This window comes from Argopecten irradians, chromosome 5 (assembly GCF_041381155.1).
Source record: "Argopecten irradians isolate NY chromosome 5, Ai_NY, whole genome shotgun sequence".
Classification (NCBI taxonomy): domain Eukaryota; kingdom Metazoa; phylum Mollusca; class Bivalvia; order Pectinida; family Pectinidae; genus Argopecten; species Argopecten irradians.
In genome coordinates this window covers 574,571-862,928 of record NC_091138.1, presented here as the reverse complement: position 1 = coordinate 862,928, position 288,358 = coordinate 574,571, and the positions used below count along the sequence as shown (strand labels likewise).

Sequence of the window (288,358 nt, the reverse complement as noted above, 5' to 3'; positions counted from 1 at the left end):
ATGTTATGCTATCATATATTAAAAGTCATATAGGCAAACACATGGATCTTCAAATATAGTTTCAATAATTTATTAGTTTATGCTCCCGATAACTATTAAATCGACATTATATTGTACTCGCATTTTTGAAAAGGGAGAGATACCAGTATAACTCCGACTTATGTGCAATGTTTTTCATGATTAAGTTCCTATAATTTTACACGAGTTAAATATGTTATATTTCAAAGCAATATCTTAAGTGTGTGTGTTAAGATGAATTTAAGGCAAAGCCTTACAAGAGTGCAGCTACATGTAAATACAGGATAGTAAACTAAACATTTTACACGTATACATTTTTCACATGACTGAAAATTATTTAAACTTTTGATTAAATTCTTATCGCTATCAAATACAATTTAAATGCAATTATACTCTAAAGCACTATTGACGGATATCGATAATCAGTCAATCTTATACACGACAGAAATAAATAATGTATTGAACTGGAATATTTCAATCTTGTCGAAAACTTGCCACATGTATCAGAAATATGTGGTGTCATCTTTGGCTGTAGTTTTCATGACTCACGTTGACAACACACAGATTACCTATTTACAATATCATTTTGACTGCTACATTTATTAAACATGGCTGGCTTGATGGAGGCTCGAGACTTTTCCTGCGGGACACAATTTCAATGTCTAGGGTTCCTTGAATCTTGCCTGTACATACGTATTATGGTTACTAGACTGCATTGTTGTAATGTGAAACTTGTATATTATTGACATAATGTCAGTCGACTACTATGAAATCTCGTAACTATATATTTTTTACCATCAGGCACGATTAACATGCCAAATGAGTCTTCACTAACCACGGCTTTGTCACATGAACCTTCCAAGTTTTGTGTCAAAATGAACTTTGGTTCAGTTCACCAAGCAAGTGAAATATTTCCAACAGTTTCAAGAGGAATGCAGTGTACTTGCAACAGTTTAGTTTCACTGATCTCTGTAAAAACTGACCATTACCAAACATCAAAACATCAAAACGTTGATGATATTCTCTTAGCTGGTGATGAGTTATTCAGAATAAGAATGGCAGAATTAAAATCAACTAACACCTTTGTTTCAAAAATGCTTCAGTTTAAAGAGCTGCCTTTGATTGTTTCCCTGTCAGGTAAAAACTTTGAAGTTCAGTACCATGATCAGATATATGGCTGTGTTACACATTCTGATTGGAATGATTCACAAGATAGCTTGAACCTACAGGAAGGTGTTGACAGATTATTTTCTAATCACAATGAAGGTCTTATTATTGTTGGAGGGATTTGCTCAGCTTTGTATCTAGATAGCAACAAAAACCCGTCAATATTTGATTCACACTCCCACGGTTCAGATGGCCTATCATGTGTTGACGGAAGAGCAGTTGAAATGAATTTTCAAAATACACAACATTTGGTCGATTTCATGTTTTCATACTATCGAAGTGCAAATATCTCCATGAACAGTCACTGCCAGTTTGAAATTCAACCAGTTACTATTTCCAAACAGACTTCAGGGAGAAAATCATTGCTTGACAAATACTTTGACTTTCAAAGTGATAAGGCATTATCGAAAGAGGAACAATCATCAGCAAAATGTATATGAAACACTATATGCAGAAAAGAAGGGAATGTTTAAGTTTTAGGGAAAGACAAAATCGCTGTTGTGTAGAGAGCAAGCAAAAAGCTAGAGAAAACCCAGAATATAAATTAAAAGATCGAGAAAGCAACCACAAAAGAATTAAGAAGGCTAGACAATGTGAGGAGTTTAGAGAATCTGAACTTAAAGGAAAACAGAGATCCAGAGAAGAAATAGAAACAAAACAGAAAGACAGAAAAAACACACTTAAAGCTAAGACAAAGGCCAGACAAAACAAGGAATTTAGAGAGTCTGAACTAAAAGCAAAACAGAGATCCAGAGAACAAATAGAAACAAATCAAAAAGAAAGAAAAAACACACTTAAAGCTATGACAAAGGCCAGACAAAACAAGGAGTTTAGAGAGTCTGAACTTAAAGGAAAACAGAGATCCAGAGAACAAAAAGAAACAAAACAAAAAGAAAGAAAAAGCACACTTAAAGCTAAGACAAAGGCCAGACAAAACAAGGAATTTAGAGAGTCTGAACTTAAAACAAAACAGAGATCCAGAGAACAAATAGAAACAAAACAAAAAGAACGAAAAAGCACACTTAAAGCCATGATAAAGGCCAGACAAAACAAGGAATTAAGAGAGTCTGAACTTAAAGCAGCAAAACAGAGATCCAGAGAACAAAAAGAAAGAAAAAGCACACTTAAAGCAATGATAAAGGCTAGACAAAACAAGGAACTTAGAGAGTCTGAACTTAAAGCAAAACAGAGATCCAGAGAACAAATGGAAACAAAACAAAAAGAAAGAAAAAACACACTTAAAGCCATGATAAAGGCTAGACAAAACAAGGAATTTAGAGAGTCTGAACTTAAAGCAAAACAGAGATCCAGAGAACAAATAGAAACAAAACAAAAAGAACGAAAAAGCACACTTAAAGCCATGATAAAGGCCAGACAAAACAAGGAATTTAGAGAGTCTGAACTTAAAGCAAAACAGAGATCCAGAGAACAAAAAGAAAGAAAAAGCACACTTAAAGCAATGATAAAGGCTAGACAAAACAAGGAACTTAGAGAGTCTGAACTTAAAGCAAAACAGAGATCCAGAGAACAAATGGAAACAAAACAAAAAGAAAGAAAAAAACACACTTAAAGCCATGATAAAGGCTAGACAAAACAAGGAATTTAGAGAGTCTGAACTTAAAGCAAAACAGAGATCCAGAGAACAAATAGAAACAAAACAAAAAGAAAGAAAAAGCACACTTAAAGCTAAGACAAAGGCCAGACAAAACAAGGAATTTAGAGAGTCTGAACTTAAAGCAAAACAGAGATCCAGAGAACAAATAGAAACAAAACAAAAAGAAAGAAAAAGCACACTTAAAGCCATGATAAAGGCTAGACAAAACAAGGAATATTATGATCTTGAAATAGAAATGAAAAGGCTTTTAAGGAAGAATACTTTGCAGTTGGAAAAAGAAAGATTAAAAAAGCAAGAAAATAGGAAAGTTCACCGACAAATGGAAAGGTGTAGAGACAAACTCTCTAAAGCCATAAAAAGAAAAACGTTTGCATAATTTAGTAGACCATGAAAGATTACTCAACAAAAAAAGACACATAGGTTGTACAATTGATGAATCGATAGTAAAGTTTCATGCTCGAGTAGCAAATGGCCCAATATATGCTTGCTCCTGTTGTCATCAAACATGGTTTCGCAAAAGTGTTGTCCAACTTGACAAAGCCCACATTACATTGGAGAGCAGACAACTATGTACTGATCTTACATCTGTTGATGGAAAACAATGGCTTTGTTCCACTTGTCTGGCATCATTAAAAGAAGAGAAGGTACCAAAATTGTCAGTAAAAAATGGGATGTTGTGGCCCAAAAAACCTGAGGTTCTGAATTTGCATCCACTAGAAGAAAGGTTGATATCACAACGGATACCTTTTATGCAAATACGTGAACTTCCCAGAGGAGGTCAGTTATCTGCGAAAGGAAATATTGTTAATGTACCTGTTGACATACAACCTACTATTAACGCACTTCCGAGGCAAGTGGATGAGCATGTAACAATTGCAGTGAAATTAAAGAAACGGTTATCTCACAAGTCATCATGTTTTTCTGAAAACATTCGCCCCAAGGTTGTGCTCCAAGCTCTAAAATGGTTGATGGAAAACAGTGAATTATACAAAAATGAAAACATCAAAATTGATGAAACATGGGAGAAAAGAATCACAGAAGCCAATGATGAGCTTATCACAGAATTAACAGGAAGTTCTCGTTCAAAAGATGACAGAGACTCGGAGGAGGCATCTGATGATTTTTGTGAAATTTCTGCAGATGATGGAACTCAGGGCAACACAGATACATTAGTGGATGACACAGATTTTGACACAAACAAAATATATGTATTTGCCCCGGGAGAAAACCAGAAACTTATTAGCTTATATGAAGACAAGGATGCAGAGTACCTTTGCTTTCCTTCAATTTTCTGTGGACAGCGAAGATTGGACAATGAAAAGAGACACAAAAATGTGCATTACAGTGACATTGCAAAATGGGAATTGAGAAGTATTGACAGAAAAGCTGCTCAGTCCGTTCCAAATATCTTTTTCAAATTGAAGAAAATCCAGATCGAGCAAGTTAGTGACAAGGTCAATCTTACTGTTAGAAGATGTAAATCAGAGGGAAAAAAGATAACTGCTGGACAAGTTAGAAATCAATCATCTGCACATGAAATTGTCAGACTAAATGAAGGCTACTACATTTTTAGAACATTGAGAAACTCCCCTGCATACCTGTCATCTAAGAAAAAAGATGCATTTGCCATGATACGACAGCTTGGTTTACCTACGTGGTTCATGTCATTGTCATCAGCTGACACAAGATGGCCAGACCTTTTGAGAACACTGGCAACACTAGATGGTACTATTCTGTCAGATGAAAACCTTGAATCGATGGACTGGAACAGAAAAACCAACTTGGTCAAAAAGGATCCTGTGACCTGTGCCAGATATTTTGACAACAGAGTACGCGAATTCATCACATCTTTCTTGAAAAGTGATCACAACCCTATTGGAACTGTAACGGATGTTTCACCACACATACATATGCTTCTGTGGACAAAAGATGCACCAAAGTATCCTAACGATGATGATAGTTCAATAGTAGAATATGTTGACAAATATGTCACTTGTTCACTACAAACGGATGATCCTGAACTTCAAAATCTTATTGACCTCCAAGTACACAAACATTCAAAAACCTGTAAAAAAAGGTGGGAAGTCAGTGTGCAGGTTTGGTTTTCCTCTACCACCATTACCACAAACTATGCTTCTTGAGCCTCTAGAAACTGACATTGACGAGTATAGAAAGAAGTACAAGGCTCTGCAACAAAGGTTGAATGATTACAAAGATGGCTGTGACTTGGAATTTGAAACTTTTCTCCGTGATATTGCCCACATGCCACTTGAAGAATACATCAAGTGTATAAGAGCGTCACTGAAGGGTCCAAAAGTTTTCCTCAAAAGACGTCCATCAGAAATGAGAGTGAACTATTATAATCCAGCTGTTCTCAAAGCTTGGACTGCAAATTTGGACATCCAGTTTGTGCTTGATCCATATGCCTGTGCAACGTACATTGTGTCATATATCAGTAAATCACAGAGAGGCATAAGTGCTATGCTAGACAAGGCATCAAAAGAAGCAACAGAAGGAAATATGGATTTGAAACACCAAGTGAGGCATATTGGTAACAAATTTCTTAATTTTGTTGAGGTCAGTGCACAAGAGGCTAGTTACCTGATACTACAGATGCCTTTGACACAAGCTTCTCGAGAGGTAGCGTTTATCAACACCTCCACACCTGATGCAAGGGTCTTCCTTCTCAAAACAGAAAATGAACTGAATGAACTTCCAGAACATTCAACAGATATCCATGCAACAAGTATGATTGAGAGGTATTCAAAACGTCCAAAACAGTTAGAACTATGGTGTTTGGCTGATTATGTCTCTCAACTAGAAGTGACATTTCCTAAAGACCTGGAAAAGCCAGTTCCAAAAGAAGACAAAAATGATGATGATGATGAAGAAGAAATAACATGTGATGATCAGTTTGACAAACAAGAAACATCACATAGTGAAATGGATGCTGAGGAATTCAGAGCAGCAGATGTTCTTGTAACATTGAAAAATGGAATTAAAATTAGAAAAAGTAAAAATGACCGCGTTATCAGATTTGTTGGATTTAGCAAAAAAAAACAATGCTGAAAACTATTACAGAGATAAACTCCTTTTGTATCTGCCATGGAGAAATGAGCAAAAAGATGTTCTTGGTAACTATGACACCTACGAGGAACATTACAGAAACAAAGCTGATATAGTTCAAGTAAAGCAAAAGGTTTATGAACACTTCATGGAAGAGTTAGAACAAGCTATACAACAGGCAGAAGACGACTCGTGTGACTTTGATGAAGTTGCCCCAAATACCGAACACATTGAGGCTGAAGATGCAGATGTTGGTAGTACACCTTCTGAGGATTTTATCCATTTTGACCCTGATTCTGTTCAGCATAAACATGTTGACATTGGACCTGAACTTGGCCTAGGGTCAAAACCATCAGATGTGGAAACTAGTGCAGTTCGCTTGCCTGATAATGAGTACCACACACTGTTACAGTCTCTAAACCCCAAACAAAGAGAGTTTCACAATCATGTCACAAAATTCATAAGAGATGAAGATGAACCATTGTTTGCCTTTCTCACTGGAGGAGCAGGAACAGGGAAATCTGTAGTAATTGATGCAGTGTATCAGACATTACATAGATTATTGTGCTCTGAAGAAGGGGAAGACCCTGAGGATGTCAGAATTATGTTATGTGCATACACAGGAAAGGCTGCATACAACATTGGTGGCACTACCATTGCTTCAGCGTTTCACAAAAAATGTATCAAACACAGCAACATATGCATGCTGACGAATTGAACTCTCTCAGAACAAAATTCAGATATCTGTCAGTTGTTATCATAGATGAGATTTCTATGGTTGGCAATAAGCTGCTAACATTTATCAATGAAAGGCTCCAACAAGTGAAAGGCAAAAAGACAGACTTTGGAGGAATCAGTGTTATAGCTGTAGGTGACTTGAATCAGCTACATATCCTTGATTTCAATGAGCTAAGCTTGGCCAAAGATCAGTTGATTCAGAAATGCAAAGACTCAGAGAACATGTGTTAAAACTTTGCTTCAGACCACTGTATGACATTGAAGCAGAAATAAAATGTCTGTTCAACAATGCACGATCTCTTCACAAACATTTTGCCGACATTAAATCTGACCCGAATGTCTGTGCTGCAGACATAATTGGAATAGCTGAGTCCAGACTTTGCAACAGAGATACTGATGACACTTTTGCTTTAAGTGATTACCAAATTTACAGGAATGATTCTCACTGTTCAGGTACAAGGCCACACCATGGACTTGTTGTGTATGTCAAAAGAAACCTTGAAGTGCTTACATCTTTGTCATTTTCTTCTGAAAATGTAGAGCTATCTTTTCTGGTAGTGAAATTGTCTTCCACAATTCTACAGTATGTAGCTGTCTACAAAAAGCCTTCATGTTCATTCTCTATGTTCTCAGGTTTTGTTGAGGCAAACTTGCTGCCTCATATTGATCCCCAAAAGACGATTATGATAATGGGAGATTTCAATGTTGATCTGCAAAAGCCAGCAAAGTCCTTTCTTGACTTTATGGAAAACACATTCAGATGCAAACAGGTTCTTGATGATCACACCACAAAGTCCCACACACAAATAGATCATATCTACACAAATGCATTATTCATACAAAATGGTGTCCTAGAGGCATACTGGTCAGATCATAATATGATTTACAGTGCCATTAACTTACAGTAAAGAATAAAACCCGCCAATACTATAATCTCTATCAGGCATGCTTTGCTCCATTCACATTGAGTGAATGGTGCAAAACATACTTGGTAGAGAACAGAGTGGTTTAAATAAGAGAGGGTTTCCACTCAATTTATTAGAAGCCTGTGTAATCATCTTAAAATTATAAGGTAGCCTATCCATTAACTCTCAAAATGGATTACATAGGTTTCTGTAATTGTGAAATGTTCATAATTTATCAAATTCTTCTAGTATTTTTTTGTACTTATTACTGTTTGATATATGAACCATATTTTTGATATGATTGGTAAGAACTCAAATATGGGGGTCTCAATGTTTTAGAGTTGAAAAAGTATTCGAAAATTACTTCCATTCTAAAACGAAGATGAAACCTTAGGAAATATGTCGCTGTGTTGAGTGACAGTGGCACAAAAGGATGGCTTAACATGCATCAAAAATTTAGAATACAGTTATTGATGTTCAACTACATTTGTAAGTGAAATGTTTTTCATCTAAAAGAAGAAAAAGTTAGAGAAAAAGTGCTGTTGAAATTTTATCTTCTGCACTGCTGTTGCACTATATTAATTTGTTTTGTTGATGAATAGAAATTAATGTTTGCATTATTCTTGTGTGTACAATTTACATGCTACAGTAATTGGATAGTTTATATTCATTGATTAAGGTTGTATATTTATACACATGCATGTCCCTAAAAACTTTCATATTATTTGATGTAATTTTTAAAATGCATCACTGATATACATACTTCCAATCAATTATAAGTTAATTAATTTATCTGAAACTTCATACCACCAAATGCTATAATGTACAATATACATACAACGCCTCTAATTATTAAATGAAAGTTGTTTAACTGATTATGGTTGTACTTAGAATTTTTTATCATGTTTATCATTTGCAGAACTTAACATTTTTATGTCATTATTATATAATAATGTTCAGTATAATGAGTCTTGTAAAATGGAATGATGTATAATAGTACATCATCATTGAAATTGAAATGTATTAATTTACAAATCGATATATTTCTGAATAGTACAATTGACAAATAGCCTTGATATATTTTAAAGTGTATATTTATACATATAAAAGTTATCGAATATCTGTGTGATTGCACTCACATTATTGAAATATTTTTTTCATTTACCAATTGACATATTACATGATGATAATACTATCTACAGATTAACTAGTCTGATCCATAAAACAAAGTACCACCAAGGTAAGTATACATGGAGGGTGTCACTGGCCTGTCCGTAAAGGACGGTAAACTTCCCTCCATAAAACAAGCTGATCCGGGTGGAACTATAGCTGAAAGCAATCAAAATTTGCCAAAACCGAATGTTTGGACAGACATATGTGATCATCATGTTTCGTGCTTACAATATACCTCCGATATGAAGGAAATAGTATGTGGTGCATAAACAAGGTATTCAAGGCTTTTTATGGAAAAATACATTCTTATTTTGCTTGGAATGTTTGTGATTTAATTTCGCTTAAGTCGATACACATGTTTATGGTTTGTGTTTAACAAAGACAATGTATACATAATAAAATGTTTAAAAAACTACATTATTTATCATTCTTTTCCAATTAGTACATTAGTCTTGCATCGAATCAAAAGATATCATCTGTAAGCATGTTTGAATATGCATTCTTGAACTAATATAAGGCAATCAAATAATAAAAAGTATCTACTACTTGTAATATATGTTACTTTAGTTTGTTTTGTGAGTTTTAACATCCTGTCAATCAGTCATTTAAGGACATGTGAGATTTTAATAGTTGAGACAACCGGATTACCTTGAGGATATATCCTACAATCTACCACATTGTCATGATTTTTCCAAAAAATACGAGATTTGAAAAATTATTTTAAAATCCAGATATTTATTAATAAAAGGTTTTATTAGTAAATATCACCATTTTTTTCAATAATATTTCAAATCTCGTATTTTCTGGAAAAAAATTCACATGATTGTTAGGTATATTCACCAGTCCATCCACCAAACACAAAAAATGTATGACAACATCCATTGACCGATCGCCAGGTGTAATATAGCCACGCCTCGTGCTCACAAACGCACATGTTTCTTTTCAATGTCGGAGCAAACATCGTAGCACACACAATACAAAATACAAAGTCACGTGCGGTTTGATTGACAGCTGGCAATCCGTCAATTTTCATTGAGTTGGCCCCTTTTGCAATCTATAGCTAGTACTGCTTTACATAGAATTGGAGCTCATGCAATCATTACACGGAGCTTATCAAGTTCACATTTGTCCAGAAATATACTGTAATGAAAAATAGTCTAAGGACCTTTGATGTTTATTTGATTTTGATATACTTTTGTTGCCAGATGAGCCTGATTAATGTAACCTACGCTATCTATAAATGTATTCAAATTAAAGCAATATCCATGAGTACACATCCTGTCAACTCAGGTGACCGTTAAGGCCCATGGGCCTCTTGTTAAAGAAAAATGGTGTTGAAAATTCAGATACATATAGGGTATCAATTTTGAACAAAATTGAACTTCACTACGGTGATAAAGTGGTTATTTTTCTCAGTTAGGGCGTAAATCAGACTTCATGTGTTCGGCAGATGTATCTGTAGGCGATGTTCTAGCCAGATTAAAATCTGTACATCAAAATGACGAGGACATTTTTAAAATGGAAAACTGTTAACTGCGGCACAATTTTGCGAGATCGCGAAAAGGCATGTCAATCTGACCTGTAACACGGCAGCGAGAAAAATGTTCCACAAACAATAAGGAATTTTTCATGTCAACTGCTGTCTGACACACAACTGAAACGTGATGGTGCCGAAGTGGACTGCAGTATTGTTACCTAGGACAAAGCTCTAATTCTCTCACAGCAACTTCTCTACAGTACCTTTACACTGAAAACGCCGTTGAGTGTGGGCTTAACTTTTGACATTAACAATACCACACGCAGTAAAACTCACAATTAATTTAATGAACATGCTTAATCAAAGTGTAGCTATGATACATTCCATTGACATCTGACATCTGTATACAAAACCCAGGATGGATAGATTTTCCATGCGACCAGTGCTACCAAGAAACAGACTCCTGTTGGCAAGGCCAAAAAATTCACAACAGCTGAGGTGATAGGTGCTACATCATCTGGAAGCAATAATGAGGCTGCCAATATATCTGTTCAGTCACCTGATAAGGGGGAAATCTTGTCAAGGGATAGGACAATTTCAGAAGTTTCATCAGTAGATGTTTCAAGATGTCGCCTTACCCCCTTCTGAAAGAAAGGTACCACTTGCGTCAATTAATTAGCGACTATTGTATATCACGTTTAGACTTAGTGCTGTTTACATGTTTGTTCCTGTATATTTTGTATATTATCATTTTGTATTACTTGTATATTCACTTTAGGCCCAGGTTTGGAAGTGTAGAGTTGGATATTTCTCCGCTCCGCACCCGACTGTAATAAATCAGTATATAGAAAATATCATCTTTGGATTATCCTTTTTCACAGACTACATAATTAGAGCTATTTCCCCAATACACTAGCTATAGCGCTGTGAAAGTTGGTGTGAGAATCTCCGGGCAAGTCCACTTTTTAGCTGGACTACGATACGGTCGCTCATTACTAAGACTTGATAAGTGCAAGGAACATATAATTTTTACAAATGGAGAACTGGATATTTCACCAGGGTAACATGCACATGTTAAACCCTTGCCATAGACTTTGCCAGCGTTTTGGGACACTACCTCAGATTAACTATAGAGGACCAGTTTTAAGTGAGTGTAGAAAATGTGGAAGAGGTGAAATTCTTTATTCAGACCATCGCTTTTCTTGTCCCGCTAAAAATGTGTCGTGTTTAAAGTGCGGAAATCTTGGACATTTCTCAAGAATGTGCTTCAAAAAAGTGATACGAGAGAAGTCAACGCCTCGGAAATGTCCGGCAGTGAAAAGTAGCAATAAAACAAAGTCCCGCGCTAAGAAGATAAGAGATCAACAGAGAATTAAAACTTTCAGATTAAAAAGGGAATTGTTCGCCTCTGCACCCTTTGCATCTGTTTCCAATGATGAGCTGGTCAAGATTCAAATTAAACCATGTAGGGGACAGACAAGTGAAACATCCAAACGGCAGGTAAAGCAGATCAACGTTATTAGTGACAGGTGCCATGTGTTTAATAACGAAAAGGAAAAATTACTGAAATTGGTCACATCTCTCGAAACAAAGTGTGAACGATTTCAAACCAGCGCAGAACGTGAAAGAAAACTTTCGGACCAAATTGAAACATTGCAAGCAACAAACAGGCAACTACTGCAAGCAATAAGGAAACATTTAAAGACGTCAACGGAACAAGGAATTATAGACACAAACAAACGCAGAAAATATCTAAATTCGCGAATAGAATATTTGGAGCAGGAGAACAACAAATACTATCAACTTGACAAAGAACAGAAAATAAAAATTGAACATCTCGAGAGAGAACTGGACATTGGGCGACATAAAAAGGTCGCTGTGACAAAAAGTGGTACCCAGGACTGTAGGATTTTTAGACCACAGTGTCGTCGTCGGTGTCTTATCAAAGGAGGGAGCAAACTGTCACGCGGTTTATGACAGGTTCCTATTCGGACAATTGTGACGTTATTTATTTGTTTTAATCTACTCGAACATACTTAATATTCTATGTTTAGAAGTAAAATACAAAGCTTCATTTTGAAAATAATAGCCGTTTCTTTATTGTGATATATTGCCTTAACGTATTTAACTGTGTTTCTTTTAGCTAATCCTTCTTAGCAGTTCTCAATACCGGTACCACTTGCGTCAATTAATTAGCGACTATATTGTATATCACGTTTAGACTTAGTGCTGTTTACATGTTTGTTCCTGTATATTTTGTATATTATCATTTTGTATTACTTGTATATTCACTTTAGGCCCAGGTTTGGAAGTGTAGAGTTGGATATTTCTCCGCTCCGCACCCGACTGTAATAAATCAGTATATAGAAAATATCATCTTTGGATTATCCTTTTTCACAGACTACATCATTAGAGCTATTTCCCAAATACATTAGCTGTAGCGCTGTGAAAGAACCATAAAATAATTTATAAGCTTTACATTATAATCGGTAATGTCTAGTTGACTATGTTACGGAATTCTTCCAAAAGCCAGAATTTAGTTTTTATCCGGAAATCTTATTCCTTTTTGGTTCCAATTTTATAATTGCTTTGAAGATTTCCGGTTAAGTTTTGAAGACCTTGCAGAAGAGAACAAAACAACATTTTCTACATCAATTCAACTTAAATTACAGTCTAAAACATTTATAAGGGAGTATACGATCACTGATAATTTAATTGCCTGCACTTATTGTATAGTTTCTACCCCGAGAAATTGTCGGGGAAAGGCAATCCATTTTGACGGAGCGTTATCAATTTAAATTTAGCGCGCTGTTAGGATAGGATGTATATATACAATGTAACACAAGAACTGTCATGTATTCCCTCAAACACGATTCTTTAAATGTATTGTTTATTAATGTCTAAGCGTTACGCATTGTGTATGTTTATTTTGATTTCATATCTAAGCGTTAAGCACTATGTATGTCCAACTATCTTTAATTAACACTCTCTATACTGTAATAAATGAACATTATGATTTAATTGTCACTCTTGAAACAATTCGCCGAGCAATAAAGATCACGAAAAACTTAAAAAGGATTTCTTGTACACTTCAGCAATCCAGGTACAACCCCACAATAACACCTTGACAATATATCATTTTCACAGATAAGAGTGTTATGTATGACACTAAATACATGTAGTTATGAGATAAGGGAGATAACTCCTATAGCTTTATTATCAATACATCCTATAAAGGTCATATCATGTGATCATTGATTTAGGTTATAGAATTCGAACTTTCTAGAATATAATCATGTATAGACAAATATGTTTGTAAACATGTTGATTTTAAGTAGAGATCTAGAATGATCTATTTCCAGAAAGTTATGTGTGTTTATTTGTTTACTGCTTTTAGTTAGATATTTCTAGAAGTAGAAGATTCTCCAATATTCTTGAATTAGGGTTTAGCTATATATACTCCAGCTGTCCAAGGCTAATCAGAACTGTAATGAGACCTGTAATGAGACATATCAAGAATTGTACAGTGCCATATTAGATTCTATTGGGAGAGCTATTGTGACTTTATCTGTGGATTATTACAACACTTTGTGTGGATTTATTCATATTGCCTGGAACTTTACAAATCATCTGTGGACATTCATTTTCCTCGTGGATTTTTGATTATTGTTAATTTGAAACCTGGAAGGATCAAGGATTATACCAGGACATTCGCATACAGATAAGTAACACTTTAAATCATCGTATTACTCTTGTACCACCACCAATTACTCTAGATATTGTAAACCATCTCTGTATAATATTGTATATATAAGTAAATTGTGTTTTGAATTTAGCTGCTGGTTTCTCATTTCTGTTATTCTGGGTCATAACAGAATTGGGGGCTCGTGTCCGAGATCGATATTTTATTTGTGGAATCTAACTTTGAAAAATTAATTAAGAAATTTTCAAAATTTGTGTAAAAACTTGGAGTTTACATTTGAAACCAACAGCTAGATAAACATGACTACTATGCAGGTAGAACAGTTTGTTAAAGCGCCATCCCTGGATGTTCTTTTGCAAGTTAGTAAGAAGGATTTACTGTTATTGGGTAAACATTTAGGCCTTACTATCAAAACTAATTTGAGGAAAGCTGAAATTAGGAATGTAATTATAAGATATTTTGTTGACAATGACAAATTTGACTCTAGTGCATTAGATAGTATAGAGGAAACAGTCAGTTCAGAAATTCAAATTAGACAAATGGAACTTGAACATGAAATGAAACTAAGACAAATGGAAATAGACAAAGAAAAGGAAATGAGAGAAAGAAAATAGAAAAGGAGTTAAGAGAAAAAGAAATAGACAAAGAAAGAGAGTTAAGAGAAAAAGAAATTGAAAGAGAATTAAAAGAAAAAGAGATTAAGAGAGATCAGATGTTAGAGCTAGAGAAGCAAAAAATTCAAGCTGAAACAGAACTTAGAATGAAAGAATTAGAACTAGCTTCTCAAGACGGTTCAAGTAATTCAACTTTTAGGGGTTTACAAGGAAACAGAGGTTTTGATGTTAGTAGAAACATAAGGTTAGTTCGACCTTTTCAACTTCTTTAGCTCTTTCTGTTAATGGCACCTGCCAATATCCTTTCAACAGGTCAAACTTGCTTACATATTTGGCTTTGCCAACTTTGTCAATACACGAGTCAATCCTTGTCTGACATGATGAGTAAATCATCTTTGTCTAGAGAGGAGCTTATAGTAGAACAGGAGAAAGATCCTGAAGTCTCCTTATTGTGTAATCGGGCTTTGAGTGAAGAAGAGGCTGAGAAAGTCCCAGTTTGTTACTTCCGTAAGTCAGGTGTGTTGATGCGCAAGTGGCGCCCCCCTGATGTGTCTCCCGAGGAAGACTGGAAGGTTGTCAATCAAATAGTTGTCCCACCGAGGTATAGGCAAGATATTCTGAGTTTGTCTCATGATGGACCTATGGCAGGGCATTTAGGTGTGACCAAGACTTATAACAGGATCTTAGATCACTTCTTTTGGCCCAAGTTGAAACGGGATGTGGCTGCTTTTTGTAGGTCTTGTCATACTTGTCAGGTGGTAGAGAAACCTAATCAGAAAATCCCTGTTGCACCTTTGCATCCCATTCCAGCATTTGAGGAACCATTTAGTAGAGTCATTATAGACTGTGTAGGTCCTCTACCCAAAACTAAGTCTGGGAATGAGTATCTTTTAACTATTATGTTTGCTTCCACACGCTTTCCTGAAGCCATTCCACTCAGAAATATTAAGGCCCCTAACATAGTCAAGGCTTTGGTTAAATTCTTTACATTGGTTGGTCTTCCAAAAGCTGTCCAGTCGGACCAAGGTTCGAATTTCATGTCTGGTATTTTTCAACAAGTCATGTACCAGCTCCAGATCAAGCAGTATAAGTCTAGTGCTTATCATCCAGAGTCTCAGGGTGCTTTAGAACGTTTTCATCAGACATTGAAGAATATGATGAGATCTTATTGTTTTGAAAACAAAAGAGATTTGGATGAAGGTATACACATGTTGTTGTTTGGCGTTAGAGAATCTGTACAATAATCTCTTAGCTTCAGTCCCTTTGAACTTGTGTTTGGACACACTGTACTTGGTCCTTTAAAAATTTTGAACGACAAAATTCTGGACGAAGATTCTAAAATGAATCTCATAGAGTATGTGTCTAACTTTAAACAAAGGTTGACAAGGGCATGTGAATTGGCAAAAGAAAATTTGGCCGTTTCTCAAACCAAAATGAAAACATGGTATGATAAAGATGCCCGTGCAAGAAGTTTTGATCCAGGTGACAAAATTTTGGCTCTATTACCAATACCGAGTCGGCCTTTGCAAGCTAGATATTTTGGTCCTTATGTTGTTGAGAAAAAGGTCGATGATGTTAACTATATTGTACAAACTCCAGGGAGGCGCAAGAAAACTCAATTATGTCATGTTAATATGCTTAAGAAATATGTAGATAGAGAAGAGAGCAAGACCTCTCAACCTATTGCTACTTTGGCCTCTGCACCATCACAAAGTGAAAGTACAGCTGATATTTGTAAATTAGACTTAGATGGTGGTGTACAAGATGTAGGTTTAGACTGTGGTGTTAAGTTACGGAACTCAGATGTGCTCGCAAACTTGGACAAGAAACTGTGTCATCTATCAGAAAAGGAACGCAATGAACTGAAAGATTTGATACTTGAGTTTAAACATTTGTTTCCGAATACACCAGGCAAAACAGATGCTATCTATCACGACGTGGATGTGGGCGATGCGCCACCTGTCAAGCAACATCCTTACCGTGTCAATCCTTTGAAAGAAGAACATTTAAAGAAAGAAATTCAATACATGTTGGACAATGATATTATTGAACCAAGCAAAAGTGAATGGAGCTCTCCATGTGTTCTGGTACCAAAGCCAGATAAGACATACCGGTTCTGTACTGACTTCAGAAAAGTAAACTCTGTCAGTAAAACAGACTCTTATCCAATTCCAAGGATTGACTCGTGTATTGACAAAGTTGGCAAAGCCAAATATGTAAGCAAGTTTGACCTGTTGAAAGGATATTGGCAGGTGCCATTAACAGAAAGAGCTAAAGAAGTGTCGGCATTTGTAGCCTCACAAGGTTTGTACCAGTACAAAGTTATGCCGTTTGGTATGAAGAATGCCCCGGCAACATTTCAACGTCTTCTTAACAGCGTGGTATCAGACCTGGAAGGCTGTGATGGATACATTGATGACGTCATCAACTACCACGACACGTGGGAAGACCATCTACGCGGGATTCGCAAATTCTTCGAGAGACTCACTACCATGAAATTGACTGTAAACTTATTGAAATGTAAATTTTGTCATGCAACTGTTGAATTTTTAGGCCATGTTGTAGGACAGGGGCAGGTTAAACCTGTTCAAGCCAAAGTAGAATCAATTATAGATTTTCCAACTCCTGGAGGCAAGAGAGAGCTGATGATATTTCTTGGTATGGCTGGATATTACAGAAAATTTTGTCAAAATTTCTCTGTTATAGCAGCTCCACTTACTGCTTTGTTAAAGAAAAATGTCAAATTTGTCTGGTCAGACGAATGTAAGTCTGCCTTTGAGAAATTAAAGCCATATTATCAAACTCACCAGTTCTGACTGCTCCAGATTTTAATAAACAGTTTAAACTGTTTGTTGACGCCAGCGATGTAGGTGTTGGTGCTGTTTTGATGCAAGAAGGTACTGAACAAATTGACCATCCAATTTGTTATTTCTCGAAAAAGTTTGACAAACACCAGAGAAATTATTCCGCCATTGAGAAAGAATGTTTAGCGTTGATTTTGGCCTTGAACCAATTTGATGTGTATTTCTGCACTACAGTTGTGCCTGTGTTGGTCTTCACCGACCACAACCCTTTAACATTCATTGGGAAAATGAAAAACAAAAATCAAAGAATACTCAGGTGGAGTTTGACTTTGCAAGAGTACAATCTTGACATCAAACATATCAAAGGGAAAGACAATATTCTGGCTGATGCTTTATCAAGGATTTAAATATGACTTAATATTTGAAGAAAGTTTCCTTTTCAAGAAAACTTTCTTTTCTTTAAGCGGGTGTGTTATGTATGACACTAAATGCATGTAGTTTTGAGATAAGGGAGATAACTCCTATCGCTTTATTATCAATACATCCTATAAAGGTCATATCATTGATTTAGGTTATAGAACTTTCTAGAATATAATCATGTATAAACAAATATGTTTGTAAACATGTTGATTTTAAGTAGAGATCTAGAATGATCTATTTCCAGAAAGTTATGTGTGTTTATTTGTTTACTGCTTTTAATTAGATATTTCTAGAAGTAGAAGATTCTCCAATATTCTTGAATTAGGGTTTAGCTATATATACTCCAGCTGTCCAAGGCTAATCAGAACTGTAATGAGACCTGTAATGAGACATATCAAGAATTGTACAGTGCCATATTAGATTCTATTGGGAGAGCTATTGTGACTTTATCTGTGGATTATTACAACACTTTGTGTGGATTTATTCATATTGCCTGGAACTTTACAAATCATCTGTGGACATTCATTTTCCTCGTGGACTTTTTATTATTGTTAATTTGAAACCTGGAAGGATCAAGGATTATACCAGGACATTCGCATACAGATAAGTAACACTTTAAATCATCGTATTACTCTTGTACCACCACCAATTACTCTAGATATTGTAAACCATCTCTGTATAATATTGTATATATAATTAAATTGTGTTTTGAATTTAGCTGCTGGTTTCTCATTTCTGTTATTCTGGGTCATAACAAGAGTAATCCATATATTATTTATTAAAAAAATGGTATTTCAGCAAATTTTATTGTCTTCAAACAATACCAAATGTCTGTTACAGTAGTGACACTTACATGAAATTGTACCAGCATGGACAGTTTTATAGCAGATGGAAAGTGTTTTGATAAATAAATAACAATATTCAGTCTCTTTTAGAGCCCAGGGCTTGGTGGTTTTATAAAATACAGTCAGTAACACACGTTTACATTGTAGTAGTTTAGTCGTCTCTTTTAGAGCCCAGGGCTTGGTGGTTTTATAAAATACAGTCAGTAACACACGTTTACATTGTAGTAGTTTAGTCATCTCTTTTAGAGCCCAGGGCTTGGTGGTTTTATAAAATACAGTCAGTAACACACGTTTACATTGTAGTAGTTTAGTCGTCTCTTTTAGAGCCCAGGGCTTGGTGGTTTTATAAAATACAGTCAGTAACACACGTTTACATTGTAGTAGTTTAGTCATCTCTTTTAGAGCCCAGGGCTTGGTGGTTTTATAAAATACAGTCAGTAACACACGTTTACATTGTAGTAGTTTAGTCATCTCTTTTAGAGCCCAGGGCTTGGTGGTTTTATAAAATACAGTCAGTAACACACGTTTACATTGTAGTAGTTTAGTCGTCTCTTTTAGAGCCCAGGGCTTGGTGGTTTTATAAAATACAGTCAGTAACACACGTTTACATTGTAGTTTAGTCGGCTCTTTTAGAGTCCAGGGCTTGGTGGTTTTATAAAATACAGTCAGTAACACACGTTTACATTGTAGTAGTTTAGTCATCTCTTTTAGAGTCCAGGGCTTGGTGGTTTTATAAAATACAGTCAGTAACACACGTTTACATTGTAGTAGTTAGTCGGCTCTTTTTTAGAGCCCAGGGCTTGGTGGTTTTATAAAATACAGTCAGTAACACACGTTTACATTGTAGTAGTTTAGTCATCTCTTTTAGAGCCCAGGGCTTGGTGGTTTTATAAAATACAGTCAGTAACACACGTTTACATTGTAGTAGTTTAGTCGTCTCTTTTAGAGCCCAGGGCTTGGTGGTTTTATAAAATACAGTCAGTAACACACGTTTACATTGTAGTAGTAGTCGTCTCTTTTAGAGTCCAGGGCTTGGTGGTTTTATAAAATACAGTCAGTAACACACGTTTACATTGTAGTAGTTTAGTCATCTCTTTTAGAGCCCAGGGCTTGGTGGTTTTATAAAATACAGTCAGTAACACACGTTTACGTTGTAGTAGTTTAGTCATCATTTTTAGAGCCCAGGGCTTGGTGTTTTTATAAAATACAGTCAGTAACACACGTTTACATTGTGTAGTTAGTCTCTCTTTTAGAGCCAGGGCTTGGTGGTTTTATAAAATACAGTCAGTAACACACGTTTACATTGTAGTAGTTAGTCTCTCTTTTAGAGCTTGGTGGTTTTATAAAATACAGTCAGTAACACACGTTTACATTGTAGTAGTTTAGTCGTCTCTTTTTTAGAGCCCAGGGCTTGGTGGTTTTATAAAATACAGTCAGTAACACACGTTTACATTGTAGTAGTTTAGTCGTCTCTTTGAGAGCCCAGGGCTTGGTGGTTTTATAAAATACAGTCAGTAACACACGTTTACATTGTAGTAGTTTAGTCATCTCTTTTAGAGTCGGCTTTTTAGAGGGCTTGGTGGTTTTATAAATAGTCAGTAAACACGTCAGTTACACATTGTTGTAGTATATAGTCATCTCTTTTAGAGCCCAGGGCTTGGTGGTTTTATAAAATACAGTCAGTAACACACGTTTACGTTGTAGTAGTTTAGTCATCACTTTTAGAGCCCAGGGCTTGGTGGTTTTATAAAATACAGTCAGGATCACACGTTTACATTGTAGTAGTTTAGTCATCTGTTTTAGAGCCCAGGGCTTGGTGGTTTTATAAAATACAGTCAGGAACACACGTTTACATTGTAGTAGTTTAGTCGTCTCTTTTAGAGCCCAGGGCTTGGTGGTTTTATAAAATACAGTCAGTAACACACGTTTACATTGTAGTAGTTTAGTCGTCTCTTTTAGAGCCCAGGGCTTGGTGGTTTTATAAAATACAGTCAGTAACACACGTTTACATTGTAGTAGTTTAGTCGTCTCTTTTAGAGCCCAGGGCTTGGTGGTTTTATAAAATACAGTCAGTAACACACGCTTACATTGTAGTAGTTTAATAGTCTATTTTAGAGCCCGGGGCTTGGTGGTTTTATAAAATACAGTCAGTAACACACGTTTACATTGTAGTAGTTTAGTCGTCTCTTTTAGAGCCCAGGGCTTGGTGGTTTTATAAAATACAGTCAGTAACACACGTTTACATTGTAGTAGTTTAGTCATCACTTTTAGAGCCCAGGGCTTGGTGTTTTTATAAAAAATACAGTCAGTAACACACGTTTACATTGTAGTAGTTTAGTCATCACTTTTAGAGCCCAGGGCTTGGTGGTTTTATAAAATACAGTCAGTAACACACGTTTACATTGTAGTAGTTTAGTCATCACTTTTAGAGCCCAGGGCTTGGTGGTTTTATAAAATACAGTCAGTAACACACGTTTACATTGTAGTAGTTTAGTCATCTCTTTTAGAGCCCAGGGCTTGGTGGTTTTATAAAATACAGTCAGTAACACACGTTTACATTGTAGTAGTTTAGTCATCTCTTTTAGAGCCCAGGGCTTGGTGGTTTTATAAAATACAGTCAGTAACACACGTTTACATTGTAGTAGTTTAGTCTCTCTTTTAGAGCCCAGGGCTTGGTGGTTTTATAAAATACAGTCAGTAACACACGTTTACATTGTAGTAGTTTAGTCGTCTCTTTTAGAGCCCAGGGCTTGGTGGTTTTATAAAATACAGTCAGTAACACACGTTTACATTGTAGTAGTTTAGTCGTCTCTTTTAGAGCCCAGGGCTTGGTGGTTTTATAAAATACAGTCAGTAACACACGTTTACATTGTAGTAGTTTAGTCGTCTCTTTTAGAGCCCAGGGCTTGGTGGTTTTATAAAATACAGTCAGTAACACACGTTTACATTGTAGTAGTTTAGTCATCACTTTTAGAGCCCAGGGCTTGGTGGTTTTATAAAATACAGTCAGTAACACACGTTTACATTGTAGTAGTTTAGTCATTCTCTTTTAGAGCCCAGGGCTTGGTGGTTTTATAAAATACAGTCAGTAACACACGTTTACATTGTAGTAGTTTAGTCGTCTCTTTTAGAGCCCAGGGCTTGGTGGTTTTATAAAATACAGTCAGTAACACACGTTTACATTGTGTAGTTTTAGTCATCTCTTTTAGAGCCAAGGCTTGGTGATTTTATAAAATACGTCAGTAACACACGCTTACATTGTAGTAGTTTAGCCGTCTCTTTTTTAGAGCCCAGGGCTTGGTGGTTTTATAAAATACAGTCAGTAACACACGTTTACATTGTAGTAGTTTAGTCGTCTCTTTTTAGAGCCAGGGCTTGGTGGTTTTATAAAATACAGTCAGTAACACACGTTTACATTGTAGTAGTTTAGTCGTCTCTTTTAGAGCCAGGGCTTGGTGGTTTTATAAAATACAGTCAGTAACACACGTTTACATTGTAGTAGTTAGTCGCTCTTTTAGAGCCAGGGCTTGGTGGTTTTATAAATACAGTCAGTAACACACGTTTACATTGTAGTAGTATAGTCGTCTCTTTTAGAGCCCAGGGCTTGGTGGTTTTATAAAATACAGTCAGTAACACACGTTTACATTGTAGTAGTTAGTCGTCTCTTTTAGAGTCCAGGGCTTGGTGGTTTTATAAAATACAGTCAGTAACACACGTTTACATTGTAGTAGTTTAGTCATCTCTTTTAGAGTCCAGGGCTTGGTGGTTTTATAAAATACAGTCAGTAACACACACGCTTACATTGTAGTAGTTTAGTCATCTCTTTTAGAGCCCAGGGCTTGGTGGTTTTATAAAATACAGTCAGTAACACACGTTTACATTGTAGTAGTTTAGTCATCTCTTTTAGAGTCCAGGGCTTGGTGGTTTTATAAAATACAGTCAGTAACACACGTTTACATTGTAGTAGTTTAGTCATCTCTTTTAGAGCCCAGGGCTTGGTGGTTTTATAAAATACAGTCAGTAACACACGTTTACATTGTAGTAGTTTAGTCGTCTCTTTTAGAGCCCAGGGCTTGGTGGTTTTATAAAATACAGTCAGTAACACACGTTTACATTGTAGTAGTTTAGTCATCTCTTTTAGAGCCCAGGGCTTGGTGGTTTTATAAAATACAGTCAGTAACACACGCTTACATTGTAGTAGTTTAGTCGTCTCTTTTTTTAGAGCCCAGGGCTTAGTGGTTTTATAAAATACAGTCATGAACACATTTTTACATTGTAGTTTAGTTTAGTCGTCTCTTTTAGAGCCCAGGGCTTGGTGGTTTTATAAAATACAGTCAGTAACACACGTTTACATTGTAGTAGTTTAGTCGTCTCTTTTAGAGCCCAGGGCTTGGTGGTTTTATAAAAATACAGTCAGTAACACACGTTTACATTGTAGTAGTTTAGTCGTCTCTTTTAGAGTCCAGGGCTTGGTGGTTTTATAAAATACAGTCAGTAACACACGTTTACATTGTAGTTTAGTCGGCTCTTTTAGAGTCCAGGGCTTGGTGGTTTTATAAAATACAGTCAGTAACACACGCTTACATTTGTAGTAGTTTAGTCATCTTTTAGAGCCCAGGGCTTGGTGGTTTTATAAAATACAGTCAGTAACACACGTTTACATTGTAGTAGTTTAGTCTCTCTTTTAGAGCCCAGGGCTTGGTGGTTTTATAAAATACAGTCAGTAACACACGTTTACATTGTAGTAGTTTAGTCGTCTCTTTTAGAGTCCCAGGGCTTGGTGGTTTTATAAAATACAGTCAGTAACACACGTTTACATTGTAGTAGTTTAGTCTCTCTTTTAGAGCCCAGGGCTTGGTGGTTTTATAAAATACAGTCAGTAACACACGTTTACATTGTATAGTAGTTTAGTCGTCTCTTTTAGAGCCCAGGGCTTGGTGGTTTTATAAAATACAGTCAGTAACACACGTTTACATTGTAGTAGTTTAGTCATCTCTTTTAGAGCCCAGGGCTTGGTGGTTTTATAAAATACAGTCAGTAACACACGTTTACATTGTAGTAGTTTAGTCGTCTCTTTTAGAGCCCAGGGCTTGGTGGTTTTATAAAATACAGTCAGTAACACACGTTTACATTGTAGTTTAGTCGTCTCTTTTAGAGTCCAGGGCTTGGTGGTTTTATAAAATACAGTCAGTAACACACGTTTACATTGTAGTAGTTTAGTCGTCTCTTTTAGAGCCCAGGGCTTGGTGGTTTTATAAAATACAGTCAGTAACACACGTTTACATTGTAGTAGTTTAGTCATCTCTTTTAGAGCCCAGGGCTTGGTGGTTTTATAAAATACTGTCAGTAACACACGATTTCATTGTAGTAGTTTAGTCATCACTTTTAGAGCCCAGGGCTTGGTGGTTTTATAAAATACAGTCAGTAACACACGTTTACATTGTAGTTTAGTCGTCTCTTTTAGAGTCCAGGGCTTGGTGGTTTTATAAAATACAGTCAGTAACACACGTTTACATTGTAGTAGTTTAGTCATCTCTTTTAGAGCCCAGGGCTTGGTGGTTTTATAAAATACAGTCAGTAACACACGTTTACATTGTAGTAGTTTAGTCATCTCTTTTAGAGCCCAGGGCTTGGTGGTTTTATAAAATACAGTCAGTAACACACGTTTACATTGTAGTAGTTTAGTCATCATTTTTAGAGCCCAGGGCTTGGTGGTTTTATAAAATACAGTCAGTAACACACGTTTACATTGTAGTAGTTTAGTCATCTCTTTTAGAGCCCAGGGCTTGGTGGTTTTATAAAATACAGTCAGTAACACACGTTTACATTGTAGTAGTTTAGTCATCTCTTTTAGAGCCCAGGGCTTGGTGGTTTTATAAAAATACAGTCAGTAACACACGTTTACATTGTAGTAGTTTAGTCATCTCTTTTAGAGCCCAGGGCTTGGTGGTTTTATAAAATACAGTCAGTAACACACGTTTACATTGTAGTAGTTTAGTCGTCTCTTTTAGAGCCCAGGGCTTGGTGGTTTTATAAAATACAGTCAGTAACACACGTTTACATTGTAGTAGTTTAGTCATCTCTTTTAGAGCCCAGGGCTTGGTGGTTTTATAAAATACAGTCAGTAACACACGTTTACATTGTAGTAGTTTAGTCATCTCTTTTAGAGCCCAGGGCTTGGTGGTTTTATAAAATACAGTCAGTAACACACGTTTACATTGTAGTAGTTTAGTCGTCTCTTTTAGAGCCCAGGGCTTGGTGGTTTTATAAAATACAGTCAGTAACACACGTTTACGTTGTAGTAGTTTAGTCATCACTTTTAGAGCCCAGGGCTTGGTGGTTTTATAAAATACAGTCAGTAACACACGTTTACATTGTAGTAGTTTAGTCATCACTTTTAGAGCCCAGGGCTTGGTGGTTTTATAAAATACAGTCAGTAACACACGTTTACATTGTAGTAGTTTAGTCATCACTTTTAGAGCCCAGGGCTTGGTGGTTTTATAAAATACAGTCAGTAACACACGTTTACGTTGTAGTAGTTTAGTCATCATTTTTAGAGCCCAGGGCTTGGTGGTTTTATAAAATACAGTCAGTAACACACGTTTACATTGTAGTAGTTTAGTCGTCTCTTTTAGAGCCCAGGGCTTGGTGGTTTTATAAAATACAGTCAGTAACACACGTTTACATTGTAGTAGTATAGTCGTCTCTTTTAGAGTCCAGGGCTTGGTGGTTTTATAAAATACAGTCAGTAACACACGTTTACGTTATAGTAGTTTAGTCATCTCTTTTAGAGCCCAGGGCTTGGTGGTTTTATAAAATACAGTCAGTAACACACGTTTACATTGTAGTAGTTTAGTCATCTCTTTTAGAGCCCAGGGCTTGGTGGTTTTATAAAATACAGTCAGTAACACACGTTTACATTGTAGTAGTTTAGTCGTCTCTTTTAGAGCCCAGGGCTTGGTGGTTTTATAAAATACAGTCAGTAACACACGTTTACATTGTAGTAGTTTAGTCATCTCTTTTAGAGCCCAGGGCTTGGTGGTTTTATAAAATACAGTCAGTAACACACGTTTACATTGTAGTAGTTTAGTCATCTCTTTTAGAGCCCAGGGCTTGGTGGTTTTATAAAATACAGTCAGTAACACACGTTTACATTGTAGTAGTATAGTCGTCTCTTTTAGAGCCCAGGGCTTGGTGGTTTTATAAAATACAGTCAGTAACACACGTTTACATTGTAGTTTAGTCGGCTCTTTTAGAGTCCAGGGCTTGGTGGTTTTATAAAATACAGTCAGTAACACACGTTTACATTGTAGTAGTTTAGTCGTCTCTTTTAGAGCCCAGGGCTTGGTGGTTTTATAAAATACAGTCAGTAACACACGCTTACATTGTAGTAGTTTAGTCGTCTCTTTTAGAGCCCAGGGCTTGGTGGTTTTATAAAATACAGTCAGTAACACACGTTTACATTGTAGTAGTTTAGTCATCTCTTTTAGAGCCCAGGGCTTGGTGGTTTTATAAAATACAGTCAGTAACACACGTTTACATTGTAGTAGTTTAGTCGTCTCTTTTAGAGCCCAGGGCTTGGTGGTTTTATAAAATACAGTCAGTAACACACGTTTACATTGTAGTAGTTTAGTCGTCTCTTTTAGAGCCCAGGGCTTGGTGGTTTTATAAAATACAGTCAGTAACACACGTTTACATTGTAGTAGTTTAGTCATCACTTTTAGAGCCCAGGGCTTGGTGGTTTTATAAAATACAGTCAGTAACACACGTTTACATTGTAGTAGTTTAGTCATCACTTTTAGAGCCCAGGGCTTGGTGGTTTTATAAAATACAGTCAGTAACACACGTTTACATTGTAGTAGTTTAGTCGTCTCTTTTAGAGCCCAGGGCTTGGTGGTTTTATAAAATACAGTCAGTAACACACGTTTACATTGTAGTAGTTTAGTGTCTCTTTTAGAGCCCAGGGCTTGGTGGTTTTATAAAATACAGTCAGTAACACACGTTTACATTGTAGTAGTTTAGTCGTCTCTTTTAGAGCCCAGGGCTTGGTGGTTTTATAAAATACAGTCAGTAACACACGTTTACATTGTAGTAGTTTAGTCGTCTCTTTTAGAGCCCAGGGCTTGGTGGTTTTATAAAATACAGTCAGTAACACACGTTTACATTGTAGTTTAGTTTAGTCGTCTCTTTTTAGAGTCCAGGGCTTGGTGGTTTTATAAAATACAGTCAGTAACACACGTTTACATTGTAGTAGTTTAGTCGCTCTTTTAGAGCCCAGGGCTTGGTGGTTTTATAAAATACAGTCAGTAACACACGTTTACATTGTAGTAGTTTAGTCGTCTCTTTTAGAGCCCAGGGCTTGGTGGTTTTATAAAATACAGTCAGTAACACACGTTTACATTGTAGTAGTTTAGTCGTCTCTTTTAGAGTCCAGGGCTTGGTGGTTTTATAAAATACAGTCAGTAACACACGTTTACATTGTAGTAGTTTAGTCGTCTCTTTTAGAGCCCAGGGCTTGGTGGTTTTATAAAATACAGTCAGTAACACACGTTTACATTGTAGTTTAGTCGTCTCTTTTAGAGTCCAGGGCTTGGTGGTTTTATAAAATACAGTCAGTAACACACGTTTACATTGTAGTAGTTTAGTCGTCTCTTTTAGAGTCCAGGGCTTGGTGGTTTTATAAAATACAGTCAGTAACACACGTTTACATTGTAGTAGTTTAGTCGTCTCTTTTAGAGCCCAGGGCTTGGTGGTTTTATAAAATACAGTCAGTAACACACGTTTACATTGTAGTAGTTTAGTCGTCTCTTTTAGAGCCCAGGGCTTGGTGGTTTTATAAAATACAGTCAGTAACACACGTTTACATTGTAGTAGTTTAGTCATCTCTTTTAGAGCCCAGGGCTTGGTGGTTTTATAAAATACAGTCAGTAACACACGTTTACATTGTAGTAGTTTAGTCGCTCTTTTAGAGCCCAGGGCTTGGTGGTTTTATAAAATACAGTCAGTAACACACCGTTTACATTGTAGTTTAGTTCGTGTCTCTTTTAGAGTCCCAGGGCTTGGTGGTTTTTATAAAATACAGTCAGTAACACACGTTTACATTGTAGTAGTTTAGTCATCTCTTTTAGAGCCCAGGGCTTGGTGGTTTTATAAAATACAGTCAGTAACACACGTTTTACATTGTAGTAGTTTAGTCGTCTCTTTTAGAGCCCAGGGCTTGGTGGTTTTATAAAATACAGTCAGTAACACACGTTTACATTGTAGTAGTTTAGTCATCACTTTTAGAGCCCAGGGCTTGGTGGTTTTATAAAATACAGTCAGTAACACACGTTTACATTGTAGTAGTTTAGTCGTCTCTTTTAGAGCCCAGGGCTTGGTGGTTTTATAAAATACAGTCAGTAACACACGTTTACATTGTAGTAGTTTAGTCGTCTCTTTTAGAGCCCAGGGCTTGGTGGTTTTATAAAATACAGTCAGTAACACACGTTTACATTGTAGTAGTTTAGTCATCACTTTTAGAGCCCAGGGCTTGGTGGTTTTATAAAATACAGTCAGTAACACACGTTTACATTGTAGTAGTTTAGTCATCTCTTTTAGAGCCCAGGGCTTGGTGGTTTTATAAAATACAGTCAGTAACACACGTTTACATTGTAGTAGTTTAGTCGTCTCTTTTTTTAGAGCCCAGGGCTTGGTGGTTTTATAAAATACAGTCAGGAACACACGTTTACATTGTAGTAGTTTAGTCATCTCTTTTAGAGTCCGGGGCTTGGTGGTTTTATAAAATACAGTCAGTAACACACGTTTACATTGTAGTAGTTTAGTCATCTCTTTTAGAGCCCAGGGCTTGGTGGTTTTATAAAATACAGTCAGTAACACACGTTTACATTGTAGTAGTTTAGTCGTCTCTTTTAGAGCCCAGGGCTTGGTGGTTTTATAAAATACAGTCAGTAACACACGTTTACATTGTAGTAGTTTAGTCGGCTCTTTTAGAGTCCAGGGCTTGGTGGTTTTATAAAATACAGTCAGTAACACACGTTTACATTGTAGTAGTTTAGTCATCTCTTTTAGAGCCCAGGGCTTGGTGGTTTTATAAAATACAGTCAGTAACACACGTTTACATTGTAGTAGTTTAGTCGTCTCTTTTAGAGCCCAGGGCTTGGTGGTTTTATAAAATACAGTCAGTAACACACGTTTACATTGTAGTAGTTTAGTCATCTCTTTTAGAGCCCAGGGCTTGGTGGTTTTATAAAATACAGTCAGTAACACACGTTTACATTGTAGTAGTTTAGTCGTCTCTTTTAGAGCCCAGGGCTTGGTGGTTTTATAAAATACAGTCAGTAACACACGTTTACATTGTAGTAGTTTAGTCATCTCTTTTAGAGCCCAGGGCTTGGTGGTTTTATAAAATACAGTCAGTAACACACGTTTACATTGTAGTAGTTTAGTCATCTCTTTTAGAGCCCAGGGCTTGGTGGTTTTATAAAATACAGTCAGTAACACACGTTTACATTGTAGTAGTTTAGTCGGCTCTTTTAGAGTCCAGGGCTTGGTGGTTTTATAAAATACAGTCAGTAACACACGTTTACATTGTAGTAGTGTTTAGTCATCTCTTTTAGAGCCCAGGGCTTGGTGGTTTTATAAAATACAGTCAGTAACACACGTTTACATTGTAGTAGTTTAGTCGTCTCTTTTAGAGCCCAGGGCTTGGTGGTTTTATAAAATACAGTCAGTAACACACGTTTACATTGTAGTAGTTTAGTCATCTCTTTTAGAGTCCTGGGCTTGGTGGTTTTTTTTATAAAATACAGTCAGTAACACACGTTTACATTGTAGTAGTTTAGTCGTCTCTTTTAGAGCCCAGGGCTTGGTGGTTTTATAAAATACAGTCAGTAACACACGTTTACATTGTAGTAGTTTAGTCGTCTCTTTTAGAGCCCAGGGCTTGGTGGTTTTATAAAATACAGTCAGTAACACACGTTTACATTGTAGTAGTTTAGTCGTCTCTTTTAGAGTCCAGGGCTTGGTGGTTTTATAAAATACAGTCAGTAACACACGTTTACATTGTAGTAGTTTAGTCATCTCTTTTAGAGCCCAGGGCTTGGTGGTTTTATAAAATACAGTCAGTAACACACGTTTACATTGTAGTAGTTTAGTCATCTCTTTTAGAGCCCGGGCTTGGTGGTTTTATAAAATACAGTCAGTAACACACGTTTACATTGTAGTAGTTTAGTCTTCTTTTAGAGCCCAGGGCTTGGTGGTTTTATAAAATACAGTCAGTAACACACGTTTACATTGTAGTAGTTTAGTCGTCTCTTTTAGAGCCCAGGGCTTGGTGGTTTTATAAAATACAGTCAGTAACACACGTTTACATTGTAGTAGTTTAGTCGTCTCTTTTAGAGCCCAGGGCTTGGTGGTTTTATAAAATACAGTCAGTAACACACGTTTACATTGTAGTAGTTTAGTCGTCTCTTTTAGAGCCCAGGGCTTGGTGGTTTTATAAAATACAGTCAGTAACACACGTTTACATTGTAGTAGTTTAGTCATCTCTTTTAGAGTCCAGGGCTTGGTGGTTTTATAAAATACAGTCAGTAACACACGTTTACATTGTAGTAGTTTAGTCATCATTTTTAGAGCCCAGGGCTTGGTGGTTTTATAAAATACAGTCAGTAACACACGTTTACATTGTAGTAGTTTAGTCGTCTCTTTTAGAGCCCAGGGCTTGGTGGTTTTATAAAATACAGTCAGTAACACACGTTTACATTGTAGTAGTTTAGTCATCATTTTTAGAGCCCAGGGCTTGGTGGTTTTATAAAATACAGTCAGTAACACACGTTTACATTGTAGTAGTTTAGTCATCTCTTTTAGAGCCCAGGGCTTGGTGGTTTTATAAAATACAGTCAGTAACACACGTTTACATTGTAGTAGTTTAGTCGTCTGTTTTAGAGCCCAGGGCTTGGTGGTTTTATAAAATATAGTCAGTAACACACGTTTACATTGTAGTAGTTTAGTCGTCTCTTTTAGAGCCCAGGGCTTGGTGGTTTTATAAAATACAGTCAGTAACACACGTTTACATTGTAGTAGTTTAGTCATCTCTTTTAGAGCCAAGGGCTTGGTGGTTTTATAAAATACAGTCAGTAACACACGTTTACATTGTAGTAGTTTAGTCATCTCTTTTAGAGCCCAGGGCTTGGTGGTTTTATAAAATACAGTCAGTAACACACGATTACATTGTAGTAGTTTAGTCGTCTCTTTTAGAGCCCAGGGCTTGGTGGTTTTATAAAATACAGTCAGTAACACACGTTTACATTGTAGTAGTTAGTCGTCTCTTTTTAGAGTCCCAGGGCTTGGTGGTTTTATAAAATACAGTCAGTAACACACGTTTACATTGTAGTAGTTTAGTCATCTCTTTTAGAGCCCAGGGCTTGGTGGTTTTATAAAAATACAGTCAGTAACACACGTTTACATTGTAGTAGTTTAGTCGTCTCTTTTAGAGCCCAGGGCTTGGTGGTTTTATAAAAATACAGTCAGTAACACACGTTTACATTGTAGTAGTTTAGTCGTCTCTTTTAGAGCCCAGGGCTTGGTGGTTTTATAAAATACAGTCAGTAACACACGTTTACATTGTAGTAGTTTAGTCATCTCTTTTAGAGCCCAGGGCTTGGTGGTTTTATAAAATACAGTCAGTAACACACGTTTACATTGTAGTAGTTTAGTCGTCTCTTTTAGAGCCCAGGGCTTGGTGGTTTTATAAAATACAGTCAGTAACACACGTTTACATTGTAGTAGTTTAGTCATCTCTTTTAGAGCCCAGGGCTTGGTGGTTTTATAAAATACAGTCAGTAACACACGTTTACATTGTAGTAGTTTAGTCGTCTCTTTTAGAGCCCAGGGCTTGGTGGTTTTATAAAATACAGTCAGTAACACACGTTTACATTGTAGTTTAGTCGGCTCTTTTAGAGTCCAGGGCTTGGTGGTTTTATATAATACAGTCAGTAACACACGTTTACATTGTTGTAGTTTAGTCATCTCTTTTAGAGTCCCAGGGCTTGGTGGTTTTATAAAATACAGTCAGTAACACACGTTTACATTGTAGTAGTTTAGTCATCTCTTTTAGAGCCCAGGGCTTGGTGGTTTTATAAAATACAGTCAGTAACACACGTTTACATTGTAGTAGTTTAGTCGTCTCTTTTAGAGCCCAGGGCTTGGTGGTTTTATAAAATACAGTCAGTAACACACGTTTACATTGTAGTAGTTTAGTCATCTCTTTTAGAGCCCAGGGCTTGGTGGTTTTATAAAATACAGTCAGTAACACACGTTTACATTGTAGTAGTTTAGTCATCTCTTTTAGAGCCCAGGGCTTGGTGGTTTTATAAAATACAGTCAGTAACACACGTTTACATTGTAGTAGTTTAGTCGTCTCTTTTAGAGCCCAGGGCTTGGTGGTTTTATAAAATACAGTCAGTAACACACGTTTACATTGTAGTAGTTTATAGTCATCTTTTTAGAGCCCAGGGGCTTGGTGGTTTTATAAAATACAGTCAGTAACACACGTTTACATTGTAGTAGTTTAGTCATCTGTTTTAGAGCCCAGGGCTTGGTGGTTTTATAAAATACAGTCAGTAACACACGTTTACATTGTTGTACTTTAGTCGTCTCATTTTAGAGCCCAGGGCTTGGTGGTTTTATAAAATACAGTCAGTAACACACGCTTACATTGTAGTAGTTTAGCCGTCTCTTTTTTAGAGCCCAGGGCTTGGTGGTTTTATAAAATACAGTCAGTAACACACGTTTACATTGTAGTAGTTTAGTCGTCTCTTTTAGAGCCCAGGGCTTGGTGGTTTTATAAAATACAGTCAGTAACACACGTTTACATTGTAGTAGTTTAGTCGTCTCTTTTAGAGTCCAGGGCTTGGTGGTTTTATAAAATACAGTCAGTAACACACGTTTACATTGTAGTAGTTTAGTCATCTCTTTTAGAGCCCAGGGCTTGGTGGTTTTATATAAAATACAGTCAGTAACACACGTTTACATTGTAGTAGTTTAGTCATCTCTTTTAGAGCCCAGGGCTTGGTGGTTTTATAAAATACAGTCAGTAACACACGTTTACATTGTAGTAGTTTAGTCGTCTCTTTTAGAGTCCAGGGCTTGGTGGTTTTTATAAAATACAGTCAGTAACACACGTTTACATTGTAGTAGTTTAGTCATCACTTTTAGAGCCCAGGGCTTGGTGGTTTTATAAAAATACAGTCAGTAACACACGTTTACATTGTAGTAGTTTAGTCGTCTCTTTTAGAGCCCAGGGCTTGGTGGTTTTATAAAATACAGTCAGTAACACACGTTTACATTGTAGTAGTATAGTCGTCTCTTTTAGAGCCCAGGGCTTGGTGGTTTTATAAAATACAGTCAGTAACACACGTTTACATTGTAGTAGTTTAGTCATCTCTTTTAGAGCCCAGGGCTTGGTGGTTTTATAAAATACAGTCAGTAACACACGTTTACGTTGTAGTAGTTTAGTCATCATTTTTAGAGCCCAGGGCTTGGTGGTTTTATAAAATACAGTCAGTAACACACGTTTACATTGTAGTAGTTTAGTCGTCTCTTTTAGAGTCCAGGGCTTGGTGGTTTTATAAAATACAGTCAGTAACACACGTTTACATTGTAGTAGTTTAGTCATCTCTTTTAGAGCCCAGGGCTTGGTGGTTTTATAAAATACAGTCAGTAACACACGTTTACATTGTAGTAGTTTAGTCATCTCTTTTAGAGCCCAGGGCTTGGTGGTTTTATAAAATACAGTCAGTAACACACGTTTACATTGTAGTAGTTTAGTCATCTCTTTTAGAGCCCAGGGCTTGGTGGTTTTATAAAATACAGTCAGTAACACACGTTTACATTGTAGTAGTTTAGTCATCTCTTTTAGAGCCCAGGGCTTGGTGGTTTTATAAAATACAGTCAGTAACACACGTTTACATTGTAGTATAGTCGTCTCTTTTAGAGCCCAGGGCTTGGTGGTTTTATAAAATACAGTCAGTAACACACGTTTACATTGTAGTAGTTTAGTCATCTCTTTTAGAGCCCAGGGCTTGGTGGTTTTATAAAATACAGTCAGTAACACACGTTTACATTGTAGTAGTTTAGTCATCTCTTTTAGAGCCCAGGGCTTGGTGGTTTTATAAAATACAGTCAGTAACACACGTTTACATTGTAGTAGTTTAGTCGTCTCTTTTAGAGCCCAGGGCTTGGTGGTTTTATAAAATACAGTCAGTAACACACGTTTACATTGTAGTAGTTTAGTCGTCTCTTTTAGAGCCCAGGGCTTGGTGGTTTTATAAAACAGTCAGTAACACACGTTTACATTGTAGTAGTTTAGTCGTCTCTTTTAGAGCCCAGGGCTTGGTGGTTTTATAAAATACAGTCAGTAACACACGTTTACATTGTAGTAGTTTAGTCATCACTTTTAGAGCCCAGGGCTTGGTGGTTTTATAAAATACAGTCAGTAACACACGTTTACGTTGTAGTAGTTTAGTCATCATTTTTAGAGCCCAGGGCTTGGTGGTTTTATAAAATACAGCCAGTAACACACGTTTACATTGTAGTAGTTTAGTCGTCTCTTTTAGAGTCCATGGCTTGGTGGTTTTATAAAATAGAGTCAGTAACACACGATTTCATTGTAGTAGTTTAGTGGTCTCTTTTAGAGCCCAGGGCTTGGTGGTTTTATAAAATACAGTCAGTAACACACGTTTACATTGTAGTAGTTTAGTCATCATTTTAGAGCCCAGGGCTTGGTGGTTTTATAAAATAACAGTCAGTAACACACGTTTACATTGTAGTAGTTTAGTCGTCTCTTTTAGAGCCCAGGGCTTGGTGGTTTTATAAAATACAGTCAGTAACACACGTTTACATTGTAGTAGTTTAGTCATCACTTTTAGAGCCCAGGGCTTGGTGGTTTTATAAAATACAGTCAGTAACACACGATTTCATTGTAGTAGTTTAGTCATCATTTTTAGAGCCCAGGGCTTGGTGGTTTTATAAAATACAGTCAGTAACACACGTTTACATTGTAGTAGTTTAGTCGTCTCTTTTAGAGCCCAGGGCTTGGTGGTTTTATAAAATACAGTCAGTAACACACGTTTACATTGTAGTAGTTTAGTCGTCTCTTTTAGAGCCCAGGGCTTGGTGGTTTTATAAAATACAGTCAGTAACACACGTTTACATTGTAGTAGTTTAGTCATCTCTTTTAGAGCCCAGGGCTTGGTGGTTTTATAAAATACAGTCAGTAACACACGTTTACATTGTAGTAGTTTAGTCATCTCTTTTAGAGCCCAGGGCTTGGTGGTTTTATAAAATACAGTCAGTAACACACGTTTACATTGTAGTAGTTTAGTCGTCTCTATTTTAGAGCCCGGGGCTTGGTGGTTTTATAAAATACAGTCAGTAACACCCGTTTACATTGTAATAGTTTAGTGGTCTGTTTTAGAGCCCAGGGCTTGGTGGTTTTATAAAATACAGTCAGTAACACACGTTTACATTGTTGTAGTTTAGTCAGTATAGTCGTCTCTTTTAGAGCCCAGGGCTTGGTGGTTTTATAAAATACAGTCAGTAACACACGTTTACATTGTAGTAGTTTAGTCATCACTTTTAGAGCCCAGGGCTTGGTGGTTTTATAAAATACAGTCAGTAACACACGTTTACATTGTAGTAGTTTAGTCGTCTCTTTTAGAGCCCAGGGCTTGGTGGTTTTATAAAATACAGTCAGTAACACACGTTTACATTGTAGTAGTTTAGTCATCTCTTTTAGAGTCCAGGGCTTGGTGGTTTTATAAAATACAGTCAGTAACACACGTTTACATTGTAGTAGTTTAGTCATCTCTTTTAGAGCCCAGGGCTTGGTGGTTTTATAAAATACAGTCAGTAACACACGTTTACATTGTAGTAGTTTAGTCGTCTCTTTTAGAGTCCAGGGCTTGGTGGTTTTATAAAATACAGTCAGTAACACACGTTTACATTGTAGTTTAGTCGGCTCTTTTAGAGTCCAGGGCTTGGTGGTGTTATAAAATAGTCAGTAACACACGTTTACATTGTAGTTTAGTCGGCTCTTTTAGAGTCCAGGGCTTGGTGGTTTTATAAAATACAGTCAGTAACACACGTTTACATTGTAGTAGTTTAGTCGTCTCTTTTAGAGCCCAGGGCTTGGTGGTTTTATAAAATACAGTCAGTAACACACGCTTATATTGTTGTAGTTTAGTCATCTCTTTTAGAGCCCAGGGCTTGGTGGTTTTATAAAATACAGTCAGTAACACACGCTTACATTGTAGTAGTTTAATAGTCTATTTTAGAGCCCGGGGCTTGGTGGTTTTATAAAATACAGTCAGTAACACACGTTTACATTGTAGTAGTATAGTCGTCTCTTTTAGAGCCCAGGGCTTGGTGGTTTTATAAAATACAGTCAGTAACACACGTTTACATTGTAGTAGTTTAGTCGTCTCTTTTAGAGCCCAGGGCTTGGTGGTTTTATAAAATACAGTCAGTAACACACGTTTACATTGTAGTTTAGTCGGCTCTTTTAGAGTCCAGGGCTTGGTGGTTTTATAAAATACAGTCAGTAACACACGCTTACATTGTAGTAGTTTAGTAGTCTATTTTAGAGCCCAGGGCTTGGTGGTTTTATAAAATACAGTCAGTAACACACGTTTACATTGTAGTAGTTTAGTCGTCTCTTTTAGAGCCCAGGGCTTGGTGGTTTTATAAAATACAGTCAGTAACACACGTTTACATTGTAGTAGTTTAGTCATCTCTTTTAGAGCCCAGGGCTTGGTGGTTTTATAAAATACAGTCAGTAACACACGTTTACATTGTAGTAGTTTAGTCATCTCTTTTAGAGCCCAGGGCTTGGTGGTTTTATAAAATACAGTCAGTAACACACGTTTACATTGTAGTAGTAGTCGTCTCTTTTAGAGCCCAGGGCTTGGTGGTTTTTATAAAATACAGTCAGTAACACACGTTTACATTGTAGTAGTTTAATAGTCTATTTTAGAGCCCGGGGCTTGGTGGTTTTATAAAATACAGTCAGTAACACACGTTTACATTGTAGTAGTATAGTCGTCTCTTTTAGAGCCCAGGGCTTGGTGGTTTTATAAAATACAGTCAGTAACACACGTTTACATTGTAGTTTAGTCGGCTCTTTTAGAGTCCAGGGCTTGGTGGTTTTATAAAATACAGTCAGTAACACACGCTTACATTGTAGTAGTTTAGTCATCTCTTTTAGAGCCCAGGGCTTGGTGGTTTTATAAAATACAGGTCAGTAACACACGTTTACATTGTAGTAGCTTAAACGGAACTGGGAGATAGGAGTTGATCAAAAACTGAATTAAAGTAGGTCCATCACTAGTAACCCATGAAAAAAGACAACTGGCAACATTTCTCATATGTGTTAGGCATATAGAATGATTTTATTCAAAATGATAGAAAATTTCCTTAAACGGAACTCGGAACTGATTCCGAGTTCCGTTTTACTTAAACATCGAAAACAAATTAGAACTGGGAAAAGTGGAAGTCGATCGAAAACTAAATATAAAGTGGATTAGCCACTAGTAACCCATGAAAAATGACAACAGGCAACATTTCTCATATGTCTTAGGCATATTGAATGATTTTATCTAAAATGATAGAAAATTTCCTTAAACGGAACTCGGAACTGGTTCCGAGTTCCGTTTTATTTAAACGGAACTGGGAGATAGGAGTTGATCAAAAAAACTGAATTAAATTAGAACCAATACGACATAGTAACCCATGAAAAAAGACAACTGGCAACAATTTCCGCATATGTCTTATGGCATATAGAATGATTTTCTCTAAATAGAAGGAAAATTCCTTTAAACGGAACTCGGAACTTTGTTGTCCGATTCCGTTTTAAACTTAAACGGAACTCGGAAATGGGAGTAGATTGAAAAACTGTAATTAAAAGGGGATTTTCCACTAGTAACCCATGAAAAAATGACAAACAAGCAACCATATCTCATATATCTTAGGCATATTGAATGATTTTATCTATAATGATAGAAAATTTTCCTTAACGGAACTCGGGCACCTGGTGTCCGAGTCCGTTTTACTTAAACGGAACTGGGAAATAGGTGTTGATCGACTAAATTAAAGTGGATTTCATCACTAGTAACCCATGAAAAAAGACAACAGGCAACATTTCTCATATGTCTTAGGCATATAGAATGATTTCATCTAAAATTAGATGGAAAATTTCCTTAAACGGAACTCGGAACTGGTTCCGAGTTTTCCGTTTTACTTAAACGGAACTGGGAGAACTAGGAGTTGATCAAAAAACTGAATTAAAGTAGATCCATCTCAAAACCCATGAAATTAGACAACTGGCAACATTTCTCATATGTAAGGCATTGAAAAATTTTATCAAATGATACCTTTAAACGGAAACATTTCTCATTCCGTGTACTTAGGCATATTGAATGATTTTCGAAAACTAAATTGATAGAAAATTTCCTTAACAGGCAACCATTTTTCTCATATGGAATTGATTTTATCTAAAATGATAGAATGATTTTCTTAAACGTGAACTCGGAACTGGTTCGAGTTCCGTTTTACTTAAACGGAACTGGGAGATAGGAGTTGATCGAAAACTGAAATTAAAGTGGATTCATCACTATTAACCCATGAAAAAAGACAACTGGCAACATTTCTCATATGTCGTTAGGCATATGAGAATGATTTTATTCTAAATATAGAAAATTCCTTAAACGGAACTCGGAACTGGTTCCGAGTTCCGTTTACTTAAACGGAACTAAATGAGTTCGATCGAAAACTGAATTAAAGTGTGATTCCTTAGTAACCTCATGAAAAATGACAACGGCAACATTTCTCATATGGTTCTTAGGCATATTGAATGATTTTTATCTAAAAATGATAGAAAATTTCCTTAAACGGAACTCGGAAACTGGGAGTTCCGTTTGTTACTTAAACGGAACTGGGAGTTGTTGATCAAAAACTGAATTAAAGTGGATTCATCACTAGTAACCCATGAAAAAATGACAACTGGCAACATTTCCTCATATGTCTTAGGCATATAGAATGATTTTATCTAAATAGATGGAAAATTTCCTTAAACGGAAACTCGGAACTGGTTCCGAGTTCCGTTTTACTTAAACGGAAACTGGGAAATGGAGTTGATCAAAAACTGAATTAAAGTGGATTTCATCTAGTAACCCATGAAAAAAGAACAAATGGCCAACATTTCTCGATATAGAAAAAATGATTAAACGGAACTCGGAACATTGTGGATTCATCCACTATCGAAAAATGACAACTGAAACATTTCTCATATGTCTTAGGAATATTGAATGATTTTATCTAAAATGATAGAAAATTTCCTTAAACGGAACTCGGAACTGGTTCCGAGTTCCGTTTTACTTAAAACGGAACTGGGAAATAGGTGTTGATCGAAAACTAAATTAAAGTGTGGATTCCATCACTAGTAACCCATGAAAAATGACAACAGGCAACATTTCTCATATGTCTTAGGCATATAGAATGATTTATCTAAATATGATGGAAAATTTCCTTAAACGGAACTCGGAACTGGTTCCGAGTTCCGTTTTACTTAAACGGAACTGGGAGAAGGAGTTGATCAATAAAACTGAATTAAAGTGGATTCATCTACTAGTAAACCCATGAAAAAAGACAACTCGGCAACATTTTTCATATGTCGCCGGCTTAGGCATATAGAAAATTTTAAACGACCCAGGAACTCGGAACTGGTTCCGAGGTTCCGTTTTTTAAATGATAGAAATTTGATCCGAAATGACTTTAAAGTGGACTCGGTAACTGAAAAAAGTCCGAGTTCCGTTTTACTTAAAAATTTTCGGAACTTTGGGAAATGGAAATCGAGTTCCGAAAAACTTAAATTAAAGTGTTGGAAGTAGGATTGATCAAAAAACTGAATTAAAGTAGTTCACTAGTAACCCATGAAAAAAGACAACAGGCAACATTTCTCATATGTCCTTAGCATATAGAATGATTTTATTCAAAATGATAGATGGAAAATTTCCTTAAACGGAACTCGGAACATGGATTCCGAGTTCCGTTTTACTTAAAAGGGAACTGGGAGAATGGAAGTGATCAAATAAAAGTGGGATTAACTAGTAACCCATTTGAAAAATGATTCCTCATGTCTTTAAAGAGGCATCCATAGTAAAATGACAGAAAAATTTCACACGAACTTAAAAAGTTCCGTTTCGTCTGTTAAAGGCAACATTTATCAAAAACTATGTCTTAGGCATATTTATCAGAAGGGCATATGGAATTTTTATCTAAATAGATGGAAAATTTCCTTAAAACGGAACTCGGGAACTTTATGTTCCGAGTTCCGTTTTACTTAAACGGAACTGGAAATTAAAGTGGAAGTCACTTTGTAACGCCATTGAAAACATTTATCTCATATGTCTAGAGTCAAGTGAGAAGAAAATATTCTTAAACCACTCGGACCACTAGGTTTCCGAGTTTCGTTTTACTTGTAAATAGGTGGTTGAGTCGAAAACTAAATTTTGAGTGGAATTCCATCCACTATTATACCCATGAAAAATGACAACAGGCAAACATTTTCATATTGTCTTAGGCATATAGAATGATTTTATCTAAAATGATAGAAAATTTCCTTAAACGGAACTCGGAACTGGTTCCGTAGTTCCGTTTTACATTAAACGGAACTGGGAAATGGGTGTTGATCGAAAACTAAATTTAAAGTGGATTCATCACTAGTTAACCCCATGAAAAAAGACAACTGCAACATTTCTCATATGTCTTTAGTCATATTGACATGAAATGATTATCTAAAATTTGTGATAGAAAATTTCCTTAAACGGAACTCGGAACTGGTTCCGAGAGTTCCGTTTTTAGTCTTAAACGGAACTGGGAAATAGGTGATGATCGGAAAACTATAAAAGTGAATTCATCACAAGTAACCCCATGAAAAAAGACAACAGCAACTTTTAATATGTCCTTAGGCATATATAGAATGTTTTCACAACATAGATAAAATTTCCATTAAACGGAACTCGAACCAGTTTCCGAGTTCCGTTTTACTTAAACGGAATGGGAACACTACGATTTCTGATCGAAAACTTAATTAAAGTGGATATCATCCCGGGCTAGAATGAATAAAAGACAACTGGCAGACATTTCTCAAATATGTAGGCAGTATATTTTAATGATTTTTATCTAATCTTAAATAATCTGAACAATTTCATAGCAACGGAATCGGAACTGGGAAATTTCCTTCAACGTTCCGAACTGTTCCGTTTTTACTTAAACGGAACTGGGATTAGGAGTTGATCAAAAACTGAAATTAAAGTATTGTCCATCACTAGTAACCCATGAAAAAAGACAACTGGTGAACATTTTTCATATGTGTTAGGCATATTAGAATAGATTTTATCTAAAATGATAGAAAATTTCCTTAAACGGAACTCGGAACTGGTTCCGAGTTCCGTTTTACTTAAACGGAACTGGGAAATAGGATTTTTGTGATTTTATTAAAATATATTCGAAAACTTTTACATTAAAGTGGATTCATACACTTAGCCACTAGTATACCATGAAAAAAAAGACAACTGACAACAGGCAAACATTTCTCATATGTCCTAGGCATATTTTAGAGTCATCACTTTTAGAGCCCATGAATGAATTTTCATATTTAAAAATATGATAGCAAAATTTCCTTAAAACGGTTTAACTCGGAGAACTGGTTCCCGAGTTCCGTTTTACTTAAATATAGGCATATCAGAAACTGGGAGATTTCCTTTTAGAGACGGAGTTGATCCGTTTTAAAACGGAACTGAATTTAAGTAGATCCAACTCAATGTAACCATGAAAAAAAGGACAACCTGGCAACATTCTCTCTATATGATCTTAGGCTATATAAATGATTTTTATCTAAAATATCCTTAAATAGATGGAAAATTTACTTAAACGAAACTCGGAAAATAATCGAAAACTGAAATTAAAGTGGAAAAACTGGCAAAACATTTCTCAGTTGTCTTAGGCATATGATTTTATCTAAAATACATCGAAAATTTCAACGTCTGGTACTGGTTCCGAGTTCCGTACTTTAACTAAACGGAACTGGGAATGAAGTTTAGATCGAAAACTAAATTAAAGTGGATAAATCAGTCACAGTAACCACAAAAAAAGACAACAGGGCAAGGTTGGAATTTCAAGAATTTTTACGGAGAAAATCCCAGTCCGTTTTAACACAGCGACACGAACTTGAAGTGATTCATACTATATGTTTTATTATTAGTACCAAAACGGCATTGGTCACATTGTCTCTTTAGAGCTACAGGGCTTGGTGGTTTGGAAAAAATACAGTCAGTAACACAACGTCTTACATTGTAGTTAATTAGTCATCTCTTTGTAAAGTCAACAGGGCAATGAGGTGGTTTTATAAAAAAACAGTCAGTAACACACGCTTACATGTAGTAGTATAGTCGTTTATTTTTTGGTAGAGCCCAGGGCTTGAGTCGGAACTGGTTCCGAGTTCCGTTTTAACTTAAAAAACAGGTAAAAGTTTATCATCACTTAGAGGCAACGTTATTGTAGGAACATTTATAAAATGACATTCAAGTAACTACGACGGTTAATCCTTAGAAGTTCATCGGCTTTTTAGAGTCCAGGAACTTGGGGTTTTATATAAATTGGTGGTTTTATAAAATACAGTCAGTAACACACGCTTTACATTGTAGTAGTTTAGTCCATCATTTTTAGAGCCCAGGGCTTGGTCGTTTATATCAAATACAGCCAGTAAACGACACGTTACATTGTAGTAGTTTAGTCCGTCTCTTTTAGAGCCATGGCTTGGTGTTATTAAAAAATCATGAGTCAGTAACACATGGAGATTTCATTGTAGTAATTTAGTGGTCTGTTTTATGAGGCCCAGGGCTTGGTGGTTATTAATAAAAATAGAGTCCGTAACACGCCTTTTACATGGTTGAACTTTAGTCATCAATTTAAGAGCCAAGGGCTGTGGATTTTATAAAATACTGTCAGTAACACACGATTTCATTGTAGTATTTAAGTTCCATCGCTTTTAGAGCCCAGGGCTTGGTGGTTTTATATCTAATACCTGTCCGTAACTCACGATTTCGTATCAATGTAGTAGTTTAGTCATCACTTTAGTAGCCCCGGGCTTGCGGTGGTTTTATATAAATACTGTCAGTAAAACAAGTCTAAATATTTGTATTCTTAGTCATCTCTCTTTAGAGCCCTGGAGCCCTTAGGTGAGATTTATAAAATACAGTCATGGATCACACGATCTACATTGTAGTAGTTTAATAGTCTAATGTTAGAGCCCCCCGGCGGATCTTAGTTGTTTTATAAAAATACAGTCGTAACACACGCTTACATTGTATGTATAATAGGTCGTCCTCTTTTAGAGTCCAGGTCGCTTGGTGGTTTTATAAAAAAGAGTCAGTAACACACTTTTACGATATAGTAGTATAGTCGGTCACTTTTAGAGTCCAGGGCTTGGTGGCTTTGATAAAATAGAGTCAGGTAACACCCGTTTTACATTGTAATAGTTTAAGTGGTCTGTTTTAGGAGCCCAGGGCTTGGGTGTTTTGATAATAAAATAGAGTCAGTAACACACGTTTACGTTGTAGTAGTTTTTAGTCATCATATTTTTAGAGCCGCAGGACTTGGTGGTTTTTATAAAATAGATTCAGTAAACAAACGATTACATTTTAGTATAGGTCATCACTTAATTAGAGCCCAGGGCTTGGTGGTGTTATATAAATTACAGTCAGTAAAACACGTTTACATTGTAGTAGTATAGTCGTCTCTTTTAGAGTCCAGGGATTTGGTGGTTTTATAAAATACAGTCAGTATCACACGTTTTACATTGTAGTAGTTAAGTCGGATCTTTTTAGAGTCCAAGGGCTTGGTTGTGTTTATAAATATAAGTCAGTAACACAACGTTTTACATTTTAGTACTTAGTCGTCGCTATTTTAGAGTCCAGGGCTTGGTTGTTTTATAAAATACTGTCAGTTACACACGACTTTACATTGTTGTAGTTTAGTCTTCTCTGTTTAGAGACCCAGGGGCTTGGGTGGTTTTATAAAATACAGTCAGTAACAACGTTTACACGTTTACATTGTATAGTTGGTAGTCGTCTCTTTTACATTGTAGAGCCCATGTCAGGGGCTTGGTGGTTTTATAAATAAAACAGTCAGTAACACACGTTTACATTGTAGTAGTTTAGTCGGCTCTTTTTAGAGTCCAGGGCTTGGGTGGTTTTATACAAATAGAGTCAGTAAAATCAACGTTTACATTGTAGTAGTTTAGTCATCTATTTTAGAGCCCAGGGCTTGGTGGTTTTATAAAATACAGTCAGTAACACACGTTTACATTGTAGTAGTTTAGTCATCTCTTTTAGAGTCCAGGGCTTGGTGGTTTTATAAAATACAGTCAGTAACACACGTTTACATTGTAGTAGTAGTCGGCTCTTTTAGAGTCCAGGGCTTGGTGGTTTTATAAAATACAGTCAGTAACACACGTTTACATTGTAGTTTAGTCGGCTCTTTTAGAGTCCAGGGCTTGGTGGTTTTATAAAATACAGTCAGTAACACAAGCTTATATTGTTGTAGTTTAGTCATCTCTTTTAGAGCCCAGGGCTTGGTGGTTTTATAAAATACAGTCAGTAACACACGTTTACATTGTAGTAGTTTAGTCATCTCTTTTAGAGTCCAAGGTTTGGTGGTTTTATAAAATAAAGTAAGTAACACACGTTTACGTTGTAGTAGTTTAGTCATCATTTTTAGAGCCCAGGGCTTGGTGGTTTTATAAAATACAGCCAGTAACACACGTTTACATTGTAGTAGTTTAGTCGTCTCTTTTAGAGTCCATGGCTTGGTGGTTTTATAAAATACAGCCAGTAACACACGTTTACATTGTAGTAGTTTAGTCGTCTCTTTTAGAGTCCATGGCTTGGTGGTTTTATAAAATAGAGTCAGTAACACACGATTTCATTGTAGTAGTTTAGTGGTCTGTTTTAGAGCCCAGGGCTTGGTGGTTTTATAAAATAGAGTCAGTAACACACCTTTACATTGTTGTACTTTAGTCATCATTTTAAGAGCCAAGGGCTTTGTGGTTTTATAAAATACTGTCAGTAACACACGATTTCATTGTAGTAGTTTAGTCATCACTTTTAGAGCCCAGGGCTTGGTGGTTTTATAAAATACAGTCAGTAACAGACGTTTACATTGTAGTAGTTTACTCATCTCTTTTAGAGCCCAGGGCTTGGTGGTTTTATAAAATACAGTCAGGAACACACGCTTACATTGTAGTAGTATAGTCGTCTCTTTTAGAGTCCAGGGCTTGGTGGTTTTATAAAATACAGTCAGTAACACACGTTTACATTGTAGTAGTTTAGTCATCTCTTTTAGAGTCCAGGGCTTGGTGGTTTTATAAAATACAGTCAGTAACACCACGCTTACATTGTAGTAGTTTAGTCGTCTCTTTTAGAGCCCAGGGCTTGGTGGTTTTATAAAATACAGTCAGTAACACACGTTTACATTGTAGTAGTTTAGTCATCTCTTTTAGAGCCCAGGGCTTGGTGGTTTTTTAAAATACAGTCAGTAACACACGTTTACATTGTAGTAGTTTTAGTCATCTCTTTTTAGAGCCCAGGGCTTGGTGGTTTTATAAAATACAGTCAGTAACACACGTTTACATTGTAGTAGTTTAGTCATCTCTTTTAGAGCCCAGGGCTTGGTGGTTTTATATAAATACAGTCAGTAACACACGTTTACATTGTAGTAGTTTAGTCATCTCTTTTAGAGCCCAGGGCTTGGTGGTTTTATAAAATACAGTCGGTAACACACGTTTACATTTGTAGTAGTTTAGTGTCTCATTTTAGAGCCCAGGGCTTGGTGGTTTTATAAAATACAGTCTGTAACACACAAGTTTACATTGTAGTAGTTTAGTCATCATTTTAGAGGCCCAGGGCTTGGTGGTTTTATAAAATACAGTCAGTAACACACGTTTACATTGTAGTGAGTTTAGTCGTCTCTTTTAGAGCCAGGGCTTGGTGGTTTTATAAAATACAGTCAGTTAAACACACGTTTACATTGTAGTAGTTTAGTCATCTCTTTTAGAGTCCAGGGCTTGGTGGTTTTATAAAATACAGTCAGTAAACACACGTTTACATTGTAGTAGTTTAGTCGTCTCATTTTAGAGCCCAGGGCTTGGTGGTTTTATAAAAATTACAGTCAGGAACACACGTTTACATTGTAGTAGTTTAGTCGGTCTCTTTTAGAGCCCAGGGCTTGGTGGTTTTATAAAATACAGTCAGTAACACACGTTTACATTGTAGTAGTTTAGTCATCTTTTTTAGAGCCCAGGGCTTGGTGGTTTTATATAAAATACAGTCAGTAACACACGTTTACATTGTAGTAGTTTAGTCATCTCTTTTAGAGCCCAGGGCTTGGTGGTTTTATAAAATACAGTCAGTAACACACGTTTACATTGTAGTAGTTTAGTCGTCTCTTTTAGAGTCCAGGGCTTGGTGGTTTTATAAAAATACAGTCAGTAACACACGTTTACATTGTAGTAGTTTAGTCATCTCTTTTAGAGTCCAGGGCTTGGTGGTTTTATAAAATACAGTCAGTATACACACGTTTACATTGTAGTAGTTTAGTCATCTCTTTTAGAGTCCCAGGGCTTGGTGGTTTTATAAAATACAGTCAGTAACACAAGCTTATATTGTAGTAGTTTAGTCATCTCTTTTAGAGCCAGGGCTTGGTGGTTTTATAAAATACAGTCAGTAACACACGCTTTACATTGTAGTAGTTTAATAAGTCTATTTTAGAGCCCAGGGCTTGGTGGTTTTATAAAATACAGTCAGTAACACACGTTTACATTGTAGTAGTTTAGTCGTCTCTTTTAGAGCCAGGGCTTGGTGGTTTTATAAAATACAGTCAGGTAACACACGTTTACATTGTAGTAGTTTAGTCAGTCTCTTTTAGAGTCCCAGGGGCTTGGTGGTTTTATAAAAATACAGTCAGTAACACACGTTTACATTGTAGTTTAGTCGGCTCTTTTAGAGTCCAGGGCTTGGTGGTTTTATAAAATACAGTCAGTAACACACGTTTACATTGTAGTAGTTTAGTCGTCTCTTTTAGAGTCCAGGGCTTGGTGGTTTTATAAAATACAGTCAGTAACACACGTTTACATTGTAGTTTAGTCGGCTCTTTTAGAGTCCAGGGCTTGGTGGTTTTATAAAATACAGTCAGTAACACACGTTTACATTGTAGTAGTTTAGTCGTCTCTTTTAGAGTCCAGGGCTTGGTACGGTTTTATAAAATACAGTCCACATCAGACGTTTACATTTGTAGTTTAGTTCGTCTCTTCTTAGAGTCCAGGGCTTGGTGGTTTTATAAAAATACAGTCAGTACCACCACTGCTTATATTGTTGTAGTTTAGTCATCTCTTTTAGAGCCCAGGGCTTGGTGGTTTTATAAAATACAGTCAGTAACACACGCTTACATTGTAGTAGTTTAATAGTCTATTTTAGAGCCCGGGGCTTGGTGGTTTTATAAAATACAGTCAGTAACACACGTTTACATTGTAGTAGTATAGTCGTCTCTTTTAGAGCCCAGGGCTTGGTGGTTTTATAAAATACAGTCAGTAACACACGTTTACATTGTAGTTTAGTCGGCTCTTTTTAGAGCCCAGGGCTTGGTGGTTTTATAAAATACAGTCAGTAACACACGCTTACATTGTATAGTAGTAGTTTAGTCCGTCGTCACTTTTAGAGTCCAGGGCTTGGTGGTTTTATAAAATACAGTCAGTAACACACGTTTACATTGTAGTAGTTTAGTCATCACTTTTAGAGCCCAGGGCTTGGTGGTTTTATAAAATAGAGTCAGTAACACACGTTTACGTTGTAGTAGTTTAGTCATCATTTTTAGAGCCCAGGACTTGGTGTTTTTATAAAATAGAGTCAGTAACACACGTTTACATTGTAGTAGTATAGTCGTCTCTTTTAGAGCCCAGGGCTTGGTGGTTTTATAAAATACAGTCAGTAACACACGTTTACATTGTAGTAGTTTAGTCGTCTCTTTTAGAGTCCATGGCTTGGTGGTTTTATAAAATAGAGTCAGTAACACACGATTTCATTGTAGTAGTTTAGTGGTCTGTTTTAGAGTCCAGGGCTTGGTGGTTTTATAAAATACAGTCAGTAACACACGTTTACATTGTAGTAGTTTAGTCGGCTCTTTTAGAGTCCCAGGGCTTGGTGGTTTTATAAAAATACAGTCAGTAACACACGTTTACATTGTAGTAGTTTAGTCATCTCTTTTAGAGCCCAGGGCTTGGTGGTTTTATAAAATACAGTCAGTAACACACGTTTACATTGTAGTAGTATAGTCGTCTCTTTTAGAGCCCAGGGCTTGGTGGTTTTATAAAATACAGTCAGTAACACACGTTTACATTGTAGTTTAGTCGGCTCTTTTAGAGTCCAGGGCTTGGTGGTTTTATAAAATACAGTCAGTAACACACGCTTACATTGTAGTAGTTTAGTCATCTCTTTTAGAGCCCAGGGCTTGGTGGTTTTATAAAATACAGTCAGTAACACACGTTTACATTGTAGTAGTTTAGTCGTCTCTTTTAGAGTCCAGGGCTTGGTGGTTTTATAAAATACAGTCAGTAACACACGTTTACATTGTAGTTTAGTCGGCTCTTTTAGAGTCCAGGGCTTGGTGGTTTTATAAAATACAGTCAGTAACACACGTTTACATTGTAGTTTTAGTCTCTCTTTTAGAGTCCAGGGCTTGGTGGTTTTATAAAATACAGTCAGTAACACACGTTTACATTGTTGTAGTAGTTTAGTCTCTCTTTTAGAGCCCAGGGCTTGGTGGTTTTATAAAATACAGTCAGTAACACACGTTTACATTGTAGTAGTAGTCGTCTTTTAGAGTCCAGGGCTTGGTGGTTTTATAAAATACAGTCAGTAACACACGTTTACATTGTAGTAGTTTAGTCGTCTCTTTTAGAGCCCAGGGCTTGGTGGTTTTATAAAATACAGTCAGTAACACACACGTTTACATTGTAGTAGTTTAGTCATCTCTTTTAGAGCCCAGGGCTTGGTGGTTTTATAAAATACAGTCAGTAACACACGCTTACATTGTAGTAGTTTAGTCGTCTCTTTTAGAGCCCAGGGCTTGGTGGTTTTATAAAATACAGTCAGTAACACACGTTTACATTGTAGTAGTTTAGTCATCACTTTTAGAGCCCAGGGCTTGGTGGTTTTATAAAATACAGTCAGTAACACACGTTTACATTGTAGTAGTTTAGTCATCTCTTTTAGAGCCCAGGGCTTGGTGGTTTTATAAAATACAGTCAGTAACACACGTTTACATTGTAGTAGTTTAGTCGTCTCTTTTAGAGCCCAGGGCTTGGTGGTTTTATAAAATACAGTCAGTAACACACGTTTACATTGTAGTAGTTTAGTCATCATTTTTAGAGCCCAGGGCTTGGTGGTTTTATAAAATACAGTCAGTAACACACGTTTACATTGTAGTAGTTTAGTAGTCTATTTTAGAGCCCGGGGCTTGGTGGTTTTATAAAATACAGTCAGTAACACCCGTTTACATTGTAATAGTTTAGTGGTCTGTTTTAGAGCCCAGGGCTTGGTGGTTTTATAAAATACAGTCAGTAACACACGTTTACATTGTAGTAGTTTAGTCATCTTTTTTAGAGCCCAGGGCTTGGTGGTTTTATAAAATACAGTCAGGAACACACGTTTACATTGTAGTAGTTTAGTCGTCTCTTTTAGAGTCCATGGCTTGGTGGTTTTATAAAATACAGTCAGTAACACACGATTACATTGTAGTAGTTTAGTGGTCTGTTTTAGAGCCCAGGGCTTGGTGGTTTTATAAAATACAGTCAGTAACACACGTTTACATTGTTGTAGTTTAGTCATCTCTTTTAGAGCCCAGGGCTTGGTGGTTTTATAAAATACAGTCAGTAACACACGTTTACATTGTAGTAGTTTAGTCATCTCTTTTAGAGCCCAGGGCTTGGTGGTTTTATAAAATACAGTCAGTAACACACGCTTACATTGTAGTAGTTTAGTCGTCTCTTTTAGAGTCCAGGGCTTGGTGGTTTTATAAAATACAGTCAGTAACACACGTTTACATTGTAGTAGTATAGTCGTCTCTTTTAGAGTCCAGGGCTTGGTGGTTTTATAAAATACAGTCAGTAACACACGTTTACATTGTAGTAGTAGTCGTCTCTTTTAGAGTCCAGGGCTTGGTGGTTTTATAAAATACAGTCAGTAACACACGTTTACATTGTAGTAGTTTAGTCGTCTCTTTTAGAGTCCAGGGCTTGGTGGTTTTATAAAATACAGTCAGTAACACACGCTTACATTGTAGTAGTATAGTCGTCTCTTTTAGAGTCCAGGGCTTGGTGGTTTTTATAAAATACAGTCAGGAACACACGCTTACATTGTAGTATATAGTCGTCTCTTTTAGAGTCCAGGGCTTGGTGGTTTTATAAAATACAGTCAGTAACACACGTTTACATTGTAGTAGTATAGTCGTCTCTTTTTAGAGTCCAGGGCTTGGTGGTTTTATAAAATACAGTCAGTAACACACGTTTACATTGTAGTAGTTTAGTCATCTCTTTAAGAGTCCAGGGCTTGGTGATTTATAAAATACAGTCGGTAACGCACGTTTACATTGTAGTATAGTCGTCTCTTTTAGAGTCCAGGGCTGGTGGTTTTATAAAATACAGTTAGTAACACACGTTTTTCATATGCATATTAATAATTATACACATTGTTATTTATCCATTGGGTTTAATCCATGTATACGGTTTAAATTCTGCACACATACCAAGTTTGTCAAGTACGTTCAGATACTGGTTATTAACTATTCTTTATTATGGGTTTGAAAACAAGAAGCCCGTGGGCCTTAACGGTCACCTGAGTTCGTTTAGAATAAAACAAAGACATATTAACACTAATATAATGGCCCTTGAAGTCGGTCAGTGAGTTTATAAATCTGACTTTTTCAAGAATGAAAATATTTGCTTCCATCAAACCTGTGAACTCCGAAGATTTTTCGAAATTCTAAGTTATTTTGACCCTGTATGGCCCCACCCCTCTGGTCCCCCAAGGGGTCAGAGAGGACTGATATGGAAGTTGAAATACTATATCTCAAACTAATAATTCTAATCAAGTTTGACTCGTTTCTTATGCCCCCAGGGGGTCGGCTAGGACCAATATGGACATGATATTAAAATGCTTTGGCCTTGAGTTGAGCGTTCGCCCCTGTGAGGAAGGCTCTGGGTTCTGTCCCCTGGCCGAGACACACCAAAGTCTATAAAAGTGGTAGTTTCTGCTCCTGCTTAGCGCTCAGCAAAAAGGGAGTGGGACGACTGGTTCGCCCGTTGTCAGTATAATGTGACCGGGTGGGGTGTGTTGCTTGGTGTCTTCGGCGGCATGCTCCAGTGATATAGCACTATAAAAAGGGCAGAAGTTCCACTATACAAGAAGACACTACATGAATATACCGCAGTCTCCCGAAACACGCACCTCGCACAACATACACCAACACACCGCATACATGGGAGGCCGTCCTTACATGACCATAGCTGTTAATAGGACGTTAATTAATCAAACAAACAAACAAACAAGCTATCTCAGACTAATAACTATAATCAAGTTTGACTCATTTCCTATGAAAAATGAGCCAAAAAAGCTGAAAAACATGTTTTCCCTATATAAACTATAGTAAACTTGATCCCCTCCCCAGGGTCATAATGCACAATTTTTGTAAAGGACCTTAAGACCTTTCCATCTATGAGGAGTATATGATTCTACATTTTCAGAATTTCAGATTTTTTTAAAAGTTTTAGCCTATTTGACCCCGCCCCAGTCATGGAAAAACTTGTTAATAGGATTCAATGATCAACTGAACTCATACTAATAATTCTGACATTTGACTAATTTCCTATTACAAGTGGGGGAACGAGAGATCCCAGGGTCATATAATTCATTTTTTGTCAAGGACTTTCAGACCTTTCTATTTATGAAGAGTATTTGATTCCACCACATTTGTGAGTGGAGAAGAAGATTTTTGAAATTTTAGTCAATTTTACCCCTTTTGGCCCCTCCCACAGCCCCCTGGGGGGTGGGGGCCATATAATTCACAATATTTATTAGCCTTATGCCTTAGAAGGTTTGTGCAAAATTTCATTTAAAACTTCCTCTCAGGTGACTTTAAAAAAACCATAAGAGACAAATCTCTTTTTGTTTCAATCTCCCGTGCATAAACCCAAATATCAACTGAGGAAGAAATAGAAAATAAGGAAAGAAAATATGCTGGGGAAAATGACCAGGTAAGCAAAAATACGCTGGAATCCATCTTTAAACCAAAACATGTCTTAGAATTCAACTTCTATATTGGGATGGAATGCGTCAAAAAAAAACAAAAAAACAACAAAAACACCTGGATAATATATTACAATTTATTGGTAGTTTTTTTCTGTAAAAAAATACAAAATTACATGTATTGACAATTTCTTACTTGCATCACTCGCATATAATAAAGAATTTAGACGGGCTACAGTTCTTGTAACTTAAAACACGGAATGTTTATATAGGTGTAACAAGAAAACAGGTAATGATATGTATAAAGAGTGTAGTTGGAGACTCCATACCACACAGTAAAATACAAAAATAACCTCTATATATTTATATATAATATACATCACAACAAAATCGTAAAACCCCGAATATCACTTTTTGGTCATTCAACATAGCACTACTTCAACATCCCAAAATAAAAATTTAAAGTGAAAATTAACCATCTTCAGTTATTTGTATCTTTACTAGCAAGTGTTTCTTTTGATAGCAAAAGCTATATATGATAAACATAAACTTCTTAAAAATACAAAGAAAAAATAAAAAGTAGATATCAAACTAGCGATTAGGTTTTGATGTAAAGCAGAACTATAAGATTATACATGTATATAGTGTAACCTCCCCCCCAACCCTCCTGAACAGCACACAATCATTCTGTCTTCACACTTTTGATCTCTTTTTATCACTATATGGAAGCAAATCTGCAAACATTATTTGAAAATAATGCAATTTTGTTCCCATTCCTTCAGGTGTTAAAAAGAGATCAAACCTGAATCACCTATTCACATCCAATACTACACTTACACATTGTTCTCGGCACCCTTTCATTGTTTTAAAATATGCATAGATAGAGACATGGATGGTTATTGCTGTCCTCTACTGCCGCCAAGGACAACATTTCCAGAGATGTTGTCACACTTATCGTGTGAAATGTGAGTACATGGCAAGGCGGTGCAAAAAAAAAAAAAAAAATGGCAGCAAAATCAGCAGTAATTTCTCACGGATGAATATTTTTCACATTACATGGTACTATTTTTCCTTCAAATGTCTTTTTTTTCTAAGTGATATTGCCTTGGAATGTTTGGCAGGTTGAACACTGATATTGGTAATCTACAGCATGGTGGTTCCCTCGCCCGGACCTATTCCCTGCTGCATAGTCCCGTTATCACTGAAACAACAAAAAATACATTTAACTCCTCCGACAAAAAAGCATGAGATACAATGTCAGTAGTTTTATCTCGGTCCTATTACATGTATTGGTCCAATAGGGCCCAAGTGGCTTAAAGAATATAGCTATTGAAGGAATTATAACAATTTACAGAGTGGTACAACTTAAAGCTACCAAAGTTACAATTTACAGAGTGGTAAAAACTTAAAGCTACCAAAGTTACAATTTACAGAGTGGTAAAAACTTAAAGCTACCAAAGTTACAATTTACAGAGTGGTAAAAACTTAAAGCTACCAAAGTACAATTTACAGAGTGTGTAAAAACAACGGACTAAAGAAATAACCAAAGAAATAACATCAAAATAGTGTCTTGTAATGTGTCACTAAGAAATAAAGTGTATTCACTAGAAACAACCAGGGGTGCACTGATAACATCCAATGTGTCACTAGAAATAACATCCAGGACTGGTAGTGTCACTAGAAATAACATCCAGGGACTGATAGTGTCACTAGAAATAGCATCCAATAGTGTCACTAGAAATAACATCCAGGGACACTGATAGTGTCACTAGAAATAACATCCAGGGACTGATAGTGTCACTAGAAATAACATCCAATAGTGTCACTAGAAATAACATCCAGGGACTGATAGTGTCACTAGAAATAACATCCAGGGACTGATAGTGTCACTAGAAATAACATCCAGGGACTGATAGTGTCACTAGAAATAACATCCAGGGACTAGTGTCACTAGAAATAACATCCAGGGACTGATAGTGTCACTAGAAATAACATCCAGGGACTGATAGTGTCACTAGAAATAACATCCAGGGACTGATAGTGTCACTAGAAATAACATCCAGGGACTGATAGTGTCACTAGAAATAACATCCAATAGTGTCACTAGAAATAACATCCAGGGACTGATAGTGTCACTAGAAATAACATCCAGGGACTGATAGTGTCACTAGAAATAACATCCAGGGACTGATAGTGTCATAGAAATAGCATCCAGTGTCACTAGAAATAACATCCAGGGACTGATAGTGTCACTAGAAATAACATCCAGGGACTGATAGTGTCACTAGAATTAACATCCAGGGACTGATAGTGTCACTAGAAATAACATCCAGGGACTGATAGTGTCACTAGAAATAACATCCAGGGATAGTGTCACTAGAAATAACATCCAGGGACTGATAGTGTCACTAGAAATAACATCCAGGGGACTGATAGTGTCACTAGAAATAACATCCAGGGACTGATAGTGTCACTAGAAATAACATCCAGGGACTGATAGTGTCACTAGAAATAACATCCAGGGACTGATAGTGTCACTAGAAATAACATCCAGGGGACTGATAGTGTCACTAGAAATAACATCCAGGGACTGATAGTGTCACTAGAAATAACAACCAGGGGGACTGATAGTGTCATTAGAAATAACATCCAGGGACTGATAGTGTCACTAGAAATAACATCCAATAGTGTCATTAGAAATAACATCCAGGGACTGATATTGTCACTAGAAATAACATCCAGGGACTGATAGTGTCACTAGAAATAACATCCAATAGTGTCACTAGAAATAACATCCAGGGACTGATAGTGTCACTAGAAATAACATCCAGGGACTGATAGTGTCACTAGAAATAACAACCAGGGGGACTGATAGTGTCACTAGAAATAACATCCAATAGTGTCACTAGAAATAACATCCAGGGACTGATAGTGTCACTAGAAATAACATCCAGGGACTGATAGTGTCACTAGAAATAACATCCAATAGTGTCACTAGAAATAACAACCAGGGACTTATAGTGTCACTAGAATTATATGTAAGACAAAACAATCCATAAAAGCTAAAACAGGATGGACGGCTATATAGGCTGGACATACGTACTTTACAAATATGGGGTTCACTGCTGCTGTGGATAACCCTCCGTCCTCCTCCTGAGGTTCTATTACAACTTGTTCTCCCAGATTGACATTGAGCACACCTAAATCTTGTACAGCCTCGTCAGGGGGCACATACATGGCCAGGCTCTATAACATCATAAATCAAACAACTATATTCACATACTATATACAGACATATAGACTATTACATAGACATACATTGACGTACTAAATACTGACATGTTATACATTGACGTACTAAATACTGACATGTTATACATTGACATACTAAATACTGACATGTTATACATTGACATACTAAATACTGACATGTTATACATTGACATACTAAATACTGACATATTATACATTGACATACTAAATACTGACATATTATACATTGACATACTACATATTGACAAATTACATATTGACATATCATATATTGAAATACTACATATTGACATACTATAAAATATTTTTTTTCATGTGCGATGTATTTATCAAGGCAGGGTTCTTGTTAAAAGCCGGTTGCCGGCAAAAACAGCCGTCTATTTCCTTGTTTACAACCAGCTGTTTTTGTCAGAAATAAGTATTGGCCATGATAAGGGCCAGCGACCCCCAACCACCTATTATTAATTTTCAACCATCTATTAAAAAACTTAGTGAGAACCCTGCCAGGTGAAACAGCAAATGTTTATCTTTGCCAATTGATATCTTCTTGCACCATTAAATCAAATATATTTCCATTCAAATTTAAATCCGATAAATTCAATCTCTGTAAACACGTTTTGAAATGATAATTGCGAAATTAAGTAGTCACAAAAGTTTACAGAATTACTGTCGACACAGGATTACTTGGAAAGGCTGCATTACTTCCTCTATATGTGGATGGACTGTGCATCTATACACAAGAGTGTGGTTAATTTATTCTGGAAATGCCGCGCTTGTTTTTATTAGTCGACGCATTTCGATAAACACACCCATTTCAATGTGCGTTTGACCTATCCCAGTTGAAATTGGTAAAAATCAGATTGTAGAATTTTAATGTCGATTTTAAGTGATATCTTTATCTAGATTGGGCCTAAAAAACATTGGCGATTTCTTCCACGTATTTCCATGTACATCAAGTAAAATATACATTGTTGGGGTGCTGTTTTGTGCACAATATTTCAGTGCAAATAATTTTATTTATTACTTAAAATGTAAATTTTAATTCATTATCTACTGTAAAAGTCATTATAATGGTCATTAATACAGTCTTTAATTCAAACATCTTTGTGGCAATATTCAAAATACCGTCCTTTTTGGGGATCCCATTGTGCTGCCAACAAAAATCTTACCTTTACTAAGATCATTTGACGTGTTTGAACTGTCATTAGTCTAGCTAAAGAATTCTTATTTTTTTCTGAAAAAATGTGTGTTTGAACTATCCGTTGGTTCAAATATATGTAAAGTTAATTAAAATATAGAGTTGTTTGTTCTACAATGTAACTGCATGATGAGAGGCCTTGTCACTACGCCTTCACATCTCAGTGATCACAACTGTCAGTGTTGTTTATGGGGCGTGGCGTATGAAGTCTGACTCGACCAATCGCCACACCTATACTGTTATCCCATTCAATTTGTGCCTGTAGTGATCAAAGGAACTTCCTCCGTTTGTCTGGTTAGTACTACACCTGTGCTTTTAGAAGTAATCCCCCGTCGACAGTAAACACTGACATATTACATTTTTACTACATCCATGATGTTTAAGACTTGATGTTACCTGTGTCTCGTACTCTCGTAAGAAACTGGGTGGTTCCATGAAGTCTGGCTGGTCATAACTAGCCTGGTATATGCGGTATTGGTTAATGTACTTGGTATATCTGTGGAATATTAAATATCACACATTAGGTAATGTACTTGCTATATTACACGTAGAGAATCTACAAGTCCCTTCAAACATTTTTCTTTACACATCGAACAGTTGTCTTTACACATCCAACAGTTGTCTTTACACATCGAAGAGTTGTCTTTACACATTGAACAGTTGTCTTTACACATCGAACAGTTAAAGTGTTTATAATTACAGATAAAACTTGAGTATTCTGTATCATTGACCAGATATATAATGACAATATCTCCGGTTTGTATTACATTACAATAATTTATGAGTAAGATGAGTTCTACACCTTCAGTATGGCGGCATATGTCTGCCATCATATTATTTTAAGTCACTTTAAGATGACCCAACTTTGCCTAGAATATAATTACAAAAAAAACTAAAATTAAAACCGGGACAATTTGACGGGCTTTTCACCTAAAAGCTACTTCGTTCATGGTCATTTATAAAACACTCGGTAACGCTTAGTTTCAACGTACCAAAAGTCCAATACCAGGTCTTAGGCCTTTCAGAACTTTACAATAAGTCATTTGAAGACTTTAGGATTGTTAGCCTGAGTGCCCTTTGATATAGGTCAAGGTCAATCACATTAACAAACTTGGTAGGCATTTATGTCAGCATGCTTCATGCTTAATATTAGGTCTCTAGGCCTTCTAGAAATTGAGAAGATTTTTTTAATGATTTTGTCGAAAAATTGCATTTTTGAACTTTGTCCCTTATTTCCAACCGGAAGTTGACGTTTAACAGAAAAATGATACAAAACTAATTGTTTCATTTTTGATTCTACATAACATATCCAAAAATGAAAGTAATTGGCTGTGTGGTTAACGAGCTACGGCTGTCTCAATGAGCTGAATTTTCACAGGATTATTTTCATAACTCTACAATCACACGCACTCTGTGACCTTGGATGACGGTCAAGCTCGTTTATTTTTTCAAACCCGATAGTCAACTACCTAAGCTTACTTCATGCAAATCATGAAGCCTCTATACTATGTAGAACTTGACAAGAAGATTTTTTTCGTGATTTTCACCGAAAATGGCGAATTTCCATTATGAGTCAATGATCATTCGGAAGTTGACATTTTAGAGAAAAATGTACAATTACAAAGTTTCTCAGTATGCTATTCTACATAACATACAAAAACATGAAAGGAATTGGCTCAGTGGTTAACGAGTTATGGATGTCTAGGTTAAACCGGAAGTGCCGTCATTGCGGCCATATTTGAATTTGAATCAACACCATATTAACAAGAATTGGTCACGGTGACAAGTGGAAGATTTGTAGTGCGTTTGGGCTTGATTGCACTGGTGGAATCAGAGGAGATGTTTAAAATATAATTGTCGAAATTTGAAAAAAAAATCTTAGTTAAATATTAATTACGTCATAAAAAATTATTTAGTGGACTAATTTTTAATTTGAAGACATCAAAGCCTTCAGAATGAGATACTGCATCGATGCAATGGAAAAAATTTGGAAAAAATTGAATAATAAAAAAAATTCTAAAAATAGTCACTTTTTTGTAAACTTTGACCTCTAGCGAGCTTTTTAACAAGACATATTTTGTGGAAACATGTCATGGGTAAAAGTTAGATATGTTCATTCCCTACAATAAAATACCTTCAGATTTGCAATAGCTTTCATATTTTTTGAGTTAAAGCAGTTTTTGTGGTTTTAAGGTTTTACGTCATGGCGGCCATTTTGGAATTTTTGACCTACTTAATTTTGTTCATGGAACACCTTCAGATGTTTGGTTAAAACATACTGAAATCATTTTTAACCTGTGTGTTACCGTTTGACCGAGAGAGCGTTCACAAAAACAGGAAGAAGAATAATAAGAATAATAATAATAAGAAGAATAAGAAACTTAACGAAAACAATAGGTCTTTTCACCAAAAAGTGAAAAGCCCTAATAAAAAAAAAAATTAAAAAAAGTTGACTCTTCGACTTATAAAGCGACTTGAGATAATTATTTCGGAAATTAAAGTTATATTAACTCAACTAAGCTTATTAGCAGAGTTCATGATAGAAATTTGCCACAAACTAAATAACTGAGAAATGAGGAAGAGATTTGTGTACACTTACCTAGAGTGTGTGAAGACAAGGACGATGATTCCAACAATACAGAGTAGGATGATAATGGCGGCTAGAGCGATGAGTGCTGCCCACGGGTCGTCCATCCACCACACGTATGACTTGGTAAGGCGAGTTTGGTACACATTGGCATTCTGGTAAGGCAGTCGGACTTTCTCTACGATCAGTTTAGTGTCGGCCGGTAGTCGGTTATTTAGGTTGCTTGTCTTATCAGCTGTTAATATTCTGAATAAAAATATACATAATATAAAATACAAATTCTCATTGTTAATAGGGAGACCTGAAATTTATCCAATGTCATAAATTCTCATATAGAGATTGAATAGAATTGTATCATTTTATCTTAAATCAAACTTGTGTTCTAAATAGTGCAAAATTGAAATTTACATTTTTTTTTTTTAATTTTTTTTTTTAAGTTTAAAATGATTTTAAGTTATATGTGAAGTAATTTTGACATGTTATTTTTTCTTCAGTGATCGATAGAAACCCGTAAGTGTTGATGAATGAAGCTCTGAAAATCATTATATGGCACAGAAAAACACATATGATGCCTTATAAACACAAGTTACAACACAAGATTTATGCACAATAATAGTTCTTGATTTTATGCTTTATGTATGTTTGCATGAAAATATATCTGAAAAAGTCACTCTATAATTACTGCTATCATTGTAAAAATGTGAAATGAAATGGTAGACCACAACCTAGCTTCCTGGTTTGACCGTATGTATTCATTTTACTTTGTAAAATTGAAACCTTAGCTTTTTAAGTATTATATTTCTTAAAGTGTTGGTAAATTGTGGAGGTGAATAACATATTTAAAAGCTCTTCTTGATTCCTGAGTATGAAATTTCCAGCATATATAACTTTTAAGGGAATTTTGTAATACATGACTATATGAGAACAGGAGAAAACTCACTCTGGTAGCCTTGTGTTGTTGAGTAGATTATACGGTTCCGTTGGTTCTCCTAATACAAAGATCACATCAGTACTGAAAAATAGTAAAAGGTAAAATATCAGGCAACATGTCTTGTTTATAAATTTGCTTAATTTGTCTGCTATTTTTTACTAACAAATGATATTGTGTTTTACTAACAGAAGGACCATGTGTTGCTTAACATGTAAATCCATCCATCTTAAGTTGAACACATCTCAAAATGCTTTAAAATGTAGATATATATTTAATTATACAGGTACTCACTCTGTTCCATCAATAACAAGCTGATCAATATTTTCCAGGTTTCGACGCCTCTCTATGTTTTCTATAATGCAAATCTTCTGGAATTCATCTTGAAGAGCTCTGAAAATACAAAGCAATGCATACATGACCCACTTTGTTCCAAATCAATGAGTAAAAGTAGTTAAGACAGATAATTATATACGTACGATCTATGACACCATCATATAAAATTATATTTGACTGTTAAAGCATCTAAAACCTTTCCAAACCCATTGATCATTTACCAAGCATGAATATGGAAGCAAACCTGCGAATTGTAGCTTTCTGAGCTGCTGCGTCTTCTGGGATCATATCTTGAAGCACAAGTACGAATCGGTTATAGTTGTGTATGATGTTTATCTGTTAAAATCAAATTTGAAACAAATTACAATAATGTGCAACCAAATTTTAATGAAGACTTTTTCTCTGTGACTCAGTGATTTGTATTTACCATACTTTGTAGCCATATGTAAATCGCATGATTTTACAAAGAAAGTATTAAATTTCTTAATTAAGTTTGCATTACTTTCAAATAACTTTCAACTTGCAAACTATATCAATGTATATAATTATACTAAATTAATTACCACATTAAAATATGTGTGTAGGTTCAAATTACTTGTTGGCTTAAGTTGAAATTTTCCATTGTGGACTTTGGATTGATGTCAGTTAGAAGAGAGGTGGGAAAACTTGGAAACTTACATATGCAGTGGATTGTGTGACTTTGCGCTCCTCAATGCGTTGGGGCATATCGGTTGCCAATATTGGGATTTTGTAGGTACTGGCACGGAGTGTTTCAGCTGAGAACTCTGTACTTGTAGTGAATGTGCCATCAACATCATTGAGATAGAATGGTGGGTTTAGAGGATCAGCTGTCTGCTCATCCTTGGAGTATCTAACAAGTCCCAACAGTCCCGAATCTTCATCAGTAGCCTAAGAAAACATCAGCATTAGGAATCACTCATACAAACTGTTTCAAAATACATTATATAAGCAAGCAAAAACAGCATCTGTTGAAAACCTTTTGAATTATTTCCATTTCATGAAGCACTACATATTGTTACTTACCTTAACTTGCATAACAGAAGCATCAGGACGAGCATCAACAGAAATAGCACCAAAATATCGGTTTCCTGTGCCCCCCTGAGTGTTGCTCTGAAGAGGGTAAACATGTGGTTCTTCGTACTGGAAGATGGGCGAGTTGTCATTAACGTCTTCCACATCAATGATTACGTGAGCTATGGGGTAGGTGTTATGGACTAAAAAGTAAAGAAATATCATTGTAATCAGGAACATACAAGTTAATTCCAAACTACACATTTCAAGTAAAAATGTATTGTCGGGAAATTGAAATCTTTAAGAAAAAATCAAATATATACCAACTTCACATAATAAACCTTTCAAAACTAGAAATATAATTAAGACAGACTGTGCTTGTCCACTTATTCCCCGATCAACAGAAGAAGAGAGAATCTGAAAGGATAGGACAAGCGTAATACATATCCCCTTCCCTGTTTAATAGCAGAGGCATAAATAGAAACTCACTGAAGATTTGTCTCTTTCTTCGCCCCACAGCGCCCTCTGTTACCTCCACAGTGATATTATACTTCTTCTTAACTTCGTAATCAAATCCGGGTTCAATGAGCTTGAGTCCACAGTTCTTCTGGAACTGGTCTGGTGCTATGGAGAATGGTCCGGGGGAATCACCAAGGATGCTACACTGAGCGGACTGTGCAGCCTGGTACTCCACGTCCATCTGCAGGATCACATTGTCCACATCAATGTTCTCCTTCAGTGTTAGACTGCACAAGAAAAAAGTTCCTCTGTTTACAATCATTTAAATACAACAGAAGTAACTCCTGAACTAGGTACCTAATAGTACAAAATCAAATAATTGTTTATCAAATCATACCTTTTTATATTCTTGTGTTCAGGAATTTTGCTCCAACCTCTATTCTGAGTGATGAAGTTTGGCTTCACAATAACAGAAAGAATCTCTGGTTTAGTAACTATATAGACGATAAGACCCCAGTAGGTCAAATCTCTGGTCTAGTAACTATATAGAAGATAAGACCCCAGTAGACCAAATCTCTGGTCTAGTAACTATATAGACGATAAGACCCCAGTAGGTCAAATCTCTGGTCTAGTAACTATATAGACGGTAAGACCCCAGTAGACCAAATCTCTGGTCTAGTAACTATATAGACGGTAAGACCCCAGTAGACCAAATCTCTGGTCTAGTAACTACTTAGACGATAAGACCCCAGTAGACCAAATCTCTGGTCTAGTAATTATATACACGATAAGACCCCAGTAGGTCAAATCTCTGGTCTAGTAACTACTTAGACGGTAAGACCCGAGTAGGTCAAATCTCTGGTCTAGTAACTATATAGAGGATAAGACCCCAGTAGGTCAAATCTCTGGTCTAATAACTATATAGACGATAAGACCCCAGTAGGTTAAATCTCTGGTCTAGTAACTATATAGACGATAAGACCCCAGTAGGTCAAATCTCTGGTATAGTAACTATATAGACGATAAGACTCCAGTAGGTCAAATCTCTGGTCTAGTAATTATATACACGATAAGACCCCAGTAGGTCAAATCTCTGGTATAGTAACTATATAGACGATAAGACTCCAGTAGACCAAATCTCTGGTCTAGTAACTATATAGACGATAAGACTCCAGTAGACCAAATCTCTGGTCTAGTAACTATATAGAGGATAAGACCCCAGTAGGTCAAATCTCTGGTCTAATAACTATATAGACGATAAGACTCCAGTAGACCAAATCTCTGGTCTAGTAACTATATAGACGATAAGACACCAGTAGGTCAAATCTCTGGTCTAGTAACTATATAGACGGTAAGACCCCAGTAGACCAAATCTCTGGTCTAGTAACTATATAGACGGTAAGACCCCAGTAGACCAAATCTCTGGTCTAGTAACCATATAGACGATAAGACTCCAGTAGACCAAATCTCTGGTCTAGTAACCACTTTGACAGTAAGACACTTGCTAACAGACAGACGTTTTGGTCTAGTGACTACTTAGATGGTAAGACACTTACTAACAGACAGACGTTCTGGTCTAGTAACCACTTAAAAAGTAAGACACTTACTAACAGACCGACATTCTGGTCCAGTAACTACTTAGACAGTAAGACACTTACTAGTAGATTGGCTGTTTGAAGCCTATCCTTCCAGTTTGCTGGTCCTGGTATGTAATGTTGATGACTATATTGGCGCTTGGATCACTACACTTGGGTTTCCAGCTAAGATCACATGCCTGAATTTGGACCTATAATACGAGAAATAATTTATAAAAAGTTGTTATATTGTACTGTACATGTCTTTAAAAGAAATATACCAGTGAGTATTTGTGTTAAACTGAGAAGTTTGTAGCTGAATTTTCATTCAAATATCTTATTGTCCATTGAAAGCCCTTGATCTCTTTGAGTATTCTTTTTCTGCCCCTACAATGATAACTGAAATGACTTACCGTGATTGGGCTGATGTTATTGGGAATGTAAAGAGACTGCTTGATGAAGACTTCTCCATTATCAGATACACCCACATAGCGCGCGAAGGAAGCAGCATTTCCTAATACACTGTACGTGAACTTGGCATTATTTGTCTGTAAATGAAAATAATGATTTGATAAACGAGAAATAAAAGACAAGTCCTTGACTCTCAGTAATTGTTTAGGTACATTTGGGCCTAAGAAAGGCCCCCTTCCCCTAGAGAAATTTTGATATATTCTCCCAATTTAGTGTAAAATATTTTCCCAAATTCTCTTAAAGATGCTCCACCGCTGACAAATGGTATTTTTCCACTATCTAAAACAGGAGCAGATGATTTAGTATTTTTCTTCAGTTACAAAAGTTACTTACTTTACACCATTACCACCATTGAAAAGTTTGAGCTTCTAATTTTAATTCAAATCAAAAGTATGAAAAATAATTAATAGCATCACGAAAAAAATCCGTGGCACTATATCCTATATGGAATGAAGTACTGATTACTCATGAAACAAAGGCAAAATAAATTATTTTATATTATATTTTGTGTTAATCAGACATATATATACATAATTAAACACCAATTATTGTTCAAATGATGAATATCATTTATGCTCTGTCAGCAGTGGAGCACATTTAAAACTCTCTAAAATGTTTCAAGAGAGATGAAATGTAGTATTTTTCCCAATTCAAAAGGTACAGGCTCCTGAAATTATTGAATAAGAAAATCACAAAGGGGAACAGACATGGATAAAACTTTATAACCCTACCATAATTCCATCAGAATGGGGGAACAGACATGGATAAGACTTTATAGCCCTACCATAATTCCATCAGAATGGGGGAACAGACATGGATAAGACTTTATACCCCTACCATAATTCCATCAGAACGGGGGAACAGACATGGATAAGATTTTATACCCCTACCATAATTCCATCAGAACGGGGAAACAGACATGGATAAGACTTTATACCCCTACCATAATTCCATCAGAATGGGGGAACAGACATGGATAAGACTTTATAGTCCTACCATAATTCCATCAGAATGGGGGAACAGACATGGATAAGACTTTATAGCCCTACCATAATTCCATCAGAACGGGGGAACAGACATGGATAAGACTTTATACCCCTACCATAATTCCATCAGAATGGGGGAACAGACATGGATAAGACTTTATACCCCTACCATAATTCCATAAGAATGGGGGAACAGACATGGATAAGACTTTATACCCCTACCATAATTCCATCAGAACGGGGGAACAGACATGGATAAGACTTTATACCCCTACCATAATTCCATCAGAACGGGGGAACAGACATGGATAAGACTTTATACCCCTACCATAATTCCATCAGAACGGGGGAACAGACATGGATAAGACTTTATACCCCTACCATAGTTCCATCAGAATGGGGGAACAGACATGGATAAGACTATATACCCCTACCAAAATTCCATCAGAACGGGGAAACAGACATGGATAAGACTTTATAACCCTACCATAATTCCATCAGAACGGGGCAACAGACATGGATAAGACTTTATACCCCTACCATAATTCCATCAGAAGAGGGAAACGGACATGGATAAGATTTTATAACCCTACCATAATTCCATCAGAACGGGGGAACAGACATGGATAAGACTTTATACCCCTACCATAATTCCATCAGAACGGGGAACAGACATGGATAAGACTTTATAGCCCTACCATAATTCCATCAGAATGGGGGAACAGACATGGATAAGACTTTATACCCCTACCATAATTCCATCAGAACGGGGGAACAGACATGTATAAGACTTTATACCCCTGCCATAATTCCATCAGAACGGGAGAACAGACATGGATAAGACTTTATAGCCCTACCATAATTCCATCAGAATGGGGGAACAGACATGGATAAGACTTTATACCCCTACCATAATTCCATCAGAATGGGGGAACAGACATGGATAAGACTTTATACCCCTACCATAATTCCATCAGAATGGGGGAACAGACATGGATAAGACTTTATAGCCCTACCATAATTCCATCAGAACGGGGGAACAGACATGGATAAGACTTTATACCCCTGCCATAATTCCATCAGAACGGGAGAACAGACATGGAAAAGACTTATAGCCCTACCATAATTCCATCAGAATGGGGGAACAGACATGGATAAGACTTTATACCCCTGCCATAATTCCATCAGAACGGGGGAACAGACATGGATAAGATTTTATACCCCTACCATAATTCCATCAGAACGGGGGAACAGACATGGATAAGACTTTATAACCCTACCATAATTCCATCAGAACGGGGGAACAGACATGGATAAGACTTTATACCCCTACCATAATTCCATCAGAACGGGGGAACAGACATGGATAAGATTTTATACCCTACCATAATCCCGAACCATGGATATTCCATCATCAGAACGGGGAACAGACATGGATAAGACTTTATAACCCTACCATAATTCCATCAGAACGGGGAAACAGACATGGATAAGACTTTATAACCCTACCATAATTCCATCAGAACGGGGGAACAGACATGGATAAGACTTTATACCCCTACCATAATTCCATCAGAACGGGGGAACAGACATGGATAAGACTTTATACCCCTACCATAATTCCATCAGAACGGGGGAACAGACATGGATAAGACTTTATACCCCTACCATAATTCCATCAGAACGGGGGAACAGACATGGATAAGACTTTATAACCCTACCATAATTCCATCAGAACAGGGGAACAGACATGGATAAGACTTTATGACCCTACCATAATTCCATCAGAACAAGGAAACAGACATGGATAAGACTTTATAACCCTACCATAATTCCATCAGAACGGGGGAACAGACATGGATAAGACTTTATACCCCTACCATAATTCCATCAGAACGGGGGAACAGACATGGATAAGACTTTATACCCCTACCATAATTCCATCAGAACAGGGGAACAGACATGGATAAGACTTTATACCCTACCATAATTCCATCAGAACGGGGGAACAGACATGGATAAGACTTTATAACCCTACCATAATTCCATCAGAACGGGGGAACAGACATGGATAAAACTTTATAACCCTACCATAATTCCATCAGAACGGGGGAACAGACATGGATAAGACTTTATAACCCTACCATAATTCCATCAGAACGGGGGAACAGACATGGATAAGACTTTATACCCCTACCATAATTCCATCAGAACGGGGGAACAGACATGGATAAGACTTTATACCCCTACCATAATTCCATCAGAACGGGGGAACAGACATGGATAAAACTTTATAGCCCTACCATAATTCCATCAGAACGGGGGAACAGACATGGATAAGACTTTATAGCCCTACCATAATTCCATCAGAATGGGGGAACAGACATGGATAAGACTTTATAGCCCTACCATAATTCCATCAGAATGGGGGAACAGACATGGATAAGACTTTATAGCCCTACCATAATTCCATCAGAACGGGGGAACAGACATGGATAAGACTTTATACCCCTACCATAATTCCATCAGAACGGGGGAACAGACATGGATAAGACTTTATACCCCTACCATAATTCCATCAGAATGGGGAAACAGACATGGATAAGACTTTATACCCCTACCATAATTCCATCAGAATGGGGAAACAGACATGGATAAGACTTTATACCCCTACCATAATTCCATCAGAACGGGGGAACAGACATGGATAAGACTTTATAACCCTACCATAATTCCATCAGAACGGGGGAACAGACATGGATAAGACTTTATACCCCTACCATAATTCCATCAGAACGGGGGAACAGACATGGATAAGACTTTATACCCCTACCATAATTCCATCAGAACGGGGGAACAGACATGGATAAGACTTTATACCCCTACCATAATTCCATCAGAACGGGGGAACAGACATGGATAAGACTTTATACCCCTACCATAATTCCATCAGAACGGGGGAACAGACATGGATAAGACTTTATACCCCTACCATAATTCCATCAGAACGGGGGAACAGACATGGATAAGACTTTATAACCCTACCATAATTCCATCAGAACGGGGGAACAGACATGGATAAGACTTTATACCCCTACCATAGTTCCATCAGAATGGGGGAACAGACATGGATAAGACTATATACCCCTACCATAATTCCATCAGAATGGGGGAAACAGACATGGATAAGACTTTATACCCCTACCATAATTCCATCAGAACGGGGGAACAGACATGGATAAGACTTTATACCCCTACCATAATTCCATCAGAATGGGGGAACAGACATGGATAAGACTTTATACCCCTACCATAATTCCATCAGAAGGGGGAACAGACATGGATAAGACTTTATACCCCTACCATAATTCCATCAGAAAGGGGGAACAGACATGGAATAAGACTTTATAGCCCTACCATAATTCCATCAGAACGGGGGAACAGACATGGATAAGACTTTATAGCCCTACCATAATTCCATCAGAACGGGGGAACAGACATGGATAAGACTTTATAGCCCTACCATAATTCCATCAGAATGGGGGAACAGACATGGATAAGACTTTATAGCCCTATCATAATTCCATCAGAATGGGGGAACAGACATGGATAAGACTTTATAGCCCTACCATAATTCCATCAGAACGGGGGAACAGACATGGATAAGACTTTATACCCCTACCATAATTCCATCAGAACGGGGGAACAGACATGGATAAGACTTTATATCCCCTACCATAATTCCATCAGAATGGGGAAACAGACATGGATAAGACTTTATACCCCTACCATAATTCCATAAGAATGGGGAAACAGACATGGATAAGACTTTATAGCCCTACCATAATTCCATCAGAACGGGGGAACAGACATGGATAAGATTTTATAACCCTACCATAATTCCATCAGAACGGGGGAACAGACATGGATAAAACTTTATAACCCTACCATAATTCCATCAGAACGGGGGAACAGACATGGATAAGACTTTATACCCCTACCATAATTCCATCAGAACGGGGAAACAGACATGGATAAGATTTTATACCCCTACCATAATTCCATCTCGCTTAACTTGAGGTAGAATACAAAAGTATCAAACTTACATCAGCACTAAGAGGTACATTGGAGTCAGCATCAGTTGCTGTGACGGTGGTGAGAGTTGTACCAGCACGGTCCGTATCTGTTGCACTCACAGTGAACACAGCAGGGGTAAACTCTGGAGCAAACCTGTTACGGACGATAGATACAGTGACTGTGGTCGAGGCCGACTTTGGATTGTTGGAGGTATCGGAGGCCACAACTGTCAACTGCAATGCAGAAAATATCCATTTTAACATGATACATATACACTGACTCACCATTTAATCCCTTACAGCAAATTTGAACTCAATACGATCTTGGAAGCAAGTGATCAAATATCAAAACAGGCATATATAAAATTGACGAGCATAGGCATTACTTACAATGTACATGTCATCAGCTAAATCAGTAGTAAGTGGTTGAGCCAGTAAGATTCTACCGGTGGTTCTAGTGACGGTGAAGTAAGAGTTGATGGTCTCTATGGAGTATCTCAGGATACCACTGGTACTGTTAATGTTATCACTGTCCGTGGCCAGCACCTGGATCACTTCTGTATCAATATCGTGATACTCTGATATAGAAACAGTATAGGACTGCTGTGCAAAGACCGGCGGGTTAGCGTTTCTGTTGATATTGATGGTGACAGTAGCGGTTCCAGCTAACGGTGAAGCACTTTGATCTGTGGCTAGTACCCTTATCTGGTAATGATAAGAATGTATAAAATTAACTTCGGTATCAGATTAAAAGAGGAGCTGATTCAGCTACATGTATGACAAGTGCCAACAATAATCAAAACGGTAAAACCTGCAATATATTAACCTCTATACAAAGGACACATGTCTATAAAGGAATGAAAAAAAAACATCAATTTATGCAATTTACTACAAATTGACTTCTGTTCAAAGGGACCCTGTCTATAAAGGACATTTTCTATGTTCCTCTGGTGTCCTGTCTATAAAGGACATTTTCTATGTTCCTCTGGTGTCCTGTCTATAAAGGACATTTTCTATGTTCCTCTGGTGTCCTGTCTATAAAGGACATTTTCTATGTTCCTCTGGTGTCCTGTCTATAAAGGACATTTTCTATGTTCCTCTGGTGTCCTGTCTATAAAGGACATTTTCTATGTTCCTCTGGTGTCCTGTCTATAAAGGACATTTTCTATGTTCCTCTGGTGTCCTGTCTATAAAGGACATTTTCTATGTTCCTCTGGTGTCCTGTCTATAAAGGACATTTTCTATGTTCCTCTGGTGTCCTGTCTATAAAGGACATTTTCTATGTTCCTCTGGTGTCCTGTCTATAAAGGACATTTTCTATGTTCCTCTTGTGTCCTATCTATAAAGGACATTTTATATGTTCCTCTGGTGTCCTTTATAGAAAGGTTTCACTATAGATAATTTTCACCAGAATAAAATACACAACTTTACTTGTAGAAAGGGAGTTTGTTATTGACATCAATACAGTTAGAATTAAGTCGATACTTACGATATATCTCTCCACTTGCTCCCGGTACAGTATACGTGCTGTGGTTATCACACCATTGGTAGGATTAACGTTGAAGTAAAGAGTTGAAGGGAGGCTTGGTAATATGCTGTAGACAATAGGATCCTACAAGGAGAAACACACTACATTAACACAATATCATTTTCAATTTAATTTTTGATTTTTTAATCATAACTGTTAAATGTTACTGGTATATTCATTTTGCTTTTTAAACGTTTTAACTAATTTTGGATACAGCGGTGAATTCCTGTGGACTTACATTATCAGCATCCGTAGCTAGTATTTGGAGAATATTATGGCCGACTGCCACATTCTCATCGATAGTCTCTTCATAGTTAGTCTGACCAAATACAGGAGCATGTGGGTTCCTCGTCACAATAATTGTCACCTTCACTTTGTTTTGACGACTTGGCACACCACTATCCTTAGCGACAACAAACAGCTGTAAAATAAACAGAGAAACCAATACAACATCAACATTAAATTTACAAACTTCAAATTGGCAAAATAACACAATATTTAAAAATGCATGTAAAAATTAATCCAAATATTGTACATTGATTTGTTAGATAAATAAGAAAATTGATTGTGGAAAGTAGTATGTACAAGCCTAGCCTATGGTCTGATCTGTTGATATTTAACTGTATAACGTAATGTAATTATGATGTGTTTATTGACAACACAATATTTAAAAATTAAACATTAGTATCTTATGAGATGTGTTTACTTGGATCATGATTAATGAATCCACAAGGACTATCTGCTTACAGTGTAACTCTGAGTTGTTGGGTCGGCTCGCAGGTTACCAATGACCAAGATGAGACCAGATGAGGGGTTGATATAGAAGTAGTCTCCACTATAGATTGGCTGACTTTCCTGCTGGCTGAAGAAGTATATAATTCTACCATTGTCACCCTGTAACACACACAAAAAACCACCATGATTTATTATCTCAATATCCTGTCAAAAAGCAAAAAAAAAAAATAGATAGTGATATTGACTGCTAGAGTTTTATACCAGACTTCTCTGTATTGGTAACTTACCGCATCCTGATCAGTGGCAGACACATTTCCAACAATGTAGTCAAGGTCTGCATTTTCATTGATAGTAAAAGTAAGATCTCCATGGTTGAAGATTGGAGTATTTGGGTTACGGTTCACCTGAACTCTGACAAGGGCAAAGTCAAATTCTGATGGATCATTCAGTCTGTACCCATACACTCGGATCTACAAACAGATAATGTCTCTTTAGTTAATATTAAAGTGTAAAATCACAAGAACAGAAACTGTCACCATGGTAACAAAACACTTAACATCACAATGGTAACGAAACACTAACCATTGACCATTAAACAAGTATAATATTCATAGCAACAATAGGACAAGGAGAACTTACTGTATACATATTTGTTAAGCTGTCATCCTCAGTGAATGCCTTGCTGAGAGTGATCTGTCCTGTACGGTTGTTGATTACAAAATGATCTCTAGCTAGCCCATCTCCTCGTATCTCATACACAATAGTGCTCTGTAAGACAAAACCGTTACTATGGTTACAGCTCATCACAAAATCCTATCTCTGGTCGTACAAAATTGTCACTAAGGTTACAGCTCATCACAAAATCTTATTTCTGGTCGTACAAATTGTCACTAAGGTTACAGCTCATCACAAAATACTATCCCTGGTCATACAAAACTGTCACTAAGGTTACAGCTGATCACAAAATAATATCTCTGATCATACAAAACTGTCACTAAGGTTACAGTTAATCACAAAATCCTGTCTCTGATCATACAAAACTGTTACTAAGGTTACAGCTCATCACAAAATCCTGTCTCTAATCATACAAAACCTCCACTGAATCTCACGGATTTCAGAGTAAGATTAGGCTACATATGTAACTGGTTATACTGTTTTTGTTTTCTAAGTAACTCAAGATAAGTCCAACTATTTGTAGGAATGACAACCACTTATTGTGTATTGGGTAATTTCAGATCTATTATTTTATATTACCTGCAAGACAATGAACTGCTTTAGATACTTACGCCAGCTAATGGGTCTGTGGCATTCACAACGACAATCGTGCTGTTGACAGGATAGGATTCGGGATACACAACAAAGTATTCAGATTGACTGAAGCGGATCTTTCCAACGCGACCAATTGTTACAGTAACTGGTACAGTAGCAAACATAAAAGGATTTCCTGCATCACGTACGCCAACAGTGAACTGAAAAATATCGAATGCACATTCTTATTTAGTTCCATGTATTAAAAATGCTTTTACATATTGATCATAACATGATCTTTAATTTTTCGATTAAACACAAGTTACTTTGAATCTGAAAACCTGATGAAGAACACTTTTATGAAAATCGTCATTGTTTTTGACAATCCTAGGCAAACATTGAATGAATCCCTACCTGCCAAACATCCTGTGGCTCGGAAGCCAGACTAACTCTGGCCGAGATGGAACCACTGGTACCATTGATCTGGAAACGTTTACTAGCCTCCTCTGGTCCGTCAAAGTAGTAAGTCAATTTACTGTTGAAGGAAGTCTGTAGAAGAAAGTGCTTTCATTTTACAAAAGAATATTGAGAACGAGTCATTTAAAGTATAACTGTACGACACAAATGCCTTGTGCTCTATGTGGGCTTGGACAGGAGGCACAGTGGTAGGGGTATACATAGCTCATTAATATAGCATCTTAAATAGCAGGTTTTATAAAACAACCCTACGAAATTTATTTTTGTGAGCATTGACCAATAAAATTAGGAATAATCTTCCAGACTGATTTGCACCATATTTCCATGGTAAAATTTGGCTGAAAACTGTTTGATCTTTAATGGACATATAAAAACAATTTTGCAAATAAATTATTTTGCTATTTTAGATTACAAGAAGTGCAAAAATGATGATGTACTTACAACTGGATCTGGGTCTGTGGCACGGACAGTGATGATATTGCTGAAGATAGGTATAGCTTCTGATACTTCAATGCTATAGCCAAGAGGACTGTCAAACACAGGCGGGTCGTTACGGTTGATATTCACGGTCACTGTGGCTGTCGCTGTTTTGGGGGATGCACTAGTATCCCTCACAATAATACGTAACTACATTTAAAATAAAAGTTTCTAAGTGTTAATACAGTAAAATATTTATCATATAATCATGGGAGAAATCTGGAACAGTGTGAAGTCAAAATAATCAAAGTAAATGGCTTAAATATTGTAATGTCATAAACTGTCCTTCAAAACATTACAAACTAGTGGTGTTGATCTTTTGTTGGTTTGTGTAGAGGAATACTTACAATGTTTGTGTAGAGAAATACTTACAATGTTTGTGTAGAGGAATACTTACAATGTTTGTGTAGAGGAATACTTACAATGTTTGTGTAGAGGAATACTTACAATGTTTGTGTAGAGGAATACTTACAATGTTTGTGTAGAGGAATACTTACAATGTTTGTGTAGAGGAATACTTACAATGTTTGTGTAGAGGAATACTTAATATGTTTGGGTAGAGAAATACTTACAATGTTTGGGTAGAGGAATACTTACAATGTTTGTGTAGAGGAATACTTACAATGTTTGGGTAGAGGAATACTTACAATGTTTGGGTAGAGGAATACTTACAATGTTTGTGTAGAGGAATACTTACAATGTTTGTGTAGAGGAATACTTACAATGTTTGTGTAGAGGAATACTTACAATGTTTGTGTAGAGGAATACTTACAATGTTTGTGTAGAGGAATACTTACAATGTTTGTGTAGAGAATACTTACAATGTTTGTGTAGAGGAAATACTTACAATGTTTGTGTAGAGGAATACTTACAATGTTTGTGTAGAGGAATACTTACAATGTTTGGGTAGAGAAATACTTACAATGTTTGGGTAGAGGAATACTTACAATGTTTGTGTAGAGGAATACTTACAATGTTTGTGTAGAGGAATACTTACAATGTTTGGGTAGAGGAATACTTACAATGTTTGGGTAGAGGAATACTTACAATGTTTGGGTAGAGGAATACTTACAATGTTTGTGTAGAGGAATACTTACAATGTTTGTGTAGAGGAATACTTACAATGTTTGTGTAGAGGAATACTTACAATGTTTGTGTAGAGGAATACTTACAATGTTTGTGTAGAGGAATACTTACAATGTTTGTGTAGAGGAATACTTACAATGTTTGTGTAGAGGAATACTTACAATGTTTGTGTAGAGGAATACTTACAATGTTTGTGTAGAGGAATACTTACAATGTTTGTGTAGAGGAATACTTACAATGTTTGTGTAGAGGAATACTTACAATGTTTGTGTAGAGGAATACTTACAATGTTTGTGTAGAGGAATACTTACAATGTTTGTGTAGAGGAATACTTACAATGTTTTGGTAGAGGAATACTTACAATGTTTGGGTAGAGGAATACTTACAATGTTTGGGTAGAGAAATACTTACAATGTTTGTGTAGAGGAATACTTACAATGTTTGTGTAGAGGAATACTTACAATGTTTGTGTAGAGGAATACTTACAATGTTTGGGTAGAGGAATACTTACAATGTTTGGGTAGAGGAATACTTACAATGTTTGGGTAGAGGAATACTTACAATGTTTGTGTAGAGGAATACTTACAATGTTTGGGTAGAGGAATACGTACAATGTTTGGGTAGAGGAATACTTACAATGTTTGTGTAGAGGAATACTTACAATGTTTGTGTAGAGGAATACTTACAATGTTTGTGTAGAGGAATACGTACAATGTTTGGGTAGAGGAATACTTACAATGTTTGTGTAGAGGAATACTTACAATGTTTGTGTAGAGGAATACTTACAATGTTTGGGTAGAGGAATACGTACAATGTTTGGGTAGAGGAATACTTACAATGTTTGTGTAGAGGAATACTGAATACTTACAATGTTTGGGTAGAGGAATACTTACAATGTTTGGGTAGAGGAATACTTACAATGTTTGTGTAGAGGAATACTTACAATGTTTGGGTAGAGGAATACTTACAATGTAGTCCAATGGTTTAGCAGGATCAGAAGAAATGAGGTTGGATACAGTGATAACACCGGTGAATGGAGCAATGGCGAAGTAATCATTGGCAGCACGTCCGTCCTCCAGTGTGTAGAATAAAGTATTCTCTGGAACCTATAAAACCAATATATATATAATGTTACAGTATAGCAACAAAACGGTCTTAAATCGTCACATTTTAGAGAAAAAAACTAATCTTCAGACGTTTTCATGTCATAGTATGTAACTTCAATTAAGTACATTATTATTACAGGATAAGTAAACAACATTTCTATTAAATCACAATTAATTTTACCGTTGTGTCAGCATCTGTGGCATTAATGTCCAGGATGACCTTTCCATTGGGGTCGTAGTCGTTGGCGAAGGCTGTGTAGGAAGATGGTGCTATAGTAGGGGAGTGTACATTCCTGTTGATTTTGATAGTGACCGTGGCACGACTCACTAACTCTGGCTCCAGGGTGTCGTAGGCTTCAATCAGTAACTAGGAAAATAGGAGGATTCTTATCATGCCTGATTTCTCAAAACAAAATAAAGTCAAAAACAGGCTTAAGTAAAACTTTATTTACATAATTACATACTAAACGGAAAAAAATAAGTTACCATATGCAACTATGGTTAAATATATTTTTGCAAATGTAGAAATATTCTTATTGGACAGTTTGCTTCTAAATTAGTCCAACTAGTGAATGATCTGCCTATAAACGTTTCTTGAGTACTCACAAAGTAGTTGGGGAACAGGTTGGTATTCAGGTGGAGGTCTTTCTGGACATAGATAATTCCAGTAGCTGAATCCAATCGGAAGTATTCCGTTCCTGGGAGGAAGCCCTGAACTCTGTACTCGATACCTCCCTGTTAACAGTTAACATAAGATTCAATATAACTTGATCCACATTCCTGACCTGTATTGCGACAATCTTTCTATAAAACAAGTTTATTGCAATAACCAATTTATTGATTGTATATGGGTATTAAATCAAGTTTAACAAATTCTTCGGGATCTACTGGTTGTACTGCAGTCAATATATCCCTATTGGTGGTACTGCAGTCAATATATCCCTATTGGTTGTACTGCAGTCAATATATCCCTATTGGTTGTACTGCAGTCAATATATCCCTATTGGTGGTACTGCAGTCAATATATCCCTATTGGTTGTACTGCAGTCAATATATCCCTATTGGTTGTACTGCAGTCAATATATCCCTATTGGTTGTACTGCAGTCAATATATCCCTATTGTTGTACTGTAGTCAATATATCCCTATTGGTTGTACTGTAGTCAATATATCCCTATTGGTTGTACTGCAGTCAATATATCCCTATTGGTTGTACTGTAGTCAATATATCCCTACTGGTTGTACTGCAGTCAATATATCCCTATTGATGGTACTGCAGTCAATATATCCCTATTGGTGGTACTGTAGTCAATATATCCCTATTGGTGGTACTGCAGTCAATATATCCCTATTGGTGGTCAATATATCCCTATTGGTTGTACTGCAGTCAATATATCCCTATTGGTTGTACTGCAGTCAATATATCCCTATTGGTGTAGTCATGTCATATCCTATTGGTCTGCAGTCAATATATCCCTATTGGTTGTACTGCAGTCAATATATCCCTATTGGTGGTACTGCAGTCAATATATCTATTGGTTGTACTGAGTCAATATATCCCTATTGGTGGTACTGCAGTCAATATATCCCTATTGGTTGTACTGCAGTCAATATATCCCTACTGGTGGTACTGAGTCAATATATCCCTATGGTTGTACTGCAGTCAATATATCCCTATTGGTGGTACTGCAGTCAATATATCCCTATTGGTTGTACTGCAGTCAATATATCCCTATTGGTTGTACTGCAGTCAATATATCCCTATTGGTTGTACTGCAGTCAATATATCCCTATTGGTTGTACTGCAGTCAATATATCCCTATTGGTTGTACTGCAGTCAATATATCCCTATTGGTTGTACTGCAGTCAATATATCCCTATTGGTTGTACTGCAGTCAATATATCCCTATTGGTTGTACTGCAGTCAATATATCCCTATTGGTTGTACTGCAGTCAATATATCCCTATTGGTTGTACTGCAGTCAATATATCCCTATTGGTTGTACTGCAGTCAATATATCCCTATTGGTTGTACTGTAGTCAATATATCCCTATTGGTGGTACTGCAGTCAATATATCCCTATTGGTTGTACTGCAGTCAATATATCCCTATTGGTTGTACTGCAGTCAATATATCCCTATTGGTTGTACTGCAGTCAATATATCCCTATTGGTTGTACTGCAGTCAATATATCCCTATTGGTTGTACTGCAGTCAATATATCCCTATTGGTTGTACTGCAGTCAATATATCCCTATTGGTTGTACTGCAGTCAATATATCCCTATTGGTTGTACTGCAGTCAATATATCCCTATTGGTTTACTGCAGTCAATATATCCCTATTGGTGGTACTGCAGTCAATATATCCCTATTGGTTGTACTGCAGTCAATATATCCCTATTGGTTGTACTGCAGTCAATATATCCCTATTGGTTGTACTGCAGTCAATATATCCCTATTGGTTGTACTGCAGTCAATATATCCCTACTGGTTGTACTGCAGTCAATATATCCCTATTGGTTGTACTGCAGTCAATATATCCCTATTGGTTGTACTGCAGTCAATATATCCCTATTGGTTGTACTGCAGTCAATATATCCCTATTGGTTGTACTGCAGTCAATATATCCCTATTGGTGGTACTGCAGTCAATATATCCCTATTGGTTGTACTGCAGTCAATATATCCCTATTGGTTGTACTGCAGTCAATATATCCCTATTGGTTGTACTGCAGTCAATATATCCCTATTGGTTGTACTGCAGTCAATATATCCCTATTGGTTGTACTGCAGTCAATATATCCCTATTGGTTGTAGTCAATATATCCCTACTGTAGTCAATATATCCCTATTGTTGTACTGCAGTCAATATATCCCTATTGGTTGTACTGCAGTCAATATATCCCTATTGGTTGTACTGCAGTCAATATATCCCTATTGGTGGTACTGCAGTCAATATATCCCTATTGTTGTACTGCAGTCAATATATCCCTATTGGTTGTACTGCAGTCAATATATCCCTATTGGTTGTACTGCAGTCAATATATCCCTATTGGTTGTACTGCAGTCAATATATCCCTATTGGTGGTACTGTAGTCAATATATCCCTATTGGTTGTACTGCAGTCAATATATCCCTATTGGTGGTACTGCAGTCAATATATCCCTATTGGTGGTACTGCAGTCAATATATCCCTATTGGTTGTACTGCAGTCAATATATCCCTATTGGTGGTACTGCAGTCAATATATCCCTATTGGTTGTACTGCAGTCAATATATCCCTATTGGTGGTACTGCAGTCAATATATCCCTATTGGTGTACTGCAGTCAATATATCCCTATTGGTTGTACTGCAGTCAATATATCCCTATTGTTGTACTGCAGTCAATATATCCCTATTGGTGGTACTGCAGTCAATATATCCCTATTGGTTGTACTGCAGTCAATATATCCCTATTGGTGGTACTGCAGTCAATATATCCCTATTGGTGGTACTGCAGTCAATATATCCCTATTGGTTGTACTGCAGTCAATATATCCCTATTGGTGGTACTGCAGTCAATATATCCCTATTGGTGGTACTGCAGTCAATATATCCCTATTGGTTGTACTGCAGTCAATATATCCCTATTGGTGGTACTGCAGTCAATATATCATCCCTATTGGTGGTACTGCAGTCAATATATCCCTATTGGTGGTACAGTCAATATATCCCTATTGGTTGTACTGCAGTCAATATATCCCTATTGGTGGTACTGCAGTCAATATATCCCTATTGGTTGTACTGCAGTCAATATATCCCTATTGGTGGTACTGCAGTCAATATATCCCTATTGGTGGTACTGCAGTCAATATATCCCTATTGGTGGTACTGCAGTCAATATATCCCTATTGGTGGTACTGCAGTCAATATATCCCTATTGGTGGTACTGCAGTCAATATATCCCTATTGGTTGTACTGCAGTCAATATATCCCTATTGGTGGTACTGCAGTCAATATATCCCTATTGGTTGTACTGCAGTCAATATATCCCTATTGGTTGTACTCCCTATTGGTGTGTACTTAAATCTCTATTGCAGTCAATCATATCCCTATTGGTGGGTACTGCAGTCAATATATCCCTATTGGTGGTACTGCAGTCAATATATCCCTATTGGTGGTACTGCAGTCAATATATCCCTATTGGGTGGTACTGCAGTCAATATATCCCTATTGGTGTGTACTGCAGTCAATATATCCCTATTGGTTGTAACTGCAGTCAATATATCCCTATTGGTGGTACTGCAGTCAATATATCCCTATTGGTGGTACTGTAGTCAATATATCCCTATTGGTTGTACTGCAGTCAATATATCCCTATTTGTGGTACTGCAGTCAATATATCCTATTAGTGGTGTACTGCAGTCAATATATCCCTATTGGTGGTTCTACTGCAGTCAATATATCCCTATTGGTGTACTGCAGTCAATATATCCCTATTGGTTGTACTGCAGTCAATATATCCCTATTGGTGGTACTGCAGTCAATATATCCCTATTGGTGGTACTGCAGTCAATATATCCCTATTGGTGGTACTGCAGTCAATATATCCCTATTGGTGGTACTGTAGTCAATATATCTCTATTGGTGGTACTGCAGTCAATATAATCCCTATTGGTTGTACTGCAGTCAATATATCCCTATTGGTGTACTGCAGTCAATATATCCCTATTGGTTGTTACTGCAGTCAATATATCCCTATTGTTGGTACTGCAGTCAATATATCCCTATTGGTGGTACTGCAGTCAATATATCCCTATTGGTGGTACTGCAGTCAATATATCCCTATTGGTTGTACTGCAGTCAATATATCCCTATTGGTGGTACTGCAGTCAATATATCCCTATTGGTGGTACTGCAGTCAATATATCCCTATTGGTGTGTACTGCAGTCAATATATCCCTATTGGTTGTACTGCAGTCAATATATCCCTATTGGTTGGTACTGCAGTCAATATATCCCTATTGGTTGTACTGCAGTCAATATATCCCTATTGGTGGTACTGCAGTCAATAATATCCTTTGGTCTGTACTGCGTCAAATATCCCTATAGGTAGTACTGCAGTCAATATATCCCTATTGGTTTGTACTGCAGTCAATATATCCCTATTGGTTGTAACTGCAGTCAATATATCCCTATTGGTAATCTGGTTTGACTCAGCCAGCTCAATATATCCCTATTGGTGTACTGTCAATAATATCCCTATTTGTTGGTACTGCAGTCAATATATCCCTATTGGTTGTACTGTAGTCAATATATCCCTATTGGTGGTACTGCAGTCAATATATCCCTATTGGTTGTACTGTAGTCAATATATCCTATTGGTTGTACTGCAGTCAATATATCCCTATTGGTTGTACTGCAGTCAATATATCCCTATTGGTATGTACTGCAGTCAATATATCCCTATTGGTGTACTGCATCAATATATATCCCTATTGGTGGTACTGCAGTCAATATATCCCTATTGGTGGTACTGCAGTCAATATATCCCTATTGGGTTGTAACTGCAAGTCAATATATCCCTATTGGTAGTACTGCAGTCAATATATCCCTATTGGTTGTACTGCAGTCAATATATCCCTAGCTGGTTGTACTGCAGTCAATATATCCCATTGGGTGTACTGCAGTCAATATATCCCTATTGGTGGTGACTGCAGTCAATATATCCCTACTGGTTGTAATGGCAGTCAATATATCCATATGGTGTACTGCAGTCAATATATCCCTATTGGTTGTACTGCAGTCAATATATCCCTATTGGTTGTACTGCAGTCAATATATCCCTATTGGTTGTACTGCTTCAGTAATTTGAATGAGGATTTTAGCGTTGAGGCTACTCACTGTGTATTCCATGTTCTCCTGTGAGTCCGACTTGGGTACATTGAGTACCGTTATTTCTCCTGTTAGTGGATCCATCTTGAAGAATGTCTGGGCAGGGAATTTTCCAACAAGTTTGTAGGTTAAATTACCCTTTTAAATAAAAAAAATTTTAATGAAATTCAAAGCTAAAGGCAAACAAAATCAAAATTTACAACACATTTTATCTTTCCAAAAAATAATGTTGACTTATTGACAAAAAACAAAAACAAAAAAAAAATAACCAGGGTTCCAAATTGGTGACTGTCTACTTATCACAAAGCACATAGCAAATCTAGTGTCTTCTCAACTAGAAAAAAAAAAGAGTTCTTACTCGTCGGTCCTGGTCTGAGGCGGTCACGTCATACACCAGTGATCCTGTTGCTTGGTCCTCCTCAATAGTGATAGTATTGGGGAGGTTAGAGAACGTAGGATTGGACAGATCTCTGGGCACAACCACAGTCACGGTCGAGCGAGCAGTCCTCGCTACAGGTACTCCATTATCTGTAGCTTCAATTTGAACCTGGGAGGGAATTAAAAGTGTTATTAGGGAGGAGAAATAATAAAGATTTAATATATAAAATTATGGTAAAATGTACATGGAAACACGACTGTGTGTATACTTACTGTGTAGATCTGAGTGACATCAGGGTCGGTTAGAAGGCTCTTCTTTAAGGACAGTCGACAGTCTTTATCCACCATGAAGAACTCTTGTGCCTTGGTATTACCAATAACGGAACAGGACAGCGAAGGCTAAAACAAACGTACGTCATATTTATATACTGGCTATAAATCAGTTCTTCTCTGTCAAAAGTCAAGGCATATTTACTTAGTAAACAGAAAGGCAACTTATTACTAATCTGCTTCACAATCGTTTTGTCACATGACATGCTTTCAGTATAGGTATTTTTTAATGTTAGTATTTGAAACTCCCAACATGTATAGATTGATTGTCATGGATTTTTTTTAAGTGTCTTTGATATCTATTGCTTACATCCATCAATCTTTTGTATTAAGGGTTGTAATATTGGTATTGATACAGTTTGTACTTACACTGTCAGGGTCTGACACATTAAGGGCCAGGGACCAGTTTGTACTTACACTGTCAGGGTTTGAAAACATTAAGGGCCAAGGGACCAGTTTGTACTTTCCACTGTCAGGATCTGACACATTAAGGGCCAGGGGACCAGTTTGTACTTACACTGTCAGGATCTGACACATTAAGGGCCAGGGACCAGTTTGTACTTACTCTGTCAGGGTCTGACACATTAAGGGCCAGGGACCAGTTTGTACTTACACTGTCAGGGTCTGACACATTAAGGGCCAGGGACCAAAAGTCAGGGTCGGTGTTCTGAGGCACTTCAATCTGGATATTGGTTGGGTAAAATGTTGGACCATTCAGATTTCGGTTCACATCTATAACAACGGTACCAGTTTTTCTCAGGGTTGGTTTACCAGTGTCATAGGCCACAACTTCCAACTGTCAAAAATCAAAGCAAATCCTTGTACAAGAATTACGCGTAATTATAAGTATCGCCCGTACCACATTGTTGATCTATTACATAACTATAATCGTTTTCTTCAACAATTAGGTGTTTTGATGTGAAAATGATGACCTTTAGCTACATTCCAACATTGTTAAGGATTAGATTTATACTTTATGAGAAACAGAGCTAAGTATAGTTTAGCATTCATAAGTTTCAAAGCCTCTGCATCCCACAGCCTCAAATGAATCCTACAATAATTAGGTGTGTTGAGTTGATTAATGAATCTTACCTGGGTCTGTCAAGTAAACACGGATATCTCAATCCGAGTGAAAGATTTTGGCTAATCCACTCGAGGCTTGTCGAGGGTTGATGGTCAAAATCTTTCACGAGGGTTGAGATATCCCTGTCCACCTGACTGGCCCATGTGAGATTCTTTTTCTCCCATACTTTAAGGAAAAATGGTGAAAATTCAGTTGACATGAACGTTGCTGACGCTGCATGTACTGATGACATCACTGTCCTGGTAAAAAGAGTTATCTTTTCCCTAGCAACCAAGGGATAACCTTATAAAGTATGGAAGAAAATGATGTTCTCCAGCTATGTTTAAAGTTTGGTTAGGATTCGACATAAACTTTTTTTGAAACAGAGCTAAATGCAAAACTTTAAAATTGACGACAATGCCACTGCCGCCGCCAATACAAAAATGCAGATTGAAATTGAAATCAATGCAGACTTTTTTTAAAATGAGTACTTTGTTTTATCAATTTTTAGTTCTAAACATTCCATAATGATAAATTTGGAACAGAAAAAAAAACCCAGAATAATACATACAGTATATTGGAGGAGATTGAGGCCATCCATTCTCAGATCCTTAATGATAGTAACCTCTCCAGTCCTGTTGTCCACACCAAAGAAGCTTTGTGCTGGGTAAACTCCAACCGTCTCGTACACAATCTCTCCCTGAAAGTATCAGAAAAACACACAAGTCAAAACACTTTCTTACTGATGTCAGAAACACAAAGTCAAAACACTTTCTTACTGATGTCAGAAACACACACAAGTCAAAACACTTTCTTACTGATGTCAGAAACACACAAAGTCAAAACACTTTCTTACTGATGTCAGAAACACACAAAGTCAAAACACTTTCTTACTGATGTCAGAAACACACAAAGTCAAAACACTTTCTTACTGATGTCAGAAACACACAAAGTCAAAATACTTACTTACTGATGTCAGAAACACACACAAGTCAAAAACACTTTTCTTACTGATGTCAGAACAACACACAAGTCAAAACACTTTCTTACTGATGTCAGAAACACACAAAGTCAAAAATACTTACTTACTGATGTCAGAAACACACACAAGTCAAAACACTTACTTACTGATGTCAGAAACACACAAAGTCAAAATACTTACTTACTGATGTCAGGAAACACACAAGTCAAAACACTTTCTTACTGATGTCAGAAACACACACAAGTCAAAACACTTTCTTACTGATGTCAGAAACACACAACAAGTCAAAACACTTTCTTACTGATGTCAGAAACACACACAAGTCAAAACACTTTCTTACTGATGTCAGAAACACAAGTTTCAAAACACTTTCTTACTGATGTCAGAAACACACAAAGTCAAAACACTTTCTTACTGATGTCAGAAACAGACACAAGTCAAAACACTTTCTTACTGAATGTCAGAAACACACACAAGTCAAAACACTTACTTACTGATGTCAGAAACACTCACAAGTCAAAACACTTTACTTACTGATGTCAGAAACACACAAGTCAAAACACTTTCTTACTGATGTCAGAAACACAAAGTCAAAACCTTCTTACTGATGTCAGAACACACACAAGTCTTACTTACTTACAGATGTCAGAAACACACAAAGTCAAAATACTTTCTTACTGATGTCAGAAACACAGCACAAGTCAAAATACTTTAAACTTACACTGATGTCAGAAACACACAAGTCAAAATACACTTTAACTTACTGATGTCAGAAACAGACAAGTCAAAACACTTACTTACTGATGTCAGAAAACACACAAAAGTCAAAACAGTTACTTACTGATGTCAGAAACCACCACCACAAGTCAAAACACTTTACTGTGTCAGAAACTTCAAAAGACTGATGTCAGACAGAAACACACACAAGTCAAAACACTTTCTTACTGATGTCAGAAAACAACACAAGTCAAAAACACTTTCGTACTGATGTAAGAAACACACACAAGTCAAAACACTTATCTTACTGATGTCAGAAACACACAAAGTCAAAACACTTTCTTACTGATGTCAGAAACCACACAAGTCAAAACACTTTCTTACTGATGTCAGAAACACGACAAAGTCAAAACACTTCTTACTGATGTCAGGAACACACAAAGTCAAAACACTTTCTTACTGATGTCAGAAACAGCACAAAGTCAAATATACTTTACTTACTGATGTCCAGAAACGTCAAAACAAAGTCAAAAACACTTTTCTTACTGATGTCCAGAAAAACACAAAGTCAAAACACTTTCTTACTGATGTCTGAAAACACAACAAAGTCAAAACACTTTTGCTTACTGATGTCAGAAAACAACAAGTCAAAACACTGTTTATCTTACTGATGTCAGAAACAACACACTAAGTCAAAACACTTTCTTATGATGTCAGAAACAAACACAAGTCAAAACACTTCTTAATGATGTCAGATACACACACGATAGTCAAAAACACTTACAATACTGATGTCAGAAAACACACACAAGTCCAAAAAACACTTTCTTAGCTGATGTCAGAAACACACACAAGTCAAAACACTTTCTTATGAAATGTCAGAAACACACACAACGTCAAAATAACTTTACTTTACTGATGTCAGAAACACACACAAGTCCCAAAAACACTTTCTTACTGATGATCTAGACAACACAAAGTCAAAAACACTTTCTTACTGATGTAAGAAACATCAGAAAAACACACAAGTCAAAACACTTTCTTACTGATGTCAGAAACACAAAGTCAAAACACTTTCTTACTGATTCAGAAAACACACAAGTCAAAACACTTTCTTACTGATGTCAGAAACACACACAAGTCAAAGTCAAAACACACAAGTTTCTTACTGATGTCAGAAACACACAAAGTCAAAACACTTTCAACTGATGTCAAAACACACAAGTCAAAACACTTTCTTACTAATGTCAGAAACACACACAAGTTCAAAACACTTTCTTACTGATGTCAGAAACACAAAGTCAAAACACTTTCTTACTGATGTCAGAAACACACACAAGTCAAAACACTTTCTTACTGATGTCAGAAACACACAAGTCAAAACACTTTCTTACTGATGTCAGAAACACAAAGTCAAAACACTTTCTTACTGATGTCAGAAACACACAAAGTCAAAATACTTACTTACTGATGTCAGAAACAGACACAAGTCAAAACACTTTCTTACTGATGTCAGAAACACACAAGTCAAAACACTTTCTTACTGATGTCAGAAACACACACAAGTCAAAACACTTTCTTACTGATGTCAGAAACAGACACAAGTCAAAACACTTTCTTACTGATGTCAGAAACACACACAAGTCAAAACACTTTCTTACTGATGTCAGAAACACACAAAGTCAAAATACTTACTTACTGATGTCAGAAACAGACACAAGTCAAAACACTTTCTTACTGATGTCAGAAACACACAAGTCAAAACACTTTCTTACTGATGTCAGAAACACACACAAGTCAAAACACTTTCTTACTGATGTCAGAAACACACAAGTCAAAACACTTTCTTACTGATGTCAGAAACACAAAGTCAAAACACTTTCTTACTGATGTCAGAAACACACACAAGTCAAAATACTTACTTACTGATGTCAGAAACACACAAGTCAAAATACTTTCTTACTGATGTCAGAAACACACAAAGTCAAAATACTTACTTACTGATGTCAGAAACAGACACAAGTCAAAACACTTTCTTACTGATGTCAGAAACACACAAAGTCAAAATACTTACTTACTGATGTCAGAAACAGACACAAGTCAAAACACTTACTTACTGATGTCAGAAACACAAAGTCAAAACACTTTCTTACTGATGTCAGAAACACACACAAGTCAAAACACTTTCTTACTGATGTCAGAAACACACAAGTCAAAACACTTTCTTACTGATGTCAGAAACACACACAAGTCAAAACACTTTCTTACTGATGTCAGAAACACACAAGTCAAAACACTTTCTTACTGATGTAAGAAACAGACACAAGTCAAAACACTTTCTTACTGATGTCAGAAACACACACAAGTCAAAACACTTTCTTACTGATGTCAGAAACACACAAGTCAAAACACTTACTTACTGATGTCAGAAACACAAAGTCAAAACACTTTCTTACTGATGTCACACATCTGTACTGTTACTCAGTTATATGCTGAATACCCTGCCAACATTACAATTGACAGTTACAATTACCTTCCCACTAGTGGTATTGACATTGACCTACTTGTGAATGTAGCTGACCTTGACCTTCTTGTCATTGTAGCTGACATTGACCTACTTGTGAATGTAGCTGACCTTGACCTACATACCAGTGTTGGTGACCTTGTTGCAGAAACTGTGGTCAGTGGAGTTCCTACAGCATCATTTTCCTGAGCTGTGGCTGTATATGTGGCTAGGCTAAATGATGGCAGCTGGCCTCGGACAACCCCAATGTTGAGTTGAGTGTTGGCAGTCTTGGCGTTAGGGTAGCCGTTATCTGTCACTTGGATTTGACACTAACAAAAGACAAGAGGATACAAAATAAATGGTCCATCCAATATATTCACTACCTATATCAATATTGGAGATACTTACAAAATAAATGGTCCAAAGGGAGGTAAGAACATTATAACAATATTGGAGATTCTTACAAAATAAATGGTCCAAAGGGAGGTAAGAATATTATAACAATATTGGAGATAATTACAAAATAAATGGTCCAAAGGGAGGTAAGAATATTATAACAATATTGGAGATACTTACAAAATAAATGGTCCAAAGGGAGGTAAGAATATTATAACAATATTGGAGATAATTACAAAATAAATGGTCCAAAGGGAGGTAAGAATATTATAACAATATTGGAGATAATTACAAAATAAATGGTCCAAAGGGAGGTAAGAACATTATAACAATATTGGAGATTCTTACAAAATAAATGGTCCAAAGGGAGGTAAGAACATTATAACAATATTGGAGATAATTACAAAATAAATGGTCCAAAGGGAGGTAAGAACATTATAACAATATTGGAGATTCTTACAAAATAAAGGGTCCAAAGGGAGGTAAGAATATTATAACAATATTGGAGATAATTACAAAATAAATGGTCCAAAGGGAGGTAAGAACATTATAACAATATTGGAGATTCTTACAAAATAAATGGTCCAAAGGGAGGTAAGGATATTATAACAATATTGGAGATACTTACATTGTACTGTAAATCAGATGTGTCCTCCTGGTTTTCCTTCAGATACACAATACCAGTGGAGGGAACAATGTAGAAAGCTTGTTGACAACGTGCGTTTCCAGTAATAGAGTATTCGAGGGTGTCCTGTAATACAGAGATTCAACGTTAATACCTTCTAGTAACGGTCCCCTGTTTCAATTCAGAAGTGATACAGAGAAGCATTTTATAAGACTTTGAATATGTGACTTACATTGTCGTTATCATTGGCCATGATCTGTATGACACTGGTGCCCAATGGGTCGTCCTCCTGAACACTGGCAGTGTAGATTGGCTGAGAGAAGAATGGTGTGTTAGGGTTTCTCTCCATGGTGATCACCACTTTTCCTTCACTCCATACAGACGGGTTGTTGTTGTCATAGGCACGTAATGTCAGCTGATAACAAAACCACCAAAATAATTACACAAAGCACCATTCACTATTTGTAAAGTGTTCTCAATTATCATTTTTATTTTCCAGGGAATCTGTTGCTTGATCAACTGACTTACTAATATACCTCATACAATACTCTCCTGGTGTATGATCATTGTACGAAAACTTACTGCGGTACAATCATTGTCAGAAAACTTACTGTATATATACTACTGTCGATCATTGTCAGAAAACTTACTGTATATATACTACTGTACGATCATTGTCAGAAAACTACTGTATATATACTATGTACAATCATTGTCAGAAAACTTACTGTATATATACTACTGTACGATCATTGTCAGAAAACTTACTGTATATATACTACTGTACATCATTGTCAGAAAACTTACTGTATATATACTACTGTACGATCATTGTCAGAAAACTTACTGTATATATACTACTGTACGATCATTGTCAGAAAACTTACTGTATATATACTACTGTACGATCATTGTCAGAAAACTTACTGTATATATACTACTGTACAATCATTGTCAGAAAACTTACTGTATATATATACTACTGTACGATCATTGTCAGAAAACTTACTGTATATATACTACTGTACAATCATTGTCAGAAAACTTACTGTATATATACTACTGTACAATCATTGTCAGAAAACTTACTGTATATATACTACTGTACGATCATTGTCAGAAAACTTACTGTATATATACTACGGTACGATCATTGTCAGAAAACTTACTGTATATATACTACTGTACGATCATTGTCAGAAAACTTACTGTATATATACTACTGTACAATCATTGTCAGAAAACTTACTGTATATATACTACTGTACGATCATTGTCAGAAAACTTACTGTATATATACTACTGTACGATCATTGTCAGAAAACTTACTGTATATATACTACTGTACAATCATTGTCAGAAAACTTACTGTATATATACTACTGTACAATCATTGTCAGAAAACGTACTGTATATATACTACTGTACGATCATTGTCAGAAAACTTACTGTATACACTGCGGTACGATCACCACGAAGATCTTCCCTCACAGTAATCTGGCCTGTTGTTGAGTTGACATTAAAGAAGTGGTTGGCTGGAGGAATTCCGACGATCATATAGCGAATGTCGGCCTGAGGAAGTACTGGGTTATGGGCAGCAGACACGGTCACCACATTGTAGCCAACACCAACATTTTCTTTAAGGGCCACATCATACTGAGCTAATCCAAACACTGGTGCTGTAATCCTTTGAATAACTACAGTGGCGTCTACGTCTGTTGTTCTCGTTGGATTACCAGAGTCAGTAGCTCTCACCACCATCTTTTGGTAACAGAAAAACAATCAATCAGGTAGGTATTGTTCTGTTACACTTTGTCAGCAAACGTAAACATCACATTTATGACTTTTGATCTTTTTTGTGAGATAGTCACATAGAACAGGTGCATATAACATGACTTTAGGAAGGGAGATAACTTTACTCACATGGGGAGATAATTCTGCTCGTCAGGGGAGAAAACACAAGTTTAAAAAACGAGATGTAGCTCTCTAGACTCACCGTAAAGCTTGATACTGTGCTCGTGGTCAGAGGTTCACGTAAGTACATGTATCCTGTCTTGCGTTCAATGTTGAAATATTTCAAGGCTTGACCATTTTGCAGTTTATCCCCAACAAGATCATATACAACTTCATCCTTTTAAGAAAAAAACCCAATCCAATTAACACTGATTACCATACATTTAACATTATTATAAGGATTACTCATTTGATAAATAAAAAGATGTTATTATTCAAACAAGAGCTCTATATTTACATGAAAATTATAATTTTACATGCATCAGCATATAAAGTATTAAGAGAAGAGCGAGATGTTTTAAGGCTTACCCCGTCTCCATCTGTAGCTGTAAAGTTAAAGATGAGGACACCCATTCCAGTCAGCTCACTGATACTGGTGAAGTACTGCTGCCGGTCAAATGTTGGAAAGTTGATGTTACGTCGTACAGTGACCGTCAAAGTCATTGTACCTCTGACATCAGGGTTAGAACTGTCGTATGCTTCGATGGTCAACTGGAAGGCAAATCAGTCCTATAGTTAGCCTAGACATTCTAACTCATTACAAAAATTAAGGCACATACAGTTATTTATTTCATTAAAAGAAAAAATTATTTTTTGTCACAATGCTGCCCCAATTGTAAAGATGAAATCAGGTGAAGAAAAAGGACTAGAACACACATTCCTAGTCTTCCTAGAAAATTGTTTATCTCATGACAATAAAGGAATACATAGAAAATGGAAAGCTTACCACATAGGTAGTTCTTGCGAGGCCATCGCCCTTCAGATCCCGTGAAATGAGAACGTTGCCATTCTGATCCACACGGAAGAAGCTTTGTGCTGGATATTCTCCTACTAACTCATAAGTGATATTTCCCTGAAAAACAGAATTATATTTATATAAATCCTAAAATCTCGATAATTCTGAATTGAAAACAGGCCTGTATTGAAAATAAGCCTCAGATTTCTTACTGTCAAATGTGTCTTGAAAATTTCAGTTAACCCTTATCATAACTTTAATATTTCAACTTAGCAATGTCTATTTCCAGATTAATTGTTGTTTAAGATATAAATCTCCTGTGACCATCACTGCTCGTTGTTATATATAAAAAGTACCCCTACCAAAAGGTATCCTGATACTATTTATGTCGGGGTACATTTTACACATGACACTGGCAGTGAAGGAAGAGTTGATTCCTTACTAACATACCCTTAGATCACCATCTATTGCTGTGGCGGTGTAAATATTGAAGTCAACTGGGTCTGTTTCGTCGATGGTTACAAAGTCGACAGTATTAGTGAATACTGGTTGTTGTTCATCTCTGTCCACTTGTACCGTAACCTGAGCGATGGCTGTTTTCTCTGGAGTACTCTGGTCGGAAGCCCTCACAGTAAACTATAAAGTGAGATTAAGTTGATAAAACTGGAGTATATAGTATTACATCAAACTTTGGTGAAAACCTCGTGTCGTATCTTTGATATTTAAAATCAGACATGCGTGTCTATTCTATAAACAATATTATTTAATACACTGCTTAAAATATTGAAAATCTAGAAACAGTTCTTATCATCATAAATAAACCACAAATGTTTCTACACCAAACCCAACAGTTTATAAATGGATGGTTTGTGGGAACTCAAAACTTACAGTGAAAGTTTTTGTAGATGTCGTCTTTAAGTCCTGCATGAGGTAAATTTCTCCAGTACCAGATATCAAATAGAAGAAATCAGAAGCTCCAGAAATCACAGAATAGTTCACAGTGTCCTGAAACATTCAATAGTTATTTGGAGTCAGATATCCGAGACAATTTATATTAAGCTTGACACGATTATCTCAGGAAAATTTGAAAAATCGTTCAATATCAAAATGGAATAAAAACTGCAAAATAAAATAAAATTATCCGTTTATTCTACATCAACTTCAATAGGATCTGTAACCCAGTATCAGCTTTTAGTGGGATGATGTGAAGAGGTGTTTGGCCTGATCCATAGGAAGACTTACATTGTCTGCATCCGAGGCCATCACTGAACCAATCCTTTGTCCTAGAGGGGTGGTGTCCAGGACGTTGAATGTGTAGAAAGCATTGGACGTGAAGACAGGAGGGTTAGGGTTCCTCGTCATGTTCACCGTTACTGTACTGTTGATAGCCATAGTCGGTATCTCAGAGTCATAAACCTGAACTCGCAGCTGAAAAACATCAAGATGAAAATCTAATATCAAAAGTCAAGTTTGAAAACACTCATTCACTTAATTTTTTTTCTGATAGTAAATTGATTGTCAAAGCCTGTTTGGACTAAAACAATTCCATTTTGATATCATCTTACACGTTACAACCATAACATTGATCGTTCTAAGTATTTAATGTGTAGTAATCAGTAAATAGCATGTACGAAAAGATTTGTCAAACAAGTTATAAAACTTTCAGATAGAAAAGGGCAGTATTTGCAAATATCTTATTGTCAAACCAGAATACTTTGATAAAACATGGTGAGAGATGACCATCAAATGTGAATGCCGTGCCGCCAAACCATCCCCTTTTGTGCAGAAAGACTTTTAAACCAATGCAACCCTGAAGGAACATTTCACTCGAAAAACTTGACACAGTTCAAACCGAATGAGTTAAATACCTGATACTTACCACATATACCAGTGCATTGTCGTTCCTCAAGTCAATGCGTGGAGAAATGAGACCATTGGATGTCATTTGGAAGAAGCTAGGTCCAGCTCCATCACCAATCAGCTTGTATTCCAGTGTACCACCAGTTTCCTATTGTAACAAAAAAAAAAAACCTGGAGAGTGCAGGAAAAACTAGTAAGGTTATAGAATATGGAATGGTAGAGGAAATGCCTACAACCCGCAGCTGTTCTAATACTTACACTCAGATCCACATCAGACGCTGACACAGTGAAGAGGAGAACATTCACACTGGATCTCTCAGCAACATTGATAGTGGCTGGGATGTTAGTAAAACCAGGCGGCTGGTTTGGAGTAACCGATACGGTCAACGTGGCATTGGTGGTTTTAGGGGGATTTCTCTGGTCACTGGCCTGAATGGTCATCTGTAAAAAACAACATACATAGGTGTGAAATTTGATACGCTTCCTTATTACAAAAGGGATTGGAGGGTATGGAGAGATAAGGTTTTCTTACCCTACGTATGGAGTGATAACGGCATAGCAATGTATAGGGTGATCACCGAAACAGCTTGTATTGGGGAGTTATACAGTTACCACGTAGGTACTGGTATCAGATCGCTTATACACTTACCACATAGGTACCGGTGTCAGGTCGGTTATACAAGTACACAATTCCTGTGTCAGGTGTGATGTAAAACTTCAGTGTGGCTTCAGATGGTCCCAGAATCCTGAAGGCCATCACATCCTAAAAAAGTACACACTCAGCATTCAATTCTATAAAATTTGTTTTAGTGGACTTTAAAAAACCCAACCAGTAGCCCTTTACAGAGTATAAACAGTCTCTTATCACTTATTCTATTAGTGTAAGCTTCTCCATAAATTAACATTTTCTTACATTTTAAACTACAAAAGACAAAGACAAGTTTGTATTAAGTGGAATCATATTTATGTGAAGATACCTACATTGTCAGTGTCACCAGCTGATACGATAGAAACAGATTTGCCAAACTGATGATATTCATTGATAGCTGCAAAGTACTGGCCATTAGAACTGAAGACTGGGGCACCAGGGTTCCTGATGACACGGATATACAACACCGCATAATCTTTATTATTTGGGTAATATGTATCATAAGCAGCAACGGTCATCTGAAAAAAGTAGGACAACGTCACCATCAACAAACATTTCTTACAGTGGTAGTAGGACAACGTCACCATCAACAAACATTTCTTACAGTGGTAGTAGGACAACGTCACCATCAACAAACATTTCTTACAGTGGTAGTAGGACAACGTCACCATCAACAAACATTTCTTACAGTGGTAGTAGGACAACGTCACCATCAACAAACATTTCTTACAGTGGTAGTAGGACAACGTCACCATCAACAAACATTTCTTACAGTGGTAGTAGGACAACGTCACCATCAACAAACATTTCTTACAGTGGTAGTAGGACAACATCACCATCAACAAACATTTCTTACAGTGGTAGTAGGACAACGTCACCATCAACAAACATTTCTTACAGTGGTAGTAGGACAACGTCACCATCAACAAACATTTCTTACAGTGGTAGTAGGACAACATCACCATCAACAAACATTTCTTACAGTGGTAGTAGGACAACATCACCATCAACAAACATTTCTTACAGTGGTAGTAGGACAACGTCACCATCAACAAACATTTCTTACAGTGGTAGTAGGACAACGTCACCATCAACAAACATTTCTTACAGTGGTAGTAGGACAACGTCACCATCAACAAACATTTCTTACAGTGGTAGTAGGACAACGTCACCATCAACAAACATTTCTTACAGTGGTAGTAGGACAACGTCACCATCAACAAACATTTCTTACAGTGGTAGTAGGACAACGTCACCATCAACAAACATTTCTTACAGTGGTAGTAGGACAACGTCACCATCAACAAACATTTCTTACAGTGGTAGTAGGACAACGTCACCATCAACAAACATTTCTTACAGTGGTAGTAGGACAACGTCACCATCAACAAACATTTCTTACAGTGGTAGTAGGACAACGTCACCATCAACAAACATTTCTTACAGTGGTAGTAGGACAACGTCACCATCAACAAACATTTCTTACAGTGGTAGTAGGACGTCACCATCAACAAACATTTCTTACAGTGGTAGTAGGACAACGTCACCATCAACAAACATTTCTTACAGTGGTAGTAGGACAACGTCACCATCAACAAACATTTCTTACAGTGGTAGTAGGACAACGTCACCATCAACAAACATTTCTTACAGTGGTAGTAGGACAACGTCACCATCAACAAACATTTCTTACAGTGGTAGTAGGACAACGTCACCATCAACAAACATTTCTTACAGTGGTAGTAGGACAACGTCACCATCAACAAACATTTCTTACAGTGGTAGTAGGACAACGTCACCATCAACAAACATTTCTTACAGTGGTAGTAGGACAACGTCACCATCAACAAACATTTCTTACAGTGGTAGTAGGACAACGTCACCATCAACAAACATTTCTTACAGTGGTAGTAGGACGTCACCATCAACAAACATTTCTTACAGTGGTAGTAGGACAACGTCACCATCAACAAACATTTCTTACAGTGGTAGTAGGACGACGTCACCATCAACAAACATTTCTTACAGTGGTAGTAGGACAACGTCACCATCAACAAACATTTCTTACAGTGGTAGTAGGACGACGTCACAATCAACAAACATTTCTTACAGTGGTAGTAGGACGACGACGTCACCATCAACAAACATTTCTTACAGTGGTAGTAGGACAACGTCACCATCAACAAACATTTCTTACAGTGGTAGTAGGACAACGTCACCATCAACAAACATTTCTTACAGTGGTAGTAGGACAACGTCACCATCAACAAACATTTCTTACAGTGGTTGTAAGACAACGTCACCATCAACAAACATTTCTTACAGTGGTAGTAGGACGTCACCATCAACAAACATTTCTTACAGTGGTAGTAGGACAACGTCACCATCAACAAACATTTCTTACAGTGGTAGTAGGACAACGTCACCATCAACAAACATTTCTTACAGTGGTATTAGGACAACGCCACCATCAACAAACATTTCTTACAGTGGTAGTAAGTCCTTGACTTGATATATACTATACAAAAGCATAATAGTCTGAACTGTATACTCTTTTAGACAGTAGGGATAACCTAAAATGTGATGGGAATGACTTATCAGTGGAACAGATTTATTCAATTAAAGACAAAGAAACAGGATATATATAGGTAAAGGAATCTCTGTAAAAAAACTTACGATTCCAACATGGGTATATACTTATCACAAAGTCCAAAACAAACTTACAATTCAAACATGGGTATATACTTACAACAAAGTCCCAAACAAACTTACGATTCCAACATGGGTATATACTTACCACAAAGTCCCAAACAAACTTACGATTCCAACATGGATATATACTTACCACAAAGTCCCAAACAAACTTACGATTCCAACATGGGTATACACTTACCACAAAGTCCAAAACAAACTTACGATTCCAACATGGGTATATACTTACCACAAAGTCCCAAACAAACTTACAATTCCAACATGGGTATATACTTACCACAAAGTCCCAAACAAACCTACGATTCCAACATGGGTATATACTTAACACAAAGTCCCAAACAAACTTACAATTCCAACATGGGTATATACTTACCACAAAGTCCCAAACAAACCTACGATTCCAACATGGGTATATACTTACCACAAAGTCCCAAACAAACTTACGATTCCAACATGGATATATACTTACCACAAAGTCCCAAACAAACTTACGATTCCAACATGGGTATATACTTACCACAAAGTCCCAAACAAACTTACGATTCCAACATGGGTATATACTTACCACAAAGTCCCAAACAAACTTACAATTCCAACATGGGTATATACTTACCACAAAGTCCCAAACAAACTTACGATTCCAACATGGGTATAAACTTACCACAAAGTCCCAAACAAACTTACGATTCCAACATGGATATATACTTACCACAAAGTCCCAAACAAACTTACGATTCCAACATGGATATATACTTACCACAAAGTCCCAAACAAACTTACGATTCCAACATGGGTATATACTTACCACAAAGTCCCAAACAAACTTACAATTCCAACATGGGTATATATTTACCACAAAGTCCCAAACAAAGTTACGATTCCAACATGGGAATATACTTGCCACAAAGTCCAGTTGGTTTGTTGTCATCAGATCCTTACGCACATAAACACCACCGTTAGACCCCACCCAGAAGTAGGCCATAGCCAATCCGTCACCAGTAATCAGGTATTCCATTCGCTCCTAATAAACAAAAAAGGCATATTTCACACAACAACACTCACTGATCTTAGCATGTGTAAAAGCTAAGATCAGTGATGAATGTGCTAAAATTCATCACTAAATTCAAGAAATTATTTTGTATAATAATTAACATAAAACATGAGAACCTTTTGTTTCTCACAAATAATAATTATTAAGAAAAGTGATATTTACCCGCATATTTGCATCAGTAGCAACAAATGTGTAAAACGGCAGAGTGTTGTTGATGGGTTCAGTCTCAGGAACAGTGACAGTGTAGTTTTTAGGGAACTGGAAAGTTGGATCAGCAGTGTCTCTCTCAATGTTAATGGTCACGGTGGCCAATCCAAATTTCTCGGGGATTCCTTGGTCCCTGGCTCGCACAGTAAACTGTAAATCACAAAATATGTCAAAATTCCTTCTAAAAATAACAGACCTAGTACACCAACGCCCTTGCTACTAGGAACGAAAGTGAACAGTGACCTGAATGATTTTTACATTAATGTATTGCTACGCAAACGGAATCAAACCTGGTTCACATGGAATTGCTGGGGCTATTGTTAAACATATCCCAATATTTGAGGTGTTTTACAAGAAGATGAAATGAAACATTTGGCTTTGAAAATAGTTTGAATTAAAGATGCCGACAGAGCATAATGATATTCATCATCTGAACAGTAATTGGTGTTTAATCATGTATATATATGTCTATTTAACACAAAAAAAAATATAAAATAATTTATTTTGCCTTTGGTGCATGCGCCATATCATTACTTCATTTTGTATAAGACAGAGTGGCACAACATTTTTTTTTGGATGCAATTAATTATTTTTAACATTTTTATCTTGAAGTAAATTAGAAGCTCAAACTTTCCAATGGTGGTAATGGTGTAAAGTAAGTAACTTTGTAACTGACGAAAAATACTGATTTGTCTAATATGGTTTTTTTTATTGAGAAAAAATTCTATTTGTCAGCGGTGGAGCATCTTTAAAACAGGTGTTTGAGTTTCTAAAGTCACTTACCTGATAACTTGGTACAGGTGCTGATGACTTGAGGTTTCCTACGACGGAGATCACACCAGATTCACCATTGAGGAAGAAAAAGTTGAGGGCCTCAAAGCCAGCTGTGTCATTGACAATGTTGTATCTCACAGGGTCCTAAGAAATTAAAAACAATTTGTATATCACAGGGTCCTAAGAGATTAAAAACAATTTGTATATCACAGGGTCCTAAGGGATTAAAAACAATTTGTATATCACAGGGTCCTCAGGGATTAAATAATTTGTATATCACAGGGTCCTCAGGGATTAAAAACGATTTGTATATCACAGGGTCCTAAGGGATTAAAAACAATTTGTGTATCACAGGGTCCTAAGGGATTAAAAACAATTTGTATATCACGGGGTCCTAAGGGATTAAAAACAATTTGTATATCACGGGGTCCTAAAGGATTAAAAACAATTTGTATATCACAGGGTCCTAAAGGATTAAAAACAATTTGTATATCACAGGGTCCTAAAGGATTAAAAACAATTTGTATATCACGGGGTCCTAAGGGATTAAAAACAATTTGTATATCACAGGGTCCTTAGAGATTAAAAACAATTTGTGTATCACAGGGTCCTAAGGGATTAAAAACAATTTGTATATCACAGGGTCCTAAGGGATTAAAAACAATTTGTATATCACAGGGTCCTAAGGGATTAAAAACAATTTGTATATCACAGGGTCCTAAGGGATTAAAAACAAATTTGTATATCACAGGGTCCTAAGGGATTAAAAACAATTTGTATATCACGGGGTCCTAAGGGATTAAAAACAATTTGTATATCACAGGGTCCTAAGGGATTAAAAACAATTTGTATATCACAGGGTCCTAAGGGATTAAAAACAAATTTGTATATCACAGGGTCCTAAGGGATTAAAAACAATTTGTATATCACAGGATCCTAAGAGATTAAAAACAATTTGTATATCACAGGGTCCTGAGGGATTAAAAACAATATGTATATCACAGGGTCCTAAAGGATTAAAAACAATTTGTATATCACAGGGTCCTAAGGGATTAAAAACAATTTGTATATCACAGGGTCATAAGATGATTAAAAACAATTTGTATGTCACAGGGTCCTAAGGGATTAAAAACAATTTGAATATCACAGGGTCCTAAGGGATTAAAAACAATTTGTATATCACAGGGTCCTAAGAGATTAAAAACAATTTGTATATCACAGGGTCCTAAGGGATTAAAAACAAATTTGTATATCACAGGGTCCTAAGGGATTAAAAACAATTTGTATATCACAGGATCCTAAGAGATTAAAAACAATTTGTATATCACAGGGTCCTGAGGGATTAAAAACAATATGTATATCACAGGGTCCTAAAGGATTAAAAACAATTTGTATGTCACAGGGTCCTAAGGGATTAAAAACAATTTGAATATCACAGGGTCCTAAGGGATTAAAAACAATTTGTATATCACAGGGTCCTAAGAGATTAAAAACAATTTGTGTATCACAGGGTCCTAAGGGATTAAAAACAAATTTGTATATCACAGGGTCCTAAGGGATTAAAAACAATTTGTATATCACAGGATCCTAAGAGATTAAAAACAATTTGTATATCACAGGGTCCTGAGGGATTAAAAACAATATGTATATCACAGGGTCCTAAAGGATTAAAAACAATTTGTATATCACAGGGTCCTAAGGGATTAAAAACAATTTGTATATCACAGGGTCATAAGATGATTAAAAACAATTTGTATGTCACAGGGTCCTAAGGGATTAAAAACAATTTGAATATCACAGGGTCCTAAGGGATTAAAAACAATTTGTATATCACAGGGTCCTAAGAGATTAAAAACAATTTGTATATCACAGGGTCCTAAGGGATTAAAAACAATTTGTGTATCACAGGGTCCTAAGGAATTAAAACAATTTGTATATCACAGGGTCCTAAGGGATTAAAAACAATTTGTATATCACAGGATCCTAAGGGATTAAAAACAATTTGTATATCACAGGGTCCTAAGAGATTAAAAACAATTTGTGTATCACAGGGTCCTAAGGGATTAAAAACAATATGTATATCATAGGGTCCTAAGAGATTAAAAACAATTTGTATATCACAGGGTCCTAAGGGATTAAAAACAATTTGTATATCACAGGGTCCTAAGGGATTAAAAACAATTTGTGTATCACAGGGTCCTAAGGGATTAAAAACAATTTGTATATCACAGGGTCCTAAGGGATTAAAAACAATTTGTGTATCACAGGGTCCTAAGGGATTAAAAACAATTTGTATATCACAGGGTCCTAAGGGATTAAAAACAATTTGTATATCACAGGGTCCTAAGGGATTAAAACAATTTGTATATCACAGGGTCCTAAGAGATTAAAAACAATTTGTGTATCACATGGTCCTAAGGGATTAAAAACAATAAGTATATCACAGGGTCCTAAGAGATTAAAAACAAATTTGTGTATCACAGGGTCCTAAGGGATAAAAAACAATTTGTGTATCACAGGGTCCTAAGAGATTAAAAACAATTTGTATATCACAGGGTCCTAAGGGATTAAAAACAATTTGTATATCACAGGGTCCTAAGAGATTAAAAACAATTTGTATATCACAGGGTCCTAAGGGATTAAAAACAATTTGTATATCACTGGATCCTAAGGGATTAAAAACAAAGTTGCATTATCAGGAAACATCATAATTACATCATAAAGCTCCCATTCCATTTGTGCTTGAGGAATTTAATAACTTGCAACCTCTTCATTTCATTTATACATGGAACAAGCAATGATGCATAAATTTTGTAAACAACATGATTTCATTCATTATCAATGGCATGAAATGAAAATCGCTAAAACCCACCCCATCAGTATCTGTAGCTTCGACAGTCATCACAATGGCTCCAGGTCCATATGTCTCTGGTATGGTGATAAAATACTGGGCATTGTTTGTAAACTGTGGGGAGGCAGGGTTACGGATCACAGTGATAGGAACATTGGTCTCCGCCCTCAAGTCGGGGTTGGCCAGATCATAGGCTTCCACACGCACCTGTTTATAACATAGGTCAACATTGTCAAGTTCACGTTTTATTGGTAGAATTTGTAGATCACAACAAATAAGTAGTCACAGTTTACAATATTTACAAGAACTGTTTTTTTTTTACATGATCCTTTGAGAATGATTTGATCCATTAAAGATAGTAATCGTAGGGCCTTACTGTGTAGATAAGCGTATTGTAGACATCCGTGGAAAGATCACGTGATACAAAGATCTGTCCTGTGGCATCATCAATGCGGAAATGATTTGTTGCAGGGAATATTCCAACAATCTCATAGAAAATTCTTGATGGTAACTAGCATGGAAAAGGAAGAGAACCCATTAAAATCAATTGAATGCATAAAAACAACATAATTACATCAATATTCCAAAGATAATAATATTGATTCTTTACCACATATACAATTTAAAGATACAAAATTTCCTTCAATTTTAGCACATGCATTTTACATATTGAAGAGATGGTAAAAAGCTTACCACGATGTCATCATCCACTGCTGTTACTCGTTCAACCTCTGTCACCAAATCATGTGTGAAAAATATGGTGGCATCATACGGTAAATTGGTGAAGTATGGTCTCTTATCCGCTGGGTTACGTATGATGTCAACAATCATCTGAATAGTGTTAGATTGGCCTCGCTGATCTGATGCCTGGATTGTCATCTGTGAAAACCAAAATTATCATTTTATTGTGATATTCAAGCATAGTAAATATGACCGTATTAAGTTATTTCTTTATGTTCACACTTAGTCTAGACATAAACATAATATTAAAAAGAACCAATGAGATCACTGATACACTTTATGTTCACACTTGGTCTAGACATAAACATGATATTAAAAAGAACGAATGAGATCACTGATACACTTTATGTTCACACTTAGTCTAGACATAAACATAATATTAAAAAGAACCAATGAGATCACTGATACACTTTATGTTCACACTTAGTCTAGACATAAACATAATATTAAAAAGAACCAATGAGATCACTGATACACTTTATGTTCACACTTAGTCTAGACATAAACATAATATTAAAAAGAACCAATGAGATCACTGATACACTTACAATTGTCCTGTTGAAAGGTGCCGCTGTTAACAGTTTCTTGGTGGTAAGAAGTCCGGAGTTTGGATCAAGGAGGAAGAAGTTTTCACCGTTATTGTTTGAAGAATCAATTTTGTAAGTAACCACATCCTGAAAATAGTCAACAACAGCTAGGATCACATACAAATTCTAAAGTGGATGATCAAAATGATTGTTAGATAAAATTAAACTGAACAGACAGACTCCATCGTATGTCACAGTCTGCACTACAAAGCAAAAACAAAGCAAATCTAATTCATGTGTAAAATCTCCAAACTAGGTCAAAGCTACTTTCAGCATTACTGTTAAACCAACAAAGCAAAACCAAATTAAAATTACAAAGAGTTCTGTTTATAAACCAAGTTTAATAAATATGATTAGGCATAAAGTAAATAATTACAAGGATTCCATGCAGTGATATTAAGTTTTCAATAACAGAGTATGATTGAATGTGGAGATAAAAAGCCAGGAGAGAGACTAACCAGGGGGTCGCTGTCAATAGCTCCGATGGACATGACACTTGTACCAATGCTAACCAACTCGTTGAGAGCTCTGTAGTAGTTGTTGGTGGTGTTGAACTGTGGAGCATTTGGGTTTCGTGTCACTGACACAGACAAAATGGCTGATCCACGTTGTGATGGGAACAGGGAATCATACACAGATAATTCCACCTGGAAACAGATTTTATATACAGATAATTTACCTAGAAACAGATTTTAAATACAGATAATTTACCTGGAAACAAATTTTATGTACAGATAATTTACCTGGAAACAGATTTTATATACAGATAATTTACCTCGAAACATATTTTATATACAGATAATTTACCTGGAAACAGATTTTATATACAGATAATTTACCTCGAAACATATTTTATATACAGATATTTTTCCTGGAACAGAATTGTTTTGTCTAATTATATTTCTTTAAATATACATAGACCTGACAATCAATATATTGGTAAAACACTGGCTGGTCTTACAAAATCTTAAATCTAAATCTGGAGAAAACAGATTCAGAATTAATAGTTGAAAAATCATCAATTTTCTCATTAAAAGTCCAACCATATAGTTTACTTACAGTGTATACAGCCAGATTAGTGGAGTCTTCCCGTAAGTCGCGGATCAAAGTCACTTCCCCAGATGAAGTGTTCATTCTAAAGAATCCTCTTGCTGGGTACACTCCAGTGATTTCATAAACTAGTTCTCCCTAGAACAGACAGAACACAGTTCATTATATCAGTATTCAAGACATTCATTGGTTACAATAGAGCAGCTCTCTAGCTAGTTACAATAAAGGCGTATTATCATTATAAATGTATAAATTACATCCAACAATATGTAATATTAATATATATCACTGAAACACAAACTAAGGTCACAGTTGATGTGCTGATAGATCTAAGAGGCTTACTGTCAGGTTCAACATTCAGTGCTGATATTAGGAGCTCATCAGCCATCATGTTGTAGACATATGTAATACTAAGAGCAATAAAGCTTACCGTGAGGTCTGTGTCCCGAGCGGATGTTAAGTACACACGGCTTCCCACCAGGTGAGTCTCCTCAAGCTGAGCACTGTATGGAGCATTTAGATAGACTGGGTTGGCATCCAAATCAATGTTGATAACAACATTAGCAAAATCCGTTTTCTCGTTGACTCGACGCTGGTCACGTGCATACACCGTGAACTGTAATGGATTTTAATACAGAGGTCAAAACAGGGAAATACAAGAGAAGTTCAATGTAGTTGATGAGTTTAACCATCAATTTGTGTGTCATTAAAAAATAATGTTATATACTAAGAAGCTTTGACGGATGGCTGACCATGTAACACACTGATACTCACATTGTACTGGACAGCCGGGGTGTTGGTTAGCAGTTTGTTGAGGAAGATGTTGCCAGTGTCACGATCAATTCTGAAGTATTCCAGACCTGTTGGGGTACCAGTCATTCTGTAGACAGGAACATCCTGTGGAATGGAAAAACAGCTATAGTATCCTAACAACGATTTAATGGCTAATCAATATCTATCTAGGAAGGAAGAATAATTGAGAATTCTGAACATGAATACCATGGTCAGGTTTACAGCTGTTTATACTCCTATCTTAACACTGTTAAGGCAGACACCTGATAAAAATTATATTCTTAGCTTACCATGTTAAGGTAAATACTGGACAAAAATTATATTCTTAGCAATAGATTACCCTGTTAAAGTTAAGAGCTGGTAAAAATTCTATACCAAGTTTACCCTGTTAAAGTTAAGAGCAGGTCAAAATTCTTTTCCTAGCTTACCCCGTTAAAGGTAAGAGCCGGTCAAAATTCTATTCAAAGCTTCCCTGCTAAAGTTAAGAGCAAGTCAATATACTATTCCTAGCTTACCCTGTTCAAGTTAAGAGAGTCAAAACTTAATATTTTCTCCTTATGTAATTTATATGAAAATTTATGACTTAAGTCAGTTTTTGACTTAAGTTTGTTTCGAGAAATCGGGGCCTGGTCAAAATTCTATTCCAAGCTTACCCCGTTAAGGTCAACAGCTGTAGTGTTGACCACCAGAATACCGAAGTTAGATTTCTGGTCGACGGTCACAATATAATCCTTCAGCAAGAATTCTGGTTTAAAAGCATTACGGGACACAGTCACTGTTACGTCAGCTGTGGCCCGGTACTGGGGTTCACCAGTGTCATAGGTCATGACCTGGAACTAGAAACACAAATCCAATCTTAACTCCATTCTTGCACAATTGTTGGAAGTTTTAAATCTATTTAAATACACTTTGTTAGGATAATGTGATTATTTGAATATTGTAACATTTTAAAAGGTTCAAGTATGATTATGACATTTAGGCAGTAACTTATTTGCAATAAAGCTGTGAGTTACAGTAACATATTGAACAGATATGCCGCAATACATGTTATACATTTATATCAACGCAAAATAGTATTCACCACTTACTCTGTAGGTGATGTCCAGCTCGTTGAAAACAGATCTGGCTAGAGTTATCTCCCCTGAGGTAGAATTTAGGGAGAAGAAAGCACTTCCAGGCACAACCATTTCATACGTAATTTGTCCCTGTAAAATATATAATTGTTATACATTATATAACTTGTCCCTGTAAAATATATAATTGTTATACATTATATAAATTGTCCCTGTAAAATATGTAATTGTTACACATTATATAACTTGTACTGTAAAATATATAATTGTTATACATTATATAACTTGTACTGTAAAATATATAATTGTTATACATTATATAACTTGTCCCTGTAAAATATATAATTGTTATACATTATATAACTTGTACTGTAAAATATATAATTGTTACACATTATATAACTTGTACTGTAAAATATATAATTGTTATACATTATATAACTTGTCCCTGTAAGAGATATAATTGTTATACATTATATAACTTGTCCCTGTAAGAGATATAATTGTTACACATTATATAACTTGTACTGTAAAATATATAATTGTTATACATTATATAACTTGTACTGTAAAATATATAATTGTTATACATTATATAACTTGTACTGTAAAATATATAATTGTTATACATTATATAACTTGTCTGTATAAAATATGTGATTGTTATAGAACTGCACATTATTCATTGAACAAAATTTGCCCATTTACAATTTGCTTTTGTGTAAAATGCTGTACATACATGTATATACATGTATGATCCATCAATATTAAGGTCTAATGTCAAACTCAGAAACACATCTTTGTTTATATAGGACCCATCAACATTAAGGTCTAAGGTCAAAATCACATCAGTCCTGTTACAATCCAAACCTTACTTGTGTGTTTTACTCACCAGAGGATTACTATCGAAGGCAGACACTGCTAAAACAAAAGAGTTGACGGCTTTGTCTTCATTGATAACTTCAGAGTATGGACTGTTCTGGAACACTGGTGGAAATCCCTGTCTATTGATGCCGATGTTCACTGTTGTGTTAGCACATCTGATGGGAGTTCCCGAGTCACAAGCTTGTACTCCAAGCTATGGAAAATACAAAATTTTCATCATCATCATCATAATCCTGATTATTGTCATTGGCCGAATACAAATATGTCTCGTGAAATATATAATGTTATACTTACAACAAAGCTGATGATGTCTGTATTATATATATAATGTTATACTTACAACAAAGCTGATGATGTCTGTATTATATATATAATGTTATACTTACAACAAAGCTGATGATGTCTGTATTATATATATACTGTTATACTTACAACAAAGCTGATGATGTCTGTATTATATATATAATGTTATACTTACAACAAAGCTGATGATGTCTGTATTATATATATACTGTTATACTTACAACAAAGCTGATGATGTCTGTATTATATATATACTGTTATACTTACAACAAAGCTGATGATGTCTGTATTATATATATATACTGTTATACTTACAACAAAGCTGATGATGTCTGTATTATATATATAATGTTATACTTACAACAAAGCTGATGATGTCTGTATTATATATATACTGTTATACTTACAACAAAGCTGATGATGTCTGTATTATATATATATAATGTTATACTTACAACAAAGCTGATGATGTCTGTATTATATATATAATGTTATACTTACAACAAAGCTGATGATGTCTGTATTATATATATAATGTTATACTTACAACAAAGCTGATGATGTCTGTATTATATATATACTGTTATACTTACAACAAAGCTGATGATGTCTGTATTATATATATAATGTTATACTTACAACAAAGCTGATGATGTCTGTATTATATATATAATGTTATACTTACAACAAAGCTGATGATGTCTGTATTGAGCACACTCTCTCTAAGGTACAATCGTCCTGTTTCTGTGTCAATGTAGAAGTAATTAGCGGCGCCTTGATCCAAAGTTCTCTGGATCTTCTCATCAACTATGCCATAGGTTATTATATCCTAAAGACAAAGGAAGAAAGTACACTTATCTCAGTCTATCATTGCCAACAAGTAGGTCAGTTTATCAGCTAGGATAATGAACTGATATACATGAATGCTATGATCAATTCCATTTTGATATCAATGACATTAAAATAATATTAAAACCGAATAAATTCAATAATTATTCATCGCTCACCTGGTTTGTAATGCCAAATAATTTTCTGAATACAGGTTCATTGTTTCTTTTCTGAAGGAATTTTAATATTAACCTCTAAATCCCCTATTGGGCCCCACCCCTCCTGCCCCCTGGGGGTCAGAGCCAAAATTTATACAAGTTCTGTTCCCCTTCCACAAAGAATGTTTGTGGCCAAATTTGGTTACAATCCATGCAGAACTCTATGAGAAGTAGCGATTTGATAGAATTTACCTCTATTTCCCCTATTGGGCCCTGCCCCTCCTGCCCCCTGAGGGTCAGAGCCAAAATTTATACAAGTTCTGTTCTCCTACCCCGAAGGATGTTTGTGGCCAAATTTAGTTACAATCCATACAAAACTCTAGGACAATTAAGTAGCAATTTATAGAATTTACCTATAATTCCCCTATTGGGCCCCGCCCCTCCTGCCTGGGGGACCAGAGCCAAAATTTATACAAACTCAGTTCTTATTCTCCCAAGGATATTTCTGGCCAAATTTGGTTACATTCCATGTAGAACTCTATGACTAGTAGCGAATTAAAGGATTTACCTCTATTTCCCCTATTGGGCCCCACCCCTCCAGCCCCCGGGGGGCCAGAGCCAAAATTTATACAGGTTCTGTTCCCCTTCCCCCAAGGATGTTTCTGGCCAAATTTGGTTACAATCCATGCAGAACTCTACGACTAGTAGCAATTTATAGGATTTACCTCTATTTCCCCTATTGGGCCCCACCTCTCCTACCCCCAGGGGATCAGAGCCAAAATTTATAAAAGTCTGTTCCTCTTCCCCCAAGGATGTTTGTGGCCAAATTTGGTTACAATCCATGAAGAACTCTAGGACAAGTAGCATTTGATAGAATTTACCTCTATTTCCCCTATTGGGCCCCGCCCCTCCTGCCCCCTGAGGGTCAGAGCCAAAATTTATACAAGTTCTGTTCTCCTACCCCGAAGGATGTTTGTGGCCAAATTTAGTTACAATCCATGTAGAACTCTATGACTAGTAGCGATTTAAAGGATTTACCTCTATTTCCCCTATTGGGCCCCGCCCCTCCTGCCCCCGGGGGGTCAGAGCCAAAATTTATACAAGTTCTGTTCCCCTTCCCCCAAGGATGTTTGTGGCAAAATTTAGTTACAATCCATGTAGAACTCTATGACAAGTAGCGATTTAAAGGATTTACCTCTATTTCCCCTATTGGGCCCCGCCCCTCCTGCCCCCGGGGGGTCAGAGCCAAAATTTATACAAGTTCTGTTCCCCTTCCCCCAAGGATGTTTCTGGCCAAATTTGGTTACAATCCATGTAGAACTCTAGGACAAGTAGTGATTTAAAGGATTTACCTCTATTTCCCCTCTTGGGTCCCGCCCCTCCTGCCCCCGGGGGGTCAGAGCCAAAATTTATACAAGTTCTGTTCCCCTTCCCCCAAGGATGTTTGTGGCCAAATTTGGTTACAATCCATGTAGAACTCTATGACAAGTAGCGATTTAAAGGATTTACCTCTATTTCCCCTATTGGGCCCGCCCCTCCTGCCCCCGGGGGGGTCAGAGCCAAAATTTATACAAGTTCTGTTCCCCTTCCCCCAAGGATGTTTGTGGCAAAATTTAGTTACAATCCATGTAGAACTCTATGACTAGTAGCGATTTAAAGGATTTACCTCTATTTCCCCTATTGGGCCCCGCCCCTCCTGCCCCCGGGGGGTCAGAGCCAAAATTTATACAAGTTCTGTTCCCCTTCCCCCAAGGATGTTTGTGGCAAAATTTAGTTACAATCCATGTAGAACTCTATGACAAGTAGCGATTTAAAGGATTTACCTCTATTTCCCCTATTTGGCCCCGCCCCTCCTGCCCCCGGGGGGTCAGAGCCAAAATTTATACAAGTTCTGTTCCCCTTCCCCCAAGGATGTTTCTGGCCAAATTTGGTTACAATCCATGTAGAACTCTATGACAAGTAGTGATTTAAAGGATTTACCTCTATTTCCCCTCTTGGGCCCCGCCCCTCCTGGCCCCGGGGGGTCAGAGCCAAAATTTATACAAGTTCTGTACCCCTTCCCCCAAGGATGTTTGTGGCAAAATTTAGTTACAATCCATGTAGAACTCTATGACTAGTAGCGATTTAAAGGATTTACCTCTATTTCCCCTATTGGGCCCCGCCCCTCCTGCCCCCGGGGGGTCAGAGCCAAAATTTATACAAGTTCTGTTCCCCTTCCCCCAAGGATGTTTCTGGCCAAATTTGGTTACAATCCATGCAGAACTCTATGACAAGTAGCGATTTAAAGGATTTACCTCTATTTCCCCTATTTGGCCCCGCCCCTCCTGCCCCCGGGGGGTCAGAGCCAAAATTTATACAAGTTCTGTTCCCCTTCCCCCAAGGATGTTTGTGGCCAAATTTGGTTACAATCCATGTAGAACTCTATGACAAGTAGCGATTTAAAGGATTTACCTATATTTCCCCTATTGGGCCCCGCCCCTCCTGCCCCCGGGGGGTCAGAGCAAAAATTTAAACAAGTTCTGTTCCCCTTCCTCCAAGGATGTTTGTGGCCAAATTTTGTTACATTCCATTCAGAACTCTATGACAAGTAGCGATTTAAAGGATTTACCTATATTTCCCCTATTGGGCCCCGCCCCTCCTGCCCCCGGGGTGTCAGAGCCAAAATTTATACAAGTTCTGTTCCCCTTCCCCCAAGGATGTTTGTGGCCAAATTTGGTTACAATCCATGCAGAACTCTATGACTAGTAGCGATTTAAAGGAAATGTTGACGGACAGACGGACGGACGGACGACGGACGGACGACGGACGGACGACGGACGACGGACGCCGCGCCATGACATAAGCTCACCGGCCCTTCGGGCCAGGTGAGCTAATAAATTCAATAATTATTCATAAAAAGGCAGAAACTTCATCAAAAAAGGTGCTTTGGATATGGCTTATCCTTTAACTGTGCTGCCTTTTCCATTGCTTACGTGATTGTCGTTATCCGTGGCGATAACATCTACGACAGACGTGAATGGAGGGTGATCCTCACGGATACTGGCGCTATAGCTTGGCAGTGACCAGGTTGGTGGATTGACGTTCCTCGTGATAGTAATGTCTACTGTACTTGTTCCCAAGTTGTTTGGCCTCAAGGAGTCATACGCCACCACCACATACTGAAACAAGCACACCAAACTTTACAATTTGTACATATCTTTTACAGCTTACTATAAAAAACATTATGAAATACAAATGGCAAATTTGAAGTCCCAAAATATGTATCTGTCTTATATTTATCATGATTAAGAAAAATGGTGAAAAAAATCCTGTTGTACTTGTAAAGCATGCAGAGACAGGACTAAATCAATGTCAAGATGGGCGATAATGATTCAGAAACTTTTGATAAAAATCAAATAAATATTGAACATTGCTAGGTGGGTCCCATTTAGCCAAACAAGTCTAAGTTAGCCGACATTGTAACATTGTTGCTGAGAACGTCATGTGACTACCATAACTACCTAACATCTGTACTCTTCCAAGAACGGGTCATGAACTTTCCGACTTCCGTTCGGCAAAAATCATAACATCTATGGCGATCAGTTTAAAATGAAGGCATGTGTAAATGTATCAACTTTCAAACAACTGCTGTAAAAAAAGTTATTAAGAAATCATTATAAAAATATTTCGATATAACTTCATTACAACTACATCTACAAATACTAGCAATACCGGGGGGGAATCTAACTTGACTTTTTGTTGAAAGTTACATATAGTGTGGCTTTAAACAAAATTCCATTCATACATGGAGAAGTTTTTATGACTACTAACAAAGATCTGCCATTTTTCTCCCTTCAACCAAAATGTGCACAACTATGGCCTAGAAAAAAACTTGGAATTATAGATGTCCGACCATGTGTCGGCCATGTTGTTTTCAGATTGATCCAAAAACCATCTGGCACAACTAGTGCCCAAGGGGAATTAACATACTGTATTCGACTCAGTAAGTGCCCTTAACTGTTTTAATAGTTTGTGTCTTATGCCATACTGTATTCGACTCAGTAAGTGCCCTTAACTGTTTTAATAGTTTGTGTCTTATGCCCGGGCAATTCAAACGAGGCCTCAAAAATGAAAGGGGCGCTTATTGGGTCGAATATGGTAATCATAAAATTTCAGTTCTCCTACACAATTATGAAATTTCAGAAAAATTCTTTCGTTTTCTAAGATTAGGGAACAATTGTTTATGGACGATGGATGTAAGATGATGGGCAGACCACATAGGAAAAGTAGTGCAAATTAAGTCCCTGTCTGATTTTTGGCTAAAAAGTAATTATAAATACACATTGCTGTTGTCATTTATTTTCTTCAGATGAATTAGATAATGAAGTTGAATTGCACAGATACTATAGCTTATCCACAAGAGCATCTGGAAGTAAAGAAAGACATACCGTGAACTTGTCATATATGACAGCGTCTGGAGTGAGAAGACTTTTTTGCAATGTGATCTGTCCCGTGTCTTCATTCACAGCGAAGAATGAAGGTGCTGGGTAGTTTCCAATAGCCCTGTATTTAATCACACCCTAAAACAAAGGAAATTAGATTCTTCATAATTTAAAAACACAAGTTGATAAATAGAAATATAAGTTACCATTTATGAAATATCTTTCAGTAAAATATAAGTTTACACCTCATTTTTTTCTCTCTACATGTATACACATTGCTAAATTACTAAATAGTAATTAGAATACATTTAGCATGAAATGGATATAAATTTAATATACACGATGTAATGTAAAACAAATTACGAAAAAAATTGGATAGAAATTGAAAATCACCTGTAGATCAGCATCAGTAGCTCGAATATTTCTGACAGGGTCCAACACGTTGGTGGTCTCGGGGATAATCGCAATGTAATTATTGTTATTGGGCTCGTCAAACTCAGGGGTAAAGCGATCTCTTACGACAGTGATTGACACACTGACTTGGGAAGTACGCTGTGGCAGACGATTATCTGTAGCTTGAACTGACATCTAAAACAAAAATAAACAGAATATAAACCAGCGAAATAGAGATAAATTCATTGGTACAGTTTATTCGATGTAACAAAGCTTTACACTCCATCGTTAATTTCCAGAACTTGATTAATTTCCAGAACTTGACTTTACACACATTTGAGGTAACAAAATTTGTGAAGTTTACATCTCATTGTTTGTGATAATTGTATTTCAGTTTCCATTGACTTGACATATATACAATATAATGGTAATAGTAAAGGTTGGATTAGGTGTTCATTCTGATTTGCTGTACCCACCTGGAAGGAAAGTCGGTTGAGAGGGTCATCCATCAACGACGACCTAATGGTTAGCACGCCAGTTTGTGGGGACAGGTAGAAATAGGTATCAGCTGGTGAGGGCAGTGCGGCATAGGTCATGGTATCCTGTAATAGAGCAATTGTCCAAGTATTGTGACTAACACTAGTATACACAAAAAACACATCCATCCTAAGTACTCCATAGTAGCATATCAATAAGGAATGGTTTTGGTACTAAAACAAGCAATTTCATTGCAATCTTACCTAAACCTTCTTGTATTATCTAGTTTACATGAAACCTATTTGTATTGAGAATCGTGAAAACTTACACCATCAGTATCCGAAGCATTCACTTGTAAAATAGACACACCAATGGATATGCTTTCGTTAACAGTAACAGCGTAGGACAGTTGATCAAAAACAGGAGAGAAGATGTTACGTAGAACACCTATGGTCACTGTGGCCGTAGCTCTGTCATCAGGATACTGAGAATCATAGGCTTCCACCACAAGCTGGAAACATAACAAGTTAATTCTTCAGGATTTGTAAACTCATTTCAACATTCAGATGATAAAAAAGGATATTCTTTTATTCAATTTCCAGTTTTTATTTAAATTGATCCAGAAATTGACCTCAGTTAACTAACTGCATAGGTATTGAAATAAACACTAAAGTGTAGAGTAATGTCTTACAAGATAGTTAGTATCAACTTCGTATTTCAGATTGTTTTGGATGGTCACATTTCCAGTACGGCTGTCAAGGTGGAAGAAGAAAGGTGCGGAGTCATCTCCTACAACTTGATACATAATTTGTCCCTGTAAAGAAAGAACACATGTATATTAATTAAATACATTTTAGTAAGAACCTTATTTATCTATTTATGTCCTTTCTACCAGTTCAGGTGAAAGTTAGTTCTCTACCTTCATTTTGGTTTACATGAAGGATGTTAATAAATCTTCAAGTTTAAAGGCAACAACACCTTATTTGATATGAAGTTTGAAGGCAGTCTTTCAACAACATCTTATTTAATTTGAAGAATGAAGGCAGTCTATCAGCAATATTGAACAAAAGCTGATTCTATGAAACAGCTCAGAGAAAAGTAAATAATATTTGTATTCACGTGTAGGTCACAATGATAAAGACAAAAAGGATTGTGATGTTATTGGCCTCACAGTAACAAAGCTTTACCTGTAAGTCAAGATCACGAGCAGTGACGGTGATGACAGATGTGGAAATAGCGCTGTTCTCATTCAAAGCTGGGACATTGTATGGGATGTTCTGGAACTCGGGGGAGTTGCTGTTACGATTAACAAGGACAGTTACCAATGCTTGGCTTGATTTCTCAAATGGAAACCTCTGATCCCGAACTCTAATGTTCATCTGGAAAACAAAGAATGACAGTAATGGCATTACATAGCATTGTACTGGTTAACAAGCATAACGTTCATCTGGAAAACAAAGAATGACAGTCATGGCATTACATAGCATTGTACTGGTTAACAAGCTATCGTCATGAGTTGAGGGCTATACTGTAACATACCTGGTATGATTTTGCCATACATGCTATTATTTTCTGTCCCTAGTTGACGGTTATACTGTAACACACCTGGTATGATGTTGCCATACATGCTATCATTTTCTGTCCCTAGTTGAGGGCTATACTGTAACATACCTGGTATGATGTTGCCATACATGCTATCATTTTCTGTCCCTAGTTGAGGGTTATACTGTAACATACCTGGTATGATGTTGTCATACATGCTATCATTTTCTGTCCCTAGTTGACGGTTATACTGTAACACACCTGGTATGATGTTGTCATACATGCTATATTTTCTGTCCTAGTTGAGGGTATACTGTAACATACCTGGTATGATGTTGCCATACATGCTATCATTTTCTGTCCCTAGTTGAGGGTTATACTGTAACAACCTGGTATGATGTTGCCATACATGCTATCATTTTCTGTCCCTAGTTGAGGGTATACTGTAACATACCTGGTATGATGTTGCCATACATGCTATCATTTTCTGTCCCTAGTTGAGGGTTATACTGTAACACACCTGGTATGATGTTGTCATACATGCTATCATTTTCTGTCCCTAGTTGACGGTTATACTGTAACACACCTGGTATGATGTTGTCATACCTAGTTGAGGGCTATACTGTAACATACCTGGTATGATGTTGCCATACATGCTATCATTTTCTGTCCCTAGTTGACGGTTATACTGTAACATATCTGGTATGATGTTGTCATACATGCTATCATTTTCTGTCCCTAGTTGAGGGTTATACTGTAACACACCTGGTATGATGTTGCTCTGTCAGGATCTCCCTCCAGGGGTCGTATCACACTGATGTAGCCCATGTCGGGATCAATATTAAAGAATGCCAGAGCCTTATCAGATTGGAGTGTTCCCGTAGAAAACAGTTCATATCTTAAGGTATCCTATATAACAAAGAAATATAATAATGATTTACAAGATGGAAATTAAACACAAAAACAATTAATACTGAAAGAGTTTCAAATCATAAATCTTTGACACTCAAATAAAAGTTTGTTTCAAACTTCCATTTTGATGATTAGGGCTGGTTATTACCCATGCAGAAGACTGGAATTAAAGCAATGAACTTACACCATCGGCATCAGCAGCAGATATGTTAAGTATGTTGCTGCCCACATTGATGTATTCCCATACAGTGACACTGGCACTGGAGACAGTAGGCTGGTTGATGTTGTGTTCCACATTCACTGTCAGTGTCCCTGTGGCGGTCTTTCCGGGGCTGCCAGAATCATAGGCAGTAAAGATCACCTGTAAGGAGTTACAGAACTTTGTTCCAGTGAGATAACACTCAAACGCGATTTTATGGACAATTAACTGACAAATGGACTGGACATAATGCGTTGCCTACATAAGGTCTCTCCTACCACAAGCCCTACCCTGCTAGTGCCTACATAAGGTCTCTCCTACCACAAGTCCCACCCTGCTAGTGCCGACATAAGGTCTCTCCTACCACAAGCCCCACCCTGCTAGTGCCTACATAAGGTCTCTCCTATCACAAGCCCCACCCTGCTAGTGCCTACATAAGGTCTCTCCTACCACAAGCCCCACCCTGCTAGTGCCTACATAGGGTCTCTCCTACCACAAGCCCCACCCTGCTAGTGCATACATAAGGTCTCTCCTACCACAAGCCCCACCCTGCTAGTGCCGACATAAGGTCTCTCCTACCACAAGCCCCACCCTGCTAGTGCCTACAAAAGGTCTCTCCTATCACAAGCTGCTAGTGCCTACATAAGGTCTCTCCTATCACAAGCCCCCCACCCTGCTAGTGCCTACATAAGGTCTCTCCTATCACAAGCCCCACCCTGCTAGTGCCTACATAAGGTCTCTCCTATCACAAGCCCCACCCTGCTAGTGCCTACATAAGGTCTCTCCTACCACAAGCCCTACCCTGCTAGTGCCTACATAAGGTCTCTCCTATCACAAGCCCCACCCTGCTAGTGCCTACATAAGGTCTCTCCTACCACACGCTCCACCCTGCTAGTGCCTACATAAGGTCTCTCCTACCACAAACCCCACCCTGCTAGTGCCTACTTAAGGTATCTCCTACCGCAAGCCCTACCCTGCTAGTAACCTCAATACCTTTTACTAGAGAACAATATATTTCTCTTTCTATCGAAATCATTGTAATTTTCTTTGACATTGTTCAGAATAATAGTAGCGGGCAGTGATTCCCATTTCATTGAAAAGTTCAAAGAGACAATTCACTCAGGCTAATTCTTTTACATAACCAAGAAGCAAAATATAGCATAAATGTATTGTTCTACATTTCTTATGAAACATATAACGTAAAACATTTATAAATTCCTCGACATTGTTAAGTATTTTAATTTATATCGTTGAAATATCAAATCGTTGATCAATACGATTAAGCAGGTACAATATGAACGCTGTACCTTTACCCGAGCCAAAGTCACGCCCGTTAAACAAATGAACTACATAACCATTGAGAAGGTGATAAAATGATTTTTAGGCAAGACAATGCACCTAATAAGGTAAACACACTACTGTCAGAGCAATTTGAGCAGTTGTAGACAAAAGTTGCATTACCCTACGAGCAAGGGACAGGGTTCGGCATACAAGAAGTTTGACCACAGTGTGTAATGGCGGACAGCGAGCGATTTTGAACATTTCACACACAAGTCCCCACCGTGTGCTTTTCAGGCATATCACAGTAAAACTGATTGATCTAATTACCATTAGAACTGGTTTTTTTCCGATACATGTACAAATTTTAACGTTTTCTTAGACTGAATTGTCCCTTTAAATAATATGAGCTACAGTTTTGTTTTTACGAAATCAAACATTTTCCCATAACAGATAATACATGGAGAACAGGTGGCATCACATTGAAAAACAATAGAATACTTGAAAGTGACAATTTTGATCTTTTTAACAGTGATCTGAGAGTGATACGTCACCTTTATTGGTGTATCCTTTTTAGAATAAACATACCTTGTATTGTTCAACAATATCTAGTTTGAGGTCAAGCTGAACAAATACTTCTCCCGTCGAGTTGTTCACTCTGAAAAACCTCGGAGAGTTGTGTTCTCCTACGATGTTGTAGACCATTGCTCCCTACAAATATCAAAATTAAAACATGGAAAATTAGCGGAAAAAATTCAACTGTTTTGTAAAAAATGTATTAGTAAAGCATCCTTCGTGATTTTTCAGACAACAATGATAATTGTACTGACGATAATGATTGTGATCTAACCTGCATATCCTGATCTGTAGCTGTCACAGTAAATATAGACTGTGTCAGTGGGTTGGTCTCTTGGATGTTTCTTGTATCTGGGAGGTTGGTAAAGGTCGGCTGTTCATCCCTATCTACACTAATCACAACATTGGCTGTATCCACTTTGTTTCCACTGTCACGCACAGTTACTGTAAACTGTAAACAAAGGGACACTTGTTACATCACTTACATAAAACATATTGTAAACAATGCAATTTGATAAATTTCTATAATTGATTTAGGATAAGTTTGGATATATATATATATATATATGAAAAAATTAATTTGAAAAATTAATTAAACATTGAAGACGTAAAACATCCTGTTACAAATCTTTACTTACTGTAAACTGGTTGAAAATGGATGAAGTCAAAATGCGCCTGAGAGAGATAAGTCCACTTTCTGGGTTGACATAGAAATAATCTTTATCTTGTTGGTCTGCTGCTACATCCATGTAGAAAGCAAGAGTATCCTAGCAACAAAAACAACAAATGTTACCATGGCAACAACAGGTCAAGTGTACAGTACCCTAGCAACAAAAACAATCAATGTTACCAAAGCAACAACAGGTCAAATGTACAGTATCCTAGCAACAAAAACAATCAATGTTACCAATGCAACAACAGGTCAAATGTTCCACAAATGATACCAAGGCGACAACCAGTCATACGTAACCATATAACATATAAACATTACGTCTATAACAAGTGAACATCTACTATTACTATATATTGTAAGGTCAAATGCTACCATTGAAAACTGTAGCTTAAAAGTATCCAAGAAGGATAGGTGCTCATATACTAGTCTATAGACAATTATAAGTTAGGATTTAAAATCATTGAAACAAAAAACAAAACAAAAATATTAATCTAGTCTCTGTCAATATTGTTAAGAATAAACATCTGAATATGTTTCTAAAACTCACATTGTCAGCATCAGTAGCATTCAGTTGGACGATAGAAGCTCCTAGAGGGAAGGTTTCGGCGATCGTTCTCGAGTACAGGTCGGGGTTAAATACTGGACTGGCAGGATTACGATTCACTGGTATTGTCACCACAGTAGTGGCACGGTTATTTGGGTAGAAGGTATCATAAGCCTCAATCCTTAGCTGTAATAACAAATCATCTACTTAAAACTCAGAATTCACAGATTAAGCCTAATATTAATGGCTTTACTCTTTACTGAAAATATCATTATGGATTTTCTAAATTCATAGTTTTTTTACAAACACATTTTCAAATATAGATCTTTGGTTATCCTAAAGAAAGTTATTTTTCATTTTCAAATTTTCTTCAAGATGAAGAACACAATGTGCGATTTCTTTCATGAAATAGATATGTTAGCTCACCTGATAGGTACTAGTCTGTAGACTGTCCGAGGTGACTGGTCGGATCACAGTTACAATTCCAGATTCCAAGCCAACATCAAAGAATGAAGGAGCTGGATAATCTCCAACAATCTCGTAGTTGATTGTGCCCTGAAATGTAGAAATGATCATATGTCTCAGCATTAAACTGCTGTTAAAATCAACATCAAATTGTTGTTATAGTCAACGTCAAACTGTTGTTTACCAGCCTTGGGAAAATTATTGACTATTTGTGTTGTATTGTCATCTAGGTACACTTCAGCTGAGTTTAAGGATAGTTTTTTATCATGATAGTAAATCTGAATTATGGTATTTTTGCTTTAAATTGCACATTTATTCTAAAGAAAAGTTGACTCCATGAATACCTCTAAATCAGCATCGACGGCTATAACAGTATCTATAACATCTCCCACGGGCACCACTTGTGCGATCTGGCGGCCGTAGTTGTTACGAGTGTAAACTGGAGGGGCGTTGTCACGGTTAATGTTGATTGTAGCAGTTATACTGGCGCACTGCTGTGGTGTTCGTTGGTCACAAGCCCGAATAGTCACCTAAAATAGATATAAAATATATAAAAGGCTGACACAAGTATGAAGACAGACAACTAAGATACCTATGTAACTATGTACATGTAGGTATGAAGATTGGTGTTAAATTACAAAAGTATGAAGAAAGGTGTATGAAAATATACAAATATGTGATGGATTTAAATATGAAAACAAACTGATGTTAATATCTTGATACATGAAGTATATAGAGTGAAGTTCTACGGTACAAGTTACAATAATTACCCGATCGAGTGCCTGAGTGCCTTCTGACAGGAGTTTCTTGAGTGTAATGAGACCTGTTACTGGGTTAATGTAGTAATACTGCTGGGCCAAGCTGTTCCCGGTGATCTCAAAACGTATCTCATCCTGTAAGTATTTAGTTCATATACAATCAATCTCAAAACGTATCTCATCCTGTAAGTATATAGTTAATTTACAACAATCAATTCCAAAATAATACACAGATAATTTACTGTCCAACAATGATGTTATAAGGGAAATAACATTTTTATGAAATTTGACAATACTTACACCATCAGCATCTGTGGCGTTAATGTCCACGATAGTCGAGCCAAGTGGTATGTGGTCGTAAACAGTACGGTCGTAAGGCGTATTTACAAATACTGGGGCATTACCATTACGGCTTACAAACACAGAGACAGTAGCCGTAGCTTGGTTGTCTGGGTATACACTATCGTACGCTATCACATGGAGCTGTGTCAAAGGAAAACAACATTTTGTAGTCAATACCAATTGATAAAAGGCCTAACACTGACAAACATGTAGGTAATTAGATATTGTACAGGCTGTTCTCTTCACGTGAATGGTATTATTTTCAATTTCACAGGTCATTGTGGAGGTCATTAATGATTCATGAAATGTTAAGAATTGATTGAATAATATATAGCCTTGAAGCCAAATCGCAAAATTTAGATCCACTAAATTTTAATTTTCTAGTTTTAAATCCAAATCATGAAAGTTTAGACCGGCTATATGGTATTGATAAGAGTCATTTTACCATATATAACATTTCACTATATATAACATTTCACCATATATAACTAGTTATCAAAATTGTGTATGTATTAATATGTTTGGTTTGAATGTGTTCCTTTCTGGACCTACCTGGTAGTTCTGTTGGACGTCTCGTAACAAAAGGCCCTGGTTCTGTATTGACAGATAGGCAGTTGTTTTGTTGATCGAAAAGAAGGTTGCTGCAATGCTGTCGTGAATTACGTCGTACATAATTTGTCCCTGGAGGTAAAGGAGATAATGTAGAGGTATTGCATGAACAAAGACAAAATTCCATATGAACAAAGGCTAAATTTTATGAATGTATATATAAAGACTAAACAAAAAACTTTTAGAATGAGCCATTCAAGAAATTTTTTTATTCAGAATGTATGTATTAACAAGGACTTAATGTTTAAACAGAATGTATATAAACATGGATCCACGTTAACCTTTTGGATACTGTTTTGTGACTGATAGTGCTCTATACAATATCATACAACAATCAAAACTCTGAATTTAATGATTCTTTTCTGATTCAATGTCCATGGCCGAGAATGTAATGAAATGCAAATCATTTACACAGGCATTATCATGAGTGTACAGCATTATTTTGTTCGTAACGTATTAGTAAAGCAAAACTAAAAAGAAACTACACCAATCTTACCCTCAAGTCATTATCTACGGCTGAAATGGTGGTGTAGAAAATGGTGTTGTCCACAGCGTTTTCATTGGTTACAGCATTGTAGGGTGTGTTTTCGAATATAGGAGGTACATTGTCTCTAAGTATGATGATGTGGACGCGGGCTTGGCTCGTCTTTGCTGGATCCCGTTGGTCAGAGGCTTGTACATTGAACTACAATTGGTGTAATTTATATTTGAAATTAAAGACAATTTTTAAATTATCATTTTCAAAACTTTTATAAGCACTGATTTGTAGGATTTTTGTGAGGTTTGTTAGTTCCCTAGGCAGAAATTGATAATAAATCTGATGTAAGGGGTGTGACAATTTACAGTTTTAGATGATAAAACATTTTTCAGATAGATGAATACATAATCAATCAATTTTTTTCATTAAGTGTGAAACATCTTAAATTGTTAAGTTCATAAGGTAAGGCTGTCCCAAGTTATGAGATCTTACCGAGAAGTTGTCGACATTGGTGGAAGTTAGTGTAATGAGGTCTTACCAAGTAGTTGTCGACATTGGTGGAAGTTAGTGTAATGGGGTCTTACCGAGTAGTTGCCAACATTGGTGGAAGTTAGTGTAATGGGGTCTTACCGAGTAGTTGCCAACATTGGTGGAAGTTAGAAGACCTTGGAGAGTAATCACACCTGTATCAGCATTTATAAAGAAAAACGTGGTGTAGGGGGCCCCATCCACAATGCTGAATTTCAAAGCGTCCTAAAACAAACAAAATCATTCAATTATACAATAAGAGGAGACTCAGAAAAGGGATCCTTTGTAATTCTTACTTCAAAGTCATACTATCAAAGTCCATAGGTGTTAAGCATATTATTGTTACCGTAACAGGAACCCATGACATGTGACATGTTATATTAGATACAGTGGTTAAGAGGACTACATAAAACATGCATGTTGGACAATGCACAACAGTAAATAAAAGTAGGGTCAGTTCCGTACTGCCTGTTGTCACTTACATTATCTGAATCCGACGCCGTGACTTGTAAAATTGATGTGCCGAGGGCTAGTTTCTCCTCAATGCTTGTTTGGTAGAAGGTAGGGTTAAATACTGGTGTAAACTCATTCCTTGTTACAAAAACATTGACTGTGGTAGAAGCTGTCTGGGTGGTCACGTCAAAAGAGACTGCTCTCACAAGCAACTGGAACGAAACAATGACTTAAATCAAAAGCCTATAACATGGAAGAAACAGGACAAAATCCTCCATATGACAGTGTTACACCCTTAAAACTTGGAATTGTTTCACTTGTAATGAGCAATATTTTAAATTTGATAAAAAATCAATAACTTCTTTCTGTAAAACCCAGTAACTCGAATCAATAACAAAGCCGTACTTACGATGTAGTGAGTGAGTCTGGAGCTATCTGTCTTTAGATCCTGTCGAACTCGGATGTCACCGGTGTTTTGGTCCAATGAGAAGTAAGTCGGTCCTGGATCTCTTCCAGTCAGGGTGTACTCAATGCTCACCTAGTTACAATTTGTAAATATTTGATTGTAGTCATGATAATGACTGAAAAAATCCTCCCTTTCATCTCTGTCATGGCTTCAATGCATTTCAACTTATCCGTAAAAGACAATAAAAATGATGCAAATATCAGTCTGATCAGCGTTATAACCAGCCTGTTGTTGATTGTTTACCATCCCATTAACAGTCATTTAAGGATGTGCCATGTTTAGGAGGTAGAGGAAAGCAATACCTAGAGAACCAACCTGCAGTCAGTACCTGGCAACTGCCCCACAAGGGTTACTAACTCGCAACCCAGAGAAGGTCTTGCAATAACATGTCGAGACATTTTAGTCACGCTACCCCTAATTTTACTCTGCTTTGAGATTGTTGGAATACAACAGGTAAAAAAATCAATACGTACCCCTGGAGAAGCAACAACACGAGTAACAAAGTCGTTGAGTGGTGAATTTTCACTTTTAGTCACATTGTAGACAGGAAGTGCAAATGTAAGAACACCAGTGCTTCGCAGTACATTGACAGTTAATGTGGCTGTAGCTTGTCTCACAGGTAAGCCTTGGTCCTTAGCAATAATAGTCAGCTGAAACAACACACAATAACAATGACACAAGGATATAGCTATGCTGCTGTCACGGAAATCTTAATTCGGTTAATTCATTGGATGTTTAGGTGAAAAAAATATTTGAAAATGATGATATGAAAAGTCAATTTATATGCATGAACAGCATTAAATGCAATGTCAATCATGTTTTTAGTGTGATACAATTTTGGATATTTCTTGGATCACAATTCTAAAAAAATGCAGCAAAACAAAATCAACAAAGGTGCAATAGAACTTTTTATTAACAGCTTGCGAAATTGCAACCTTTAAAATGTTGAGCATACAAAATAAAAAAGAAAAAATCATTACGTTTCCAGTAAATCTAACAAGTGTGAAGTGTTTGTCTTGATCTTAAATAAGAGGACCAATAAGAAAGGTGTACCTGGAACAGGTTCACTCCCACAGAAGCTACACTTTTGGTGAGGTAGACTTTTCCTGTGGGGGGCTCAATAAAGAAGTAATCCATGTTGGCTCCTGCTGTGATATCATACAGTAACAAATTGTTTGGAGCCTGCAAAAGTAATGTTGATTGATTAGCAAATGTGGTTGTGAATCAGGATTGGAATATGTTCTATCCAATAAAGTTCAATGTAATTCAATCCCATTTACTCAATCCTATATATATACAAAGACACTTACAAATGCATCGGTGTCAGTTGCGTTCATATCAGCCACAAGGCTGCCTACAGGAAGTCCTTCCGGAATATCAACAGCTATTGATGTTGCGTGGATGAAAGTGGGATCTCTCTCGTTCCGTCGTACACTGACAGCAATGGTTGTGGTATCCTCTAATGGAGGCACTCCGTTGTCTTTAACATTCACTCTTACCTTTAAAACATACAATATTAAAGTGTATTAAAACATACAGCAGGGCCGCGGAAAAACTTTGAAATGTACTCGTCCGTCGGACAAGTGCTTCATCAAAATCTACAAATCCGAATGACATTTTTACTTGCCCGCAATATTTGTCAGATAAATAAGTATATGTGACAGTATATATTAGCATGTGCTGTTTTAGATCTATCCATTTGATTGTTAGAATTGTATTGATACTGATTCGGGATAACATGGCTAACAGACATTCACAAAAGACCGACAAAAACAATGAATTCCAAAATAATTTTGTATGGAAGTGTTATAAAATAACATCTTTTAAAAGGTCGATATTTTAACTTACTTTCCAATGTAATAGGTGTCTCATTTTTATTTTTATTTTCTTCTATAAACTTTTGAGGCGAACGTCACAAAAACTGAAGCAGATTTCGTTTGTTATTCGATACACCTCTAGACTCTGGAAATTGTGTGTTGTACAATTGTATGGGAAGCTATAGAATACACAGGTTTGAACCTTACATATAAAACAAGGTACAACATACTAGCATTAGGTAAACATTATCAATAATGGACAGAGTCAATGACAAAAAAAACCATAAGCTGATTGCTACATGCTTTAATTGATTTCCATAAAAAAGAACTTATTTTTAAATATAGCAACTTACTTGGAAACTTGGGGCAGTGCTCAGAGTGAGGTTACGGGTGGTGCGAACGGCACCAGTGCTTGGATCAACAGAGAAGTATATCAGCGCCGAATCGTCTCCAATTAGTGAGAAGTTGAGACGATTGAAGGGATCCTGAAGTAGAATTTAAAATCTTGAATCAGAAAGATCAGCATAATACATTCATTTTTTCACAACATATAATTAGATAATTTGTGCTTTTTCATAGCAAAAAAATATATGATTTTTAGTACTAAAATACTATTACATTATAAAACAATAACACAATGTTAATCCATTAACTTACATCATTGTCCAGGTTCTGTACAGTGGGTGTGTAGACCAGTGTCCCGGGAACATCAAACTGTCCTAGAGTGGATAGGTAGGGCTCCTGTGTAAATACCGGCTGTGTGTTCCTCACCACAGTCACTTCAACAGTCGCAGGGTTCAGCGCAGTCAGAGATGTGCTACCCATGTCCCGAGCTCCAACTTGGAACTAAAAAGTGTGATGTTACAAACTACATAATCATGCCTTACAACAGCCTAAGTCATGTCTTTTTCGTGCAAAAGGAAATAATGTGAGGGATCATAATAGATATTGAAAGTTTTTAACACAATTTGTAAAAGTTTTTAGCGTTATTTCCTGTAAATTTTGGGGGAGATCTTAGCCATATATTTGGGTGCGACTTACATTGACCGTAAAGCGTGTGGCTGCATTTGGATAGTCTAAGAGCAGTTTTTTCAGCATTATTGCGCCGCTAACATCATCTACACTGAAGTAATTGTTGACGTCGGTGTTGGTAGAGATAAGGAAATAGCGCACATCTCCATTCGGGCTCTATCAAACAAAACAAAATTAATCAAAATAATTAACTTGTAGCTTGACTACATTCTAAGATGATTATATCAAAATCAGCAACAGTCGACTTTTGTTGATGTATAATCCTTTTGCATTTGATTATGTATACATCTTCATCATGAGTAAATGTTTTATTGGGTACAAACTCTTCTAGATAACAGAGGTACAGCAAAGTCATAAGAGAATAGATCAAGGACCAGAGCAGATAGCTTTGAACCCTAAATGTACTTACAATATTGTCAGCATCTGATGCAGAGGCAGTGGCAAATGCTTCACCAACATTTTGAATTTCCAATATTTCACTTTGGATGAATGTATCAGAGAAAATTGGTCGATTCAAGTTCCTGTTGACAACAATGGTCAAGACATTGTCACTGTACTTGCGAGGGGTGCCTCCGTCCAAAATACGAACACGCAGCTGTTGGAAAGAGAAATAAAATGGTTGTTATCTGTGAGACATTATGCACATGTAACCAAAGAAAAGCATTTTTCACTCTTACTCGAAATTGTCACATTGTCATACATACTCTTACATCAGTGAGTGAATGTTGATTTATGAAAACAGAATATAAAGTTACCATGTAAATGTCGGTTATATCGGTGTTGATGGCATCCGTAAGTCTGACAGCTCCATTGACGGAATTTACAGAGAAGAAAGACGGGGCAGCGCTGTCACCAATGACTGTATACTCAATCACGTTAAATGGAGACTAGAAAATAACAACAATCATTATAGGTAACAAATACGTACAAGTATTACAATCAATGTTTCAGTTATTAGATATAATCAAGCGGCAATCACACTAGTGTCTCTAAAGGTGTCAAGGGACATAATCCACATTGAAGTAGAATTAACCACTATAAAAGTCATTGTGGAGGTATATAATAGAGCACAAATGTCATTGTGGGCAAATGTAATTATATTTACAAGGTAATAAAATACATGTAACATTCGTCATAATTGAGGCAAGTAATTAAAACCTAAAACAATTGAGTACTAATGAATAACTTTGAAATACTTACAACAGTGTCATTGTCTCGGGTTGTGATGGTGGAGATCTGAGTTCCAATGGAAGTATTCTGGTTAATACTAATGGCCTGAGGAAGGTTTGTGAACTCTGGTGCGAACAGGTTGCGGCGAACATTCACGACTAAAGTGCCAGTAACACTAGTCCGACTTGTTGGTACGCCATTATCTCTCGCAAGCATCTCAACCTGTGATTCACACAGCAAATGATTAGGATTTTCCAGAGAGCAATAATCAGGATGAAGATAGGATAATAGCTATAAAGATATCTAGCTAATAAAGCAAGTAATTAAAACCTAAAACAATTGAGTACTAATGAATAACTTTGAAATACTTACAACAGTGTCATTGTCTCGGGTTGTGATGGTGGAGATCTGAGTTCCAATGGAAGTATTCTGGTTAATACTAATGGCCTGAGGAAGGTTTGTGAACTCTGGTGCGAACAGGTTGCGGCGAACATTCACGACTAAAGTGCCAGTAACACTAGTCCGACTTGTTGGTACGCCATTATCTCTCGCAAGCATCTCAACCTGTGATTCACACAGCAAATGATTAGGATTTTCCAGAGAGCAATAATCAGGATGAAGATAGGATAATAGCTATAAAGATATCTAGCTAATAAAGCATTAAACAATTTATCTCAGTCTAATTTGGACAATTACGTTCTGTTGGAATGTTTCAAATAAAAGGAAGAAACATTTATAGATTGAAATCTTAAATTGACTGTTACTTTTTGATAAATAAAAGTGTATTCTAAATACTGATTCAATGTCTGTGAGGTACATACTGTATACTGGTTCACATAAAACTTCAATATAGTCAGTAAGGTACATACTGTATACTGGTTCACAGTGCCCGATACGAGACTTGAGCGTAGGAAGACTTGTCCGTTTGCATCGATACGGAATATGTTGGTATTTGTCGTTAACACATAAGAGACATCTCTATGTGGTGACTGAAAGGATAAACATCCAGAGAGTTAGCAGATTCTGGATTTTTATGAAGATAAGAAAGCACTGGTTTAACAGCAAAGACAATATTAGAATCTGTATAATATTTCAATCACTGAATTACTAATTACTGATTTGCGGCCAGTCAATGACCCACACAATACAATCAGATTCTACACAGGTAAGGTTAATAGGACTTGTTTTTCTTTCTAGGAGATGAGACATCCTCACATGGATTACTTACTCTGTCGTCCGAGTCCGAGGCCGACACGGTGAAGAAAGGCACAGACACAGACTGAGTTTCTAAGATGGTTGTTTCATAGTAGTTTGGACTTTGTGTGTTCTCCCATACAGGATCATTTAAGTTCCTGTTGACATTGACAGTAAATATGTCGACCACTTCACAGGACGGAGTTCCACCATCACTGGCTTGTATTCTCAACTGAAGAAACACGTATAAATATATATAATACTGCATGTTTAAATGGCAATTAATTTCTACCTTAAATGACTATAGCAGATTACACAACAGTGACGATTTAAGTTTTCTTCTGGTGTAACCTCAGATTACACAACAGTGACGATTTAAGTTTTCTTCTGGTGTAACCTCAGATTACACAACAGTGACGATTTAAGTTTTCTTCTGGTGTAACCTCAGATTACACAACAGTGACGATTTAAGTTTTCTTCTGGTGTAACCTCAGATTACACAACAGTGACGATTTAAGTTTTCTTCTGGTGTAACCTCTGATTACACAACAGTGACGATTTAAGTTTTCTTCTGGTGTAACCTCAGATTACACAACAGTGACGATTTAAGTTTTCTTCTGGTGTAACCTCACATTTAAATTATGTTTTAACAGAACCATACACAATTACTTTTTTGTAAATTTGATAAATCGTAGGTGTGCTTTTAAACTGGGCAATGAGCACAATTAGCTAAAAATACGGGCAATGAGCACAATAAGCTAAAAATACGGGCAATGAGCACAATTAGCTTAAAATACGGGCAATGAGCACAATTAGCTAAAAATACAGGCAATATGCACAATTAGCTATAAATACGGGCAATGAGCACAATTAGCTAAAAATACGGGCAATGAGCACAATTAGCTAAAAATACAGGCAATGAGCACAATTAGCTAAAAATACGGGCAATGAGCACAATTACCTAAAAATACAGGCAATGAGCACAATTAGCTAAAAATAAGGGAAATGAGCACAATTACCTAAAAATATTGAGAGAAAAAACTAAGAACCATACAATGACCATAACTAGAATGTGTTTAATGGTGATACTGTACCTGGTAGGAGATTCCACTATCGGTGAATAGGTTGATGTTGGTTGTGACAGCTCCAGACACAGGGTTGACAGAAAATAATGTTGTGGATGCAGCATCCCCAATCAGGGAATAACTGACCTGACTGAACACTGTGGACTGTGTGAATATAAAAAGACAACGGTTAACAGTTAGACTGAATACTGTGGACTATGTGAATGTTAAATGACAACGGTTAACAGTTAGACTGAATACTGTGGACAGTGTGAATGTTAAATGACAATGGTTAACAGTTGGACTAACTCTTATCATCATCAATCAATATTGGAAACAATCACAGCCGAAGTCATAGTCATCCATTTCAAATACTGTTACAAAAACTTTTTTAAGTTTGAAACTGGAAATTTAATATTCTCAGCGGGAAACTGGAAATAATCAAAATCTTTCCTCAGTTCTTTTCCAGAACATTCAGTCTTTTTATGGTTCACATATACCAAATTACTTGGTACACGTACAAGACTTACCGAGTTATCTGCATCCGTGGCGTTAACAATCAAAACGGTTTGAGTGGTCTGACTCTGAGATATGGCCACTGTTTTCTGAGTATTCCTGAACACAGGGCAAACTCTATTCCTGATCACATTGATGCGGACGTTTGCTGAGTTAGCACTGTTGAGAACTGGTACACCTTGATCCTGAGCCCTTACCGTGAGCTGAACAATAAACAAAGTTGGTATATGATAAGGTTAATTACAAAGATTTGCCAGAAGGCAACAGTATTTAAATGGAGCATTTAACAATTAAAAAAAGTTCCTACGTATAAATAATGTTTAAACATAATATCATATAAATAATGATAATAAATTTAAATTTTCCTTATGGATGAAAAAATTATGTAAAAAAAAGAAAACTCGTTCTTTGAACGTTTTCGTGGTATCAGGACAGCTCTTCAGAATATCAAAATTTCAAAATATGATAAAACAGTGAGCTTACAGTGTAAATTGCAGTGTCGGCTACGTCGTCAATCAAAGATCTGCGAATGGTGATCTGACCCAATGAGTTGATCTGGAAGTACTGAGCACCTAATCCACCTGACGTGATGCTGTAGGTCAGCTGGTTGTGGGGCGCCTGTAAATAAACAATAAATCACAAACTGTCAGTCGCGATGTTTTCATAACAGTCAGGGTGGGAACATTGCCCTTACTACCCTATATCTTATTATATGTCTCGTTATATCATGTTCAAATGACAAATTAAAGGCATGTAAAATGGACAATAATTTGAATTGTCTTCAGAACTCCATACCTTTGTGTCAGCGTCCGAGGCAATCACTGTCTCTACAACACTCTCGTACGGATGGGTTTCTAGAATTGTCACTTCATAGTTAACAGGTGCAAACACAGGGTTGTTTATGTTACGACGCACATTGACAAGTAGAGTGCTTATTGCTGTCTTGGCAGGAGAGCCTCCATCTTGAGCAAGGACGCGCAACTGTGAAATAGATGAAAATGTTACCATCCACAACAGACTTGTCAAATTTGTAAGGAACTTTTTATTTCTTTTTGTATTCATTTTTATGACAATTACCTAGTAAAAAGTAAATTCTGAGAAACTTTTGTTTACCTCAATATAGATTTAGGATCGGCATGAGATCGATCTTACCCGGTATAAAGTAAGTCAATATAGAAGGATAACAGTGATGGGGACTTACCCTGTAGAAAGTATTAGCAGTGCTCAGGATGGATTGACTAACGGTGACGATACCAGTGGAAGCATTGATGGCAAAGAACTGAGTGGCAGTGTCATCCCCAATCAAGGAATGACTGATAGTATTGAATGGAGCCTGAAATATATACAATATAAATCTTTTATTAGATCAATATGTGGTAGAATAGGAAACCAACAAATAATCCAATCCATCTTTATCTTAATGAAGCTGGTGCTATGGTGCTATGGAGATGCACAGGTGATAATACCAAAACACATTTACCACAAATCACTCTTCTTCTCCAAACCCTTGATAGAAGAACATTTATTGATCAAGCCAATTCTCAGAGAAATTATCAAGTGACTGTTTAAGTTCATCAAAAATTACGTTATATCCAATCATATTCATAAAGACAATAACATCAATAATTAAGCCAATGAAAATACTTTTTATAAGCAGCAAAAATGACTCCTCAATCAATTTAATAAGCACGGTGAGACAAACTTGAGAAATATAAATTGTAGATAACTCACAATAAGATCAGCATCAGAAGTAGAAACGTCATAAACAACGGCTCCCACGGCGATATCCTCGGACACTCCGGGCGTCAGTTCTATGGGCAGATTTTCAAAGACAGGTGGGTTCTGATTACGGTCCACATCAATCGTGACAAGGGCTGTGCTTTCTAAAAATGGAGTGCCTTGGTCACGGGCTCGCACTGTCATCTGCCAACAAAAATAGTTATAGAGCGTCACAGGATTCTCAGCTGACCAAGAAGTAGAATACTCAATAAAGTTAAATAAAATAGAAATAAGAAATAAAATTTATATCAATAGACAGAATTACCTCAAAGCGATTGCTCTGGCAGTTGGACGTGAGGAGGGAACGACGAAGGGTAATATCCCCAGTCACAGAGTTTATGTAGAAACACTCGAGGTCTTCTGGACCAGCCGTTATAGTGTACTCCACAACATTGTTAGGGGCCTGTAACCAAAAACAATTGTTAGTCATTTCCATCAATAAATTCTGATGTCACAAGTTCTTTATGTTAGTCTGATATCATATACATCAATAAATACTGATGTCACAAGTTCTTTATGTTAGTCTGATATATCATATACATCAATAAATACTGATGTCACAAGTTCTTTATGTTAGTCTGATATCATATACATCAATAAATACTGATGTCACAAGTTCTTTATGTTAGTCTGATATCATATACATCAATAAATACTGATGTCACAAGTTCTTTATGTTAGTCTGATATCATATACATCAATAAATACTGATGTCACAAGTTCTTTATGTTAGTCTGATATCATATACATCAATAAATACTGATGTCACAAGTTCTTTATGTTAGTCTGATATCATATACATCAATAAATACTGATGTCACAAGTTCTTTATGTTAGTCTGATATCATATACATCAATAAATACTGATGTCACAAGTTCTTTATGTTAGTCTGATATCATATACATCAATAAATCTGAAATTCTGTCTGTCACAGAGTCTTTTTGTTATCTATTATATTCAGATCACAAGTTCTTTATGTTAGTCTGATATCATATACATCAATAAATACTGATGTCACAAGTTCTTTATGTTAGTCTGATATCATATACATCAATAAAATACGAAGTTCTTTATGTCATATACATCAATAAATACTGATGTCAGTTCTTTATGTTAGTCTGATATCATATACATCAATAAATACTGATGTCACAAGTTCTTTATGTTAGTCTGATATCATATACATCAATAAATACTGATGTCACAAGTTCTTTATGTTAGTCTGGTATCATATACATCAATAAATACTGATGTCACAAGTTCTTTATGTTAGTCTGATATCATATACATCAATAAATACTGATGTCACAAGTTCTTTAAACTTCAAGTCTCATTATTATAATACTATCTTACTCCCTCAACTGTAGAGTTTTACTTCCATTATTTTGGCAAACACTGATATCTTAAGGATTTTTAAACATTATTAATATGTGGTGACTTATTTGATAAATGAATCGTAGCAATGGGCTTACCAGAAGGTCAGCATCTGGAGCGTAAACACGCAGTATGGATTCCCCGAGGACGTTGGTCTCCTTGATCCTTCGGTAGTAGCTGGTTTCATTAAAGGTGGGACGAGCAAAATTGTTTCGTACAGCAACTCTCGCCAGGGTAGTGTTTGTACGTGGTGGAGTTCCTTGATCCGATACTTGGATACGTAACTGCAAAAACATGCAAGAATGTAATTACATTACATGTTAAAAATTTAAGATATCTTACTAAGGTAAAAGGCTGACTTATATTGAACTATGTAGAGCTAGTTGATCTGACATATCATTGTGACTTACATTGAACTCTGTAGAGCTAGTTGATGTGACATATCATTGTGACTTACATTGAACTCTGTAGAGCTAGTTGATGTGACATATCATTGTGACTTACATTGAACTATGTAGAGCTAGTTGATGAGACATATCATTGTGACTTACATTGAACTCTGTAGAGCTAGTTGATCTGACATATCATTGTGACTTACATTGAACTCTGTAGAGCTAGTTGATGTGACATATCATTGTGACTTACATTGAACTCGGTAGAACTGGTGGATGTGAGAACAGATCTCACTGTGACCCGACCAGTTGTTTCCCCAATGCTGAAGAAAGATGGAGCATCATCATCTCCCTGGAGCGAGTACGTCAGTTGGTAGTACGGACCTGCCAGCTATAAACAAAATACAGAATATCATCAAAATCAGGCAAAATATTTACTGAAGTCATCAAAATCAGCCAAAGATATTTACAGAAATCATCAAAATCAGGTAAAATATTTACTGAAATCATCAAAATCAGGCAAAATATTTACTGAAGTCATCAAAATCAGCCAAAGATATTTACTGAAATCATCAAAATCAGGCAAAGATGTTTACAGAAATCATCAAAATCAGGTAAAATATTTACTGAAATCATCAAAATCATGCAAAATATTTACTGAAATCATCAAAATCAGGCAGATATTTACTGAAATTTCAAATTCAACAAGCACACTGAAGTATTTCTACAAACTACATGTCTCGTACTGGTGCATGCGAGATATGCAATGACTAATCAAATACAAAAGCAACCATGACTCTCTGACTTTCTAATCCTTGGTATGGTAAACTTGTTAACTTACCGGAGCTTTACTTGAGTCACTATCCGCCGCTGTCACTGTAAACAACAGGTCCCCTACTTGAACACTTTGTTGTAAATCAGCAATGTAAGGGTCGTTCATGAAATATGGATCATAGTCGTTGCGAAGGATGTTGATGGTGAGGGTTAAGGTATTGGTGCCGATGAGGCCACCTCCATCAGTTACTGTCACTATAGCCTAAAAATATAGAATATCTCAGGTCAGTTACCGTCACTATAGCCTAAAAATATAGAATATCTCAGGTCAGTTACCGTCACTATAGCCTAAAAATATAGAATATCTCAGGTCAGTTACTGTCACGATAGCCTAAAAATATACAATATCTCAGGTCAGTTACCGTCACGATAGCCTAAAAATATAGAATATCTCAGGTCAGTTACCGTCACGATAGCCTAAAAGTATAGAATATCTCAGAAAATTTAGTTGCTGCAGTAAATGGATTGCATTGTATGTATGTATCAAAATAAATCCCTGACATTGAAAACAGCTTATATTACTTAAAATCAGTTATTTTGTCAAAACTTTCCACCTCTGCTATTAAAATTAAATTATTTGAAAAATGGTGAAAAGTCATCAACATTAATTTGGTACTTACAGTGAATGTATTCTTAGGCTGGTTTACAAGGGATCTCTTCACATAGAGAGCATCAGCCGCCTCATTGACAGCAAAGTACGTGTTGATGTCAGCATCTCCAGTAAGACTGAACGACATCTCATTGTATGGGGACTACAAGATCAAATACATTTCATTAGAATCATTACAATCATAAATGGAAAATCATTTGACAAAAAGATAAACAAATCTCAACATACTGAAAAACATTTATGTACAATATTGAAAATCATTCAAATGTTCATAACATCATTGTAAACACTTCTAAACATAATGAAAATGTTCACACTGCTAGATAAATGATCGGCTATAGAAGGACTGAAGCTCTAACACTTTCCCAAAAACCCTTGGATCTGCCCTGTAGCCATACTACTATTTGATGTACTTACTTGTTCATCTGTGTCGAGGGCTGGGAAGTTAAAGATGGTATCACCCAGACTCTGAGACTCTAGGATGGTGATGGTGTTGGTGAACACAGTGAACGTAGGAGTGATTAAATTCCTGTTGATGGTGACCGTGACGGTACAGATGTCGTACAGCTGTGGGAATCCACCATCGATGGCCTGTACCTGGACCTGTAATCATATTTGTTGGACTTTATAGCCTGAATATGTGATATAGTCAGTTAAAAAATTCGGGTAAATTTATCAAATTCATACACATATTTTTCTCAACAATAGTATATAATGGTTTATCATTTGATAATTATTGCTAATTTCTAAACAGAAATCATATCAGTCAAGTTTCATTTCTGCTAATAGTTTGGCCACATATCTGCATACTGTCAGAAGATAATGCTACTCAAGACTACACAAGTGAGAGCTGCTGGATGTAAAGTGTATAGTTACCTTGTATTGGTCGAGAGTAGCAGCTGACAGTGGTACACGTGCACTGATCAGACCGTTGGAGTTTACAGTGAACAATGTCTGAGTGGTGATGTCGCCAATGATACTGTAGGATACTGTATTGTAGGAAGCCTACACAAATCAAGTAGTACATTAATTATTAAAGATATGTATTCTGCTATCTCAAATTCAGATCTAAAATACTTAAATGATCAATCGCGGCATTTTGACACCTGAAAACTGCATCATAACAGCACAGTACTTATAAAATTAGATTTATATCAAAGTAATATAATAAAATAACAATAAAGCAAACAATATCTTCTGCATAAAAAATATCACCAAGACCTACATATGTTAATAGTGAAGGAAATCTAAAACAAAGAACACCAAGAATAAAGAATAGATAAAAGAGTGAAAAAATATGAAACAACTGAAAGTCTCTCTTTATGTGGATGAAACCCTACTGAGAATGAGTTGAGAGGTAGTCGTTTACATACATCAGTATCAGAGTCTGTTACATTCACTCTGTCGAAGACAGTCTCTCCAGCCAGAGCCCTGTAGCTGATGGAGGCAGTGTAAGGCTCGCCTTGACAGATAGGAGGGTTCACATTTCTCTTCACTGTTATAGTAACTGTAGCTGTAACTAGAGACTGCAGACTGGGGCTTCCACCATCCACAGCCGTCACTCGCATCTACAAATAGGAGGAACAAACATGACAAATATATTTATAAACATGACAAATAAGTCAGAGACATTCCAAAAGAGTAAAATACAAAGATGACATGGAGATTAAGTACACTGACATCTTACAGATGCTACAAGCATTGACCTTACTACTAGTGGACAGGAAGATTATCAATTAGTCATACAATGTTTTAATAAGGGATCAAAACATTTCATTGAAGTCACAAAATAACTTTGATAAGAATTGTGTTTCAAAATATTTTTTTTCATTCCACTTTTTTTGTTTCCTTTAGGAAATTTCTACTTACAATGTATACCCGGTTGTCTGAGGCGTCCATGTAGAGCGGTGTCCTCACCCCAATCACACCAGTCGACTCATCGATTTGGAAATAAGTCAAGCTGTTACCGCTTACATCAGCCATGTCAAATGTGATGGTGTTGTAAGGAGCCTGAAAATACAAGTAATAACTCGCATCAATTTCTCCATTCTGGTTCCTCTTAGTTATTTTTAGTGCTGCTTTTTTTCTTCAAATTGATTATTCAATTAATGGTGCTTAGAAGGCAAATGATGATCAAAACAGCCAGTTTACATATAGGGTTAATTTATGTGTGCAAATTTCCTTCATATGTGATGCTCCTTAACTGAAAAGATAAATAGAAAATAAGATGAATAGTCAAGTAAATCTGTATTACTGTTGCAGTGAAGATACAGTAATAGGATAACTTACAAATTTATCGGCATCTGTTGCTGGGACAGTAATGACATCAATGCCGTGAGTCTCTGAGATCTCCGTACTGTAATCGGGGGATGGAATGACTGGGCGATGGAGGTTACGGTTCACATCCACACGGACGGTGGCAGTCGCACTCCTTGGTGGGGAGCCACCATCCCTGGCAACAACACGGCCCTGAAGTACACAAGCATATGACCAGTCATTGTTTTAGTGTATCTAAAGATAACCAGCACCTTGCTTAATTCAAACATTCAACTCAATGAACTTTAAAGCTAAAAAAACATTTGCAATTGTATCAATCAACAATGAGATAAACAAGAGAACAATCTACAAATGCCCTGAATGACAGATTTTGATTAAGTCCTGTTTTTATCAGACAGAGTATAACATAATTAAACAGAGTTGTCATTAACTTAACATTACCTGATAGAAAGGAACATTGACAAGGTCAAGAGCACTGATCAGAGTTATCTCCCCTGTTGTTGAGTTGAGACGGAACAGCGAACCAAAGTTTTCATCACCAATCAGAGAGTAAGTGATACGTCCAAATTCAGGCGGCTAAAATAAACGAAATCATTGAAAAATCATTCAGTTATTTATTACTGTTTACTTTTCACTATTGAAATAGCAATGAAAATGAAAACGAATATAAATGTTTTTGATACTGAACAGATACTGTGATAACTTACACTGGTATCGGCGTCTGTAGCAGCCACTTGGACAATACTTGTTCCTACAGTGGCATTCTCGTTGACAGTCCTAAGGTAGTTACCAGCAAACAATGGCGAGTTAGCGTTCCTTAGGATGGTTATAGAGGCAGTGGCAAGGTTAGTTCCTGAGTTGGATGGCACACCATCATCAACAACTTGGAAGGTGAGCTACAAAAACAGTTTAGTATTTACTCAGACATCTTAGACAAGGTATTACTGTTAATGGACTTTAGCACAAGCAATCTTGTTAGCACAATGATGAATTTGGCAAATCACCATTATAGCTATTTAAAATGTATAACGAAAATACAAGGAGCCGCAAAACGTGGCATTATCCCAAGCGCCCTGCAGTTGGTATAAAAATCCAAATACATCTAGGTCAAAGTAACAATTATTCAAGTATAACTTTAAATGTATCTGAGTATTGTAAAACTGAAAAAAAATAAGCAGGTAAGAAAAAGAAACTGTAACTGTTTCACAATTCATGTAAAATAAATTTATTAGTAAAACATGAAACTATAAATACCTGGTAGTTGTTGTTGGTAGAACCACTCAGCTGTGACCGTACCGTTACCAGACCCGAGTTTGAATTCACGGAGAAAAAGTCAGGTCCATTACTTGGATTAGAATTGATCAGGGAATAACTCAGGGCATGCTGTTAAAATAAAACAATAATTCACAGTTTTAAAATAAACAATGCTAAATCAGAAATTCTTAATACACTTATTTTTTCATCCAAGCATGTTTAAATAACATAACCTTTAAACCAAAGTAATAAAAATGGTTAAATGAAATAAAATTGTTAAAATATTTGGGGCTTACACGTTACTTGAGAAGAAAAAATTAGGTGAACTTACTCCATCAGCATCAGAAGCTTGGAGCTGAATGAGGCTGACACCAAGGGGGTACTCTTCACTGATCTGGCGCACATAACTGGCCTGGGTGAAGGTGGGAGCATTGGGATTTTGATTGATGGTAATAGTGATATTGGTAGTGGCAGTGTCAGCAGGGTAGTCACTGTCGTAAGCTATCAATCCAAGCTGTCAACATAGAAATGAGGTCAACATACAACAACAAAAATCTAATGCAAAAATTAAAGATAGAAATCAGGTAAAAATAGCAAAAATTTATTGCAAAAACTCAAAAACCAATGTACACAGTAAATCTGTTTGACAGTTTTATATGTACAATATACTGTTTTATATGTACGATGTATTGTTTTATGTGTACAATGTATTGTTTTATATGTACAATGTATTGTTTTCATTTGGTTAAATTTATCAAAAACCTGGACCAATATACATGTATCTACTTAGCACATAACTTTCTGATGACTTACCGTGTAGGAACCTGAAATTTCTGATGACTTACCATGTAGGAACCTGAACTTTCTGATGACTTACCGTGTAGGAACCTGAACTTTCTGATGACTTACTGTGTAGGAACCTGAACTTTCTGATGACTTACCGTGTAGGAACCTGAACTTTCTGATGACTTACCGTGTAGGAACCTGAACTTTCTGATGACTTACTGTGTAGGAACCTGAACTTTCTGATGACTTACCGTGTAGGAACCTGAACTTTCTGATGACTTACCGTGTAGGAACCTGAACTTTCTGATGACTTACCGTGTAGGAACCTGAACTTTTTGATGACTTACCGTGTAGGTACCTGAACTTTCTGATGACTTACCGTGTAGGAACCTGAACTTTTTGATGACTTACCGTGTAGGTACCTGAACTTTCTGATGACTTACCGTGTAGGAACCTGAACTTTTTGATGACTTACCGTGTAGGAACCTGAACTTTCTGATGACTTACCGTGTAGGAACCTGAACTTTCTGATGACTTACTGTGTAGGAACCTGAACTTTCTGATGACTTACCGTGTAAGAACCTGAACTTTCTGATGACTTACCGTGTAAGAACCTGAACTTTCTGATGACTTACCGTGTAGGAACCTGAACTTTCTGATGACTTACCGTATAGGAACCTGAACATTTTGTTGACTTACCGTGTAGGAACCTGAACTTTCTGATGACTTACCGTGTAGGAACCTGCATTATCCTGTGCAATGCTGGAGCGTAGACTGATGCTACCAGAAGTGGAACCAATTTGGAAAAACTGAGGTCCAGAGTAGTACCCATTGATTTCATATGTCATCGCACCCTAAAATATGCAAAAATAGTCATTGATAATACCCATTAATGTTCCCTGAGATATGTAAAAGTGGTCATTTAAATGGTCCTGATTACCCAAAATAAAATACTAAGATCTGTTGATCACCACTGAGTATTAGGTGAAGGCCCTTACCGTTAAGTCGTTGTCGGTCGCCTGGACAGTGTAGATAGCTACATTAGTGGCCTGATTATAGTTGATACCAGTACTATATGGAGGGTTAACAAACACCGGCGAGTCTGTGTTCCGTGTTACAGATATTCTCACTGTAGCATCATCAGTCTTCTCCGGGCTCGACTGGTCACTCACACGAACATCAAACTAGAAAATAAATAATCAACGAATGGCTGGAGCAAAACATTTAGTCATTGCCAGGACAATCTTTTACCTAATTACATTATCCCGAAGCATGTTTACCTAGTTAACCTATTATCAATGAAATCTTTTACCTAGTTCTATTACCAATGAAATCTTTTACTTAGTTAACCTATTATCGATGATTTTTTTTACCTAGTTAACCTATCATCCATGAAAACTTTTACAGGAATATTACCTGGAAAACTGGGACGGTGTTTGTGGTGAACAGAGATTTGAGGCTGATGCTGCCGTCAGCTGGTCCCAGGTAAAACTGATCTGTTAACTGTGCTGTTGGGTTCACCATGCTGTACAGTAACACATCCTAGTAAACAAACAATCAAATGAATAGGATGTATAGATCATGTTATAATGTAAACAAAATTCATCATCCCAACTTCTTAAATCGATACAGCGTTTCCAGAATTAAAACATACTACCGGAATATCTTGTGATTTACCTGTGTGTCGAGATCTGTGGCGAAGAGTTGTACCAGTATAGAGCCTAGCTGGCTCTGGTCACTGACAGTGGCCGTGTACAGAGACTGGTTAAACCGCGGCGGGTTCTCATTCCTGGTCACTGTGACAATAACATCTACAGTGGCTGTCTGCTGTCCGTTGGGGAAGGTTTTAGTCGCCATCACTCTCACCTAATACACACAAATACACATTACTTGGTTTGATCCATATTTCTATATTTATCTAAAACAAACCACAGTAGACATCATTTTCTCAGACATCCTTAACAAATGATAACTATTGTCTCTTTTCTAATCATCATCTTCTATAAATCATTGTCTCTTTTCTAATCATCATCTTCTATAAATCACTGTCTCTTTTCTAATCATCATCTTCTATAAATCATTGTCTCTTTTCTAATCATCATCTTCTATAAATCATTGTCTCTTTTCTAATCATCATCTTCTATAAATCACTGTCTCTTTTCTAATCATCATCTTCTATAAATCATTGTCTCTTTTCATCATCATCTTCTATAAATCATTGTCTCTTTTCTAATCATCATCTCTTTTCTAATAATCTCTAAATCATCTCTTTTCTAATCATCATCTTCTATAAATCATTGTCTCTTTTCTAATCATCATCTTCTATAAATCATTGTCTCTTTTCTAATCATCATCTTCTATAAATCATTGTCTCTTTTCTAATCATCATCTTCTATAAATCATTGTCTCTTTTCTAATCATCATCTTCTATAAATCATTGTCTCTTTTCTAATCATCATCTTCTATAAATCATTGTCTCTTTTCTAATCATCATCTTCTATAAATCATTGTCTCTTTTCTATAATCATCATCTTCTATAAATCACTGTCTCTTTTCTAATCATCATCTTCTATAAATCATTGTCTCTTTTCTAATCATCATCTTCTATAAATCATTGTCTCTTTTCTAATCATCATCTTCTATATAAATCATTGTCTCTTTTCTAATCATCATCTTCTATAAATCACTGTCTCTTTTCTAATCATCATCTTCTATAAATCACTGTCTCTTTTCTAATCATCATCTTCTATAAATCATTGTCTCTTTTCTAATCATCATCTTCTATAAATCACTGTCTCTTTTCTCATAATCATCTTCTATAAGTCATGTTTCATTATAAGGCGAATTAGACACCTGGTTTATTATAAGGTCATCCAAAAAGGAATCTTCATATTAAATGGATCAATTTCAAGGTGGTTATAATGGCATATTTGAAAAGCAAATCAATAAAAATGTGTCAATGTTACATACTGTGAACTGTGAGCGTTTGATGACATCGGCTGTCAAAGCTTGTGATAATGTTATTTGTCCAGACGTAGAATCAACTTCAAAGAAATCTGGTGCATCACTCAGTCCAACAATAGTATAAACAATGCCAGGCTGTAATAAACAAAAAACTGTTATCAACATACTCAACAAGGAATATCACCTAACAAAGGTTTGGGTTGTATACTAAACAAGGTATATCACCTAACTTAGGTTTGGGTTACATACTAAACAAGGTATATCACCTAACTTAGGTTTGGGTTACATACCAAACAAGGAATATCACCTAACAAAGGTTTGGGTTGTATACTAAACAAGGTATATCACCTAACTTAGGTTTGGGTTACATACTAAACAAGGAATATCACCTAACTTAGGTTTGGGTTACATACTAAACAAGGAATATCACCTAACTTAGGTTTGGGTTACATACCAAACAAGGAATATCACCTAACTTAGGTTTGGGTTACATACTAAACAAGGTATATCACCTAACTTAGGTTTGGGTTACATACTAAACAAGGAATATCACCTAACAAAGGTTTGGGTTGTATACTAAACAAGGTATATCACCTAACTTAGGTTTGGGTTACATACTAAACAAGGAATATCACCTAACTTAGGTTTGGGTTACATACTAAACAAGGAATATCCAATTAAGAAGCCCTACTTCCTGATTAATGGGAGGAGAATAAGAAGCCCTACTTCCCCTTGAATTAATGGGAGGAGAATTAAGAAGCCCTACTTACCCCTGGAATTAATGGGAGAGAATTAAGAAGCCCTACTTACCCCTGGAATTAATGGGAGGAGAATTAAGAAGCCCTACTTACCCTGGAATTAATGGGAGATTAAGAAGCCCTACTTACCCCTGGAATTAATGGGAGAGAATTAAGAAGCCCTACTTACCCCTGGAATTAATGGGAGAAGAATTAAGAAGCCCTACTTACCCTGGAATTAAACCTTTAGATAAGGGAGAGAATTAAGAAGCCCTACTTACCCCTGGAATTAATGGGAGGAGAATTAAGAAGCCCTACTTACCCTGGAATTAATGGGAGAGAATTAAGAAGCCCTACTTACCCCTGGAATTAATGGAGGAGAATTAAGAAGCCCTACTTACCCCTGGAATTAATGGGAGGAGAATTAAGAAGCCCTACTTACCCCTGGAATTAATGGGAGGAGAATTAAGAAGCCCTACTTACCCCTGGAATTAATGGGAGGAGAATAAGAAGCCCTACTTACCCCTGGAATTAATGGGAGGAGAATTAAGAAGCCCTACTTACCCCTGGAATTAATGGGAGGAGAATTAAGAAGCCCTACTTACCCTGGAATTAATGAAGCCCTACTTACCCCTGGAATTAATGGGAGGAGAATTAAAGAAGCCCTACTTACCCCTGGAATTAATGGAGGAGAATTAAGAAGCCTATTACCCCTGGAATTAATGGAGGAGAATTAAGAAGCCCTACTTACCCCTGGAATTAATGGGAGGAGAATTAAGAAGCCCTACTTACCCCTGGAATTAATGGGAGGAGAATTAAGAAGCCCTACTTACCCCTGGAATTAATGGGAGGAGAATAAGAAGCCCTACTTACCCCTGGAATTAATGGGAGGAGAATTAAGAAGCCCTACTTACCCCTGGAATTAATGGGAGGAGAATTAAGAAGCCCTACTTACCCCTGGAATTAATGGGAGGAGAATAAAGAAGCCCTACTTACCCCTGGAATTAATGGGAGGAGAATTAAGAACCTACTTACCCCTGAATTAATGGGAGAGAATAAGAAGCCCTACTTACCCCTGAATTAATGGGAGGAGAATTAAGAAGCCCTACTTACCCCTGGAATTAATGGGAGGAGAATTAAGAAGCCCTACTTACCCCTGGAATTAATGGGAGGAGAATTAAGAAGCCCTACTTACCCCTGGAATTAATGGGAGGAGAATTAAGAAGCCCTACTTACCCCTGGAATTAATGGGAGGAGAATTAAGAAGCCCTACTTACCCCTGGAATTAATGGGAGGAGAATTAAGAAGCCCTACTTACCCCTGGAATTAATGGGAGGAGAATTAAGAAGCCCTACTTACCCCTGGAATTAATGGGAGGAGAATTAAGAAGCCCTACTTACCCCTGGAATTAATGGGAGGAGAATTAAGAAGCCCTACTTACCCCTGGAATTAATGGGAAGGAGATTAAGAAGCCTACTTACCCCTGGAATTAATGGGAGGAGAATTAAGAAGCCCTACTTACCCCTGGAATTAATGGGAAGGAGAATTAAGAAGCCCTACTTACCCCTGGAATTAATGATAGAGAATTAAGAAGCCCTACTTACCCCTGGAATTAATGGGAGGAGAATTAAGAAGCCCTACTTACCCCTGGAATTAATGGGAGGAGAATTAAGAAGCCCTACTTACCCCTGGAATTAATGGGAAGAGAATTAAGAAGCCCTACTTACCCCTGGAATTAATGGGAGGAGAATTAAGAAGCCCTACTTACCCCTGGAATTAATGGGAAGAGAATTAAGAAGCCCTACTTACCCCTGGAATTAATGATAGGAGAATAAAGAAGCCCTACTTACCCCTGGGTTCGCTGTTACTGTTTGTACCAGTGATGAGACAGCTGTATTTTCTGAGAGAGTCCTGAAATAACTGGGAGCAGTGAACTGAAGAGTGGGGTCTACCTCAACGTACACAGTTCCTGATACTGATGTGCTGAGGGATGGGTTGCCGTTATCATTGGCGGTGATCGTCAACTGCAAATAGACAAAGGTACAACTTATCATCAATACACACAATACAGACAGAGGTCAACTGTAATTCATAAACATGATGGTTCAATAGCATCATGGCCAGACTGATACCATTTCTCACAATTCTTTGTGAAAGTAATTCTTACCCTGAATGGACCGACACCAGTTCCCATAATTCTTTGTGAAAGTAATTCTTACCCTGAATGGACTGACACCAGTTCCCACAATTCTTTGTGAAAGTAATTCTTACCCTGAATGGACCGACACCAGTTCCCACAATTCTTTGTGAAAGTGATTCTTACCCTGAATGGACAGACACCAGTTCCCACAATGCTTTGTGAAAGTGATTCTTACCCTGAATGGACTGACACCAGTTCCCACAATGCTTTGTGAAAGTGTAACTTCACCAGTAGAGGGGTTCACGTAAAAGTATTGTGTTGCTGTAGCATCTCCTGTTAGTTCAAACGTAATCCTGTTGTTGGCATTCTATAATAAACAGGACAACTCCAAAATAAAAACAATCTAAACATTGAGTATAAGTTGATATTCATCTAGACTTGCAATAATAAGCCAACCTGAATATTTAAACTAGCTAGTCAAATTACCAGAAAATTGTTTTTCCTTTAACCTTTCACAAAACTAAATACAATATAATAAGACAGAATAACTGTAATCACAGAGAAAAGCTAACTTACGGGTGGGTCATCGTCTGTGGCAGACACGGTGAAAATGGCAATGCCTGTCCCAGTGGTTTCCAGAATCGACACATTATAGGATGGTAAATCAAATCTGGGGCTAAGCAGATTTCTAACCATATTGATAGTAACCAGAGATGTGGAGGTCAACGGGGGGCTGCCTCCATCTACAGCGTGTAACCTCAACTTTAAAATAAAAAGTCATCATATAAAACATCATCATATATACATACAGCGTGTAACCTCAACTTTAAAATAAAAAGTCATCATATAAAACATCATCATATATACATACAGCGTGTAATCTCAACTTTAAAATAAAAAGTCATCATATAAAACATCATCATATATACATACAGCGTGTAACCTCAACTTTAAAATAAAAAGTCATCATATAAAACATCATCATATATACATACAGCGTGTAACCTCAACTTTAAAATAAAAAGTCATCATATAAAACATCATCATATATACATACAGCGTGTAACCTCAACTTTAAAATAAAAAGTCATCATATAAAACATCATCATATATACATACAGCGTGTAACCTCAACTTTAAAATAAAAAGTCATCATATAAAACATCATCATATATACATACAGCGTGTAACCTCAACTTTAAAATAAAAAGTCATCATATAAAACATCATCATATATACATACAGCGTGTAACCTCAACTTTAAAATAAAAAGTCATCATATAAAACATCATCATATATACATACAGCGTGTAACCTCAACTTTAAAATAAAAAGTCATCATATAAAACATCATCATATATACATACATAACTTGTAATCTCAACTTTAATATAAAACATCATCATATTTATATATATAACTTGTAATCTCAACTTTACACATCTTAGTGAATATAACACTGTAACTGTACATGTCGTAGGAGACTATTATTACCTGGTACAACTCCCCAGAGTCGGCCTGCAGGTTAGCAGCTGATGTCACTCGGATGGTAGTACCATCAAGATAGAACAGTGAGGTGGTAATACCATCTCCAATGGTGTTCACAGTAAATGTATTAAATGGTGACTAGAAAGAAAATAAAACGTCATGGATTAGTTTTTTAATAACAATGGACTTGATACATATAATGTTAACATTCAATGGACTTAATACATATAATGTTAACATTCAATGGACTTAATACATATAATGTTAACATTCAATGGACTTGATACATATAATGTTAACATTCAATGGACTTAATACATATAATGTTAACATTCAATGGACTTAATACATATAATGTTAACATTCAATGGACTTGATACATATAATGTTAACATTCAATGGACTTAATACATATAATGTTAACATTCAATGGACATAATACATATAATGTTAACATTCAATGGACATAATACATATAATGTTAACATTCAATGGACTTAATACATATAATGTTAACATTCAATGGACTTAATACATATAATGTTAACATTCAATGGACTTGATACATATAATGTTAACATTCAATGGACATAATACATATAATGTTAACATTCAATGGACTTGATACATATAATGTTAACATTCAATGGACTTAATACATATAATGTTAACATTCAATGGACTTGATACATATAATGTTAACATTCAATGGACTTAATACATATAATGTTAACATTCAATGGACTTAATACATATAATGTTAACATTCAATGGACTTAATACATATAATGTTAACATTCAATGGACTTAATACATATAATGTTAACATTCAATGGACTTAATACATATAATGTTAACATTCAATGGACTTAATACATATAATGTTAACATTCAATGGACTTGATACATATAATGTTAACATTCAATGGACTTGATACATATAATGTTAACATTCAATGGACTTTGATGGAATCCTTTAGAAAGTCATGGGAGTGTTGAGAAAAGTAGATTATCACAAATCAAGAAAATAAACGTAAAAAGTAGGATATTTCATAAACACAAAAATCTAGGATATTGTAACGTTGAAGTGATGAGGCAAATACATTGTTTATATAGTTGTTGTGTTTTATAGATCTGGTCAGACTTACTCTAGTATCACTGTCTGACACAGATATACTGCCCAGGTTCTGGTTAATGACAGCATTTCGGTTCACATTGACGACATAGTTAGAATTACTGAAGGTTGGCACATTGAGATTTCTATGTACAGTCACTGTGACAGTAGCACTGTTGGTGGAGGCTTTAGATGGTGATCCAAGGTCATTAGCAGATACAATCACCTATAACACAGCAACATAAAACACATCACGTTCTATCCTAAAATTCCTCCAACAAGATTAACTCTTATGTGTTTTAGATTTACATAATACTAAAACAAAAACCTGACATCGTGGTCACATTAAGTTTGCAAAATCATGTAAAATATGGCATCACCATTTGATCTCTGAAATAAATGCCATAAATTATTGTTATTTTCATAACTCCAAAACAATGAAAACAACAGATGAAAATAAAGTTTAAATGCCTATGGCATATCAACAGATCAGAATGAAATGTACCTATGGCATATCAACAGATCAGAATGAAATGTACCTATGGCATATCAACAGATCAGAATGAAATGTACCTATGGCATATCAACAGATCAGAATGAAATGTACCTATGGCATATCAACAGATCAGAATGAAATGTACCTATGGCATATCAACAGATCAGAATGAAATGTACCTATGGCATATCAACAGATCAGAATGAAATGTACCTATGGCATATCAACAGATCAGAATGAAATGTACCTATGGCATATCAACAGATCAGAATGAAATGTACCTATGGCATATCAACAGATCAGAATGAAATGTACCTATGGCATATCAACAGATCAGAATGAAATGTACCTATGGCATATCAACAGATCAGAATGAAATGTACCTATGGCATATCAACAGATCAGAATGAAATGTACCTATGGCATATCAAACTATGATCAGAATCAGAATGAATGTACCTATGGCATATCACGATCAAATGAATGTACCTATGGCATCACAGTCAGAATGAAATGTACCTATGGCATATCAACAGATCAGAATGAAATGTACCTATGGCATATCAACAGATCAGAATGAAATGTACCTATGGCATATCAACAGATCAGAATGAAATGTACCTATGGCATATCAACAGATCAGAATGAAATGTACCTATGGCATATCAACAGATCAGAATGAAATGTACCTATGGCATATCAACAGATCAGAATGAAATGTACCTATGGCATATCAACAGATCAGAATGAAATGTACCTATGGCATATCAACAGATCAGAATGAAATGTACCTATGGCATATCAACAGATCAGAATGAAATGTACCTATGGCATATTGATATTGTAAGTTACTTACAGTGTATACGGTAGCATTGTCATTATCTGCCCTCAGATCTTTCTTCAAGTATATAACTCCAGAGTTAGCATCCACCAAGAAGTATTCTAATCCCTTAGTATTGCCAACCACTGAATACTGCACCACATTATTAGGAGCCTGTAAAATAAAGGTGACATTTGATCATGCCAACCACTGAATACTGCACCACATTATTAGGAGCCTGTAAAATAAAGGTGACATTTGATCATGCCAACCACTGAATACTGCACCACATTATTAGGAGCCTGTAAAATAAAGGTGACATTTGATCATGCCCATTACTGAATACTGCCCAACATTATTAGGAGCCTGTAAAATAAAGGTAACATTTGACCATGCCCATCACTGAATACTGCCCGACATTATTAGGATCCTGTAAAATAAAGGTAACATTTGATCATGCCCAACATTATTAGGAGCCTGTAAAATAAAGGTGACATTTGATCATGCCAACCACTGAATACTGCACGACATTATTAGGATCCTGTAAAATAAAGGTAACATTTGATCATGCCCATCACTGAATACTGCATGACATTATTAGGAGCCTGTAAAATAAAGTTGACATTTGATCATGCCCATCACTGAATACTGCACGACATTATTAGGAGCCTGTAAAATAAAGGTGATATTTGATGACAACCATTACCAGTCATGATTCCAGTCATCATTGTCCTGACTTCACAGTCATGATTTCAGTCATCATTGTCCTAACTTCATTATTGAACGTATGTCATTCCCTTTGGATACATTTGTTACTTTTAAAGTGAACTAATAAATCTTTTTGTTTATATTCCAGTAATTAATATTATTAATGGTACTGTTTAATCGTAATTTTGAGGTATCTGCCCATGTCAACAGGCTGCATAGTGTTTTTAGCAGATTGCTAAGTATTGCCATAATTTGATTAGAATATAATTATAATTTTCTGATATAAAGAAATACAGTATCAATTGTAGTAATATTATATATATATAACCAAAACCTACCACAGTATCTGTATCAATAGCAGTCACTTCAGAAATACTCCTAGCCAAAGGTTCTGTTTCCAAGATTTCCGCATTATAACCAGTGACACCAAAGAATGGTGACCTCAGGTTACGTGTGATATTCACATAAAGGATTTCGGTGTCAGTTTTGGGAGGTGAGCCACCATCACTGGCTACCAAGCGTATCTGTAATAAACGAACAATAGGTCAAACAAACTATACACTAAACAAACGATAGGTCAAACAAACTATAAACTAAACAAAAAATAGCAAAATACATTTGTCATGATATGGAGAAAATAAACCTGAAATCCTATGATGTTAACTGACCTTGAGATATTCCTCGGGGAAGGTGGACAGGTCGCCGGTGAGTGTGACCTGACCAGAGGTAGGATTAACAACGAACAATCCTGGCACCAAATCATCACCAATTATACTGTAAGTTATCGTGTTAAACGGTGCCTGAAAAATAACATCATAAAACATTCATCATACTTAACAATCAGATCAAAGCAATGTTCATCAAGAAATCAATAAATATAAATGTTTACAATAAAAACAGATAATTCATTAACATGAAAATATGTGTTTAAGTAGGTAGTAAATTATGCCTAATGTACAACATGTGTTTAAGTAGGTAGTAAATTATGCCTAATGTACAACATGTGTTTAAGTAGGTAGTAAATTATGCCTAATGTACAACATGTGTTTAAGTAGGTAGTAAATTATGCCTAACATGAAAACATGTGTTTAAGTAGGTAGTAAATTATGCCTAATGTACAACATGTGTTTAAGTAGGTAGTAAATTATGCCTAATGTACAACATGTGTTTAAGTAGGTAGTAAATTATGCCTAATGTACAACATGTGTTTAAGTAGGTAGTAAATTATGCCTAATGTACAACATATTGATTACAATGCTAATAAAAAAGGTGTTTCTTATGAAACACAAAAAATTTATTGGCAACAAATACTTTACATATTTTATTTTCAAAATCAAAATAAGTAGTGCTTACAACAGTATCAGCGTCAGTAGCCTGAACCATAAATATGTTGGCTGGTGAAGTGATGTCGGCGTCCACTCTTATTGATGCATCTGGTAGATTGGTGAACACAGGTGGGAAGTTATTCCTAATGACAGTAATGTTGAGTGGGATATTGCTGGAGGTCAACGGGGGCTCTGCCATGTCTTGGGCATACACAGAGTACTGGAATAGATAAACATACATTCATTATTTCTCTGGGCATACTCAGAGTACTGGAACAGATAAACCTACATTCATTATGTAACCCTGGTCAATACTAGCCGCAATATATCGCTCGGCTAGAGAGAACTTCTCTTTAGCTCGATCGGTTGAACGTCAGACTAGTAATCCAAAGGTCCTGAGTTTGATCCCTGGCAGAGGCAGGTATTAAATTTATTGTAAATCCTGCACCCTGTTACAATTATTTCCCTTAAAATAGTAAAATCTAAAAAAGAAAAAAAAAAGTTTGTAAATTAAGTATTCATACCGCCTAGAAATTAATTCTATCACAATAATATTTTGTTCCTTTTTAATCCTTACAAGGAATTCCGTCTGAGTTTCTCCAAGAAGTGAGCGCCTGACTGTAATGAGTCCGGTCTGTGTGTTGAGAAGGAATCGCTGTGGTTCATTGGTGAAGTAATATCGCACTGTGTCATATGGGGCCTGCAATACAAAAATGGCAAACAATGCACCGCTTTTCTATAACATCAAAATTTCTTTGAATTTTCTGTATTAACTTCAGAAAATATTTGCACTTACTTTCCATGAATGAAGTGATGTTTAGAAAGTAGATTGCAAAATTCAAAACAAAAAACAATTAGCTATTATATTTATTGTTGATATATATAAAATAGGTAAAGTATTAATAGGTTGTTTTTTGTGGTGACTTACGGCAGAATCTGAATCTGTAGCCTGGATGTTGATGACAGAGCTATCGACTGCAGCGTTCTCTAGGATGATCTGGGCATATGCAGCAGTATTGAAGACCGGTCTATCAAAGTTCCTTTTGATTGTCACTGTGAAGAGTCTCACATCCTGGCGTCGAGGGCTGCCACCATCCCGCACACGCACTCTCAGCTAATAACAGTCACATTCTCATTGTTAACTACTATTAATTAGGTGGACTAACAAGAATTCCACATAAGTGGGGATGTGTCGCCTGAACAGTATCACAAACAAGAGATCCCAGAGGGATCTTGGCGCCCACCAAAGAATGATATATATCTGACAAAGGAAAGATGGATCTTTTCTCTACTTTTTAAACTTTTTCAAACATACTACATATAAAATTTGAGACAGATCGCTTCAGTACCTTTTGAGAAATAGCGGTAACAAACTTCAACTATCAAAATCCAAGATGACTCCTTGGCGGCCATCTTGTTGATCAATCGGTCCCAAATCGCAATATGCACAACTAGGGCCCTAGGGGAACCTACATGTGAAATTTGGGACAGATCCCTTCAGTACTTTCTGAGAAATAGCGATAACAAACTTTGAATAACAAAATCCAAGATGGCTGCCTGGCGGCCATCTTGTTGACCGATCGGTCCCAAAATACAATGTGCATTACACGGTCCCTAGGGGAACCTACATATAAAATTTGAGACAGATCCCTTCAGTACTATCTGAGAAATAGCGATAACAAACTTTAACTATCAAAATCCAAGATGGCGGCCTGACGGCCATATTGTTCACTGATTGGTCCAAAAATGCAATATGCACAACTAGGGCCCTAAGGGAACCTACATATTAAATTTGAGAAAGATCCCTTCAGCACTTTGAGAAATAGGGATATCAAACCTTAACTATCAAAATCCAAGATGGCCGCCTGGCGGCCATCTTGTTTTTCCTATCAGCCTCAAAATCTGTATGGCACAACTAGTGACCAAGGGTAACCTCCATGTGAAGTTTGAACAAAATCCCTTCAGTAGTTCTCAAGAAATATCGATAACAAATTTCAACTGCCAAAATCAAAGATGGCTGTCTGGCGGCCATCTTGTTTTTCCGATCAGCCTAAAATCTGTATGGCACAACTAGGGACCAAGGGTAACCTCCATGTGAAGTTTGAACAAAATCCCTTCAATAGTTCTCAAGAAATATTGATAACAAACTTCAACTGCCAAAATCAAAGATGGCTGCCTGGCGGCCATCTTGTTTTCCGATCAGGCTCAAAATCTGTATGGCACAACTAGTGACCAAGGGTAACCTCCATGTGAAGTTTGAACAAAATCCCTTCAGTAGTTCTCAAGAAATATCGATAACAAATTTCAACTGCCAAAATCAAAGATGGCTGCCTGGCGGCCATCTTGTTTTTCCGATCAGCCTCAAAATCTGTATGGCACAACTAGGGACCAAGGGTAACCTCCATGTGAAGTTTGAACAAAATCCCTTCAATAGTTCTCAAGAAATATTGATAACAAACTTCAACTGCCAAAATCAAAGATGGCTGCCTGGCGGCCATCTTGTTTTCCAATCAGGCTCAAAATCTGTATGGCACAACTAGGGACCAAGGGTAACCTCCATGTGAAGTTTGAACAAAATCCCTTCAGTAGTTCTCAAGAAATATCGATAACAAACTTCAACTGCCAAAATCAAAGATGGCTGTCTGGCGGCCATCTTGTTTTTCCGATCAGCCTCAAAATCTGTATGGCACAACTAGGGACCAAGATAAACCTCCATGTGAAGTTTGAACAAAATCCCTTCAGTAGTTCTCAAGAAATATTGATAACAAACTTCAACTGCCAAAATCAAAGATGGCTGTCTGGCGGCCATCTTGTTTTTCCGATCAGCCTCAAAATCTGTATGGTACAACAATGGACCAAGGGTAACCCCCATGTTAAGTTTGAACAAAATCCCTTCAGTAGTTCTCAAGAAATATTGATAACAAACTTCAACTGCCAAAATCAAAGATGGCTGCCTGGCGGCCATCTTGTTTTTCCGATCAGCCTCAAAATCTGTATGGCACAACTAGGGACCAAGGGTAACCTCCATGTGAAGTTTGAACAAAATCCCTTCCGTAGTTCTCAAGAAATATTGATAACAAACTTCAACTGCCAAAATCAAAGATGGCTGCCTGGCGGCCATCTTGTTTTTCCGATCAGCCTCAAAATCTGTATGGCACAACTAGGGACCAAGGGTAACCTCCATGTGAAGTTTGAACAAAATCCTTCAATAGTTCTCAAGAAATATTGATAACAAACTTCAACTGCCAAAATCAAAGATGGCTGCCTGGCGGCCATCTTGTTTTCCGATCAGGCTCAAAATCTGTATGGCACAACTAGGGACCAAGGGTAACCTCCATGTGAAGTTTGAACAAAATCCCTTCAGTAGTTCTCAAGAAATATCGATAACAAACTTCAACTGCCAAAATCAAAGATGGCTGCCTGGCGGCCATCTTGTTTTTCCGATCAGCCTCAAAATCTGTATGGCACAACTAGGGACCAAGATAAACCTCCATGTGAAGTTTGAACAAAATCCCTTCAGTAGTTCTCAAGAAATATTGATAACAAACTTCAACTGCCAAAATCAAAGATGGCTGTCTGGCGGCCATCTTGTTTTTCCGATCAGCCTCAAAATCTGTATGGTACAACAATGGACCAAGGGTAACCCCCATGTTAAGTTTGAACAAAATCCCTTCAGTAGTTCTCAAAAAATATTGATAACAAACTTCAACTGCCAAAATCAAAGATGGCTGCCTGGCGGCCATCTTGTTTTTCCGATCAGCCTCAAAATCTGTATGGCACAACTAGGGACCAAGGGTAACCTCCATGTGAAGTTTGAACAAAATCCCTTCCGTAGTTCTCAAGAAATATTGATAACAAACTTCAACTGCCAAAATGAAAGATGGCTGCCTGGCGGCCATCTTGTTTTTCCGATCAGCCACAAAATCTGTATGGCACAAATATGGACCAAGGGGACCCTCCATGTGAAGTTTGAACAAAATCCCTGTTTTAAGCAATAGTGATAACAAGCATTGTTTACGGACGGACGATGGACCACGGACGCAGGGCGATTTGAACAGACCACCAGCTGATGATGGTGGGCTAAAAATTGTTATTTACAGTTGAAAACATAGTTAATAATTAGGTGAAATTATCAAGTCCCATAACTCTTGAAAATCTTGATGGATTTTGACCAGTATCAAACCAATCCCAGATCTCATTAATATAAAGCAATATACCAAATTTGGTTGAAATTGGACAATGAATACTAAAGTTATAGAGCGAAAACAATAGATTTATCTGTTTTAACAATTTCAAAGTTCCGTAACTCTTGCAAATATTGACAGATTTTGACCAGTATCAAACCTATCTAAGACCTTATTTTTATAAAACAATATACCAAATTTTGTTGAAATCGGACAATAAATATTTAAGTTATTGAGCGGAAACCATGGATTTATCTCTTTTGACAATCTAAAAGTCCCATAACTCTTGCAAATATTGACAGATTTTGACCATTATCGAACTCATCCAAAATCTCATTGATATAAAACAATATATAAAATTTGGTTGAAGTCGGATTATAAATATATAAGCTATCAAGCGGAAACCAAGGATTTATCGGTTTTGACGATTTTAAAGTCCGTAAACCTTTTGACCATTATCAAACTCATCCAAGATAACATTGATAATTAGGTGAAATTATCAAGTCCCGTAACTCTTGAAAATCTTGATGGATTTTGACCAGTATCAAACCACTCCCAGATCTCATTAATATAAAGCAATATATAAATACTAAAGTTATCGCATGGAAATCATGTTGCGTTGCAGGCGACACAAAAATAACACCTATGGTTAATACAACTACATATCATTGTCTAGTGTAATATACTGGAGACTTCAATACACCACTTAAGTACTACATATCATTGTCTAGTGTAATATACTGGAGACTTCAATACACCACTTAAGTACTACATATCATTGTCTAGTGTAATATACTGGAGACTTCAATACACCACTTAAGTATTATATATCATTGTCTAGTGTAATATACTGGAGACTTCAATACACCACTTAAGTATTATATATCATTGTCTAGTGTAATATACTGGAGACTTCAATACACCACTTAAGTATTATATATCATTGTCAAGTGTAATATACTGGAGACTTCAATACACCACTTAAGTATTATATATCATTGTCTAGTGTAATATACTGGAGACTTCAATACACCACTTAAGTATTATATATCATTGTCTAGTGTAATATACTGGAGACTTCAATACACCACTTAAGTATTATATATCATTGTCTAGTGTAATATACTGGAGACTTCAATACACCACTTAAGTATTATATATCATTGTCTAGTGTAATATACTGGAGACTTCAATACACCACTTAAGTATTATATATCATTGTCTAGTGTAATATACTGGAGACTTCAATACACCACTTAAGTATTATATATCATTGTCTAGTGTAATATACTGGAGACTTCAATACACCACTTAAGTATTATATATCATTGTCTAGTGTAATATACTGGAGACTTCAATACACCACTTAAGTATTATATATCATTGTCTAGTGTAATATACTGGAGACTTCAATACACCACTTAAGTATTATATATCATTGTCTAGTGTAATATACTGGAGACTTCAATACACCACTTAAGTATTATATATATCATTGTCTAGTGTAATATACTGGAGACTTCAATACACCACTTAAGTATTATATATCATTGTCTAGTGTAATATACTGGAGACTTCAATACACCACTTAAGTATTATATATCATTGTCTAGTGTAATATACTGGAGACTTCAATACACCACTTAAGTATTATATATCATTGTCAAGTGTAATATACTGGAGACTTCAATACACCACTTAAGTATTATATATATCATTGTCTAGTGTAATATACTGGAGACTTCAATACACCACTTAAGTATTATATATCATTGTCTAGTGTAATATACTGGAGACTTCAATACACCACTTAGTAATCGTATAACATATATATATTGTCAAGTGTAATATACTGGAGACTTCAATACACCACTTAAGTATAATATATCATTGTCTAGTGTAATATACTGGAGACTTCAATACACCACTTAAGTACTATATATCATTGTCAAGTGTAATATACTGGAGACTTCAATACACCACTTAAGTATTATATATCATTGTCTAGTGTAATATACTGGAGACTTCAATACACCACTTAAGTATTATATATCATTGTCAAGTGTAATATACTGGAGACTTCAATACACCACTTAAGTATTATATATCATTGTCTAGTGTAATATACTGGAGACTTCAATACACCACTTAAGTATTATATATCATTGTCTAGTGTAATATACTGGAGACTTCAATACACCACTTAAGTATTATATATCATTGTCTAGTGTAATATACTGGAGACTTCAATACACCACTTAAGTATTATATATCATTGTCTAGTGTAATATACTGGAGACTTCAATACACCACTTAAGTATTATATATCATTGTCAAGTGTAATATACTGGAGACTTCAATACACCACTTAAGTACTATATATCATTGCCTAGTGTAATATACTGGAGACTTCAATACACCACTTAAGTATTATATATCATTGTCTAGTGTAATATACTGGAGACTTCAATACACCACTTAAGTATTATATATCATTGTCAAGTGTAATATACTGGAGACTTCAATACACCACTTAAGTATTATATATCATTGTCTAGTGTAATATACTGGAGACTTCAATACACCACTTAAGTATTATATATCATTGTCTAGTGTAATATACTGGAGACTTCAATACACCACTTAAGTATTATATATCATTGTCAAGTGTAATATACTGGAGACTTCAATACACCACTTAAGTATTATATATCATTGTCTAGTGTAATATACTGGAGACTTCAATACACCACTTAAGTATTATATATCATTGTCTAGTGTAATATACTGGAGACTTCAATACACCACTTAAGTATTATATATCATTGTCTAGTGTAATATACTGGAGACTTCAATACACCACTTAAGTATTATATATCATTGTCTAGTGTAATATACTGGAGACTTCAATACACCACTTAAGTATTATATATCATTGTCTAGTGTAATATACTGGAGACTTCAATACACCACTTAAGTATTATATATCATTGTCTAGTGTAATATACTGGAGACTTCAATACACCACTTAAGTACTACATATCATTGTCTAGTGTAATATACTGGAGACTTCAATACACCACTTAAGTATTATATATCATTGTCTAGTGTAATATACTGGAGACTTCAATACACCACTTAAGTATTATATATCATTGTCTAGTGTAATATACTGGAGACTTCAATACACCACTTAAGTATTATATATCATTGTCTAGTGTAATATACTGGAGACTTCAATACACCACTTAAGTATTATATATCATTGTCTAGTGTAATATACTGGAGACTTCAATACACCACTTAAGTATTATATATAACATTGTCTAGTGTAATATACTGGAGACTTCAATACACCACTTAAGTATTATATATCATTGTCTAGTGTAATATACTGGAGACTTCAATACACCACTTAAGTATTATATATCATTGTCAAGTGTAATATACTGGAGACTTCAATACACCACTTAAGTATTATATATCATTGTCAAGTGTAATATACTGGAGACTTCAATACACCACTTAAGTATTATATATCATTGTCTAGTGTAATATACTGGAGACTTCAATACACCACTTAAGTATTATATATTTTGTAGTACTGTACCCACTTTTGATGTAAAGAAAAACTCTGTATGATTTTAATTTTAGTTTAAGAGATATTGAGAATTGCTCAGTGTACTACTATACAAACCTGGTACTCCAATGTGGGAAGTAAATATAAGGAGTTCTGGAGCGTAATCACACCAGTGGATGGGTTTATACTGAAAAATACGGGACCATTATCATCCCCGGTAAGGTCAAAGGTCAGCGTGTTGAACGGTGCCTGGAAAGAATGATTAAAAACCAAATTGAAATAGAATAAATATTATGTAGAATATGATCTCATTATATTTCTTATTCTGATAGTTCACTTCATCTTATAACCTGTATTTATTGATGGCATTTCCACAGATAAATGAGACAAAAAATAGAACTATCAGAAATTTATAATAAAGCTTACTGTTTTGCTAACCTTTCTTTCTCGGTTATTAACAAATAGAAGTTAACTGCATTTAAAAGCATCAAACATTTTTCATAGTATATGTGAGCATGATGAATAAATACCGTTGTATCTGCGTCAGTAGCCTCTACGTCAAACACCTGGGTATTGACAGAGGTATTGTGGGATATCTCGCGGGTGACTACAGTATTAGTGATGACTGGTGAGTTAAGGTTTCTGTTCACGTTGACCGTTACAGTAGCCGGGATGCTGGCACTGAGTGGCGTAGGAGTACCTAAATCATTGGCTGTCACTTGGAACTGTCAACACAAAATGTTAGTCAATAAGGCATTTATCTCTAAAGTCATAACTACAAAACTCAGCATTTCATGTTGAGCTAACAATCCTGTATCTAGGTCACAGAATAATATGTACTGTATATTGAGCTAACAATCCTGTATCTAGGTCACAGAATAATACGTACTGTATAATGAGCTAACAATCCTGTATCTAGGTCACAGAATAATATGTACTGTATATTGAGCTAACAATCCTGTATCTAGGTCACAGAATAATATGTACCGTATATTGAGCTAACAATCCTGTATCTAGGTCACAGAATAATATGTACCGTATATTGAGCTAACAATCCTGTATCTAGGGTCACAGACTTTCTCAAAGCAATACCACCAGTGACACTGTCGACCATGAAGTATTCACGTCCAAGAGCACTTCCCGCGGCCTGACTCATAAAGTATCGCACAGTGTTGTGGGGGGCCTGGAAAGAAAGGAGGGACAACTAAATAGCATGAATACTAAGTTTTACATATAATTATATCAGTGTACATAGTGAAACAAATTCATGATAAAATTGACAGAAAACTATACCAAAAGTGTTTTAAAAAATGTAATAAATTGTCATAAAAGAGAAATAATAGAAAAAAAGAAAAATTGAAGAGAAGAAAATAGATTGTTTAGCACCTGTTGTAACGACAAGTATACATCAGAATTACATACTCTTATGTCTGCATCTGTGGCATTCACAAACATGAAATCTGTGCCTATGGACTGGGTCTCCAAAATACTTTGGGAGTAGGTGGTTGGACTAAAGACCGGAGCAAACAAGTTCCTGGTGACAATGATTGCGATGTTAGTGGTAGCCGACAAAGCAGGAGACCCTCCATCCTTGGCTTCCACACGCAGCTGTAATGTAGCAAACACCTTGGTAGTCAATATAAAACATTTCCTGTACAGCACTGGTCTGTATCTAGATTATCTAGAGTATCTAGATTATTAGCATATAGACAAATATTTCACAAAGTGATGGTTATAGCCTAAATGATTTATAACAATATTTATTTATCAGAATATTTCCAATTATTTGCCTATCTAACGCTATAATCATGTAAATATGTCAGTAACTCAGTGCTTGACTGTTTGCTTCATATATTTAAAAATTTAAAATCTATATTTGTTTAAAACAAAAAATTAAGCATTATAATGATTAGTACCCTGTGTTAGATCTTGTTTATGACTTACATTATACATAGTGTTGGTGTCCTGAGTCAGATCATGTTTATGACTTACATTATACATAGTGTTGGTGTCCTGGGTCAGATCTTGTTTCACAACGACATTAGCTGTAGTGGCACCGGTAGTCGTAAGGTCGAAGTAAGTTGGAGCAAGGTCGTCTCCAATTACTGACACACTTACAGTATTAAATGGAGCCTGGAAAATACATCCAAAATTAACAAGGTATCTACTATAACCAGTCAATACATAATACTGTGAAATCAACGGTTTTTAAGTTAAAGGATACAAAAAAAAACTTGTTTGAGAAAATGCTTCTTCGCGTAACAGCATGAAATAGTGATTTTTTGTTCAAGAAACTGCCTTTGGTGTAACAGAATGAAAATAAGTCTTATTACTGAAATTACTCCATCTTATGATATTACGTAATGGGCATTATGTAATACTGTTGTGTCTTATGAAAACCTGAAAACGGGAGCGTTGATGGGTACTTACATCTGTATCACTATCATCAAACGCTATTGGAATAACCACAGAACCGACAGTCTGACTCTCTGGAATAGTCTCTAAATAATTTTGGGAACCAAAGAATGGAGTGTTCCTATTCCTGTACACGGTAATGAAAACATTGGTGGAAGTTTGTGATGTCTTAGAGACAGTTCCCATGTCGTATGCGGAGACACTCATCTACAACACAACAAATGCATTCATTATTTATAACATACAAGAAATATGTACCAGGAATGGATATATTTACATTTTTTACAGAATTTTTAATGTCTTGAATGCAGTCAGAAACATTTTATTTGATAATGGAATATTTAGGGATCAAGAACTTTGTTCAGATATGTAGAAAGTGAAATAAAGCGAGTTACCTGAAATTGTGTGGTCTCCGCTGTATCCAAGAGGAGAGACTTCTTCACATAAATGTAACCATTTTCAACATCAATATCAAAAAATTCTCTAACTGCAGCTGTAGCCGTCAGGTTAAAACGGATGATATTGTTGGGTGCCTGCAACAATACAATATAATATAATAACATACAAACATATTATTTTGAAAATGTATTATTGCTCAATTATGGGCAGCAACGTCCAATTGTAGAAGATGGCAATAGATGGAAGTAGATGTACTGGTAGATGGAATGAAGAATCTATAAATACTTAAAACAGTATTATTTCAATTCACTAGTTTCTCTTTAATAATGGAAACACACAAAAAGTCAAACTTCATTAAACGGATGATCTTCCCAATATAAGCCTTTAGGGTATCCAACAACTTTCTCATGGATCCAAATTTCAAAAATACAAAGTTTGGGTGTAAATTATTGACGTCACATTGAAAACAATATCAAATAAATACTGAAATCTACCATCTTCTACAGAATATGCCATAGTCTGGCTATCTAGTGGTTACTCACCTGACTGTCGAGATCCTGTGCTGGTACTGTTACCACGGCCACTCCTAAAGGCTGTGTTGCTGGGATACGCTCAGTAAGGGTGGCTTGTGTCATTGTGGGAGCAAATAAGTTGCGCTCAATGGATAAGGTTAAAGTTGTAGTATTCTCCTTGGGAGGACTGCCATTATCGTAAGCCCTCACACGAACCTATCAACATAATGATATGTTAAAAAGAAATGTCTACAAGATATACCAGCCCCAACTTACATATATGGACAGTTCAGTAGAGGATGGGATAACAGATTCCATTCTAGGATGGATCAGTAGAGGATGGGATAACAGATTCCGTTCTAGGATGGATCAGTAGAGGATGGGATAACAGATTCCATTCTAGGATGGATCAGTAGAGGATGGTATAACAGAATACATTCTAGGATGGATCAGTAGAGGATGGGGTAATAGATTCCATTCTTGGATTGATCAGTAGATGGTGGGATAACAGATTCCATTCTTGGATTGATCAGTAGAGGATGGGCTAACAGATTCCATTCTTGGATTGATCAGTAGAGGATGGGCTAACAGATTCCATTCTAGGAAGTATCAGTAGAGGATGGGATAACAGAATACATTCTAGGAAGTATCAGTAGAGGATGGGATAACAGATTCCATTCCAGGATGGATCAGTAGATGGTGGGATAACAGATTCCATTCTAGGAAGTATCAGTAGAGGATGGGATAACAGATTCCATTCTTGGATTGATCAGTAGAGGATGGGCTAACAGATTCCATTCTAGGAAGTATCAGTAGAGGATGGGATAACAGAATACATTCTAGGATGGATCAGTAGAGGATGGGGTAACAGATTCCATTCTAGGATGGATCAGTAGAGGATGGTATAACAGATTCCATTCTAGGATGGATCAGTAGAGGGTAGGATAACAGATTCCATTCTAGGATGGATCAGTAGATGGTGGGATAACAGATTCCATTCTAGGATGGATCAGTAGATGGTGGGATAACAGATTCCATTCTAGGATGGATCAGTAGATGGTGGGATAACAGATTCCATTCTAGGATCAATCAGTAGATGGTGGGATAACAGATTCCATTCTAGGATCAATCAGTAGAGGATGGGATTGTCAGAATCCATTCCTAGGATGAATCAGTAGATAGAGAGTTAACAGATTTAGATGGTACTCACATAAAAGACCTCTTCTGAACTTGTAGAAAGTGCTGACTTGATTGTCACAGCACCAGTCACTTCATTCACTGCAAAGTAGACAGGTGCACTTCCAAAGCCGATCACCTGGTAGCGTACAGTATTGTAAAAGCTATCATCATCTAAAGCTTGTACATTATACACCACATCGTTGACTCCGTCATTCTCCTGTACAATTGTGTTATATGGCAGGTTTTGCCATTGGGGACTAAAGTCATTCCTGTTTACATTGATGGTGATCGTTGCGGTATTGACACCAACTTTTGGAGGGCTGCCTCCATCTTGTACACTCACAAAAACCTAGAAAGAGAAAATATTGTAAAGCTTAGTATTTCTAAAAAAAATCAAAGAATTTTAGAAAGCTTGACCAAGTGAGAGAGTAGAGTATACATCAAGCGACCAGGTTATGGATTTTGTCGCTGTACTCACAGTATATGTTGTGTCCCGAGCTGTATCCTGTAGCAGGGATGCCTTGATACGAATCTCTCCATTGTCTGGGTTGATAGTAAAATAATCTGGACCTTTGCCTGTGCCTGTTATTGAATAGGTGATGGTGTTGTAGGGACTCTGAAAATGACACCCAACATTAATATTCTCTATTTCATAATATATCTATTCATACTTATTCATGATACTAAAAAAGACTGCTTGTACAGCAAATAACCATTATACTTAACTTTCATAAATCTATGTATTTACATTCGTTCTACTGATGTAACTTTGTATAGAAACTTACTGTGTTATCAGTATCAATAGCGTTCACATCATACACCAGAGTGTCAAATCCAATCGTCTCAATTATACCAGTTGTGGCCTGGAATGAAACTCCAGCTCCCGGCGTTGTGATTACAGGTTGGACAAGGTTTCTGTCCACATTCAATGTTAGAGTGCTGTAAGCCATGCGACTAGGCTCACCAAGATCATATGCTCTAATGGACAGCTGTAAACACAGATTTTAAGTTTATATTTAGAAAACCTTTCAATAAAACTTCTTTAAAAATCTTATCGTAAAAATTCATAGAAATATCTAATTAAAATTCAAAAAATTCCAATTCCTATGTTAATGATAGTGAAAATGAGTGACGACAGGTATCTACCCATACTTACAGAGTAAGAAGCCACAGTAAGACTCTGCAGAGTCTGGGCCAGACTGATCTCCCCTGTCACTGAGTTGATGCTAAAGACATTTCCTGTATTCCCTGACACAATATCATATCGCACAGTGTTGAAAGGAGCCTAAAACACAAATAATATTAAAAACTGGTTAGCAATGACAACATATATATCAGAAATGTGAATAAAATGAATCCTTCTATAAAAAAATTATTGGTAAAGTTATATCAAAGCTAGGGTGGAAAATTGTGAAACAAAGCACAATATCAATATTATTTAGAATGCTTAATTTGTGACAAGTATATTAAATTAAATTCAAAACATTGTTTTTAATTTATTGTATAAATTTTATGTTTTAGCATGCAATTAATCTAGAAAACTCAGGGGATACGGTTATACATTGATATTTTCAGAATACCATATTGGTACATAGAACCAGTCAACATGACAATATAAAGACATCATTATTTATATCGTGTACTCACAAATTGGTCACTGTCTGTGGCATTGACATCAAACACACTTGAGCCAGCCAGAGCTGTCCTGGCAACAGACTGCACAGACGGTAGGTTGGAAAAGACCGGATCAAAGTCATTTCTCCGTACAGAGATTGAAACTGTTCCTGTCTGCTGGGATATCAGGGAAGAGTCTCGCAAAATCACCCGCATCTGTGTTGAACAAAAACAAGGAAAATTGATACACATTCACAAGATCCACCCACATCTGCATGTGTACTATGGAAGCACTAAAAAATGAACAAAAGAATTGATACACACATACGCACAATGAAATTACACATATTTGCAATGTAATTTCTTAGATTTATACACATATACTTACAATGCAATTCCTTTGATTTATACGCTCATATTTACAATGTAATTTCTTTGATTTATACACACATATTTACAATGTAATTCCTTTGATTTATACACACATACTTACAATGTACTATACTACAATGTATTCCTTTGATTTATACACACATACTTACAATGTAATTCCTTTGATTTATACACACATACTTACAATGTATTTCCTTTGATTTATACACACATACTTACAATGTAATTCCTTTGATTTATACACACATACTCACAATGTATTTCCTTTGATTTATACACACATACTTACAATGTAATTCCTTTGATTTATACACACATACTTACAATGTATTTCCTTTGATTTATACACACATATTACAATGTAATTCCTTTGATTTATACACACATACTTACAATGAATTCCTTTGATTTATACACACATACTTACAATGTAACTCCTTTGATTTATACACACATACTTACAATGTAACTCCTTTGATTTATACACACATACTTACAATGTAATTCCTTTGATTTATACACACATACTACAATGTAATTCCTTTGATTTATACACACATATTTACAATGTAATTCCTTTGATTTATACACAAATACTTACAATGTAACTCCTTTGATTTTAACACACATACTACAATGTAATCCTTTGATTTTACACACATACTTACAATGTAATTCCTTTGATTTATACACACATACTTACAATGTAATCCTTTGATTTATACACACATACTTACAATGTAATTCCTTTGATTTATACACACATACTTACAATGTAACTCCTTTGATTTATACACACATACTTACAATGTAACTCCTTTGATTTATACACACATATTTACAATGTAATTCCTTTGATTTATACACACATACTTACAATGTCATTCCTTTGATTTATACAAACATACTTACAATGTAACTCCTTTGATTTATACACACATACTTACAATGTAACTCCTTTGATTTATACACACATATTTACAATGTAATTCCTTTGATTTATACACACATATTTACAATGTAATTCCTTTGATTTATACAAACATATTTACAATGTAACTCCTTTGATTTATACACACATACTTACAATGTAATTCCTTTGATTTATACACACATACTTACAATGTAATTCCTTTGATTTATACACACATACTTACAATGTCATTCCTTTGATTTATACACACATACAATGTAATTCCTTTGATTTATACACACATACTTACAATGTAACTCCTTTGAATTTTACACACATACTTACAATGTAACTCCTTTGATTTTTACACACATACTTACAATGTAACTCCTTTGATTTATACACACATACTTACAATGTAATTCCTTTGATTTATACAAACATATTTACAATGTAATTCCTTTGATTTATACAAATATATTTACAATGTAATTCCTTTGATTTATACACACATATACACACATATTTACAATATCATTCCTTTGATTTATACACACATACTTACAATGTAACTCCTTTTATTTATACACACATACTTACAATGTAATTCCTTTGATTTATACACACATACTTACAATGTAATTCCTTTGATTTATACACACATACTTACAATGTATTTCCTTTGATTTATACACACATACTTACAATGTAATTCCTTTGATTTATACACACATACTTACAATGTAATTCCTTTGATTTTTACACACATACTCACAATGTATTTCCTTTGATTTATACACACATACTTACAATGTAATTCCTTTGATTTATACAAACATATTTACAATGTAATTCCTTTGATTTATACACACATACTCACAATGTAATTCCTTTGATTTTTACACACATACAATGTCATTCCTTTGATTTTTACACACATACAATGTAATTCCTTTGATTTATACACATATACTTACAATGTAATTCCTTTGATTTATACACACATACTCACAATGTAATTCCTTTGATTTATACACACATACTTACAATGTAATTCCTTTGATTTATACACACATACTCACAATGTAATTCCTTTGATTTATACACACATACTTACAATGTAATTCCTTTGATTTATACACACATACTTACAATGTAATTCCTTTGATTTATACACACATACTTACAATGTAATTCCTTTGATTTATACACACATACTCACAATGTATTTCCTTTGATTTATACACACATACTTACAATGTAATTCCTTTGATTTATACACACATACTTACAATGTATTTCCTTTGATTTATACACACATACTTACAATGTAATTCCTTTGATTTATACACACATACTCACAATGTATTTCCTTTGATTTATACACACATACTTACAATGTAATTCCTTTGATTTTATACACACATACTTACAATGTAATTCCTTTGATTTATACACACATATTTACAATGTAATTCCTTTGATTTATACAAATATATTTACAATGTAACTCCTTTGATTTATACACACATACAATGTAATTCCTTTGATTTATACACACATACAATGTAATTCCTTTGATTTATACACACATACAATGTAATTCCTTTGATTTATACACACATACAATGTAACTCCTTTGATTTATACACACATACTCACAATGTATTTCCTTTGATTTATACACACATACTTACAATGTAACTCCTTTGATTTATACACACATACTTACAATGTAATTCCTTTGATTTATACACACATACTTACAATGTAACTCCTTTGATTTATACACACATACTTACAATGTAATTCCTTTGATTTATACACACATACTTACAATGTAACTCCTTTGATTTATACACACATACTTACAATGTAATTCCTTTGATTTATACACACATACTTAATCCTTGATTTATACAAACATACTTACAATGTAACTCCTTTGATTTATACACACATACTCACAATGTATTTCCTTTGATTTATACACACATACTTACAATGTAATTCCTTTGATTTATACACACATACTTACAATGTAATTCCTTTGATTTATACACACATATTTTACAATGTAATTCCTTTGATTTATACAAACATACTTACAATGTAACTCCTTTGATTTATACACACATACTCACAATGTATTTCCTTTGATTTATACACACATACTTACAATGTAATTCCTTTGATTTATACACACATACTTACAATGTAATTCCTTTGATTTATACACACATACTTACAATGTAATTCCTTTGATTTATACACACATACTTACAATGTATTTCCTTTGATTTATACACACATACTTACAATGTAATTCCTTTGATTTATACACACATACTTACAATGTAATTCCTTTGATTTATACACACATACTTACAATGTAACTCCTTTGATTTATACACACATACTTACAATGTATTTCCTTTGATTTATACACACATACTTACAATGTAATTCCTTTGATTTATACACACATACTTACAATGTAATTCCTTTGATTTATACACACATACTTACAATGTAATTCCTTTGATTATTCTCCAGTGTCAAAGGCCTGATCACAGATACTTGACCATCAACGCTATTTATAGCAAAGTAGGTCAAGGTTGATGCTTCTCCGAGCGCCTCATACGAAATGGTATTATGTGGTGGCTACAAAATAAACCATGAGATGAGAATCTTTGTATGATACACCAACTGATAAGGAAAACAGCTGTTAAATATAGGATTTGTGCAATGATAAATATACCAATGTACAATAAAATGTCTAATTGTTGACAATCAAAACAAAAACTGAAAAAGTGCTCCACCACTTACCATTGATATTCAGAAAAAGACACAGAAACGAAAAGTTCAAAGGTGGTAAATAAGTCAATAAAATGTTACATATTTTTTTCTATTTACATATTCCCACTAGTACAAAAAAAACCAACAGTATGCTTATTTCAACAAGAAGATTGTTGTATCAACTAGATTGTCTATTCCTCACTTGTCCTTTAGAGTTTTAGAGGACTTCAAAACTACATTCCCTTTTTTCATAGCAGGGGCATACAAACAAGAAATGTGATGACAGAGATACACTTACCAATGTGTCTGCATCCTGGCCACGGACTTGTACTCCAATGTTGGACCCCACTGACAAGGTTTCAAGAATAGTTTGGTCGTAGTTCAAAGAAATGAACTCAGGAGCGTTCAAGTTCTTCAGCATATTAAATGTAACAACCTGCTGAGTACTTAGGGAAGGAGAGCCGTTGTCATTCACTCGCACCAAAAGCTGAAATAAATAAAAATGTTTTACTGATGAACAGCACATTTATTTATCATCATCTTTTGATAATCAAACAGCCGACAATCTACTTATGATAAAACCTTTCTTAGTCTACATATTTAATTTCCCTTTTACCTGAAAATCATCTTCAGTGACAGCTCCTAGTGTTGAGCGGGTGACGATATTAGCTGTGGTTGCTGTGGTAGAACCTATTTCAAAGTAGGTCAGTGCCGTGTTGATACCCAACAACTCAAAGGTGAGTTGATTAAATTCAGGTACCTGGAAGTAATAAGCAAATCATCATTTAGATTCAGGGAATGTCTGAAAATCATTTAAAAACTCAAATTATGTTGGACAGAGCATGATATCTAAATTTTCCTGATCGCATAGATCAATAAATTGGTCACAATGAGAAAAATGAAGAAGTTGAATCAACTTACACCAGTGTTGGGATCCTGTGCCGTAAGGGTGAAAACAGTGGCTCCCTGAGACACATCAGATCTCACGGTCTGTGTAAAGCCAACATTGGTAAATACTGGAGCCAGGTTTCGGGTTACAGCTATGGTAACAGTAGCAGTCTGTACACTGTTTCTTCGTGGAGACCCCAGATCAAACGCATCAACATACAGCTGGAAAACATACAGGAATATACTAGATTTATTTCTGACGAAATGAAAACAAGTACTATCAGTAAATAAGTAATGTAACTTAATATGAAATACCATTGACCAGATATAAGTTACCTGTTCTAACATGAGATCTCACTGACCAGATATAAGTTACCTGTTCCAACATGAAACCTGTTCTAACATGAGATCTCACTGACCAGATATAAATTAACTGTTCTAACACGAGATCTCACTGACCAGATATAAGTAACCTGTTCTAACATGAGATCTTACTGACCAGATATAAGTAAAAATGAATTAAAGGCGGATATTTCCAACGGTAATGGTAATGGTAATGGTAAGATGTATCGGCAGAGGGATCAAAGGTGGATACCGGAGTATTCTAACAGTGCTCCATAGACGGTGTAGAAATACAAATATGAAGAAGGATGGAGCATCAACATGAAAGATTCTGTGAATTTGTGGGCATTAATTTGTTTACATGTTTCAGATGGCTAGGCCAACCGTCATAAGGTTCCCAGATATAAGTTACCTGTTCTAACATGAAATATCACTTACCAGATATAAGTTATCTGTATCTGTTCGGAGATCTTGTCTGACAGAGATTTCACCAGTATTGGATACTTGGAAGTACTGTTGGGACTTTGGAGGGGTTACACCCGTGTTCATCTCAAAGTTGATCACGTTTCCAGGTGATTTGGTATCAGCATCCCCAATGCCTCCCGCCAGGTTAATTCCTGTTAAGCTTGTACCAGGTGTCTGGGTTTCCAGGATTTGATCGTTGAAGTTGGTTACCGTCCATTGTGGATTAAAGAAGTTACGCAGTATGGTAACAAACACATAGGCAGTACCTTGTCGCTCTGGATCTCCATTATCGCTGGCAATTACAACGAGCTACAAAAAAGTTCACAGCAACTATTAGTAAAATCATTTTGGAAATAAATCATTGGGATTATGACTATGTGGTGGTCTTGTGTATTGAGTATTCATTGTAAGGTATTAACAGAATTCCAGGTGACTTACCGTGTACTGGTCCTGTGTGGGTGTGGCCAAATCGCCAGCTGTGTTAATCTGACCCGTAGCAGAGTTGATGGTGAAGAGATTGGTGGAATCGAACAAAGAGTAGGTTATGGTATTGAACTCATTCTGTGGGAGAAAAAGTACAATCCTGTAAAAACTGAAATGTGAACAACTCTACACAATGTGGGCTCGACTTACCCAGTCATTTATTAGAAAAATTTGCACTTCAAATAATTTAAAATTCATATGATACTTCAAGGACAAAAGCCGTTCAACTTTGATAGCTCTATACCTGTGTATTAGCATCAGAGGCTTGGACTGTGACCACGCTTGTTCCACTTGCAACATTTTCGTTAAGTTCTCTAGTGTATGCTGATGAGAAGAAAATGGGTGGTTCTGTGTTCCTAATGACTGTTACCGTGACAACAGCGTTAGTGGAGGCAGATCTCGGAGGTACACCTTGATCCTGAAGGCCAACAGTAACCTGCAAGGCAAAAATATACTCTGTAATGTATATATCACATTATGACAACCATACAATGTTAGCCTCAGTAAATTTCAATTTTAGCAAAATGCCAGTATGGCTAATTTGTCGTTAACTTACTGTGAAGGCTGAGATGGCCTGATTATCTGAAGGGGAGCGCTTCAGTTGTAGTACTCCATTGTCTGTGATGGTGAAATACTGCTGTGCTAAGGAATCCCCAACAATACTGTAACTCACTTGGTTGTAAGGTGACTGTATAACAAACAAAATGTCACATTCTGAACAGGATTTCAATGTTAATTCTTTATTACAGACTTCTGTATAGTCACTGCTTAATCTATTAAAAAGATATTGCACTATAGCTCTGCTAGTGATACCTTGGTTTTATAAGGAATGAATTGGTTATTACCTGTTGATCAGCATCAGTACCGGCTAAAGTGAAGACGGTCTCCAACAAGGGAGCGTTCTCCAGTACTGAGGTAGCGTAGTTAAAGGGTCCAACACCAGTGAAGGTAGGATCAAAAAGATTGCGTGTTACGCTGACAGTCACTGTACCAGTAGCTGTAAGGCCACCTCCATCAGTAGCAACAACACGGAGCTGTGGAAACAAGTCAAACAATGTCATATATATACTAACATCAATCTGATTAAACTGGTGAGTCCAAAATAGGCTTAAATACATCTGGATTTAAAAACCAACCAGACATCTACACCGATTAAATACTTACATAGTAGTTATCGGCGTCATCAGTCAGCAGAGAGTTAGTCAGAGTAATAGCACCATCTGAAACTCCAACTTGGAAATGGTTGGGGAGTTGTCCATCAACAATCAGTGAATATGTCAGAACTCCGAAAACACCCTGAATGTAGTCAGGAAACATCAAAATTATTAAATATCATTTAAATGAATAATTTTTTTTCAGTCTGAATGTAACAAATAAATATTAGATTCCACCTAGCCAGTCAGCATCGGAGCCATCCAGTGAATTTCAACATTAAATAAGTTTATTACACTAAAACGACCATTATCAGACACAGAGAAAAAGGTTTTTGTGGCCCTGTATCAATAATTTCTATGTATCTTATCTGTTCTGGTCATATTATTTTTGTAGAAAACTTACGGCATCATTGTCTGTTGCGGCGTATGTAAACAGTACATTGGGGAAGGCTGCGTTACTGTTAACTTGTTCTGTCTTGGAGGCCGGGATGAACACTGGATTATTGTTCCTCAAAACGTTCACTGTTAACGTGACTGTACCACTCCTGGGAGGGATCCCATGGTCACGGCCTTCCACATTTATCTGTACAACATGAAAAGCATGATTTTAGTTTTTATACTTATATTTGTTGTCACTGGAATTTTTCAGATTTTATTTTTGTTCTCGATTTGAAATCATTGGTAACAAAATTTAGGGTGTAGATATGATATCACACATTTGAACTACAATTAAGTTGTGTATAAAATCGAGTTCCAATAACATTTCTGTAAAGGAGACAACTTACAGTGTAGATAGTGGCTCTGGTGCTGTCAATCGTCAAGGGCCGAGCAAGGGACACAACTCCAGTATCTGAGTTGATGATAAATAGATTGGCGCCACTGTTGGGGTTTGACAGGGCATTGGAGGTGATACTAGTGATAGCAAACGTAACCCTGCTGTTCTCCGTGTTCTAAAATACAATATCAAAGCCAATCAATATCATACTGACTTGGCCAATAAACACAGGAATTTTCTAAAAATAGATCTAAAGACAATATCACTCGGTTTAAAGTCTTAGCCGATAAATAGAAATTTTCTGATATTAATTAAATAGCTCTAAAGATGCATTTTCAGTAGTGACGATAAGAAAACAGTAAAGCATCATTATTACCTAACCTATATTTATGAGGATATTCTGACAGTCGTTCAGTTCTACTTACAGCTGGATCAGCATCAGTCGCATCAATATCAAATAAACTGAACGTCCCGACGGCAACAGTCTCGTCCACATTTATTGATGTTGAGGGGCTTATTGTCAATACAGGAGTGGCGTCGTTTAGGTCCTGTTTAATGAAGAGATAATTGTGATACAAATACTGTCTGCTTGACTAGTTGAAGGAGTAAGGTGTGTTACAATAAATTAAATTAAATATATTATTGAAATCCAAGACAGACATCTATTACGTGTAAAATGACCCGTTTATATAGTATACATTACAAATGAACCTCAGATAATATATGGATTTATCACATATAAATCTGCCAGAAGTACTTATGTAATTATGTCAGTGGACATTTACTAATCTATATATCTGCCATACACTAGCCTGACAATACCGTGGGCAGGTAGACTTACGATAACAGTCACTGTGACTGTGGTCGATACAGAAGGCAGAACACTTGATTCCCCTTCCACTGTTGTCACAGTAAAAATGTATTGAGGTGTTGCTTCAAAATTCAATGGTTTATTCTGTGTTATCAATCCAGTAGAGGAATCGATGTTGAAATCAACAAAATTGCCGGTAGAGAACTTGTAAGTAATGGCATCAATTGTATCCACATCAAGTGCCTACAAAAAACAAACAAGAAATTCAAAAACAAAATAATCTCACTTAACACAAAGGCCAGAAGATTAATTTAATTTTTCTAATTTGGGTGATTTGTATATTTACGTATTTTTGGTACATGTTTTCTGAAGTTTGTATGTTGTACAGTGAAGAGGTATTTTGTACAATCTGTATGTACTTTGTAGTCTATACGTATGTTGCACAGACTGAATGTATGTTGTACAGTCTATATGTATGTTGTACAGTCTGTATGTACTTTGTACAGTTGTTCAGTCTATATGTACTTTGTACAGTCTATATGTATGTTGTACAGTCTGTATGTATTTTGTAAAGTATATATGTATTTTGTACAGTCTATATGTATGTTGTACAATATATATGTATTTTGTACAGTCTATATGTATGTTGTACAGTCTGTAGGTATTTTGTACAGTCTATATGTATGTTGTACAGTCTATATGTATGTTGTACAGTCTGTATGTATTTTGTACAGTCTATATGTATGTTGTACAGTCTGTAGGTATTTTGTACAGTCTATATGTATTTTGTAGTCTGATTGTATTTTGTACAGTATGTAAATATTTTGTACAGTCTATATGTATGTTGTACAGTCTATATGTAGATTGTACAGTCTGTATGTATTTTGTACAGTCTATATGTATGTTGTACAGTCTGTAGGTATTTTGTACAGTCTATATGTATGTTGTACAGTCTATATGTATGTTGCACAGTCTGCAGCTATTTTGTACAGTCTATATGTATTTTGTACAGTCTGTATGTATTTTGTACAGTCTGTATGTATGTTGTACAGTCTATATGTACATTGTACAGTCTGTAAGTATTTTGTACAATATATATGTATTTTGTACAGTATATATGTATTTTGTACAGTCTATATGTATGTTGTACAGTCTGCAGCTATTTTGTACAGTCTATATGTATTTTGTTCAGTCTGTATGTATTTTGTACAGACTGTATGTACAGTTGTTCAGTCTATATGTATTTTGTACAGTCTGTATGAAATTTGTACAGTCTATATGTATGTTGTACAGTCTGTATGTATTTTGTACAGTCTGTATGTATGTTGTCCAGACTGTATGTAATTTGTACAGTCTATATGTATGTTGTACAGTCTGTATGTACTTTGTACAGTTGTTCAGTCTATATGTACTTTGTACAGTCTATATGTATGTTGTACAGTCTGTATGTATTTTGTACAGTCTGTATGTATGTTGTCCAGACTGTATGTATTTTGTACAGTCTATATGTATGTTTTACAGTCTAAAAGTATTTTGTACAGTTTATTTGTATGTTGTACAGTCTGTATGTATTTTGTACAGTTGTTCAGTCTATATGTATTTTGTACAGTCTGTATGTATTTTGTACAGACTGTATGTACTTTGTACAGTCTGTATGTATGTTTTACAGTCTATATGTATTTTGTACAGTTTATTTGTATGTTGTACAGTCTGTATGTATTTTGTACAGTCTATAAGTATTTTGTACAGTCTGTATTTATTTTGTACAGTCTATAAGTATTTTGTACAGTTTATATGTATTTTGTATAGTCTGTTTGTATGTTGTCCAGACTGTATGTATTTTGTACAGTCTATAAGTATTTTGTACAGTCTGTATTTATTTTGTACAGTTTATTTGTATGTTGTACAGTCTGTATGTATTTTGTACAGTCTATAAGTATTTTGTACAGTCTGTATGTATTTTGTACAGTCTGTATGTATGTTGTCCAGACTGTATGTATTTTGTACAGTCTATATGTATGTTTTACAGTCTATAAGTATTTTGTACAGTTTATTTGTATGTTGTACAGTCTGTATGTATTTTGTACAGTTGTTCAGTCTATATGTATTTTGTCCAGACTGTATGTATTTTGTACAGTCTATATGTATGTTTTACAGTCTATATGTATTTTGTACAGTTTATTTGTATGTTGTACAGTCTGTATGTATTTTGTACAGTCTATAAGTATTTTGTACAGTCTGTATTTATTTTGTACAGTCTATAAGTATTTTGTACAGTTTATATGTATTTTGTACAGTCTGTTTGTATGTTGTCCAGACTGTATGTATTTTGTACAGTCTATAAGTATTTTGTACAGTCTGTATTTATTTTGTACAGTTTATTTGTATGTTGTACAGTCTGTATGTATTTTGTATAGTCTATAAGTATTTTGTACAGTCTGTATTTATTTTGTACAGACTGTATGTACTTCAATCTGAATGTAATTTGTACAGTCTACATGTATGTTGTCCAGTCTATATGTATTTTGTACAGTCTGTATTTATTTTGTAGTCTGTATGTATGTTGTCTGGATTGTATGTATTTTGTTCAGTCTATATGTATTTTGTACAGTCTGTATGTATTTTGTAGTCTGTATGTATGTTGTCAAGACTGTATGTATTTTGTACAGTCTATAAGTATTTTGTACAGTTTATATGTATTTTGTACAGTCTGTATGTATGTTGTCCAGACTGTATGTATTTTGTACAGTCTATAAGTATTTTGTACAGTTTATATGTATTTTGTACAGTTTATATGTATGTTGTACAGTCTGTATGTATGTTGTCCAAACTGTATGTATTTTGTACAGTCTATATACATGTTGTACAAAAACTTACCTGTACATTAATAACAGATGTGCCAGTGGCCAGGTTTTCATTGATGGCAATGTTATAATTTGCCTCCACAAATCTGGGTACATTATCCTGAACATCTATGACATTGATTGTAACAGTTGCTGTGCCTGTATGTTGAGGGGCGCCTCTGTCCGTGGCCAGAACCAGAATGATGTGTTGGGTCTGTGTCTCATAATCTAATGCTTGGGCCGTTGTTATTTGACCAGTGCCGCTCACCGAAAAGCTAAAAGATAGAATAACATCAACACTGTAACGCTATGGAGAGAATGCGTAAAAAGGAATTCCGTCAGTCTATATTTGTTTGTGTATCTAGATATTCCTCAGGTTATGTTATTTTGGAACGATTGTGGCAGGGACAATAATATTTACAGAATACAGTAATATATACCCACAATAAGGTGCAATAAGATTGTATGTAGTGATATGGCGGCTGAGACGGGATGACTAAAATGAAATGGTGAGATAGTGGTTGATACATATACGAGATGTTAGTTGGGATGAGAGGAGAGAGATAAATAGAGCATGCTGGGATGTATGTATAAGAATTGTATTGAAACTGAATGTGTAAAATCCAAGAGTCAAAACGGAAAATATAATACTTGTTTTATATACCCCTGAGACTATATGAATGAGATTAGATACAGGTGTAATGAGCCAATATCTGAGAACAAAAAAAAACACGTCATATCCCCAATAGTACTGGATAGCCTGCATGATCATGGCCTATTTCCATCTGAGGATTATTGGTATATAGTAAAGCTATGTGACTCACAGTGAACCAGTAGATATGGTGGAAATAGAATAATCCAACTGTCCATTGACACCTTCATCATTGTCAAACGCCTGGAAATAGAGCAATGAAATACACAACTTGAATGTTATAGGTAGGCATGCTAACTCAGCAAAACATGTATTTAAGAAAATGGGGTGTTTTTTTTCAGATGTATGAGTGAAACTAAAAAACATTAAACATGTATTTTCAAATCAATTAAAATAAAATTATCAAAATTAGAAATAAACACACACAAAAAGAAGAAACATTGTTTTAGTCATTTGACATCCAAGAAAAACACTACTAACATTACTAAGCTATTCTGTCCTATCTGTTTACTAAACAGCCAATGAACTTTACATACCGTAACCGTGCCAACATTAGCACCAGCTTGCCCTTCAGAGACCGTGAAGGTGTAGGAGGACGGGGAGAAAGCAGGCACAAAGTCATTAATATCTGTCACAATCACGTTAATTGTAGCGGTGTCAGTCTAAAAAGAACAGAAATCAAATAGAAATGCTTTTATTTCATATCATAAATTGAATAACCACTTTATTCATTGAAAGTATTTTCACTATTTATTGTTATTTACAAATAAAAATAGCTTTTGAGAAGTTTTCATCCTTAAAATGTCAACTAAATCATGATATCATTCAACTTTACCCGTACGTTAGAAGTAGGACAATCTGATATTGCTGTGAAGTATGTACTTACCAGTGACGTAGGATCTGTTACCACAACACCCAAAGTGTATGTAGGAGATGTCTCACGATCTAGTTTCACCACATTACGGATTACTCCACTAAAATCAGACAATTTATCATCAAAATCAAATAAAACAAGGTTACGAATTACCCCACTAAAATCAGACAAGTTATCATCAAATAATTAATAAATAAATTGGCGGGACCAAAGATACTGTTGCCTTTAATAGATTTCAGATATAGGAATAGCTGATAGTAAAATTAGAAAATTAACTATCATTCAATATTTCATTTTCTCCAAAGTATTTCTTTGTGTTCCAGTAGATTGTTTTTATGAAAGCTGTAATATCTACCTCATTATTGTTTTAAGGAAAATGAGGTTAAAATGTTAAGTGACATCTGATCTAAGTTACAACAGGTTTTACAACACTGAACAAGTTTGCTGGGTTGATCATCCTGACCAAAGTCACCTTGAGATGAAAATAATAATTGGTGACAATACACAGAATATCTAAGGCCTGTTATGTGTCATATCAGTAATGATTTGTCCAAGGACTGAACAACAACACTACAGACCAGTACATTTCTCAGACACTTGAGGAATAAAAGGCCACATGTAATAAGCAGATACACAGCCTTGTATTTATAGTTTCAATTTAAATACAGTGGAACCTCCCGAAACCGATCATGGTCGGTGCATGTAATTTCGGCCGGTTTAGAGAGGGTTCGGTTTGGAGAAGTGCACCGAATACCGATCATCACGATCCATATTTAATCAATCGGAAGTCGTTTTTTACACTAGTGTACCGCATGTATGCCTAGTGTTTGTTAAAACCGACCAATATTGATTGTTAATGTGAATGTTATCACAAAAGAGAGAATCATACGTTTAAAAGGAATGGATTACAGCAATCTTGACTTTGTTACCACTTATAAACGTAGTTTAGTTAGTTAGTTGCGTGAATGTTCTTGGGGATGTTCTCGTCTGCAACCTACATACGACCGATCGCTTCCGGTTACGTCAAGAATCAAATTATATGGTCTAATTACACGTTGATCAGTCGATGCCGGTCATTATATGACATAGCCATTTTCTAAAACAATACATGGCTTCGGCTTCTTCATACAGATAATTTACGTTATCCGACAACTACATATGTAAATAAAAAAACCTGTGTGATTTGAATACGAAACTTTCTCTTTATTACTAGCTCTGCTTGTTTTCCTACAGTAAACAAACCGCGTGCACATGGTAGACCTTCGTTAGATATCTAAACAATAGACATGATTAAATAATTACACCACCATCTCGGGTATAATTACCGTGTACCTATAGCCTTCACATCTGTATACATGCCCAAGGACATGGCATGCGACAACTATGGTACAGGTACGTGTGTATTTCACGGTCGGTTGATCAGACCTCAATGCAATCTATCGGTGTCGCTCAGGTAAGGCCGGTTTTCAGAAGTGTATTTTAGTTACATTTGACTATTCTGATCTTAAAATCGGTCCGGTATTCGGAATTGGGAGGGATCGGTTTTGGGAAGTTTTATACACTATTAATAAAGAGGAATTCATTCCGTACATAACATCCATGTTCGGTTTCTAGAGGTGATCGGTTTTGAGAAGGTTCGGTTTTGGGAGGTTCCACTGTATTCATATTACCTGTTATCGATTGTAAAATGTGCTGGATTATTCCCAGAAGTAAACTGGAAGGTTAAACTTTGACCTTCTGGGTCGGTGGCCTGTAAAGGAAAAAAATTCGCATCAGACAGAGATTAAACATCTTACGTTCCGACTGATAAACACTTCATCAAATCAGATTAAGTATGAGAAAGGTGTATTACCGGCACAGTGAAGACGGAGGAACTGAGATCCACGCCCTCACTCACAGATATGGTGTACTCATTGGCAGGTATTACTGGGGCCTCTGTACCAGATGGTGTTACAGTGATCGTCACTGCTGTAACGCTAGACCTGAAAGTAATATCATCTTTCAATAAACACTCCATATACTTATGACTTAAAATAAATCCTATGTATTGATATTTAAATAAATGGCTTTTAATTTAATGTTACTTGGGTTCCAATTAGTTCTTTACTAGTTTTCTTAACAATAGGCCTAATAGTTTTAAATCTGAATAACTTACCGTCGAACACTGGGAGTGTTTGGTGAGTCACTTGCTTCGACTTCCAACACATAAACTTCATCTTTTGAGACTGTCCCAGCTACTGACAATTGGCCAGAAATGACATTAATGGAAAATTTATTATCTGGATTTCCTCCTATGATAGCGTATCGTACTGTTCCGAAATCCCCAGTGTCACCATCTGTAGCAGCAACCTAGGAGAAAAATTAAAACATGGTTATCTTATTACCAGTGTCTCCATAACTTTAAAAACATTGTACGGTTCTCATATTACCAGTGTCATATTTCCACTTATGAAATTCAAAGGAGATGCTGAAGTCTTCAACAATTTTTATCTGACAACACTTACAGTAATAAGGCTTAAAGGAGAAGTTGGAATCTCTGACAACACTTACAGTAATAAGGCTTAAAGGAGAAATTGGAATCTCTGACAATACTTACAGTAATAAGGCTTAAAGGAGAAGTTGAAATCTCTGACAACACTTACAGATATGAGACTTGAAGGAGATGTCGAATAGTCCCCAGCAACAACAGTATCTTCATAACCAGATCCCACAAACTGAGGAGTCTGGTCATTCACATCAGTAACAAACACAGTGACAGAGGTGGAGCCTGATCGAGGTGTGGTAGTATGGGTCTCTGTAGCAGTTACCTGTAAACAGAAAATATCAGGGGAGGTAACTCATAACAGGGGGTAATGTCAGAGGAGGTCACTCATAATAGGGGGTAATATCAGGAGAAGTTACTCATAACAGGGGGTTATATCAGGGGAGATCACTCATCACAGGGAGTAATACCAGGGGAGGTCACTCATAACAGGGAGTAATATCAGGAGAGGTCACTCATAACAGTGGGTAATATCAGGGGAAGTCACTCATAACAGGGAGTAATACCAGGGAAGGTCACTCATAACAGGGGTTAATATCAGGAGAGGTCACTCATAACAGTGGGTAATATCAGGGGAAGTCACTCATAACAGGGAGTAATACCAGGGGAGGTCACTCATAACAGGGGGTAATATCAGGGGAGGTCACTTATAACAGTGGGTAATATCAGGGGAGGTCACTTATAACAGGGAGTAATATCAGGGGAGGTCACTCATAACAGTGGGTAATATCATGGGAGGTCACTTATAACAGGGGATAATATTAGGGGAGGTCACTCATAACAGGGGTTAATATCATGGGAGGTCACTTATAACAGTGGGTAATACCAGGGGAGGTCACTCATAACAGTGAGTAATACCAGGGGAGGTCACTCATAACAGGGGGTAATATCATGGGAGGTCACTTATAACAGGGCGTAATATCAGGGGAGGTCACTCATAACAGGGGGTAATATCATGGGAGGTCACTTATAACAGGGGGTAATATCAGGGGAGGTCACTCACTCTGAACAAGCACTCTTAACAGGCGATATCAGGGGAGGCCACTCTTAACAAGGAGTAATATCAGGGGAGGTCATTCTAAACAGGGGGTACTATCAGGGGAGGTCACTCTAAACAAGGAGTAATATCAGGGGAGGTCACTCTTAACAGCGGGGTGGGGTAATCTCATGTGCAGTTATAATACTTTGACAGACTCAGGCTGTAACTTACTGTGAATGTGATAGATTTAGGTTGAGGTACAGCTTCGTAATCCAGGGGACCGTTCACCACAATGTAACCATCTGTTGTCACTCCGAAACTGCTTGTTCCAGTCACAGCAAAACTATATGTGCCATCTGCTGGATTTGGCTAAACAAAACCGGAATGAATAAAGGTCATATTTTTCTATTACATACAGACTTTCACAATTGTGCTTTTATTATCAGTTTTGATCATAACTGGGAAAGACTCGATAACGCAGACACAGCAGGGTTTAATGTTAAGTCCTCAATCATGACAAGTGATTTGATAACACTCCCGACAGTTTCATGATTTGATAACAATTTTGATGGTTGCTAGGACATCTGAGAAACAAGACATAGATTTGCACTTGTTTGATCATAAAAAACTTACCAAATCCGCGTCATTAACACTGAGACGTAAGAGTTGTGATCCAGCCAGGTTTAATGGTACTGTATTAATGGCCGAGTTCTCGGCAACATAACCAACAAATGGTACTGTCACTACAGGATCAAATACATTAGCAGGAGTAACACTGATTTCCAGAGAAGCCTCACTAGTACGATTATTTCCAGAGGCACCAAATTCTTGAGCCTAAACACAAAATAAAAGAAATGTTTTGACATATATTTTACACAGAATAAAGAATGCAATGAATATTAGAACTTAATCAAATGCTTCATAATGTTACAAAAATATATTCACTCATCAAAATAAGTAGGGTATCGGTTATATAACCACTACAATTTGATAAAAAATATAGTTATAGTTATAGAAACAGCGATAGTTATAGACACAGCGATAGTTCTGTTTTGGCTATAAGCATTTACAAAAACAAAATTCAGGAATTTGGAAAGACTTAATCAAAGAGGCTACCAGAATATACACAATGAGATTAGCCTCATTGGAAGCACTGAGAGGCGTAGTGACACTGATTCGAGTGGAGTACACGCCATTACTAGTTGGTCCTGGGGTCAGTGTGAATCGGGAAGCCCTATTAGGAGGGAAAGCTGAAAAATGGAAAAGAACACTCTAACAGACAGTATCACAATACAAGAATTTCGACACTGCATCACCAGAAGCAACAATATCAAATATAAAAAATATTATTATTATTCTAATTATTTTTCAAATTATTTATACTATTTTCATCTTTTGACTTTTACCAGAAACAGTGAAAGTAAAGGAAAAACTTACTCTCCAAAATTGAAAATTGGATTGGATAATTGAGAGAATCCCTGTCTGTAGCGGCGATATCGACTGGGCTGGTGGTACTATCCAGAGGGTACACAGTAAGATCCTATAATAAACCAATCAATGCTAGAATGTTACAACACTCAAAACCCTGGTAAATACATCCATCTTTGTATCAAGGCTAGAATGTTACAACACTCAAAACCCTGGTAAATACATCCATCTTTGTATCAAGGCTAGAATGTTACAACACTCAAACCCCTGGTAAATACATCCATCTTTGGATCAAGGCTAGAATGTTACAACACTGGTAAATACAACCATCTTTGTATCAAGGCTAGAATATTACAACACTCAAAACCCTGGTAAATACATCCATCTTTATATCAAGGCTAGAATGTTACAACACTCACAACTCTGGTAAATACATCCATCTTTGTATAAAAGCTAAAATGTTACAACACTCAAAACCCTGGTAAATACATCCATCTTTGTATCAAGGCTAGAATGTTACAACACTCAAAACCCTGGTAAATAATCCATCTTTGTATCAAGGCTATCAAAACCCTGGTAAATACATCCATCTTTGTATAAAAGCTAAAATGTTACAACACTCAAAACCCTGGTAAATACATCCATCTTTGTATCAAGGCTAGAATGTTACAACACTCAAAACCCTGGTAAATAATCCATCTTTGTATCAAGGCTAGAATGTTACAACACTCAAACCCCTGGTAAATACATCCATCTTTGTATCAAGGCTAGAATGTTACAACACTCAAACCCCTGGTAAATACATCCATCTTTGTATCAAGGCTAGAATGTTACAACACTCAAAACCCTGGTAAATACATCCATCTTTGTATCAAGGCTAGAATGTTACAACACTCAAAACCCTGGTAAATACATCCATCTTTGTATCAAGGCTAGAATGTTACAACACTCAAAACCCTGGTAAATACATCCATTTTGATCAGCTAGAATGTTACAACACCAAACCCTGTTGATAATACCCATTTTTGTATCAAGGCTAGAATGTTACAACACTCAAAACCCTGGTACCGGATAAATACGTCCATCTTTGTATCAAGGCTAGAATGTTACAACACTCAAAACCCTGGTAAATACATCCATCTTTGTATCAAGGCTAGAATGTTACATCACTCAAAACCCTGGTAAATACATCCATCTTTGTATCAAGGCTAGAATGTTACAACACTCAAAACCCTGGTAAATACGTCCATTTTTGTATCAAGGCTAGAATGTTACAACACTCAAAACCCTGGTACCGGGTAAATACATCCATCTTTGTATCAAGGCTAGAATGTTACAACACTCAAACCCCTGGTAAATACATCCATCTTTGTATCAATGCTAGAATGTTACAACACTCAAAACCCTAGTAAATACATCCATCTTTGTATCAAGGCTAGAATGTTACAACACTCAAAATCCTGGTAAATACGTCCATTTTTCTTTCATTTTATATGAATGTAGGAAGCAGACAAAACTCATTTAAATACTCTGGTTATTTACATATTTTGAACTAAAATACAGTTTTATGAATATCACCAAATCCCTATGTAAAACTAGGGCTGGGTATTCGAAGACCTAAAACATAGATACATAGATTTATTCTGACAACATACATGTTAACATGTACAGGATTTTTTATAATCCTATAATAGTCAGCTCTTAGAAATTCACGGATTTATTTTTTCAGTGTATAAATACTTTAGTGGCTGATTTTTCCAATGTGAATCGAGTTCATATTCAAATTGCTTAATTGTCCTAGACTGAACAACATTTGATGGGAGACTGTTCCAAGTATTCACGACTCTCTGGGTAAACGAGTGTTTTCTCACGCACAGCCTTGAATGCTCTTTGTACACTTTCAAATCATGTCCGCGGGTACTTGATCCCTGGTTGATTGAAAACAAATCTGCGACTTCTTTATCGTATTTTCCAGAAAGTATTTTGAACATTTCAATCATATCCCCACGTGACCGCCTGTATGCTAACGTTGGAAGTTGGAGTTTACGAAAACGATACGATACCTATTTAAAATACACTAAAACAATATATGATACATACTGACGATACAGTGGACCTCTTTTTCAAACTCAATTGACTATTACATTTTTAGTATTGTGACAATAAAGGACAATTTTGATGAAATTTTTTTTAATCTGGCAAAAATCAGTTTGATTAAGTTTTCTGTTTTGACATCATCCTTGGTGTTAAGCTCTGTCCATTTGTATTCTTAGTTAAGAAGAGTCATTTCCAATGCATCAAGGTGACACAGATGCTTAACACTTAATTCCTTTAGATTGAAATGCTTATACTTGAATTGTGTTTTGGATTAAATTTGGTTTGAAATTTCCTATTTATATCGAAAACAGTAGGTCGAGTTGTTAAACAGAAACAGCGATATACAGCATGTTTACGTATCAATAATTGATACACTGTTGAATACTAGTACATACCGGTATATTGATATATTGATCCAGCCCTATGGACAACAGACAATACAAATCATATTTTACTTCTAAGTCCCATATGATATGTTTCCTCTTTTCATACGTGGTTCAAAGTCACCAAAAAATGGCGATTGCCCAAAGGTTTAGAGCTCTATGATACCAGTGTTATACTTACACCTGTCGATCCTGATATAACTGAAGACTGATATTGTGGGAATACACAGAATGTATCAAAGATGAGACAGTTGGAGTAGACAAAAACTGGACCAAGGTCATCAGCATCCTGAATGGAAACAGTCAAGGTTGTTGAAGCGGTCCTTTGGGTTCCAGCTGCTGCACTGTCCTGTTATATATAAGGATTGATGACTCAAACATAAACATTGTGTAGGTTATAACAAAGAAGTAATTCCTATAGTCTACAAAGAAATCTTCAAACTTTATCTCAACACTGATGATAGCGCCTCATCACACATAGTTCAAGGCATTAATTATATATATGCATACAGTCAAACCTGCTCTAACGACCGCCTGTCTATAACGACTGGCTGTCTATAACGACCGGTTTTTAGACTCCCCATGCGTTTTTACTATATAATGGCACTGTGCATAACGACCACCTGTCTAATGTGGCTAACGACGGGTCGTTTCAGCCCCGTCAAGGTTGTCTAACGACCGATCGCTGAGATCGACTTTTCAAGTACCGAATACAGTGTGTGTGTGGTAGCGTCCCTTTGACCTACTTCCGGTAATTAACTCCCTTTGTAAGCAAATGGCAGCCATTACTGAAGCCCAAGCTATGAATTGTTTATACAGTACTGTTTGGTTTATAATCTAGCGGTCATAACATTTGAGGTACAAATATGGTTGCCAACTTAAGGATGGAAGTTTTAACGACCGTTTATGCCTATCAAAGACTGAAATTATGTTTGGTCGCGAACGCCATGTGCACGAAAAGATCACTATAAAGCGTGATTTTGAAGCAACAACTCGAATGATACGGTAGGCAAAATAAAACATGGCAATTTATTCAATGTGTTCCGCTATTCATTGTCGATATTAAGCATTGTTTTATTACTAAGAAATGGCCTGTACTTGAGCTATTTCAATTGCCTATAAATTTACTTCTTTACAATTAGAGTCAGTCGGATTATCGCCCGATGTATCCCGGATATTTTCGATGTGTTTATAAATAAAATACGGTCCCATTACTTGGTAGAAATGTTACTGAAAGTTAACATGTGTACCTGCATTGGGATTTTAACAGTTTTGAAGCTGTATATTGTGAGAAAACGCCTCCAAATCGATCTTTCATGTTCCGAGATTAATTCGTCAAAACTGGTTACACGGCAACATTACATACGACTTGCCAGCGAGAATGTGTTTAAAAAAAAAAATACACGCATACATTGTCTGAAATAATCGTTCACAAATAAATCCAGGCCATGTGATGTCAGTTATTAGGTAATGATTATGTTCATAGCTGAAAAAATCTACTATGTATCAAAACGAGTTGATTTTGTTATGATCGAAATTTCCGATTGCATTAAAATAAAACGAAAACAAATCACAGAAATATATTGACACAATTATTTCTTAAATAATGCATGGCAATAAATATATAAACATCCAGTAGCAGGTCTGTTTTGTATTAATATAATTCTATCTTATTTACTGGCTCGTTTGTTGGCACGAAAGCCCCAACCTGTCTATAAAGGCAACCTGTCTATAGTGACCATTTTTCTGTCTCCCCTTCAGTGGTCGTTATAGACAGGTTTGACTGTATATCAAAATATGTGAGTCATACCTCAGAATATTATATAGGAATTAGTTATTAGCATTTTAAGACTTACCGCTGCCGTGATTATAAGTTCATAGAACTTGTTGCTACCAAGGGATTCGTAGTCAAGTGGATTTTGAATGCGGACAAAGCTACCATCAAGCAAGAACTTGTCTGAACCAACTCCCTACAAAATATTAAAATGCATGAATTCCTTAATTAGTAAATCACATTTCTCATATTTAATCCATACAGTACATGTACCAGTGATCTGAATCTTCATTTCAAGGCATCATTTATTATATACTGTGATCTTTCAACAAAGCAACAATGAAGAACATAAATTATCTTAATTCAAATTATTTATATTATCTAAAAAATGTCAAGCATAACCAAACTTAAAAAAAAATACGCCATTTTCTATGGTACATACCGATCAAATCTAACAAATACACCAATTTCTATGGTATATACCAGATCAATTCTAATAAATACACCAATTTCTATGGTATATACCGGATCAAATCTAATAAATACACCAATTTCTATGGTACATACCGGATCAATTCTAATAAATACACCAATTTCTATGGTACATACCAGATCAAATCTAATAAATACACCATTTTCTATGGTACATACCGGATCAAATCTAATAAATACACCAATTTCTATGGTACATACCAGATCAAATCTAATAAATACACCAATTTCTATGGTACATACCAGATCAATTCTAATAAATACACCAATTTCTATGGTACATACCGGATCAAATCTAATAAATACACCAATTTCTATGGTACATACCAGATCAATTCTAATAAATACACCAATTTCTATGGTATATACCGGATCAAATCTAATAAATACACCATTTTCTATGGTACATACCGGATCAATTCTAATAAATACACCAATTTCTATGGTACATACTGGATCAATTCTAATAAATACACCAATTTCTATGGTACATACCGGATCAATTCTAATAAATACACCAATTTCTATGGTACGTACCGGATCAATTCTAATAAATACACCAATTTCTATGGTACATACCAGATCAATTCTAATAAATACACCAATTTCTATGGTATATACCGGATCAATTCTAATAAATACACCAATTTCTATGATACATACTGGATTAATTTGAATAAATACACCAATTTCTATGGTACATACTGGATTAATTCCAATATAAATACACTAATTTCTATGGTACATACTGGATTAATTTGAATAAATACACCAATTTCTATAGTACATATCGGATCAATTTCAATAAATACACCAATTTCTATAGTACATACCGGATCAATTTCAATAAATACACCAATTTCTATGGTACATACTGGATTAATTTCAATAAATACACCAATTTCTATAGTACATACCGGATCAATTTCAATAAATACACCAATTTCTATAGTACATACCGGATCAATTTCAATAAATACACCAATTTCTATGGTACATACCGGATCAATTTCAATAAATACACCAATTTCTATGGTACATACTGGATTAATTTCAATAAATACACCAATTTCTATAGTACATACCGGATCAATTTCAATAAATACACCAATTTCTATGGTACATACCGGATCAATTTCAATAAATACACTAATTTCTATAGTACATACCGGATCAATTTCAATAAATACACCAATTTCTATGGTACATACTGGATTAATTTCAATAAATACACCAATTTCTATGGTACATACCGGATTAATTCCATATACAATCTCGCGGTTATTTCCATAATCTTTATCTGTAGCAAATATATCTTGGAAAACTGTTGTACCAACTACTGCCAACTGAAACATATATAAATCAAGCATATTGTCTTAAAAGTTTGCAAACAATTTTTTGTTCACACCCGATGAAATTAAAAACTAGTGACATCAATGCTGATAATTTATTGGTTTTTTTACCATGTCACAATGTGATCACATATAACATATTTTTATATACAGTTCAACTGAGTTTTCAAGGGATTTCTTTGTCCAAATCATTACCCAATGTGTCTATCTTGACATCACAATAAAGTCAGGTTTTCACACCATTCTCAGATTCTTTTTTCATAGTGGAATTAAGAAAAAATAATCGGCCAATCAGAAAGGGAGATTTAGTATGAAAAAAAATAATTATATAAATTTGATATTGTTATTACAGAGTATAGATTAAAAATCTTATTTGGATACACAAATATTTAATTGGTCTATCATCCTGTTACACATTATTTAAATGGTTAAAGGTCATTTCCTTAAACAAAGTACATTCTGAGTGAAAGTAAATAAATGATTCCAGAATACTATAACATAACAACCCATTACCTCGTCCACAACTGTCTGGTAGGGTAGGCCGAGGAACTCTGGTGTGTTGTCGTTCAAGTCCTCGATAGTCACCAGTACATTGTAGCTGATAGTGGTCTGAAATATACATTAATACACATTTCATTTATGTCACATGTTTCCAATATTGTAGGAAGAGATGGATAGTGCCATTATGTTTTTAAGATTATAAGTGGGTTCTGCACTTCATCAATATTTTGTTTCCAATAATGTTTGGCACTGAACAAAGTATCGACTATATAATTCCTATATCTAAAAAGCATTAACTCACTGATGGGTTTTGGACATCCTGGCACTGAAGTTTAAACTCCACTACATCAACGTCATCGGAGATCGCAGATGTTGCTCCCTGTACAAAAATCACAAAATATAATAAAGTCTCTCAAAATCTGGAATAAAGATAATAAAGGTAAAGTACATATATCACTAGACAGAAAGAAAAGAATTTATAAGAAAAAGGCCATTATTATGCAAAATTCTGTCTTCAGAAACATGTGTTCTTAAGTACAGTGGACCCGCGATAATCCGGACGCCGGTAGTCCTGAAAACTCACAATCCGAACGGAAATGTCAGGGAACGGATTTCCGTAACATTATTTATACTCACTAGTCCGGAAATTCGTATTCCGAATCCGGAGCTCCATTTTGGGAACGGAATGTCTTTTTCGTTAATAAATTCACACATTAATCCGGACAATTTGTTGTCGCCACGTGCCGAGAAAATCCAATGCCAGCTACAGTCATGTGTACAATATTGACACTGAGTGTGTTGTCATAACGACGGCTGCCAGGTCATAGCCACGGGCGTTTACCTGAACACCTTTCGCACAGGTACATGCAGTCATGTAACGGTTCATTGATTTTCTATAGGAGATCAAACTTCAGTATTGTTATTGAGATATGCAATATATGTTTAGCCACATGCTTTTAAACATGCATTTTGAGCTTGGGTACGGGTACAGACTGTACGTATGCTGTAGATACCTTACTTGTTTCGCATGCATTATATCACTCTGAGTTTCGGATACAATAAAGTGAGATTATACTCACAAAATTAATGAAGAATTTTAAATGTATGTGAATCTATTCGAATTCATCGCCTATGGTATAAGATATAAAGGCTACGGTACATGCCATTTACACGTGTGTGACATTGTGCACGAAGTTAGACGTGAACGGGCGCGTGGTTGTTACACACGTCTGTAAGTCAGAAAGCAAAGACTTGTAGAAATGGTCATTAAAAACACACATTATACAAAATAACAATTATATGAGTTCATAAAATGTTCACAACTATTTGTTATCATAGTTTTTTATGCCAAGAACGTAGATGATATTGATCCTTTGTTAGGCAATTTGCCGTACGACAGATCAAGAGTGGGATACGTAGCTATATGCATACATAGTACACAATTAACAAGGGCTTTAGGTTTCGTATTTTGAAAAAGAAATATGTTTATTCAATATTTTAAACGTAATGATATAAAAATACCAATAAAACATAACAAACGAAGTATTAATTATAATACACATATATTACATAAAAGCTTATCATCGATTACAAGGTCAAGGGGAGTAACCTGTATGTGACAATTTAATTGACTAAGAACACGGAATTCGGCAGTCCGGAAAACTCGTAATCCGGACGGTTTAGGCTTGGAACGAAGGTGTCCGGATTATCGAGGGTCCACTGTATATCATTAGTAATTGAGATTATGTGTATGATTTGTTACACAGAAAACACACCTCTGTTCACTAGATTACCATGATGTCTGTAAAATTCAATAAAATTTGTACACTATTTATGGGTGGATACGTACATCTCTGTCGATGGCAGCAGTAAGCCGGATGTAGACACCCTGGGTCTCCCCATTGATCGGAGAAGGCAGTGCCTGTTGTATAAGCTCGAAGTGAGATGTACCAGTGGGCACGGTCGATCCAACATCTAAAATCTGAAGGTTCACTTGATTTGATCCAGCAGTTAGGGTTCCAAAAACTGTACTGAATGCAGTGAATTGAGCTGTGTTTGCCAGATCTAAAATATAATAAGATAATTAAATATACAAAACACTGAAAGAGAATAACTTTGTTTGTATTCTACTAAACACTAAAGCTTAAAAACAGTTGTTCCAAGAATGGTTTGTTTGGCAGATTTCTCCCAATGGGATCAGTAAATCTGATAGTCGACACAAAACAGTCAGAAGATCTGATCATCCAAACAGTCTCCCATTGTGATCAGTAAATCTGATAGTCGACACAAAACGGTCAGGAGATCTGATCATCCAAACAGTCTCCCAATGTGATCCGAAAATCTGATAGTCGACACAAAACGGTCAGAAGATCTGATCATCCAAACAGTCTCCCAATGTGATCAGAAAATCTGATAGTCGACACAAAATGGTCAGGAGATCTGATCATCCAAACAGTCTCCCAATGTGATCAGTAAATCTGATAGTCAACACAAAACGGTCAGAAGATCTGATCATCCAAACAGTCTCCCAATGTGATCAGTAAATCTGATAGTCGACACAAAATGGTCAGGAGATCTGATCATCCAAACAGTCTCCCAATGTGATCAGTAAATCTGATAGTCGACACAAAATGGTCAGGAGATCTGATCATCCAAACAGTCTCCCAATGTGATCAGTAAATCTGATAGTCGACACAAAATGGTCAGGAGATCTGATCATCCAAACAGTCTCCCAATGTGATCAGTAAATCTGATAGTCGAACACAAAACGGTCAGAAGATCTGATCATCCAAACAGTCTCCCAATGTGATCAGTAAATCTGATAGTCGACACAAAACGGTCAGAAGATCTGATTATCCAAACAGTCTCCCAATGTGATCAGTGAATTTATCTGATAGTCGACACAAAATGATCAGAAGATCTGATCATCCAAACAGTCTCCCAATGTGATCAGTAAATCTGATAGTCGACACAAAATGGTCAGGAGATCTGATCATCCAAACAGTCTCCCAATGTGATCAGTAAATCTGACACAAAATGGTCAGGAGATCTGATCATCCAAACAGTCTCCCAATGTGATCAGTAAATCTGATAGTCGACACAAAACGGTCAGAAGATCTGATCATCCAAACAGTCTCCCAATGTGATTAGTTAAATCTGATAGTCGACACAAAACAGTCAGAAGATCTGATCATCCAAACAGTCTCCCAATGTGATCAGTAAATCTGATAGTCGACACAAACGGTCAGAAGATCTGATCATCCAAACAGTCTCCCAATGTGATCAGTAAATCTGATAGTCAACACAAAACGGTCAGAAGATCTGATCATCCAAACAGTCTCCCAATGTGATCAGTAAATCTGATAGTCGACACAAAACGGTCAGGAGATCTGATCATCCAAACAGTCTCCCAATTAGAGCTGTTATCATATATCGGCATCGCGATATATCACGATTGTAGAGAAGAGACGACGATATCGTTAAAAAAACTTATATCTACGATATACTCGTCAGCCGTAACCCATCATGTGTTAGTTGGAAAGGAATCTGATAGTCGACACAAAATGGTCAGGAGATCTGATCAGTAAATCTGATAGTCAACACAAAACGGTCAGAAGATCTGATCATCCAAACAGTCTCCCAATGTGACCAGTCAATCTGATAGTCGACACAAAATGGTCAGAAGATCTGATCATCCAAACAGTCTCCCAATGTGATCAGTAAATCTGATAGTCGACACAAAATGGTCAGAAGATCTGATCATCCAAACAGTCTCCCAATGTGATCAGTAAATCTGATAGTCGACACAAAATGGTCAGGAGATCTGATCATCCAAACAGTCTCCCAATGTGATCAGTAAATCTGATAGTCGACACAAAACGGTCAGGAGATCTGATCATCCAAACAGTCTCCCAATGTGATCAGTAAATCTGATAGTCGACACAAAACGGTCAGAAGATCTGATCATCCAAACAGTCTCCCAATGTGATCAGTAAATCTGATAGTCGACACAAAACGGTCAGAAGATCTGATTATCCAAACAGTCTCCCAATGTGATCAGTAAATCTGATAGTCGACACAAAATGGTCAGAAGATCTGATCATCCAAACAGTCTCCCAATGTGATCAGTAAATCTGATAGTCGACACAAAATGGTCAGGAGATCTGATCATCCAAACAGTCTCCCAATGTGATCAGTAAATCTGATAGTCGACACAAAACGGTCAGGAGATCTGATCATCCAAACAGTCTCCCAATGTGATCAGTAAATCTGATAGTCGACACAAAACGGTCAGAAGATCTGATCATCCAAACAGTCTCCCAATGTGATCAGTAAATCTGATAGTCGACACAAAACGGTCAGAAGATCTGATCATCCAAACAGTCTCCCAATTAGAGCTGTTATCATATATCGGCATCGCGATATATCACGATTGTAGAGAAGAGACGACGATATCGTTAAAAAAACTTATATCTACGATATCGTCGTCAGCCGTAACCCATCATGTGTTAGTTGGAAAGGAAACAAAAACATTGCACTGTCGGGACACGGACAGAATCTGATTGACTTGTAAACAAACATCTAATTAAAAGTATAACAAATAAATGTTTGTTTTGATGAATGTTTCACTTTATTTATTTACAAATTACACTCTATATTGTACTTTCATGATTGGTCCCCCAAACATGACTTATATTTCCATAAATTCCTTTTATATTTTACTTGGCAAAAATCGCGATATTATTGTGACGATTTCGTCAAATTTTGACGACATCTTTTGACGATATCGTGATGCACATTTTCTCTACAATAGCAGCTCTACTCCCAATGTGATCAGAAAATCTGATAGTCGACACAAAACGGTCAGAAGATCTGATCATCCAAACAGTCTCCCAATGTGATCAGTAAATCTGATAGTCGACACAAAACGGTCAGAAGATCTGATCATCCAAACAGTCTCCCAATGTGATCAGAAAATCTGATAGTCGACATAAAACGGTCAGGAGTTCTGATCATCCAAACAGTCTCCCAATGTGATCAGTAAATCTGATAGTTGACACAAAACGGTCAGAAGATCTGATCATCCAAACAGTCTCCCAATGTGATCAGTAAATCTGATAGTCGACACAAAACGGTCAGGAGATCTGATCATCCAAACAGTCTCCCAATGTGATCAGTAAATCTGATAGTCGACACAAAACGGTCAGGAGATCTGATCATCCAAACAGTCTCCCAATGTGATCAGTAAATCTGATAGTCGACACAAAACGGTCAGGAGATCTGATCATCCAAACAGTCTCCCAATGTGACCAGTCAATCTGATAGTCGACACAAAACGGTCAGGAGATTTGATCATCCAAACACACATGAGCACATCTTTTCACCAGAGGTTACAGTAGCTGATTATACATTCACAATTTGATCACAACTAAAAACATTCCAAAACTTTCAGGTTTTGTATCCCCCCCCCCCCCCGCCCCCAACAAATCATATTTGATATTTGTCTATAAAATATTATCGGTTCTGAAATAAGCTTCCTCTGTTTTTTTGTTGTTGTATTATTTCAAATGGAAATCTTGAGTTTCTTTGAGAAGTTTTCGGATTTTTATTTAGTTTCCAATCTTAACAGAGGAAAAGATGGCCAATTATATATAAAGGTATGTATCCTTATTTATGTCTCCCTATTGCTAACATCTGTAAATGTAGCCCACAATTGGTTTACACAACTGAATGACATGTAAATTGAAAAGAAACTTAGATACACCTGTACTTTATTTGGTAAAACTTACCGGCTGTGGTGGCTTCTTGGAATGCCAGTCTTATTGTAGGATTGGATGGTGTAGTGGAACCAGAGGTTAAATCACAAGCTGATGAAAACAACACACAAATATATTACACACAATGTCTACAGATGAAGTACCTGAATTTCATAGAAAGTATATAAAGCAATAGAAAATTACGAAGAAGAAATGCCTTAATGAGGGAAAACCAACACAAGTCATTTTTTATTGATACCAGTTTCAAATAAGTAAAACAAAATAAATGTTTTGTTTTTTTCTAATTTGGTGGATAAAATCCCTATCTTCAGAGAATGATTTTTTTTTAATATAAAAGTACATCGTCTTTTATAGAATGGGCTTCCAGAGTTTTATGATTAAGGATCAAATTCCTGCATGCAGCAACAAGGACATAAAACTTACGACTTTGAGCAGCTACATAGCTAACCATCACCAGGGCCGTGACAAGGAGCCCCAATGAATCAGGCCGGCTGGGGACGGCCATGGTCGAGGTGGACGATGCCAATATCTGCCTCTATAAGCAGGAAAAATTATGTCTCTATTTGCAAGAAAAAATATGTCACAATAGAATTTTCTTATGATTTTAACAGTAATACTACAAGAATATCACTCCAATAAAGTTAGCCGTAAACTTACAGAAGTTACATAATAATAATAATTTACTTTATTTTCATTTGATTGCACATTGAGTCAAAGACTCTTCTCACATGTGGTTGAACATATAAAATGTACAGTATTTACAGCAAGTTATATAATACATCAAAGCATTCATAATCTTGTAATCTAGATTCACAGAAAGCTTTAGTTTACAATACCATAATTAATAAGTAAAATATCAAAAATGAATTAAAATGCAAAAATAAAATTCAGAGCACCAGCGTATGTCCTATTCTTAATTTCGCTTTGCTGAAATTCACTTGATTTATGCCGAGACAAACATCAATACAATGTACAAAGCTCCAAAATTTTAAATGAAAGAAATGATTATATGCTTAAAATCAAGAATCAAAACAATTCAAATAATAACCCTGCCTATATGTTTTGTTTTAGGAAGTTTGGTATATATAAACAAGTATTATTTACTTGTTGGTATACATCTAGTCCCACCCAGTAGCTAGTCAGACGCTACAATACTAGAGTAGTGTTCACCGGAGCAAGACGTTACCTGAATGAGTTGACCAAGCCCTGTAATACACCTAGACTACCTGTTTGACAACTTACGGGTACTTCTATACTAAAAAATGGAGCGAAAAACAAAAAATATAATTTAATGTTGGATAGATGTTTTTATCAATATTGTTTTTATTAGCACTACCCAATGTATTCTATTACTGCTATTAGTGTTGGTGTCATACAGTATTGGTCTCATGCAATATGCAATACCACTTATTATTTTCGTTAATCACTTCATCTGATCAACAACAGACTTGATTATATAACCAATATTGACCGTATGCATCGAAAGATGAGTTGTCCGAGTTCCTGTATATGTTGTACTTCAGTATCCTGTATATGTTGTACTTCATATATCATCTATGCAATTATATCTTATACTCATTGTCATATTATGTGCGATTTTACACAAATTGTATAATGTATATAATCATATTGTAGTAATTTCACAAATATCTAATCGATTTGAATTTCTTTAAAAGGATAAGGATCATTACTGTTGCATCTCATAAATATTTGCTCCTAGAAATTTGATTTTTTAGAATTCATAAAAATTATTTTATATTCCTATAATGGTGTATAAAAACATATTATATATCATGTTATTAATTCAGTGTTTATAAAAACTAATTGAAAGTATTAAAAAAGAATTGTCAATAAATTCCACAGATCATATTTTTGCTAAAAATTCAACATTGATGAAGGTTATATTTGGTACATTACAACCAATATAGAAGCATGTTTTCAAAAAGTTTTCGGTTACACCCTATAAATACTGTACACTCGTACTTACTGGTTAAGTACACGGATTTCACATAATCAGTATACATAATATGCATGAGTCTAAATAAAAATTTCTTTCTTGTGATTTTGAGCAAAATGTCAAAAAAATCAAATCAAATGAACACCTGAAATCCCCCCAATAAATGTTTGTGCCTTCCCAACCCTCACTCCCAGTTACCTAACTACCTGTCAATCAAAATCATATCGTTGTTTTCTTAACTAATTAGCAAATATTGGTCTACGATAGCATAATTATGTCTGTCTATAAAATCCTGATTATTGAAAATATTTATAGAAACATCTCATCATCTTTGCATTCAACATGTGTCAACTCTTATCTTAGTAGGCCTAAACAGTAGCCACAGCGTGCTTCAAGCATGATCGTACTCATAAACCGGTATCGAAATACCAAACTGTAAAATAAAATTCAATATTTACCTGTTGTTATTAAATAATCGAATATCCGAAAAATCTAAGTCCGATCCTGCCTGCTGAATAAAAATGCAGGTTTGTTTTGGCCACTGATGCACTGTTGGCCGATGTCCGTACCCGTGGTTGCAACCTCGCGGAATCACCACCACACCTTGAGTACGGCCTGTAGCAGGTACAATAATATATGCTAAGGTTTTCATAATGAAAAGCCCGTCTCTTGATACTATTTTAAACCTCAATAGGCAGGAGTCCACTCAAGCGTAGTTGACAAACCGGTTCTACAAGTGGAGCGGGTTTTCTTTCCAAAGGTGGCGCCTTGCAGTGAAGTAAAAATAACAGCCAATCAGGAAAAGGGGGTTTCCCGAGTTTCTAATTAGGACGAAAAAAGAATGTATGCAGGTTTAGTTTCGTATTTAAATCTTGTTTTTCTTTCAAAATATAGTTTTCCCATTATAGCTATGGTTACTGCACACAATTATTTAGTCATAAAAAGTATATTTCCAAATAAAATTACCAGCGAGCGACATAGCTAGCTAGCTAGCTATTAAAGCACAGGGATATGAGTTACAGTTTATATTAAAATATAAACCCACCAGAGAAGAGGTTTGGAAGTCAAGATTAAAAAAAATAAAATAATAATTCGTATTCTACGTAGTCCTATACACGGCTAGAAATGTGGTTATTTAGCTGCTAAATCTCTATATGAGGCAAAAATTGTGACTTGGTAAGCTTTCCACGTGCACCCTTTGCCGTGAAATATAGTAATTAACTTATTCTCAAATCCCTGTGGTATAGGCCTAATGTTATTTCTGTGACGTTATCTTTGCAAGTTACTTACGCAGAAACATTCTAAACCTTCAGAACCAAATTACATTTTACCATAAACCAGAAATATGTAGACATTCTGGTGTTTCGTTTGACTCGATAAGTCAAGTAATTGTTGAGAAAATTTATTCCCGGTTCATAGGCCCTGCGTCTCGCGTGGTGTTTATAAGCGTAGAGAGACAGTGGAGCCTAACCCTTCTCACTTATAAATCCTTGGTCAATTTATCATATATAATAAAGATTTACTTCACATAAAAGTCAAAAATAAATTATACTCATCATATATGTATATAAGAAATATTAAAGTCAAATAAGGAAAATCCACTTTGAAATATAAGTGAAAATCCGTGAAGTTATTCTGTGTCTTCAAACCAGAAACATATATTATACATATATCTGCTGCTAACTCAAGGGCTCTATATTGTATAGTACATGTATGAGATAAAACCACCAACAACAACAAATCTTATTGCCATATTTTGGTTTCTTCGCCTTTCACATTCTAGTAAAAATGGTATACATTTAACATATTATAAGGATATTTTTAAGTAAGTTTCGTAACAGGTCTAAACCACAGGCAAGCGCATTTTGTTTTAAGAACGATATTATGATATAAATCTCTGGTTATTTTTAATCCGCAAATACCCGTGGTCTAAACAATGATAGATATCGGGGCCCCGTGGACGACAGCAAATCAACTAAACACGACAGGGGGTCTGTCTTGCCCCTTTCATGTTACCTCACGTGATGTGCCAATGGTCCTGACCACAACTTACACATGATCTCAGCATGGTATCGGCACCCCGTTGTGAACGAACAACTAACTTTGACGATCACTCTCTTATGCTTATGATAACAGTTGTACGTGTATATATCTCACATGCTCTGTCTCAAGATGTCTCCGTAATATCAGAAACATATATATTAGTAGAGATTTAAATTAAATCTCTGATATTAGATATATGTATTGTACGTATATATATGTTTCTGGTAATATTAGGATCCTTTTATACTGCTACTGTTTAGGTTTAACAGCCTAACTTGTGGTACAAAATTATGATGGATAAGTCCGCCTATCTGCTGGATAGAAGTTGACAATTCTTTGAAGAATTTATAAAATGTTAGATCAAGTCCGCCTAAATTTTAAAATAAAACCACTTCTTGGCTACACGCTTATTCACCTTTTAATTGCGACTGGCCTGTCTCCTTATTCGAGGAAAAGTTAAGTTTATTAGGATGAAAGTTAACATCTCTAAATATTACTAGAGATCTGTTCGCGTAATATTTTTTACTAACAAAATCCAAAGAATTGTGAATCGCTACCTCTATAATGGTGAAGTTTATTCGGAGAATTATTATTTTCGGGAAAAGGTCAAACTCTCTCTCTCTCTGAAAGAAAGTCTGTCCATTCATCAACGTAGGGAAAGTTCTCTAGATCTCTCATTAATATAAAGAAATGAGAAGATAGCACCTCTGTAAAACTAAAGACATTTCTGTCTCCATCCTCGATACTCCAGGGGTACGATCTCTACACGTGTAGAGGTCATATACCCCTGTCGAGAGTATCTCCGTCCTCGATACTCCAGGGGTACGATCTCTACACGTGTATATAGAGGTCATATACCCCTGTCCTGGGTATCTCCATCCTCGATACTCCAGGGGTACCATCTCTACACGTGTAGAGTTCATATAGCCCTGTCCAGAGTATCTCCATCCTCAACACTCCAGGGGTACGATCTCTACACGTGTAGAGGTCATATACCCCTGTCCAGAGTATCTCCATCCTCAATACTCCAGGGGTACGATCTCTACACGTGTAGAGGTCATATACCCCTGTCCAGAGTATCTCCGTCCTCGATACTCCAGGGGTACCATCTCTACACGTGTAGAGGTCATATACCCCTGTCCAGAGTATCTCCATCCTCAATACTCCAGGGGTACCATCTCTACACGTGTAGAGGTCATATACCCCTGTCCAGAGTATCTCCATCCTCAATACTCCAGGGGTACGATCTCTACACGTGTAGAGGTCATATACCCCTGTCCAGAGTATCTCCATCCTCGATACTCCAGGGGTACCATCTCTACACGTGTAGAGGTCATATACCCCTGTCCAGAGTATCTCCATCCTCGATACTCCAGGGGTACCATCTCTACACGTGTAGAGGTCATATACCCCTGTCCAGAGTATCTCCATCCTCAATACTCCAGGGGTACCATCTCTACACGTGTAGAGGTCATATACCCCTGTCCAGAGTATCTCCGTCCTCGATACTCCAGGGGTACCATCTCTACACGTGTATATAGAGGTCATATACCCCTGTCCTGGGTATCTCCATCCTCGATACTCCAGGGGTACCATCTCTACACGTTTAGAGTCATATTCCCTCTCGTACTCAGAGTATCTCCTCCTCATACTCCGGGGTACCATCTCTACACTGTGAGTATATACCCTGTCCAGAGTATCTCCTCCTCATACTCCAGGGGTACCCACGTGTAGAGTGTCCAGTCCAGTATCTCCATCCTCGATACTCCAGGGGTACCATCTCTACATTACCGTGTTCCCTGTAGAGTTCATATACCCTGTCCAGAGTATCTCCGTCCTCGATACTCCAGGGGTACCATCTCTACACGTGTAGAGTCATATACCCTGTCCAGGTATCTCCTCCTCATACTCCAGGGGTACCATCTCTACACGTGTAGAGGTCATATACCCTGTCCAGAGTATCTCCGTCCTCGATACTCCAGGGTACCATCTCTACACGTGTAGAGGTCATATACCCCTGTCCAGAGTATCTCCATCCTCGATACTCCAGGGGTACCATCTCTACACGTGTAGAGGTCATATACCCCTGTCCAGAGTATCTCCGTCCTCGATACTCCAGGGGTACCATCTCTACACGTGTAGAGGTCATATAGCCCTGTCCAGAGTATCTCCATCCTCAATACTCCAGGGGTACCATCTCTACACGTGTAGAGGTCATATACCCCTGTCCAGAGTATCTCCGTCCTCGATACTCCAGGGGTACCATCTCTACACGTGTAGAGGTCATATACCCCTGTCCAGAGTATCTCCGTCCTCGATACTCCAGGGGTACCATCTCTACACGTGTAGAGGTCATATACCCCTGTCCAGAGTATCTCCATCCTCGATACTCCAGGGGTACCATCTCTACACGTGTAGAGGTCATATACCCCTGTCCAGAGTATCTCCGTCCTCGATACTCCAGGGGTACGATCTCTACACGTGTAGAGGTCATATACCCCTGTCCAGAGTATCGAGGATGTGATCTGTCAACAGTGATTTGAGAATTTACTTAGCTATAATATTTAGAGCCGCCAGAGTGCCTATAAACCATATTAGGTCTAATTATGTTAACTAATTCTAAGATCCCTGTGTCTTATTAGATAATTAAAAAGATAAAATTGCTAATACGACCAGCTTCATGACGGACCGGGTTTGTCCCCATATCAAAGACGTTGTTGTCTCGTTGTTGAGAACTTTCACAAACGGCACACACCAATATGGTGATTAGAGGTTTCTAGGTTTCTCAGTAATCGTGGAGATGAAGCATCTTTAATGACGTCTGACCGTGTCCATTAGACTGAACTAGTAAAGCTTTTTGAAGCAATCCAATATGTATTTGGGAATATCCTCCCCCTCCTCTCCTCCTCCCCTCTTCTCTCCAAGCCCTCCTTCCCCACCTCCTCTCCTTCCCCTTCCTCCTCACCCCTTCTTCTCCCCTTCTTCTCCCCTCCTTCTCTCCCTTCTCTCCTCCTTCCACTTTTCCTCCTTTTAATTACATGTACTATTTAATGTGTGATAACCTTATTTTCCTTACTCGATTTGATAAATGATACGATTCGGAATGAAGATGGCCAGAGATGAGAGTACAAACATCCCCCAGTATGACTGACCTGTGTACTATGACCAGCTGTCTTATTTACCTAGTTAGGTGTCATCCCCCATACCGAATCCTTTTAAACTAAGATTTGTACCTGTGTTACAGTGACGTAGAATAGATGTAGGTGAAGACTTAAAAAGCTTTTGTGTAATTATTCGGTAGGCTATAGACCCACTGCTGAAACAAGCATAGTCGTTATTGTTTGTCCATAGCTGGTCGGTGTAGATCTATATCTTACTGCCTCAAGTCACTGTGTAATTTGATTTTGATCTGGCGAACCAATCAGGCGTTGTCAACCGCATCATGTTAATGTTGATATAAGAAAGCTTTTTAAGTGGGAAAAACTGCTGTCGGATAATTAGATACAGCTTGCCACTCGAGTAATGGACAATTGTCGGGTATCTACGACGGTAGATAACATTATATGGTTCTATGACCTGTGTAAGTTGACCGTACTTTGAACACCTGTGTCAATATCTTACCTGTACAGCTAAGTAAATCTCCCCACGACATTCCAGCGGGGCGTGAAGACATCATATGCATGACTCACTTTAAAGTTTTGAATTCGTTTTTTAACGAAGTACACTGAGTGATTGTATATAAATGTGATTCTGTGTAGGTAGATACTTAGTATATTTTATGTTTATGGAAAATAACGATAAATGTTAGATGTAATATAACATACATGTATGACGTAATCTCTCTCTCCCTTTCTCCCGACATATATATAGAAAACAATCAAAACTAAAACAAATCTGCCATCATTTATTTATTATATATATATATACTACAACTACTAATGTCGTTGGACATTTAATTTCGTTTATCTCGTGGGTACATAAAAAACGACTAAAATAAAACAGAAACGAAAATTAAATCACAACAAAGTCTTTATCTTAAATAGAAGAACAGCGAACATTCCCCTACGAAAACGTTTAAACACATCAAACAACGAAATTTTACCCAAACGAAAATGTCTCTAGATATCAAACAAAGAAATTTTACCCCAACGAAAACATTTATAGATATCAAACAACGAAATTTTACCCCAACGAAATTAATAGATTGGTTGACTTCGAGAATGTTTGTAAGCTTGGAGGAGTCACCTCCCTTGTTCCAGTGCTAAAAGTAATTGTCGGTAACTTGTGGATGTCAAATAATTCAAACAATGTTCATTGACTTCCACATGTGAAAATTTTACTGAAAGTCAGGGGAAATTTTTGATTTAAAGAACCTGCATTAATTGGTACCAGAAATTTAGATAGTATTCTATGTATGCTTCCGGTACACAGAACATTACGATCTTAATTCCTGATTACATCTTAAGCATTAACTAACGTTTCCAAACAGAAATTAAACGTGTATTAAAGCAAATAAAGGATTTTTTATAAGTATATAGCTACGTCCTTGAGCTAATACAAAGTGAGAACATTTATATTGATGGCCTAGCTAAGCTGTATATATAACACCAGAGACATATCTAATTCCTTGTGTAAACCTGTTTTACATGGGAGATACACTTCGCTGTGCTGCAGCGTGGCCAACCAGTGCAGGAGTTGGAAACATATAATAAAGTGTACGATCCGCGTTGTTGAGAACGAAGAAAGTCTATTTCATTTATTTTTATCAGAAACATATATTGTATGTTTCTCTTTTTATAGTTCAGAAAGTGATGTGAAGTATAGATTTTACACTAAGTTCCCTGTAGCGGACACTAGGGCGTTTTCGTTTATCAGGATATTGCCAGCAGTTGATGGACACAGGCAGTGTTGCCTCTATGTCGCAATAATAGTCCTACAGAGCTAACGTTGGGCTGTTACTCAACATGCGATGTTAAATAAAAATTATTGTATCTTGTCCATATCTTAAATATTATGGTTGTTTTACTGTTTAGATTTGTATGTTGTTAAAGCTATTATTTAACTCGTTTCAATATTATGAAGTTTTCTATGATGACATTATGTATTTGATCATTCCTTCTCTCTAGACGGACGACCCTCCTATCTCATGGTGGCCCGTGTACCCTAGACGGACGACCCTCCTATCCCATATTGGCCCGCGTACCCTAGACGGACGACCCTCCTATCCCACGGTGGCCCGCGTACCCTAGACGGACGACCTTCCTGTCCAATGGTGGCCCGTAAACGTACGACCATCCTATCCCATGGTGGCCCGCGTACCCTAGACGGACAACGCTCCTATCCCATGGTGGCCCGCGTACCCTAGACGGACGACCCTCCTGTCCCACGGTGGCCCGCGTACCCTAGACGGACGACCCTCCTGTCCCATGGTGGCCCGTAGACGGACGATCATCCTATCCCATGGTGGCCCGCGTACCCTAGACGGACGACCCTCTTGTCCCATGGTGGCCCGCGTACCCTAAACGAACGACCCTTTTGCCCCATGGTGGCCCGCGTACCCTAGACGGACGACCCTCCTATCCCATGGTGGCCCGCGTACCCTAGACGGACGTCCATTCTATCCCACGGTGGCCCGCGTACCCTAGACGGACACCCTCCTATCCCATGGTGACCCGCGTACCCTAGACAGACGACCTTCCTATCCCACAGTGGCCCGCGTACCCTAGACGGACACCCTCCTATCCCATCATGGGTGGCCCGCGTACCCTAGACGGACACCCTCTTGTCCCATGGTGGCCCGCGTACCCTAAACGAACGACCCTTTTGCCCCATGGTGGCCCGCGTACCCTAGACGGACGACCCTCCTATCCCATGGTGGCCCGCGTACCCTAGACGGACGACCCTCTTGTCCCATGGTGGCCCGCGTACCCTAAACGAACGACCCTTTTGCCCCATGGTGGCCCGCGTACCCTAGACGGACGACCCTCCTATCCCATGGTGGCCCGCGTACCCTAGACGGACGTCCATTCTATCCCACGGTGGCCCGCGTACCCTAGACGGACACCCTCCTATCCCATGGTGACCCGCGTACCCTAGACAGACGACCTTCCTATCCCACAGTGGCCCGCGTACCCTAGACGGACACCCTCCTATCCCATCATGGGTGGCCCGCGTACCCTAGACGGACACCCTCTTGTCCCATGGTGGCCCGCGTACCCTAAACGAACGACCCTTTTGCCCCATGGTGGCCCGCGTACCCTAGACGGACGACCCTCCTATCCCATGGTGGCCCGCGTACCCTAGACGGACGTCCATTCTATCCCACGGTGGCCCGCGTACCCTAGACGGACACCCTCCTATCCCATGGTGACCCGCGTACCCTAGACAGACGACCTTCCTATCCCACGGTGGCCCGCGTACCCTAGACGGACACCCTCCTATCCCATGGTGGCCCGCGTACCCTAGACGGACACCCTCTTATCCCATGGTGAACCGCGTACCCTAGACAGACGACCTTCCTATCCCACGGTGGCCCGCGTACCCTAGACGGACACCCTCCTATCCCATGGTGGCCCGCGTACCCTAGACGGACGTCCATTCTATCCCACGGTGGCCCGCGTACCCTAGACGGACACCCTCCTATCCCATGGTGACCCGCGTACCCTAGACAGACGACCTTCCTATCCCACGGTGGCCCGCGTACCCTAGACGGACACCCTCCTATCCCATGGTGGCCCGCGTACCCTAGACGGACACCCTCTTATCCCATGGTGGCCCGCGTACCCTAGACGGACGACCCTCTTGTCCCATGGTGGCCCGCGTACCCTAAACGAACGACCCTTTTGCCCCATGGTGGCCCGCGTACCCTAGACGGACGTCCATTCTATCCCACGGTGGCCCGCGTACCCTAGACGGACACCCTCCTATCCCATGGTGACCCGCGTACCCTAGACAGACGACCTTCCTATCCCACGGTGGCCCGCGTACCCTAGACGGACACCCTCCTATCCCATGGTGGCCCGCGTACCCTAGACAGACGACCTTCCTATCCCACGGTGGCCCGCGTACCCTAGACGGACGACCTTCCTATCCCATGGTGGCCCGCGTACCCTAGACGGACACCCTCTTATCCCATGGTGGCCCGCGTACCTGGTATAAAAAAATGACTTCTTCCCGTCTTGCTTTCCTTTGCTTCTTGTCTGCGTATATTTTCTCTTTCTCGCTCGTATTTCGTTACTTAAGTCGTCCCTAATGAGTGTTTCCTGTTAGATTTTAGGGTCTGAATGTTCCCAATTATGGTTTTCTTGTTTTCTTTAACCTCTTCGTTTTCTGGTGATTCTTCCCAACATGCTGATAAAAGTTCACTTATTTCTTTTGTGTGGGCTTTGGGCTTGATCCTCTCGTTTGTTTCTTCTGTTTGGGCTTTATCCTCTCGTTTGTTTCTTCTGTTTGGGCTTTTTCCTCTCGTTTGTTTCGCGTGCAGCGATCCCGAAAATAACTAAACTGTTTTCTCTTCTGTTCCTTTCGTAAATTTCCGATATTATAATACTTTTAATGACAGACCTGGCGATTTATATAATCGTTTTCAAACAAACCTGGACAAAGTCCTCATAGGACCGTATCATAATCTGCAGGTCCATCAGGATTAATACATTTAATTATGGTGCAACCAGTCCAACCGTTCATCTAAAATTCAATACAATGCATTTTATGATAATTCACATACAGTATTTAACTAAAACTTATTTTAATGTCTTTCATTACTAAGAACAATTCATTTTACTAAAATTCACTAATATTTTGAGTGAACATATACATGTGATTTCTAATAGTTTAACAAATGTTTCCCATGTTATCAATTGGCCGTTTTCTATTTAAGATACAATCTATTTTTTTGTAATTTCTTTGATAAAATCTAAGCTACATATGTAATTCGTTTTGTAAGATAATGTTACAAGCAAAACTTATCACAGATTTTACAGTGAACATTTAGAAGACAAATTTATTTATATAATCAACACACTGAACATATTGCAAAATATTGCAATAATTATAGATTTGGTTATATTTATTACATTTGTACTTTAACTGCATTATCAATATTTTCCTTTTGTCCAAATATCAAAATCTCATACTAAACAAGTACATATAATTTGAGTTAAATGCTAGCACTTCCCTTTACAAAATGCCGTAGCAAGTATACATGAATCGATGAGGACATTTCAATTTGATTCTACAAAACGCTGCTTGAGATAATGAACGTAAAAAAAATCATCATTTGCAACAATACTTTTAGTTATAAATTATCAACCTATGACCACCAATCTATAAGAGATACATAGAAAACAGTAAACACTTTTATCCATTTAAATTTACTTTTAATTAATCTCAATGTGTTTTCCTTTAGTTATATATATGTGTGCCTATATTAAAGTGTCTTCACTAGTCAGGAACATTAAGATTATAAATTATCCATGTTAATCGCACTAAAACCATACCCAAACCAGCTAACATCACACCAGGCATGCATATACGGTAGTTAGTGACGATTACATGGCTTCTTCCCTCGTAAGGGACATTTTAGTTTATGAATGGACCATATGAATCGCACTATAAAAATAACAATAGACCCCCTACTTTCTAACTATTCTTTCTCTCTACAAACATCTTTAGCATATCACTGACATCACAACACAAAAATTAATGTATACACTACCAGTGCCTGTGGTCGAACGCACCTGTTTCGTGTCCCTTATCGAACGATCCGAGAGATGGGAGTACAACAGTCGGGATGAGGAAAGCTGCACGGAAGTTTTAAAACAGTGACATGTACAACTCATAATATAATTGAACACATGTCCGTCAGCGATCCACTCCTTCGGGAGTTAAAAGGTTTGATCCTTTTATAAAGTATCTATAAATTATAATGTAACAACAGTGTCGTCCGTCATCTTGATAATGTTTGTAAACAAACGTGTTAATTTTGACACACGAGCATATGTCAGCTTACTTCTACACGTGTATGAGGTCTTATTTCCCCCTGGTGGGACGATGACAAGAGTATATATATATATAAAGCGTTGACCATTTAGTGGGACGATGACAAGAGTATATATATAGAGTGTTGACCATTTAGTGGGACGATGTTAAGAGTAGTGTAACGTTTCTTCTTATCATTTATTATCAAGTTTCTCGATAGTGGTGTAGAAAAGTCTGTCCAGCCTTAGACGTCGCCGTCAAAGGGTGTCCAGATGTCTCACTGAATTAAGGGTAGCGCATGAGACCCGTTACATAAATAAATGTGGGCCTGTGAGGTGAATAGTTCCTGATTGAATGAAAACCCAACACGCTGATATAAAGTTCAACCTGTATTAATCCAACGGCATATATCAGTACAATAGTTACAGATCCAATGGTTACACACACTCTAGCACATTTACTGTTTCTCTGTTTCGACTGGCTTCCTGAGTAGACTAAGACGCCCTATTTATACTAACACAGGGGCTCCCTCAACTTGCCGGGTCTGTGTCCAGGCTCCCTGTACCTAGGAGGATCTGTAGTCGGGGCTCCCTGTACCTGTAAAAGGAGTCGGTCGGTGTGACTTGTACATAGTGTTAAATACGGTCTCTGTCACTCAGCTGACGGAGCATTCTTCTTTGGCTCAGTCGGTAGAGCCGTAGATTTCCACGCCGGAGACCTGGGTTCGATTCCTGGTCGGGGCACTCGACAGGAATGTGTATTTTCCCTGTTCTTCTACATTGGCACCAAACTAAATAACCCATGGTAGGTGGTTAAAGAGTCTCGGGATGAGATTTAGAAAATCTCAAGAAAAACAGGGGGAGTAATGTAAAAGGAGCGGGTCGGTGTGACTTGTACATAGTGTTAAATACGGTCTCTGTCACTCAGCTGACGGAGCATGCTTCTTTGGCTCAGTCGGTAGAGCCGTAGATTTCCACGCCGGAGACCCGGGTTCGATTCCTGGTCGGGGCACTCGACAGGAATGTGTATTTTCCCTGTTCTTCTACATACCTAGGAGGATCTGTACCCGGGGCTCCCTGTACTATCAGGGTGTATACCCGGGGCTCCCTGTACTATCAGGGTGTATACCTGGGGCTCCCTGTACTACCAGGGTGTATACCCGGGGCTCCCTGTTCTATCAGGGTGTATACCCGGGGCTCCCTGTAGAGGAGACATGCCCTTAAGGGATACCTGATAATTACTAGACCACTACGTAACCACAATATACTTAACTGTATAATAAAACCACCGATATGAAACATTTTGCATAACAACCTAATAATTACCATGAAATGAAATTAAAAGATATATTGATGATAAAATAACTGTTACAATAGTATATATAGAGCGTTGATCCTAGTGGGACGATGACAAGAGTATATATATATATATAGAGCGTTGACCATTTAGTGGGACGATGACAAGAGTATATATATATAGAGTGTTGACCATTTAGTGGGACGATGACAAGAGTATATGTATATAGAGCGTGACCATTTAGTGGGACGATGACAAGAGTATATATATATAGAGCGTTGACTATTTAGTTGGACGATGACAAGAGTATATATATATATAGAGCGTTGACCATTTAGTGGGACGATGACAAGAGTATATATATATATAGAGTGTTGACCATTTAGTGGGACGATGACAAGAGTATATGTATATAGAGCGTGACCATTTAGTGGGACGATGACAAGAGTATATATATATATAGAGCGTTGACCATTTAGTTGGACGATGACAAGAGTATATATATATATAGAGCGTTGACCATTTAGTGGGACGATGACAAGAGTATATATATATAGAGTGTTGACCATTTAGTGGGACGATGACAAGAGTATATATATATAGAGCGTGACCATTTAGTGGGACGATGACAAGAGTATATATATATAGAGCGTTGACCATTTAGTTGGACGATGACAAGAGTATATATATATAGAGCGTTGACCATTTAGTTGGACGATGACAAGAGTATATATATATAGAGCGTTGACCATTTAGTTGGACGATGACAAGAGTATATGTATATAGAGCGTGACCATTTAGTGGGACGATGACAAGAGTATATATATATAGAGCGTTGACTATTTAGTTGGACGATGACAAGAGTATATATATATAGAGCGTTGACCATTTAGTTGGACGATGACAAGAGTATATATATATATAGAGCGATGACAAGAGTATATATATATAGAGCGTTGACCATTTAGTTGGACGATGACAAGAGTATATATATATAGAGCATTGACCATTTAGTTGGACGATGACAAGAGTATATATATATAGAGCGTTGACCATTTAGTGGGACGATGACAAGAGTATATATATATATAGAGCGTTGACCATTTAGTGGGACGATGACAAGAGTATATATATATAGAGCGTGACCATTTAGTGGGACGATGACAAGAGTATATATATATAGAGCGTTGACCATTTAGTTGGACGATGACAAGAGTATATATATATAGAGCGTTGACCATTTAGTTGGACGATGACAAGAGTATATATATATAGAGCGTTGACCATTTAGTTGGACGATGACAAGAGTATATATATATATAGAGCGTTGACCATTTAGTTGGACGATGACAAGAGTATATATATAGAGCGTTGACCATTTAGTGGGACGATGACAAGAGTATATATATATATATAGAGCGTTGACTATTTAGTGGGACGATGACAAGAGTATATATATATAGAGCGTTGACTATTTAGTGGGACGATGACAAGAGTATATATATATATAGAGCGTTGACCATTTAGTGGGACGATGACAAGAGTATATATATATATATAGAGCGTTGACTATTTAGTGGGACGATGACAAGAGTATATATATATATATAGAGCGTTGACCATTTAGTTGGACGAGTATATATATATATATAGAGCGTTGACCATTTAGTGGGACGATGACAAGAGTATATATATATATATAGAGCGTTGACCATTTAGTGGGACGATGACAAGAGTATATATATAGAGCGTTGACCATTTAGTGGGACGATGACAAGAGTATATATATATATAGAGCGTTGACTATTTAGTTGGACGGTAACAAGAGTATATATATATATATAGAGCGTTGACCATTTAGTGGGACGATGACAAGAGTATATATATATATAGAGCGTTGACTATTTAGTTGGACGGTGACAAGAGTATATATATATATAGAGCGTGACCATTTAGTGGGACGATGACAAGAGTATATATATATATATAGAGCGTTGATCCATTTAGTGGGACGATGAAAAGAGTATTAAAGAGCGCGTTGACTATTTAGTTGGATGGTGACAAGAGTATATATATATATAGAGCGTTGACCATTTAGTTGGACGATGACAAGAGTATATATATATATAGAGCGTTGACCATTTAGTTGGACGATGACAAGAGTATATATATATATAGAGCGTTGACTATTTAGTGGGACGATGACAAGAGTATATATATATATAGAGCGTTGACTATTTAGTGGGACGATGACAAGAGTATATATATATATATAGAGCGTTGACCATTTAGTGGGACGATGAGAAGAGTATATATATATAGAGCGTTGACTATTTAGTGGGACGATGACAAGAGTATATATATATATAGAGCGTTGACCATTTAGTGGGATGATGAGAAGAGTATATATATATAGAGTGTTGACTATTTAGTTGGACGGTGACAAGAGTATATTTATATATAGAGCGTGACCATTTAGTGGGACGATGACAAGAGTATATAAAGAGCGTTGATCCTAGTGGGACGATGACAAGAGTAATATATATAGACAAGAGTATATATATATATATAGAGCGTTGACTATTTAGTGGGACGATGACAAGAGTATATATATATATATATATAAAGATTTGACCATTTAGTGGGACGATGACAAGAGTATATATATATAGAGCGTTGACTATTTAGTTGGACGGTGACAAGAGTATATTTATATATAGAGCGTGACCATTTAGTGGGGACGATGACAAGAGTATATATATATATAGAGCGTTGACTATTTAGTTGGACGGTGACAAGAGTATATATATATATATAGAGCGTGAGACATTTAGTTGGGTACGATTGGACAAGAGTATATATTATTATATATAGAGCCGTTGACCATTAGTGGGAGCGGATATTGACAAGAGTATATATATATATTTGAGCGTTGACTATTTAGTGGGGACGATGACGAAGAGTATATATATATATATAGAGCGTTGACTTGTTTTGGTGGTACGATAGTGGACAAGAGTATAATATATATATATTAGAGCGTTTGACCATTTAGTGGGACTGATGACAAGAGTATATATATAGTGGGCTAGAGTGACTGACGCACTTAGTGGGACGATGGGGACAAGAGTATATATATATAGTGTATAGAGCCGGAGACAGGTTGACCATTTAGTAGTGTGACGATGACAAGAGATATATAAATACACGTATGTGCATCCGTTGAGCCAATATTATGGTGGACGATGACAAGAGTAGATAGTATATATAGAAGCGTTGACTATTTAGTTGGGACGATAGACAAGAGTATGATATTAATAGAGCGTTGACCAATTAGTGGGGCCGATGACAAGAGGTATATATATATAGGAGCGTTTGACTATTTAGATGGATCGCGATGACAAGAGTATATAATATATATATAGAGCGTGACCATTTAGTTGGGACGATGACAGGTTAGTATATATATTATATATAGAGCGTAGACGGGCGTTTGGACTATGTAGTGTGGACGATGACAAGAGTATATATATATAGAGCGTTAGACTATTTAATGTGGTTACGATGACAGAGAGTATTATAATAGTATATATAGAAAAAGAGCGGAATGACCATTTAGTGGGATGATGACAGAGAGTAATAAATATATATATGAGGACGCGTTGACATTTAGTGGGACGATGACAAGAGTGATATATAGATATAGAGCGTTGACCATTTAGTTGGAGCGATGACAAGAGTATATATTATATAGAGCGTGACTATTTAGTGGGACGATTGACAAAAGAGTATATGTAAATATAGCGGTTGACCATTTAGTTGGACGTATGACAAGAGTATATATATATAATAGGCGTTGACTATTTAGTGGGACGATCGACAAGAGTATAAAATATATATAGAGCGTGACCATTTAGTGGGCGATGACAAAGAATATATATCTATAGAGCGTTGACCATTAAAAGTGGGACGATGACAAGAGTATATATATAATATAGAGCGTTGACTATTTAGTTGGGACGATTGACAAGAGTGTATATATTATATATAGAGCGTGACCATTTAGTGGATGACGATGACAAGAGTATATATATATATAGGTAGAGCGTGTGACGTATTTAGTGGGACGATGACAAGTGTATATAATATATATAGAGTCGTTGACTATTAAGTGGGAGCGATGACAAGAGTATATATTATATAGAGCGTTGACCATTTAGTGGGACGATGTGACAAGAGTATATATATATAGAGAGCGTGGTGAACTCCTAGTGGGACGATTGAAAAGAGTATATATATAGATAGCTGTTTGACCATTTAGTTGGGACGGTGACAAGAGTATATATCATAGGAGCAGTTGATTATTTAGGATTGGACGCATGACAAGGGTGAATATAATATATAGAGCGTTTGGTACCCATTTAGTGGGGCGATGACAAGAGTATATATATATATAGAGCGTTTGTACCATTTAGTTGGACGATGACCAAGAGTATAATTATATTTAGGCGTTGACTATTTAGTTGGACGATGACAAGAGTATATTTATATATAGAGCGTGAGAGACCATTTAGTGGGGTATGATGACAAGAGATTATATATATATAGAGTGTTGGACCATTTAGTGTTGGACGATGACAAGAGTAAATATTATATTATTACGAGCGTGACCATTTAGTGGGAAGCGATGACAAGCGTATGCGGGATATATAGTTAGTAGCGTTGACTATTTTAGATCGGGCCGATGGACAAGAGTACATGGTATATAGAGGCTCGGGACTGCATTTATATGGGAAGGGCGATGACAAAGAGTATATATGTACCCCTTATAGAGCGTTTGGACTATTTAGTTGGACCGATGAGCCGAGTATTATATATAAGCAGAGCGTATTGACTTATTTAGTAGGACGATGACAAAGAGTATATATATATATAATTGAGGTCGTGTCGACACTATAGTGGGAACGCGAGTGACAAGAGTAGTATATAATATAGCTAACTAAAGAGCGAGGGTCTAATTTAGTGGTACGATGACAGGGATGCTATACTTTAGTAGTTAAGACAAAACAGAGCGATGACAGCATTTGAGTTGGGATGAGGACAAGAGTATATACTATACAGTAGGACGCGCTTGACCGCATTTAGTGAAGGGCAACGAGTGACGAGGGTGTAAATATATAATTAATAAAGAGAAGTGGGGGGCTGTTGACTATATCTAGTGGGACGATGACAAGAGTATATTATTATTAGTGGTAGCGATGTTGAGACTATTTAGTTGGACGATGACACAGAGTTGAATATATATATACTTAATATCAGAATGTGCGTTGAGTCTATTTAGTTCTGGATTGCGATGACAATGTAGTATATATATATAATAGTAGAGCGTTGGGGACCATTTAGGTGGTAAACCGGATGATGGCAAGAGTAATATCATTATATAGAGCGTGGACTGGCGCTATAGTGGGGACGATGACAAGAGGGATATATATGATTACTACGAAGCAGTTGACTTAATTAGGTGGGACGATGAAGTAAGAGTATATATATGACTTAGTGAGCGTTGGACTATTTAGTTGGACGGTGGCCAAGAGGTATATAAAGTATATAGAGCGTTGACATTTAGTGGGGACGATGACATAGGAGTTTATGTATGTATGAGTGTTGACTATTTAGTGGGACGGTAACATGCGTAGTATATATATAGCGCGTTGACTATTTAGTGGGACGTTGAGCCAGAAGATCTATTGATATATAGAGCAGTGACCATTTAGTGTGACGATGACAAGAGTATATATATAGAGAGGTGACTATTTAGTGGGACGATGAAAATGACAAGAGTATATATATATAGAGCGTTGACCATTTAGGTGGGACGAGGACATGAGTAGTATTATATATATCGAGCGTGAACCATTTAGTGGGGGACGATGACAAGAGTATAAATATATATAGAGCTGTGACTATTTAGTTGGACGGGTGACAAGAGTATATATATATATTTAGAGCGTTGACCATTTTGTGGGACGATGACAAGAGTATATACTCTTATATAGAGCGTGACCATTTAGTGGGACGATGACAAGAGGAGTATCTATATATAGAGCGTTGACTATTTAGTGGGACGATGAAAAGAGTATTCTATATATAGGCAGCAGGGGACTATTTAGTTGGACGATGAACAAGTATATATATATATAGACGTTGACTATTTAGTTGGACGGGTGGACACGAGGTATATATATATATATAGAAGCGTTGACGCATTTAGTGGGACGATGACCATGAGTAGTATAGCGTATATATAGAGCTAGTTGACTATTTAGTGGGACGATGACAAGAGTATATTTATATATATAGAGCGTTGACCATTTAGGTGGGATCGATGAACAAGAGTATATATATATAGAGAGCGTTGACTATTTAGTTGGACGGTAACAAGGCGTATATATATTCTATAGAGGCGTTGACGCCATTTAGTGGGGACGATGACAAGAGTATATATATATAGGAGTGCCGTCTGACTATTATAGTTGGACGATGACAAGAGTACCTATATATTATATAGAGCGTTGACCATTCTAGAGGGACGATGGACAGGATATTATCTATAGAGCCATTTAGTGGGAGGATGACAAGAGTATATATATATAGAGTGTTGACTATTTAGTTGGACGGTAACAAGAGTATATATATATATAGAGCGTTGACCATTTAGTGGGACGATGACAAGAGTATATATATATATAGAGCGTTGACTATTTAGTTGGACGGTAACAAGAGTATATATATATATAGAGCGTTGACCATTTAGTGGGACGATGACAAGAGTATATATATATAGAGCGTTGACTATTTAGTTGGGAGGATGACAAGAGTATATATATATATATAGAGCGTTGACTATTAAGTTGGACGAGTAAACAAAGAGTATATATATATGTATAGAGCGTTGACCATTTAGTGGGACGATGACAAGAGTATTATATATATAGAGCGTTGACTATTTAGTTGGACGGTAACAAGAGTATATATATATATAGAGCGTTGACCATTTAGTTTTGGACGATTGACAAGGAGTATATATTATATATAGGGTAGCTGGTGACGCATGGCTTAGTTGGACGATGACAAGAGTATATATATATATAATAGAGCGTTGACTATTTAGTTGGAACGGTAGACGAGAATATATATATATATAGAGCGTTGACCATTTTAGTGGGACGATGACAAGAGTATATATATATAGAGAGCGTTGACTATTTAGTTGGACGATGACAAGATTATATATATATAGAGCGTTGACTATTTACTTGGACGGTAACAAGTGTATATATATGTATAGAGCGTTGACCATTTTAGTGGGACGATGACAAGAGTATATAATAATATATAGAGGCGTGTTGACTAGTTAGTGGGACGATAACAAGAGTATATATTATATATAGAGCGTTGACCATTTAGTGGGACGATGACAAGAGTATATTATATATATAGAGCGTTGACCATTTTTCGTGGGACGATGAGCAAAGAGTATATATATATAGAGCGCGCTGACTCTTTAGTGGACGATGACGTATGAGTATTGATATCTTATATAGAAGCGTGATGACCATTTAGGTATAGGAGCGTTGACAAGAGTATATGATATATAGAGGGTGACCATTTAGGGTTGGAGGGCGATGACAAGGAATATATATATATATAGAGGGTTGACTATTAGTAGGAGGGATGGCATTTGACAAGAGTATATGTATATAGAGCGTGACCATTTAGTGGGACGATGACAAGAGTATATATATAGAGCGTTTGACCATTTCGTAGGGGGACTGATGACAAGAGTATATATATATGAGCGTTGACCATAATAGATGGGACAATTACAATAGTATAATATATAGAGAGCGTTGAACCATATTAGTGGGATGATGATCAAGAGTATATATAAAAAGAGCGTTGACCATTTAGAGGGAACGATGGACAAAGAGTAATAGTATATATAAGAGCGTTGACCATTTTAGTGGGACGCATTACAAGACGTAGTATATATATATATATAGAGCGTTGACTTATTTAGTTGGGACGGTGACCAGAGTATATATATAGTATATAGCGTTTGACCATTTAGTGGGACGATGACAAGAGTAGTATATATATAGAGCGATGACTATTTAGTTGTGACGATGACAAGAGTAGTAAAAGTACGCTGATTGATCTTAGTGGGACGCTGAATTACGAGTATAGTATAGAGCGTTTGATCTATTTAGTTGTGACGGTGACAAGAGGTATATATAGTATAGAGCGTTGACCTATTTATTTGGAACGGTAACAAGAGTATATATATATATAAAGCGGTGACCACTTAGTGGATGATGACAAGAGTATATATATATATATAATAGAGCGTGACCATTAAGTGGGATGAAGACAAGAGTATATATATATATATAGAGCGTTGGACCATTTAGTGACAATGACAAGAGTATAATATATATAGAGCGTGACCATTTAGTGGGACGATGACAAGAGTATATATATATAGAGCGTTGACCATATAGTGGGGACGATGACAAGAGTATATAATATATAGTGAGCGTCTGACCATTTAGTGGGAGGATGACAAGAGTATATATATATATAGAGCCGTTTGACCAATTAGTTGGACGGTAACAAGAGTATAATATATATATAGAGCGTTGACCATTTAGTGGGACGATGACAAGAGTAATATAAATATAGAGCGTTGACTATTTAGTTGGACGGTAACAAGAGTATCTATATATATAGAGCGTTAGACCATTTAGTGGGACGATGACAAGAGTATATATATATATAGAGTATATTTGGACTATTTAGTTGGACGTTGACAAGCATATATATAATAAAGTTCGACTATTTCGTTGACGGTAACACATGTGTATATATATAATCTATAGAGCGTTGGACCATTTTGTGGGACGATTCCACAAGAGTATATATATATAGAGCGTTGACTATTTTGATTTGACGGTAACAGTAGACGTAACCATTTACTTGGACGCATGACAAGGAGTACATATATATATAGGAGCGTTGACTATTTAGTGGGACGATGACAAGAGTAGTATATATATCGAGCGTTGACCGATTTGTGTTGGACGATGACAAGAGTAGTATATATACTAGAGCGTTGACGTGGACCCAGGATAACAAGAGTATATTAGTTCCTAGAGCGTTGACCATTTAGTGGGACGATGACAAGATTATATATATATAGAGCAGTTGATATTTAGTTGGACTGTGACAAGAGTATATTGATATCGCTAGAATATAATAGAGCGTTGACTATTTAGTTGGACGATGACAAGAGTATATATATATATAGAGCTGTTGACTATTTAGTTGGACGGTAACAAGAGTATATATATATATAGAGCGTTGACCATTTAGTGGGACGATGACAAGAGTATATATATATAGAGCGTTGACTATTTAGTTGGACGATGACAAGATTATATATATATATAGAGCGTTGACTATTTAGTTGGACGGTAACAAGAGTATATATATATGTATAGAGCGTTGACCATTTAGTGGGACGATGACAAGAGTATATATATATAGAGCGTGACCATTTAGTGGGACGATGACAAGAGTATATATATATAGAGCGTTGACCATTTAGTGGGACGATGACAAGAGTATATATATATAGAGCGTTGACCATTTAGTTGGACGATGACAAGAGTATATATATATATAGAGCGTTGACCATTTAGTGGGACGATGACAAGAGTATATATATATAGAGAGAGCATTGACTATTTAGTTGGACGGTAAAGAAGAGTATATATATATATATAGAGCGTTGACCATTTAGTTGGACGATGACAAGAGTATATGTATATAGAGCGTGACCATTTAGTGGGACGATGACAAGAGTATATATATATAGAGCGTTGACCATTTAGTTGGACGATGACAAGAGTATATATATATAGAGCGTTGACCATTTAGTGGGACGATGACAAGAGTATATATATATAGAGCGTTGACCATTTAGTTGGACGATGACAAGAGTATATATATATATAGAGCGTTGACTATTTAGTTGGACGGTAACAAGAGTATATATATATATAGAGCGTTGACCATTTAGTGGGACGATGACAAGAGTATATATATATATAGAGCGTTGACTATTTAGTTGGACGATGACAAGAGTATATATATATATAGAGCGTTGACCATTTAGTGGGACGATGACAAGAGTATATATATATAGAGCGTTGACTATTTAGTTGGACGATGACAAGAGTATATATATATATAGAGCGTTGACTATTTAGTTGGACGATGACAAGAGTATATATATATAGAGCGTTGACTATTTAGTGGGACGATGACAAGAGTATATATATATATAGAGCGTTGACTATTTAGTTGGACGATGACAAGAGTATATATATAAAGAGCGTTGACTATTTAGTTGGACGATGACAAGAGTATATATATATATAGAGCGTTGACTATTTAGTTGGACGATGACAAGAGTATATATATATATAGAGCGTTGACCATTTAGTGGGACGATGACAAGAGTATATATATATATAGAGCGTTGACCATTTAGTGGGACGATGACAAGAGTATATATATATATATATATAGAGCGTTGACCATTTAGTGGGACGATGACAAGAGTATATATATATATAGAGCGTTGACCATTTAGTGGGACGATGACAAGAGTATATATATATAGAGCGTGACCATTTAGTGGGACGATGACAAGAGTATATATATATATATAGAGCGTTGACCATTTAGTGGGACGATGACAAGAGTATATATATATATAGAGCGTTGACCATTTAGTGGGACGATGACAAGAGTATATATATATATAGAGCGTTGACTATTTAGTTGGACGGTAACAAGAGTATATATATATATAGAGCGTTGACTATTTAGTTGGGACGATGACAAGAGTATATATATTAGAGCGTTGACCATTTAGTGGGACGATGACAAGAGTATATATATATAGAGCGTTGACCATTTAGTGGGACGATGACAAGAGTATATATATATAGAGCGTTGACCATTTAGTTGGACGATGACAAGAGTATATATATATATAGAGCGTTGACTATTTAGTTGGACGATGACAAGAGTATATATATATATAGAGCGTGACCATTTAGTGGGACGATGACAAGAGTATATGTATATAGAGCGTTGACCATTTAGTTGGACGATGACAAGAGTATATATATATAGAGCGTTGACCATTTAGTGGGACGATGACAAGAGTATATATATATATATATAGAGCGTTGACTATTTAGTTGGACGATGACAAGAGTATATATATATAGAGCGTTGACCATTTAGTGGGACGATGACAAGAGTATATGTATATAGAGCGTGACCATTTAGTGGGACGATGACAAGAGTATATATATATAGAGCGTTGACTATTTAGTTGGACGATGACAAGAGTATATATATATAGAGCGTTGACTATTTAGTTGGACGATGACAAGAGTATATATATATATAGAGCATTGACCATTTAGTGGGACGATGACAAGAGTATATATATATAGAGCGTGACCATTTAGTGGGACGATGACAAGAGTATATATATATAGAGCGTTGACTATTTAGTTGGACGATGACAAGAGTATATATATATATAGAGCGTTGACTATTTAGTTGGACGGTAACAAGAGTATATATATATATAGAGCGTTGACTATTTAGTTGGGACGGTAACAAGAGTATATATATATATAGAGCGTTGACTATTTAGTTGGACGATGACAAGAGTATATATATATATAGAGCGTTGACTATTTAGTTGGACGGTAACAAGAGTATATATATATATAGAGCGTTGACTATTTAGTTGGACGATGACAAGAGTATATATATATATAGAGCGTTGACTATTTAGTTGGACGATGACAAGAGTATATATATATATAGAGCGTTGACTATTTAGTTGGACGGTAACAAGAGTATATATATATATAGAGCGTTGACTATTTAGTGGGACGATGACAAGAGTATATATATATATAGAGCGTTGACTATTTAGTTGGACGGTAACAAGAGTATATATATATATAGAGCGTTGACTATTTAGTTGGACGGTAACAAGAGTATATATATATATAGAGCGTTGACTATTTAGTTGGACGATGACAAGAGTATATATATATAGAGCGTTGACTATTTAGTGGGACGATGACAAGAGTATATATATATATATAGAGCGTTGACTATTTAGTTGGACGGTAACAAGAGTATATATATATATAGAGCGTTGACCATTAAGTGGGACGATAATAAGAGTAGTATAAAACAGCAAGTTGACAGTGTTATATTCCGTTGTTGATGGGTTTACTTAAATGATTTATTGCTCGGGGAAAAGGTTTCATTTGGGGTTGTAAAGAATAAAAAAGAGGCATGGTTATTTTTTTTGGGGATACGCAAAGAATTCACAAGAAATCACATGATAAAAATGAGTGGGATGATAATAAGAGTAGTATAATATGACTGAAGGCAAAGCCTTAAAGGGTGCAGCCAGATGTTTCAATATGCATTGATTATACAGTAAAATGTTAAAAAGAGTAATGTATGGAAATAACGGAGCCGAATTTCTGTTTATTTTTTATTCATCTATTCACACTCTATCCTTGTCCAAAAACCCCTCATTTGAGAAGGAAACCCCCATTAGAGAATGAAGAAATTTTATTTCTGTAACAGATATTTCGTTTTTTGGTCAGCTGTTTATATTGGAAGGTGGTCTAAATCACTTGAACGCTTGCAAATAAAGAGCAATAGCACTGAGCTTCTGTCGGATGAAGATTACGTTTGTCAGATCATAAGAGCGTTTAAACCGCTCAATTATATAATGAGCTTACTTCAAAGCTTCGTATTCATGGTGATTACCCATGATTCCCCTCCCCATAGGTATAAAAAAAATGGCGACCGCAAACTGAAGCTGTCGGTGTGTAGGATTGGATTTTAAATATTGTGTTTTTTCTTACATTTTCATGTACATGTTACCTTCGAAGTGCTTCGCACTTCGTACCCTTCAGGAACGGGCATGAAGGGCTGTGCCATTAAAAGTGTCAATCCAATACATATATATACATTGTATATACGTATGTAGTTTCATCCATTGTTGTAGCCTAATTCATTAAGGTTTTTTTTTAATGACTGGGGGCATAAACCACGTTAAATAACAAAAGCATGCTGACTGATATTATCAGTCACCTAATCAAACCAGTTTGACCGCTTCATGAGTTCTCAGAAGGCAATATGATTACATAGATAAAACCCGAGGAATTTCAAAGTTAAAAGAAAAGTGTTAATCCTCATTGGTTTTGACACTAAAGGAGAATGATCCCAATTTGGACGATGGTAAGATGTAGCCAGTATCTCGTCGTATTAACCTCTTACATTGTTTGCATTAGTGTCAGCTGTATGCTGTTGAAGCAAATATAGTTCCGGACCATTTAATCAGTCAATTGGTGTGATATGCTGTTCTGCAGCAACCAAGGATTTATAAGTGAGAAGGATTTGTCACTGTCTCTTTACACTACTAAACACCACGCCAGACGCCTATGAACTGGGAATAAAAACCATTTTTCTCAGCAAATACTTGTCTTTTCGAGTCAAATAAAAACTAATCTAAAGCTTAAGAAATTTCATGATGTCTTGTTTTAAGAATGGAAGATTTTCATTAAAAATACGTCTCATGGAATAACAGACTGCTTCTGAAAGTAAGACGGTAAGCCTGGCACGTGCATGCTACATCAAAGGTTGCACTGGCGGATATCAATGGAAAACCAGTTGCTGCAAAATGTCACGGTTAGGGCACAAACAAAAAAGCACTCTGACGTATTTGTCCAAAACCCCAAGTGACAAATCCTTCTAACTTGAATCCTTGACAGCAACAGTAGCTACAGGATGAATGAAGACGAAATACTTAACCTATAATCATTCTCTTCAAAATATCTCTGCAGGAATCGTTCTGGAGCTGAGGACCAAAAATGAGACAGTCTATGACAGAACACCCTCGCTGCTGAAGTTGTGTGCAAATCTAGAGGAAATATTCAGGAAAGGTCTCAAGAGTAAGTATTGGCAGAAACATTTGAAGTTTGAAACCATAAAAGAAAAAAGCACTAACGCCTGAACCCCAACTGATCAGAGACCTAGCTGTAGCAGGTGTAATGCAGAGTTGCCTGTTTAGTATTCAACCAACACATAGACACCTGCTGGAGCTGTGTCACCACCCTAATGAATCAGCTAGGATAGGATACCCTCACCACCCATCCAACCCCGCCAGCAAAGACGCACAAAACCTGTTATAAGATCAGGAATCACCAATAGTTGATATACACCTTCTAGATACTACACATCAGGGGTAAGTAGAAGAAGAGGAGGACAGCGGTATAGACAGTCAACAACTGCCAAGGATGTATAAATGTTTTCAATTTCATCCGGTCAGTCAAAGATTGGAATCAGAGGATGTTACAGAATCAACATCACTGAGGGAGTTCAACGCCAAACTAGATAGTATCCCTGGATATTTCTGCAGCTCTGATAGACCATCTCACAGGAACTCATCCAGATTGAGTAGCCTACACTATTTCCACAGAAATTCATCCAGATTGTGGAGCCTACACCATTTCCACAGGAATTCATCCTGATTGAGGAGCCTATACCATTTCCACAGGAACTCATCCTGATTGAGGAGTCTACACCATTTCCACAGGAACACATCCAGATTGAGGAACCTTCACCATTTTCACAGAAACTTATCCAGATTGAGGAGCCTACACCATTTCCACAGGAACACATCCAGATTGAGGAGTCTACACCATTTCCACAGGAATTCATCCAGATTGAGGAGCCTACACCATTTCCACTGGAACACATCCAGATTGAGGAGCCTCAACCATTTCCACAGGAACACATCCAGATTGAGGAGCCTTCACCATTTCCACAGGGACTCATCCAGATTAAGGAGCCTCAACCATTTCCACAGGAACTCATCCAGATTGAGGAGCCTCAACCATTTACACATGAACTCATCCTGATTGAGGAGCCTACACCATTTTCACAGGAACACATCCAAATTGAGGTACCTACACCATTTCCACAGGAACGCATCCAGATTGAGGAGCCTCAACCATTTCCACAGGAACACATCCAGATTGAGGAGCCTTCACCATTTCCACAGGAACTCATCCAGATTAAGGAGCCTTCACCATTTCCACAAGAATTCATCCAGATTGCGGAGCCTACACCATTTCCACAGGAATTCATCCTGATTGAGGAGCCTCAACCATTTCCACAGGAACTCATCCAGATTGAGGAGCCTACACCATTTCCACAGGAACTCATCCTGATTGAGGAGCCTACACCATTTTCACAGGAACACATCCAGATTGAGGAACCTACGCCATTTCCACATGAACTCATCCTGATTGAGGAGCCTACACCATTTTCACAGGAACACATCCAGATTGAGGAGTCTACACCATTTCCACAGGAACACATCCAGATTGAGGAACCTGCACCATTTTCACAGGAATTCATCCAGATTGAGGAGCCTACACCATTTCCACAGGAACACATCCTGATTGAGGAGCCTACACCATTTTCACAGGAGCACATCCAGATTGAGGAACCTACACCATTTTCACAAGAATTCATCCTGATTGAGAACCTTCACAATTTTCACAGGAACACATCCAGATTGAGGGGCCTACATCATTTCCACAGGAACACATCCAGATTGAGGAACCTACACCATTTCCACAGGAATTCATCCTGATTGAGTAGCCTACACCATTTCCACAGGAACACATCCTGATTGAGAACCTTCACAATTTTCACAGGAACACATCCAGATTGAGGGGCCTACATCATTTCCACAGGAACTTATCCAGATTGAGGAACCTACACCATTTCCACAGGAACTTATCCAGATTGATGAGCCTACATCATTTCCACAGACACCATTTCCACAGGAATTCATCCTGATTGAAGAACCCTTACAATTTCCACAGGAACACATCCAGATAGAGGAACCTACACCATTTCCACAGGAACTCATCCTGATTGAGGAGTCTACACCATTTCCACAGGAACTCATCCTGATTGAGGAGCCTACACCATATCCAGAAAAACTCATCCTGATTGAGGAGCCTACACCATATCCAGAAAAACTCATCCTGATTGAGGAGCCTACACCATTTCCAGAAAAACTCATCCTGATTGAGGAGCCTACACCATTTAAGCGGCCTGATGCTGTTCTTCAGGAATTTTTCCAGACTGTTTTAACTACATACATTCTCACTGTTTTTGTGGGAGTAATGTTCACACTGGCGGTGTATGTTCCTGTCAAGTACAAGAATGTACACTTAAAGAGAAACAAGATCAGTTTTAGTTTTTGTCGAACTTAAAAAATGAAAACAAGAAGAAATGAGTGAAGACTGTATATGATTTTTTTTTACAGCAGTTAAATGTTATTAAAAACTATGCTTATAGATTTGATCCTTTAAAAATTTGTGACAATAACATTTTACATCACTTGTAATGTAAGGGTTAATGTTTGAATTAATGTTCGACAGACTTTTAATTACATTTTAATGATATTTTTCTCATGAGTGATATTTTGTATCATAAATTATCAGTCGGACATATAAATAAACTTTAAGGTAGCTCCATACTTTTGGTAAAACCCATGTCATTTTTAGCTCACCTGGCCCGAAGGGCCGGTGAGCTTATGTCATGGCGCGGCGTCCGTCGTCCGTCGTCCGTCCGTCAACATTTCCTTTAAATCGCTACTAGTCATAGAGTTCTGCATGGATTGTAACCAAATTTGGCCACAAACATCCTTGGGGGAAGGGGAACAGAACTTATATAAATGACTCTGACCCCCCCGGGGGCAGGAGGGGCGGGGCCCAATAGGGAAAATAAATGTAAATCCTATAAAACGCTACTTGTCCTAGAGGTCTGCATGGATTGTAACCAAATTTGGCCACAAACATCCTTGGGGGAAGGGGAACAGAACTTATATAAATTTTGACTCTGACCCCCCCGGGGGCAGGAGGGGCGGGGCCCAATAGGGAAAATAAATGTAAATCCTATAAAACGCTACTTGTCCTAGAGGTCTGCATGGATTGTAACCAAATTTGGCCACAAACATCCTTGGGGGAAGGGGAACAGAACTTATATAAATTTTGGCTCTGACCCCCTGGGGGCAGGAGGGGCGGGGCCCAATAGGGGTAATAGAGGTAAATCCTATAAATCGCTACTTGTCCTAGAGTTCTGCATGGATTGTAACCAAATTTGGCCACAAACATCCTTGGGGAAAGGGGAACAGAACTTATATAAATTTTGACTCTGACCCCCCCGGGGGCAGGAGGGGCGGGGCCCAATAGGGAAAATAAATGTAAATCCTATAAAACGCTACTTGTCCTAGAGGTCTGCATGGATTGTAACCAAATTTGGCCACAAACATCCTTGGGGGAAGGGGAACAGAACTTGTATAAATTTTGGCTCTGACCCCTCCGGGGGCAGGAGGGGCGGGGCCCAATAGGGAAAAGAAAGGTAAATCCTATAAAACGCTACTTGTCCTAGAGGTCTGCATGGATTGTAACCAAATTTGGCCACAAACATCCTTGAGGGCAGGGAAATAGAACTTGTATAAATTTTGGCTCTGACCCCCTGGGGGCAGGAGGGGCGGGGCCAATTAGGGGAAATAGAGGTAAATCCTATAAATCGCTACTTGTCCTAGAGTTCTGCATGGATTGTAACCAAATTTGGCCACAAACATCCTTGAGGGAAGGGAAACAGAACTTGTATAAATTTTGGCTCTGACCCCCTGGGGGCAGGAGGGGCGGGGCCCAATAGGGGAAATAGAGGTAAATCCTATAAATCGCTACTTGTCCTAGAGTTCTGCATGGATTGTAACCAAATTTGGCCACAAACATCCTTGGGGGAAGAGGAATAGAACTTGTATAAATTTTGGCTCTGACCCCCTGGGGGCAGGAGGGGCGGGGCCCAATAGGGGAAATAGAGGTAAATCCTATAAAACGCTACTTGTCCTAGAGTTCTGCATGGATTGTAACCAAATTTGGCCACAAACATCCTAGAGGGAAGGGAAACAGAACTTGTATAAATTTTGGCTCTGACCCCCTTGGGGCAGGAGGGGCGGGGCACAATAGGGGAAATAGAGGTAAATCCTATAAATCGCTACTTGTCCTAGAGTTCTGCATGGATTGTAACCAAATTTGGCCACAAACATCCTTGGGGGAAGGGGGAAAGAACTTGTATAAATTTTGGCTCTGACCCCCCGGGGGCAGGAGGGGCGGGGCCCAATAGGGAAATAAGAGGTAAATATTCAAATTCCTTCAGAAAAGAAACAATGAACCTGTATTCAGAACATGACTTGACATTACAAACCAGGTGAGTGATACAGGCCCTCTGGGCCTCTTGTTCATCAAGTTAACATAGAGCGCATTCTAGAACAAACTTTATATTTCTCAAAATGATGTATTCTTCGAGTCTGCTAATTCTCTTAAAATATAAAGTTTGTTCTAGAATGCGCTCTATTGCTTTTAAAAGAAAAACTATCAAAATATATGTCAAAATTGACAAAATTTTCAAATTTGCATAATTTATGCAAAGTTACCATGGTTATATAGCAAAAACATACTTTCTGTCAACAAAAACATCATTAAGTTTTTAGGTCATCCAACCCGAAGGGTCAAGATGACCTATAGTCGTCATGTTTCGTCCGTCGTCGTGCGCCGTGTGCCGTGTGCCGTGCGTTAACTTTTCACATTTTGAACTTCTTCTCAAGTTCTATCAGTGCGATTTGGCTGAAACTTGCATGAAATAATCCTGCCATGGTCCCGACAAAGTGTTGTTATTTTTCGGGTCGATCCGAAATCCAAGATGGCCGCCAAAGTTGTCATCTTGAAAACATATTTTGAACTTCTTCTCAAGTTCTACCGGTGCAATTGTGCTGAAACTTGCATGAAATGATCCTGACATAGTCCCGACAAAGTGTTGTTACTTTTCGGGTCGATCCGAAATCCAAGATGGCCGCCACAGCCGCCATCTTGAAAACACATTTTGAACTTCTTCTCAAGTTCTACTGGTGCGATTTGGCTGAAACTTGCATGAAATGATCCTGACATGGTCCCGACAAAATGTTGTTATTTTTCGGGTCAATCCGAAATCCAAGATGGCCGCCAAAGCCGCCATCTTGAAAGCACATTTTGAACTTCTTCTCAAGTTCTACTGGTGCGATTTGGCTGAAACTTGCATGAAATGATCCTGACATGGTCCCGACAAAGTGTTGTTATTTTTCGGGTCGATCCGAAATCCAAGATGGCCGCCACAGCCGCCATCTTGAAAATACATTTTGAACTTCTTCTCAAGTTCTACCAGTGCAATTGGGCTGAAACTTGCATGAAATGATCCTGATATGGTCCCGACAAAGTGTTGTTATTTTTCGGGTCGATCCGAAATCCAAGATGGCCGCCACAGCCGCCATCTTGAAAACACATTTTGAACTTCTTCTCAAGTTCTACCGGTGCGATTTGGCTGAAACTTGCATGAAATGATCCTGACATGGTCCCGACAAAGTGTTGTTATTTTTCGGGTCAATCCAAAATCCAAGATGGTCGCCAAAGCCGCCATCTTAAAAACACATTTTGAACTTCTTCTCAAGTTCTTCCAGTGCGATTTGGCTGAAACTTGCATGAAATGATCCTGACATGGTCCCGACAAAGTGTTGTTATTTTCCCGGTCAATCCGAAAACCAAGATGGCTGCCACAGCCGCCATCTTTAAAACACATTTTGAACTTCTTCTCAAGTTCTACCAGTGCGATTTGGCTGAAACTTGCATGAAATGTTATTTTTCGGGTCAATCCGAAATCCAAGATGGCCGCCAAAGCCACCATCTTGAAAGCACATTTTGAACTTCTTCTCAAGTTCTACTGGTGCGATTTGGCTGAAACTTGCATGAAATGATCCTGACATGGTCCCGACAAAGTGTTGTTATTTTTCGGGTCGATCCGAAATCCAAGATGGCCGCCACAGCCGCCATCTTGAAAACACATTTTGAACTTCTTCTCAAGTTCTACCGGTGCGATTTGGCTGAAACTTGCATGAAATGATCCTGACATGGTCCCGACAAAGTGTTGTTATTTTTCGGGTCAATCCGAAATCCAAGATGGCCACCAAAGCCGCCATCTTTAAAACACATTTTGAACTTCTTCTCAAGTTCTACCAGTGCGATTTGGCTGAAACTTGCATGAAATGTTATTTTTCGGGTCAATCCGAAATCCAAGATGGCCGCCAAAGCCACCATCTTGAAAGCACATTTTGAACTTCTTCTCAAGTTCTACTGGTGCGATTTGGCTGAAACTTGCATGAAATGATCCTGACATGGTCCCGACAAAGTGTTGTTATTTTTCGGGTCGATCCGAAATCCAAGATGGCCGCCACAGCCGCCATCTTGAAAACACATTTTGAACTTCTTCTCAAGTTCTACCGGTGCGATTTGGCTGAAACTTGCATGAAATGATCCTGACATGGTCCCGACAAAGTGTTGTTATTTTTCGGGTCAATCCAAAATCCAAGATGGCCGCCAAAGCCGCCATCTTAAAAACACATTTTGAACTTCTTCTCAAGTTCTACCAGTGCGATTTGGCTGAAACTTGCATGAAATGATCCTGACATGGTCCCGACAAAGTGTTGTTATTTTTCCGGTCAATCCGAAAACCAAGATGGCAGCTACAGCCGCCATCTTGAAAACACATTTTGAACTTCTTCTCAAGTTCTACCGGTGCGATTTGGCTGAAACTTGCATGAAATGATCCTGACATGGTCCCCACAAAGTGTTGTTATTTTTCGGGTCGATCCGAAATCCAAGATGGCCGCCACAGCCGCCATCTTGAAAACACATTTTGAACTTCTTCTCAAGTTCTACCGGTGCGATTTGGCTGAAACTTGCATGAAATGATCCTGACATGGTCCCGAAAAAGTGTTGTTATTTTTCGGGTCGATCCAAAATCCAAGATGGCCGCCACAGCCACCATCTTGAAAATACATTTTGAACTTCTTCTCAAGTTCTACTGGTGCAATTGTGCTGAAACTTGCGTGAAATGATCCTGACATGGTCCTGAAAAAGTGTTGTTATTTTTCGGGTCGATCCAAAATCCAAGATGGCCGCCACAGCCGCCATCTTGAAAACACATTTTGAACTTCTTCTCAAGTTCTACCGGTGCGATTTGGCTGAAACTTGCATGAAATGATCCTGACATGGTCCCGACAAAGTGTTGTTATTTTTCGGGTCAATCCGAAATTCAAGATGGCCGCCACAGCCGCCATCTTGAAAACACATTTTGAACTTCTTCTCAAGTTCTACCGGTGCGGTTTGGCTGAAACTGGCATGAATTGATCCTGATATGGTCCCGACAAAGTGTTGTTATTTTTCGGGTCGATCCGTAATCCAAGATGGCCGCCAAAGCCGCCATCTTGAAAACACATTTTGAACTTCTTCTCAAGTTTTACCAGTGCGATTTGGCTGAAACTTGCATGAAATGATCCTGACATGGTCCCGACAAAGTGTTGTTATTTTTCGGGTCAATCCGAAAACCAAGATGGCTGCCACAGCCGCCATCTTTAAAACACATTTTGAACTTCTTCTCAAGTTCTACCAGTGCGATTTGGCTGAAACTTGCATGAAATGATCCTGACATGGTCCCGACAAAGTGTTGTTACATCTCTGGTTGATCCCAAATCAAAGATGGCTACCATGACACTATATCTAATTAACTTGCTACATGTTAAGGCCCTTTGGCCTCTTGTTTGAAAGAAAATTTGTTGAAAGAAATTGAAAATGATCCTGACATGGTCCTGACAAAGTGACACCATATGAAATTAAATTTACTATTGCCAAGGTAGTCAGATGACCGTTAAGGCCCTTTGGGCCTCTTGTTATCAGGGGTGTATTCAATATTTCAAACGCGGCATCTAAATTTCTAAATACTTAATTTGAAATTTGGTAGATTCAGGGGCCAAAAAGAGCCATTATCATATCTAGTCCTTTTGGCTCTGACCCCCCGGGGGCAGGAGGGGCGGGGCCCAATAGGGAAAATAAAGGTAAATCCTATAAATCGCTACTTGTCCTAGAGTTCTGCATGGGTTGTAACCAAATTTGGCCACAAACATCCTTGAGGGAAGGAGACCAGAAATTGTATAAATTTTGGCTCTGACCCCCCCGGGGCAGGAGGGGCGGGGCCCAATAGGGGAAATAGAGGTAAATCCTATAAATCGCTACTTGTCCTGGAGTTCTGCATGGACTGTAACCAAATTTGGCCACAAACATCCTTGGGGGAAGGGGAAAAGAACTTGTATAAATTTTGGCTCTGACCCCCTGGGGGCAGTAGGGGCGGGGCCCAATAGGGGAAATAGAGGTAAATCCTATAAATCGCTACTTGTCCTAGAGTTCTGCATGGATTGTAACCAAATTTGGCCACAAACATCCTTGGGGGAAGGGGAACAGAACTGTATAAATTTTGGCTCTGACCCCCTGGGGGCAGTAGGGGCTGGGCCCAATAGGGGAAATAGAGGTAAATCCTATAAATCACTACTTGTCCTGGAGTTCTGCATGGACTGTGACCAAATTTGGCCACAAACATCCTTGGGGGAAGGGGAAAAGAACTTGTATAAATTTCGGCTCTGACCACCCGGGGGCAGGAGGGGCGGGGCCCAATAGGGGAAATAGAGGTGAATCCTATAAATCGCTACTTGTCCTAGAATTCTGCATGGATTGTAACCAAATTTGGCCACAAACATCCTTGGGGGAAAGGGAACAGAACTTGTATAAATTTTGGCCTTGATCCCCTGGGGGCAGGAGGGGCTGGGCCCAATAGGGGAAATAGAGGTAAATCCTATAAATCGCTACTTGTCCTAGAGTTCTGCATGGATTGTAACCAAATTTGGCCACAAACATCCTTGGGGGAAGGGGGAAAGAACTTGTATAAATTTTGGCTCTGACCCCCTGGGGGCAGTAGGGGCGGGGCCCAATAGGGAAATAAGAGGTAAATATTCAAATTCCTTCAGAAAAGAAACAATGAACCTGTATTCAGAACATGACTTGACATTACAAACCAGGTGAGCGATACAGGCCCTCTGGGCCTCTTGTTCAAATATCATATAAAAACATGGGGTCCTCGATCAAATTTTCACAATTTTGTAAGGTTAAAGTTTGTAACTCACAACCCTACCCCCATTTCATGCAGAGCTAAGATTGGTCATATTTGACTATTTTTTAAAAATCATGAAACAAAAAAACATTCTACATCAATCCATATGTTTTTATCATATTCTATCTGGTTTATGTCTGTTTATTTTTAAAATTTTCTCCAAATTTTGTGTTTTAAGGAAATCCGTAGGCGATTTTTTTTTTAGAATTCCGGAATTTCAGTCCGGACGGGTCCCCAATTATCATTTATTGCGAGGAACGTTACTTCAGGCGTTTGAAAGTCCATTCCCATTTACGATAGGGACCGCAAAAACCTCAGAGATAGCATGTTATATTCACTTCATTGCTTTTATTTGATTTATTTAATGATTTTAAACATTCAATATTATATGTAGACAATTTTCACCTATTGAAAAAATATCCAAGTGGAATGTCGTAGCGTATCAGAAACCATTCTGGAATTCAAAACAACCTCGGCAGCTTCCGGTTTAGCGTTATATGAATTGGCGCGGTTTTCAAAAGTATGGATCTACCTTAAAGGTGTTACATTAATAATTCTTATGAAATAATATTTCATAATGATGTAAGTACATGATTATATAAATTGAAATTATATTTTTACAGAATCCAGTAAGAATGCAGTACAGGGATTTTGAGATACTTGAGGTGACATTGGTGAAGTGCAAAATCTGAAAAATATTTCCATCACCGGAAGTTGGGACTGATAGGCGACAATCGTACTTCACCCACATCAATTTGGTGTCTTGAAATTGACATGGTTTACATGTATTGGTTGATATTTTCTTTATTGTTTCTTCTTTGTACAGATCCTGGTTGGTTTGGGAAATGTGATTATTGGACATGGATAAGCAAACTCACCAACATTACCAAACAAAGGTAGAAACCAGAACACAATTCAATACAACTAACGTCGCCATTAGATGTTAGAACGCTGCTATTATATTTACTGCAATCCCACTGTGTAACCTTACCAAATGCAGGTGGCATTCATCAGTGCATGATTCTGCCATCTGCCTAAAGGGGTAAAATTGACGAAAATTTCAAAAATCTGCTTCTCCACTCACAGGTGTGGTAGAATCAAATACTCTTCATAGATAGAAAGGCCTCAATGCGCTCTACAAAAATTGTGAACTATATGACCCTGTGGTTTCAGGTTTCCCCCTGGGGAGGGGGTTAAGTTTGCTATAGTTTATATAGGGAAAACACATTTTTGAGCATTATTTGGTCACTTGTAATAGGAAATTAGTCAAATGTTGTCAGAATTTTCCCTATGAAATGGTCATTGAATCCTTTTAACAAATTTTCCATGATTGACCACCAGGGGCCGTAGGGGCGGAGCCAAAAGGGGTCAAATAGTCTAACACTTCAAAATTCTTGAACTGGTAGAATCAAATACTCCTCATAGATGGAAAAGATTATGGTCCTTTACAAAAATTGTGAATTATATGATCCTGGGATCTTAAGTTTCCCAGTGGGGAGGGGGCTAAGTTTTCTATTGTTTATTGTGTTGCCTTCAACGCAAGGGCGACACTTAAGTGTTTGTCGGCGTCAGCGGTGTTGTCGGTGTCGGCATCCGGGAAACGGTTTCCGTGCGATAACTTAAGTTTTTATTGTCCGATTTCAACCAATTTGGTATATTGCTTTATATCAATTAGATCTCGGACGAATTCGATAATGGTCAAAATCTGTCAATATTTACAAGAGTTACAGGACATTAAAATCGTCAAAAGATGGTTTCCACTCGATAACTTTAGTATTTATTGTTTGATTTCAACCAAATTTGGTATATTGCTTTATATCAATGAAAGATGGGTTCGATACTGGTAAAAATCCATCAATATTTGCAAGAGTTATGGGACTTGATAACTTCACTTAATTATTATCCCCCGCTTTCTCCAAAACGGGGGATATATTAATTTGGGTTTGTCCGTCTATCTGTCTGTCTATCCGTCTGTCTGCAACACTTTGTATCCATGCAATGATTGTTACAAATGTAAACCAATTTTCTTTAAACTATGTGACAAGGTTAAATGCATTAAGGGCTTGGCCAAGTTTGATCGCGACTGTTGATGGATCTTATTTAGCGGAGTTATGGCCCTTTGATTAACTAAAAACATCATTTTCTGCCATTTCCGTGCAATAAGTGTAACAAATGTAAACAGATTTTCTTCAAACTTAGTTACAAGGTTAAATGCCTTAAAGACTTGGCCAAGTTCGATCGTGACTTTCAACGGACCTTATTTAGCAGAGTTATGGCCCTTTGCTTAAATAAAAAGTCAGTTTCTGCACTTTCCATACAATAACTGTAATAAATATTAACCGATTTTCTTCAAACTTGGTAACAAGGTTGAATTCCTTAAGTGCCTGGCCAGGTTCGATCAACTCTTTCAGCGGATGTTATTTATTACAGTTATGGCCCTTTAATTTACTAACTACAAATGTCATTTTTCTGCAGTTTCTGTGTAATAACTAACAAATGTTTAAACTAATATTGTTAAAACTTGGTAACAAAGTTAAATGCTCTAAGGGCTTAGCCAAATTCGATCGCCACTTTTGGCAGATCTTAATTAGCAGAGTTATGGCCCTTTGATTTAATGAAAAAAAAGTCATTTTCTGCCACTTCCGTACAAAAACTGTAATAAATATTAACCGATTTCCTTCAAACTTGGTAACAAAGTTAAATGTCTTAAGGGCTCTGCCAAGTGTGATTGCCACTTGTGATAGACCTTATTTAGCAGAGTTATGGCCCTTTGATTTAATAAAAAAAAAGTCACTCATGTTTTATCATAAAATCACTAATAAAACATCTTACTTCCGAATAAGACTTCAGTTTATTTTTTCATTTTCAACCAAGGTTAAACCTACATCAATAATGTTTACCTACAATATGTCCTGAAAGCGGGGGATGGAAATTCCATAAGTTTGCTTGTTAATGTTAAAAATATATTCAACTGTAAATAACTATTTTTTGTGATGCTGTGCAGGCAACACCTCCACTTTTGTGGAATTCTTGTATAGGAAAAACACATTTATGAACATTATTTGCTTGGTTTTCATAAGAAATTAGTCAAACTGGGTTAGAATTATTAGTCTGAAATAGCATTTTAACGTCATATCCATACTGGTCGTGGCTGACCCCTAGGTGCCAGAGGGGCGGGGCCAAAAGGGGTCAAAATGTCTAAAATTAAAAAAAATCTTCATCTGAATTCACAGATTTGATGGAACCAAATAACCTTCATAGATAAAAAGTCAAATTTATAAAATCACTGACTGACTTCAAGGGCCTGATGGGCCAATATAGTGTTTATATGTCTTTGTTTCATTCTGTATCCAAACTCATGTGACTGTTAAGGCCCATTGGCCTCTTGTGTTATAAAATGGTTATTAAATGTAAATATAAGCATTGAATTGTATTCGCTTGGCAATCATGAGAGCATGAATGCCAACTTTACAATGGCAAATTCAATATGAAGTGCTAGCCAGTTGACATTCGTATTGCCATAACTGCCAACTGAATGCAGTTCATTGCTTAAATACACTTTAACATACTAGATGGTTGTCAATTTTTATGTTGGATTATAGGAAGAACCTCTAAAAATGTCTTAAGTTACAAGATGAATATTGTTTTACGTACAATATTGATATGAATTTTTGTCTAATTTCAGAAACAATCCAATTTTGTCAATGGTCGTAGACTCGGTCAAAGAATCAAAGAAGGTATTTATTCTAAATGAGATATTTATTTTTATCCCATAACTATGCATGTTTTACAATGGAAAATTCATGTGATAAATTCTATAGCATTTTGTTATTGTTAGCTCACCTGGTCCGAAGGACCGAGGTGAGCTTATGGGATACCGCAGCGTCCGGCGTCCGGCGTCCGGCGTCCGTCAACAATCGACTTCTTCTCCATAACCACTGGTTGGATTTCAACAAAATTTGACTGGTAGCTTCTTAAGGGCTACTAACTGAAAATTGTACAAATGATGGAGCTGATTCCCCGGGGGCCTGAGGGGCGGGGCCAAAAGGGGTCAATTTGGCTATTTCCATAAGCTACTTTTTCTCTGAAACCAAGCATGGGATAGCACCCATAATGCAATGGTAGCATCCTTATAGGGTGGGGATTCAAAATTGTACAAATGCTGGGGCTGACCCCCCGGAGGCCTGAGGGGCGGGGTCAAATGGGGTCAATTTGGCTATTTCCATATAAACGACTTCTTCTCTGAAACCAAGCATGGGATAGCACCCATAATGCAATGGTAGCATCCTTATAGGGTGGGGATTCAAATTGTACAAATGATGGGGCGACCTCCCGGGGGCCTGAGGGGCGGGTCAAAAGGGGCCAATTTAGCTTTTTCCATATAAACGACTTCTTCTCTGAAACTAAGCATGGTATAGCACCCATAATGCAATGGTAGATCCTTATAGGGTGGGGATTCAAAATTGTGCAAATGATAGGGCTGACCCACCCGGGGCTTGAGGGGTAGGTTCAAAAGGGGTCAATTTGGCTTTTTCCATAAAAACGACTTCTTCTCTGAAACTAAGCAAGAGATAGCACTCATAATGCAATGGTAGTATCGTTATAGGGTGGGGATTTAAAATTGTACAAATGATGGGGCTGACCCCCGGGGGGCCTGAGGGGCGGGGTCAAAAGGGGTCAATTTGGCTATTTCCATATAAACGACTTCTTCTCTGAAACCAAGCATGGGATAGCACCCATATTGCAATGGTAGCATCCTTATAGGGTGGGGATTCAAAATTGTACAAATGATGGGGCTGACCTCCCGGGGGCCTGAGGGGCGGGGTCAAAAGGGGCCAATTTAGCTTTTTCCATATAAACGACTTCTTCTCTGAAACTAAGCATGGTATAGCACCCATAATGCAATGGTAGCATCCTTATAGGGTGGGGATTCAAAATTGTGCAAATGATAGGGCTGACCCACCCGGGGGCTTGAGGGGTAGGTTCAAAAGGGGTCAATTTGGCTTTTTCCATATAAATGACTTCTTCTCTGCTACTAAGCGTGGTATAGCACCCATAATGCAATGGTAGCCTCCTTATAGGGTGGGGATTCAAAATTGTGCAAATAATGGGGCTGACCCCCGGGGGCCTGAGGGGCGGGGTCAAAAGGGGCCAATTTGGCTATTTCCATATAAACGACTTCTTCTCTGAAACTAAGCATGGTATAGCACCCATAATACAATGGTATCATCCTTATAGTGTGGGGATTCAAAATTGTGCAAATGATAGGGCTGATCCCCCCGGGGGCCTGAGGGGCGGTGTCAAAAGGGGTCAATTAGGCTATTTCCATATAAATGACTTCTTCTCTGCAACTAAGCATGGTATAGCACCCATAATGCAATGGTAGCATCCTTATAGTGTGGGGATTCAAAATTGTGCAAATGATAGGGCTAATCCCCCCGGGGGCCTGAGGGGCGTGGTCAAAAGGGGTCAATTTGGCTATTTCCATATAAATGACTTCTTCTCTGCAACTAAGCATGGTATAGCACCCATAATGCAATGGTAGCATCCTTATAGGGTGGGGATTCAAAATTGTACAAATGATGGGGCAGACCCCCCGGGGGCCTGAGGGGCTTGGTCAAAAGTGGTCAATTTCCATATAAATGACTTTTTCTATGCAACTTAACATGTGATTACGCTCATAATGCAATGGTTACATCCTTATAGGGTTTGGATTCAAAATTTTGCAAATGATAGGGCTGACCCCCCGGGGGCCTGAAGGATGGGGTCAAAAGGGGTTAATTTAGCTATTTCCATATAAACGACTTCTTCTCTGCAACTAAGAATGGAAGAGCACTTATAATGCAATGGTAGAATCCTTATAGGGTTGGGATTTGAAATTATACAAATGATAGGGCTGACCCCCGGGGCCTTAGACGGCAATAGATGCGAGGTCAAAAAGGTCAATTAGGCTACTACTTTCATATAAATTACTTTGCCTCTGAACCTATGTATTGGATAGCATATTTGTATGGTATCAATAGCATCATTGTATGGTTGTGATTCAAAATTAAACTTTGGGAGTCAATTTTGCTTATTGATGCTGTGAAACAGCATTCTTAGGTACGCTCGGAGAGCCTGTGCACATCAAAACAATGAAACCACTCCGCGGTGAAAATTAAAAGTTGTTTTGTTCATTTCACGTAATACTTGATGGTATGAAAAAATAAAACCCCAATATTCAAAACCACAGACATAGAATTTGTACATACGTATACACCATGGATGGAGTGTTTTAAGTGTTCAGTTGGGACTCTATAATATTTGTTTCACTCCGAGAACACTGGTCTCCCGAAAAATCACGAACAACGCCTTCTTCGCTGTCTTCCTCCGCGACAGACTTTCGGTGGTTTTTGGATTGTGTATGTTTATTTAAATTTTACGTAATTCATGCTAATGATCGATTATTGTAATCAAATGGTAGGAAGGTAACTGCAAAAAAAAGTTCTTATAACGCTTATAAAGTTTTTTGTGTTGGTTGTATTGACGAACTATATCTGAGATATTATTGCGCAGTAAAAGTTAATTGATATGTCACTGGGAGCTCTGTCTTTTGTTTATCGACAACTGCGGTATATTGAAAGGGAAAAAGTACCAAATCTATCAACATAAACTTACAAAATATAATGATAATATAGATCTATTTATGTACGAGCAACTTAAAGTGACAAATGAACTTATATTGCCGTGTAATGTACGGTAGCCTTATGAAGACTTGCTAAAGTCCGATGTATTGCAGGAAGTTTTCTTGATGATAGCGTTCTTATGAATTCAAAAGAAATTTGACTGTTATAAGTAACCAAATAATGTACCCTTTACTTGACAAACGTATATGGCCATGTTTTATTATAAGTCAAAAGTCGGCAAAGCAAAACTCGCGATAAATGTTCTGCACGATGATATCTCACCATTCAGTTATTGTTAGGCTTACGTAGACTTGCTAAAGTCTGATACATTACATGAAGTTTTCTTGATGTTAACGGCTAGCGTTCTTGTGAATTTAAAAGAAATCCGAGTGTATACGTAATGAAATAATGTACCTTTTATTTGGCAAAAGTATCTGGCCATGGTTTATTAGTCAAAAGTTGTCAAAGCAACCCATGTTAGTTTTCTAAAAAGGAAACCAAAACATATCCGGAAATGGTAATATTTCTAATGTTATATTTTTCCGAAAATATTCTTCAATGTTAAGAGGATATTAAGATACGAAAATGTTTACTTATTATTTTTTTGTCTTTGAAGAGACATTGATGAAATTGATAATTTAGCAATTAATAAAGAATTATAAAAAAAAATGATACTCAGATTCTGAACGGTTTCATTGGTGTTGAAATCGTTATTTCAAAAATAATTTAGAAATAAAATTTATTACAGTTATTTCAGGATAATAAGTTATCCAACTTATTGTTCTTGAAAAACTTCAAATATCATAAAATAAATACGGTATATCGTAAATATTTTTTATTAAACTCCGAAATTCAACACTGCACACTTAATTATGTATAGTTTACTAAATTTCATATTTAAATGAAAAAAAAAATCTTTTTTTCTTTCTTTGAGTCCTTCATTCACAGCATCTATGAGTGGCCTTGGCACTTTGATTTTTCTAATTGTCAGAGTCTTGTGATAATTACTAACAAAAAACCAGGTGATCGATACAGGCCCTCTGGGCCTCTTGTTTATGTTTACACATACCAGTGTATAGGCTCCTACATCACCTCACCTCTCATTGGTCAACTTTAGCATTAATATATCAACCAATCCAGGGCTAGCTCTGGATCAAAATTTGGATTCGCCAATCGAAATTTGCTTGTTGCATGGCGATCTAAGATTTACGGGGAATTTTTTTTAATTTCCTCTATATTGATTAGAAGAAGGGAAACAATGCCAAATATACATGTATTTTCAATCCTGTTACTTTAATGTTTTTATATATCCTTTATTGAAATTTAAAAAATACAGGGCTTAGTTGAATGGAATAATTTATGTACTTATTTTTCATCACAACAGAGGTTCTAAATTAAAAAAAAAAAATACAGTGTCAAACCAGTTACAGAGTCAATCAAAATAATAAATATAGAACAAATTGAGAGAAAGAAAAAGGTAAAAACTTCTTGGAAAGGACTAGGTATGGTAAGGGTCTTTTGTGGCCCCCAAATCCGCTATTTTTTAAAGTCTGTTATTTTAAGATGTAAATATTGCATTTCAAATCTTAACTACATACACGACATATTTGATAGTGTTATTAGGTATTATAGCAGTTCTAGTTGCCATGGCAACCATTTTTATTACACATAAATTATGCAAAATGTGAAAATTTCATCAAAATTGACCTTTTTAATGCAGTTTTTCATCTAGTAAACATAGAGCGCATTCTAGAACAAACTTTATATTTCTCAAAATGATGTATTCTTCGTGTCTGCTAATTCCTGTAAAATATAAAGTTTGTTCTAGGTTGCGCTCTATTGCTTTTAAAAGAAAAACTATCAAAAAATATGCCAAAATTGACCAAATTTTCAAATTTGCATAATTTATGCAAAGTTACCATGGTTATAGAGCAAAAACATACTTCCTGTCAATAAAAATATCATTAAGTTTTTATCAGGGGCGTATTCAATATTTCAAACGCAGCAACTTAATTTCTAAATACTTAATTTGAATTTTGGTAGATTTAGGGGCCAAAAAGAGCCATTACCGTATCTAGTCCTTTAATTTATTTACTATTAATATATTTCTTTTTTATAAGATTTTTTTTTCTACAAATTTTTGCACAAAAATTCTGCAAAAAAATCCCTTCCCATTTTTTTAGGTCACCTGAGACGAAGTCTCAAGTGACCTATTCTAATCGCCTTTTGTCGTCGTGCGTCGTGCGTCGTGCGTCGTATGTCTGTAAACAATTTACATTTTCGACTTCTTCTCCAAAACTGCTGAAGCAATTTCAATGAAATTTTGCACAAACCTTCTAAGGCATATGGCCAATCAAAATTGTGAATTATATGGTCCCCACCCCCCAGGGGGCTGTGGGAGGGGCCAAAAGGGGTAAAATTGAGTAAAATTTCAAAAATCTTCTTCTCTACTCACAGATGTGGTAGAATCAAATACTCTTCATAGATAGAAAGGTCTTAAGGTCCTTTACAAAAATTGTGAATTATATGACCCTGGGGTCTCACGTTTCCCCCTGGGGAGGGGGTCAAGTTTACTATAGTTTATATAGGGAAAACACATTTATGAGCATTTTTTGCTCAATTTTCATTGGAAACGAGTCAAACTTGGTTAAAATTATTAGCCTGAGATAGCATTTTAATATCATATCCACATTGGTTCTGGCCGACCCCCTGGGGGCAGAGGGGCGGGGCTAAAAAAGGGTCAAATAGGCTAAAACTTCAAAAATCTTCTTCTGAAATTCTGGAAATGGTAGAAACAAATACTTTTCATAAATAGAAAGGTCTTAAGGTCCTTTACAAAAATTGTGAATTATATGACCCTGGGGTCTCACATTTCCCCCTGGGGAGGGGGTCAAGTTTACTATAGTTTATATAGGGAAAACACATTTATGAGCATTTTTTGCTCAATTTTCATTTGAAACGAGTCAAACTTGGTTAGAATTATTAGCCTGAGATAGCATTTTAATATCATATCCACATTGGTCCAGGCCGACCTCCTGGGGGCAGAGGGGCGGGGCCAAAAAAGGTCAAATTGGCTAAAACTTCAAAAATATTCTTTTAAAATTCTGGAAATGGTATAATTAAATACACTTTATAGATAAAAAGGTCTTAAAGTTTGTTTATAAAAATTGTAAATTATATGACCCTGGGATCTCCTGTTTCCCCTTGGGGAGGGGGTCAAGTTTACTATAGATTATAAAGGAAAAACACATTAATGAGCATTTTTTGCTGAATTTTCATAGGAAATGAGTCAGACTTGGTTAGAATTATTAGCCTGAGATAGCATTTTAACATCATATCCACATTGGTCCTGGCCGACCCCCTGGGGGTAGAGGGGTGGGATTAAAAAAGGGTCAAATAGGCTAAAACTTCAAAAATCTTCTCAAATTCTGGATATAGTAGAATCAAATAATCATAGATGGAAAGGTCTTCAGGTGTTTTATAAAAACTGTGAATTATATGACCTTGGGGTCTTACGTTACCCCCTAGGGAGGGGTCAAGTTTACTTTAGTTTATATAGGAAAAACATATTTGTGAACATTATTTGCCCAATTTTCGTAGGAAATTAGTCAAACTTGATTAGAATTATTAGCCTAAGATATAGCATTTTAACATCCATATCCGTCCTCGATGACCCCCTGGGGGACCAGAGGGGCAGGACCAAACAGGGTCAAATTGATTAAAATTTCAAAAAATACCTCTAAGTTCACAGGTTTGATGGAAGCAAATACTCTTCATAGTCTAAAAAGGTCAAATTTATAAATCACTGACCAACTTCAAGGCCCAGCAATAGAGCATATAGTGTTTTTATGTCTTTCATTTGTTTATTATTTGTTTCATTATATATTCTAACTCAGGTGACCGTTAAGGCCCATGGACCTCTTGTTTAAAAACATGATTATTAATTAATTCCTGAAATTCTAAACCAATCCGCATATGGCGACTGACAGCGCGAGCCCTGCAATCAGAAATTAATTTTAAGTGTAGTGAATAAGGGTTTTAGGTCATCTGACCCAAAGGATCAGGATGATCTATTCATATTTGGCCTGTAGCATGCTGGGATGAAGAGCTAACAAAGTTTGTTCAAATGAATGACCTTGACCTTCATTCACGGTCACAGGGGTCAAAAAGGCTAAATTTATTAAACAACTTCTTCTTCAGAACCAAAAGGCCCAGGCTGCTCATATTTGGCCTGCAGCATGCTGGGATGAAGGGCTACCAAGTTTGTTCAAATGAATGACCTTGACCTTAATTCAAGGTCGCAGGGGTCAAATAGGCTAAATCATTAGAATGACTTCTTGTGAAAATATATCAGAACTAAAACTTCTTCTATTAAAGGAGTTCTTTTGTATTGCCTCAATTGTTTGCCACTACTATATTCTTTGAGGTGTTGTATTGTGCCAATAGTCAGATGACCATTAAGGCCCATGGTCCTCTTGTTGATTCATAATTTCATGATTGGGGGTTTGATGCGTGGCTACAGTAAAAATACTGGTTATATTTTTAGGTCACCTGAGACATAGTCTCAAGTGACCTAATCTAATCGCATTTTGTCCGTCGTCGTGCGTCGTGCGTCGTGCGTCGTATGTCTGAAAACAATTTACATTTTAGCCTTCTTCTCCAAAACTGCTGAAGCAATTTCAATGAAATTTTGCACAAACTTTTTAAGGCATAAGGCCAATCAAAATTGTGAATAATATGGTACCCACCCCCCAAGGAACTTTGGTAGGGGCTAAAAGGGGTAAAATTCACTAAAGTTTCAAAATTCTTCTCCACTCACAGATGTGGTGGAATAAAATGCTCTTCATAGATAGAAAGATCTTAAGGTCCTTTACAAAAATTGTGAATTATATGACCCTGGGGTCTCACGTTTTCCCCTGGGAGGGGGTTTAAGTTTGCTATGGTTTATGTAGGGAAAACACATTTTTGAGCATTGCTTGGTCATTTGTAATAGGAAATGAGTCTAATATTGTCAGAATTATCAGTATGAGATGGCCATTGAATCCTATTAACAAATTTTCCATAACTATAACTGACACCCAGAGGCCTTAAGGGCAGGGTCAAAAGGGGTCAAATAGGCTAAAACTTCAAAAATCTTCTTCTGAAATACTGGAAATGTTAGAATCATATACTCTTCATAGATGGAAAGGTATTAAGGTGGTTTACAAAACTTGTGAATAATATGACCCTGGGGTCTCAGTTTTCCCCTGGGGGGGAGTCAAGTTTGCTAGAGTTTATAATAAGGAAAACACATTTATGAGCATTTTTTACTCAGTTTTCATAGGAAAAGAGTCAAACTTGGTTATAATTGTTAGTCTGAGATAGCATTTTAATATCATATCCATATTGGTCCTGGCCGACTCCCTGGGGGCAGAGGGGCGGGGCAAAAAGGGGCAAATAGACTAAAACTTCAAAAATCTTCTTCTCAAATTCTAGAAATGATAGAAGCAAATACTCTTTATAGATGGAAAGGTCTTAAGTTGTTTTATAAAAATTGTGAATAATATGACCCTAGGGTCTCGCGTTTCCCGCTAGGGAGGGGGTCAAGTTCACTTTAGGTTGTATATGAAAAACACATTTATGAACATTATTTGCTAAATTTGCATAGGAAATGAGTCAAACTTGATTAGAATTATTAACCTGAGATATAGTATTTTAACATCCAAATAAGTCCTCGCTGACCCCCTGGGGGACCAGAGGGGCGGGGCTAAACAGGGTCAAAATGACTTAAAATTTAAAAAATCTTCTGAGTTCACAGGTTTGATGGAAGCAAATACTCTTTATAGATTAAAAATCAAAATTTATGAAATCACTGACCGACTTCAAGGGCCAGTGTATTAGTAGTTATATGTCTTTGTTTCATTCTAAAAGAACTCAGGTGACCTTTAAGGCCCATGGGCCTCTTGATTGTTATTTTTATTATCAGTGTTTTCAATTATAATGAAGTCATGTTATTGCAAAAAAACCCAATAATTATAAAATATATGTCTACATTATACAATAATTTCATCTCCTAAGAAAGTTTCAATTCTACAGTAAATATATGTCTACATTGTACAATAATTTCATTTTCTAAAAAAGTTTCAAAGCTACGGTAAATTCAGTCATTTGATTATGTTTCAAAGTGCTTTGAAAGCTTCATTCTGATTGGTCGAAATTTCCGGAGAGACTTTCTGCTGGAAAACAATGCAGATCATATCAATTAACCCATGATATCAAACTGCAACGATTATGAAAGACACACTGTGTGGAAAATCTTTGTCCCAGATTATAAGTCATATTATTTCTAAGAATTTTCAATTTTGTTTAATTGGTTTCCAGATATTCTTTCATTTTGAAGTGTTTGAAGGCTTTGAAAAGATAGGGAGGATCTGAGGCATCCTACAATAGATTTTTTGAAGTGCTTTGAAAAGATAGGGAAGATCTGAGGCCTTCTACCATGAATTGTTTGAAGGCTTTGAAAAGATAGGTAGGATCTGAGGCATCCTACCATAGATTTTTTGAAGTGCTTTGAAAAGATAGGTAGGATCTGAGGCATTCTACCATGAATTGTTTGAAGGCTTTGAAAAGATAGGTAGGATCTGAGGCATCCTACCATGAATTGTTTGAAGGCTTTAAAAAGATAGGTAGGATCTGAGGCATCCTACCATGAAATGTTTGAAGGCTTTGAAAAGATAGGTAGGATCTGAGGCATCCTACCATGAATTGTTTGAAGGCTTTGAAAAGATAGGGAGGATCTGGGGCATCCTACCATAGATTTTTTGAAGTGCTTTAAAAAGATAGGGAAGATCTGAGGCCTTCTACCATGAAATGCTTGAAGGCTTTAAAAAGATAGGGAGGATCTGAGGCATCCTACCATCAATTGTTTGAAGGCTTTGAAAAGATAGGTAGGATCTGAGGCATCCTACCATGAAATGTTTGAAGGCTTTGAAAAGATAGGGAGGATCTGGGGCATCCTACCATAGATTTTTTGAAGTGCTTTAAAAAGATAGGGAAGATCTGAGGCCTTCTACCATGAAATGCTTGAAGGCTTTAAAAAGATAGGGAGGATCTGAGGCATCCTACCATCAATTGTTTGAAGGCTTTAAAAAGATAGGGAGGATCTGAGGCATCCTACCATCAATTGTTTGAAGGCTTTGAAAAGATAGGTAGGATCTGAGGCATCCTACCATGAATTGTTTGAAGGCTTTGAAAAGATAGGGAGGATCTGAGGCATCCTACCATGAATTGTTTGAAGGCCTTGAAAAGATAGGGAAGATCTGAGGCGTCCTACCATGAAATGTTTGAAGGCTTTGAAAAGATAGGGAGGATCTGAGGCGTCCTACCATGAAATGTTTGAAGGCTTTGAAAAGATAGATAGGATCTGAGGCGTCCTACCATGAATTGTTTGAAGGCTTTGAAAAGATAGGGAGGATCTGAGGCCTTCTACCATAGATTTTTCGAAGTGCTTTGAAAAGATAGGGAGGATCTGAGGCATCCTACCATAGATTTTTTGAAGTGCTTTGAAAAGATAGGGAAGATCTGAGGCCTTCTACCATGAAATGCTTGAAGGCTTTGAAAAGATAGGTAGGATCTGAGGCATCCTACCATGAATTGTTTGAAGGCTTTGAAAAGATAGGGAGGATCTGAGGCATCCTACCATGATTTGTTTGAAGGCTTTGAAAAGATAGGGAGGATCTGAGGCCTTCTACCATGAATTGTTTGAGGCTTTAAAAAGATAGGGAAGATCTGAGGCCTTCTACCATAGATTTTTCGAAGTGCTTTGAAAAGATAGGGAGGATCTGAGGCATCCTACCATAGATTTTTTGAAGTGCTTTAAAAAAGATAGGGAGGATCTGAGGCATCCTACCATGAAATGTTTGAAGGCTTTGAAAAGATAGGTAGGATCTGAGGCATCCTACCATGAATTGTTTGAGGCTTTAAAAAGATAGGTAGGATCTGAGGCATCCTACCATGAATTGTTTGAAGGCTTTAAAAAGATAGGTAGGATCTGAGGCATCCTACCATGAATTGTTTGAAGGCTTTGAAAAGATAGGGAGGATCTGAGGCATCCTACCATGAATTGTTTGAAGGCTTTGAAAAGATAGGGAGGATCTGAGGCCTTCTACCATAGATTTTTCGAAGTGCTTTGAAAAGATAGGGAGGATCTGAGGCCTTCTACCATGAATTGTTTGAGGCTTTAAAAAGATAGGGAAGATCTGAGGCCTTCTACCATGAATTGTTTGAAGGCTTTGAAAATATAGGGAAGATCTGAGGCCTTCTACCATGAATTGTTTGAAGGCTTTAAAAAGATAGGTAGGATCTGAGGCATCCTACCATGAAATGTTTGAAGGCTTTGAAAAGATAGGGAGGATCTGAGGCATCCTACCATGAAATGTTTGAAGGCTTTAAAAAGATAGGTAGGATCTGAGGCATCCTACCATGAAATGTTTGAAGGCTTTGAAAAGATAGGTAGAATCTGAGGCCTTCTACCATGAATTGTTTGAAGGCTTTGAAAAGATAGGTAGGATCTGAGGCATCCTACCATGAATTGTTTGAAGGCTTTGAAAAGATAGGTAGGATCTGAGGCGTCCTACCATGAAATGTTTGAAGGCTTTGAAAAGATAGGGAGGATCTGAGGCATCCTACCATGAAATGTTTGAAGGCTTTGAAAAGATAGGTAGGATCTGAGGCATCCTACCATGAATTGTTTGAAGGCTTTGAAAAGATAGATAGGATCTGAGGCGTCCTACCATGAAATGTTTGAAGGCTTTGAAAAGATAGGGAGGATCTGAGGCATCCTACCATGAATTGTTTGAAGGCTTTAAAAAGATAGGGAAGATCTGAGGCGTCCTACCATGAAATGTTTGAAGGCTTTGAAAAGATAGGGAGGATCTGAGGCGTCCTACCATGAATTGTTTGAAGGCTTTGAAAAGATAGATAGGATCTGAGGCGTCCTACCATGAATTGTTTGAAGGCTTTGAAAAGATAGGTAGGATCTGAGGCATCCTACCATGAATTGTTTGAGGCTTTAAAAAGATAGGTAGGATCTGAGGCATCCTACCATGAATTGTTTGAAGGCTTTAAAAAGATAGGTAGGATCTGAGGCATCCTACCATGAAATGTTTGAAGGCTTTGAAAAGATAGGGAGGATCTGAGGCATCCTACCATGAATTGTTTGAAGGCTTTGAAAAGATAGGTAGGATCTGAGGCATCCTACCATGAATTGTTTGAAGGCTTTGAAAAGATAGGGAGGATCTGAGGCCTTCTACCATAGATTTTTCGAAGTGCTTTGAAAAGATAGGGAGGATCTGAGGCCTTCTACCATGAATTGTTTGAGGCTTTAAAAAGATAGGGAAGATCTGAGGCCTTCTACCATGAATTGTTTGAAGGCTTTGAAAATATAGGGAGATCTGAGGCCTTCTACCATGAATTGTTTGAGGCTTTAAAAAGATAGGTAGGATCTGAGGCGTCCTACCATGAAATGTTTGAAGGCTTTGAAAAGATAGGGAGGATCTGAGGCATCCTACCATGAAATGTTTGAAGGCTTTAAAAAGATAGGGAGGATCTGAGGCATCCTACCATGAAATGTTTGAAGGCTTTGAAAAGATAGGTAGGATCTGAGGCCTTCTACCATGAATTGTTTGAAGGCTTTGAAAAGATAGGTAGGATCTGAGGCATCCTACCATGAATTGTTTGAAGGCTTTGAAAAGATAGGTAGGATCTGAGGCGTCCTACCATGAAATGTTTGAAGGCTTTGAAAAGATAGGGAGGATCTGAGGCATCCTACCATGAATTGTTTGAAGGCTTTAAAAAGATAGGGAAGATCTGAGGCGTCCTACCATGAAATGTTTGAAGGCTTTGAAAAGATAGGGAGGATCTGAGGCGTCCTACCATGAATTGTTTGAAGGCTTTGAAAAGATAGGGAGGATCTGAGGCGTCCTACCATGAATTGTTTGAAGGCTTTGAAAAGATAGATAGGATCTGAGGCGTCCTACCATGAATTGTTTGAAGGCTTTGAAAAGATAGGTAGGATCTGAGGCATCCTACCATGAATTGTTTGAGGCTTTAAAAAGATAGGTAGGATCTGAGGCGTCCTATCATGAATTGTTTGAAGGCTTTGAAAAGATAGGGAGGATCTGAGGCGTCCTACCATGAATTGTTTGAAGGCTTTGAAAAGATAGGTAGGATCTGAGGCTTCCTACCATGAATTGTTTGAAGGCTTTGAAAAGATAGGTTTGAGGCGTATATATATATATTAATTATATGATATATATATATATATATATAAGTAAAAAAGAACCGTGTCCATGTGATGGTTTCCATATACAGAAAAAGAAAACACAGCTATAAAACAGTTTTTTCCTCCCTAGCGCTTTCTCGGCTCATGCCGGTCTTCAGGGGTTTGAATTCTTTTATTTGTAAAACATGACGTCATAGTACAATGACGTCATAGTAAGATTACGTCATGACATGGTACATAAAGATATTGTGAATGGTTCTGGAAGAAACTAACAAAAACATGTCCATGTCACAATATCTTTATGTACCTTGTCATGACGTAATCTTACTATGACGTCATTGTACTATGACGTCATGTTTTACAAATAAAAGAATTCAAACCCCTGAAGACCGGCATGAGCCGAGAAAGCGCTAGGGAGGAAAAAACTGTTTTATATTTTTGTTTTCTTTTTATGTATATATTCATGTATATATATATATATATATATTCATGAAGAGCCATCATGAAATGGCGAAATTAGATGAAGGTCTTTGAGTTTTATTAGGTCACCTGAGACGAAGTCTCAAGTGACCTATTCTAATCGCCTTTTGTCCGTCGTCGTGCGTCGTGCCTTGTCCGTCGTATGTCCATAAACAATTTACATTTTCGACTTCTTCTCCAAAACTGCTGTAGCAATTTCAATGAAATTTTGCACAAACCTTCTAAGGTATAAGGCCAATCAAAATTGTGAATGATATGGTCCCCAACCCCTAGGGAGCTATGGGAGGGGCCAAAAGGGGTAAATTTGACTAAAATTTCAAAAATCTTCTCCACTCACAGATGTGATAGAATTAAATACTCTCCATAGATAGAAAGGTCCTAAGGTCCTTTACAAAAATTGTGAATTATATGACCCTGAGGTCTCATGTTTTCCTCTTGGGAGGGGGTCAAGTTGACTTTTAGTTTATATAGGAAAAACACATTTATGAACATTATTTGCCTATTTTTCATAGGAAATGAGTCAAACTTGTTTAGAATTATTAGTCTGAAATAGCATTTTAACATCATATCCATATTGGTAATTGCCGACCCCCAGGGGCCTGAGGGGCGGAGCCAAAAGGGGTCAAAATGGTATTTTCCAAAATCTTCTTTTTGAATTCACAGACTTAATTGAACCAGATACTCTTGATAGATTGGAAGGTCTTAAGGCCCTTTACAAAAATTTGTGAATTTCATGGCCCTAGGATCTCAGATTTTCCCCTGGGAAGGGGGTCAAATTTACTATAATTTATATAGGAAAAACACATTTAGGAACATTATTTGCTTAGTTTTCATAGGAAATTAGTCGATCTGGGTTAGAATTATTAGCCTGAGATAGCATTTTAACGTCATATCCATATTGGTCCTGGCCGACCCCCAGGGGCCAGAGGGGTGGGGCCAAAAGGGGTCAAAATGGATAACATTTCAAAAATCTTTCTTCTGAATTAATTCACAGATTGGATGGAACCAAATAATCTTCATAGATTAAAAAGTTAAATTTATAAAATCACTGACTGACTTCAAGGGCCTGATGGGCAAATATATAGTTTTTATTTGCATGTCTTTGTTTCATTCTGTATCTGAACTCAGGTGACCATTAAGGCCCATGGGCCTCTTGTTTTTTATATATTTATGCATATACACATGTACATTTGAAATGTTTTTCTTGTCAGGTGCTTAGCAGCTGTGGGCGTGGCAGGTTGTTCATTCGGTCTGCTCTGGTGAAGAAAGTGTTGGCTGTTCCTATACAAATTCTAGCAAAAGACCATCATTTAGCTCAGGTAAGGACAGTTAGCTCAGGTAAGGACAGTTAGCTCAAGTAAGGTCAGTTAGATCAGGTAAGGACAGTTAGATCAGGTAAGGACAGTTAACTCAGGTAAGGACAGTTATCTCAGTTAAGGACACTTAGCTCTGATAAGGTCAGTTAGCTCAGGTAAGGACAGTTAGCTCAGGTAAGGACAGTTAACTCAGGTAAGGTCAGATAGATCAGGTAAGGTCAGTTAGCTCAGGTAAGGTCAGTTAGTTCAGGTAAGGTCAGTTAATTCAGGTAAGGTCAGTTAGCTCAGGTAAGGTCAGTTAGCTCAGGTAAGGACAGTTTACTCAGATGAGGACATTTAGCTCAGGTAAGGACAGTTATCTCAGTTAAGGACACTTAACTCAGATAAGGACAGTTAGATCAGGTAAGGACAGTTAGCTCAGGTCGGGACAGTTAGCTCAGGTAAGGACAATTTTCATGGTGACGGAAATCATCAGTTAGCTCAGGAAAGGACAGTTAGCTCAGGTAAGGATAGTTAGCTCAGGTAAGGACAGTTAGCTCAGGTAAGGTCAGTTAGCTCAGGTAAGGACAATTTTCATGGTGACGGAAATCATCAGTTAGCTCAGGAAAGGACAGTTAGCTCAGGTAAGGATAGTTAGCTCAGGTAAGGACAGTTAGCTCAGGTAAGGTCAGTTAGCTTAGGTAAGGACAGTTATCTTAGTTAAGGACATTAAGATCAGGTGAGGACATTTAGATCAGTTAAGGACATTAAGATCAGGTGAGGACATTTAGATCAGTTAAGGACAGTTAGCTCAGGTAAGGACAGTTAGCTCAGTTAAGGTCAGTTAGATCAGGTAAGGTCAGTTAGCTCAGGTAAGGACAGTTAACTCAGGTAAGGACAGTTATCTCAGTTAAGGACAGTTAGCTCAGGTAAGGACAGTTAGATCAGATAAGGAAAGTTAGCTCAGGTAAGGACAGTTAGCTCAGCTCAGGTAAGGACAGTTAGCTCAGGTGAGGACAGTTAGATCAGGTAAGGACAGTTAACTCAGGTAAGGTCAGTTAGCTCAGGTAAGGACAGTTAGATCAGGTAAGGACAGTTAGCTCAGGTAAGGTCAGTTAGCTCAGGTAAGGACAGTAAGCTCAGGCAAGGACAGTTAACTCAGGTAAGGACAGTTAGCTCAGGTAAGGACAGTTAACTCAGGTAAGGTCAGTTAGATCAGGTAAGGACAGTTAACTCAGGTGAGGACAGTTAGATCAGGTAAGGGCAGTTAGCCCAGGTAAGGACAGTTAACTCAGGTAAGGACAGTAAGCTCAGGTAAGGACAGTTAGATCAGGTAAGGACAGTTAACTCAGGTAAGGACAGTTATCTCAGTTAAGGACACTTAGCTCAGATAATGTCAGTTAGCTCAGGAAAGGACAGTTAGCTCAGGTAAGGAAAGTTAACTCAGGTAAGGACAGTTAGATCAGGTAAGGTCAGTTAGATCAGGTAAGGTCAGTTAGATCAGGTAAGGACAGTTAGCTCAGGTAAGGACAGTTAACTCAGGTAAGGACAGTTAACTCAGGCAAGGACAATTAGCTCAGGTAAGGACAGTTAGATCAGGTAAGGACAGTTAGCTCAGGTAAGGACAGTTTGATCAGGTAAGGACAGTTTACTCAGATGAGGACAGTTAGATCAGGTAAGGACAGTTTACTCAGATGAGGACAGTTAGATCAGGTAAGGACAGTTAGATAAGGTAAGGACAGTTAGATCAGGTAAGGACAGTTAGATCAGGTAAGGACAGTTAGCTCAGGTAAGGACAGTTAACTCAGGTGAGGACAGTTAACTAAGGTGAGGACAGTTAGATCAGGTAAGGACAATTATCTCAAGTAAGGTCAGTTAGCTCAGATAATGTCAGTTAGTTCAGATAAGGTCAGTTAGCTCAGATAAGGACACTTAGCTCAGATAAGGACACTTAGCTCAGGTAAGGACAGTAAGCTCTGGTAAGGACAGTTAGCTCAGGTAAGGACAGTTAACTCAGGCAAGGATAATTAGCTCAGGTAAGGACAGTTAGCTCAGGTAAGGACAGTTAACTCAGGTGAGGACAGTTAGATCAGGTAAGGACTGTTAGCTCAGGTAAGGACAGTTAACTGAGTTAAGGACAGTTAACTCAGGTAAGGACAGTTAGATCAGGTAAGGTCAGTTAGATCAGGTAAGGTCAGTTAGATCAGGTGAGGACAGTAAGCTCAGGTAAGGACAGTTAGCTCAGGTGAGGACAGTTAGCTCAGGTAAGGACAGTTAGCTCAGGTAAGGACAGTTAGCTCAGGTAAGGACAGTTAACTCAGGCAAGGACAATTAGCTCAGGTAAGGACAGTTAGATCAGGTGAGGACAGTTAGATCAGGTAAGGACAGTTTACTCAGATGAGGACAGTTAGATCAGGTAAGGACAGTTAGATAAGGTAAGGACAGTTAGATAAGGTAAGGACAGTTAGATCAGGTAAGGACAGTTAGATCAGGTAAGGACAGTTAGCTCAGGTAAGGACAGTTAACTCAGGTGAGGACAGTTAACTAAGGTGAGGACAGTTAGATCAGGTAAGGACAATTATCTCAAGTAAGGTCAGTTAGCTCAGATAATGTCAGTTAGTTCAGATAAGGTCAGTTAGCTCAGATAAGGACACTTAGCTCAGATAAGGACACTTAGCTCAGGTAAGGACACTTAGCTCAGGTAAGGACAGTTAGCTCAGGTAAGGACAGTTAACTCAGGTGAGAACAGTCCCAGATTTCTCGAAACAAACTTAAGTCAAAAACTGACTCAAGTCATAAGTTTTCATATAAGATACATAAGGAGAAACACTTAAGTTTTGACTTAAGTCTGCACTCTTTTTTTCAAGAAATCGGTGCCATTTAGATCAGGTAAGGACAGTTTACTCAGGTGAGGACAGTTAGATCAGGTAAGGACAGTTTACTCAGGTAAGGACAGTTAACTCAGGTAAGGACAGTTAACTCAGGTGAGGACAGTTAGAACATGTAAGGACAATTAGCTCAAGTAAGGTCAGTTAGCTCAGATAATGTCAGTTAGTTCAGATAAGGTCAGTTAGCTCAGATAAGGACACTTAGCTCAGGTAAGGTCAGTTAGATCAGGTAAGGACAATTAGCTCAGGTAAGGTCAGTTAGCTCAGTTAAGGACAGTTAGCTCAGGTAAGGACAGTTAGCTCAGGTAAGGACAGTTAACTCAGGTGAGGACAGTTAGATCAGGTAAGGACAGTTAGCTCAGGTGAGGACAGTTAGCTCAGGTAAGGACAGTTATCTCGGTTAAGGAAAGTTAGCTCAGGTAAGGACAGTTAGCTCAGGTAAGGACAGTTAACTCAGGTAAGGACAGTTAACTCAGGTGAGGACAGTTAGATCAGGTAAGGACAGTTTACTCAGGTGAGGACAGTTAGATCAGGTAAGGACAGTTTACTCAGGTGAGGATAGTTAGATCAGGTAAGGACAGTTTACTCAGGTAAGGACAGTTAGATCAGGTAAGGACAGTTAGGGGGTCAATGTATTATTACCAGTATTTGAGAGTCCATTTATTATTACCAGTATTTGGAGGACCATGCATTATTATCAGTATTTGGGGGTCCATGTATTATTGCCAGTATTTCGGGGTCCATGTATTATTACCAGTATTTGGGGGTCCATGTATTGTTACCAGTATTTGGGGGTCCATGTATTGTTACCAGTATTTGGGGGTCTATGTAATATTATCAGTATTTGGGGGTCCATGTAATATTACCAGTAATTGGGAGTCCATGTATTGTTACCAGTATTTAGGGGTCCATGTAATTATCCCCCGCCCAACGAAGTTGGCGGGGGATATACAAATGGGTTCCGTCCGTCCGTCCGTCCGTCTGTCCGTCCGTCCGTCCGAATGGTTTCCGGAGCATAACTCTAAAACCAGTAGAGATATTTCCACGAAACTTCATACACATATTGGTCTTATGGTCTAGTAGTGCCTTTTGCTATTTTTAGGTTTTCATTTTTTGCATTTTTTCCATAACCATGGAAACATTGCTGAAAATATTATATTTTTTTACCAGGTTCGTTTCCGGAGCATAACTCTAAAACCAGAAGAGATATTTCCACGAAACTTCATAGACACATTGTTCTTATGGTCTAGTAGTGCCTTTTGCTATTGTAAGGTTTCCACTTTTTGTACTTTTTTCTGTAACCATGGAAACATTGCTGAAAATGGCAGATTTTTGTGTAAGAATCGTTTCCGGAGCACAACTCTAAAACCAGCAGAGATATTTCCATGAAACTTCATAGACACATTGTTCTTATGGTCTAGTAGTGCCTTTTGCTATTTTTAGGTTTTCACTTTTTGTGCTTTTTTTCTGTAACCATAGAAACATTGCTGAAAATATCAAATTTGGTAGCAGGTTCATTTCCGGAGCACAACTCTAAAACCAGCAGATATATTTCCATGAAACTTCATAGACACATTGTTCTTATGGTCTAGTAGTAGCTTTTGCTATTTTTAGGTTTTCATTTTTGTGCTTTTTTTCTGTAACCATGGAAACATTGCTGAAAATATCATGGTAAATGGTAAATATTACTTTAAAACTCCACCCATCTTTGTGTATATAGTCTAATATTTATGTCAAGGCTGTATACCTGATTCAACAATTGCAGCCACGCTGTACTTGAATTACACTCCATATTTCTTTAGCTCAACTTCCTTTTTCCTGGTTTTTTTCCTACACATTAGTCTCCACAATCAAACTTACTTCAGCTTTGATATCTCCATTGGCGGGGGATCTGAATGACTATGTCCTTGTATTATCAGTATTTGGGAGTCCATGTATTGTTACCAGTATTTGGAGGTCCATGTATTGTTACCAGTATTTGGGGGTCTATGTATTGTTACCAGTATTTGGGGGTCCATGTATTATTACCAGTATTTGGGGGTCCATGTAATATTATCAGTATTTGGAGGTCCATGTATTGTTACCAGTATTTGAGGGTCCATGTATTATTACCAGTATTTGGGGGTCCATGTATTGTTACCAGTATTTGGGGGTCCATGTATTGTTACCAGTATTTGGGGGGTCTATGTATTATTACCAGTATTTGGGGGTCCATGTAATATTATCAGTATTTGAGGGTCCATGTATTGTTACCAGTAATTGGGAGTCCATGTATTGTTACCAGTATTTGGGGGTCTATGTAATATTATCAGTATTTGAGGGTCCATGTATTGTTACCAGTAATTGGGAGTCCATGTATTGTTACCAGTATTTAGGGGTCCATGTAATATTATCAGTAATTGGGGGTCCATGAATTATTATCAGTATTTAGGGGTCCATGTAATATTATCAGTATTTGGGGGTCCATGTATTGTTACCAGTATTTGTGGGTCCATGTATTGTTACCAGTATTTGGGGGTCCATGTATTATTATCAGTATTTAGGGGTCCATGTAATATTATCAGTATTTGGGGGTCCATGTATTGTTACCAGTATTTGGGGGTCGATGTATTGTTACCAGTATTTGGGGGTCCATGTACTATTATCAGTATTTAGGGGTCCATGTAATATTATCAGTATTTGGGAGTCCATGTATTATTACCAGTATTTGGGGGTCCATGTAATATTATCAGTATTTGGGGGTCCATGTATTGTTACCAGTATTTGGGGGTCCATGTATTGTTACCAGTATTTGGGGGTCCATGTAATATTATCAGTATTTGGGGGTCCATGTATTAATACCAGTATTTGAGGGTCCATGTATTATTACCATTATTTGGGAGTCCATGTATTGTTACCAGTAATTTGGAGTCCATGTATTGTTACCAGTATTTGGGGGTCCATGTATTGTTACCAGTATTTAGGGGTCCATGTATTATTATCATCAGTAATTGGGGGTCCATGTATTATTATCAGTATTTAGGGGTCCATGTATTGTTACCAGTATTTGGGGGTCCATGTATTGTTACCAGTATTTGGGGGTCTATGTAATATTATCAGTATTTAGGGGTCAGTATTTAGGGGTCCATGTAATATTATCAGTATTTGGGGGTCCATGTATTAATACCAGTATTTGAGGGTCCATGTATTATTACCATTATTTGGGAGTCCATGTATTGTTACCAGTAATTTGGAGTCCATGTATTGTTACCAGTATTTGGGGGTCCATGTATTGTTACCAGTATTTAGGGGTCCATGTATTATTATCATCAGTAATTGGGGGTCCATGTATTATTATCAGTATTTAGGGGTCCATGTATTGTTACCAGTATTTGGGGGTCCATGTATTGTTACCAGTATTTGGGGGTCTATGTAATATTATCAGTATTTAGGGGTCCAGGTAATATTACCAGTAATTTGGAGTCCATGTATTATTATCAGTATTTGGGGGTCCATGTAATATTATCAGTATTTGGGGGTCCATGTATTATTACCAGTATTTGAGGGTCCATGTATTATTACTAGTATTTAGGGGTCCATGTATTGTAACCAGTATTTGGGGGTCCGTGTATTGTTACCAGTAATTTGGAGTCCATGTATTATTATCAGTATTTGTGGGTCCATGTTTTATTACCAGTATGTGAGGGTCCATATATTATTATCAGTATTTGGGGGTCCATGTATTATTACCAGTATTTGAGGGTCCATGTATTATTACCAGTATTTGGGGGTCCATGTATTATTACCAGTATTTGGGGGTCCATGTATTATTACCAGTATTTGGGGGTCCATGTATTATTACCAGTATTTGGGGGTCCATGTATTGTTACCAGTATTTGGGGGTCCGTGTATTGTTACCAGTAATTTGGAGTCCATGTAATATTATCAGTATTTGTGGATCCATGTTTTATTACCAGTATGTGAGGGTCCATATATTATTATCAGTATTTGGGGGTCCATGTATTATTACCAGTATTTGAGGGTCCATGTATTATTAGCAGTATTTGGGGGTCCATGTATTATTAGTAGTATTTGGGGGTCCATGTATTATTACCAGTATTTGAGGGTCCATGTATTATTACCAGTATTTGGGGGTCCATGTATTATTACCAGTATTTGAGGGTCCATGTATTATTAGCAGTATTTGGGGGTCCATGTATTATTAGCAGTATTTGAGGGTCCATGTATTATTACCAGTATTTGGGGGTCCATGTATTATTAGTAGTATTTGAGGGTCTATGTTTTATTACCAGTATGTGAGGGTCCATATATTATTATCAGTATTTGGGGGTCCATGTATTATTACCAGTATTTGAGGGTTCATGTATTATTACCAGTATTTGGGGGTCTATGTAATATTATCAGTATTTTGGGGTCCATGTATTATTACCAGTATTTGAGGGTCCATGTATTATTACCAGTATTTCTTGTTTGTAGGAATGGTATACAAACAATTCCATCCTTGGAGATGATATCCTTGTAGGTAAGTCTATTGATATATAATGCTCAAAGTCTCACAAGTTGAAGTCTACATTTATCAATAAATAAAAAAAAAATGACTTTAAATATCTGTCTTCCTCTCTTATTCATTGAAAAGTAAAGCAATTCTCATGACTTTACCTGTTTAGTATAACAGTGTATAACAGTATAACTGTGTATAACAGTATAACTGTGTATAACAGTATAACAGTGTATAACAGTATAACTGTGTATAACAGTATAACTGTGTATAACAGTATAACTGTGTATAACAGTATAACAGTGTATAACAGTATAACTGTGTATAACAGTATAACTGTGTATAACAGTATAACAGTGTATAACAGTATAACTGTGTATAACAGTATAACTGTGTATAACAGTATAACTGTGTATAACAGTATAACTGTGTATAACAGTATAACTGTGTATAACAGTATAACTGTGTATAACAGTATAACAGTATAACAGTGTATAACAGTATAACTGTGTATAACAGTATAACAGTGTATAACAGTATAACTGTGTATAACAGTATAACTGTATATAACAGTATAACTGTGTATAACAGTATAACTGTGTATAACAGTATAACTGTGTATAACAGTGTATAACAGTATAACTGTGTATAACAGTATAACTGTGTATAACAGTATAACTGTGTATAACAGTATAACTGTGTATAACAGTATAACTGTGTATAACAGTATAACTGTGTATAACAGTATAACTGTGTATAACAGTATAACAGTGTATAACAGTATAACTGTGTATAACAGTATAACTGTGTATAACAGTATAACTGTGTATAACAGTATAACTGTGTATAACAGTATAACTGTGTATAACAGTATAAACAGTGTATAACAGTATAACAGTGTATAACAGTATAACTGTGTATAACAGTATAACTGTGTATAACAGTATAACAGTGTATAACAGTATAACTGTGTATAACAGTATAACTGTGTATAACAGTATAACTGTGTATAATAACTGTGTATAACAGTATAACTGTGTATAACAGTATAACTGTGTATAACAGTATAACAGTGTATAACAGTATAACTGTGTATAACAGTATAACTGTGTATAACAGTATAACTGTGTATAACAGTATAACTGTGTATAACAGTATAACTGTGTATAACAGTATAACTGTGTATAACAGTATAACGTGTATATACAGTATAACTGTGTATAACAGTATAACTGTGTATAACAGTATAACTGTGTATAACAGTATAACTGTGTATAACAGTATAACAGTGTATAACAGTATAACTGTGTATAACAGTATAACTGTGTATAACAGTATAACTGTGTATAACAGTATAACTGTGTATAACAGTATAACTGTGTATAACAGTATAACTGTGTATAACAGTATAACTGTGTATAACAGTATAACTGTGTATAACAGTATAACTGTGTATAACAGTATAACTGTGTATAACAGTATAACTGTGTATAACAGTATAACTGTGTATAACAGTATAACAGTGTATAACAGTATAACAGTGTATAACTGTGTATAACAGTATAACTGTGTATAACAGTATAACTGTGTATAACAGTATAACAGTGTATAACAGTATAACTGTGTATAACAGTATAACTGTGTATAACAGTATAACTGTGTATAACAGTATAACTGTGTATAACAGTATAACTGTGTATAACAGTATAACTGTGTATAACAGTATAACTGTGTATAACAGTATAACAGTATAACTGTGTATAACAGTATAACTGTGTATAACAGTATAACAGTGTATAACAGTATAACTGTGTATAACAGTATAACTGTGTATAACAGTATAACAGTGTATAACAGTATAACAGTGTATAACAGTATAACAGTGTATAACTGTGTATAACAGTATAACATGTGTATAACAGTATAACTGTGTATAACAGTATAACTGTGTATAACAGTATAACTGTGTATAACAGTATAACAGTGTATAACAGTATAACAGTGTATAACAGTATAACAGTGTATAACAGTATAACAGTGTATAACAGTATAACTGTGTATAACAGTATAACTGTGTATAACAGTATAACAGTGTATAACAGTGTATAACAGTATAACAGTGTATAACAGTATAACTGTGTATAACAGTATAACTTTGTATAACAGTATAACAGTGTATAACAGTATAACTGTGTATAACAGTATAACTGTGTATAACAGTATAACAGTAATAACAGGTCTTGAATGGTAATTACTGGTAATCTATTTCATTTAATTGAATAAGAGATATTAAATAATTGTACAAATCTCTTTTTATTACAGAAATTTTACAGTCTCTACTCTTTGAGTTGACAGAAGTTCCATTCCAGCTACAAATTAAGGTAAACATTGCGTCCGTCTTGTCAGAGATTTTTTATCAGTTTTCTAGACAATCTCTTCATTAAACCAATTATTATCACTGTACAATGCCTGTTTTCTAGACAAGAAATGAGTCCCTCTTTGTTTATAAAGCTTCTTTTCCTTGCAGAATGCCAGTTTTCTAGACAACACATGGGACTTAGCAGTAAGTATGAACAATGTGCCCTGCCAGTAGAACTGGATAGTAAATATCATGTATATCGAGGTTACACAACAAGTTGGTTGTTGGCTATGGAATTTATTCCACATGAGTGAGTTTTTTTTCAAACAGTTTCAACAGCGGTTTGTTCTGCAAGCAACAATCAGACTACATCAACATGACGTCATTCAATAATTGATGATTTTAACAATTTGTGATGTGACAATGAGAAAAAAGTAATTCGGGTTAAAGACCGGAAGGTGTCATTCCACTAGTGGAATATCAATATATTTATCTAACACCCAGCACATTTATACAATGGCCTGATAGTGAAATAACACAACTTAATTATTATACCTCACTTTCATTTAGAATGTTCCAATTGGATTAAACTTGATCACATGCCATTTAATAAGTTAGATGTCTCCCGGGCATTGGGACGCGAGGGAAATAACCCCACGGAAATAACCCCTGAGAAAAATAACTCCAGGGAAATAACCTCTAAGGGAAATAACCCAGGGAAATAACCCCTTGGAAGCTTGGCACGGGACAGGAAGTGGACGTCGTCTGCAACGTCAACCAAAAATGGCAATACTATTGTTTATTTGTTTGCAGTCCAATGAATTTAGCAACATTGTTGGGAAATATCTTAATCGGTTCTTTAACAAGAGATTTAGATAGCTTGTTGATGTTGAATATAACAAATTTATGGATTTATTTTAATTTTGTTTGGTATAACAAAATGATTATGTCCCTAGGCCTATGTATCCCTTCACAGAGCCCCATAATTGTATGTGGTAAAAAAGTGATATTGAGTTTGTTGTCAAAAGGTTAGCTACGAAGATTCAAGTCGTTATAGATAGATGTTTTTTTTATGAAATTTTGGTTCATAGACAAAAACAGATTAATGATGGGTGTGATTGAAACTTGGTATCATTTTAGCTTGTGAGGTAAAGATATAGGAATATAGTTTGGTGGCAAATGGATGATAAGTTAGAGCACTGGGACCTAATCAAAATAGATACCAAAAACAAGGTCTGTTTCGGACTGAAAACTTGGTAAACTAGTAAACTAGTATCAGAACTCAGATGATCATTATCTCAGATGAATTGTTATAGTTATAATCTATGTATGTAATTTCAGACATACAAAAAGTTTGATAGTTATAATCTATGTACAGTATGTAATTTCAGACGTACAAAACGTTTGATAGTTATAATCTATGTATGTAATTTCATACGTACAGAAAGTTTGAGTTTGATAGTTATAATCTATGTATGTAATTTCAGTCGTACAGAAAGTTTGATAGTTATAATCTATGTATGTAATTTCAGACGTACAGAAAGTTTGATAGTTATAATCTATGTAATTTCAAACGTACAGAAAGTTTGAGTTTGATAGTTATAATCTATGTACAGTATGTAATTTCAGACGTACAAAAAGTTTGATAGTTATAATCTATGTACAGTATGTAATTTCAGTCGTACAGAAAGTTTGATAGTTATAATCTATGTATGTAATTTCAGACTACAAAAAGTTTGATAGTTATAGTCTATGTATGTAATTTCAGACGTACAGAAAGTTTGATAGTTATAGTCTATGTATGTAATTTCAGACTACAAAAAGTTTGATAGTTATAGTCTATGTATGTAATTTCAGACGTACAGAAAGTTTGATAGTTATAATCTATGTATGTAATTTCAGACTACAAAAAGTTTGATAGTTATAATCTATGTATGTAATTTCAGACGTACAGAAAGTTTGAGTTTGATAGTTATAATCTATGTATGTAATTTCAGATGTACAGAAAGTTTGATAGTTATAATCTATGTATGTAATTTCAGACGTACAGAAAGTTTGATAGTTATAATCTATGTACAGTATGTAATTTCAGTCGTACAGAAAGTTTGATAGTTATAATCTATGTATGTAATTTCAGACGTACAGAAAGTTTGATAGTTATAATCTATGTATGTAATTTCAGACGTACAGAAAGTTTGATAGTTATAATCTATGTATGTAATTTCAGACGTACAGAAAGTTTGATAGTTATAATCTATGTACAGTATGTAATTTCAGTCGTACAGAAAGTTTTATAGTTATAATCTATGTATGTAATTTCAGTCGTACAGAAAGTTTGATAGTTATAATCTATGTACAGTATGTAATTTCAGACGTACAGAAAGTTTGATAGTTATAATCTATGTATGTAATTTCAGTCGTACAGAAAGTTTGATAGTTATAATCTATGTACAGTATGTAATTTCAGACGTACAGAAAGTTTGATAGTTATAATCTATGTATGTAATTTCAGACGTACAAAAATTTTGATAGTTATAATCTATGTATGTAATTTCAGACGTACAAAAAGTTTGATAGTTATAATCTATGTATGTAATTTCAGACGTACAAAAAGTTTGATAGTTATAATCTATGTACAGTATGTAATTTCAGACGTACAAAAAGTTTGATAGTTATAATCTATGTATGTAATTTCATACGTACAGAAAGTTTGAGTTTGATAGTTATAATCTATGTACAGTATGTAATTTCAGTCGTACAGAAAGTTTGATAGTTATAATCTATGTATGTAATTTCAGACATACAGAAAGTTTGATAGTTATAATCTATGTATGTAATTTCAGTCGTACAGAAAGTTTGAGTTTGATAGTTATAATCTATGTACAGTATGTAATTTCAGTCGTACAGAAAGTTTAATAGTTATAATCTATGTATGTAATTTCAGACGTACAGAAAGTTTGATAGTTATAATCTATGTACAGTATGTAATTTCAGTCGTACAGAAAGTTTGATAGTTATAATCTATGTACAGTATGTAATTTCAGTCGTTTAGAAAGTTTGATAGTTATAATCTATGTATGTAATTTCAGACGTACAAAAAGTTTGATAGTTATAATCTATGTATGTAATTTCATACGTACAGAAAGTTTGAGTTTGATAGTTATAATCTATGTACAGTATGTAATTTCAGTCGTACAGAAAGTTTGATAGTTATAATCTATGTATGTAATTTCAGTCGTACAGAAAGTTTGATAGTTATAATCTATGTACAGTATGTAATTTCAGACATACAGAAAGTTTGATAGTTATAATCTATGTACAGTATGTAATTTCAATCGTACAGAAAGTTTGATAGTTATAATCTATGTACAGTATGTAATTTCAGACATACAGAATGTTTGATAGTTATAATCTATGTATGTAATTTCAGACATACAGAAAGTTTGATAGTTATAATCTATGCATGTAATTTCAGACGTACAGAAAGTTTGATTGTTATAATCTATGTACAGAATGTAATTTCAGACGTACAGAAAGTTTGATAGTTATAATCTATGTATGTAATTTCAGACGTACAGAAAGTTTGAGTTTGATAGTTATAATCTATGTATGTAATTTCAGATGTACAGAAAGTTTGATAGTTATAATCTATGTATGTAATTTCAGACGTACAGAAAGTTTGATAGTTATAATCTATGTATGTAATTTCAGTCGTACAGAAAGTTTGATAGTTATAATCTATGTATGTAATTTCAGCGTACAGAAAGTTTGATAGTCATAATCTATGTATGTAATTTCATACGTACAGAAAGTTTGATAGTTATAATCTATGTATGTAATTTCATACGTACAGAAAGTTTGATAGTTATAATCTATGTACAATATGTAATTTCAGTCGTACAGAAAGTTTGATAGTTATAATCTATGTACAGTATGTAATTTCAGTCGTACAGAAAGTTTGATAGTTATAATCTATGTATGTAATTTCATACGTACAGAAAGTTTGATAGTTATAATCTATGTATGTAATTTCATACGTACAGAAAGTTTGATAGTTATAATCTATGTACAGTATGTAATTTCAGACGTACAGAAAGTTTGATAGTTATAATCTATGTATGTAATTTCAGACGTACAAAAAGTTTGATAGTTATAATCTATGTATATGTAATTTCAGACGTACAAAAAGTTTGATAGTTATAATCTATGTATGTAATTTCATACGTACAGAAAGTTTGAGTTTGATAGTTATCATGTACATATGTAATTCAGTATGTAATTTCAGTATTACGTACAGAAAATTTGATAGTTATAATCTATGTATGTAATTTCAGACGTACAAAAATTTGATAGTTATAATCTATGTATGTAATTTCAGACGTACAGAAAATTGTTTGATAGTTATAATCTTGTATGTAATTTCAGACGTACAGAAAGTTTGAGTTTGATAGTTATAATCTATGTATGTAATTTCAGACGTACAGAAAGTTTGATAGTTATAATCTATGTATGTAATTTCAGACGTACAGAAAGTTTGATAGTTATAATCTATGTATGTAATTTCAGTCATACAGAAAATTTGATAGTTATAATCTATGTATGTAATTTCAGACGTACAAAAAGTTTGATAGTTATAATCTATGTATGTAATTTCAGTCATACAGAAAATTTGATAGTTATAATCTATGTATGTAATTTCAGACGTACAAAAAGTTTGATAGTTATAATCTATGTATGTAATTTCAGACGTACAGAAAGTTTGAGTTTGATAGTTATAATCTATGTATGTAATTTCAGACGTACAGAAAGTTTGATAGTTATAATCTATGTATGTAATTTCAGACGTACAGAAAGTTTGATAGTTATAATCTATGTATGTAATTTCAGACGTACAGAAAGTTTGATAGTTATAATCTATGTATAGTATGTAATTTCAGACGTACAAAAAGTTTGAGTTTGATAGTTATAATCTATGAACAGTATGTAATTTCAGTCGTTTAGAAAGTTTGATAGTTATAATCTATGTATGTAATTTCAGTCGTACAGAAAGTTTGATAGTTATAATCTATGTATGTAATTTCAGACGTACAGAAAGTTTGATAGTTATAATCTATGTACAGTATGTAATTTCAGTCGTTTAGAAAGTTTGATAGTTATAGTCTATGTATGTAATTTCAGACGTACAGAAAGTTTGATAGTTATAATCTATGTATGTAATTTCAGACGTACAGAAAGTTTGAGTTTGATAGTTATAATCTATGAACAGTATGTAATTTCAGACGTACAGAAAGTTTGATAGTTATAATCTATGTATGTAATTTCAGACGTACAAAAAGTTTGATAGTTATAATCTATGTATGTAATTTCATACGTACACAAAGTTTGAGTTCAATAGTCAATATAATTTGTTATGTAATTTCAGATGTACACTATGTATGTAATTTCAGACGTACAGAAAGTTTGAGTTTGTGCCCTGTGATGACCTAGGACTTCATGTTCAGTAAGTAGTTTCATATCTTAATCTACAACTTAATCACAATTTATTAGCTCACATGAAGGTCAAATTAGTTTATAGCAGTGTCCACCATCCGCTGTCGTCCATTGTCTTCTGTTGTCCGCCGTCGCTGTTGTCCATCTGTCGTTAGTATGACTATCATATTTTTCTTTTGAGGAAATTTTGTCAATAGAGGCTTAGATACCTGATTAATGGCCTGTAGGGTGTTGAAATGAAGTCTGTTCAAATCAATGACATTGACCTTCAATCGAGGTCATAGGGATATAATAGGCTAGAATCTTGAAACAACTTTTTTTATATTGAGAGGCCTAGAGCCCTGGTATTAGGCCTGTAGCAGGCTTGGGTTAAGGGCTACCAAGTTTGTTAAAATGATTGATCTTGACCTTCATGAAAGGTTACAGGGGTCAAACAGGCTAAACTCTTTCAACAACTTCTTGTCAATTACTAAAAAAGAATGATGGTGTAAATATATTGACACCAGTGATACCATGATGCTATAGAGATGATGTAAATATATTGACACTAGCTATACCGTGATGCTACAGTGATGATGTAAATATATTGACACCAGTCATACTATGATGCTATACAGATGATGTAAATATATTAACACTAGCTATACTGTGATGCTATAGAGATGATGTAAATATATTGACACCAGTCATACTGTGATGCTATAGAGATGATGTAAATATATTGACACCAGTCATACTATGATGCTATACAGATGATGTAAATATATTAACACTAGCTATACTGTGATGCTATAGAGATGATGTAAATATATTGACACCAGTCATACTGTGATGCTATAGTGATGATGTTAACATATTGACACCAGTCATACTATGATGCTATAGAGATGATGTCAATATATTGACACCAGCCATACCGTGATGCTATAGAGATGATGTAAATATATTGACACCAGTCATACTATGATGCTACAGTGATGATGTAAATATATTGACACCAGCCTTACTATGATGCTACAGTGATGATGTAAATATATTGACACTAGCTATATTGTGATGCTACAGTGATGATGTAAATATATTGACACTAGCTATATTGTGATGCTACAGTGATGATGTAAATATATTGACTACATGTACAGTGATGATGTAAATATATTGACACTAGCTATATTGTGATGCTACAGTGATGATGTAAATATATTGACACTATATATTGTGATGCTACAGTGATGATGTAAATATATTGACACTAGCCTTACTATGATGCTACAGTGATGATGTAAATATATTGACACTAGCTACTATGATGCTACAGTGATGATGTAAATATATTGACACTAGCTATATTGTGATGCTACAGGATGATGTGACACTAGCTGCTATATGCTAGTGATGATGTAAATATATTGACACTAGCTATATTGTGATGCTATGTGTAAAATATGACACTAGCTATATTGATGCACAGTGATGATGTAAATATATTTGACACTAGCTATATTGTGATGCTACAGTGATGATGTAAATATATTGACACTAGCTATATTGTGATGCTACAGTGATGATGTAAATATATTGACACTAGCTATATTGTGATGCTACAGTGATGATGTAAATATATTGACACTAGCTATATTGTGATGCTACAGTGATGATGTAAATATATTGACACTAGCTATACTGTGATGCTACAGTGATGATGTAAATATATTGACACTAGCTATATTGTGATGCTACAGTGATGATGTAAATATATTGACACTAGCTATATTGTGATGCTACAGTGATGATGTAAATATATTGACACTAGTATATGTGATGCTACAGTGATGATGTAAATATATTGACACTAGCTATATTGTGATGCTACAGTGATGATGTAAATATATTGACACCAGTCATACTAGATGCTACAGTGATGATGTAAATATATTGACACTGAGCTACAGTGATGATGTGTCAATATATTGACACAGCCATATTGTGATGCTACAGTGATGATGTAAATATATTGACACAGCTTACTATGTGTGCTACAGTGATGATGTAAATATATTGACACTAGCTATGCTATGATGTGATTGACACAGCATAATGATGCTACAGTGATGATGTAAATATATTGACACTAGCTATATTGTGATGCTACAGTGATGATGTAAATATATTGACACATATGATGCAGTGATGATGATATATTTGCTATATATGTGATGAGCTACGATGATGATGTAAATATATTGACACCAGCATACTATGATGCTACATGATGATTAAATATATTGACACTAGCTTATATGATGCTACAGTGATGATGTAAATATATTGACACTAGCTATATTTGATGCTACAGTGAGATGATGTAAATATATTGACATAGCTATATGTGATGCTACAGTGATGATGTAAATATATTGACACTAGCTATATTGTGATGCTACAGTGATGATGTAAATATATTGACACAGCATACGTGATGCTACAGTGATGATGTAAATATATTGACACTAGCTATATATGATGCTACAGTGATGATGTAAATATATTGACACTAGCTATATTGTGATGCTACAGTGATGATGTAAATATATTGACACTAGCTATATTGTGATGCTACAGTGATGATGTAAATATATTGACACTCTATATTGTGATGCTACTGAGTGATGATGTAAATATATTGACACTAGCTATATTGTGATGCTACAGAGATGATGTAAATATATTGACACTAGCTATATTGTGATGCTATGTGATGCTACAGTGATGATGTAAATATATTGACACCAGTCATACCGTGATGCTACAGTGATGATGTAAATATATTGACACTAGCCTTACTATGATGCTACAGTGATGATGTAAATATATTGACACTAGCTATATTGTGATGCTACAGTGATGATGTAAATATATTGACACTAGCTATATTGTGATGCTACAGTGATGATGTAAATATATTGACACCAGTCATACCGTGATGCTACAGTGATGATGTAAATATATTGACACTAGCCTTACTATGATGCTACAGTGATGATGTAAATATATTGACACTAGCTATATTGTGATGCTATAGAGATGATGTAAATATATTGACACTAGCTATATTGTGATGCTACAGTGATGATGTAAATATATTGACACTAGCTATATTGTGATGCTACAGTGATGATGTAAATATATTGACACTAGCTATATTGTGATGCTACAGAGATGATGTAAATATATTGACACCAGTGATACCATGATGCTATAGTGATGATGTAAATATATTGACACTAGCTATATTGTGATGCTACAGTGATGATGTAAATATATTGACACCAGTCATACCATGATGCTACAGTGATGTCAATATATTGACACCAGTCATACCGTGATGCTACAGTGATGATGTCAATATATTGACACCAGCCATACTGTGATGCTAGTGATGATGATGTCAATATATTGACACTAGCCATTCCGTGTTGCTAGTGATGATGTCAATATATTGACATCAGTGATACCGTGATGCTATAGAGATGATGTCAATATATTGACACCAGCCATACTATGATGCTACAGTGATGATGTAAATATATTGACACCAGCCATACTGTGATGCTACAGAGATGATGTAAATATATTGACACCAGCCATACCATGATGCTATAGAGATGATGTCAATATATTGACACAAGCTATACTGTGATGCTATAGAGATGATGTAAATATATTGGCACTTGCCATACTGTGATGCTTTAGAGATGATGTAAATATATTGACACTAGCTATATTGTGATGCTACAGTGATGATGTAAATATATTGACACTAGCTATATTGTGATGCTACAGAGATGATGTAAATATATTGACACTAGCTATATTGTGATGATACAGTGATGATGTAAATATATTGACACCAGTGATACCATGATGCTATAGTGATGATGTCAATATATTTACACTAGCTATACTGTGATGCTACAGTGACAATGTAAATATATTGACACCAGTCATACCGTAATGCTACAGTGATGATGTAAATATATTGACACCAGCCAAACCGTGATGCTACAGTGATGTCAATATATTGACACCAGTCATACCGTGATGCTACAGTGATGATGTCAATATATTGACACCAGCCATACTGTGATGCTAGTGATGATGTCAATATATTGACACTAGCCATTCCGTGTTGCTAGTGATGATGTCAATATATTGACATCAGTGATACCGTGATGCTATAGAGATGATGTCAATATATTGACACCAGCCATACTATGATGCTACAGTGATGATGTAAATATATTGACACCAGCCTTACTATGATGCTACAGTGATGATGTAAATATATTGACACCAGTCATACTATGATGCTATACAGATGATGTAAATATATTGACACTAGCCTTACTATGATGCTACAGTGATGATGTAAATATATTGACACCAGTCATACTATGATGCTACAGTGATGATGTAAATATATTGACACCAGCCTTACTATGATGCTACAGTGATGATGTAAATATATTGACACTAGCTATATTGTGATGCTACAGTGATGATGTAAATATATTGACACCAGTCATACTATGATGCTATACAGATGATGTAAATATATTGACACTAGCCTTACTATGATGCTACAGTGATGATGTAAATATATTGACACCAGTCATACTATGATGCTACAGTGATGATGTAAATATATTGACACCAGCCTTACTATGATGCTACAGTGATGATGTAAATATATTGACACTAGCTATATTGTGATGCTACAGTGATGATGTAAATATATTGACACTAGCTATATTGTGATGCTACAGAGATGATGTAAATATATTGACACTAGCTATATTGTGATGCTACAGTGATGATGTAAATATATTGACACTAGCTATATTGTGATGCTACAGTGATGATGTAAATATATTGACACTAGCTATATTGTGATGCTACAGTGATGATGTAAATATATTGACACTAGCTATATTGTGATGCTACAGAGATGATGTAAATATATTGACACTAGCTATATTGTGATGCTACAGTGATGATGTAAATATATTGACACCAGTCATACCGTGATGCTACAGTGATGATGTAAATATATTGACACTAGCCTTACTATGATGCTACAGTGATGATGTAAATATATTGACACTAGCTATATTGTGATGCTACAGTGATGATGTAAATATATTGACACTAGCTATATTGTGATGCTACAGTGATGATGTAAATATATTGACACTAGCTATATTGTGATGCTACAGTGATGATGTAAATATATTGACACTAGCTATATTGTGATGCTACAGAGATGATGTAAATATATTGACACTAGCTATATTGTGATGCTACAGTGATGATGTAAATATATTGACACCAGTCATACCGTGATGCTACAGTGATGATGTAAATATATTGACACTAGCCTTACTATGATGCTACAGTGATGATGTAAATATATTGACACTAGCTATATTGTGATGCTACAGTGATGATGTAAATATATTGACACTAGCTATATTGTGATGCTACAGTGATGATGTAAATATATTGACACCAGTCATACCGTGATGCTACAGTGATGATGTAAATATATTGACACTAGCCTTACTATGATGCTACAGTGATGATGTAAATATATTGACACTAGCTATATTGTGATGCTACAGTGATGATGTAAATATATTGACACTAGCTATATTGTGATGCTACAGTGATGATGTAAATATATTGACACTAGCTATATTGTGATGCTACAGTGATGATGTAAATATATTGACACTAGCTATATTGTGATGCTACAGAGATGATGTAAATATATTGACACCAGTGATACCATGATGCTATAGTGATGATGTCAATATATTTACACTAGCTATACTGTGATGCTACAGTGACGATGTAAATATATTGACACCAGTCATACCGTAATGCTACAGTGATGTCAATATATTGACACCAGTCATACCGTGATGCTACAGTGATGATGTCAATATATTGACACCAGCCATACTGTGATGCTAGTGATGATGTCAATATATTGACACTAGCCATTCCGTGTTGCTAGTGATGATGTCAATATATTGACATCAGTGATACCGTGATGCTATAGAGATGATGTCAATATATTGACACCAGCCATACTATGATGCTACAGTGATGATGTAAATATATTGACACCAGCCATACTGTGATGCTACAGAGATGATGTAAATATATTGACACCAGCCATACCATGATGCTATAGAGATGATGTCAATATATTGACACAAGCTATACTGTGATGCTATAGAGATGATGTAAATATATTGGCACTTGCCATACTGTGATGCTTTAGAGATGATGTAAATATATTGACACTAGCTATACTGTGATGCTATAGAGATGATGTAAATATATTGACACCAGCCATACTGTGATGCTACAGTGATGATGTAAATATATTGACACCAGCCATACTGTGATGCTTCAGTGATGATGTCAATATATTGACACTAGCTATACCGTGATGCTACAGTGATGATGTCAATATATTGACACTAGCTATACTGTGATGCTATAGAAATGATGTAAATATATTGACACCAGCCAAACCGTGATGCTACAGTGATGTCAATATATTGACACCAGCCATACCGTGATGCTACAGAGATGATGTCAATATATTGACACCAGTGATACTGTGATGCTATATGAACTGTTGTTGTTGACAGGTTGGTGCGGGGACATTTACTGGTGGTGGCCGTGGAGCCAGGCAGTGTCGTAGAGGAAGATGTGAGTATTACATTATATAATGGTATACTCAGTATAATGATATTCGCGGAATAATGGTATACTCAGTATAATGATATTCGCGGAATAATGGTATACTCAGTATAATGGTACACTCTGTATAATGGTATACTCAGTATAATGGTATTTGCAGAATAATGGTATACTCAGTATTATGGTATTCTCAGTATTATGGTATTCTCAGTATAATGGTATACTTTGTATAATGGTATACTCAGTATAATTGTATACTCTGTATAATGGTATTCTCGCTATATTGGTATACTCAGTATAGTGGTATTCTCGGTATAATGGTATACTCTGTATAATGGTATACTCAGTATAATGGTATACTATGTATAATGGTATACTCAGTATAATTGTATACTATGTATAATGGTATACTCAGTATAATTGTATACTATGTATAATGGTATACTCAGTATAATTGTATACTCTGTATAATGGTATTCTCGGTATAATGGTATACTCGGTATAATGGTATACTCAGTATAATTGTATACTCTGTATAATGGTATACTCAGAATAATGGTATATTCTGTATAATGGTAATCTTGGTATAATGGTATTCTTGGTATAATGGTATACTAAGTATAATGGTATACTCAGTATTATGATATACTAAGTATAATGGTATTTGCAGTATAATGGTATACTCAGTATAATGGTATTTGCAGTATAATGGTATACTCGGTATAATGGTATACTCTGTATAATGGTATCCTCAGTATAATGGTATACTCTGTATAATGGTATTCTCGGTATAATGGTATACTCTGTATAATGGTATTCTCGGTATAATGGTATACTCAGTATAATGGTATTCTCAGTATTATGGTATACTAAGTATAATGGTATTCGCAGTATAATGGTATACTCAGTATAATGGTATTTGCAGTATAATGGTATACTCGGTATAATGGTATTCTCAGTATAATGGTATACTCGGTATAATGGTATTCTCAGTATAATGGTATACTCGGTATAATGATATTCTCAGTATAATGGTATACTCTGTATAATGGTATTCTCAGTATAATGATATACTCTGTATAATGCTATTCTTAGTGCAATGGTATCCTCTGTATAATGCTATTCTTAGTATAATGGTATACTCGGTATAATGGTATACTCAGTATAATGGTATACTCAGTATAATGGTATACTCTGTTTAATGGTATACTAAGTATAATGGTATTTGCAGTATAATGGTATACTCGGTATAATGGTATACTTGGTATAATGGTATACTCGGTATAATGGTATACTCGGTATAATGGTTTACTCGGTATAATGGTATACTCGGTATAATGGTATTCTCAGTATAATGGTATACTCTGTATAATGGTATTCTCAGTATAATGGTATACTCGGTATAATGGTATACTCAGTATAATGGTATTTGTAGTATAATGGTATACTAAGTATAATGGTATACTCTGTATAATGGTATTTTCAGTATAACGGTATACTCCGTATAATGCTATTCTTAGTATAATGGTATACTCGGTATAATGGTATACTCGGTATAATGGTATACTCGGTATTATGGTATTCTCAGTTTTATGTTATTCTTTATATAGTAGTATTCTCGGTATAATGGTATACTCAGTATAATGGTATACTCAGTATAATGGTATTTGCAGTATAATGGTATTTGCAGTATAATGGTATACTAAGTATAATGGTATACTAAGTATAATGGTATTCTCAGTATAACGGTATACTCGGCATAATGGTATACTCGGTATAATGGTATACTCGGTATAATGGTATACTCGGTATATTGGTATACTCGGTATAATGGTATACTCGGTATAATGGTATACTCGGTATAATGGTATACTCGGTATAATGGTATACTCGGTATAATGGTATACTCGGTATATTGGTATACTCGGTATAATGGTATACTCGGTATAATGGTATACTCGGTATAATGGTATACTCGGTATAATGGTATACTCGGTATATTGGTATACTCGGTATAATGGTATACTCGGTATAATGGTATACTCGGTATAATGGTATACTCGGTATATTGGTATACTCGGTATAATGGTACACTCAGTATTATGGTATTTTCAGTATTATGTTATTCTCTATATAGTATATTCTCGGTATAATGGTATACTCCCTATAATGGTATTCTCAGTATAACGGTATACTCCGTATAATGCTATTCTTAGTATAATGGTATACTCAGTATAATGGTATACTCGGTATAATGGTACACTCGGTATAATGGTATACTCGGTATATTGGTATACTCGGTATAATGGTATACTCGGTATAATGGTATACTCAGTATAATGGTATTCTCAGTATTATGTTATTCTCTTTATAGTATATTCTCGGTATAATGGTATACTCCCTATAATGGTATACTCAGTATAATGGTATACTCAGTATAATGGTATTTGCAGTATAATGGTATACTAAGTATAATGGTATACTAAGTATAATGGTATACTAAGTATAATAGTATACTAAGTATAATGGTATACTCTGTATAATGGTATACTAAGTATAATGGTATACTCTGTATAATGGTATACTCTGTATAATGGTATTCTTGGTATAATGGTATACTCTGTATAATGGTATACTCTGTATAATGGTATTCTTGGTATAATGGTGAACTCTGTATAATGGTATACTCTGTATAATAGTATTATCAGTATTATGGTATTCACAGTATTATTGTAGTCTCAGTATAGTGGTATTCTCGGTATAATAGTATATTCAGTGTAATGGTATACTCAGTATTATGGTATACTCAGTATAATGGTATTCACGGTATAATGGTATACTCTGTATAATGGTATTCTTAGTATAATGGTATACTTGGTATAATGGTATTCTTGGTATAATGGTATACTCAGTATTATGTTATTCTCTATATAGTAGTATTCTCAGTATAATGGTATACTCAGTATAATGGTATACTGTGTATAATGGTATTCTCGGTAAAATGATATACTCTGTATAATGGTATACTGAATACTCTGTATAACAAACACTTTATAATAGTAAATATGTAATATGATATAATGGTATGTAAATAATATATTGGTATGTAAATGATATAATGGTATGTAAATGATATATTGGTATGTAAATGATATAGTGGTATGTAAATGATATATTGGTATGTAAATGATATATTGGTATGTAAATGATATATTGGTATGTAAATGATATATTATTATGTAAATGGTATGTAAATGATATATTGGTATGTAAATGATATATTGGTATGTAAATGATATTTTGTAAATGTATGTAAATGATATATGATTGGTATGTAAATGTATGTAAATGATATATTAGGTATGTAAATGATATATTGTATGAAATGATATAGGTATGTAATGTATATAGTATGTAAATGATATATTGGTATGTAAATGATATATTAGTATGTAAATGATATATTGGTATGTAAATGATATATTGGTATGTAAATGATATATTGGTATGTAAATGATATATTGGTATGTAAATGATATATTGGTATGTAAATGATATATTGGTATGTAAATGATATAGTGGTATGTAAATGATATATTGGTATGTAAATGATATAGTGGTATGTAAATGATATATTAGTATGTAAATGATATAGTGGTATGTAAATGATATATTGGTGGTATGTAAATGATATAGTGGTATGTAAATGATATATTAGTATGTAAATGATATATTGGTATGTAAATGATATAATGGTATGTAAATGATATAATGGTATAATGATTGTAGAACTAATGATAACGCGGGTTCTGTTGACAGGGAAAGATTTCTCCTGGAGATGTGCTTGATGAACTGTACAAACAGCCCCTGAAAAACAATAAAATAGCTTATGTAGGTAACTACAATGTATTGAATATAAGTCAACAGATTTAAGTAACTTTGACTGTGTTTCAATGTAAAGTTGAGTTATTGAACCAACTTATGAATGTTGATAATAAGGATGAAGGTAAAAAAGAAGAGTGTACCAGTATATATATCTGGTTATAGATGACAGGTCATTATTATAAGTTTTAACTATACATTAAATGATAAAACCATTTAGATATTTGAAGAATATCATGTTCACATGCACTTACAATATATTTTCTTTTTCTCACTTACAATTTCTTTATATGCATGTGGATGCTGACAACATGAAAGTGTATTTAAGTAGGCAAATGATTGAGAGGGCTTTACGAATTTTCTTTACATTATGTTGTAGGCACATAACTTACTCCAGAAATATCATGGTCTTCCTGTACATATGGGTGTAGTTAAGGTAGGTACTTACATGGACCTATGACTTAAACCTATTGTATTGCTATCTGGTGCAATGTATTTGGGTAAAAGTTTGTAAGACTGCGATGGCCAAGTGGTTAAGATGTCACATTTTATTACTACAAGCCTCTGGGTTTGGAGTTCAAATTCCATGTGGGGAAAGTTGTACTGCAGGTCGGTGGTTTTTCTCTGGTACTGATGTAGTGTTGTCTTGTGATAGTACCAGGACAGTGAAGGTAACCTGTACCAGCCTATCATACCACTTCTGGGAGAGTGTGGGATCGACCCGCTCAGTATAGGGGGCCCATCTACCTGGCAGGACCAGACACACACCCTCAATGGTAACAGGAAACCCCCACACGCTATCCTGGAGGAAGAGGAGGACACGGAGATACCTGTACATGGATCCGACGGCGGGTCAGTATTCCAAGGATTATTTAAAATTTGAAAATCATCTAATTTCATATGAACTTTGGTTTACATGGAGTTTTGGTGCCATTGAATGCTATGGTAATAGTTTGAAGTGGTCCAGAAATCCAAGATGACTGCCTTTGCCCATTAATTTAAAAATCACCTGATTTCAATGAAAATTGTATATTAGAGTTCTGGTTCACTATCATGATGGTATTGACTTCAAAAGGGTTAAATAAAAAAAAAAATAACTACTGATACCATAAAGGGAGCAAATTTTTTTACTAGCAGATTTTCCAGAGTGTTACAAAGATTATTTTTCTAAAATAATTTGACATTTTTATTGCAATTTTACAATTATGATTTCCTGCAATTTTGAAAAAAAAAGTTTGAAGAAAATGGTGACTGCAAGCCAATTCTTCATACTTGGAAATTGTTTGATATCTTTTAACACAAATTCTTTTGTTTTGTTCTTTAATGCTTTCAGAATCTGATGGAAGGAATCCTATAATCAGATTTTTAGCCAACCTTCATCAGATGGTGGGCTATTCAAACCACCTTTCGTCCTTGGTTCATCGTCCATCCGTCCGTCGTCCGTCCATCCGTCCGTTGTCGTTCGTCCGTCAACATTTCCTTTAAATTACTACTAGTTATAGAATTCTGCATGGATTTTAACAAAATTTGGCCACAAACATCCTTGCGGGAAGGGGAACAGAACTTCTATAAATTTTGGCTCTGACCCCTTGCCCGGGTAGGAGGGGCGGGGCTCAATAGAGGTAAATCCTATAAATCGCTACTTGTCCTAGAGTTCTGCATGGATTGTAACCAAATTTGGCTACATATAGAGGTAAATATTCAAATTCCTTCAGTAAAGAAACAATGAACCTGTATTAAGAACATTACTTGGCATTACAAACTAGGTGAGCGATACAGGCCCTCTGGGTCTCTTGTATTTGGATGCTTTCAGAACCTGATGTAAGGAATCCTTTAATCAAATTGTATTTGGATGTTTTCAGAGCTGTTTATGAAGCTTCCTATTTGGGTCATGCCATACTTGGAAAGGTAAGATAATCTTCTGATTATAAAGCTATTTAAGCATTAAACTCAATATCTTTTGGGGTTATGAAGTCATAGACAAAAAAACGAAAGAATATTCGCGTTTATGAAAAAAAATGTCATAACAAAGAATTCCATGTCAAAAGGTATTCCGAAAATCCAGCAGAGAATCCAGTAGAGGCAGCCATTTTGTCCAGCCGTCCTCCTAATCCTGACGTCACGTCATTTTACTGACATCATTTTATTGTTTCTGTCTGACGACACAATGAATATCAGGCAGGTTATGTGATAAAACAACAGTGATATTGCCCCTGGAGTATTGAGAATGAATAGTGAATGGTAACAGTTGTGTTTTGTTATGTAGGATGGGCGTGTACAGAGGATAGAAGATGCTGTGGCACTTGTCCTCAAATGTAATAAAAAACAAAAGGTGAGGAAATCACTGTGTTATATCCCAGAGAAGATTAATGCAAGGGCTTTAACATTGATAAATAAAATAACTTATGTAAAGATCACATTGTCAAGTTCATTTTTTGTGACAGATTTTAATTACTTCTCAATATTGATACCAATGTATAAATCTTTAGATTTACATGTGACATTGTCTAAGATTCCTGTTATTTCTTTATCTACTGGTTGTCCTTAATACTAAAACTTTGCACCTGTTTACAAGTTTATAAAACTGTTTATTTCCAGCGAGTAAAACTTGATCTACGAGAAAAGGAAATCTACGTGTCGGATCAGAATGATAACCAGGTATGTGTAGTGATTATCATAGTGATTATTCCCTCACGTAACCAGGTATGTGTTTTAAATAGGGCTCCATCCGTCCGTCCGCCCGTCTGTCCTTCCTTCTGTTATCATTTCTTGTTACCGCTATTTCTCAGAAAGTATTGAAGGGATCTATCTCAAATTTCATGTGCAGGTTCCGCTATGGGTCTTGTTTTGCATTATACATTTTAGGACCGATCCGTAAACAAGATGGCCGACAGGGCGCCATCTTGGAGTTTGATAATTTAAGCTTGTTACCACTATTTCTCAGAAAGTACCGAAGCATTCTTTTTCAAATTGTATTTGTAGGTTCCCCTAGGGCCCTAGTTGTGCATATTACTTTTTGAGATTGATTGGTTAATAAGATGGTTGACAATTGAAGAATGATACCTTTATTTCTCAGAAATTACTGAAGGGATCTCTCTCAAATTTCATGTGCAGGTTCCCCTAGGGGTCTAGTTGTGCATATTGCATTTTGGGACTGATCGGTCATCTGGATGGCCAACTGGCCACCATCTGGATTTTGATAGTTTAAGCTAGTTACTGCTACTTCTCAGAAAGTACTGAAGCGATCTGTTTAAAATTTCATGTGCAGGTTCCCCTAGGGGTCTAGGTGTGTATATTGCATTTCAGGTTGATCAATCAACAAGATGACTGACAGGTAGCCATCTTGGGTTTTGATGAATGTTTGTTGCTGCTATGTATCTCAGAAAGTACTGAAAGGGTCTTTCTCAAATTTCACATGTAGAATGTAGTAAAAATTTTAAAAGAGAAAAGATCCCTCTTTCCATTGTCAGACAGATCATTCTATGGTGGGCGCCAAGACACCTCTGCGATATCTTGTTTCTGTTACCATGGAAACTCAGTCAAAAATACCAAATTGCAGTTTCTTTTTCTTACCTGGTGTTATTTTTTTATTCAGTTTTACTTTACTCACATATGTTTAAAATTCTACTTGAATACCTTTTGTGGTTCCTTGTCCCTTGCACTAGCCCCTTCTCAGAATGACTTTATCTTAAGAAGTATACGTTGGTCTTTAGCAACCTGTAAAAACAGAAATTATACTGTGTAGAAAATTTAAAATGAAGTGACAGAACCATATTCAATTCTATATTATGATAAATGTTTCAGTTGGTGCTGCAGCATGCATACACAGCGATATCTGCCTGTGGAAGACGGACAGATGCTCTCACCTATATTGGTTACATTGCTGGGTGGGTATAGTTTACTGTAGCACAGTCTTTATATGTAGCTAAATTAGTAGTAATGATAGAGAAAAAAGAAATGATGTATAGAATTTGCATCCAAATAAATACTGGTAATTAAGTTCCCCCAACACAGTGCGGAACTTAATGTGTTTTCTCCGTTTCTTCTTCTTCTTCTTGTCCTCGACTTTGTCCGACCATTTTCTCGAAAACTATAAGTCAATCACCATGAAATTTTGCGAGATCATTTCTGGTGACCTGCAGATGCGTCAGTTCGATTTTTTGGCAGAGGGGCGGGGCCCAAAAAGGGGAAATTTTCTTAATTTAAGCTTTAAAATCCTACTCCTCCTTCATCCTTAAATGGATTTCATCCATATTTGGTGTATTTTATATAAATGAGTCTGGTCCGACCCCTAGGGGGCCCCAAAAGGGCAAATTTTCTTAATTTTAGCTGGCCCACTTCCTGTTTTCAGATTTTGGTCTCCGATCTCAATGAAATTTGGTCTATAGGGGTTTAAATTGATGCCGAACAACATGCAAACATTTTCATAAAGATTTTGGTATTCCAAAATGGCCGCTGGCCCATTTCCTGTTTTCAGGTTTCAGTCTCTGATCTCAAGGAAAATTGGTCTATAGGGGTTTTAATTGATTCAGAAGGGGGAACTTTAGATGAGGACAATCATATTTTATGAGGGCCGAGCTAAGACCCATGGGGATAGTATGGCGGATGTCCAAAATGGAAGCTTTGCTGAAATTTGGCTTTAAAATCTGACTCCTTATATTAATCCATGAATGGGTTACAACGTACCATATATAGATGAAGGGCCACCAAGTTTGTTCAACAAATGACATTTACCTATTTCAGAAACTGACATATTCAACTAAGGAGTTCCTTGTATTGTTTATATTAATCGTTAACCAATACTTTATACTGTGACTTTGTTGTTTTGTGCAATGAGTCAGATGACCGTTAAGGCCCATGGGCCTCTTGTTTTTAATGAACCGAACCGAAACTAAGAATTATCGTACCGAACCGAACCGTACGGTTGAATTTTCCGGTTAACCGTATTTTTGGTTATCGTGACACTCCTAGATCTCCATGAAATTTTGAGAGGTCATTTCTGGTGACATGCAGATATGCAGACTGGTTCCATTCTTTCTGACCAACATCCACGGCCTTTAATTGGTCAAAATTTAATTGTTTATACTTATTTAAGTACATGCGATTGGTCAAAGCTGAACAAAAAGGAACATGGTTGAGAACACAAATACAATTATAGACATTGCTGTGCCTAATATATTAACTGTAAATGATGTGACTTTTTAATAAGCATTTTTCTTCTGCAAAAATGAAATTAATTTACCGGTAAAACAATGTCACATCATCATTCAGAGGAGATCACTCTTGTCAAATTAGGCTCTGTGGAGATGGGGGAAACTTTATGTGACAGCACCCGTCACAATTAGATCTTGTTCCTATAATGAGCTTTGAGGGAGACCTAATATTATTGGTAAGTGATGTATGGGACTCATCGTCATGACTACTATAGGCAGCCTTGTTTTGTGTCCACAGAGAAACCACCTGTAGTCTGGCCAAAGATTTTGTGTGCCATGTATTTGAGATGAATAATGATGAAGAGGTAAGAGCATACAGAGTAAAACTCAACTTAGAGTCAACTAGATGATAACAATTTAGTTAGCTGTTTAAGCTGGAATGTATGTTTCCGCAAAATTATATATTGTATTAAGAGATTATTTTATTAAATTTTCAAAAGTTAGTCTCAGTGAACTTTATATAAACAACCAGAATTGGTAAAATATAATAGTTGTGTAAGAAAGTTGATTAACTATATGACGACTGAATATCAATTTACAAAGATGTAATTGCCAATCAAATAATAATTTTGTTTATAAAATTACCTATAAAATAATAAATTGTGATTTGTTGTATAATTACCTATAAAATAATAAATTTTGATTTGTTGTATAATTACCTATAAAATAATAAATTGTGATTTGTTGTATAATTACCTATAAAATAATAAATTGTGATTTGTTGTATAATTACCTATAAAATAATAAATTCTGATTTGTTGTATAATTACCTATAAAATAATAAATTGTGATTTGTTGTATAATTACCTATAAAATAATAAATTTTGATTTGTTGTATTATTACCTATAAAATAATAAATTTTGATTTGTTGTATAATTACCTATAAAATAATAAATTTTGATTTGTTGTATAATTACCTATAAAATAATAAATTTTGATTTGTTGTAAAATTAAGCCTATAAAATAATAACTTGTGATTTTTTGTATAATTACATATAAAATAATAAATAGTGATTTGTTGTATAATTACCTATGAAATAATAATTTGTTGATTTGTTTATGTAACTCGGGTCAATACTATCTGCAATATACCACTGGGCTAGAGAAATATTAACTTGACTATGAAATAATAACTTGTGTGTTATATATTAACTTGACTATAAAATAATAACTTGTGTGTTATATATTAACTTGAATGTAAAATAATAACTTGTGTGTTATATTTTAACTTGACTATAAAATGATAACTTATGTGTTATATATTAACTTGACTATAAAATGATAACTTGTGTGTTATATTTTAACTTGACTATAAAATTATAACTTGTGTGTTATATATTAACATGACTATGAAATAATAACTTGTGTGTTATATATTAACATGACTATAAAATAATAGCCTGTGTGTTATATATTAACTTGACTATAAAATAATAACTTATGTGTTATATAATAATAACTTATGTGTTATATATTAACTTGACTATAAAATAATAACTTGTGTGTTATATATTAACTTGACTATGAAATAATAACTTGTGTGTTATATATTAACTTGACTATAAAATAATAACTTGTGTGTTATATATTAACTTGGCTGTAAAATAATAACTTGTGTGTTATATTTTAACTTGACTATAAAATAATAACTTATGTGTTATATATTAACTTGACTGTAAAATAATAACTTGTGTGCTATATATTAACTTGACTATAAAATAATAACTTATGTGTTATATATTAACTTGACTGTAAAATAATAACTTGTGTGTTATATATTAACTTGACTATAAAATAATAACTTGTGTGTTATAAATTAACTTGAATATAAAATAGTAACTTGTGTGTTATATATTAACTTGACTATAAAATAATAACTTGTGTGTTATAAATTAACTTGACTATAAAATAATAACTTATGTGTTATATTTTAACTTGACTATGAAATTATAACTTGTGTGTTATATATTAACATGACTATAAAATAATAACCTGTGTGTTATATATTAACTTGACTATAAAATAATAACTTGTGTGTTATATTTTAACTTGACTATAAAATTATAACTTGTGTGTTATATATTAACTTGACTATAAAATAATAACTTGTGTGTTATAAATTAACTTGAATATAAAATAGTAACTTGTGTGTTATATATTAACTTGACTATAAAATAATAACTTGTGTGTTATAAATTAACTTGACTATAAAATAATAACTTATGTGTTATATTTTAACTTGACTATGAAATTATAACTTGTGTGTTATATATTAACATGACTATAAAATAATAACCTGTGTGTTATATATTAACTTGACTATAAAATAATAACTTGTGTGTTATATTTTAACTTGACTATAAAATTATAACTTCTGTGTTATATATTAACTTGACTATAAAATAATAACTTGTGTGTTATAAATTAACTTGACTATAAAATAATAACTTGTGTGTTATATATTAACTTGACTATGAAATAATAACTTGTGTGTTATATATTAACTTGACTATAAAATAATAACTTGTGTGTTATATATTAACTTGGCTGTAAAATAATAACTTGTGTGTTATATTTTAACTTGACTATAAAATAATAACTTATGTGTTATAAATTAACTTGACTATAAAATAATAACTTGTGTGTTATATATTAACTTGACTGTAAAATAATAACTTGTGTGTTATATTTTAACTTGACTATAAAATAATTACTTGTGTGTTATATATTAACTTGACTATGAAACAATAACTTGTGTGTTATATATTAACATGACTATGAAATAATAACTTGTGTGTTATATATTAACTTGACTATGAAATAATAACCTCTGTGTTATATATTAACTTGACTATAAAATAATAACTTGTGTTTTACAGGCCAGACTTGCACTGTGCACTATGGGTAAGTGTTGTTTGTCAAACAAGCAGTTGTTTTGGTTGTCTTGGTTGACATGGTAACTAGGTGACCATATAAATGGTTAGTTTTATGGTCAATAACTCTTACAGTCCTTAGGTCACATCTGCCTAAATATGGTCACCTGATGTAACCTAATGATGCTTATTGTTTGAAACATCACATGTTTCAATAGCTCCTTGTATGGAAACATAATGGAGGCTTTTTATTAGTCAAAAATTAGAAATGGTATCTACCTACCTGATCTACATCTGTTATTTAGACATTTCCATCTCTTGACCTTCTTGATAAGTTCAAAATCTTTGATATACAGTTACGCATTTTCATTTATTTCTCAATTGGGTTTTTAGTAATTTTTGGATTTGGTTGTTGTTCGGTGGATTTTTTCTTCTTTCTATTTACACAACATCGCTGTTGGTATATATAGTGGAGCGGCTAAGCATGAAAATCCTTCAAAGTTTGAAGAAAGCATGAAACGTTGCATATGTCTTCTTCAGGACATAAGGTATTGGGGAAAAAATAGACCCCAAAAAATCATGGCCCCTAGCGGCCGCCATATTGGTTTTCAAAATGGCTGCCAAAAACCACCTTCTGTGACCCATACCTCACGTTATATACCAGCTAAACTCAAACTTTAAGCGTCTACACCCACATTATTGATACTTAGGAACATTCTGGTAGTGTTGAACTTCATGTAGATGGACCGCCATTTTGAGTTTCAAGATGGACGCCAACTTTGCGAGCTATGTCTTTATATATAATACATTTAAATGGATAAGCTGACTTTAAGCAAATATAGTGAGAGTACGTATATTTGTGTAGTGTTTGATATATAAATAATTTGATTCGTATTTTAATTTCAACATGAATTTAAGTTGTTTTTGAATTTCACTCTGTAAATTATCGAGCAAAAAATCAAGTTTTTAATCAAATCATTTTTAAACGTCTACACCCATATTATTCGTACTTATCATTATTGATACTTAGAATCATTCTGGTAGTGTTAAACTTCATGTAGAAAGACCACCATTTTGCATTCCAAGATGGCGGCCAAATTTACTATATATGTTCCTATATCTATATATAATAATGACATTTTTCAAAATGGCTACCAATCTGAAATTCAAGATGACCGGCAGCATTAAATTAAAAGTACATCAATTAACCGAAACGGCTTATAATTTATCAAACATTTCATTAAAGATGCTCCACCGCCGACAGAGCATAAAAGATATTAATCATTGGAACAATAATTGGTGTTTAATTGTGTATATATTTGTCTAATTAACACAAAAAATAATATAAAATAATTTATTTCGCGTTTGATGCATGCGCAATCAGTACTTCATTTCATATAGGATATAGTGTCACAGAATTTTTTCAGGATGCAATTAATTATTTTTCATATTTTTTAACTTGAAGTAAAATTAGGACCTCAAACTTTTCAATGGTGGTAATGGTGTAAAGTAAGTAACTTTTGTAACTGAAGAAAAATACTAAATCGTCTGCTCCTGTTTTTTATAGTGAAAAAATACCATTTGTCAGCGGTGGAGCATCTTTAAAACTTGAGTCCCAAATGTTATAAGCTTCGGTAAATATTACACTTAGCATTACCAAGGTATTCTCTAAACTAATATGAATAGATATTGAATACAAACGTTAATTTCCATAAAGCGGGTCGTTTATGATCCCCGACATCGTCCTTATCATTTCATCCTTTCGGACAGGTATTGGACCTTTAACTTTTTCAGTGTACAGCACCTTGAAAAACATGCCTGAAAGATAATTATAGTTCTAGAATCAAATTTTACATGATAGCAATATTTGTCATTCTGGAAGGAACAGTCATACAAGAACTCAGTGCTTTAACTCTAAAAAGTGGCTTAGGTAGAGACTTTTTAACACAAAATGTAAGTTCATATTTAATTAGAGCAAAAATCACAAACTGATCGGTGAAATCGTCTATATCATGTAATTGGAAATATAGAAGATCGAATTATAGAAGATACTGTAGACTCATTGATGTTATTCGGAAGAAAGATACAATATCTTATAAACTGTAGAGAGCAGAGCAGGTGTTTCCTCAAAACCAATTGAGGATCATCTCCTTTTTAAAAGTAGTAGGTAAGATATCATTTGCAAGAAGAATGGAAATATTCATGGCGGCTAATGGGTAAATTTTGGCTAAAGCAAGAAGGCATTCAAGACTTCAAATGGTTTATTATGACTGCAACTATTTAATGCATATAGACGATATCACAACTCTATTCCTGACCACAGCAAAGGGAATTATCAGAAAATATTTAACCGAAATGACTTTGGCAGTCATCCCAGAGATACTTTGTGTGATGGAGAAATATCAGACCTGCAGACAGAAGTACTTAATGCAAGGATATCATTCGGGATTCGTCTTCCAAAGGAGGCTTCATGGATAAGTCGCACTTATATTGCATAACCACATTCATGCCTGGACGTCAACCCCATCTCAGGCAATTTCATGTGGATTCAGGGGAAGATATTCCCTCTATTGTTTAACTTTATGATCAGATAAACGGCCAGGGAAATTGGTTCGATGTAATCCCGAACGACTCCAACATAAGGAGACTCAAAGCTAGAACTCCCAATCTCATGACTGGAGATGAAGGTGAATTCAGAACCGATATGAAACGCTATGCTAGCAGTGCAGTATATGCAAACTAAATCCACGCATAGCCACCGTCAGGGAAACATGCATACGGCACCAAGTACTGGGTGAAAATATGTTGCAGCGATGGATAACAG

The 288,358-nt window shown here is 36.3% G+C and overlaps 3 protein-coding genes across 3 annotated transcripts; 2 read left to right on the top strand and 1 right to left on the bottom strand.

Moving 5' to 3' along the window:
- The first annotated feature begins 1,615 nt into the window (after positions 1–1,615).
- LOC138324186 (DNA ligase 1-like) lies at positions 1,616–2,755 on the top strand. The gene has a single exon (XM_069269267.1). The coding sequence runs from the start codon at positions 1,616–1,618 to the stop codon at positions 2,753–2,755; it is 1,140 nt and encodes a 379-aa protein (XP_069125368.1).
- Positions 2,756–52,078: 49,323 nt separating this feature from the next.
- Positions 52,079–197,852, bottom strand: LOC138324185 (uncharacterized). Its single transcript, XM_069269265.1, has 177 exons — positions 197,695–197,852; positions 195,703–195,814; positions 195,292–195,369; positions 191,352–191,566; positions 189,804–189,881; positions 189,515–189,610; positions 188,903–188,995; positions 187,240–187,353; positions 185,565–185,732; positions 182,913–183,015; positions 182,592–182,725; positions 182,109–182,309; positions 181,707–181,844; positions 180,597–180,761; positions 180,110–180,303; positions 179,807–179,936; positions 179,625–179,704; positions 177,967–178,054; positions 177,617–177,742; positions 177,253–177,323; positions 176,463–176,703; positions 173,616–173,828; positions 173,200–173,322; positions 172,785–172,949; positions 172,403–172,582; positions 172,010–172,141; positions 171,691–171,879; positions 171,402–171,533; positions 171,090–171,281; positions 170,801–170,923; positions 170,336–170,671; positions 169,589–169,777; positions 169,284–169,427; positions 168,966–169,154; positions 168,398–168,532; positions 164,596–164,778; positions 164,105–164,233; positions 163,734–163,937; positions 163,427–163,564; positions 162,980–163,297; positions 161,800–161,985; positions 161,254–161,391; positions 160,874–161,065; positions 160,436–160,576; positions 159,866–160,051; positions 159,480–159,626; positions 158,974–159,168; positions 158,561–158,692; positions 151,608–151,793; positions 151,257–151,379; positions 150,708–150,899; positions 150,023–150,154; positions 149,693–149,878; positions 148,683–148,820; positions 147,365–147,556; positions 146,223–146,354; positions 145,305–145,490; positions 144,964–145,095; positions 144,439–144,612; positions 141,858–141,986; positions 140,565–140,753; positions 140,304–140,429; positions 139,886–140,071; positions 139,619–139,741; positions 138,433–138,615; positions 138,102–138,230; positions 137,555–137,743; positions 137,289–137,423; positions 136,860–137,039; positions 136,440–136,580; positions 135,944–136,138; positions 135,447–135,575; positions 134,988–135,173; positions 134,581–134,712; positions 133,968–134,162; positions 133,380–133,517; positions 132,833–133,018; positions 131,625–131,762; positions 131,312–131,503; positions 130,782–130,913; positions 130,376–130,561; positions 130,064–130,198; positions 129,595–129,783; positions 129,095–129,229; positions 128,035–128,232; positions 127,676–127,795; positions 127,179–127,370; positions 126,837–127,028; positions 126,392–126,523; positions 126,046–126,231; positions 125,646–125,792; positions 125,262–125,450; positions 124,958–125,089; positions 124,098–124,286; positions 123,841–123,969; positions 123,261–123,437; positions 122,731–122,859; positions 122,351–122,533; positions 121,971–122,093; positions 121,359–121,547; positions 120,806–120,934; positions 120,212–120,394; positions 119,924–120,046; positions 119,498–119,683; positions 119,115–119,243; positions 118,692–118,874; positions 118,110–118,238; positions 117,746–117,922; positions 117,484–117,606; positions 115,603–115,779; positions 115,272–115,415; positions 114,152–114,343; positions 113,656–113,778; positions 113,293–113,475; positions 112,964–113,089; positions 112,488–112,682; positions 112,101–112,232; positions 110,646–110,831; positions 107,373–107,516; positions 106,392–106,577; positions 105,515–105,631; positions 105,080–105,262; positions 104,409–104,531; positions 104,065–104,250; positions 103,644–103,772; positions 103,043–103,231; positions 102,546–102,671; positions 101,950–102,135; positions 101,633–101,767; positions 101,278–101,463; positions 98,415–98,549; positions 97,587–97,781; positions 97,275–97,394; positions 93,994–94,179; positions 93,662–93,775; positions 93,271–93,453; positions 93,032–93,160; positions 92,395–92,580; positions 92,041–92,157; positions 91,603–91,788; positions 91,144–91,269; positions 90,726–90,908; positions 90,400–90,534; positions 89,853–90,164; positions 88,636–88,818; positions 88,407–88,529; positions 87,526–87,711; positions 83,749–83,877; positions 82,728–82,910; positions 82,058–82,183; positions 81,765–81,953; positions 81,371–81,544; positions 76,139–76,267; positions 75,714–75,899; positions 75,395–75,532; positions 73,305–73,490; positions 72,801–72,935; positions 72,425–72,607; positions 71,778–71,906; positions 71,426–71,608; positions 71,151–71,297; positions 70,642–70,824; positions 70,365–70,487; positions 69,266–69,580; positions 68,906–69,109; positions 63,756–63,890; positions 63,427–63,554; positions 61,799–62,055; positions 61,322–61,512; positions 60,956–61,186; positions 60,522–60,613; positions 60,236–60,334; positions 59,954–60,025; positions 59,026–59,259; positions 56,823–56,922; positions 55,059–55,201; positions 52,079–53,156 (listed from the first exon to the last, which is right to left on the bottom strand). The coding sequence occupies exons 2-177, from the start codon at positions 195,782–195,784 to the stop codon at positions 53,099–53,101; spliced, it is 27,975 nt and encodes a 9,324-aa protein (XP_069125366.1). The 5' UTR covers positions 195,785–195,814; positions 197,695–197,852; the 3' UTR covers positions 52,079–53,098.
- Positions 197,853–208,016: 10,164 nt separating this feature from the next.
- Positions 208,017–285,688, top strand: LOC138322605 (uncharacterized). The gene is made up of 19 exons (XM_069266577.1): positions 208,017–208,171; positions 223,579–223,686; positions 233,679–233,748; positions 236,538–236,589; positions 251,470–251,577; positions 258,918–258,963; positions 261,262–261,320; positions 261,467–261,502; positions 266,746–266,798; positions 273,514–273,574; positions 277,385–277,456; positions 277,827–277,883; positions 278,103–278,299; positions 279,310–279,355; positions 279,714–279,779; positions 280,046–280,105; positions 281,252–281,334; positions 282,899–282,965; positions 285,541–285,688. Exons 1-19 carry the CDS (start codon positions 208,135–208,137, stop codon positions 285,619–285,621), a joined length of 1,359 nt encoding a protein of 452 aa, XP_069122678.1. The 5' UTR covers positions 208,017–208,134; the 3' UTR covers positions 285,622–285,688.
- The last annotated feature ends 2,670 nt before the right edge of the window (positions 285,689–288,358 follow it).

Excerpts from the sequence above, each read along its gene's own strand:
- LOC138324186 (XM_069269267.1), top strand. The coding sequence starts at position 1,616 with ATGTATATGAAACACTATATGCAGAAAAGAAGGGAATGTTTAAGTTTT.
- LOC138324185 (XM_069269265.1), bottom strand. The coding sequence starts at position 195,784 with ATGGCCGTCCCCAGCCGGCCTGATTCATTGGGGCTCCTTGTCACGGCC. Across the intron at positions 189,882-191,351 it reads CTGCTGCCATCGACAGAGAT|GGAGCAACATCTGCGATCTC; the intron begins GTACGTATCCAC and ends ATTTTTGTACAG. Across the intron at positions 138,231-138,432 it reads AAGCTTCTGATGCTGATGGA|CATGCCCTGAGTTATTCCCT; the intron begins GTAAGTTCACCT and ends TTATTTTAACAG.
- LOC138322605 (XM_069266577.1), top strand. The coding sequence starts at position 208,135 with ATGTCCGTCAGCGATCCACTCCTTCGGGAGTTAAAAG. Across the intron at positions 261,503-266,745 it reads ACAACACATGGGACTTAGCA|ACGTACAGAAAGTTTGAGTT; the intron begins GTAAGTATGAAC and ends ATGTAATTTCAG. Across the intron at positions 282,966-285,540 it reads AGATGAATAATGATGAAGAG|GCCAGACTTGCACTGTGCAC; the intron begins GTAAGAGCATAC and ends TGTGTTTTACAG.